General features: G+C 42.9%; 1 protein-coding gene and 1 non-coding gene across 2 annotated transcripts; both read left to right on the plus strand.

Annotated features, from left to right (window-relative positions):
* The first annotated feature begins 45,292 nt into the window (after window positions 1–45,292).
* On the plus strand, window positions 45,293–196,245 carry LOC126298087 (inverted formin-2-like). The gene is made up of 4 exons (XM_049989404.1): window positions 45,293–45,444; window positions 48,949–49,181; window positions 92,362–92,623; window positions 195,990–196,245. The coding sequence occupies exons 1-4, from the start codon at window positions 45,293–45,295 to the stop codon at window positions 196,243–196,245; spliced, it is 903 nt and encodes a 300-aa protein (XP_049845361.1).
* Window positions 113,957–114,031, plus strand: Trnas-cga (transfer RNA serine (anticodon CGA)). Its single transcript has one exon. It is a non-coding gene; the product is annotated as a tRNA-Ser (tRNA).
* Window positions 196,246–288,358: the final 92,113 nt, after the last annotated feature.

Here is a 288,358-nt window from a genome sequence, read left to right on the forward strand (position 1 = left end):
GTTAAATAGTGGTAGCGCTGCAGATCGAATAACTGATTAGAAGATACTGACGCGATCCAAGAAAACAAGAAACTTGCGGCACAACTTCATTTCATAGAGCGTATTCAGAAGAATCATGGAATTTTCAATTTGGTAGTGGAGATAAGTGTGTATATGTGGGTGTTGGCGAGGGTGGAGGTGTTAAATCTGTAATTAGCAGGTTCAAACTAATGTACTTGTATTAGCCGTGCAGCGCTGAAGAGGCTTGCACAGAATAAACTAGCTTGGGCACCTACATCAGTCCAGTCTTCAGACTGAAGACCACAACAACAACATCGGGAAGGAGGCAGAAGAAAGAACTAGGCTTCAGGTTCACAATTTTGCAAGTTCTTTACTGGGACAACTCATGAGAAAGATAGATACCCTGTGATTCAGCACCCTCGGCTGTTGAAATGGCAAAAGAAGTTTCTATATTCCTCTAGAGAAGCCGTCGGAGGTGGCCGTGCGGTTCTAGGCGCTACAGTGTGGAACCGCGCAACCACTATGATCACAGTTTGGAATCCTGCCTCGAGCATGGATGTATGTGATGTCCTTAGGTAAGTTAGGTTTAAGTAGTTCTAAGTTCTTGGGGACTGATCACCTCAGATGTTAAGTCCAATAATGCTTAGAGACATTTGAACCATTTTTGAACCTCCTAAGTGACTACAACAAAATTACTGTCAGCAGTTGCACTCTGCAAGACACAAAAATCAACGACATATACACTTCCCTGCACATCTGGTCCGGGCTGCAGAAATTCGCATCCTCTTCGCCAGAGTATCCCCCACTAATTATACAACCAACCAACGAGGAGAACAAAACAGTATGACGACAATGATACGTATTGTAATTCTATCCTAACACTTACTGTAACTGAACTTCTTCGCTTGAGCGTCTACTCATGGCTACTACTTTACGTGCTTAAACGTAGTAAGCTACATTCATTGCTCGAAATGAAATAGATTGCCCATTGAAAAAGGCGTAAACTACCACAAAACTCCGACTTCTAAACAAAAAATGGTTCAAATGGCTCTGAGCACTATGGGACTCAACTGCTGTGGTCATTAGTCCCCTAGAATTTAGAACTACTTAAACCTAACTAACCTAAGGACATCACACACATCCATGCCCGAGGCAGGATTCGAACCTGCGACCGTAGCAGTCGCTCGGTTCCGGACTGCGCGCCTAGAACCGCGAGACCACAGCGGCCGGCGACTTCTAAACAAAACTCATCTTCCCCTCCTAAGAAGCTACACGTGGTTTACAACTTACACCCTTCCACACAATGAGCCACACTCATTGATGATAGGGAAAAATAACGTTCAGATTTCCTCATCCTCAGAACATAGTCTGAGTTTACTTGCCACATGTAGCACATGAAAACAGAACTGAAAAGCTGGAAAAAAGTGGACTGACTCTACGTGATACTCGCAGGAGAAAGAAAGAACAGCCATTGCAATCACCCATTCCGTACTGATGCCGTCTGTCGTCGAAACTGCAACTCTGAGGTAGTCGAGAGTCATCGTCTCCAGGGAGAGTGGCTGGTAAGGTTGCTCTGTAACTGAAATTTAGTGGTAACACACACATCTGACATAAAATGTGGAGGTTGCCAAAGGGCGAAGCAGGCGGCAAAAGACTTCCCAAGCAGCTGCAAGTAAGGCCTCCCCGGTTTGTCTCACAAACAGGCTCCAGTTGCTGTCTATGGCCGACACTATCCCTGAGCCGGATGCTGTCGCCTGTCCTGTTTCAGAGGAAACCATTCAGCCTGCAAGATCTGTCCAATCGCAGTGGGTGGGATTATTGGTACTTGGGGGCTCCAACGTTAGGCTTGTTATGGGGCCCCTTAGGGCGTTGCTGACAAGGAGGGTAAGAAATCCAATGTGCACTCCGTGTGCATACCGGGTGGAGTCATTCCAGATGTGGAAAAGGTCTTCCAGGATGCCACGAAGAGCACAGGGTGCCGCCAATTGCAGGTGGTTGCTCACGTCGGTACCAATGATGTGTGTCACTTTCGATAATGCTGCCAGTCTTGCTCCCAAGATGAAAGCAGAGCTGACCATTTGCAGCATAGTCTACAGGGCCGATTGTGGACCTGTGGTACAGAACCGAGTGGTGTGTCTGAATCAGAGGCCCAGATGGTTCTGAGAGCGTGTAGGCTGGAGATTCTTCGACTTGCGCCAGCGGGTGGCTGGGTTTCGGGTTCCACTGAATAGGTCAGGTGTCCACTATACGCAGGAGGCGGCTACACGGGTAGCAGGGGCTCTGTGGCGTGGTTGGGAGGTTGTTTAGGTTAGAGGGTCTCGGAAAAACACAAGAAAGTCTTCAGTCACAAAGGGTGCAATCTGAACACAGGAGGAACGTAGATACAGGAACCAATGGTACAATAGTTGTAAATTATCGTATCTGTGTTGGAAAAGTACCAGAGCTCCAAGCGCTAATAGAAAGCACTGATTCTCAAATCGTTATAGGCACTGAAAGCTGGCTAAAATCGGATATAAGCTGAGCCGAAATTTTTGAGAAGAACTTAACGGTGTGCCGGTCGCGGTGGCCGAGCGGTTCTAGGCGTTTCAGTCGGGAACTGCGAGGCTGCTACGGTCGCAGGTTCGAATCCTGTCTCGGGCAAGGGTGTGTGTGATGCCCTTAGGTTGGTTAGGTTTAAGTAGTTCTAAGTTCTAGGTGACTGATGATATCTGATGATAAGTCGCATAGTGCTCAGAGCCATTTTTGAACTTAACGGTGTTGCTGTCAGAAGTAGTTTAACTGGTCGCGAAATTGAAGTAGATACTTCTTGTGAGTTAGTATGGGCAGAGGTCATTGTTGGCAACCGGAATAAAATAATAATTGGATCCTTTTACTGACCTCCCAATTCATATGATACAGTCGATGAAAGGCTCAAAGAAAACTTGAGTTATTTTCAAACACGTACCCGACTCATACGATAAGAGTTGGTGTTGACTTTAATTTACCCTCGATACGTTGGCGAAAATACATGTTTAATTCCGGAAGTATGCATATAATATCATCCAAAATTTTGCTAAGCGCATTCTCTGAAAATTATTTCGAGCGGTTAGTTCATGAGCCCACGCGGACAATAAACGATTGTGAAAACACACCTGACCTCTTAGCAACAAATAATCCTGAGTTAGTAACGAGTATTAAAAGCGATATAGGAATTGTGAACACTGGGTTGTCGTAGCGAGATTGAATATTGTAATCCCCAAATCCTCGAAAAATGAGCGGTAAATATACCTATTCAATAAAGCAGATAAAAATTCTCTTGACGCCTTCCTGAGAAACAATTTCCACTCATTCCATATTAATAAGTGTAAACCAGATGTAGCTTAAACTCAAAGAAATAGTATCGATAGAAATTGAAAGATTTATAGCAAATAAACAAACAAACAATGGAGCTGATCCTCCTTGGTACACAAAACGGGTTAGAACACTGTTGCACGAACAACGAAACAAACATGGCAAATTTAAATAGACCCAAAATCCCCAATGTTGGCGATCCTTTACAAGAGCTCGAAATTTAGCACAGAGTTCATTGCGAGACGCCTATAACAGTTTCCACAACGAAACTTTGTCTCGAAACCTGGCTGAAAATCCAAAAAGATTCTAGTCGTACGTGAAGTACGTTAGCGACAAGAAATTATCAATGCCTTCTCTGCGCGATAACAATGGAGATACTATCGAAGACAGTGCTGCCAACGCAGAGTTACTAAACACAGCCTTCCGAAATGCCTTCACAAAAGAAGACTAAGTAAATATCCCAGAATTCGAATAGAGAACAGCTGCCAACATGAGTAACGTAGAAGTAAATATCCTCAAAGTAGTGGAGCAACTCAAATCACTTAATAAAAGCAAGCCTCCTGGTCCAAACCGAATACCAATTAGGTTCCTTTCCGAGTATGCTGATGCATTAGCTCCATACTTAACAATCATATACAAACGTTCGCTCGACGAAAGATCCGTACCCAAGGACTGGAAAGTTGCACAGGTCAGACGATGTGTGTGAAATCTTGCGGGACTTAACTGCTAAGGTCACCAGTCCCTAAGCTTACACACTACTTAACGTAAATTATCCTAAGGACAAACACACACACCCATGCCCGAGGGAGGAGTCGATCCTCCGCCGGGAGCAGCCGCAAAGTCCAGGACTGCAGCGCCTTAGACTGCTGCACAGGTCACACCAATATTCAAGCAAAGGTACTAGGAGTAATCCACTTAATTACAGGCCCATATCGTTAACGTCGATATGCAGAAGGATTTTAGAACATATATTGTGTTCGAACATTATGAATTACCTCGAAGGGAACGATATGTTGATACACAGTCAACATGGGTTTAGAAAACTTCGTTCCTGTGAAACACAACTAGCTCTTTATTCACACGGAGTGCTGAGTGCTATTGACAAGGGATTTCAGATCAATTTCGTATTTCTGGATTTCCGGAAGGTTTTGACACTGTACCACACAAGCTGCTCGTAGTGAAATTGCGTGCTTATGGAATATTGTCTAAGTTATGTGACTGGATTCGCTATTTCCTGTCAGAGACATCCCAGTTCGTAGTAATGAAAGGAAAGTCATCGAATAATACAAAAGTGATTTCAGGCGTTCCTCAATGTAGTGTTATAGGCCTTTGCTGTTTCTTATCTACATAAACGATTTTGGAGACAATCTGAGCAGTCGTCTTCTGTTGTTTGCAGATGACGCTGTCGTTTATTGACCAATAAAGTGAACAGAAAATCAAAACAAACTTCAAACCGATTTAGTAAAAATATCTGAATGGTGCAATAAGTGGAAGTTGACCCCAAATAACGAATAGTGTGAGGTCATCCACATGAGTGCTAAAATGAACCCTTTAAACTTCGGTTACTCGATAAATCAGTCTAATCTAAAAACCATAAATGCAACTAATACCTAGGTATTACAATTACGAACAACTTAAATTGGAAAGAGCACATAGAAACTTGTGGGGAAGACTACTTAAACCTAACTATTCTAAGGACATCAAACACATCCATGCCCGAGGCAGGATTCGAACCTGCGACCGTAGCGGCCGCTCGGTTCCAGACTGAACCACCTGGAACCGCTCGGCCACACCGCCGGCACGCTTTTCGTCCTCTTTTCGAATACTGCTGCGCAATGTGGGATAATTACCAGATAGGACTGACGGAGTACATCGATAAAGTTCAAATAAAGGCAGCACGTTTTGTATTATCACGAAATATGGGAGAGAGTGTCACAGAAATGGTACAGGAATTGGGCTTGAAGATCATTAAAAGAAAGGGGTTTCTCGTTGCGACGAAAACTTCTCACGAAATTCCAATCACCAACTTTCTCCTTCGAATGCGAAAATACTTTGTTGACACCGACCTACATATGGAGAAGAGATCACCACAGTAAAATAAGGGAAATCAGAGCTCGTACGGAAAGATATAGGTGTTCATTCTTTCCGCGCACTATACGAGATTGAAATAATAGAGAATTGTGAAAGTGGTTCGATGAACACTCTACCAGGCTCTTAAATGTGACTGGCAGAGTATCCATGTAGATTTAGATGTACAGTCGTACTAAATGTATCCGAACGACTTGAATTGCATTGCGCCTGATTCTCATACAACCCTCATAACGCAGCTGTCTAGCAGGTCCTCTAATCGCTCCTCGGCACAGTCGTTTGACTATTGAAAAGGGTATAACACTAATATCCGCTACTGCTATACCATAAACTTAAAGTTGGAAGCAGGTCGTGAATTAAAACTACCTTGTTAAAGCGATTATGGTATAAAGCAAGAGAGCAGTGTTACCCTCTGAGAGGAATTTTGTTATGTTGACCGCGTTGTACATAACGGAGGTGGCTTATCGGAAATGAAAGTCAGAATTACGTAAACATTTGAGCAGTAACAAACAAAATTTTTGCCTATCTGCACTGTTTAACGGATAAAGAAAACGGTCGCCAGCCTAACTAGCAAGAAAATGATTAACATTCTTGTTCAAGAATATAGTTATTAGTAACTTTAATGGATAAATACAACCTATACTTTGTCACACGCGAGTGCAGTGAACTCTGACACATGTGTTTACGGTAAGATTGAAACTAACAGTTAGAGCAACACAAAGTATATGCAAGATTATAACAGATACCGAAGCACTCTATTACTTTCAGGGCTTACACAAACTGAATGGTCTTTATGACGTTATTATTACTATTCACTGCAGAATCATTAATTGGATATAGGTTACGTCTCTTTCAGTTCAATACTTACCTATTTAAAATGAAAGTTAATTGGAATCCACTAACAGGTTGCTTCTCACTATCATTTGAATAAAGAAATAATGTTTTTCATAATTAGTGGTTTTCCCATTACTTGTTATGTAGCATTAACACAATAGACAAACTATGGATCCTGTTATATTATTAATATGCACTTCTAATACACAAGAGAGACAAACACTTAGCAAACATGAGTATGTAACGTTTCATACTGCAGTTTTCCACTCTTACTACGTTGAGAGACAAAATTAACATATATGTAAGATACTGACTCACCTTCTGTGATTTACAACAGGCAGTAATGAGATCATTTACGAAGCAAAACTTTATAAGCCTCAGTATTAAGAACTTTTAATTTGAAGTTGGCAACAATACATTAATAAGCACTTTTACTAGGAAAATTATTTTCGGAAAGCATCATCAACTTTCACTCACTCTCTTGCCACATTAACTTTAACTTTCATTTAACTATGTTCAAGAGGCATCAATTAGCAAAACACTGGGCTTTAATGTTCTTTCAGTAAGGACACTCGGAAATTACTTTAGTTCAAACGGAGAGGAACCTGAGAGGTGTTATGATAAGGAGCAAAATCAAGGTAGGTACATTAATTCAGTTATAAATTACCTTACATTGGAGCACACTAACACATCCATTTAGCTGATCCTTCACTGTACATTATTATAGTATTCCTTTACAGTGATTGCGCAATGTGGTCGCAACTGCAAGTCGGTAGGCGGATTTGAAGACAGAATTGCTGGACTCTGGCCTTTCTTGGTGGCGATGATGTATACCAATTCCAGAGCCGTTCCAGCTATTTATCCATCCATCCGAGGCATTGGAAAGTAGCAGGAAAAGCACAATATGCACTATTACATGGCAGTTCACAGTTTGGTAGCTCGTCCCCGACTTGTAGCTTGTCCCCGACTTGCAGCTCGTCCCTGACTGGTGGCTCGTCCCCGACTGACTCTTGTTCCACATTTTCTACTTAGGCCAACCACAATTTACGCGCGCTACACAGTTCCGTTCCCGAGGAGAATCACAACAACTTTTACATACAGAATAACTAAGGCCCCTTAGTGAGGATCAGCAGTTTACACAACAGTAACTAAATACATTAAATAAAACAGAATATTTGCACATATTGACATTGCTACAAAAAATTATTCACACAAAATTACCATTATATACAGTAAGTTTTATTCCCTCCAAATTTGACAAAGAATTTAAATGACAGATACACTACATTGCATAGAATCATATCATGACATCGAAGTTCTTACAACGAAAGGAGTATACAATTTTATGTTATCAATTCAAACAAACACATTTACAGAAGCTCAATGATGTAACATTAAATAAAACACAAGTAAACTAAATCAGTAAAGCACTAGAGTTCTGGTGTTACAAGGGTTCCAACAAATCATCCCTAGAAAACATTGCTCTATATCGCAGTATTCAAGATGTAAAGTAATACCATGATACTACTAATATCAGGGAATACCGTATCACAGATAAGACTGTACTTAACGCTTGTAAGCTCACATTTATTACAATAAATGGCATACCTGAAATGTTACTACCCTCATTATTACGACAGATAGGTAATGCACGTAGTATGTCCTTCGAATGCATGATTTTCGCTTCAAAGTAACATACCGTACTTATTATTTAACACAAAATGACATTAAAAATTAAAGTTTTCACGAGCTGCTACTTGAGAATATGTATTAACAACAAATGACTCGACGAAAAGTCTCGTTCTGCATATGGATTCAAACCCAGGTCATGCAGGCTAAGCAAAGATTTCGTGACCGACGGAAACCAACAGCCATTCCTGACTACTCGTACAGAGAGTGATATACCTCGATTTAGACAGTATGAGTTAGGAAGTATCAACTTTAAATTAAATAAAGTAAACATTTTTAACGGACGCTAATTCCTACCCAGCCTCTATTGCCCCTGTTAACGAACTACGAGAGATGTTAAATATTGCTTCTTCACAAGTGACTTACTTGAAATGCCGTGAGGCAAAGCTTTGTGTTGGACAGAGATTCGAACCCATAACCTAACCGTATTGTTATCGAAGTACAATCAACTGTGACATATCGGATTTTCTCGGCAGTATCAAGATGTTTTAACTGATATGACGAGACGAAACATTAACTTTTTCCTTCCCAGGACTCCAACCCGGCACCTATCGCTGTTATATTCTAGAAAAAAACGAACGTTAAATATAGGTTTGTTACACCAGCAGTGAAATGTGAGCATGTCTGAACTAGAAATAATATGACAAAGAGTTCTGTGCTAAGTGATAATCGAACCCCGCACATACCGTTATTGACTACACACAAATAGACGTCAGCTAGCGAATGTTTCTCCACCAGCAGCTCGGAGTAACATCTTTGAACTTACAGTGATGTCGCAAATAGTTGTGTGTCTCAGTGGGAGTCAAAAACGTCAGATATCGTTAGTGTTGACAACGAATAAAAATACATTAAAAACAAAAATTATTACCCACCAGCAGATGCTATAGATTGATAATACATAATGATAACTTTAGTGCCGGGCGAGTATTCGAACCCATTCACGCGCAATATGTGCATGAAGATTCGAATCCATTCACGTGCAATACGTGGAGATGTAGAGTAATCTGCAGTTTTGAACTAACAACAAATTGTAGTATTGTCACGAATGGAACAAATTCCCCGTTAAGGGAGGTCTAAGTTACATTCCCAGTTCAGAAACAATTTTATCGAAATACAGAAGCTCAAATAAAAGATGGAGTAAGTGTCCTATGACCATATATATCGTTTATTTCGTCACTAGAAATAAATAACTAGTATAAAAAAAGGTTACTGGTGATAGAGTTTCTACATTTCGCCACTCTTGTCTTTATTGTGGTTCAACCGAATGTCTACATGGTAGAGAAGGGATATCATGTGTAATGTGAATTTCAGGCCACAATGCCATTATACCTTCTTCACGTGGCTTGGCCAGAAGAGAATGGAATCTGTCTCTCCCTATCAAAAACTATCCGCAGAAATTGGAACTGAACGCAGACCATGAGTATACGAATCTATCGGCAATCCAACAGACCAGAAAATCCTAGTCTCTGATGCTAATTTTTCTATTGTAACGCCATTGCGCCACACTGGATGAGAATTCTGACACACAGCCTCACTGTAGTGGTTTGCAGCATGTTCAGTACAATCATGTACTTGGTTGACGGAATCGCCACGAACTAGCTGCCTCGACTACCCAGTGCATACATTCGACTTTATTTTGTAATCACCGAAATAAAATCACGTAACTGCCACCTACACAGAACTGCCAACAGTGTAGGACGCAGGAATTTAAATAGGAAGTGTTCCTTTCCACTTCAGCTACTCTATTGCGCGATCTGTATGTTGAAAACGTCGTGCAATGCAAACGAAAAGCTATAACTGTCTGTCTCTCAGAAACTACATTAGGCCATATGCATTATCTCACAACACTGTAGAATGCGGAAGTTCTGGAGGAATTCTTGTTGACTTCTGGAGTTACTGTAGCTACGGCTCAGTAAGTAGTGTAATGGTAAGTGTAGTGTACCGTAGACAAAACGTCGCGATTTCAAATATATTCACTGCTACATTTTTTAAAACGCAATTCTGCTCTCTGCTGAAGTTATCAATCTAATGGAACTTTGAACATAATTCCTTTCACTCCTCATGTCAAAATAGTTGCATGTGGATAGAGGGAAAACTACTGCGACATTTTGTTCTTTTCTGGTTTAATAGACGGCCAGGCAGCAGATGCATCTCGAAATTTTTGTATTATGGTTGGGGAGAGCGCACCGTGCCAAAATACGTCAGAAAAGTATTTTCTACATTAGCTGTCGTGTGGTAATAGCACTTTATTCTTCTTCAAACCTTGTTTAGCAGCTTTAACTCAGAACAAGTTTTAAACAAGCATATAATCAATAAACTGCATGTGCATTGTCAGACTGTTATAGATAACATCACAGAATTCGCATATATAGTTGATGATTATTTCTCTCTCATGTCTACTGTTGTTTAAACAACACTAAAAGAAACCTTACCAAAATTGTGCACTGTATTATAAGAAATGAAATATTACTACCCATGATAACCTTACAACGTAAGTCTGTTTCAATAAAGCTGAGTATCTGTGCACAATTGTGCCTCTATCGAACAGAATTAATAATATACTACTCACTCAGATTTCGGTTGGGTCTGTGTTAAATTGGTACGCTGTTTCATATTCAAGAGGTATGCAAATGTAGCATAAATAAAGTTATGTATTCCCAGAAACGCAAAATTTTCTCTTCAGCAACGGAAGGAGGTATTACGTGTTGTGCAACATTTTAAGTTTTTCACCATTGCACTGTGAGCCAAAAGTATTTTCTTGCGTTTACCTTATCGATGTTTGATCTGACTGCTTGTAGCTCTTTCACAGAATGGATAAAAACGCTGCAGTTTGAGAGACTGGAATCACAAACCCGAACAGACGCTTTTTTGACAGAACAGCATGTTACTACTTAGCTAGCACAGACGTATGTGTCAGGTATTAATATTACGACGCTAATAGTGACTAGAACTCGTAAGCCGCTATTTAAAGGACAAGATTAATTGCGATTTCCACGTGCAACGACTTTTCTGGGCTGAAAACCGTAAATTTGCAATATTTTGTTACACCTCAATGGAAATGACAGGAAAAATCAAGTGAACCTTAATTAAGTGCACACCAGGAAGTAACTTGTCGATCACAGAGTTGCCATTCATACCTTGCCTTGTTGCCAAATCTCAGTTACAGTACTAGCAGGAAGAAGACGAACCGATGTGTTCCTACAGAGGGCTGGGAAGTGACCAGAGCTGACATCTCAAAGACGCGGTTGACATGGCCTGGAATACGTAATGTGTCTGATTCGCATTTCTGTAACTAGGTTTAGGGACTAGAGCGTAGTTACTAATAATACTCAGAACTGACTGTAAACTAAGCATCATAAATCAGTAACTCTCATAATCGTTTTTATATTTCTTTCGTAAGTGTACTCATAACTAAGAAACTCAATCATGGACGTTGCCGTGCCTGGCGGAATTTCGAGCACAATGAACAAATAAAAAGAAAAAAATAATTTTTGTGTATGTGTGTGTGTGTGTATGTGTGTGTGTGTGTGTGTGTGTGTGTGTGTGTGCGCATTTGAGAAGATACACTCCTGGAAATGGAAAAAAGAACACAATGACACCGGTGTGTCAGACCCACCATAGTTGCTCCGGACACTGCGAGAGGGCTGTACAAGCAATGATCACACGCACGGCACAGCGGACACACCAGGAACCGCGGTGTTGGCCGTCGAATGGCGCTAGCTGCGCAGCATTTGTTCACCGCCGCCGTCAGTGTCAGCCAGTTTGCCGTGGCATACGGAGCTCCATCGCAGTCTTTAACACTGGTAGCATGCCGCGACAGCGTGGACGTGAACCGTATGTGCAGTTGACGGACTTTGAGCGAGGGCGTATAGTGGGCATGCGGGAGGCCGGGTGGACGTGCCGCCGAATTGCTCAACACGTGGGGCGTGAGGTCTCCACAGTACATCGATGTTGTCGCCAGTAGTCGGCGGAAGGTGCACGTGCCCGTCGACCTGGGACCGGACCGCAGCGACGCACGGATGCACGCCAAGACCGTAGGATCCTACGCAGTGCCATAGGGGACCGCACCGCCACTTCCCAGCAAATTAGGGACACTGTTGCTCCTGGGGTATCGGCGAGGACCATTCGCAACCGTCTCCATGAAGCTGGGTTACGGTCCCGCACACCGTTAGGCCGTCTTCCGCTCACGCCCCAACATCGTGCAGCCCGCCTCCAGTGGTGTCGCGACAGGCGTGAATGGAGGGACGAATGGAGACGTGTCGCCTTCAGCGATGAGAGTCGCTTCTGCCTTGGTGCCAATGATGGTCGTATGCGTGTTTGGCGCCGCGCAGGTGAGCGCCACAATCAGGACTGCATACGACCGAGGCACACAGGGCCAACACCCGGCATCATGGTGTGGGGAGCGATCTGTTACACTGGCCGTACACCTCTGGTGATCGTCGAGGGGACACTGAATAGTGCACGGTACATCCAAACCGTCATCGAACCCATCGTTCTACCATTCCTAGACCGGCAAGGGAACTTGCTGTTCCAACAGGACAATGCACGTCCGCATGTATCCCGTGCCACCCATCGTGCTCTAGAAGGTGAACGTCAACTAGCCTGGCCAGCAAGATCTCCGGATCTGTCCCCCATTGAGCATGTTTGGGACTGGACGAAGCGTCGTCTCACGCGATCTGCACGTCCAGCACGAACGCTGGTCCAACTGAGGCGCCAGGTGGAAATGGCATGGCAAGCCGTTCCACAGGACTACATCCAGTATCTCTACGATCGTCTCCATGGGAGAATAGCAGCCTGCATTGCTGCGAAAGGTGGATATACACTGTACTAGTGCCGACATTGTGCATGCTCTGTTGCCTGTGTCTATGTGCCTGTGGTTATGTCAGTGTGATCATGTGATGTATCTGACCCCAGGAATGTGTCAATGAAGTTTCCCCTTCCTGGGACAATGAATTCACGGTGTTCTTATTTCAATTTCCAGGAGTGTATATATAAAAGAATGAGACAGAGGGTAAATAATTATTGCAAAGAAATTGCATCATGTTATGTAAGGAAACCTTTCATTAATATGACACGTTCCACATCATTACGAAATGTTGTATCCATGATCTATGGAACAAATATTAGTCGAATCAAATCTAATCTAACCATATTGTTGACTAGCCATGAAGAGTCATGAATTACCGAAATTTTCGCCAATATCAGTAGCCAAATCTAAACTTGAAAATAAAAGACGATAGTTTTTGTAATAAACCAGGACTCCTGTTAAGACCCTTTCGTCCCTGTTAACTAACCACGAAAGATGTCTGATATACCTTCATTCAGAAGTAACGAAGTATGCATGATGTGAAGTTCTGTGGCGGAGATACAAACTCAACACGTAAACGGATTGTTAACTAAGTAAAATCAAACGTTATGTATCGGTTTTTCTTACCATCTGCTAGGTGTCTGAATCTAAATAAGGATACAAATTTTTGTGCCTGAGTGACAGTCGAAACGCACACCTACCGCCCTTCTTTATCATCCACGAATATAGCTTAACTAATTGGTTACTCACCAACAGTAAGATGAGTGCGTGTTTGGCCAGAAATAACGATACCTATTGCAAATGTTGGCAACACGTGAACAGACATTATAAACGCATTTTAAAATTCACTAAAAGGCCGCTGTGCATGTGATACAGTTTGAAATGAAATTATGAATATTTTTGTACTGGATCAGTATTCGGACCCACATACTTACCTTTGGAAGAGACCTAGAGAGGACTGCAGTCTTGGGAAAAGAAACGAAATGATTGAACTATACTGTTCCGAGAGACTGAGATCCTCGAGAGAGGAGATACGAATTCAAATCACAGTCCAGCACCAAATTTTTCAACGTCTGTAGACCAATCAAGTACAAGTAAAATGAGAGCCCTCTTCCTTTAAATGGCTATCGGTTCATCAAATAAAATAAAACTTTCTAAAGTAAATAAGTTTACGCTGGTGACAGTATTTCTGTTTACCATGACTTCCGCCTATGTCGTTTCCCAACGTAAACCGGCTCTGCCCATTTGGTAATGAAGGAACGCGATGTTCAATGCGGATTCTGAACTATAACGTCTTTCTCTTGAGGTTACCAGAGGTAAAGTAAATCTGTTTGAGCACCTTAAAAGAAAATGCCTGAACACACACATTGCACCTGTGGACGTTCGTTACACCAGAACATTGTGGCCACGTTTTCCAGCCCCAGGAGTGTGCTGTAATGGGCTGGTCACATCACAGACTGCTGCTACTTCGGCGCTTCCGACGCCACCGCCTGTACCAGCGCCGTGGCCGACGGCGCTGTCATTTCGTGCCTTCAATCCTCATGTTGAACGCAGGCCAGAATACATCATACAACTAGAGGCACATTGCGCAGCTTACAACAAACCAGGTACAGAGCATATTGCTTTTATCATTGTCATCGCGGGTGTGGTGTTGTACCATGTGCTCGTGAAATTGTTTCCAACCACTCACCCAGAAACTAAAACTTACGACGAAGTAATTGATGCTTTGATGTTCCACTTTCGTGATTGTGTAAATGTGGTAGCTGCACGCTACAAATTCTTTCGCCTCCGGCGTGGTTCTACTAAGTCGATTAAAGCTTGGTTAGCGGGCCTTCAGGAACTAACTTCTGATTGCACTTTACTCGTGTGGACGCTCATATGCGGATGAAATGATTAGAGACGCTATTGCGCAGAATGTGGCGGATCACCGTATCCGCGAAAAAATCCTCAGATTTGAAAACCCGTCTTTGCAAGAAGTTTACTTGCTAGACAGACAATATACATTGGACATGGCTACTTCCATGTTAGACGTGACCCCGGGTGTGTGTACTGTCAGCGCAGCACAACACGCGCCCTCCCACCCGCCAGCACGGCCAGCCATTCGCGCGCAAGTAAACAAATTACACACCAGGTACCCACTAAGAAACTGAATTCATGTCCGAACTGCTTTCGTGCCAACCCACGGGACAGTTGCCCATACCGCCAAGCACTGTGTTATTTTTGAAATAAGAAAGGACATGTGCAAGCTGCTATTTTCCGGCGTGCACGCCCGGCACTGCACACACTGCGCGACACCGTAGCTTCTGAACTGAAGCATTTGCAAGACATTGGTGTCATTGAACCTGTTTGTGCTTCGCCATGGGCTTCGCCTATAGTGGGTCTGAAGAAACCAAACGGTCGTCTCCGAATTTGTGCTGGCTTTAAGTCTACAATAAATTCCCAGACGCCGGCCGTGGTGGGGGAGCGGTTCTAGGCACTACAGTCTGGAGCCGCGCGACCGCAACGGTCGCAGGTTCGAATCCTGCCTCGGGCGTTGATGTGTGTGATGTCCGTAGGTTAGTTAGGTTTAAGTAGTTCTAAGTTCAAGGGGACTGATGACCTGAGAAGTTAAGTCCCATAGTGCTCAGAGCCATTTTAAATTCCCAGACGGTGGTAGCTACATTCCCATTACTGTGTCCTGAAGACATGTTTGAAAAGATTGATGCGGGAAAATTGGTTTCCACGTTTCACATGCAGGACGCATACTTTCAGATTCCACTCGACGAACAGTCGCAGCGCTATTTTGCGATCAACACCCACACTGGATTGTTCAAGTTCCACCCCCTTCCGTTCGCTTGTGCTTCGGCTCCTGCTATTTTTCAGTCTTATTTGCAGCAGTTGTATGCCACTGTCCCTGGTTGCTCAAATTATCTGGACGATATAGTGGTGTCAGGTCGCACCTCTGACGAACATTTGCAGAATTTGCGTGTCTTATTCATTGTACTTTTACATTCAGGACTAAAGTGTAACTGGGGAAAGTGCAATTATTTTCAAACTGAGATTCAGTATTTAGGACGTATTATTAACGAACAGGGTTTACACCAATCGCCGTCACATCTCAGTGCAATTAGAGACTTGCCAGCACCTAGGAACAGAAAATAACTTCAGTCTGTGTTGGGTAAAATTTCATATTATATTCGGTTTATGCCAAACGCAGCGGAGATAGCAGATCTTTTGCATCGCCTTCGGCGTAAGAACGTTGCTTTTGTTTGGTCTACGGAGTGTGACGCTGCTTTCCACAAGCTCAAATCTGCGTTGTTGAGTGATCGCTGATTGATTCCTTTCGATCCCTCCAAACCAGTTCTTTTGGCTGTCGATGCATCTTTTCACAGCATCGGAGCGGTTCTCTCACACCACATTAAATCTTTCGTTCGCCCGACAGCTTTTGCGTCTAAGTTATTCAGTTCTGCCGAGCAAAACTTTTCTCAAATCGAGAAAGAAGCTTTAGCTATTGTATAAGGTGTGACAAAGTTTCATGATTTTTTGTACGGTCCCAAGTTCTATTTGGTCACCGACCATAACCCTTTGAGGTCGTTATTCGACCTATCAAAGCCAGTTCCGGCCCGTACTGCACAAAAGTTGCTACATGGTCTTTATTTTTCTCTAACTACAATTACGAAATTTTGTTTCGGCCAACAGCCCAACATGGCAAAGCTAATGCTTTGTCTCTTCTGCCTATCGGTCCTGACAAAGTGTTTGATTCTTCCGAATTGTCATGCATGTTTATTGATTCACAAGATAAGGAATTAGCTAATGGTTGTCCAGTGGATTTTCGTCGCATTGCTTCATCGACAGCCGTCGATGCTTCTTTTCAGATTCTTTAGCAGTATATTCGTACTCAATGGCCTCCAGCAGCTACGCAGATTCGTGATCTACTTATTCGACGTTACTTAGCGCAACGTCACAACTTGTCTGTACACCACAGTGTTATCTTGTTATGAACTGACGATGATCAGTCTTGTGTGGTTGTACCTCGTTCGTTGCAGTCGGAAATTCCCCGCTTGCTGTACGCTGGTCATAGGGGTATAGTGCGGATGAAACAATTAGCGCATCATCACTGCACTTGGGTCGGCATTGATAAACATATTGAGAATTTGCTTGCTAATTGTCGCTCTTGCGTGGAGCTCCAATCTGTTCGTTGCCAGTGCTTCTTTGCGTGGCCGAAACCTACTGTGCCTAGGCAGTGCGTTCATATTGATTTTGCGGGTCGTTTCTGGGACACCCGCTGGTTGATAGTCATTGATGCGTACAGCAACTTTCTTTTTGTCGTACGTATGTCTTCTACTACATCTGCCAGTACTATTCAGGCTTTGACGTCTATTTTCTGCATTGAGGGCTTTCCTGAAGTTATTGTCTCCGACAATGGCCCCCAATTAGAGTCCTCAGAGTTTGAGGCGTCTGTGCTGCTAATGGCATTCGCCATCAGGCCTCTGCCCCGTTCCATCTCCAGTCAAATGGCAAGGCTGATCTCATAGTGCGTATGTTTACGTCACAGATGAGCAAGATGCAAGCCACACTCTCACGAGCACGCGCTCTGCACTTTCCTTGCTTCATACTGCTCGCACCCCTTGGCACCCGTTCCCCAGTGGAATTGCTATAAGGCCGCACCCGCTGGTCGTTCCTGCAGCTATTGCACCCGCCGCAATGGGCTCCCACTGCTTCGCCTCCTAGTGGCTTGGCGCCGCATGATTTAGTGTTCTATCGCGTTTTCTGTGGCAGGCAGCGCTGGGAGCAGGGATGCATTCTTCGACAGCTTGGCGGCGCCTTATTTGTCATTTCTGGTCCCTCTGGCAGTGACTAGCGACACCGGAGCCAGATCCGTTTGTGTCATCCTTGGTTTTCTGCCGCTGGTTCTGTTTTGGCAGAATTGGAGGTTTCACGGATTCCGCCACCTCAGCTCACGACTCCACCGACGGCCCCTACGCCGCTCGCGCCCGAGCCGCGGGCTCCTGCCGTCTCGAAGTCTCCGCTGCCGGTCCGGTCAACTGTAGGGGGCGGGCGCCTCTTGCCGCCAACATGGCCGCATCTCGAGCCGCCGCGCCGCCGCTTTCCTCCGCGGTGGTGGAACCGCTGGAGGGCTCCCTGGGTCACTCCACCAGTCGTCGGAAGCTCTACTAAACGAAGGTGTGTCGTTTCAAGAGGGAGGGATGTGGTATCGATAGCTCTGATGCTACGGCGTAGGTGCAAGTCCTAAAGTTGGTATTACAACAGACACACACGACAGCGCCCTCTAGTTGGTGCTGTGATATAGTGATATGGTAAAACGATTTCTAAGAGCAGTACCAAGAGATTTTCGCCTTTTCCTGCTCCTACTCACTTCATTCATTCAGCCAACATTTCAGTTGACAGGAGCAGACCCACGCGCTGCCTTCCAGGTGGGATACAAAAGTGATATTGCCATGTCTGTTGCAAAAGACTTCGTTAGTGGTCCAGCTCAGAGCCGACCAAACACTATTACGTCAGATGCACCAATGCCACTGGCAGATTCCCACATTGTGTTCCAGGGAAGTGGCTGGCGCCGCCATAACGACGACACAGCAGAAATGCGTTGGTAGGCCAGTTACTACACATCCAATCAACAGACTTCTTATGGTCTACATGGCTGCGAGCTGTGATTTGCAAAGCAAGAACGCTCTGTCCTGACATAAATTACAATTACTTTCAGTCAAAGGTGTCTCAGTCTGGTAGCTACTATTTACGAGGACAGGTGTATCCCGCTCCTCGAGGCGACATAATGTTACACTCAGCCACGTGTTGCGTCATTTCCTTAAGACTCGCGGTCTTCAGCACACGTTATGGTGGTCGTTGCACCGCAAAATGTTCTAGTTTGTTCTTCAGTAAAATGTATGACTAATAGTGATTTTTTATGAGCAGCCATCAATCATCATCGTGACAACAGTCCACCACCTCAACTCAGACCTCCACATGTACTGTCGTGCTCAAATGTATTCGAACGACCTGAACTGCATTTAGCCTGATTCGCATTCAACCCTCATAACACAGCTGTGTAGCAGGTCCTCTAATCGCTCCTCGGCACAGTCGATTGACTATTGAAAAGGGTTCCAACAAATCATCCCTAGAAAACATTGCTCTATATCGCAATACTCAAGATGTAAAGTAATACCATGATACTACTAATATCAGGGAATAACGTATCACAGATAAGACTGTACTTAACACTTGTAAGCTCACATTTATTACAGTAAATGGCGATTACCACTTTCATTATTACGACAGATAGGTAACGCACGTAGGAAGTTCGTCGTATTCATGATTTTCTCTTCTAAGTAACATATCGTATTTTTTATTTAACACAATGACATTAAAAATTCAACTTTTCACGAGCTGCTAGATGTGAATATGTATGAACTACAAATGACACGACGAACCGTCTCGTTCTGCATATGGATTCAAACCCAGGTCATGCAGGCTAAGTAAAGATTTCGTGACCGACGGAAACTAACAGTCATTCCTGACTAAGCATACAGGGTGATATACCTCGATTTTAGACAATATCAGTTAGGAAATATCAACTTTAAATTACATAATGTAAACATTTTTAACGGACGCGAATTCCTACCCTGCCTCTATTGTCCCTGTTAACGAACTACGAGAGATGTTAAATATTACCTCTTCACAAGTAACTTACTTGAAATGCCGTGAGGTAAAGCTTTGTGTGGGACAGGGTTTCGAACACAGAATCTAATCGGATTGTTATCGAAGCACAATTAACTGTGATATATCGGATTTTCTCGGCAGTAGCAAGACGTTTTAACTGATATGACGAGACGAAACATTAATTTTTTCCTTCTCAGGACTCCAACCCGGCACCTATCGCTGTTATATTCTAGAGGAAACGAACATTAAATATAGGTTTGTTACGCCAGCGAAATGTGAGCATGTCTGAATGTGAAATAATATGACAAAGAGTTCAGTGCTGAGTGATAATCGAACCCCGCACATATCGTTCTTGACTACACACAAATAGACGTCAGCTACCGAATGTTTCTCCAACAGCAGCACGGAGTAACATCCTTCTGTGTCTCACTGGGAGCCAAAGTGTCAGGTATCGTTAGTATTGACAACGAATAAAAATACATTAAAAACCTAAATTATTACCCACCAGCAGATAGGTGTTCGCATGCTACACCTTGACAATGCATAATGAGAACTTTAGTGCCGTGCGAGGATTCGAAACCATTCACGTGCAATATGTGGAGATGTTGAGGATTCTGCAGTGTTGAACAAACAACAAATTGTAGTCGAGCTGTATAGCCTCGAAGGGATCAAATTCCGCGTTAAGGGAGGCCTGAGTTGCTTTCCCACTTCAGAATCAATTTTATCGATATACAGAAGCTCAAATAAAAGGTGGAATAAGTGTCCTGTGACCCTACGAAGCGTTTGTTTCGTCAGTAGAAATAAGTAACTAGTATAAGAAAGGTTTGTGGTAATAGAGTTTCTACATGTTGCCACTACTGTCTTTATTGTGGTTGAACTTAATGTCTACTTGGCAGAGAAGGAATATCACGTTTAATGTGAATTTCAGACCACAATTCCATTACACCTTCTTCACTTGGCGTAGCCAGAAGAGAATAGAATCTGCCTCTCCTTATCAAATATCATTGGCACAAGTTGGAATCAAACCCAGACCACACGTAAATGAATCTATCAGCAATCCAACAGACCACCAAATCCTCACCTCTGTGACTCATTTTTCTATTGTAACGCCATTGCGCCGCACTGGATGAGAATTCTGACACAGCCTCCCTGTAGTGGTTTGCAGCTTGTTCAGTACACTCATTTACTTGGTGACCGAATCACCACGAACTAGCTGCCACGGCTACCCAGTGCATACATTCGACTCTGTTTTGTAATCATCGAAACAAAATCACGTAACTGCCACCTACACAGAGCTGCCAACAGTGTAGGACGCAGAAATTTAAGTAGGAAGTGTTCTTTTCCACTTCAGCTACTCTATTGCTGATCTAACTGTTGCAAACGTTGTGCAGTGCAAAGGAAAAGCTAAGACTGTCTACATCCGGCCTATGCATTATCTCGCAACACTGTGGAATGCGAAAGTTCTGGAGGAATCCTTGTTGACTTCTGGAGCTATTGCAGCTATGGCTCAGTAGTTATCAATCTAATGGAACTTTGAACATAATTCCCTTCACTTCTCACCTCGAAATAGTTGCATTTGGAAAAAGGGCCAACTACTGGGACGTTTTGTTCTTTTCGGGTTTAATATACAGCCAGGAAGCAGACGCATCTCGAAACATTTGTATTATGTATGTGGAGAGCGCATCGTGGCAAAATACGTCAGAAAAGTATTTTCTACATTAGCTGTCGTGTGGTAGTGTTTGACAACTTTAACTCAGAACAAGTTTTTCACATGCATGTTATCAACAAACTTCATGTGCATTGTCGGACTGTTATAGATAACATCAGTGAATTTGCATATATCGTTGATGATAATTGATCTCTCATGTCTACTTTTGTTTAAACAACACTAAAAGAAACCCTACGAAAATTGTGCACTGTATTATAAGAAATGAAATATAACCACTCATGACAACCTTACGATGTCAGTCCGTTTCAATAAAGCTGAGTATCAAACTCAATCATGGACGTTTCCATGAATGGCGGAATTTTGAGCACAGTGAACAAATAAAAAAAAGTCTATGTGTGTGTGTGTGTGTGTGTGTGTGTGTGTGTGTGTGTGTGTGTGTGTGTGCGCGAGCATATGAGAAGAGGGAGAGAGAGAGAGAGAGAGAGAGAGAGAGAGAGAAAGAGTAAATAATTATTGTAAAGAAATTGCATCATGTTATGTAAGGAAACCTTTCATTAAAATGACACGTTCCACATCATTATCAAATGTTGTATCCATGATCTATGGAACAAATATTAATCGAATCAAATCTAATCTAATCATATTGCTGACTAGCCATGAAGAGTCATGAATTACCGCAATTTTCGCCAATATCAGTAGCCAAATCTAAACTTGAAAATAAAAGACGGTAGTTTTTGTAATAAACCAGGTCTCCTATCAAGACCCTTTCGTCCCTGTTAACTTACCACGAAAGATGTCTGATATACCTTCATTCAGAAGTAACAAAGTATGCATGATGTGAAGTTCTGTGACGGAGATACCAACCCAACACGTAAACGGATTGTTAACTAAGTAAAATCAAACGTTATGTATCAGTTTTTCTTACCATCTGCTAGGTGTCTGAATCTAAACAAGGATACAAATTTTTTCTGCCTGAGCGACAATCGAAATGCACACCTACCGTCCTTCTTTATCATCCACGAGTATCAATAGGTTATTCACCAACAGTAAGATAAGTGTGTGTTTGGCCAGAAATAACGGTACTTATTGTGAATGTTGGCAACACGTGAACAGACATTAATAATGCATTTTAAAATTCACTAAAAGGCCGCTGTGCATGTGAGACAGTTTGAAATGAAATTATGAATATTTTTGTACTGGATCAGTATTCGGACCCACATACTTACCTTTGGAAGAGACCTAGAGAGGACTGCAGTCTTGGGAAAAGAAACGAAATGATTGAACTATACTGTTCCGAGAGATTCAGATCCCCGAGAGAGGAGAATCGAATTCAAATCACAGTCCAGCACCAAATTTCTCAGCGTCTGTAGATCAATCAAGTACAAGTAAAATAAGAGCCCGCTTCCTTTAAATGGCTATCGGTTCATCAAATAAAATAAAACTTTCTAAAGTAAATAAGTTTACGCTGGTGACAGTATTTCTGTTTACCATGACTTCCGCCTATGTCGTTTCCCAACGTAAACCTGCTCTGCCCATTTGGTAATGAAGGAACGCGATGTTCAATGCGGATTCTGAACTATAACGTCTTTCTCTTGAGGTTATCAGAGGTAAAGTAAATCTGTTTGAGCACCTTAAAAGAAAATGCCTGAACACACACATTGCAACTGTGGCAGTTTTTTACACCAGACCATTGTGGCCACATTTTCCAGCTCCAGGACTGTGCTGTAATGGATCATACGCTTAGCTTACAAAATTAGTCACTATGGAAAAAATGCGAGTCTGTTAAATGGTTAAGAAGAAGCAAGCTTCTGACGTGGAGATTATGCTATTCTCATGTCAGCAAGACACTTCTAGGCATCACAGCTTCGATGTGAAACCATTTTGAATTTTTCATTAATTCAGCAAATTTCTTATTGCGACAAAACACACTGTGAAGTGTGAAGTTGTCGGATAATTCGATTATTACCGTATTATTACTTTCATTTTCTTTATACCGCTGCTGGAGAACATGTGCTTGAACATCATTTAAGAACAGTTTCCTTCTCTGTCTACGGAATTCTTTTCATGTTAATATCAAACATCAGCAATTACTCGTAGATTACATTAAAACTAAAGTAATTGATGAAGACGTCACTTGATAACGAAAACGCGGTGTCTTTCTTCATTCACTTGCGCCTATACATTGTTGTCGAATACTGCCAAACCAGAAGCCAAGGGATCTTATTGCCTTCCAATATACGTCGCTGTCAGTTCTTCGATATGATTTGGTCTACGTGACCTGTTTCAAGTTGTTATGACAGAGAATATTTTAGAAAATCAATTCAGTAACGAAGTGGTAAGAACACCTATGCAGTGCGCCAATTAAACACTCAGCCTTTCTTGGTTATTTTGTTAATCGTTAACAATTGTCTGTAATGTAGTAAACATCCTTGATTACTGATTTGTTGCTACTAGCTTTGTTACTGTTATTCGTCATCTCACTACAACTTTCCTATCACTGATTGCTGCCGATGCACGTAACGAATGGATAAGGATGAATGGAATGTGGGATGTTTCGTCACGGAGAACATACACATTTATCTCGACGTCTTGTGTTCAGGGTAATATGAAAATCTCGGTAAGAAAAGACAACAATGAGATGCCGGTGATGCAGGCAATAGTACCCAACTATTTCTGTCGACTTAACACCACGACGACAGAAAAATCGGCGTCTCAATGTATTTTGATTATACTTCGTTAGCCTTCTTGCGACGTCGTTCTAATATCTCGTGGGAGCAGGCATAACATTTTGCTTTTTGAATACCGAGCAGTAACACACAAAGATAGTAGATGGAAGGATGCAAAGAAACAATCAGACTCATGGGTGTGGGTCCAGTTCATCATTAGAAGACTAAACAAGAGGGAAACATTACGAAAGCAATGAATACGCTGGTTGGTATACATTATTTATATAGACCTGAGCCGGCCGCGGTGGTCTAGCGGTTCTAGGCGCTCAGTCCGGAACCGCGCGGCTTCTACGGTCGCAGGTTCGAATCCTGCCTCGGGCATGGATATGTGTGATGTCCTTAGGTTAGTTAGGTTTAAGTAGTTCTACGCTCTAGGGGACTGATGACCTCAGATGTTAAGTCCCATAGTGCTCAGAGCCATTTGAACCATTTTATAGACCTGAAGCTGAAAAAGCGCAGATCTGCACAGTGTCCGCATCTGCACTTTACTTTCTGTCTTAATGGGCATAATTTTTAGTTTCTTCTCTTCTGGATTTTCAAGTGCATTGATTATTACGAGGCACAGAATAATTAGTTAACTGTATTTGTTGTAGCTCCCATTCTCTCCAACATTTTATACATTTTGGTGCACTTCATGAAATTCTACTTGTATGATCACAATACTGCACATAGATGCAATCGATTTCGAGGTGCAAAGTGATTGTCATCTTACTTTTCGTGACAGGTGGGAAAAGTTGATTTCCAAAGACCTTTTATTGTACTCAAATAATCTTTTCTCACAAAGTAATAGGGTAAGTGTTTTACTCGTATGTATTTTGTGGGAAACAGTACTCGTGATGGAAGTTTATACACCTGAATGTTTGACACAACTGGTAGGAGAAAACGGTGTATATTAACCAAACCCCCCGCCTCCTCTCCGTATCCTCCTATGACACAAGCACGTGATTCTCCTCGCATACCGCTACGGAGCTGTTCCTAGCACAACTGAGAATTGGCAACATCGTCACAAAAATTTGGTAACACTGTGACAGTGCAATCACTTCCACGTATGGTACTGAACTGACTCGCTAAATTCACTTGATATTCCCTTTCTATTTGAGTGACTCGTGCTATATAACCCCTAGACACTGAGAGAGAAAATTCAATTTTTTGGCTAAAGAAATGCTATTCTTCACGTAAGTGACAACTTCTATTATCGGTCACGATGCGTTATGAGGCTGAGCGACCAATACCATGATGAAAGTGGCGTGCTGGCAGCAGTTGTCTGTAGCCCCGTGCCCCCTCCCGTATTTCCTGTCGCAACAGCTCAATGAGTCATCAGTTCTAACCGTGAAAGGGATCAGCATGTGTGAGCTTTTGTTCTGATTTATTTATGGAGCTGCGAATTTCCAGAAAAAATTCTGTAACGAAATTGTAAGAAAACCTTTACACATCAAGTCCTCTTGGTAGCTCGACACAGCAAGTTTTGTTATTTGTCATAGATCTCGGCTTTCTGACTGCAAGCTGCTTCACAATACAAGTGTCTCTGAAGAAATTCGAATCGGCCGTCAACGATACGAATTTCAATGTTGTTCTTCACTTAAAACTCACATGCCAGGGTAATAAGTATGAAGGAAATGAACCTCTTGAGTACTATAGGGCCTCTATGATAAGTTTCCACAGTAGCAATTAGGAACTCTCTGCAGACATTTGGTAACAGCGGCTCTAGCAACTTACTTTTTCTCTGGGTAGCTTCAAATGTGGGCAATTTTGTCAACTTTTGTATTTGAAATATCACATTTTAACAGCGTTCACTTCTCCATTAATTAATGTATGGAACTCAAAACAAGCAATTTGCCTGAGTAGCTATAGAGCAGGTTCTGAAAGGTATTGACAAAATGTGTTGCATCCATTTACCATAGGTAATCAAAGAAAGAAATAAAACACATTAAATTGCATTTACTCTCTGTACCTTGACTAACACATATGAATCCATGAGCAAAAAAAAAAAAAAAATATTTGAAGAATCCCCTGAGAAGGGAAAAAGAACAGGATGTGACGCTTTAATTATAGCACACTGTATGAGGAACAATGACATTAATAATGTGCCACATTGATGTATTGGATACTAGTGTAATAAAATACTCATCAAATGAAAACGGTTTTTTGCCTCCCTTGCTATCGAGTGTGAAACACGAATCGTAGACAGATTTTATGGGTCACCAATCAACAATATTAAAGCTTGTTACACCGTCGAGAGTGAGGAGTGGAGCAGACGTTGTCAGCAGAAGGCGAGGCAGCGCCATGCCTCAGCCTCCGCCGGTAGGCGGCAAACGTGTCCCAGAGAACTCAGATGCATTCGGTGTTCAGAGGCAGATGGCAGGCCAAGAAATCTCTCGCTAAAATGGTGTTGAACCAAACCACTGTGACAGAAAGCGAAATAAATTGTAGATTCGCTTGAATTACACCCATAGCTTCAGCACTGAGAGGAAAGGGGCGATAAAAGTTTTGTCAACATGTGCTTTCTGTTGCCAGACGTCGTATTAGCTAGTCTCGTGTTTTACCTCAACCCTACAGTCGTAGTCAAGAGTGATGTACTCAGACTGCAGTCAAGACTTCCTCCAGGAAGTGCCGAAGTCTACAATGATGCCAGCTCGAGCATATTGGCGCACTTAGAACTGTGAGTGGGAGCATGACCGTATTGTCCATCTTATGTGAACAACTCGGCGGGGCGGTCAACTTTGTTGTCTAAGGCTGTATCTACAAAACATATTGCACACTGAATACCCTGAAGAATTAAAAAAAAAAACAAAATTAGTTTATGAGAGCAACGTTAACTATAGTGTTCGAAGTATTCATAGTATTGTATACATCGGTGTAAAACCCTTCCAATGCCCTCTCAAGGAAGAAAAGGATACACAGTCTAGCTTCAATATTATAAATACGCCTAGTTTGTGAATGAACTCAGTCTTAGACTGATAATCATTTTGATTATTTATCATTACTGTACCCATTGGTGTGAAACTCGTTTCCAACCAATGATTACAGCTACAGGAATACTACTTGTGATACCTCTTAGACAAAATACTTCCGCAGTGCTGTCAGGTGAAAAGATGAACCTGACACAAACTGTTGGAAGTTTGATAAATTCTTCTCGGGTTGACAGCCGAGTCAATGCGTTGTTCTCCAGCAACGTTTCAGCAAGTTTCTTACTTGCCATCTTCAGGCGAAGTGTCGGGTTCACGTCTCGTCCGGGTCTTTATAGCCGCTGGACCACGGGCATCTCTGCATCCTTGGCGCGGGTCGGGCCAATCAGGCGCGAGAGGAATCGGCGCGGCGGCGCGTGGATGGGGGGGAGCCACGGGGGCCGGTCCTTGCGTCTCGTCTCGGTGCGGCCTGTTTATTCCATACGCCGCCACTGACCTACCTCCATCGGAACGCTCTCGTCTCATTCTTGATAATGTTGTATTCCACGCGCTGCTGAGTTGGAAGCCACTGTCCCGATTGACCAGGTTGTCACTAACCCGTATCTCCACTGCCTCTTTAATAACTGAGTCCCAGAAACCTTTCGCTCTACACAGTCTCTTCGTTTCTTCAAACTGAAACGTGTGTTCTTCACTGAGGCTGTGCTCCGCTACCGCGGATTTTTCTTTTTGTCCGAGGTGGACGCTTCTCACATGTTCAGAGATGCGTTGCGTTATGCAACGCTGTGTCTGCCCAATATATTGTTTCCCACATTCACAGGAAATACTGTAGACACCCGGAGTTCTTAGACCCAAGTTGTCCTTCATTGAGCCCAGCATATTTCTGATTTTTGTTGGAGGATGGAAGATGGTTTTCATCTTGTTTTTCTCCAGTATCCTGGCAATCTTGGCCTGTGTACGGGAGGAACGCCAGACCACGCGCCGCCGCTCCGATTCCGCTCGCGCCTGATTGGCCGGACCCGCGCGAAGGATGCACAGATGCCCGTGGTCCAGCGGCTATAAAGACCCGACACTTCGCCTGAAGATGGCAAGTAAGAAACCTTGCTGAAACGTTGCTGGAGAACAACGCGGATGAAGAAGGCTTCATGGCGCCCTCCCGTCACCACACAGCGACACCCAGGTCGTTTGTACCGGTGACGCCAGAGCAGGTCGAGGCTGCAAACCGCTTTGCAGATCTACCTGAGGTAGCCGAGACCGACGGGGACGGGACAACACCGACTACGGCGACGAAACCGCCCCGCCGCCCTCCGCTGATCACCATTCATTGGAGTAAGGAGTAGAGCGAACTCCGATAGATGCTGTACTCCATCGCAAAACCGCTGAAGATGTTCGCGGGGACAGAGCGGAGTCCTTGGAGGATCATGCGAAACTCATGAGACTCTGCGAGACCAAGAAGTTGTTCTGCTACACGCAGAGTACGGAGCAGCTAAAGCAGCTGAAGGTTGTCATCCGTCACCTGCCGATGAAGATGGAACCGGCGTTCCTACAGCGGCAGCTGGAGGAAGTCGGCTTCCAGACCCGCCACGTCGGCCTGATGAGGTCGCCCAGGACCCACGAGGACATGCCCTTGTTCCTTGTGGTCTTAGTCGACAATGTGGACAACCGGAAAATTTTTCAGGTTGCAAACATTACCGACTTCGACGTGAAAGTCGAGCCACTCCGCGCGAAAGGCAGGCGAGCCCAGTGCTTCAACTGCCAACGCAAGGACCACGTGGCAAAGTTCTGCAGGATGCCTGTGCGTTGCTGCAAGTGCGCCGAGGAGCACCCTTCGCGTGACTGCCCGAAGAAGAAGGAGGAGCGACCGACGTGCTGCAACTGTAACGGGGACCATGTCGCCTGTTACCGGGGATGCGCCGCATTCAAGAGCGGGAAACGCGCCAGCCGCGTAAACCCGAGTCGCAGCTTCGCGGACGTTGCTAAGGGGAAGCCGACTGCCCTTCCGAGAGGCCACGGCCGCTCGCAGGGGAGGCCGCACCGGCACCGCAAGCCGTCGCAGCTGCCCTCGCCCGCGGCACCGCCTGCAGTCGGAGAGGCCGGCTTGCCGGCGCCCGCGACTGTAGGAGGGGTTGCCGCCCGCGCAGGGCGTTCCAGCGCGCCGCTCCGCTGCCGACTAAGGGAAACGTCGCGAAGGAGTGAAACCTTCCCGAAACGGCGAAGGAAGACACCACCGAGCTTGCCGCGCTTCTGCGGTCACTCAACCAGCTGATGACGCAGCTACCAGTCCTCGTGGGAGCAGTGACGGCGGCCCTCCAGGCCACCGCCGGGAGGAGCCAGCCCTAATATGGATATTATGGGTTATGGGTTAACCATATGCACGTTCAGCGCTCGGGGTCTCCACCCCCAGCAGGGCGAGTGTCGCCAATTCCTACGGGACGAGGCGGTCGACGTCTGCCTTGTGCAGGAGACCTTCCTCAAACTCGGGGTCGACGTGCGAGCAGCAAACTTTTGCTGCTACCGAGATGACAGAGCCACCCATGGGGGCGGCACTGCCATCTACGTGAAGAAGTCACTGCCCCACCACCGAGTTCAACTGCTGGCGCTCAACGCACTGGAAGCCACGGGAGGGTGGTAAAGTCCTTCCTACGCCGGCGACAGCGAATACCGCCTTTACAGGTCGGGAACGACTTCGCCAGCGACCCCGACGCGAAAGCGAGTGTCCTGGCTGACGCCTTTGCAGCCAACTTCACACCGGTGGCCGACGTCATCGACGACGACCACATACGGCGAGTCCACGAGCAACTACCAACCTTCCGCGCCGCAAGGGAGGAAGGCGACGTTATCGAGCCGATAACGGAGGAGAAAGTTGCTGTGCAACTTCGCTCGCTGAACCCCAAGAAGGCCGGAGGGAGCGATGGCCTCACTAACCTCCTGCTGAAGAACTTTCCACCGGGCCTACACCGGCAACTTGCCGATGTTTTCAACAAGATTCTCCGATCGGGTGACTACCCCTCTGCGTGGAAACACGCGGAGGTCGTGGCCATCCTGAAATCCGGCAAGGACCCACGTCAGGCATCAAGCTACCGACCCATCAGCCTACTCCCGTCCCTCTCGAAAGTTTTCGAGAGGCTGTACGCGAGAAGATTGATGCGACACGTCACCCAGGAGGGCATCATCCCGGACGAGCAGTTCGGATTCCGAGAAGAGCATGCCACTTCCCACCAGCTGTTGCGGGTGGTAGAACCTGCCATGAGGGCACTGGAAACAAGGGAATTCCTTGGCGCAGTGTTCCTCGACGTCTCCCGAGCGTTTGATTCGGTGTGGCACGACGGTCTCGAGTTCAAACTCTTTGAACAAGGGATACCGACGTCTCACATGACGTTGCTGCGGTCGTACCTGTCCGAACGAACCTTCCACGTGAGGGCTGACGACGGTACGTCCACAGACCGGCAGATACGTGCAGGGGTGCCGCAGGGGTCGGTTCTCGGCCCCTCGCTGTACTCCCTGTACACTGCAGACGCCTCGAAAGTGGCAGGAGTCGAACTGGCGCTGTACGCTGATGATACAGCCCTGTTCACACGCAGCATGAATGCCCAGGTGCTGAGAAACCGCCTCCAACGCGGGTGCGACGCCTTGGGCTCATGGGCAACAAAGTGGCGGTTGAAATTCAACGCCACAAAGAGCCAGGCAGTCGTCTTCACTCGAAGACTTCTGAAGCCAGGGCTTACGCCGCTCGAAATCCTGGGAGAACCTATCCCATGGAGTGGGACGGCGAAATACCTAGGGGTTACCCTAGACCGCAGGCTCACCTGGAAGCATCACATCCGTGATGTGAAAGGGAGAGCAATTGGACGCCTCCGCGCCCTGTATCCACTGCTAAACCCGCAGTCGTCATTGCCACCGCAACACGGCATCACGCTTTACCTAACATTGGTTCGCCCACTGTTAGAGTATGCGGCCGTGGTCTGGGGGAAAGCCGCAGATGCTCACATTGTGACTCTGCAACGGATACAGAACCGCGCCCTGAAGACTGCTATGCATCTTCCGAGGCGGTTTTCGACGCGCCAACTCCACGAGGACACCGGGATCCTGCCTCTCCAAGAAAGGTTCCACGCTATCGCCAGGAAGTTCTACGAGAGGACGGAACACTCCCTCAACCGGCTCATCCGTGGACTGGGCCAACAACCACATCACAGGCCAACCACACGTTGGCCTGACCTGCTGAAGGATTAAGTTTTACTAATCCCTCAACAGAGTGTGTCTTTCTCTTTTTCAGGTAAAACCAGCCAGGACCATTCGACTAGACTGTTAATTAATATTTCTCTCCCCTACAGGAACTGCAGGAACGACATATGTATGTCTATACTGCACCACCTCGAGCCAAGGACAGGCTCGTCATTCCAGCGTCAGCGTCAGCGTCAGCAAACCCGACACTTCGCCTGAAGATGGCAAGTAAGAAACTTGCTGAAACGTTGCTGGAGAACAACGCATTGACTCGGCTGTCAACCCGAGAAGAATTTATTATCAAGATTCGCCGATAAAGCCTGCATTCTCATGTTGGAAGTTTGTTTTACAACCTTAGTACCTGGATAAAGAGCTTTTACTACTTGATATATATCTGTGAAAGTTGCTGCATAAGACGATTTAAGAAGAAACTGAATTCCTTCAGCTATGACAATGTTTAAAGAAATCGTGTTAACGGCAATAAATCGTGGTTTGTGAATCGTTTACCAGCCGTACTCTGCCGCATTTCGCTGGTTGGAAGCCAAAAAACTTACTGACAAATTTCACGGAGGAACAGAGGGACGAAATGTCTCCCACTGGAAGGTCATGTTGTTTTATTTAAGTTACTACAAAATCGGGTAAAATAAACAGTGAGGTTGTCAGTAAAAACACATTACTGTTGTCAGTATGATGTTGCACTGCCCAGGGCCTGTAATGATAAAGAGCCCGTTTAGATCAGGAATATTGTATGCAGAAGAGGAAGAGAGAGCACCACTAAATTCTACAATCCGTATGCACTGCATACACAGAAATTACTATTACAGTGTACTTTTGGGGCCCAATGGGTTAATTGCATATTTTCCAGTGAGAAAGAGCACTGGCAAACAGTCTTCACTACATTAGGTTACTTAAACTGGTGTCACTCTGAGCTAGAATTTATGGTCAGCGACTAAATGTAAGGTCCATGGGTCGGATGCGGGTTTTAATAATGTGAAATACTTTCCCACATTAGGCAAGCGAATATTAAATTTGAACTAATATTGTGAAATTTTTTAACTTGGATAGCTTAAAATGAATACCTTTATGTTTATTTCAAAGTAAAAAAGTTGATTTTCTGAAACATTCTCAGTCATACACAATTGAAACAGGTCACATAGACCAAATCTTATCGAAGAACCTACAGCGACGTATATTGGAAGGCAGTAAGATCCCTTGGCTTTTGGTTTGGCAGTATTCGTCAGCCATTTCTAGAGGCAAGTGAATGAGGAAAGACACCGCTTTTTCGTTATCAAGTGATGTCTTCGTCAGTTGCTTTAGTTTTAATGTAATCTACGAGTAATTGCTGATGTTTTATATTAACATGAAAAGAATTCCGTAGACGGGGAAAGAACCTGTTCTTGGGCAACTACTTCTATAATGACCAAAAGTTATTAATTGATGTTCAGGCACATGTGTTCCAGCAGCGGTATAAAGAAAATGAAAGTAACAATACGGTAATAATCGAATTATCTGACAACTTCACCCTTCACAGTGTATTTTCTCGACCTAAGAAATTTGCTGAATTAGTGAAAATTTCAAAATGGCTTCATATCGAGGCTATGATGCCTCCACGTCAGAATCTTCCTCCTACTTAAACATTTAATAGACTCCCTTTTTTTTTCACTGTGACTGATTTTGTAAGCTAAGCATATGATCCATTACAGCACACTCCTGGGGCTGGAAAACGTGGCCACAATGTTCTGGTGTAACGAACTGCCACAGGTGCTATGAGTGGGTTCAGGCATTTACTTTTAAGAGGCACAAACAGATTTACTTTATCTCTGGTAGCCTCAAGAGAAAGACGTTATTATTCAGAATCCGCATTGAACATCACGTTCCTTCATTACCAAATGGGCAGGGCCGGTTTACGTTGGGAAACGACATAGGCGGAAGTCATGGTAAACAGAAATACTGTCACCAGCATAAACTTATTTACTTTAGAAAGTTTTATTTTATTTGATGAACCGATAGCCATTTAAAGGAAGAGGGCTCTCATTTTACTTGTTCTTGATTGGTCTACAGACGTTGAAAAATTTGGTGCTGGACTGTGATTTGAATTCGTATCTCCTCTCTCGAGGATCTCAGTCTCTCGGAACAGTATAGTTCAATCATTTCGTTTCTTTTCCCAAGACTGCAGTCCTCTCTAGGTCTCTTCCAAAGGTAAGTATGTGGGTCCGAATACTGATCCAGTACAAAAATATTCATAATTTCATTTCAAACTGTATCACATGCACAGCGGCCTTTTAGTGAATTTTAAAATGCATTTATAATGTCTGTTCACGTGTTGCCAACATTTGCAATAGGTATCGTTATTTCTGGCCAAACACACACTCATCTTACTGTTGGTGAGTAACCAATTGATAATTAAGCTATATTCGTGGATGATAAAGAAGGACGGTAGGTGTGCGTTCGACTGTCACTCAGGCACAAAAATTTGTATCCTTATTTCGATTCAGACACCTAGCAGATGGTAAGAAAAACCGATACATAACGTTTGATTTTACTCAGTTAACAATCCGTTTACGTGTTGGGTTTGTATCTCCGCCACAGAACTTCACATCATGCATACTTCGTTACTTCTGAATGAAGGTATGTCAGACATCTTTCGTGGTTAGTTAACAGGGACGAAAGGGTCTTAACAGGAGTCCTGGTTTATTACAAAAACTATCGTCTTTTATTTTCAAGTTTAGATTTGGCTACTGATATTGGCGAAAATTGCGGTAATTCATGACTCTTCACGGCTAGTCAGCAATATGATTAGATTAGATTCGATTCGATTAATATTTGTTCCATAGACCATGGATACAACATTTCGTAATGATGTGGACCGTGTCATATTAATTAAAGGTTTCCTTACATAACATGATGCAATTTCTTTGCAATAATTATTTACTCTCTCTCTCATTCTTTTATATATATATCTTCTCAAATGCGCGCGCGCACACACACGCACACAAACACAAACACACACACACACACACACACACACACACACACACACACACACACACTCACTCACACTCACATACACCAACATTATTTTTTCTTTTTATTTGTTCATTGTGCTCGACATTCCGCCAGGCACGGAAACGTCCATGATTGAGTTTCTTAGTTCTGAGTACACTTACGAAAGAAATGTAAAAACGATTATGAGAGTTACTGATTTATGATGCTTAGTTTACAGTCAGTTCAGAGTATTATTAGTAACTACGCTCTAGTCCCTAAACCTAGTTACAGAAATGCGAATCAGACACATTACGTATTCCAGGCAATGTCAACCACGTCTTTGAGATGCCAGCTATGGTCACTTCCCAGCCCTCTGTAGGAACACATCTGTTCGTCTTCTTCCTGCTAGTACTGTAACTGAGATTTGGCAACAAGGCTAGGTATGTTTGGCAACTCTGTGATCGACAAGTTACTTCCCGGTGTGCACGGAATTAACCCTCAAGGTTCACTTGATTTTTCTTGTCATTTCCATTGAGGTGTAACAAAATATTGTAAATTTACGGTTTTCAGCCCAGAAAAGTCGTTGCACGTGGAAATCGCAATTAATCTTGTCCTTTAAATAGCGGCTTACGAGTTCTAGTCACTATTAGCGTCGTAATATTAATACCTGACACATACGTCTGTGCTAGCTAAGTAGTAAGGTGCTGTACTGCCAAAAAAGCGTCTGTTCGCGTCCGTCATTCTAGTCTCTCAAACTGCAGCGTTTTTATACATTCTGTGAAAGAGTTACAAGCAGTCAGATCAAACATCGATAAGGTAAACGCAAGAAAATACTTTCGGCTCATAGTGCAATGGTGAAAAACTTAAAATGTTGCACAACACGTAATACCTCCTTCCGTTGCTGAAGAGAAAATTTTGCGTTTCTGGGAATACATAACTTTATTTATGAAATGCTACATTTGCATACCTCTTGAATATGAAACAGCGTACCAATTTAACACAGACCCAACCGAAATCTGAGTGAGTAGTATATTATTAATTCTGTTCGATAGAGGCACAATTGTGCACAGATACTCAGCTTTATTGAAACAGACTTACGTTGTAAGGTTATCATGGGTAGTAATATTTCATTTCTTATAATACAGTGCACAATTTTCGTAAGGTTTCTTTTAGTGTTGTTTAAACAATAGTAGACATGAAAGATAAATAATCATCAACAATATATGCGAATTCTCTGATGTTATCTATAACAGTCTGACAATGCACATGCAGTTTATTGATTATATGCTTGTTTAAAACTTGTTCTGAGTTAAAGCTGCTAAACAAGGTTTGAAGAAGAATAAAGTGCCATTACCACACGACAGCTAATGTAGAAAATACTTTTCTGACGTATTTTGGCACGGTGCGCTCTCCCCAAACATAATATAAAGTTTCGAGATGCAACTGCTGCCTGGCCGTCTATTAAACCAGAAAAGAACAAAATGTCGCAGTAGTTTTCCCTCTATCCACATGCAACTATTTTGAGATGAGGAGTGAAAGGAATTATGTTCAAAGTTCCATTAGATTGATAACTTCAGCAGAGAGCACAATTGCGTTTTAAAAAATGTAGCAGTGAATGTATTTGAACTCGCGACGTTTTGTCTACGGTACACTACACTTACCATTACACTACTTACTGAGCCGTAGCTACAGTAACTCCAGAAGTCAACAAGAATTCCTCCAGAACTTCCACATTCTACAGTGTTGTGAGATAATGCATATGGCCTAATGTAGTTTCTGAGAGACAGACAGTTATAGCTTTTCGTTTGCATTGCACGACGTTTTCAACATACAGATCGCGCAATAGAGTAGCTGAAGTGGAAAGGAACACTTCCTATTTAAATTCCTGCGTCCTACACTGTTGGCAGTTCTGTGTAGGTGGCAGTTACGTGATTTTATTTCGGTGATTACAAAATAAAGTCGAATGTATGCACTGGGTAGTCGAGGCAGCTAGTTCGTGGCGATTCGGTCAACCAAGTACATGATTGTACTGAACATGCTGCAAATCACTACAGTGAGGCTGTGTGTCAGAATTCTCATCCAGTGTGGCGCAATGGCGTTACAATAGAAAAATTAGCATCAGAGACTAGGATTTGCTGGTCTGTTGGATTGCCGATAGATTCGTATACTCATGGTCTGCGTTCAGTTCCAATTTCTGCCGATAGTTTTTGATAGGGAGAGATAGATTCCATTCTCTTCTGGCCAAGCCACGTGAAGAAGGTATAATGGCATTGTGGCCTGAAATTCACATTACACATGATATCCCTTCTCTACCATGTAGACATTCGGTTGAACCACAATAAAGACAAGAGTGGCGAAATGTAGAAACTCTATCACCAGTAACCTTTTTCTATACTAGTTATTTATTTCAAGCGACGAAATAAACGATATATATGGTCATAGGACACTTACTCCATCTTTTATTTGAGCTTCTGTATTTCGATAAAATTGGTTCTGAACTGGAAATGTAACTCAGACCTCCCTTAACGGGGAATTTGTTCCATTCGTGACAATACTACAATTTGTTGTTAGTTCAAAGCTGGAGATTACTCTACATCTCCACATATTGCGCGTGAATGGGTTCCAATCTTCATGCACATATTGCGCGTGAATGGGTTCGAATACTCGCCAGGCACTAAACTTATCATTATGTATTATCAATCTATAGCATGCGAACACCTATCTGCTGGTGGGTAATAATTTTGGTTTTTAATGTATTTTTATTCGTTGTCAACACTAACGATATCTGACGTTTTAGACTCCCACTGAGACACACAACTATTTGCGACATCACTGTAAGTTCAAAGATGTTACTCCGAGCTGCTGGTGGAGAAACATTCGCTAGCTGACGTCTATTTGTGTGTAGTCAAGAACGATATGTGCGGGGTTCGATTATCACTCAGCACTGAACTCTTTGTCATATTATTTCACGTTCAGATATGCTCACATTTCGCTGCTGGTGTAACAAACCTATATTTAACGTTCGTTTTTTTCTAGAATATAACAGCGATAGTTGCCGGATTGGAGTCCTGGGAAGGAAAAAGTTAATGTTTCGTCTCGTCATATCAGTTAAAACATCTTGATACTGCCGAGAAAATCCGATATGTCACAGTTGATTGTACTTCGATAACAATACGATTAGGTTCTGGGTTCGAATCTCTGTCCAACACAAAGCTTTGCCTCACGGCATTTCAAGTAAGTCACTTGTGAAGAAGCAATATTTAACATCTCTCGTAGTTCGTTAACAGGGGCAATAGAGGCTGGGTAGGAATTAGCGTCCGTTAAAAATGTTTACTTTATTTAATTTAAAGTTGATACTTCCTAACTCATACTGTCTAAATCGAGGTATATCACTCTCTGTACGAGTAGTCAGGAATGGCTGTTGGTTTCCGTCGGTCACGAAATCTTTGCTTAGCCTGCATGACCTGGGTTTGAATCCATATGCAGAACGAGACTTTTCGTCGAGTCATTTGTTGTTAATACATATTCTCAAGTAGCAGCTCGTGAAAACTTTAATTTTTAATGTCATTTTGTGTTAAATAATAAGTACGGTATGTTGCTTTGAAGCGAAATTCATGCATACGAAGGACATACTACGTGCATTACCTATCTGTCGTAATAATGAGGGTAGTAACATTTCAGGTATGCTATTTATTGTAATAAATGTGAGCTTACTAGCGTTAAGTACAGTCTTATCTGTGATACGGTATTCCCTGATATTAGTAGTATCATGGAATTACTGTACATCTTGAATATTGCGATAGAGAGCAATGTTTTCTAGGGATGATTTGTTGGAACCCTTGTAACACCAGAACTCTAGTGCTTTACTGATTTAGTTTACTTGTGTTTTATTTAATGTTACATCATTGAGCTTCTGTAAATGTGTTTGTTTGAATTGATAACATAAAATTGTATACTCCTTTCTTTGTAAGAACTTCGATGTCATGATATGATTCTATGCAATGTAAGTGTATCTGTCATTTAAATTCTTTGTCACATTTGGAGGGAATAAAACTTACTGTATATAATGCTAATTTTGTGTGAATAATTTTTGGTAGCAATGTCAATACGTGCAAATATTCTGTTTTATTTAATGTATTTAGTTACTGTTGTGTAAACTGCTGATCCTCACTAAGGGGCCTTAGTTATTCTGTATGTAAAAGTTGTTGTGATTCTCCTCGGGAACGGAACTGTGTAGCGCGCGTAAATTGTGGTTGGCCTAAGTAGAAAATGTGGAACAAGAGTCAGTCGGGGACGAGCCACCAGTCAGGGACGAGCTACAAGTCGGGGACAAGCTACAAGTCGGGGACGAGCTACCAAACTGTGAACTGCCATGTAATAGTGCATATTGTGCTGGTCCAGAGAGAGGCTTTTCATGCTACTTTCCTATGCCTCGGATGGATGGATAAATAGCTGGAACGATTCTGGAATTGGTATACATCATCGCCACCAAGAAAGGCCAGAGTCCAGCAATTCTGTCTTCAAATCCGCCTACCGACTTGCAGTTGCGACCACATTGCGCAATCACTGTAAAGGAATACTATAATAATGTACAGTGAAGGATCAGCTAAATGGATGTGTTAGTGTGCTCAAATGTAAGGTAATTTATAACTGAATTAATGTACCTACCTTGATTTTGCTCCTTATCATAACACCTCTCAGGTTCCTCTCCGTTTGAACTAAAGTGATTTCCGAGTGTCCTTACTGAAAGAACATTAAAGCCCAGTGTTTTGCTAATTGATGCCTCTTGAACATAGTTAAATGAAAGTTAAACTTAATGTGGCAAGAGAGTGAGTGAAAGTTGATGATGCTTTCCGAAAATAATTTTCCTAGTAAAACTGCTTATTAATGTATTGTTGCCAACTTCAAATTAAAAGTTCTTAATACTGAGGCTTATAAAGTTTTGCTTCGTAAATGATCTCATTACTGCCTGTTGTAAATCACAGAAGGTGAGTCAGTATCTTACATATATGTTAAGTTTGTCTCTCAATGTAGTAAGAGTGGAAAACTGCAGTATGAAACGTTACATACTCATGTTTGCTAAGTGTTTGTCTCTCTTGTGTATTAGAAGTGCATATTAATAATATAACAGGATCCATAGTTTGTCTGTTGTGTTAATGCTACATAACAAGTAATGGGAAAACCACTAATTATGAAAAACATTATTTCTTTATTCTAATGATAGTGAGAAGCAACCTGTTAGTGGATTCCAATTAACTTTCATTTTAAATAGGTAAGTATTTAACTGAAAGAGACGTAACCTATATCCAATTAATGATTCTGCAGCGAATAGTAATAATAACGTCATAAAGACCATTCAGTTTGTGTAAGCCCTGAAAGTAATAGAGTGTTTCGGTATCTGTTATAATCTTGCATATACTTTGTGCTGCTCTAACTGTTAGTTTCAATCTTACCGTAAACACATGTGTCAGAGTTCACTGCACTCGCGTGTGACAAAGTATAGGTTGTGTTTATCCATTAAAGTTACTAATAACTATATTCTTGAACAAGAATGTTAATCATTTTCTTGCTAGTTAGGCTGGCGACCGTTTTCTTTATCCGTTAAACAGTGCAGATAGGCAAAAATTTTGTTTGTTACTGCTCAAATGTTTACGTAATTCTGACTTTCATTTCCGATAAGCCACCTCCGTTAGGTACAACGCGGTCAACATAACAAAATTCCTCTCAGAGGGTAACACTGCTCTCTTGCTTTATACCATAATCGCTTTAACAAGGTAGTTTTAATTCACGACCTGCTTCCAACTTTAAGTTTATGGTATAGCAGTAGCGGATAGTAGTGTTATACCCTTTTCAATAGTCAAACGACTGTGCCGAGGAGCGATTAGAGGACCTGCTAGACAGCTGCGTTTTGAGGGTTGTATGAGAATCAGGCGCAATGCAATTCAAGTCGTTCGGATACATTTAGTACGACTGTACATCTAAATCTACATGGATACTCTGCCAATCACATTTAAGAGCCTGGTAGAGTGTTCATCGAACCACCTTCACAATTCTCTACTATTTCAATCTCGTATAGTGCGCGGAAAGAATGAACACCTATATCTTTCCGTACGAGCTCTGATTTCCCTTATTTTACTGTGGTGATCTCTTCTCCATATGTAGGTCGGTGTCAACAAAGTATTTTCGCATTCGAAGGAGAAAGTTGGTGATTGGAATTTCGTGAGAAGTTTTCGTCGCAACGAGAAACGCCTTTCTTTTAATGATCTTCAAGCCCCATTCCTGTACCATTTCTGTGACACTCTCTCCCATATTTCGTGATAATACAAAACGTGCTGCCTTTATTTGAACTTTATCGATGTACTCCGTCAGTCCTATCTGGTAATTATCTCACATTGCGCAGCAGTATTCTAAAAGAGGACGAAAAGCGCGCCGGCGGTGTGGCCGAGCGGTTCCAGGCGGTTGAGTCTGGAATCGAGCGGCCGCTACTGTCGCAGGTTCGAATCCTGCCTCGGGCATGGATGTGTTTGATGTCCTTAGAATAGTTAGGTTTAAGTAGTCTTCCCCACAGGTTTCTATGTGCTCTTTCCAATTTAAGTGGTTCGTAATTGTAATACCTAGGTATTAGTTGAATTTATGGTTTTTAGATTAGACTGATTTATCGAGTAACCGTAGTTTAAAGGGTTCATTTTAGCACTCATGTGGATGACCTCACACTATTCGTTATTTAGGGTCAACTTCCACTTTTTGCACCATTCAGATATTTTTACTAAATCGTTTTTCAGTTTGTTTTGATTTTCTGTTGACTTTATTAGTCGATAAACGACAGCGTCATCTGCAAACAACAGAAGACGACTGCTCAGATTGTCTCCAAAATCGTTTATGTAGATAAGAAACAGCAAAGGACCTATAACACTACTTTGAGGAACGTGTGAAATCTCTTTTGTATTATTCGATGACTTTCCTTTCATTACTACGAACTGGGATGTCTCTGACAGGAAATAGCGAATCCAGTCACATAACTGAGACAACATTCCATAAGCACGCAATTTCACTACGAGCAGCTTGTGTGGTACAGTGTCAAAACCTTCCGGAAATCCAGGAATACGAAATTGATCTGAAATCCCTTGTCAATAGCATTCAGCACTTCGTGTGAATAAAGAGCTAGTTGTGTTTCACAGGAACGAAGTTTTCTAAACCCATGTTGACTGTGTATCAATATACCGTTCCCTTCGAGGTAATTCATAATGTTCGAACACAATATATGTTCTAAAATCCTTCTGCATATCGACGTTAACGATATGGGCCTGTAATTAAGTGGATTATTCCTACTACCTTTGCTTGAATATTGGTGTGACCTGTGCAGCAGTCTAAGGCGCTGCAGTCCTGGACTTTGCGGCTGCTCCCGGCGGAGGATCGACTCCTCCCCCGGGCATGGGTGTGTGTGTGTTTGTCCTTAGGATAATTTAGGTTAAGTAGTGTGTAAGCTTAGGGACTGGTGACCTTAGCAGCTAAGTCCCGCAAGATTTCACACACATCATCTGACCTGTGCAACTTTCCAGTCCTTGGGTACGGATCTTTCGTCGAGCGAACGGTTGTATATGATTGTTAAGTATGGAGCTAATGCATCAGCATACTCGGAAAGGAACCTAATTGGTATTCAGTCTGGACCAGGAGGCTTGCTTTTATTAAGTGATTTGAGTTGCTCCACTACTTTGAGGATATTTACTTCTACGTCACTCATGTTGGCAGCTGTTCTCGATTCGAATTCTGGGATATTTACTTAGTCTTCTTTTGTGAAGGCATTTCGGAACGCTGTGTTTAGTAACTCTGCGGTGGCAGCACTGTCTTCGATAGTATCTCCATTGTTATTGCGCAGAGAAGGCATTGATAATTTCTTGTCGCTAACGTTCTTCACGTACGACCAGAATCTTTTTGGATTTTCAGCCAGGTTTCGAGACAAAGTTTCGTTGTGGAAACTGTTATAGGCGTCTCGCAATGAACTCTGTGCTAAATTTCGAGCTCCTGTAAAGGATCGCCAACATTGGGGATTTTGGGTCTATTTAAATTTGCCATGTTTGTTTCGTTGTTCGAGCAACAGTGTTCTCACCCGTTTTGTGTACCAAGGAAGTTTGTTTGTTTATTTGCTATAAATCTTTCAATTTCTACCGATACTATTTCTTTGAGTTTAAGCTACATCTGGTTTACACTTATTAATTTGGAATGAGTGGAGATTGTTTCTCAGGAAGGCGTCAAGAGAATTTTTATCTGCTTTTTTGAATAGGTATATTTATCGCTCATTTTTCGAGGATTTGGGGATTACAATATTCAATCTCGCTACGACAACCCAGTGTTCACAATTCTTATATCGCTTTTAATACTCGTTATTAACTCAGGATTATTTGTTGCTAAGAGGTCAGGTGTGTTTTCACAATCGTTTATTGTTCGCGTGGGCTCATGAACTAACCGCTCGAAATAATTTTCAGAGAATGCGCTTAGCAAAATTTTGGATGATATTATATGCATACTTCCGGAATTAAACATGTATCGAGAGTAAATTAAAGTCAACACCAACTCTTATCGTATGAGTCGGGTACGTGTTTGAAATCAAACTCAAGTTTTCTTTGAGCCTTTCATCGACTGTATCATATGAATTGGGAGGTCAGTAAAAGGATCCAATTATTATTTTATTCCGGTTGCCAACAATGACCTCTGCCCATACGAACTCAAAGGAAGTATCTACTTCAATATCGCGAGAAGTTAAACTACTTCTGACAGCAACAAACACGCCACCCCAACGGTGTTTAGCCTCTCTTTTCGGAACACCGTTACGTTAAAAAAAGGCTATGAGCAATATGGGACTTAACGTCAGAGGTTATCAGTCCCCTAGAACTTAGAACTACTTAAACCTAACCAACTGAGGGACATCACACATATCAATGCGTGAGGCAGGTTTCGAACCTGCAACAGTAGCAGTCTCGCAGTTCCAGGCTGAAATGACTGGAACCGGTCGGCCACACCGTTAGGTTCTTCGCAAAAATTTCGGCTGAGCTTATATCCGACTTTAGCCAGCTTTCAGTGCCTATAACGATTTGAGAATCATGGCTTTCTATTAGCGCTTGGAGCTCTGGTACTTTTCCAACACAGATACGATAATTTACAACTATTGTACCATTGGTTCCTGTATCTACGTTCCTCCTGTGTTCAGATTGCACCCTTTGTGACTGAAGACTTTCTTGTGTTTTTCCGAGACCCTCTAACCTAAACAACCTCCCAACCACGCCACAGAGCCCCTGCTACCCGTGTAGCCGCCTCCTGCGTATAGTGGACACCTGACCTATTCAGTGGAACCCGAAACCCAGCCACCCGCTGGCGCAAGTCGAAGAATCTCCAGCCTACACGCTCTCAGAACCGTCTGGGCCTCTGATTCAGACACACCACTCGGCTCTGTAGCACAGGTCCACAATCTGTCCTGTAGACTATGCTGCAAATGGTCAGCTCTGCTTTCATCTTGGGAGCAAGACTGGCAGCATTATCGAAAGTGACACACATCATTGGTACCGACGTGAGCAACCACCTGCAATTGGCGGCACCCTGTGCTCTTCGTGGCATCCTGGAAGACCTTTTCCACATCTGGAATGACTCCACCCGGTATGCACACGGAGTGCACATTGGATTTCTTACCCTCCTTGTCAGCAACGCCCTAAGGGTCCCCATAACAAGCCTAACGTTGGAGCCCCCAAGTACCAATAATCCCACCCACTGCGATTGGACGGATCTTGCAGGCTGAATGGTTTCCTCTGAAACAGGACAGGCGACAGCATCCGGCTCAGCGACAATGTCGGCCACAGACAGCAACTGAAACCTGTTTGTGAGACAAACCGGGGAGGCCTTACTTGCAGCTGCTTGGGATGTCTTTTGCCGCCTGCTTCGCCCTGTGGCGACCTCTCCATTTTGATGTCAGATGTGTGTGTTACCACTAAATTTCAGTTACAGAGCAACCTTACCAGCCACTCTCCCTGGAGACGATGACTCTCGACTACCTCAGAGTTGCAGTTTCGACGACAGACGGCATCAGTACCGAATGGGTGATTGCAATGGCTGTTCTTTCTTTCCCCTGCGAGTATCACGTAGAGTCAGTCCACTTTTTTCCAGCTTTTCAGTTCTGTTTTCATGAGTTACATGTGGCAAGTAAACTCAGACTATGTTCTGAGGATGAGGAAATATGAACGTTATTTTTCCCTATGATCAATGAGTGTGGCTCATTGTGTGGAAGGGTGTAAGTTGTAAACCACGTGTAGCTTCTTAGGAGGGGAAGATGAGTTTTGTTTAGAAGTCGGAGTTTTGTGGTAGTTTACGCCTTTTTCAATGGGGAATCTATTTCATTTCGAGCAATGAATGTAGCTTACTACGTTTAAGCACGTAAAGTAGTAGCCATGAGTAGACGCTCAAGCGAAGAAGTTCAGTTACAGTAAGTGTTAGGATAGAATTACAATACGTATCATTGTCGTCATACTGTTTTGTTCTCCTCGTTGGTTGGTTGTATAATTAGTGGAGGATACTCTGGCGAAGAGGATGCGAATTTCTGCAGCCTGGACCAGATGTGCAGGGAAGTGTATATGTCGATGATTTTTGTGTCTTGCAGAGTGCAACTGCTGACAGTAATTTTGTTGTAGTCACTTAGGAGGTTCAAAAATGGTTCAACTGGCTCTAAGCATTATTGGACTTAACATCTGAGGTGATCAGTCCCCAAGAACTTAGAACTACTTAAACCTAACTTACCTAAGGACATCACACACATCCATGCTCGAGGCAGGATTCCAAACTGTGATCATAGTGGTTGCGCGGTTCCACACTGTAGCGCCTAGAACCGCTCGGCAACCTTCGACGGCTTCTCTAGAGGAATATAGAAACTTCTTTTGCCATGTCAACAGCCGAGGGTGCTGAATCACAGGGTATCTATCTTTCTCATGAGTTCTCCCAGTAAAGAACTGGCAAAATTGTGAACCTGAAGCCTAGTTCTTTCTTCTGCCCCCTTTCCGATGTTGTTGTTGTGGTCTTCAGTCTGAAGACTGGACTGATGTAGGTGCCCAAGCTAGTTTATTCTGTGCAAGCCTCTTCAGCGCTGCACGGCTAATACAAGTACATTAGTTTGAACCTGCTAATTACAGATTTAACACCTCCACCCTCGCCAACACCCACATATACACACTTATCTCCACTACCAAATTGAAAATTCCATGATTCTTCTGAATACGCTCTATGAAATGAAGTTGTGCCGCAAGTTTCTTGTTTTCCCGGATCGAGTCAGTATCTTCTAATCAGTTTTTCGATCTGCAGCGCTACCACTATTTAACGGCGCTACTGTGTAAATTTTGATGTTGCCATGACTGTTTCAAAAGACCTTGGGAGTGGGCAAGCTCAGAGCCGAGCAAACACCATTGCAGCAGATGCAGCAATGCCACTGGCAGATTCCCACCTGGTGCTCCAGGAAAGGGGCTGCCACCGCCATAACGACGGCACAGCAGAAAGGCGTTGGTGAACCAGTTACTACATATCCAGTCAATACTCTTCTAATGGCCTACATGGTTGCAAGCTGTGATTTGCAAAGCAAGAACGCTCTGTTCCAACATTGTCATTGTCCATGTCTACAGAAGGTGCAGTGTAGGTGATTCGAGAGTTCTAATTCCTTGGACGCCGCTTTGAAGAGCTACAAAAACCATTATTTTTTAAAATCTATAAAATAAACGATTGCGTATAAGAATTACAGTAATCGAATAGCATACATAACGTAAAAAGTACTTTCATCAACGTATTATCAGTTCCTTCGTTTTGAGCTATTTCTCCCTTCTCAGATAGCTTCTTGCACAAAGATATTCTAACATTGTCAGCTGCTTATTCCAGAGAGTATAGTTTGAATGGCTCAGTGATGTAACAAAAGCATTAAGAAGACCACTTTTCTTTACGTAAGTGACACCTTCTTTGGCCACAGTCAAATGACCATGAGCTTCTGGACAATTGAAGAATATATACCCCCCATTAAATTTATTTCGTAGCCCTGTATTTAGCATATGGCTGGAACAATTCAATCGTGAATAATCATACAGTGCAACAATGTTGAACCCTGATCAGTCGTATGCTGCATGTCTTTGAAAGAAGAGTGGTGGATGCCAAGAGACATAAATCGTCTAAGCAATTCTCTTATAATGTTACCGCCGATTTTTGGTTCATCTGGAAACTGAGTTTTAAATAAGATGCAATGTCTGAGAGTCCAGTCAATGAAGCAGGAGACAGTACATGGCACATAATTGTTTCTTCTCGCGCTGGATGTCCACATGTCGGTAGTTGCTGAGTATTCACCTTCTGTTATATGAGCAATTACCTCAGGCATAAATATATGGCCCGTATCTCGTGGTCGTGCGATAGCGTTCTCGCTTCCCACGCCCGGGTTCCTGGGTTCGATTCCCGGAGGGGTCAGGGATTTTCTCTGCCTCTTGATGGCTGGGTGTTGTGTGATGTCCTTAGGTTAGTTAGGTTTAAGTAGTTCTAAGTCCTAGGGGACTAATGACCTAAGATGGTAAGTCCCATAGTGCTCAGAGCCATTTGAACCATAAATATATGTCATAGGCTTTTAGCACTTTCTGCCATGTACCGTGACACAGTTGTGGGGTGAGATATAATGATCTTTGCAGTGTCAACTAAAGTCTGAACAAGATTCATAAGACCTTCATCTCTTATAGTTCCGTACGACCTTAGGTCTCGTTCACACATAGCCACGCATTTATCGACAGTTATCTCCTCAGTTGGTTTAATAAGTAGTTTCTCGTCCACATAAGAACTTTTTTTTACATTCTCTGTCTTCCTTCCACCTTCGCAAGCAGGCAAGGTAACAGTTACAGCTCACAACTTCCACTTGCTCATCCACCTGCCAGAAAGGAAGTTGCTATTGCTGGCTGGGGAGCACTTATACTGTGGTCACTCCGTGTGTGGTTGCCGTTTAACGTCATACCAGAGACATTTCTGTTTACAACAACAAAATAATACAAGAACCAATTCCTTAGTTCGTTGCATGGGCCCATAGTGTGAGATAAATAGCTTTTCTCATACGAGAATGAGCAGCGCCGTTAATTTAGAGCAATAGAGAAACGTCTTTTGCCATGTCAACAGCCGAGGTTGCTGCATTACACGAGATCTACCTTATTTATGAGTTCTCCCAGTAAAGAACTTGCAAAATTGTGAACCGGAAGCCTACCTCTCCCTCCCACCCCGTTCCCCAATTTTGTTCTTGTGGCCTACAGTCTGAAGACGGGTTTGATGCAGCTCCCCAAGTTAGTGTATTTTGTGCAAGCCTCTTCAGCGCTGAACAGCTACTGCAATGTGCATCAGTTTGAACCTGCTAACTGTATTCATGACTTTGTCTCCCTCTACAATTTTAATACCCCCCCTCTCCCCAACACCCACATATTCACACTTCTCTCCATTACCAAACTGACAATTCCTTGGTGCCTCAGGATATGCTCTATGAAACGAAGTCGTGCCATAGGTTTCTTGTTTTCTCCAGTTCGACTCAGTATCTTCATATCAGTTATTCGTTCTGCAGCGCCACCACTATTTTTCGGCGCTGCTGAGTAAAATTGTGATTGTGGTATGGATAGCTGCGATGCCAAAGCGTAGGTGAAAGTTCTTAAGTTTGCAATACGACAGACACCGACGACAGCGCCCTATAGCCGGTGCTGTGGAGTTCTACGAGTTCCGCGACAGATTCTGCCCATATTGATCAAGAGCAGAGGGCCAGGACACTTGGCTTGCTATTGAGACTATGTACTACTTACGACGGGTCTAAGGTTATGCACGTCAGTGCAAAGTTGTGTATTCAGTTAATACTGTGACAGAGTAAAACCACTTCTAAGAACAGTACCGAGAGATTTTCACCTTTTCCTGCTCCTACTCACAGGAGCAGGCGGGATACAAAACTTGGCGACGAACAGGAATTAAATTTTTTTTCCTCTTCTCTCATTTCCTTTTTTGCTCGGTACTACGTTAGCTTTTTTGTGAAATGCCCGTGTGGCTAGGTGACTGTCTTTAAGTGTTCCCACCATTCGCTATTAAGACTTTCATTTGCGTAAACCTTGGCTTCGCCACAGGAACAGGCTTTGCTATCCGATCTTGCACGTTTTCAGGCTCAGCAAATGACGCAGCTGCTTGCTGCCATAAATGGAGTGGTCACACTACAAACTGCAGCTACTGCGGCGCCTTCGACGCCATCGTCTGTACCGCCATTTTGTTCCTTCAGTCCAGACGTTTAAGGCTTGCCAGAAAACATCACACAGCACAAGGCACACTTGGCAGCTTGCAACATACCAGGTACAGAGCACGTTGCTTTTTTCATTGCCAATGCAGGTGTTGTGTTGTACCGTCTGCTCGTGAAATTGTTTCCCACCAACTGCCCAGAAACTAAAACTTACGATTAAGTGATTGACGCTTTGAACTCCCACTTTCGTGATGGTGTAAATGTGGTAGCTGAACACTACAAATTCTTTCGCCTCAGGCGTGGTTATAGTGAGTCGAATAAAGCTTGGATAGCAGGCCGTCAGGGACTAATTTCTGATTTTGACTTTAATTACTCGTGTGGACTCTCATATTCGACTGTATCGATTGAAGACGCTATTACGCAGAATGTGGTGGATCACCGCATCCGCGAAAAAATCCTCAGATTTAAAATCCCGTCGTTGCAGTAAGTAGTGGACTTGCTAGACAGATAAGATTTATTAGACACGGCTACTTCCACGTTCGACTTGACGTCTAATGTGAGTACTGTTAGCGCGGCACAACACGTGCCCTCCCACCCGCCAGCACGGCCAGCCACGCCCCGCCGCTCGCGCAAGTAGACAAATTTTACACCAGGGACCCACTAAGAAACTGAAATCATGTCTGAACTGGTATCGTGGACACCCATCGTGGACTGTGTTATTTCTGTAATAAGAAAGGACATGTGCAAACTGTGTGTATTAAGAGAAACTCTAATTCACCAATTGTCTCCAGTTCGCGTCACTCGCGCGGGCGTCACCGCAACGGCAACTGCCATAATCATGATTCACAGCAGCCTATGGATGTTAATGCCATTTATTCAAAGCCTTCTGCTTCACTTTCTTTGACAGCTGGTCGTGTGAATCAAGTTTTTCCAGACACTTCCTCTTGCATTCAGCGCGATGCGAGTAAACTTTTTGTGACTTTGCTCATTTGTGGACGTTCTGTTCACACGCAGCTGGACACTGGTGCGTAAGTTTCTTTACTGAACAAATCGACGTATGACTTGCTTGGTTCACTCCAGCATCATACTTCACAGTCCACGCTGACTGCACTTACTGGACAGGAAATCTCAGTGCTTGGCGAGTGTAGTTTCCTAGCAACGTATGGTACCACGACACGTACAGTGTCTTTCCATGTGCTCTGCTCTAGTGATGCTACTACGTGCATTACCTATCTGACGTAATAATGTGAGTGGTAACGTTTCAGGTATGTCATTTATTGCAATAAATGTGAGCTTACACGCTTAAGGACAGTCTTGTCTGTGATAAGGAGTTTCCTGATATTTCTAGTATCGTGGTATTACTTTACATCTTGAGTTATTGCGATACAGAGCAGTGTTTTCTAGTGGTGACTTGTTGGAAACATTCTCAATAGTCAAATGACTGTACCAAGCAGCGATTAGAGGACCTGCTAGACAGCTGCGTTATGTGGGTTGCATGCGAATCAGGCGAAATGCAATTCAGGTCGTTCGGATTATTTTAAGCACGACTGTACATTATATTTTAAAATTTTGAAAAAAAAATATTTGTGATTTTTAGAGATTTATTCTACCACATTCTGCAATTGTTTTAAATTTTTCAGTATAACGAAACGCTAAAATTTAGGTATTGTCAGTGGATGTGAATGTTCAGAACAGGTGTCATATTCAAATTTTAAGATTTAGGACCCTTCTTACACATAAATATATCTTTAAAAAGTATGTTGTGCGTAAAAGAGAACGAAAATTAACGAAATCAGTATATCTTTGTGTTGGTCATATATTACGCCCCCCTTTTGTAGTACACGTTATGGAAAATCCGTTGGTATTCCTAGGTTTCATTCGAATACGTTCCATTACCTTTTATTCAGTTCCATTGAGCTGTATCTTATAATCCCTTCCCAGTTCTTTGCTGTCTCTGACAGAACTGCAGTGTCACCGGTAAACTTCAAAATGTTTATTGCATCTCCAAATATTTAATTCTGTTCACAAATTTATCCTTGTATACATTTCTGCTATTCAGTGCAGATGTTGACTGGCATCGAGTGTAGGCAACCCAAACGTCTCACTCCCATCTTCAACTTGTACAACTAGAAATCCAGCGGATGAAGTAGCAGAATTTATGTGCTTCAACAAGATTTGTTTTTTGATGTGGTGGGGCTCTGAAATACATGCCCAGCCTCATTACACCTCTCTTCTTTTTGCCTGAGGACAGCAAAATTAATATTTCAGTGCATATACGGCGAAAATTCAAACTTTCATTTAGGGCAACATGGATTCCCAAGGATTCACGTGTTGCTAGTTGTGGAGGAACATGTAGGAATGAGTGTCTCTCCTATTTCAGAACATTAAATGTTATTTTTGTAACTTCCAGAAGAGCAGAATACATTGAGATAACTATTTCTAGATCGAAAGCTAAGTCAGTTCCGTTCAAACCCACTAGCGAGAACAAAGAGAAAAGACGATTGGAGATGCAGTAAAGAGAAATCATTTACATGACTTAACGCCTCTTATCTTCAGATATCATTTTTAAATGTCGAATAGTTTCCAGAGGAATGTTGCTACCTCACAGTGTCTCTGGACGAATAGCTTCTCATCTAAGTATAATTTGAGGCGTTTATGTAAAAGTCCGATTTCAGAAGTCTCTCTGTCCTGGGGCGCCTGGCTCAATTGCTTTAACATTGTCATCGTCCATGTCTGCAGAAGGTGCAGTGTAGGTTATTTTTTTAGTTCTAATTCCTTGGACGTCACTTTTAAGAGCTACAAAAACACTTATGTTTCAAAAGCTATAAAATAAACGATTGCTTATAAGAATTAGAATAACAGAATAGCATACATACCGTAAAAAGTTCTTTCATCAGCATGAAATCAGTTCCATCATTTCGTTCTATTTCTCCCTTCTCAGAGAGCTCTTCGCACAAATACATTCTAACATTGTCAGCTGCATATTCGGGAGAGTATCGTTAGATTGGCTCGGTGATCTATCAAGAGCATTAAGAAGACAACATTCCTTTACGTAAGTGACGCGTTCTTTCGCTGCAATCAAAACGTATTGACAATTGACGCATATATACTCCACATAAAAATATTTCCTTGCTCTCTATTTAACATATAGCGGGAAAAATTCAATCGTGAATAATCACGCAGTGTAGCGATAGTGTTAGTACCTTGATCAGTATATTGCTCCATGTCTTTTATAATGGAAACCAATAGACATAAATCGTCTAAACAATTCTCTTAGAATGTTACCGCCCGTTTTTTGTTCATCTGGAAACTAAGTTGTAAACAAAATGCGAGATCTCAGAGTCCGGTCAATGAAACAGGATACAGTACATGTCAGATAATTGTTTCCTTCTCGCACTGGATGTCCACATGTCAGTAGTTGCTGAGTATCCACCTTTTGTTGTATGAGGAATTACCTCAGGCATAATTATATGTCACAGCCTTTAAACACTTTCTGCCATGTACGGCGACACAGTGGTGATGTGAGACATAATGGTCTTTGCAGTGTCAATTAACGTCTGAACAAGATCCGTAAGACCATTATCTCTTATAGTTCCGTACGACCTTATGTCATGTGCTCATATAGCCACGCATTTATCGAAAATTATCTCCCGAGCAGGTTTAGGAAGTCGTTTTCTCGTCCACATAAGACGCTTGTTTATTAGAAACGCACGGATGACGAGAAATGTGTGAAGTGCCACTTGACCCTTCATTATGAGAGTAAATATCACTGCACAGCGAACAGGAAACCAAATGAAAGTTTTTACTACGCAATTCAAAGCAGACTTTAACACGGTCCAAACTGAACTTTTAAGATTCGCTTCATGCTGTACGGTTCTCTAGTCATCACTGATTAATTTTCTTCTACTTCCCTATTTCTTAGCATGCACTCCTTCTTCTGCAAACCGCGTTGAGTTTCCATGCTCATTTTGTGCGTTACGACAAAAATGAAGAACTCCCAAGACCGCACTAAACACTGCTTTACTCACCGCTCGTAGCCCGTGGCTCGCAACTGCTGTCAATAATATCAACAGCCCGTAGGCCGCAGCACGGCAATGCTTGTGCAAGGCCCTGGTGCAGTGACGTCACGAACTAGCAGGTAGGCCGCGGGCCCTGGGCTGGGTCTCCATACGAAACTCTGCTGAGTGCGTGGCATACAGGTTCTCTGGCGACAGCATTGCCCGGCCCTTCGGGTGACGTCAGGGACTTGCTAGGCCCGAGACTGCTGTACGCCAGTGCGGCCGCAGCTCGCGGGCCGCGCCGCGATGCCCATCTCTTCTGCACAATCAGAGCTCGCTTTAAGCAGGTAGTCACCAACAGATTGACATCATACAAGCCAACTGCGACGTCACTTCAGTTGTGGTTTCATCAACTGCCATGTGCAGACACGTCACTAAACTGACTTAACCCCTTAATCTCAGAACAATGATACCTCTCAAATTTTAAGTTAATGCATCTTGTACAAATATCTCCCATGTCAAAGAAAATGATTTGTCAAACCGTTTGCTAAAAACATGTCGAACTGTGTATTGTTATTTCGTGTATACAACAGTATTGTAAATTTGTTGTAAACGACTTAAATGCTACTCATGTAACAGCCAGTATCACAGTCAAATGCATCGTAGGCAAATGTAAGACACCAAGAAAATTTTTCTTTCTTTATGTTTATAAAATATGTCTGTACCAGACAGTCCACAAATGGTAATTAGTACATGTAAGACTTCCTGTGATAATAAAGAACACAGAGGCCTTTACATTTTTCTGAAATCAGCTATGAGATGCCTTCCTGTTTTGTATCGTCCGTTGTTCTTCAGCTTTCGCTATGTAAGCATCTATCTCGTTAGCTCTTAAGAACGATAAATATATTTAAGTATATTCAAATTAATACCTTTCACATACATTAATTTAACAAACTAAACATATATCTTTGTATTAATGTCTTCATCAGCTTTCTACATCTACATCTACATCCATACTCCGCAAGCCACTTGACGGTGTGTGGCGGAGGGTACCCTGAGTGCCTCTATCGGTTCTCCCTTCTATTCCAGCCTCGTATTGTTCGTGGAAAGAAGGATTGTCGGTATGGTTCTGTGTGGGCTCTAATCTCTCTGATTTTATCCTCATGGCCTCTTCGCGAGATATACGTAGGAGGGAGCAATATACTGCTTGACTCTTCGATGAAGGTATGTTCTCGAAACTTTAACAAAAGCCCGTACCGAGCTACTGAGCGTCTCTCCTGCAGAGTCTTCCACTGGAGTTTACTAAATGATCCTGTAACGAAGCGCGCTGCTCTCCGTTGGATCTTCTCTATCTCTTCTGTCAATCCTATCTGATGCGGATCCCACACTGCTGAGCAGTATTCAAGCAGTGGGCGAACAAGCGTACTGTAACCTACTTCCTTTGTTTTCGGATTGCATTTCCTTAGCATTTTTCCAATGAATCTGTCTGGCATCTGCTTTACCGACGATCAACTTTATATGATCATTCCATTTTAAATCACTCCTAATGCTTACTCCCAGATAATTTATGGAATTAACTGCTTCCATTTGCTGACCTGCTATTTTGTAGCTAAATGATAAGGGATCTATCTTTCTATGTATTCGCAGCACATTACACTTTTCTACATTGAGATTCAATTGCCATTCCCTGCACCATGCGTCAATTCGCTGCAGATCCTCCTGCATTTCAGTACAATTTTCCATTGTTGCAACCTCTCGATACACCACAGCATCATCTGCAAAAAGCCTCAGGGAACTTCCGATGTCATCCACCAGGTCATTTATTTATATTGTGAATAGCAACGGTCCTATGACACTCCCCTGCGGCACACCTGAAATCACTCTTTCTTCGGAATTCTCTCCATTGAGAATGACATACTGCGTTCTGTTATCTAGGAACTCCTCAATCCAATCACACAATTTGTCTCATAGTTCGTATGCTCTTACTTTGTTCATTAAACGACTGTTGGGAACTGTGTCAAACGCCTTGCGGAAGTCAAGAAACACAGCATGTACCTGTGTACCCGTGTCTATGGCCGTCTGAGTCTCGTGGACGAATAGCGCGAGCTGGGTTTCACACGACCGTCTTTTTCGAAACCCATGCTGATTCCTACAGAGTAGATTTCTAGTCTCCAGAAAAGACATTATACTCGAACATAATACATGTTGCAAAATTCTACAACTGATCGACGTTAGAGATATAGGTCTATAGTTCTGCACATCTGTTCGACGTCCCTTCTTGAAAACGGGGATGACCTGTGCCCTTTTCCAATCCTTTGGAACGCTTCATTCTTCTAGAGACCTACGGTACACCGCTGCAAGAAGGGGGGCAAGTTACATCGCGTACTCTGTGTAAAATCGAACTGGTATCCATCAGGACCAGCGGCCTTTCCTCTTTTGAGCGATTTTAATTGTTTCTCTATCCCTCTGTCGTCTATTTCGATATCTACCATTTTGTCAACTTTGTGACAATCTAGAGAAGGAAGTACAGTGCAGTCTTCCTCTGTGAAACAGCTTTGGAAGAAGACATTTAGAATTTCGGCCTTTAGTCTGTCATCCTCTGTTTCAGTACCATTTTGGTCACAGTGTCTGGACATTTTGTTTTGATCCACCTACCGTTTGACAAAGGACCAGAATTTCTTAGGATTTTCTGCCAAGTCAGTACATAGAACTTTACTTTCGAATTCATTGAACGCCTCTCGCATAGCCCTCCTCACACTATATTTCGCTTCGCGTAATTTTTGTTTGTCTGCAAGGCTTTGGCTATGTTTATGTTTGCTGTGAAGTTCCCTTTGCTTCCTCAGCAGTTTTCTAACGCGGTTGTTGTACCACGGTGGCTCTTCTCCATCTCTTACAATCTTGCTTGGCACATACTCATCTAATGCATATTGTACGATGGTTTTGAACATTGTCCACTGATCCTCAACACTATCTGTACTTGAGACAAAACTTTTATGTTGAGCCATCAGGTACTTTGTAATCTGCTTTTTGTCACTTTTGCTAAACAGAAAAATCTTCCTACCTTTTTTAATATTTCTATTTACGGCTGAAATCATCGATGCAGTGACCGCTTTATGATCGCTGATTCCCTGTTCTGTATTAAATGATTTAAATAGTTCGGGTCTGTTTGTCACCAGAAGGTCTAATATGTTATCGCCACGAGTCGGTTCTCTGTTTAACTGCTCAAGGTAGTTTTCAGATATAGCACTTAAAAATATTTCACTGGATTCTTTGTCCCTTCCACCCGTTATGAACATTTGAGTCTCCCAGTCTATATCCGGCAAGTTAAAATCTCCACCCAGAACTATAACATGGTGGGGAAATCTACTGGAAATATTTTCCAAATTATTCTTCAGGTGCTGAGCCACAACAGCTGCTGAGCCAGGAGGCCTATAGACACATCCAATTACCATGTCTGAGCCTGCTTTAACCGTGACCTTCATTCAAATCATTTGACAATTCGGATCTCCGTCAATTTCATTCGATACTATTGCACTTCGTATCGCTATATACACGCCTCCCCCTTCACTGTCCAGCCTATCTCTGCGGTATACATTCCAATCTGAGTTTAGGATTTCATTACCGTTTAAGTCTGGTTTCAGCCAACTTTCTGTCCCTAGTACTATATGGGCGTTGTGACCGTTTATTAATGAGAGCAGTTCTGGGACCTTTCTATAGACGCTCCTGCAGTTTACTATCAGCACATTAATATTATTATTCACGGTTGCATTTTGCCTACTCCTACCTTGCCGCGTCTCAGGAGGCGTCTTGTCGGGCCTAGGAAGCAAATACTCTAACCTAAAAAAACCCCATGTGCACTCCACACGTACTCCGCTACCCTTGTAGCCACTTCCGGCGTGTAGTGCACGCCTCACATATTCAGGGGGACCCTACATTTCTCCACCCGATAGCGGAGGTCGAGAAATTTGCACCCCAGCTCTCCGCAGAATCGTCTGAGCCTCTGGTTTAAGCCTTCCACTCGGCTCCAAACCAGAGGACCGCGATCGGTTCTGGGAACGATACTACAAATAGTTAGCTCTGATACCACCCCGAAGGCGAGGCTTTCCGCCTTCCCCAACTCCGCCAACCACCTGAACGAACTGAGGAAGACCTCTGAACCCAGACGGCAGGAGTCATTGGTGCCGACATGAGCAACAATTAGCAGTCGGGTGCACCCAGTGCTCTCTATCACCGCCGGTAGGGCCTCCTCCACATCTCGGATGAGACCCCCCGGCAAGCAGACAGAGTGAACACTGGCCCTCTTCCCCGACCTTTCGGCTATTTCCCTAAGGGGCTCCATCACCCGCCTAACGTTGGAGCTCCCAATAACTAATAAACCCATCCCCCCGTGTGCCTGCTCGGACCTTGCTGAAGGAGCAGCCACATGTCCACTCACAGGCAGAGCGGGCGATGCCACACGGCCAGCCTCCACATTTACTCTCCGCCTCGTGCGCCGCGAACGCCGCTGAACCCTCCACTCCCCTTGGGGAGAGGGTGCCCCAAACGCGCCCGGTACCCGCGAAGATGTCTCGACAGCAGGGACAGTGGGTGAAGCATGTAACACCTGGGGTGTACCTTGCGACGCACCAGACTCCCCACTGCCGCTACACTCCGAGGCAGCAGCCTGAAGACGGCTGACCGCGGCCATCAACACGTTCAGCTGTTCGCGAACAGCGGCCAGTTCCTCCTGAGTCCGTACACAGCAGTCAAACATCCTATCCACCCTAAGGAATCAATTTACTGAAGAGAGTTAATCAACTTTTAACTAGACTGCTAATTCTCTAAAGGCAGCTGATTTTTGACTAAACTGTGATTGCTAGCCACTTCTTGTAGAAAACAATGAAAATAGCACTACCTGTCTCTGACCTGTATTGAAAACAAACACTAGCACTACTGGCACTATGGCTGACTAAAGGGACTCTCTTTGACTGTATTCAAAACAAACACGAAATCTATGGAACACTATTAATAGCACTCGACAATTAAAGCTTCCTAAAAGCAAAAACACACGGAAGAAGAAGTGACAAGTAACAAAAACACAGTTAATACTTAAATTAACGTAGCTCGCTGCACAGCAGACGTGAAGCAGACGGCGGTTAGCTATGCATAAAAGAAATACAAAACTGCTGATGTCGAGCCCATCCGACATTGGTGTGATCCAAATACTGATTAGCAATTTATCAGATACTTATGGTGCAACAACGAACCTGTAGTGTTTCAGAAACGAAGTCCGATACTCAATTAACTATAGAGCACAATGCGATTGACCGATTGCGTTATTGACTTGCCTTATGAAAATTACATTGGAACCACATCTGTAACTTCGCGTTTCTCCCGAACACCAACCTGGAGTAATCGGATAACACAACAGGAATCAACAAGCACTGCTCGGTTAATTACAATTGACATTACTGAATTGACTAACAACTTCCTCTCGCTCATCCACCTACCAGAGAGGTTGTTGCTATTGTTGAATAAGGACCACTTATACTGTGGCCACTCCATGTGTGGTTGCAGTTTAACGTCATACCAGAGACATTTCTGTTTACAACAACAAAATAATACAAGTTCGCTTTATCGGCCAGTAGTTTGAGCTAAATAGCTTTTCTCATCCGAGATTGAGCAGCGCCGATAATTTAGAGCAATACAGAAACGTCTTTTGCCATGTCAACAGCCAATGGGGCTCAATCCCACGAGATCTACCTTACTCAGATGATCTCCCAGTAACGAACGTGCAAAATTGCGGACCACAATCCTACCTCTCTCTCCCGCCCCCTTCCCCAATGTTGTTGTTGTGGCCTACGGTATGAAGACTGGTTTGTTGCACCTGCCCAAGCTAGTCTATTCTGTGCAAGCCTCCTCAGCGTTGCACAGCTAATACAATGTGCATCGGTTTGAACCTGCTAACTGCAACCAAGCGTTGTCTCCCACTACAATTTTAACACCCCCCTCCCCAACACTGACATATACGCACTTCTCTGCATTACCAAACTGATAAGTCCTTGATGCATCAGAATATGGCCTATGAAACGAGGTTGTGCCATTCTCTTCTTTGTATTCTACAAACAAGAAACGCGAACTCACAGTCACAACGACGTAATTTAGATAACGTCTCAACGTGAGTATAGACAGAAAAAGTGCTCTCAATCACTGGACGCTGCGTACTCAACGACGACTGCCTACCCAGAGGCGAAGTACAGAATCGTATTAGTCAGCAACACCTTCGGTCACCAAAAAGAATTTCCCAGTGCCATTTGCCACTATATCATGAAATTAAGTCTTAGTGATACTGCCCGAATTTGTCCTTCATGACAAACGAACCTTGTGACAGTATTCGACTGGTGACAGCTTCCCCCAGCTTGAACACTATCCCCCTGAGTTCCACCGCGCTTCGTCGAAAGTTAAATGGTTCAAATGGATCTGACCACTATGAGACTTAACTTCTGAAGTCATTAATCCCCTAGAACTTCGAACTACTTAAACCTGACTAACCTTAGGACATCACACACATCTATGCCCGATGCAGGATTCGAACCTGCGACGATAGCGGTCGCGTGGTTCCAGACTGTAGCACCTAGAACCGGACGCCCACTCTTGCCGGCCGTCGAAAGTCAGTTTCGGCATGATGCTTGATGAGAAAGTATAGCTCTAGGACTACGCAGCAGCCTTCGCCTACATCATGCAATACACTGCAAGTGTTGTCAAGTTTGTCAATCTCCTGATCCACTGGCACAAGCCTTGTCGGCCCGATCTTAAACCTTACAAGCACATTTCCTCTATCTTCTCTCCCACGTTCTGAAGAAGCAGTGCCGTCACAGATAGTGCCGAATCTGCATCCTTATGAAATACTAAATGCGTCTGTACCATTTCAGTGCCCACATCATCTGCAATACAATAAATGGAAATGCTGTGTGGCTGGGGCTCCCGTCGGGGAGACCGTTCGCCTGGTGCAAGTGTTTCGAGTTGACGCCACTTCGTCGGCTTGCGTGTCGATGGGGATAAAATGATGATGATAAGTAGAACACATCACCCAGTTACTGAGCTGCAAAAATCTTCGTCCCAGCCGGGGATCGAACGCGGGCCGGTAAGCATGACACTCTGTCGCACTGACCATTCAGCTACCATGGGCGGAATGCAATACAATCAGCCTTATTGATAGCAATTTGTACAACGTCCTTACTGTTGGCAGTTTCACTCTGCATCACACAAAAATTATCGGCAAATGCACTTCCCTCCACATCTGGTCCAGGCTGCAGAAATTAGCAACCTCTACACCAGGGTATCCCCCACAAATTATGCAAACTAAAAACGAGGAGAACAAAACAGTACGATGACAAGGACACTTAATCTAATTCTATCCTAACACTTACCGTAATTTCACATCTGTCACTGAGCGGCTACTCATGACTACTACTTTACGTGATTAAACGTAGTGAGCCACATTTATTGCTCAAAATGACATACATTGCATATTAAAAACGGCGAAAACTACCACAAAACTTCGACTTCTCGACAAAACTCATCTTTTCCTCCTAAGAAGTTACGCATAGTTAACTCCTTATACACTTCCAGACAGTGAGCCAAACCCATTTACGATAGGAAAAAATATTTACACATCCTCAAAACACAGTCAGCATTTACTTGACACATGTCACACATGAAAACAGAACTGAAAAGCTGCTAAAAGGTGCAATGATTCGACGTGATACTCGCAGGGGAAAAAATAGAACAGTCGGTGCACTCAGAAACTGTGCACTGATGCGGTGCGTCCAAGAACCAGCAACCCTGAGGAAGTAGAGAGTCGTCGTCCCAGGGATGGTGGCTGGTAAGGTTCGCCGGCAGCGGTGGTCTCGCGGTTCTAGGCGCGCAGTCCGGAACCGCGGGGCTGCTACGGTCGCAGGTTCGAATCCTGCCTCGGGCTTGGATGTGTGTGATGTCCTTAGGTTAGTTAGGTTTAAGTAGTCCTAAGTTCTAGGGGACTGATGACCACGGCAGTTGAGTCCCATAGTGCTCAGAGCCATTTGGTAAGGTTCCCCAGTCACTGAAATTTAGACGTGACACACACTTCTGACATCAAAATGTGGAGGTCCAGAATGGATGACCTCTACGCGTGGATGTCTCAGTTGAGGTGGTGGATTGTTGCCGGGATAATGACACATGGTTGCTCATAAAAACTTCACTGTTAGTCGTACATTTTACTGAAAAACAGACTAGGACATTCTGCGGTGCAACATCCTCCATAGTGTGTGATGAAGACTGCGAGTGTTAAGGAACTGACGCAACTGGTAACCATGGTCTCAAACGACTGTCTTCTATGGCTGAAGACTTGTTGTACCTGGTAGTTGGCCCACAGACTCGAAGATGCTAAGTTCACAGCACTGATCTCAAAACCAGCAGCGGGGTCCCACAGTTAGTGAGGGCCAAATCCCATGGCGGCTGCTTGTAGCGTAATGTCGCTTCGTGGAGCTCCTATACCTCTCCTCTTAAATAGTAGCTACCAGACTGAGACACCTTTGACTAAAAATAATGGTAATTTATGTTGGGACAGAGCTTTGCAAATCACAGCTTCTACCCATGTAGAGCATAATAAGTCTGTTGAGTGGATGTTTAGTTACTGGGCTACCAACGCCTTCCTGCTACGTCGTCATTATGGCGGTGCCAGCCCCTTCTCTGGAGCACAATGTGGAAATCTGCCAGTGGCATTCGTCTTCTATGGCTGAAGACAGGTTGTACCTGGCAGGTGGCCCACAGACTCGAAGATGCTAAGTTCACAGCACTGATCTCAAAACCAGCAGCGGGGTCCCACAGTTAGTGGGGGCCAAATCCCTTGGCGGCTGCTTGTAGCGTAATGTCGCTTCGTGGAGCTCCTATACCTCTCCTCTTAAATAGTAGCTACCAGACTGAGACACCTTTGACTAAAAATAATGGTAATTTAGGTTGGGACAGAGCTTTGCAAATCACAGCTTCTACCCATGTAGAGCATAATAAGTCTGTTGATTGGGTGTTTAGTTACTGGGCTACCTACGCCTTCCTGCTACGTCGTCATTATGGCGGTGCCAGCCCCTTCTCTGGAGCACAATGTGGAAATCTGCCAGTGGCATTGCTGCAACTGACGTTATGGTGTTTTGTCGGCTAACACTTACTATAACTTAACTTCTCCGTTTCAGCAGATACTCATACTTAACGTGCTTAAACGTAGTGAGCCACATTTATTATTCGAAATGAAATACATTTCCAATTCAAAACGGCATAAACTACCACAAAACTCCGACTTCTCCACAAAACTCATCTTCCCCTCCTAAGAAGCTACGCATGGTTAACACCTTATATACTTCCAGACAATGAGCCACACCCATTGCTGATAGGTAAAAATAACGTTCATATTTACATATCCTCAGAACACAGTCAGCGTTTACTTGACACATGTCACACATGAAAACGGAACTGAAAAGTCACTAAAAGGTGCAATGTGTCGACGTGATACACGCGGGGGAAAATAAAGACAAGTCAGTGGACTCAAAATAGAACACTTACTGCACTCACCCACTGCATACTGATGCTGTGTCTCGACGAAACTGCAACCCTGAGGTAGTCGAGAGTCATTGTCTCCAGGGAGGGTGGCTGGCAAGGTTCCTCTGTCACTGAAATTTAGATGTGACACACACTTATGACATCAAAATGTGGAGGTCCAGGATGTATAACCTCTACAGGTGGAACTCTGAGTTGAGGTGGTGGACTGTTGTCGGGATGATGATTGATGGCTGCTCATAAAAATTTCACTATTAGTCATATATTTTACTGAAGAACAAACTAGAACGTTCTGTGGTGAAACGTCCTCCATAGTTGGTCGCCATGGTCTCAAAACGTTGCCCTCTAAGGCGGAAGGCTGGTTGCACCTGGTAGTTGACCCATTGGCTGGAAGATGCTAAGCCCACAGCACTGATCTTAAGACCAACAGCAGAGGCCCACAGTTAGTGGAGACCAAATCTCGTTGTGGCCGCTTGTAACATCATGTTGCCTCGTGGGGTGGTATATACCTCTCCTCGTAAGTAGTAGCCACCGACTGTGACACCTATTACTGAAAATAATGGTAATTTATGTGGGTACAGATTGCAACCATGTAGGCCATAAGAAGTCTGTTGATTCGATGTGTAGTAACTGCTCTACCAACGCCTTTCTGCTGTGTCGTCGTTATGGCGGTGTGAGCCCCTTTCGTGGGGAATAATGTGTGGGAATCTGCCAGTGGCTTTCCTGCATCTAACGATATCGTGTTTGGTCGGCTCTGAGCTGGCCCACTCTTTTGCAACAGTCATGGCAACATCACAATTTTACTCATTAGGGCAGAAAAATAGTAGTGGCGCTCCACATCGAATAACTGATAACAAGATACTGAGTTGAACTGGAGAAAACAAGACATTTATGACACAATTTCGTTTCATAGGGCATTTCCTGAGGCATCAGCTTGAGCAGCTGCATCAATCCAGTCTTCAGACTGTGGGCCACAACAACAGCATTGAGGAATGGGGCGGGACGGAGAGGTAGGCTACTGGTCGACAATTTTGCAAGTTCTTTAGTGGGAGAACTCCTGAGTAGGGTAGATATCGTGTGATTCATCCCCATCAGCTGTTTATATGGAAAGAGACGTTTCTATATTGCTCTAAATTAACAGCGTTGCTCATTCTCGTATGAGAAAAGCTATTTGTCTCACACTATTGGCCGATACAGCGAACTGAAGTAGCGGTTCTTGTATTATTTTGTTGTTGTAATCAGATATGTCTCTGGTAAGACGTTAAACTGAAACCACACATGAAGTGACCACAGTATAAGCGGTCCACATCCAACAATAGCAACAACCTCTCAGGGACGTGGATGAGCGATTGGAAGTTGTTAGTTAACTCAGCAATGTCAATTGAAATTAACCGAGCAATGCTTGTTGATTCCTGTTCTGATTTCCGATTACTCCTTGTTGGTGTTCGAGAGAAACGCAAAGTTACAGATGTGGCTCAAATGTAATTTCCATAAGGCAAGTGCATAACGTGATCGGTCAATCGCATTATGCTCTATAGTTAATTGAGTATCGGACTTCGTTTCTGAAAGACTGTAGGTTCTTTCGTGCACCATAAATGATCTGATAAATTGCTAATCAGTATTTGGATGACACCAACAGCGGATGGACTCCATGTCAGCAGTTTTGCATTTCTTTCACGAATAGCTGAACACAAAGCTGAAAGATATTAATTTAAATATACTTAAACATATTCATGGTCCTTAACAGCTAACAAGATGGATGCTTACATAGTGAAAGCTGAAGAACAAAAGACGATACGAAACAGGAAGTCATCTCCTAGTTGACGCTAGCACGGAATCTCAGCGTGCTCGGTCAGAGGGTTAGCTGCCCTCTATAATAATAAAAAAAACGGAGTTAATCGATAAACAACGAGCTTAAACAGATGTCTTATGACGTCCGCCACGAGCAGATGCAACGAACAAAAACGAACAAAATGAGATAAAAAAAAGCTGATAGCAGAAAAAAATGTGAGAGGTTCTCTGTTATTTATTATCATAGAAAATATTAACATGTACTTATTAACATTTGTGGACTCATGGTATACACGTCTTTCATAAATATATAGAAAGAAAAATGTTCTTGGTGTCTTACGTTTTTATACGATACATTTGACTAATATACTGACTGTTACAGGAGTACTCATTGAAGACGTGTACAATAAAATTACAAGATTGGTGTATACAAGAAAAATACACTATTTTACATGTTTTAAATAAACAGTTTGACAAATCATTTACATTGGCATGGGAGATATTTGTACAGGATACACTAACTTAAAATTTTAGAGGTATCAAAGTTCTGAGGATAAGAGGTTAAGTCAGTTCAGTGATGTGTCTGCCCGTGGGAATTGGTGCAACCACTGCTGGAGTGACATCGCAGTTGGCTTGTATGTTGTCAATCGGTATGCGAGCTCTGGTTGTGCACTTTGTTACAGGGTTGGGCATCGAGGCGATGCCCGTCCAGGACCGTAGCCATGACAGCTGTGCGAGCCTTGCTGGGCGCTACCGGTTCAGCCAGGGCAGTCGCATCGAGGTCCTACAGGCCACACTGTGCAGAGTCGTGCACAGAGGCTCGTCCCGCGAGCTGCGGCGGCACTGGACTACAGCAGTCTCGGGCGGAGCGAGTCCCTGACGTCAACCCAAGGACCGAAAAGTGCTGTTGCGAAATCACCTGTACGCCAGAGGCTCAGCAGAGTTGCGCATGGAGACGCAGCCTACGGGCAGCGGCCTCACTGCTCCTCAGTGAGCGAACCCGTGACGTCGTTGCACCAGTGCCGTGCGCAAACCGTAGTGTACTGCGGCCTACGGGGTGTTGGTGTATATGTTTATGACGAGGGGAAATTACTGCATCCTTTTCATAACTTTACGCCTCTTATCTTGAGATATAATTTTTAAATGACGAATGGTGGCCAGAGGATAGTTCCTACCTCACAATGTCTCTGGAGAAATAGCTTTTCATCTAAGTAAAATTTGAGGTGTTTATGTAAAAGTCCGATTTCAGAAGCTTCTCTGTATTGGGGCACCTCACTCAAATCTTCAGCATTGTCATCGTCCATGTCAACAGAATGTGCAGTGTAGGTGATTTCTCCAGTTCCAATTACTTGGACGCCGCTTTGAAGAGCTACAAAAAATTATGTTTTAAAAGCTTTAAAATAAACGATTGCGTATAAGAATTACAGTAATAGAATAGCATAGATACTGTAAAAAGTTCTTTCATCGGCGTGATATCAGTTCCTTCATTTAGGGTATTTCTCCCTTCTCAGAGAGCTTTTCGCACAAAGACATTCCAACATTGTCAGCTGCTTATTCCAGCGATACTCCGCAGCAAAATTATTTCATAAAGCTGTATTTAGCATATGGCAGGAACAATACAATCGTAAATAATCGTGCAGTTCAACGACAATGTTGGTACCTTGATCAGTCGTGGATACCAAGACATAAATCGACTAAACAGTTCTCTTAGAATGCTACCTCCCGTTTTTTGTTCATCTGGAAACTGAGTTTTAAACAAAATGAGAGATCTCAGAGTCTAGTCAATGAAACAGGTACAGTACATGTCAGATAATTATTTCCTTCTCGCACTGGATGTCCACATGTCTGTAGTTGCTAAGTATTCACCTTTTGTTATATGAGCAATTACCTTAGGCATAATTATATGTCATAGGTTTATAACACTTTCTGCCATGTACCATGACACAGTTGTGGGGTGAGACATAATGGCCTTTGCAGTGTCAATTAACGTCTGAACAAGATCCATAAGACCTTCACCTCTTATAGTTCCGTAAGACCTTACGTCAATTCCACGCATAGAAAGGCATTTATCGACAGTTATCTCTTGAGCGGGTTTAGGAATTCGTTTTCTCTTCCACATAAGACCATTGTTTATTAGAGACCCATGGATGGCGAGAAATGTACGAAGTGCCACTTGATCCTTCAGCATGAGAGAAAAATTCACCGCACAGTGAACAGCAAACAAAATGAACGCTTTTCCTAACACCATCCACAATAGGCCTTAACACGGTCCAAATTGAACCTTTAAAATTCTCTTCAGGCTGTGTGGTTCTCTACTCACCACTGATTAGTTTTTCTTTTACTCCCCTTTTCCTTGACATGTGCTCCTTCTTCTGTGAACCACGTTTAGTTTCTGCGTTCATTTCGTGTGTTACGAGAAAAATGAAGAAATCCCACCACTCCACCTAACTCTCACGGTCTAAGGCACTGCAGTCATGGACTCTGGGGATGGTTCTGGCGGAGGTTCACGTCCTCCCTCGTCTATGGGTGTGTGTGTTCGTCCTTAGGATAACTTTTGTTCAGTAGTGTGTAAGCTTAGGGACTAATGACCTTAGCACTTAAGTCCCACAAGAGTTCACACACTTTTGAACATACGAGCCAAACTCTGCTCCACTAGACGCTCGTAGCCCGTAGCTCACAACTACGGTCAGTGCTACCAACAGCCTGTAGGCCGCAGTACACCAGCGCTTGCGCAAGGCACTCGTGCAGTGACGTCACAGGCTCGCTCCGTTCGGGGCAGTGGGGCCGCGGCCAGTGGGCTCGGTCTGCATGCGCGACTCTGCGGAGCCTGTGGCATACAGGTAGTTTCGCAACAGCACTACTCGGCCCTTGGGGTGACGTCAGGGACTCGCTCGTACGGACCTCGATGCGGCTGCCCCAGGTGAACAGGCAGCGCGAGGCAAGCCTCGCACGCCTTTAATGGCTACAGTCTTGGACGGGCCGCGCCTCGATGACCACCTCTGATGCGACGTGCACAACCAGAGCTCGTACTAAGTCGGTCGCCACCGACCGATTGACATCATACAAGCCAACTGCGACGTCACTCCAGCAGTCGTTGCATCATTTCCCACAGGCAGACACATCACTGAACTGATTTACCCTCTTATCCACCGAACATTGATACCTGTCAAACTTTAAGTTAGTGTATCTTCTACAAATATCTCCCATGCCAATGTAAATGATTTGTCAAACTGTTTATTTAAACCATGTCAATTAGTGCATTGTTTTTCTTATATACACCAATCTTGTAATTTTCTGGCACACGACTTGAATAATTACTCATGTAACAGCCAGTATCGTAGTAAAATATATCGCACACAAATTAAGACACAAAGAAAATATTTCTTTTTTATGCTTATGAAATATGTGTGTACCATAGAGTTCACAAATGTTAGTAACTAAATGCAATATTTTGTATGATGATAAAGAACAGAGAGGCCTTCATATTTTTTCTGCGATCAGCGAGGAGATGCCTTCCTGTTTCGTATCGTCCTTTGTTCTTCAGCTTTCGCTATGTAATCATCTATCTTGTTAGCTCTTAAGAATTATGAATATATTTAAGTATATTTAAAATAATACCTTTCAGCTTTGTGTGCAGCAATTCGTGAAGGAATGCAAAACTGCTGACATGGAGCTCTTCTCCCATTGGTGTGATCCAAATACGGACTAGCAGTTTATCAGATCTTTTATGGTTCACAAACCAACCTGCAGTCTACCAGAAATGAAGTCCGATACTCAATTAACTATACAGCATAAAGCGATTGACCAATCGTGTTATTCACTTGCCTTATGAAACTTACGTTGGAATATCTGTAACTTGGGTTTCCTCTCGAACACCAACATGAAGTAATCGGAAATCACAATACTAATCAACAAGCACTGTTCCGTTAATTTTAATTGACATTACTGAGCTGACTGCCTGCTGGTAAGTGGTAGGTAAACACGACTATTTCCTTTACATTCTCTATTTTCAAATGGTTCAAATGACTCTGAGCACAATGGGACTTAACTTCTGAGGTCATCAGTCCCCTAGAACTTAGAACTACTTAAACCTAACTAACCTAAGGACATCACATACATCCATGCCAAATGCAGCAATGGAACCTGTGACCATAGTGGTCGCAAGGATCCAGACTGTAACGCCTAGACAATTCTTTGATTCCTCTGGATACGCACTATGAAACGAAGTTGCGCCATAAGTTTCTTGTTTTCCCCGGTTCGACTCAGTATCATCTATTCAGTTATTCTATCTGCAGCGCCACCACTATTTTTCGGCGCTACTGAGTAAAATGTTGATGTTTCCATGGCTGTTGCAAAAGATCTTGGCAGAGGGCCAGCTCAGAGCCAACCAAACACCATTACGTCAGATGCTGCAATGCCACTCGCGGATTCCCACATTGTGCCCCAGGGGCTGGCACCGCCATAACGACGACACAGCAGAAAGGCGTTGGTGGGCCAGTTACTACAATCCAATCAATACACTTCTTATGGTATACATGGTTGATAGCTGTGATTTGCAAAGCAAGAACGCTCTGTTCCAACATAAATTACCATTATTTCCAGTCAAAGGTGTCTTAGTCTGGTAGCTAATATTTACGAGGAGACGTGTACGCCACTCCTCGAGGCGACATGATGCTACAAGCAGCCACCACGAGATTTGGCCTCCAATAACTGTGGGCTCCAGCTGCTGGTTTTATGATCAGTGCTCTGAGCTTAGTATCCTCCAGCCTGTGGGCCAACTACCAGATGCAACCAGCCTTCATCCATAGAAGCCAGTCGTTTGAGACCATGGCCACCTGTTGCGTCAGTTCCTTAACACTCGCTACGTTCAGCACATGCTATGGAGGACGTTGCACCACAGAATGTTCTAGTTAGTTCTTCAGTAAAATGTATGAATAGTAGTGAAGTTTTTATGAGCAGCCGTGGATCATCATCCTGACAACAATCCACCACCTCAACTCAGACCTCCATATGTAGAGGTCACCCATCTTGTCTGACAGCTTCGTGGAGAATGTGGAATATAGGTTTGACCTGTTGCTTCAGTTAAAAGCTAGAGAGCCTCAAGTAATTGCAGGTGTACACAGGGCACAACATACTTTCAGCAGCAAAGTGAAAAGTAAGAATGTAGGAAAATCAGTAAAGAGAAAGAAAGTGTTATTTTTAGGTAGTTCCCGTGGAAGAGGTGTTGGCCAACTTTTGCAGGATGAACTAGAATCAGAATACCAGGTCACAAATTTTTTTAAACCTAGTTTTGGTCTGGAGCAGGTGATAGAGGATTTATGATTACTTTGCAAAGATTTCACTAAGGCAGACACCATGGTTATAGAGGGTGGGCCATGTAATTGTATTCACAGAGATCCTGGGTACAGCATGGAGTGTGACCTTGCAAAGATTTCATCAGCATCGAAGCATAATAGTATTGACTTTGTATCTGTTCTTGATCGCCATGACCGACCTCATTTGAACTCTTGAGTCAAGAGAGTTAATTTGGAGTAGGAACGGCTGCTTATGTCATGCGCAGGGTCACACATTGGTGTGGTTCCTGTTGATTCTCTCAATAGGTAGGATTATACTAGGCATGGCCTTCACCTCATCAGGAAAGGGAAGGGTAAACTGACTGGGAAAATAGCTGGAAAGTTAAAGGGGGGAGGCACTGTCATGAGTGATAAAATACCAGTGGTTATAGGGTTCAGAAAAGACCATTTTTTAGGGTAGGGAGGACAAAAAGAAACAAAATTTTAAGAGAGGTTAGGGCTGAGACAGACGTTCAGTATGAGAAAGGAACCAAAAAATTTAATTCTAGGTCATTACATCAGCATAGACAGCTATTCTTTAAAAATTTCAAAAATCAACAGATATTTCAACACTACCCAACTTTAACTCAGTCAATGTGAAATGTCAGCTATCTTTATTGCATCAAAATATTCGAGGACTGAGGAATAAAATTAATGAATTAATTATCTGCGTAGATGAATTAGGGTCATCAAAGCCAGCTGACATAATCTGCTTGTCTGAACATCATGTGACCACTAGTATAGAATTTTTTAGTCTTACAGGGTTTAGGTTAGCATCTCACTTTTGTAGAGCCGAAATGGAGGAAGGAGGAGTTGCCACATTCATCAAGAACTGTCATAAATTTAAGAACATAGGCATTCATAAATTTTGCTCAGAACAGCATATGGAAGCATGTGTAACAGAAGTAGAATTTTACAAAAAATCCTTCACAATATTAAGTGAATATAGAGCACCTGCAACTAACTTTAATCTGTTCATAAAGCACCTTGAAGTAGTACTGGCCCATTTAACAACCAAAAACAAAGAAATAGTGGTTGCTGGTGATTCCAATGTAGACTCTCCCAATAAGAAATTATTTGAATTAATAACTCTATCATTCAACTTAATTCCCACTGTAAAGTTCCCCCCTGGGGTAGCCAATTGCTCACAAACAGCTGTTGATAATACCTTTATAGAAAAGTCCTATGAACAAAATTATATTACAAGACAAATAGTCAATGGCCTCTCAGACCATGACATGCAGTTCCTTCTGTTAAATGTTAATACTGAACAGGATACAAAATTTGTTAAAGCTGAGCTCAAGAGGGTAATCAATAAGCCAAAAATTGATTATTTTATGACAATCCTCAGAGACATTCACTGGACTGATGTTTACACTGCTCATGGCATGAATGAAAAATATAACATTTTTGCTAATAAAATGCTCACTTTATTCGAACACTGTTTTCCCCCAAAACTAACCAAGGTTAGAGTAAAGTCTACAAATAAGCCATGGATTACTCCAGGAATAGAGGTATCCTGTAAAACAAAAAGAAAAATGTATCTTTAAATCCTAAACAGTTCTGATGTTGATGCTATAGCACATTACAAGAAGTATTGCAAAATATTAAAGACTATAATACGAACATCAAAGGAAATATATTACAAGGAAAAGATAGTCATATCAGATAACAAAATAAAGACAATGTGGGATATAGTGAAGAAGGAGACTGATAGAACGAGACATGAAGAGGGACAAATAGCATTAAGAGTAAATGATACATTGGTGACAGATGTGTATAGCATTGCAGAACTTTTCAACAAACATTTTATAACTGTTACTGAAAAGAAGGGCTTGTCTGGTTCTATAGAGAGGTGCTGCCTTGGAATACCTCAGACCGGACATTTCAAGTAACATCCATAATGTGAATTTGACCCTCACTACCCCAGCAGAAACAATGTTCATTATAAAATACTTAAAATCAAAGACATCTAGTGGGTATGATGAAATATCAACAAAGTAAATTAAAGTATGTGATTTTGAGTTAAGTAACATATTAAGCTATCTGTGTAACCAGTCGTTTATCAGTGGAATATTTCCTGAATCGTTAAAATATGCTGAAGTTAAGCAACTGTTTAAGAAGGGAGATAAAGAAACAGCATCAAATTTCCGTCCAATTTCACTTTTGCCAGCATTCCCAAAAAATTTAGAAAAGTAATCTACAATAGGCTTTATAACCACCATATCTCAAATAACATACTGTCAAAGTCGCAGTTCGGATTTCTAAAATATTCTGATGTTAAGAATGTTATCTACACTTACAGTGAACATGTGTTTCATTCATCAGACAAAAGTTGCAGGCAAATGGTATGTTTTGTGATCTGTCAAAGGATTTTGACTGTGTAAATTACAATATCCCCTTAAGTAAATTAGAATATTATTGTGTAATGGGAAATGCTGCAAAATGGTTCAAATCTTATATCTTTGGCAGGAAACAAAGGGTGTTATTAGGAAAGAGACATGAATTAAGGTATAAGCCCCATCACCCAACTGGGAACTAATTACATGTGGAGTCCCACAAGGTTCCATTTTAGGCTCCTTACATTTTCTTCTGTATATCAATGACATTTCATCAGTAACATTATCACTACATGCATTTGAGAACTTGTAAGGGGTGTCCCACAAGTATATGCCAAACATACAAGGACAAGCAGATAGAAGAAGTGGACGGTGTTAAATTCTTGGGATTACAGCTTGATAATAAAATAACTGGGAAGAGCACACCACATAACTGCTGAAGCGTCTTAACAAATCTTAATTTGCAGTGCTGATTGTGTCCCACACAGGGGATATAAACGTGAAAAAACTGGCATACTATGCTTACTTTTATTCCATAATGTCATATGGGATTAATTTTTGGGGTGATTCATCAAGCCAAGCTACAGTTTTCCTGGCATAAAAACATGCAGTAAACGTTATATGTTGTGTGAACTCAAGAACATCCGGCAGAAGCCAGTTTAGGGAACTAGAGATACTAACTACTGCTTCTCAACATATTTATTCCTTAATGAAATCTGTCATTAAAAACATATCACTTTTTCAAACCAACAGCTCAATTCATGGAATCAATACTAGAAGTAAGAATAATCTTCACAAGGATTTAAAGTCATTTACTCTTGTACAAAAAGGTGTGCATTATTCAGGAACACACATTTTCAATAACATGCCAGCACCCATAAAAAGCTTACCAAAAATGGCTCTGAGTACTATGCGACTTACCTATTGAGGTCATCAGTCGCCTAGAACTTAGAACCAATTAAACCTAACTAACCTAAGGACATCACACACATCCATGCCGAGACAGGATTCGAACCTGTTACCATAGCAGTTGCTCGGTTCCAGACTGTAGCGCCTAGAACCGCACGGCCACTCCGGCCGGATAAAAAGCTTAACCAATGAAATTCAGTTTAAGAGAAGCCTACAGGATTTATTTGTGGCCAACTCCTTCAACTCCATTGATCAATTTCTCAGTAGGACCAATTGAATTCTTCTGCACCATTTCGGTGCAGTAATGTGTTCATTGTAAATAAGAGTGTGTGTGTGTGTGTGTGTGTGTGTGTGTGTGTGTGTGTGTGTGTGTGTGTGTGTGTAAGTACAATCGAACTTCTGCGCCATTTCAGTGCAGTAATGTGTTCATTGTAAATAAGTATTGTAGTAGTTCTATTACATGTTTATTTCCTCATAAAAAATATTTTTTTAAATTTCAAATTCAGTGCATTAGTGTTTGTAAAATCATTCTTTCATATACAGTTCATTAAAAAATGAGAATAATTCCACTTGGGACCTGTGGAAGGTACTTTAACTTATTTGTTTCAGTTGTAAATATCTGTCGTGTATTATTGTTTTTGTGACATGTCCCACATCCTGGAGGACCACCTCACTATAGATCAGTTGGAATGAAAGTAAATCTAATCTAATCTAATCTTGGCCCTATACATTTTGATGAAAGAAGTGTGTGTCACTTCCAAATTTCACTGACAGAGGAATCATACCAGCCATCTCTCATGGATACGATGACTCTCGACTACCGCAGGGTTGCAGTTTCGTCAATACACAGCATCAATATGCAGTGGATGAGTGAACTGATTGTTCATTTTTCCCCCTGCGAGTGTCACATCAAGTCAGTACACCTTTAACAAGGTTTCAGTTCTGTTTTCATGTGTGGCATGTGGCAAGTTGACTCAGATTGTGTTCTGAGGATGTGTAAATGTGAACGTTATTTATGGGTGTGGCTCATTGTCTGGAAGTGTATAAGGTGTTAACCATGTGTTGCTTCTAAGGAGGGGAAGATGAGTTTTGTCGAAAGCAGTTAAGTCCCACAAGAGTTCACACACATTTGAACATACGAACCAAACTCTGCTCCACTAGCCGCTCGTAGCCCGTAGCTCACAACTACGGTCAGTGCTACCAACAGCTCGTAGGCCTCAGTACACCAGCGCTTGTGCAAGGCACTAGTGCAGTGACGTCACAGGCTCGCTCCGTTCGGGGCAGTGGAGCCGCGGCCCGTGGGCTCGGTCTGCATGTGCGACTCTGCGGAGCCTGTGGCATACATGTAGTTTCGCAACAGCACTACTCGGCCCTTGGGGTGACGTCAGGGACTCGCTCGGACGAGACTGCTGTAGTCCAGTGCGGCCGGTGACAAGGCAGCGCGAGGCAAGCCTCGCACGGCTTTAATGGCTACAGTCTTGGACGGGTCGCGCCTCGATGCCCACCTCTGCTGCGACGTGCACAACCAGAGCTCGTACTAAGTCGGTCGCCACCGACCGATTGACATCATACAAGCCAACTGCGACGTCACTCCAGCAGTCGTTGCATCATTTCCCACAGGCAGACACATCACTGAACTGATTTACCCTCTTATCCACCGAACATTGATACCTGTCAAACTTTAAGTTAGTGTATCTTCTACAAATATCTCCCATGCCAATGTAAATGATTTGTCAAACTGTTTATTTAAACCATGTCAAATAGTGCATTGTTTTTCTTATATACACCAATCTTGTAATTTTCTGGCACACGACTTGAATAATTACTCATGTAACAGCCAGTATCGTAGTAAAATATATCGCACACAAATTAAGACACAAAGAAAATATTTCTTTTTTATGCTTATGAAATATGTGTGTACCATAGAGTTCACAAATGTTAGTAACTAAATGCAATATTTTGTATGATGATAAAGAACAGAGAGGCCTTCATATTTTTTCTGCGATCAGCGAGGAGATGCCTTCCTGTTTCGTATCGTCCTTTGTTCTTCAGCTTTCGCTATGTAATCATCTATCTTGTTAGCTCTTAAGAATTATGAATATATTTAAGTATATTTAAAATAATACCTTTCAGCTTTGTGTGCAGCAATTCGTGAAGGAATGCAAAACTGCTGACATGGAGCTCTTCTCCCATTGGTGTGATCCAAATACGGACTAGCAGTTTATCAGATCTTTTATGGTTCACAAACCAACCTGCAGTCTACCAGAAATGAAGTCCGATACTCAATTAACTATACAGCATAAAGCGATTGACCAATCGTGTTATTCACTTGCCTTATGAAACTTACGTTGGAATATCTGTAACTTGGGTTTCCTCTCGAACACCAACATGAAGTAATCGGAAATCACAATACTAATCAACAAGCACTGTTCCATTAATTTTAATTGACATTACTGAGCTGACTGCCTGCTGGTAAGTGGTAGGTAAACACGACTATTTCCTTTAGATTCTCTATTTTCAAATGGTTCAAAAGGCTCTGAGCACAGTGGGACTTAACTTCTGAGGTCATCAGTCCCCTAGAACTTAGAACTACTTAAACCTAACTAACCTAAGGACATCACACACATCCATGCCAGATGCAGGATTCGAACCTATGACCATTGTGGTCGCGCGGTTCCAGACTGTAGCGCCTAGAACCGTTCAGGCAGCACGGACGGCTTCTCTAGAGGAATATAGAAACGTCTTTTGCCATGTCAACAGCCAAGGGTGCTGCATCACACGAGATCTACCTTACACATGAGTTTTCCCTCAAAAGAACTTGAGAAATTGTGAACCTGAAGCCTACCTTTCGATTTTGCCCCATTCCCCCATTTTGTTGTTGTATTCTACAGACTGAAGACTGGATTCATGCAACTGCCCAAGCTAGTGTGTTCTGTGCAAGCCTCTTGAGCGCTGCACAGCTAATACAAGTACATCAGTCTGAACCTACCAATTTTATTCAAGACTTTATCTCCCTCTACAGTTTTAACACCTCCCCCCTCCCCAAAACCCACATATACACACTTCTCTCCATTACCAAACTGACAATTCCTTGATTCCTCAGGATACGCCCTATGAAACGAAGTTGCGCCATAAGTTTCTTGTTTTCCCCGGTTCGACTCAGTATCATCTATTCAGTTATTCTATCTGCAGCGCCACCACTATTTTTCGGCGCTACTGAGTAAAATGTTGATGTTTCCATGGCTGTTGCAAAAGATCTTGGCAGAGGGCCAGCTCAGAGCCAACCAAACACCATTACGTCAGATGCCGCAATGCCACTCGCGGATTCCCACATTGTGCCCCAGGGGCTGGCACCGCCATAACGACGACACAGCAGAAAGGCGTTGGTGGGCCAGTTACTACAATCCAACAATACACTTCTTATGGTATACATGGTTGATAGCTGTGATTTGCAAAGCAAGAACGCTCTGTTCCAACATAAATTACCATTATTTCCAGTCAAAGGTGTCTTAGTCTGGTAGCTAATATTTACGAGGAGACGTGTATGCCACTCCTCGAGGCGACATGATGCTACAAGCAGCCACCACGAGATTTGGCCTCCAATAACTGTGGGCTCCAGCTGCTGGTTTTATGATCAGTGCTGTGAGCTTAGTATCCTCCAGCCTGTGGGCCAACTACCAGATTGAACCAGCCTTCATCCATTGAAAGCCAGTCGTTTGAGACCATGGCCACCTGTTGCGTCAGTTCCTTAACACTCGCTACGTTCAGCACACGCTATGGAGGACGTTGCACCACAGAATGTTCTAGTTTGTTCTTCATTAAAATGTATGAATAGTAGTGAAGTTTTTATGAGCAGCCGTGGATCATCATCCCGACAACAATCCACCACCTCAACTCAGACCTCCACATGTAGAGGTCCCCATCTTGTCTGACTTTTACTGTCTCATTTCGTAATCAGATTCCCTTAACACAACCTGATTTAACCCTCGCATTACCAAGGGGAGGGGTACTTTATGCCTACGTTTCCAGAACACTGTTATCTAGTCATGTACATTAGATTTTATAATTTTGAAAAAATATATTTGTGATTTTTAATGATATCTCCTACAAGATTCCGTAACTGTTTAAAATTTTTCAGTAAAACTTAATGCAAAAATTTAGGTCTTCTCAGTGGATAATATATCTTTAAAAAGTATGTTGTGCGTAAATGACAACGAAAATTAACGAAACACGTACATTTTTGTGTTGGTCATATATTACCCCCCCCCCCCTTGTGTACTACACGTTATGGAAAATCCGTTGGTACTGCTAGGCTTAATTCGAATACGTTCCATTACTTTTCATTTAGTTCCATTGAGGTTTATCTGAAAATCCCTTTCCAGGGCACTATCTATTCCACTCAAATGTTATTCCAAGTTCTTTGCTGTCTCTGACAGAATTACAGTGTCACAGGTAAACTTCAAAATGTTAATTTCTTCTCCCTGATATTTAATTCTGTTTAAAAGTTTATCCTTGTATGCATTAATGCTTTTGCGTTGTAGCTGCTACCCGACTGTCTTACTCCCATCTTCAAATTACACAAATAAGAATCCAGCGGATGGAGCAGTAGAAATTATGTGCTTCAACAAGATTAGCTTTTGATGGGGTGAGGCTCTGAAATACATGTCCAGCCTCATTATACATCTCTTCTTTTTACCTGAGGACAGCAAAATTCATATTGCTGTGCATATATGGCAAAAATTCAAACTTTCATTTATTATGACATGGAGTCCCAAGGATTCACATGTTACCAGATGTGGAGCAACATGTAGGAATGTGCGTCTCTCTTATTTCAGATCATTACAAGTTATTTTTGTAACTTCCAGAAGAGCAGAGTGCATTGAGATAACTATTTCTAGATCGAAAGGTAAGCCATTTCCGTTCGAACCCACTAGCGAGAACAAAGAGAAAAAGCGGTTGTATATGCAGTAAATGTCGAGGGACATGAAAGGGAAGCAGTTGTTGGGAAGGAAGTAAGACAGGGTTGTAGCCTCTCCCCGATGTTATTCAATCTGTATATTGAGCAAGCAGTAAAGGAAACAAAAGAAAAATTCTGAGTCGGTATTAATATCCAGGGAGAAGAAATAAAAACTTTGAGGTTCGCCGATGATATTGTAATTCTGTCAGAGACAGCAAAGGACTTGGAAGAGCAGTTGAACGGAATTGACAGTGTCTTGAAAGGAGGGTATAAGATGAACATCAACAAAAGCAAAACGAGGATAATGGTATGTGGTCGAATGAAGTCGGGTGATGCTGAAGGAATTAGATTAGGAAATGAGAGGCTTAAAGTAATAAATGAGTTTTGCTAGTTGGGGAGCAAAATAACTGATGATGGTCGAAGTAGAGAAGATATAAAATGTAGACTGGCAATGGCAAGGAACGCGTTTCTGAAGAAGAGAAATTTGTTAACATCGAGTATAGATTTAAGTGTCAGGAAGTCATTCCTGAAAGTATTTGTATGGAGTGTAGCCATGTATGGAAGTGAAACATGGACAATAAATAGTTTGGACACGAAGAGAATAGAAGTTTTCGAAATGTGGTGCTACAGAAGAATGCTGAAGATTAGATGGGTAGATCACATAACTAACGAGGAGGTATTGAATAGGACTGGGGAGAAGAGAAGCTTGTGGCACAACTTGACGAGAAGAAGGGATCGGTTGGTAGGACATGTTCTGAGGCATCAAGGGATCACCGATTTAGTATTGGAGGGCAGCGTGGAGGGTAAAAATGGTAGACGGAAACCAAGAGATAAATACACTAAGCAGATTCAGAAGGATGTAGGTTGCAGTAGGTACTGGGAGATGAAGAGGCTTGCACAGAATAGAGTGGCATGGAGAGCTGCATTAAACCACTCCCAGGACTGAAGACCACAACAACAACAACAACAACAAAATGCAGTAAAGCAGGCTCATTCAAATATTGCGCCCGCGCCCCCTAGGCGCAAGGCAGTGTAGATCATTGTGTCGCTTGTGTCGCCATAGGAGCGAGAGAGAGCTGCGGAGCGTGAGAGACCGCACAGCACTGCTCTGCACTGGACTGTCCCGAGGTCAGCTTTCTGTATCCCTTGTCAGAGTTTAAAAATTGGATGCTTAGTTTGCTGTTTTGTGCGTAATAATTTTAACTGATCAAGTTTGAAAACTTATTAAAAATAGAATTAACGTTATAAAGCTCTTTAAGTCCTACATTGTTAAAGAAGACAATTAACATTTCATATGTTTTTCTTTTTCGAAGAAACGATTTTTTCTAGGTTTGGTACAATATTCCGTGAGACTGCTAACCTTAAAGAGTTAGTCAAATTTTTATCACCAAGTAATGAAGGGTTCTTAGATTTAGCAAGCTTTAACAGAGAGAAAAACCGCTCATAAATATATGTGGAACCAAACATTGACAGAACTTTGGCCGCGTGCTTGTGCAAAAGAGGATCTTTCTCTAGTGGAAGACAACTGTAAAAGTCATCCAGAGATTTACGCATAAGAAAGCGGTCCTTCAGACGGATATCACACTGCAGGTCAATCAGCTCTAGTTGAAGCACTTGTAAGACGCCCTCTGCCCGAAGGGAAAACAGGCGAACAAATATATCTAAGGCCGGCTGAAACTCACTTATCTCCAAAAGTCTGTTTTCAAACTGTTCTTGTAATTCGAAAATGATCTGAACATGATCTGAAAAATTCACATATTCTTTAACGCTGTCTAGTGCAGAAATGTGACAACAATTCTTCTCGTGCAACTCTTTTTCTCACAAAATAAGATTTTTTGAAATGCTTGAATCGTCTGCACTAAATCAACAACAGAGTGATATTCGCCTTGGAGTGAAATGTCCAAAGTATTTAAATGACCACTGACATCACTCAAAAAAGTCAAATTCGCCACCCACATAGGTTCACAAAGTAATTCTTCTGGACGTCCTTTCATTCCAAAAAGGTATTTATTTCGCTTCTCAAGGAGAAAAACCGACGAGGCAGCTTTCCTCTGCTCATCCATTTAACTTCGACGTGGTGGGGGATGTCGGGTTACTCCGCCTCGATAGCAGCCAGAAATTCTTTAAATTGGCGATGTGTGAGTCCATGCGATCGAAGATAATTAACCGTTCAAAGAACTGTCTCCATAACATTTTTATGTTGACAATCTTCCCACAAATTGACTCCTGGTGTATCACACAATGGACTGCCGCGAATAAGGAACAGCCAACTTCAGCCATTTTTGACCTGACAAAACTCAGAAATCCAGTGCGTATCGCTCGTAGCGCAGGGGCTCCGTCCGTTGTTACACTGGTCAGGCGTTCCCATTTTAAACCCATTGACTCTAACACGTTTTCCGCGGGTAGAAAAATATCCAACACCGTGGTTGTGTCTTTTAGTGGTATAGGGTTGAGAAATTCTTATGTGACACGTAGAGTGTCGTCGACACCTCGAATGAATATGACGAGCTGAGATATGTCCGCAACGTCCGCGGACTCGTCAAGAGCGATAGAAAATGATATGAAGTTCGCCGCTCTCTCCATTAACTGCTATTCCATATCTGAGGCCATATCTTCGACTCGGTGAGCTACAGTTTGAGGCGAAAGAGCTAGTTTTTCAAATTTTTCCGAGAGGTCACCTGGACAAATACAATCCGAGTCGACCAGGCAATCCTTGATGAGATTCTCAGCCGCAAAGGGTTTCCCTGCTTTCGCAACTCTCGGCGAGCGTTTGTAACTTGTAACTTTTGCCACCTGTTTCCTGCTCCTACAACGACAAAAAACATACAACTAATTTTGTACAATCCTGTATTTTAAAACACTTTTATCATTTTAACAACTGTTTAATTCATCGAAACTCAAATAAAAAAACTAACAATGAAAGATTGGTTTTAGATGCGTGTTCCCCCAGTTCTTCCGAAAAGCGGCCTAAGACGCTAACCAGGACAGCGAAATGTGGTCGCAAAATAAATTTTTATCTATTGGAATATCTGAATTTTAATTAATTTAAAATATAGATCAAACTACAACATAATTTTCCCATCCATAAAACACAGATATACAAAAACAAAGCCGGCCGCGGTGGTCTCGCGGTTCTAGGCGCGGAGTCCGGAACCATGCGACTGTTACGGTCGCAGGTTCGAATCCTGCCTCGGGCATGGATGTGTGTGATGTCCTTAGGTTAGTTAAGTTTAAGTAGTTCTAAGTTCTAGGGGACTAATGACCACAACAGTTGAGTCCCATCGTGCTCAGAGCCATTTGAACCAAAAAAAACAAAGAATGACTCTTAATGACACTTTGCTTCCCGAGAGAGCATTTGTGACGGCTTTTCAGAAGGTGGCAAAAAAAGAACTCACCTGAAACTTATGTCTGTGGTACGCGATTTAATGCCACCCAAATATAAAAATTAACCGAAAAGAAATTTTCCTTGTTGCGGACAATGTGATATTCGATAAATAGCACATTGCTGAGTGATAGATTATAAAATATGGTTTTATTTATTATCTTTATAAACTATAAAGAGTCATGTGATAGGAAACACGTACCACACTCTTGAAATTTTCTTTCAGTTTTCAAACTTTGACTGGCGTTCCTCTTACGACAAATTTTCGAACTGATGTTTGTGACAGGTATTAAAGTGCCGTTGAATCGAGTACTATTTTAAATACGTAAGGTTCCCGATGTCATACTAAACATTTGGCATGATTTTCGACAGCAGTACAAAGGAAATTAATTTCACACTCGGGTTTACATAGCGCGGACTCGCCGCTCCTCTTCCTTTTTGTCTGCTTCCCGTTGACTACCCATCTCGATCCATTGTAGCCTTACGTCTGTTGCTTAACGGCTTTGTGTGCCTTTTGGCCGCTGCCGGCACGTAAAAGGGCATGGTGAGGCGCGGAGGGCGGTCCGCACGGCCAGCTAAGCGACACGGCTCGGCCACTGCGGCAACACCCGAATTCTCCCAGGGCGCTGGCCGCGGGCAGTCGCGGGCGCTGGCGCCCCGGGGGCACAGTTTGGACGAGACTGCAGTAAAGGAAAATGTCGTTACAGTGTATTGAGGGATTGGAGAAGTATGAGGTATAAAAACTATTCTATTCTTTACATGACTTTACGCTTCTTATCTTCAGATATCATTTTTAAATAACGAATGGTGGCCAGAGGAGAGTTTCTACCTCACAGTATATCTGGACAAATAGCCTTACATCTAAGTATAATTTAAGGCGTTTATGGAAAAGTCCGATTTCAGAAGCTTCTCTGTCCTGGGGCGCCTCACTCAAATGCTTCAACATTGTCATTTTCCATGCCAACAGAAGGAGCGGTGTAGGTGATTCTCCAGTTCAAATTCCTTGGGCGCCGCTTTGAAGAGCTACAAAAACCCTTAAGTTTTAGAAGCTATAAAAAAACTATTGCGTATAAGAATTACAGTAATAGTGTGGCATACATACCGTAAAAAGTTCATTCATCAGCGTGATATCAGTTCCTTCAATTTGTGCTATTTCTTCCTTCTCAGAGAGCTTTTCGCACAAAGACATTCTAACATTGTCAGCTGCTTATTCCTGCGAGTATCGTTAAACTGGCTCAGTGATCTATCAAGAGTATTAAGAAGACCACTTTTCTTTACGTAAGTCAAAAGTCCATGAACCTATGGACAATTGACGCATATATACTCCGCAACAAAATTATTTCGTAGCCCTGTATTTAGCATATGGAAGGAACAATTCAATCATGAATAATCGCGCAGTGCAACGACAATGTTGGTATCTTGATCAGCTGTGTGCTGCATGTTTTTCAAAGTAGAGTCTTTTTTACCAACAGACATAAATCGTCTAAACAATTCTCTTAGAATGTTACCGCCCGGTTTTGGTTCATCTGGAAACTGAGTTGTAAAGAAAAGGAGAGATCTGAGAGTCCACTCAATGAAACAGGAGACAGTACATGTAAGATACTTGTTTCTTCTCGCACTGGATGTCCACATGTCTATTGTTGTTGAGTATTAACCTTCTGTTATATGAGCAATCACTTCAGTCATAATTACATGCCGTAGGCTTTTAGCACTTTCTGCCATGTGCCACGACACACTTGTGGGTTGAGGCATAATGGGCTTCCCAGTGACATTTAAGGTCTGAATAAATTCATAATTCGTTCACACTTATAGTTCCATACGACCTTACGTCTCGTGCACACATAGCCACGCACTTATCGACAGTTAGCTCCTGAGCAGGTTTAGGAAGTCGTTTCTCTTCTACATAAAATCCCTTGTTTATTAGACACGCATGGATGGCGAGATATGCTCGAAGTGCCACTTGACCCTTCAGCACGAGAGTAAATTTCACAGCACAGCGAACAGCAAACCAAATGAAAGCTTTTCCTAACGCCATCCACAATAGGCTTTAACACGGTCCAAAATGAACTTCTAAGATTCGCTTCAAGATGTGTGGTTCTCTACTCATCACTGATTAGTTTTTCTTTTACTACCCTTTTTCTTGACATGCGCTCATTCCTCTGCAGACCACGTTTAGTCTCCGTGCTCATTTTGTGCGTTACGACAAAAAGGAAGAAACCCCACCCTCCCACTGAACACTGATCTACTCAACTCTCGTAGCCCGTAGCTCGCAACTGGAGTCAGTGATGCCAAACGTTCGTAGTTTCAGCACGCCTGTGCTTGCCCGCGGCGCTGGTGCAGTGACGTCACGGGCTGGCTCAGTGCGGAGCAGTGAGGCCACGGCCCATGCGCCACTCTGCTGACCCCGTGGCATACAGGTTCTTTCGCAACAGCACTGCTCGGCCCTTGGGGTGACGTCAGGGACTCGCTCGGCTCGAGGCTGCTGCAGTCCAGTGAGGCCGCAACTCGCGAGCCGGGCCTCCGTGCAGCACGACTCTGCTCCGTGGTGCCCGTCGGACCTCGATGCGGCTGTCCCGCCTGAACAGGCAGTGTGACGCAAGGCTCGCACGTCTGTCGTGGCTACCGTCCTGGACTGACGGCGCCTCGATGCCCACGTCTGCTACAAAGTGCACAATCAGAGCTCGCGCTCTGACCTTGGGCAGACTCGTCCCTGAACTGACTTAACATAACTTGTCAAATTGTTTATTTAAAACATATCAAATTGTGTATTGTTTTTTTCTTGTCTACACCAATCTTGTAATTTTGTTGTACTGACGACTTGAATGACTACTCATGTAACAGCCAGTATCGTAGTCAAATATATCACAGGAAAATGTAAGACACCAAGAAAAATTTTCTTTCTTTATGTTCATGAAATATGTGTGTTCCAGAAAGTCCACAAACGTTCATAATTACATGTAATACTTCCTACGACAATGAAGAACAGAGAAGCCATTACATTTTTCCTGCGATGAGCTAGGAGATGCCTTCCTGCTTCGTATCGTCCTTTGTTCTTCAGCATTTGGTACGTATGCATCTATCTTGTTAGCTCTTAAGAACTATGAATATACGACGGGCGTTTAAAAAGCCCGTACAAAAATAAAAACTGCTTACATGTTTGGAGTAAACCTTTCTTAATTTTCAACATAGTCTCCTTTTAGACCTAAACACTTCATCCAACGCTGTTCGAATTTTTGATCGTTTCCGAAAAATAGGAATTGTCCAAGATTGAAAAAAAGCTTATAGTTGCTGCAATCACCTTCTCATTTGAATAAAATCTTTGTCCCGCCAGCCATTTCTTCAAATTGGGGAACAAATAGTAGTCCCAGGGAGCCTAGTCTGGTGAATAGGGGGTGGGGGGGGGGGGGACGTGTAACGAGTTAAAATCCTATTTCCATTAATTTTGCGACCACAACTGCTGAGGTGTGTGCTGGTGCATTGTCAGGAAGGAAACTGACGGTCCAATAACGATGAATAATATTCACCTGTAATAATTTTACCCTTTTCCAGATAGTCGATGAGGATTATACCTTGCGAATCCCAAAAGAAAGTCGCTAAAAGCTTTCCGGCCGAAGGAATGTTTGTCCCTCCTTTTGGTGCAAATTCTCCCTTGGTAACCCATTGATTAGATTGTTGTTTGGTCTCAGGAGTATAGTAATGTATCCATGTTTCATTCACAGTGACGAAACCACGCTCAAAGTCCTGCGGATTCTTCTGAACAGCTGCAAATCATCCTTGCAACACTTGGTACAATTCCGTTTTTGGTCAAGCGTGAGCAATCGTGGAATGCATCTTGCGGAGTGCTTTCTCATGTCCAAATGCTCGTGCAAAATATAATGTACCCCTTCATTCGAGATGCCCACAGAACTAGCAATCTCACGCACCTTAACTCTTCTGTCATCCATCACCATATCATGGATTTTATCAATGATTTCTGGAGTGGTAACCTCCACAGGGCGTCCAGTACGTTCAGCATTACTTGTGCCCATATGGCCATTCCCAAAACTTTGAAATCACTTATAAACTGTTCTAATCGAAGGCGCAGTGTCACCGTAATGTTTATCAAGCTTCTCTTTAGTCTCCTGAGGCGTTTTGCCTTTCATAAAGTAATGTTTAATTACCACACGAAATTTTTTTCGCCCATTTTTGGACAATCACTCGACTGCCTTAACTCACACGAATGCCAAACACAAAGAAATAGACCAATATGACTGAAACTTGGTGTGCGTTCATTCCAAAGGTGCTACTAACTAAACATGACCTCGACAGGCGCCGGTGGTGGCATCTCTCAGACTTTGCGTGGGGTTATCAAACGCCCCTCCTATATAAGTATAGTCAATTTAATACCTTTCAGATGTATTAATTTAACAAAGTAAACATATATCTTTGTATCGAAGCCTTTATCAGCTATGTATACAGCTATTCGTAAAAGAAATGCAAAACTGCTGACGTGGAGCCAGTCTGCCATTTGAGTGATCGAAATACTGATTAGCAATATGAGATCTTTTATGGTGCACCAACGAACCTTCAGTGTTTCAGAAACGAAGTCCGATACTCAATTAACTATACAGCACAATGCGAGTAACCGATCGTGTTATGCACTTGCCTTATCAAAATTACATTGGAACCACATATGAAAGTTTGCGTTTCTCTCGAACAACAACCTGAAGTAATAGGAATTAAACCGAGGAATCAACAAGCACTGCTCAGTTAATTTCAGTTGACATTACTGATCTGATTACCTGTTGGTAAGTGGTAGGTGAACACGACTATTTTCTTTACATTCTCAATCTTCCTTCCACCTTCGTAAGCAAGCAATGTAACACTTACAGCTCACAACTTCCACTGGCTCACCCACCTTCGAGAGAGGTTGTTTCTATTGTTGGATACGGACCACTTACACTGTTATCACTCCATGTATGGTTGCAGTTTAACGTCAAACCAGACACACTTCTGTATACAACAGCAAAATAATACAAGAACCGCTACATCAGTTCGTTGCATCGGCCAACAGTGCGAGATAAATAGCTTTTCACATACGAGAAGCGCCGTTAATTTGCAGAAATATAGAAAAGACTTTTCCCATGTCTACAGCCGAGGGCGCTGAATCACACGAGATCTACCTTACTTGTGAGTTCTCCCAGTAAAGAACTTGCAAAATTGTGGACCAGAAGTCTACGTCTCCCTCCCACCCCCTTCCTCAATGATGTTGTTGTGGTCTTCAGTCTGAAGACTGATTTGTGGCAGCTGCCCAAGCTATTCTATTCTTAGCAGGCCTCTTCAGCACTGCACGGCTAATGCAATATGCATCAGTTTGAACCTGCTAACTGTATTCAAGACATCATCTCCCTCTACAATTTTAACACCCCCCCCCGCCCCTCCCCAATACCCACATATACACACTTCTTTTCATTACCAAACTGACAAGTCCTTGATGCCTCAGGATATGCACTGTAAAACGAGGTTGTGCCATAAATGTCTTGTTTCCCCAGTTCGACTCAGTATCTTCTTATCAGTTATTCAATCTCCAGCGCCATCATTTTATTTCGGCGGTACTGAGTAAAATTGTGATGTTGGTATTTCTGTTGAAAAAAGTCTAGGGAGTGGGCCAGCTCAGAGCCGAGCAAACACTATTTCTTTCAAAAATTGTTCAAATGGCTCTGAGCACTATGGGACTCAACATCTTAGGTCATAAGTCCCCAAGAACGTAGAACTACTTAAACCTAACTAACCTAAGAACATCACACACATCCATGCCCGAGGCAAGATTCGAACCTGCGACCGTAGCGGTCGCGCGACTCCAGAGTGTAGCGCCTAGAACCGCACGGCCACCCCAACCGGCAAAGACCATGACAGTTGACGCATGTGTACTCCGCATTAAAACTATTTCGTTGCCTCGTATTTAGCATACGGCAGGAACAATTCAATCGTGAATATATCGCGCAGTTCAACCACATGATTTGTACCTTGATCAGTCATGTGCTGTTTGTCTTTCATAGTAGAGTGGTGGATAAATTCTCTTAGAATGTTACCGCCCGGTTTTGGTTCATCTGGAAACTGAGTAGTAAACAAAATGCGAAATCTGAGTGTCCATTCAATGAAACAGAAGACAGTACATGTCAGATAATTGTCGCTTCTCGCACTGTATGTCCACATGTCTGTAGTTCCTGAGTATTCACCTTCTGTTTCAGGAGCAATTACCTCATGCATATTTATATGTCGTAGGCTTTCAGCACTTTCTGCCATGTACCGCGACACATCTGTAGGGTGAGGAACTTGAATGACGTCTCATGTAACAGCCAGTCTCGTAGTCAAATATATCATAGGAAAACGTAAGACACCAAGAAAAATTCTCTTTCGTTATGTTTATGAAATATGTGTGTACCAGAATGTCCAGAAATAATAATACTTTCTAAGACAGTAAAGAATAGAAAAGCCTTCCCATTTTTTCTTCGATCAGCTAGGAGATATCTTCCTGTTTTGTATATCCTTTGTCCTTCAGCTTTCGCTATGTAAGCATCTATCTTGTTAGCTCTTAAGAACCATGAATGTATTTAAGTCTATTTAAATTAATAACTTTCATGTATGTCAATTTAAGAAACTAAACATATCTCTTTGTATTAATGTCTTTATCAGCTTTGTGTAAAGCTATTCGTGAAAGAAATGCAAAACTGCTGACGTGGAGCCAGTCTGCCATTGGTGTGATCCGAATACTGATTAGCCATTTATCAGATCTTTTATGGTGGACCAACGAACCTGCAGTCTTTCAGAAACGAGGTCCAATACTCAATTAACTACACAGAATAATGTGACTGACCGATCGCTTTACGCATTTGTCTTATGAAAATTACATTGGAGCCACATCTGTAACGTTGCGTTTCTCTCGAACACCAACCTGGAGTAATAAGAAATCACAACAGGAATCAACAAGCACTGCTCGGTAAATTTCAATTGACATTACTGAGCTGACTACCTGATGGTAAGTAGTAAGTGATCACGACTATTTTCTTTACATTCTCTATCCACCTTCCACCTTCCCAAGCAGGCAAGGTAACAGTTACAGCTCACGACCTTCACTCTCTCATCCACCTTCCAGAGAAGTTGCTGCTATTGTTGCTTGTATAGTGGTCACTCCACATGTGGTTACAGTTTAACGTTATACCAGAGACATTCCTGTTTACAACAACAGAAGAATACAAGAACCGCTACCTCAGTTCGTTGCATCGGCCGACCGTGTGAGATAAATAGCTTTTCTCATACGAGAATGGGCAGCGCCGTTAATTTAGAACAATACAGAAACGTCTTTTGCCAATGTCAACAGCCGAGGGTGCTGAATCATGCGAGACCTACCTTTCTCATGAGTTTTCCCAGTAAAGAACATGCAAAATTATGTACCAGAAGCCTACTTCTCCCTCCCGCGCCCTACCCCAGTGTTGTTGTTGTGTTCAGTCTGAAGACTGGTTTGATGGAGCTGCCCAAGCTAGTCTATTCTGTGTAAGCCTCTTCAGCGCTGCCCAGCTAATGGAAGGTGCATTAGTTTGAACCTGCTACCTGTATTCACGACTTTATCTCCCTCTACAATTTTAATTCCCCCCCTCCCCCCCCCTCAACACCCAAATATACGCACTTCTCCCCATTACCAAACTGACAATTCCTTGGAGCCTCAGGATATGCCCTACGAAACGAAGTCGTGCCATAAGTTTCTTGTTTTCCTCAGTTCGACTCAGCATCTTATTATCAGTTATTCGATCTGCAGCGCCACCACTAATTTTCGGCGCCACTGAGTAAAATTGTGATTGTCGTATCGATAGCTACGATGCCACGGCGTAGGTGGAAGTTCTTAAGTTGGCAATACGACAGACACCGACGACAGCTGTGAGCTGTGGAGGACTACTAGCTCCGCGACAGATTCTGCATATTTTCATCAAGATCAGACGGCCATGACACTTCGCTTAATATTGAGACTATGTACTACTCACGACGGTTCTAAGGTTTCGCACCTCAGTGCAAAGTTGTATATTCAGTTAATATTGTGACATAGTAAAACCATTCCTAAGAGCATTACCGAGAGATTATCACCTTTTCCTGCTCCTACTCACTTCCTTCATTCGGCCAAGTTTTCAGTTTGCAGAAAAGACCCAAGCATCGCCTTCCAGGGGGGATACAAAACTTGGAGACTAGCAGGGATTACATTTATTTTACTCTTCTCTCATTTATTTTTTTTACTCGGTGCTACTTTAGCTTTTACTGTGATATGCCCGTTTGGCTGTGAGACTGTCTTTAAGTGTTCCCACCATTCGCTATTAAGACTTTAATTGGTGTAAACCTTGGCTTCTCCACAGGAACAGGCTTCCCTGTCCGATCTACTAACTGCAGCTACTTCGGTGCCTCCGACGCCAACGCCTGTACCGACGCCATCAACGACGGCGCCGCCATTTCGTTCCTTCAATCCTGACGTTGAACGCTGGCCAGAATACATCGCACAGCTCGAGGCACACTTCGTAGCTTACATCATACCAGGTACAGAGAAGCTTGCTTTTCTCATTGTCAACGTAGGTGTTGTGTTGTATCGTGTGCTTGTGAAATTGTTTCCCACCACCTGCCCAGAAACTAAAAGTTACGACGAAATATTGATGCTTTGAACTTCCACTTTTGTGATAGAGTAAGTGTTGTAGCTGCACGCTACAAATTCTTTCGCCTCCGGCGTGGCTCTACTCAATCGAATAAAGCTTGGTTAACGGGCCTTCAGGGTCTAACGTCTGATTGTGCCTTTAATGGATCGTGTGGAAGCTCATATGGTGATATAATGTTAATAGGCGATATTGCGCAGAATGTCTACCATTCTTGTGACTCGCGTGGACGTCACCGCAACGGCAACGGCCATGATCATGATTCACATACGCCTGTGGATGTTAATGCCATTTATTCAAAGCCTTCGGATTCACGTCCTTCGATAGCTCGTCGTGTGAATCAAGTTTTGCAAGACACTTCCTCTCGCATCAGTGCGATACGAGGAACCTTTTTGTGACTTGCTCATTTGTGTGTGTTCTGTTCGCATGCAGCTGGTCACTGGTGCGTCAGTTTCTTTACTGAACAAATCGACGTATGACTTGCTTGGTTCACTCCCGCTTCTTCGTTCACATTCCACACTGACTGCACTTACTGGACAGGCATTCTCAGTGCTCTGCGTGTATAGTTTGCTAGCCACATATGGTTGCCACGACCCGTACAGTGTCTTTCCATCTGCTCTGCTCTAATGATGCTACGAACAATTTTGTCATGGACGCATTTGAACTATTTGACCTCGCAAATCAGGACAATATACTTTACATTAACGCTATTGACCATGCACACAGTGTTGCCGCACTATGCCATGATTTTGCTGAACTCTTTTCTGATGGCCTTGGTTTTGCCACAGACTCTGCAGCACATGCTGCAGTTAAAGACAATGACATGCCTATTTTCTGGCTTTCACGCCCAGCACTGCACACACTGCGCGACGCCGTAGCTTCTGAACTTAAGCATTTGCAAGACATTGGTGTCATTGAACCTGTTTCTAGTTCGCGATGGGCTTCGCCTATAGTGTGTGTGAAGAAATCAAACGGTTGTTTCCATATTTGTGCTGACTTTAAGTCTACAGTAAATCCCCAGAGAGTGGTAGCTACATTTCCCTTACTGCGTCCTAAAGACATTTTTGATAAGCTTGGTGCGGGAAAATTCTTTCGATTGACTTGCGTGACGCATACTTTCAGATTCCTCTCGACGAATAGGTGCAGCGCTATTTTGTGATCAAGACCCATCTTGGATTGCTCAAGTTTCGCCGGCTTCCGTTCGGTTGTGCTTTAGGTAATGCTATTTTTCAGTCTTATTTGCAGCAGTTGGGAGCCACTGTCCCTGGTTGCTCAAATTATCTGGACGATATAGTGGTATAACGTCGCACCCCTGGCGAACATTTCCAGAATTTGCGTGCCTTATGTATTGTGCTTTTGCAGGCGGGACTAAAGTGTAACAGTGGCAAGTGCAAATTTTTTAAACTGAGGTTCAGTATGTAGGACATATGATCAACGAACAGGGTACTCGTACCCACTCCTCGCCCTCACATCTCAGTGCAATTAAAGACTTGCCAGCATCCAGGAACTTGAAAGAACTTCAGTCTGTGTTGGGCAAAATTTCATGTTATATCCGATTTATACCAAATGCAGCGCAGATTGCAGCGCCTTGCATCGCTTTCGGCGTAATAACGTTTCTTTTGTTTGGTCTTCGGAATGTGACGCTGATTTCCACAAGCTCAAATCTGCTTTGTTGAGTGATCGCTGTTTGATTCCTTTCGATTCCTCCAAACCAGTTGTTTTGCCTGTCGATGAATCTTCTCATGGCATCGGAGCAGTTGTCTCACACCAGATTAAGTCTGTCGATCGCCAGATAGTTGCTCAATTCTGCCCAGCAAAACTATTCTCAAATCGAGAAAGAAGCTTTATCTATTGTATATGGTGTGAGAAAGTTTGATAATTTTTTGTATGGACGCAAGTTCTATTTGGTCACCGACCATAAGCCTTTGAGTCGTTGTACCACCCGTCTAAGCCAGTTCCGGCCCGTATGGCACAAAAGTTGCAATGTTAGTCATTCTTTTTCTCTAACTATAATTACGAAATTTTGTTTTGGCCCACAGCCCAGCATGGCAATGATGATGCTTTGTCTCGTCTGCCTATCGGTCCTGACGATGTGCTTGATTCTTCCGAATTGTCATGCATGTTTATTGATCCACAAGATAATGAATTAGTTGATTTTTTGCCAGTGGACTTTCGTCAAATTGCTTCCGCGACAGCCGCCGACCATTCTTTGCAGATTCTTTTGCAGTATATTCGTACTCAATGGCCTCCATCTGCCACGAAGATTCGTGATCCACTTGTTCGACGTTACTTTGCGCAATGTCAAAACTTCTCTGTACACCATGGTGTGATCTCGTTACAAACTGACAATGATCAGACTTGCATTCGGAAATTTTCCGCTTGCTGCACGCTGTTCATTGGGGTATACTGCAGATGAAGCAATTAGCGCATCGTCACTGCACTTGGGTCTGCATTGATAAATATATTGAGAATTTGCTTGCTAACTGTCGCTCTTGCGTGGAGCATCAATCTGCAAGCCGCCAGCGCTTCTTTGCGTGGCTGAATCCTACTGTGCCTAGGCAGCGCGTTCATATTGATTTTGCGGGTCCCTTCTGGGACATCCGCTGGTTGATAGTCATTGATGCATACAGAAACTTTCCTTTTGTTGTAACTATGTCTTCTACTACATCTGCCAGTACTATTTGGGCTTCGACGTCTATTTTCTGCATTGAGGGCATTCCTGAAGTTACTGACTCCGACAATGGCCTCCAATTCGTGTCCTCAGAGTTTGAAGCGTCCTGTGCTGCTAATGGCATTCGCCATGTGACCTCAGCCCTGTTCCACCCCCAGTCAAACGGCGAGGCTCAACACTTTGTGCATACGTTTAAGTCGCAGATGAGCAAGTTGCGCACCACACACTCTCACAAGCACGCGCTCTTGACTTTCTATGTTTCATATTCCTTGCACCCGCTCGGCAACCGTTCCTTAGTGGAATTGCTACATGGCCGCGCCCATCGGTCGCTGCTGCAGCTATTGCACCCGATAGCGTGCGCTCCCGCTGCTTCGCCACTTTCTGGATTGGCGCCGCATGATTTAGTGTTCTATCGCGTATTCTCTGACAGCCAGCGCTGGGAACAGGGACGCGTTCTTCACCAGTTTTTCCGCGCCTTATTTGTCATTTCTGGTTACTCCAGCACTGACAAGCGACACCGAAACCGTTTGTGCCGTCGTCGTATTTCTGCCGTTCGTTGTATTTCTGCCGTTCGTTGTTTTCCGGCAGAATTGGAGGCTTCACAGATTCTGCCGCCTCAGCTCACGACTCCAGCGGGCGCGCCTGCTATCGTCGCCGTGCAGTCACCTGCACCGGACGGACGCCTCTCGCCGCCACCACGTGCCCACCTCCGGCGGCCGCCGCCGCGTTCCTCCACAGTGCTGGAACCGATGGACGCTGAGGCTGCCGTCTCGCCGTCGCCGCCGTGGCCCACAGAGGTCGTTGCTCCGCCTCCTCATCCGAGCATACCCAGTGGCGGTGCGCGGCCTGGGCGGGTTTCCAGAGACCGTTTTCCTCGCCCCTTCGCGAGCAATTCGGGGTCACGGGTGGAAAGTACGTCCTAGCAATTCCGCTGTCTGCTGCGCCCCCCTGGGTCCCTCCACCCGTCGTCGGAAGCCCTACTCAACGACGGTGTGTCGTTTCAAGGGGGGAGGGATGTGGCGCCACTGAGTAAAATTGTGATTGAGGTATCGATAGCTACGATGCCAAGCCGTAGGTGAAAGTTCTTAAGTTGGTACTACAACAGACACCGACGTCAGCGCCCCCTACGTGGTGCTGTGGAGGTCTACGAGCTCCGTGACAGATTCTACCCATTTTGATCAAGAGCAGATGGCCAGGAGACTTTACTTGCTATTGAGACTATGTACTACTTATGATGGGTCTAAGGCTTCGCACCTCAGTGCAAAGTTATGTATTAAGTTAAAATTGTGATGTAGTAAAACCATTTTTAAGAGCAGTACCTAGAGATTTTCACCTTTTCCTACTCCTACTCACTTCCTTCATTCGGCCAACCTTTCACTTTACAGAAGCAGACTCGTGTGCTTCATTCCAGGCGGAATACAAAAGTGATATTGCCATGGCTGTTGCAAAAGACTTTGTTAGTGGGTCAGCTCAGAGCCGACCAAACACCAATACGTCAGATGCAGCAATGCCACTGACAGATTCCCACATTGTGCTCCAGGAAAGGGGCTGGCGGTGCCATAACGATGACCCAGCAGAAAGGCGTTTGTAGGCCAGTTACTACACATCGAATCAACAGACTTCTTTTGGTATAATTTTCTGCGAGCTGTGATTTGCAAACCAAGAACGCTCTGACCCAACATAAATTAAAATTATTTTCAGTCAAAGGTGTCTCAGTCTGGTAGCTACAATTCACGAGAAGAGGTGTATGCCGCTCCTCGAGGCGACATGATGCGACAAGCAGCCACCACGAGATTTAGCATCCACTAACTGGTGGCCCCTGCTTCTGGTTTTAAGATCAGTGCTGTGGCTTAGCATCTTCCAGCCAGAGGGCCACCTTCATGCCAACTACTAGGTGCAAGCAGCCTTCCGACTTAGAAGGCAGTCGCCTGAGACCATGGCCACGTGTTGTGTCAGTTCCTTAACACTCGCTGACTTCAGCACACGTTATGGAGGACGTTGCACCACAGAATATTCTAGTTTGATCTTCAGTAAAATGCATGACTAATAGTGAAATTTTTATGAGCAGCCATCGATCATCATCCCGACATCAGTCCACCACCTCAACTCAGACCTGCACATGTACGTCTACATCTACATTGATAGTCTGCAAATGACATTTATGTGCCTGGCAGAAGGTTCATTGAACCACATTGAACCACCTTCACAATTCTCCATTATTCCAATGTCAATACCGCGCGGAAAAAATATCTTTCCGTAGGAGCCCTGATTTCCATTATTTTATCGTTGTGATCGTTCCTCCCTATTTAGGTCGGTGTCAACTAAATAATTTCGTATTCAGAGGAGAAAGTTGGTGATTGGAATTTCGCGAGAAGGTTCCGTCGCAACGATAATTATCTTTCTTTTCATGATTTCAAGCGCAAATCGTGTATCATTTCTGTGACACCCTCTCCCATATTTCATGATAACACAAAACGTGCTGCTCAGTCAGTCCTCTCTGGTAAGGATCCCACACTGCGCAGCAGTATTCTAAAAGAGGACGGGCAAGCGTAGTATCCACTTGTAGCGTAGAGTCCTCTTTAGTTGGTAGGTCTCATTTTCTAAGTGTTTTGAACTCCTGATGACTTTATTAGTCGATAAACGACAGTGTCATCTGCAAACAACCGAAGACGGCCGCTCAGATTGTCTTCCAAATCGTTTATATAGATAAGGAACAGCAAAGGGCCTGTAACGCTACCTTGGGGAACGCCTGAAATCACTTTTGTATTACTTGATGACTTTCCTTTTATTACTGCCAACTGTGACCTCTCTGACAGGAAATCTCAAATCCAGTCACACAATTGACACAACATTCCATAAGCACGCAATTTCACTACGAGCAGCTTGCGTGGTACAGTGTCAAAACCTTCCGGAAATCCAGGAATATGGAATCGATCTGAAATCCCTTGTCAATAGCCCTCAGCACTTCGTGTGAATAAAGAGCTAGTTGTGTTTCACAGGAACGATGTTTTCTAAACCAGTGTTGACTGTATGTCAATAGACGGTTTCCTTCGAGGTAATTCTTAATGTTCGAACACAATTTATGTTCTAAAATCCTGCTTTATATCGATGTTAACGATATGGGCCTGTAATTTAGTGGATTACTCCTACTACCTTTCTTGAATGTTGGTGAGACCTGTGCTACTTTCGAGTGTTTGAGTACGGATCTTTCGTCGAGCGAACGGTTGTATATGATTGTTAAGTATGGAGCTAATGCATCAGCATACTCGGAAAGGAACCTAATTGGTATACAGTCTGGACCACAAGTCTTGCTTTTATTGCGTGATTTGAGTTGCTTCACTACTTCGAGGATATTTACTTCTACATTACTCATGTTGGCAGCTGTTCTCGATTTTAATTCTGGGATATTTAGTCTTCTTTTGTGAAGGCATTTCAGAAGGCTGTGTTTAGTAACTCTGATTTGGCAGCACTGTCTTCGATAGTATCTCCATTGTTATCGCGTAGAGAAGACATTGATTGGTTCTTGCCGCTAACGTACTTCACAAACGACCAGAATCTTTTTGGATTTTCTGCCAGGTTTCGAGACAAAGTTTCGTTGTGGAAACTGTTATAGGCGTCTCGCATTGAACTCCGCGCTAAATTTCGAGCTCCTGTAAAGGATCGCCAATCTTGGGGATTTTGCTTGTGTTGAAATTTGGCATTTTTGTTTCGTTGTTCAAAAAAATGTTTAAATGTGTGTGAAATCTTATGGGACTTAATTGCTAAGGTGATCAGTCCCTAAGCTTACACACTAATTAACCGAAATTATCGTAAGGACAAATACACACACACACCCATGCCCGAGGGAGAACTCGAACCTCCGCCGGGACCAGCCGCACAGTCCATGACTGCAACGCCCGAGACCGCTCGGCTAATCCCGAGCGGCGGTTTCGTTGTACCTGCAACAGTGTTCTAACCCGCTTATTGTACCAAGGAGGATCAGCTCCGTTGTTTGTTTGTTTATTTGTTATAAGTTTCTCAGTTGCTGCCGATACTATTTCTTTGAATTTAAGCCACATCTGGCCTACACTTATATTATTAATTTGGAATGAGTGGAGATTGTCTCTCAGGAAGGCGTCAAGTGAATTTTTATCTGCTTTTTTGAAAAGGTATATTTTTCACTTATTTTTCGAGGACTTATGAATTGCAATATTCAGTCTCGCTACGACAACCCTATGTTCACTAATCCGTATATCGCTTTTGATGCTCGTTATTAACTCAGGATTATTTATTGCTAAGAGGTCAAATGTGTTTTTATAACTGTTTACCATTCGCGTGGGCTCATGAACTAACTGCTCCCAATAATTTACGGAGAATGCGTTTAGCAAAATATCGGATGATATTTTATGCACACTTCGGAATTAAACATGTATATTCGCCAACATATCGAGGGTAAATTAAAGTCACCATCAACTATTATCGTATGAGTCGGGTACGTGTTTGAAATCAAACTCAAGTTTTCTTTGAACCTTTAAGCAACTGTATCATATGAACTTCGAGGTAAGTAAAAGCATCCAATTATTATACTATTCCGGTTGCCAACAATGACCTCTGCACATACTAACGCACAGGAAGTATCTACTTCAGTTTCGCGACATGTTAAACTACTTCTGACAGCAGCAAACACACCACCGCCAACGGTGTTTAGCCTATCTTTTCGGAACACCGTTAGGTTTAAAACTGGCTCTGAACACTATGGGACGTAATATCATAGGTTATCAGTCACCTAGAACTTAGAACTACTTAAACCTAACCAACCTAAGGACATCACACACATCCATGCCCGATGCAAGATTCGAACCTGTGACTGTAGCAATCTCGCAGCTCCAGACTGAAAAGCCTACATCCGCCTGGACACTGCGGCTGGCACACCGTTAGGTCTTCGCAAACATTTTGGCTGAGCTTATATCCGATTTTAGCCAGCTTTCAGTGCCTATAACGATTTGAGAATCAGTGATTTCTATTAGCGCTTGGAGCTCTGGTACTTTCCCAACACAACTACGACAAATTGCAACTGTTATACCAATATATATCGGAGAAAGACGAAGGTAATGAGAAGTAGTAGAAATGAGAACAGCGAGAAACTTAACATCAGGATTGATGGTCACGAAGTCAATGAAGTTAAGGAATTCTGCTACCTAGGCAGTAAAATAACCAATGACGGACGGGGCAAGGAGGCCATCAAAAGCAGACTCGCTATGGCAAAAAAGGCATTTCTGGCCAAGAGAAGTCTACTAATATCAAATACCGGCCTTAATTTGAGGAAGAAATTTCTGAGGATGTATGTCTGGAGTACAGCATTCTATGGTAGTGAAACATGGACTATGGGAAAACCGGAACAGAAGAGAATCGAAGCTTTTAAGATATGGTGCTATAGACGAATGTTGAAAATTAGGTGGACTGATAAGGTAAGGAATGAGGAGGTTCTACGCAGAATCGGGGAGGAAAGGAATATGTGGAAACCACTGATAAGGAGAAGGGACAGGATGATAGGACATCTGCTAAGACATGAGGGAATGACTTCCGTGGTACTAGAGGGAGCTGTATAGGGCAAAAACTGTAGAGGAAGACATAGATTGGAATACGTCAAGCAAATAACTGAGGACGTAGGTTGCAAGTGCTACTCTGAGATGAAGAGGTTAGCACAGGGGAAGAATTCGTGGCGGGCCGCATCAAACCAGTCAGTAGACTGATGACCCAAAAAACAAAAAAAATAACAATGGTTCCTGTATCAACGTTCTTCCTGTGTTCAGCTTGCACCCTTTGTGACTGAAGACCTTCTTGTGTTTTCCCGAGACCCTCTAACCTAAAAAAACCGCCCAATCCACGCCACAAAGCCCCTGCTACCCGTGTAGCCGCCTCCTGCGTATAGTGGACACCTGACCTATTCAGCGGACCCCCAAACCCAGCCATCCGTTGGCGCAAGTCGAAGAATCTGCAGCCTACACTGTCACAGAACCGTTTGAACCTCAGATTGACCCACCACTCGGCTCTGAACCAGATGTCTGCAATCGGTCGTGTCGACTATGCTGCAAATGGTCAGCCCTGCTTTCATCTTGCAAGCTAACCTGGCAGCCTTTACCACTTCTGTTAGCCGCTAGAAGCCAGAGAGAATCTCTTCTGATCGAAAGTGACTCACATCACTGGTACTGACATGAGCAACCACCTGCAGGTGGCTGCACCCTGTGCTGCACATTGGTTTTCTTACCCGCCTTGTCAGCAAGGCCCTAAGGAGTCCCATAGCGCGCCTAACGAGCGAGCTCCCATGTACCAATAATGCCACCCACTGCTATTGCCCGGATTTTGCAGGCTTAGTGGTTTCCTCTGAAACAGGACAGGCGACAGCATCTGGCTCAGCGGCAGCTTCAGTCACAGACAGTGCTTGGAACCTGTTTGTCAGACAAACCGGGGAGGCCTTACGTGAGGCCGCTTGGGAAGTCTTTTGCCGCCTGCTTCGCCCTTGGGCGACATCTACATTTTGTTGTCAGAAGTGTGTGTCACCACTAAATTTCAGTGACAGAGGAACCTTACCAGTCACCCTACCTGGAGACGATGACTCTCGACTACCTCAGGGTTGCAGGTTCGTCGACAGACAACACCAGTATGGAGTGGGTCATTGCGCTGAACCTTCTTTTTTTCCGCTACGAGTATCACGTCAAGTCAGTCCACCGTTTCCCATCATTTCAGTTCTGTTTTCATGTGTGACATGTGGTAAGTAAACACAGACTGGGTTCTGAAGATGTGTAAATATGAACGTTACTTTTGCCTATCATCAATGAGTGTGGCTAATTGTCTGAAAGTGTATAAGGTGTTAACCATGCGTAGCTTCTTAGGTGGAGAAGATGAGTTTTGTCGAGAAGTCGGAGTTTTGTGGTAGTTTCCTCCGTTTTCAGTTGGCAATGAATTTCATTTTGAGCTATAAATGTGGCTCGCTGCATTTAAGCGCGTAAAGTAGTAGTCATGAGTAGCCGCTCACGTGGAGAAGTTAAGTTACAATAAGTGTTAGGGTAGAATTAGATTAAGTGTCCTTGTTGTTTTACTGATTTTTTGTCCTCGTTTGTTGTTTGCATAGTTAGTAAGGTATACCCTGGCAGAGATTGCGAATTTTTGCAGCCTGGACCAGATGTGGAGGAAAGTGCACCTGCCGATGATTTTAGCGTCTTGCAGACTGCTACTCCCGACCGTAATTTTGCTGTAGATACTTAGGAGGTTGCACGGAGAGCAATCAATAAGGCTGATTGTATTGCAGATGTTTTGGGTACTGAAATGGTTGGGGTTCCAGAATGAGATTTTCACTCTGCAGCGGAGTGTGCGCTGATATGAAACTTCCTGGCAGATTAAAACTGTGTGCCCGACCGAGACTCGAATTCGGGACCTTTGCAAAGGTCCCGAGTTCGAGTCTCGGTCGGGCACACAGTTTTAATCTGCCAGGAAGTTTCATGGTTGGGGTTGTTTGGGAGGGGGGGGGGAGGAGACCTAACTGCAAGGTCATCGGTCTCATTGGATTAGGGAAGGACGGGGAAGGAAGTCGGACGTGTTCTTTCAAAGAAACCATCCCGGCATTTGCCTGGAGAGATTTAGGGGAATCACGGAAGACTTAAATCACGATGACCGGACTCGGGATTGAACCGTCGTCCTCCCGAAAGCGAGTCAAGTGTGCTAACCGTCTGTGACAGCACTGCCTGCTCAGAAGGTGGGAGCAGAAGAAAGAGGAAATGTGTCTGCAAGGTTTAGGATAGGCCCGAAAAGGCTTTTGCCACTGGACCAGGGGATTGACGAAAGTGACAACACTTGCAGTGTAATGGGTGATGCAGGCGAAGGCTGCTGTGCAATCCCAGGGCTAGACTTTCTCATCAAGCATAATGCCGAAACTGACTTTCGGTCACTCGCGGTGGAACTCGGGGACATAATATTCAACCTGGGGAAACTGTCACCAGTAAAATACTGTCGTAAGGTTCGCTTATCATGATAGGACAAATGAGGGCAAAATCACTAAGGCTTAAATTGCATGATATAGTGACACAAGGCACTGGAAAGTTTCTTAAGGGGGCCGAAGGTGTTGATAACTTATACTACTCTTCGCCTCCGGTTAGAGAGTCATTGTTGAGTACGCAGCGTTCAGCGACTGAGAGCACTTCTTCTGTCAATAATGACGGTGAGGCAGCTAAATTCCATCCTTGTGATTTGAAATTCGCGTTATTTATCTGTAGGACACAGAGAGGAGAAGATAGTATTCCATTATACTAGTCAAAGGACCACCTTCTGCCGTCCTATTGTTTAATGAGTTTTTTATTTTGTAGCTGGAGTTCTTCCATCGTCGCAGACGTGCGCGAGAACCATCACTCCGACGCATGGGACGCAGTACATACGGTGATATTGCTAATTGCTTCGGCTTATTAGGGCTATAAAGCTAGAAAGGTGTGATCATGTAAGTTTTATTTCCACTGACGTTGCACACCACTATAGATCATATTTGAAAGTAGTGTCGTCTAGTGTTTGGGATGTAGATAATGTCAGTCATCTCGCGTTATTTATATTAGATCGCGTAGCCACAAAAAGGGGCAGATTTGTGCAGTTGATCAACAATATTAATCAGGAAATTCATTTGTATCTCTTATGTCTATTGCACATCGACATGTAAACATCTGTAATATATCAAGGGGTTTTAATTTACAGTAAATGTATAAGCAGAAATAACTTTTATTATTTAGTAGTTACTTGTTCCCTTAATCATTCACTTATTTTCATGTTGTAATTTATATGTTAAAGAGGAAGAAGGAGGAAATACTATCACTGTGGAGAGATCCTAAGATCTGCTTCAGGGGGTAGTCAGACAGGGCAAAATCTTCATTTTCGCGTTCAGTATTTTCCATTGCGCACATTCATTTTTACACCCGCCTGGAGTAGCATCTACGAAACCACACAAATACCTTCAGGAAATACTTCCTATCACTTAAATTTATGTTGGATGTAAGCAAATCCCCCTTCATCACTAATACTTTTCTTGCTATAGCCAGTCTTCATTTTATATTCTCTGTTCTTCGGCCATCATCAGTTATTTTTATGCCCTATTGTCCTATAGTGTCTCATTGCGTAATCTGATTCCCTTAACAATACCTGATGTAACCCTCGCATTACCAAGGGTGAGGGCTACGTTTCCAGAACACTGTAATCTGGTCATGTACATTATATTTTAACGTTTTGAAAAAAAAATATAATTGTGATTTTTAATGATGTCTTCTACCAGATTCCGTAATTGTTTTAAATTTTTCAGTAAAACTTAACGTACAAATTTTGGTCTGGTCTGTGGATGCGAATTTTCAGAACCGGTGTGATACTCATATTTTCAGGTTTAGGACACATCTTACACATTAGTGTATCTATAAAAAGTATCTTGTGCGTAAAAGACAACGAAAATTAACGAAACCCATATATCTTTTTGTTGGTTACATATTACGCCCCCCTTTCGTAGTACACGTTATGGAAAATCCGTTGGTACTGCTAGGTTTAATTAGAATACGTTCCATTACCTTTCATTTAGATCCATTGAGGGTTATCTCATATTCACTTTCCAGGGCACTGTCTGTTCCACTCAACTGTTATTCCAAGTTCTTTGCTGTCTCTGACAGAATTGCAGTGTCACTGGTAAATTTCAAAATGTTTATTGCTTCTCCCTGATATTAAATTCTGTTTACAAATTTATCCTTGTATGCTTTACTGCTTGTTCGGTGTAGATGGTGAATACCATCGAGTGTAGGCTACCATAATGTTTCACTTCCATCTTCCCATTGCACAACTAGTAACCCAGCGGCTGGAGTAACAGAATTTATGTTCTTCAATAAGATTTGTTTTTTGATGTGGTGGGGCTCTGAAATACATGTCCAGCCTCATTATACCTCTCTTCTCTTTACCTGAGGACAGCAAAATTCATATTTCAGTGCATATATGGAAAAAAATTCTAACTTTCATTTAGGACAACATGGATTCCCAAGGATTCACGTGTTACTAGTTGTGGAGGAACATGTAGGAATGAGCGTATCTCCTATTTCAGAACATTAAATGTTACTTTTGTAACTTCCATAAGAGTAGAGTACATTGAGATAACTATTTATAGATTGAAAGGTAAGCCAGTTCCGTTTGAACCCACTAGCGTGATCAAAGAGAAAGGAAGGTTGGAGATGCAGTAATGGGAAATATCGTTAGTGAATTGTGGGATTGGGGAAGTATGAGGAAGTAAAACTATTGTATCCTTTTAATGACTTTAAGCCTCTTATCTTCAGATACCATTTTTAAATGATGATTGGTCGCTAGAGGAAAGTTGCTTCCTCACAGCATCTCAGGACAAATAGCTTTTCATCTAAGTATAATTTGAGACGTTTATGTAAAAGTCCGATTTCAGAAGCTACTCTGTCTTGGGGCGCCTGACTCAAATGCTTTAACATTGTCATCGTCTATGTCAACAGAAGGTGCAGTGTAGGTGATTTCTCCAGTTCTAATTGCTTGGACGCTGCTTTGAAGTGCTACAAAAACCATTATGTTTTAAAAGCTATAAAATAAACGATTGCGTATAATAATTACATTAATAGAATAGCATACATACCGTAAAACGTTCTTTCATCAGCATGATATCAGTTCCTTTATTTCTGGTTATTTCTCCATTCTCATCGAGCTTTTCGTACAAAGACATTCTAACATTGTCAGCTGCTTATTCCAGCGAGTATCGTAGACTGCTCAGTGATCTATCAAGAGCATTAAGAAGACATTTTTTCTTTACGTAAGTGATATGTTGGTTAACGTGTAGGTGATTTCCCCAGTTTTAATTCCTTGGAAGCCGCTTTGAAGAGCTACAAATACCCTTATCTTTTAAAAGCTAAAAAAAAAATAAACGATTGCCCATACGAATTACAGTAATTGAATAGTATATATAACGTGAAAACGTTCTTTCATCAGCGAATTTTCAGTTCTTTCATTTTGGGCTAATTCTCTCTTCTCAGGGAGCTACTCGCACAAAGACATTCTAACATTGTCAGGTGCTTATTCCAGCGAGTATCGTTAGAATGGCTCAGTGATCAATCAAGAGCATTAAGAAGGCTCCTTTTCTTTACGTAAGTGACGCGTTCTATCGCAGGAGTCAAAAGACCATGAACGTATGGCCAATTGACGAATATATACTCCGCATCAAAATTATTTCGTAGCCCTGTATTTAGCATATGGCAGGAACAATACAGTCGTGAATAATCGCGCAGTGCAACGACAATGTTGGTATCTAGATCAGTTGTGTGCTGAAAGTTTCTCAAAGTAGAGTGTTGGATACCAAGAGACATAAATCGTCTAAACTATCCTCTTATATTGTTACCGAGCGTTTTTGATTCATCTCTAAACTGAGTTTTAAAGAAAATTTCGAGATCTGAGAGTCCAGTCAACGACACAGGAGACAGTATATGCCAGATAGTTGTTTCTACTCTCACTGGATGTCCAGATGTCTGTAGTTGCTGAGCATTCACCTTCTGTTATATGAGCAATTACCTCAGTCATAATTATATTTCGTAGGCTTTTAGCACTTTCTGCCATGTACCACGACACAGTTGTGGGTTGAGACGTAATGGCCTCTGCAGTGAGAATTAACGTCTGAACAAGATCCTTAAGACCCTCACATCTTATTGTTCTGTACGACCTTACGTCTCGTGCATACATAGCCACGCATTTATCGACAGTTACCTCCTGAGCAGGTTTAGGAAGCCGTTTCTGGTCCACATAAGACCCTTGTTTATTAGACGCTCATGGATGGCGAGAAATGTGTGATGTGTCACTTGACCCTTCAGCAATAGAGTAAATTTCACAGGACAGCGAACTGCAAAAAAAAGAAACGGTTTTCCTGACGCCATTCACACTAGGCTTTGACACGGTCCAAACTGAACTTTTAAGATTTGCTTCAAGCTGTGTGGTTCTCTACTCATCACTGGTTAATTTTTCCTTTTCTTCCCTTTTTCTTGACATGCGCTCCTTCCTCTTCAGACCACGTTTAGTTTCCCAGCTCATTTTGTGCGTTACGGCAAAAATGAAGAAATCCCACCACTCCACTGAACACTGCTCCACTCACCGCTAGTAGCCCGTAGCTCGCAACTGCGGGCAGCACTACCGACAGCCCGTAGGCCGCAGCACGCCAGTGCTTGCGCAAGGCACTGGTGCAGTGACGTCACGGGCTCGCTCAGTGCGGAGCAGTGAGTGCGCGGCCCGTGGGCTGAGGCCGTGGCATACAGTTTCTTTCGCAACAGCACTGCTCCGCCTTTCAGGTGACGTCAGGGACTCGCTCGGCCCGAGTCTGCTGTAGTCCAGTACGGACGCAGCTCGCGGGCCGGGCCTCTGTGCACGACTCTGCACCGTGCTGCCTGTCGGACTCGATGCTGCTGTTCCGGCTGAACCGGCAGCGCGAGGCAAGGCTCGCTCGTCAGTCATGGCTACGGTCCGGGAGGAACCGCGCTCGATGCCCACCTCTGCTACAAAGTGCACTAGAGAAACGTCCCTGAACTGACTTAACCTCTTATCCTCGGAACAATGATTCCTCTGAAATTTTAAGTTACTCTGTCTTGCACAAATATCTCCTGTGCCAATGAAAATGATTTGACAAACTGTTTATTTAAACATTTCAAATTGTCTATTGTTTTTTCTTGTATACACCAATCTTGTAATTTTGTTGTACTGACGACTTGAATGACTACTCATGTAATAGCCAGTGTCGTAGTCAAATACGTCATAGGAAAACGTAAGACATGAAGAAAAATTCTCTTTCGTTATGTTTAAGAAATATGTGTGTACCAGAGAGTCCACAAATGTTATTAAGTACATGTAATACTTTCTACGATCAGGAAGAGCAGAGAAGCCTTCACATTTGTTCTGCGATCAGCTAGCAGATGCCTTCCTGTTTCATATCGTTCTTTGTTCTTCAGCTTTCGCTGTGTATGCAGCTATCTTGTTAGCTCTTAAGAGCTATGAAAATGGGAATGACGTTTGAAAAGTATAAAAAGAAATTGCTTATATGTTTGGGTTGAACATCTTTTGTTTTTCAACACAGTCTCCATTTAAACTTATTCACTTCGTCCATCGCTGTTCTAATTTGTTGACCCCTTCCGAATAATAGGAACTGTTCAAGTCTGCAAAATAGCTAATAGTTTCTGCAATCACCTCCTCGTTTGAATAAAGTCTTTGCCGTGTCAGCCATTTCTTCAGTTTGGGGAACAAATACTAGTCCGAGGGAGCCAAGTCTGGGAAATATGTTGGGGTGCGGTGGGGGGGAGTTGGAATCCTATTTCCATAAATTTTCAACCACAGCTGCTGATGTGTTTGCTGGTGCATTCTCGTGATGGAAAAGAACGGTCCAAAAATGATGAATAATGTTCACTTGTAATAGTTATACCTTTTTGCAGATACTGGAAGAGGTTATCACTTGCGAATCCCAAAAGAAAGTCGCCAAAACCTTTACGGCCGAAGGAATGGTCTTCGCCTTTTTTGGTGCAGATTCTCCCTTGGTAGCCCATTTGTAAGTAGGCTGTTTAGTTTTTTTATTGGTAACGCCGCCGCCACGTAGCGCTCTGTATGAAAATCACTGGCTGTGCCGTGTGCAGTCTGTGGCTGGTTGGCATTGTTGTAATACTCGCCATTGTAGTGTTGGGCAGCGGCAGCTGGATGCTAACAGCGCGTAGCGTTGCGCAGTTGGAGGTGAGCCGGCAGCAGTGGTGGACGTGGGGAGAGAGATGGCGGGGTTTTGAAATTTGTAAGACTGGATGTCATGAACTGCTATATATATTATGAATATTAAGTTAAACACATTGTTTGTTCTCTATCAAAATCTTTCATTTGCTAACTATGCCTATCAGTAGTTAGTGCTTTCAGTAGTTTGAATCGTTTATTTAGCTGGCAGTAGTGGTGCTCGCTGTATTGCAGTAGCTTGAATAACGAAGATTTTTGTGAGGTAAGTGATTTGTGAAACGTATATGTTAATGTTAATCAGGGCCATTCTTTCGTAGGGATTTTTGGAAGTCAGATTGCGTTGCGCAAAAAAATATTGTGTGTCAGTTTAAGCACAGTCGTGTAAAATTTTTCTAAGGGGACGTTTCACATTGTTTAGATTGTTGTTTGGTCTGAGGAGTATAGTTATGTATCTATGTTGCATCCGCAGTTACGAAACGACGCTCAAAGTCCTACAGATTCTTCTGAACAGCTGCAAACCATCCTTGCAGCACTTCACACAATTCCGTTTTTGGTCAAGCATGCGGAATCGCTGAACGCATCTTGCGGATAGCTTTCTCATGTACAAATGATCTTGCAAAATATGTTCTGACATCTATCACCATATCATGGATTTTATCAATGATTTCTGTAGTCGTAACCTCCAGAGGGTGTCCACAAAGTTCAGCATCACTTGTGCCCATACGGCCACTCCTAAAATTTTGATATCACTTATAAACTGTTCTAATCGATGGCGCAGAGTCACCGTAATGTTTATCAAGCTTCTCTTTAGTCTCCTGAGGCGTTGTGCCTTTCATAAAGTAAAGTTTAATCACCACACGAAATTATTTTTCTTCCATTTTTTGACAATCACTCGACTTCCTTGATTTACAAGAATGCCAAACACAAAGAAATGGACCAATATGGCTCAAACTTGGTGTGCGTTCTTTCCAAAGATACTGCTAACTAAACATGACCGCGATAGGCGCCGGTGGTGGCATCTCTCGGACTTTGCACAGACCTTTCAAACGCCCGTCGTATTTGAATCTATTTAAATTAATACCTTTCAGATGTATTAATTTAACAAACTAAACATATCTCTTTGTATTAATGTCTTTATCAGCTTTGTATACAGATATTCGTAAAAGAAATGCAAAACTGCTGACTTGGAGCCCGTCCGCCATTAGTGTGATTCAAAAAATGATTAGCAATTTATCAGATCATTTATGGTGCGCCAAAGAACCTACAGTCTTTAAAAAACGAAATCCGATACTCAATAAACTATATAGCAAAATTCGATTGACCGATCGCGTTATGCACTTGCCTTATGAAAATTACATTGGAGCCGCATCTGTAACTTTGCGTTTCTCTCGAACACCATCCTGGGGTAATAGGAATTAACAACAGAAATCAACAAGCACTGCGCAGTTAATTTCAATTGCCATTACTGAGCCGACTACCTGCTGGTAAGTGGTAAGTGATCACGACTATTTTCTTTACATTCTCTATCTTCCTTCCACCTTCAGAAGCAACAAGGTAACAGTTACAGCTCACAACTTCCACTCGCTCATCCACCTACCAGAGAGGTTATTGCTATTGTTGGATAGGGACCACTTATACTGTGGGCACTACTTGTATGGTTGCAGTTTAACGTCATACCAGAGACGCATCTGTATACAACAACAAAATACTACAAGAACACCTACATCAGTTCGTTGCATCGGCCAACAGTGTAAGGTAAATACCGTTTTTCATACGAGAATGAGCAGCGCCATTAATTTAGACCAATATAGAAATGTCTTTTGCTATGTCAACAGCCGAGGGCGCTGAATCACACGAGATCTATGTCACTCGTGAGTCCTCCCAGTAAAGAAATTGCAAAATTGTGGACCAGAAGCCTACCTCTCCCTCACGCCCCCTTCCTCAATATTGTTGTTGTCGTCTTCAGTCTGAAGACTGGTTTGATGCAGCTGCCCAAGCTACTCTATTCTCTGCAAGCCTCTTCAGCGCTGCAAAGCTAATGCAATGTGCATCAGTTTGAACCTGCTAACGGTATTCAAGACTTTGTCTCCCTCTACAATTTTAACACCCCTTTCCCCATCCCCAATACCCACATATACACACTTCCCTCCACTACCAAACTGACAATTCCTTGATGCCTCAAGATATGCCCTATGAAACGAAGTTGTGCCACGAATTTCTTGTTTTCTCTATTTCGACTCAGTATGTTCTTATCAATTATTCGATCTGCAGTGCCACCACTATTTTTCGGCGCTAGTGAGTAAAATTGTGATGTTACCATGCCTGTTGCAAAAGATCTTGGGAATCGGCCAGCTCAGAGCAAACCAAACACCATTTCTACATCTACATCTACATCCATACTCCGCAAGCCACCTGACGGTGTGTGGCGGAGGGTACCTTGAGTACCTCTATCGGTTCTCCCTTCTATTCCAGTCTCGTATTGTTCGTGGAAAGAAGGATTGTCGGTATTCCTCTGTGTGGGCTCTAATCTCTCTGATTTTATCCTCATGGTCTCTTCGCGACATATACGTAGGAGGGAGCAATATACTGCTTGACTCCTCGGTGAAGGTATGGTCTCAAAACTTCAACAAAAGCCCGTACCGAGCTACTGGGCAGTCTCTTTCAGAGTCTTCCACTGGAGTTTATCTATCATCTCCGTAGCGCTTTCGCGATTACTAAATGATCCTGTAACGCAGCGCGCTGCTCTCCGTTGAATCTTCTCTATCTCTTCTATCAACCCTATCTTGTACTGATCCCACACTGCTGAGCAGTATTCAAGCAGTGACGAACAAGCGTACTGTAACCTACTTCCTTTGTTTTCGGATTGCATTTCCATAGGACTCTTCCAATGAATCTGTTGGCATCTGCTTTACCGACGGTCAACTTTATATGATCATTAAATTTTAAATCACTCCTAATGCGTACTCCCAGATAATTTATGGGATTAACTGCTTCCAGTTGCTGACCTGCTTCATTGTAGCTAAATGATAACCGTCAATTCGTTGCAGATCCTCCTGCATTTCAGTGCAATTTTCCATTGTTACAACCTCTCGATATACCACAGCATCATCCGCAAAAAGCCTCAGTGAACTTCGGATGTCATCCACGAGGTCATTTATGTATATTGTGAATAGCAACGGTCCTACGACACTCCATTGAGAAACACCTGAAATAACTCTTACTTCCGAAGACTTCTCTCCATTCAGAATGACATGCTGCGTTCTGTTATCTAGGAACTCTTCAATACAATCACACAACTGGTCTGATAGTCTATATGCTCTTACTTTGTTCATTAAACGTCTGTGGGGAACTGTATCGAACGCCTTGCGGAAGTCAAGAAACACGGCATCTACCCGGGAACCCGTGCCTATGGCCCTCTGACTCTCGTGGGCGAATAGCGCGAGCTGGGTTTCACACGATCGTCTTTTTCGAAACCCATGCTGATACCTACAGAGTAGATTTCTAGTCTCCAGAAACGTCATTATACAACTAATGATTACAACTGATAAACGTTAGAGATACAGGTCTATAGTTCTGCACATCTGTTCGACGTCCATTCTTGAAAAAGGGTATCATCTGTGCCCTTTTCCAATCCTTTGGAACGCTTCATTCTTCTAGAGACCTACGGTACACCGTTGCAAGAAGGGGGGCAAGTTCCTTTGCGTACTCTGTGCAAAATCGAACTGGTATCCCGTCAGGTCCAGCGGACTTTCCTCTTTTGAGCGATTTTAATTGTTTTCTATCTCTCTGTCATCTATTTCGATATCTACCATTTTGTCAACTTTGTGACAATCTAGAGAAGGAAGTACAGTGCAGTCTTCCTCTGTGAAACAGCTTTGGAAGAAGACATTTAGAATTTCGGCCTTTAGTCTGTCACCCTCTGTGTCAGTTCCATTTTGGTCAGAGTGTCTGGACATTTTGTTTTGATCCACCTACCGCTTTGACATAAGACCAAAATTTCTTAGGATTTTCTGCCAATTCAGTACATAGAACTTTACTTTCGAATTCATTGAACGGCTCTCGAGTAGCCCTCCTCACACTACTTTTCGCATTGAGTAATTTTTGTTTGTCTGCAAGGCTTTGGCTATGTTTATGTTTGCTGTGTAGTTCCCTTTGCTTCCGCAGCAGTTTTCTAACTCGGTTGTTGTACCACGGTGGCTCTTTTCCATCTCTTACGATCTTGCTTGGCACATACTCGTCTAACGCATATTGTACGATGGTTTTGAACTTTGTCCACTGATCCTCAACACTATCTGTACTTGAGACAAAACTTTTATGTTGAGCCATCAGGTACTTTGCAATCTGCTTTTTGTCACTTTCGCTAAACAGAAAAATGTTCACAATCTTTTTAATATTTCTATTTACGTCTGAAAGCATCGATGCAGTATTCGCTTTATGATCGCTGATTCCCTGTTCTGCGTTAACTGTTTCAAATAGTTCGGGTCTGTTTGTCACCAGAAGGTCTAATATGTTATCGCCTCGAGTCGGTTCTCTGCTTAACTGCTCAAGGTAGTTTTCAGATAAAGCACTTAAAAAAATTTCACTGGACCCTTTGCCCTGCCATCCGTTATGAACGTTTGAGTCTCCCAGTCTATATCCGGCAAGTTAAAATCTCCACCCAGAACTAAAACATGGTGAGTAAATCTACTCGAAATATTTTCCAAATTATCCTTCAAGTGCTCAGCCACAACAGCTGCTGAGCCAGGAGGCCTATAGAGACGTCCAATTACCATGTCTGACCCTGCTTTAACCGTGACCTTCACCAAATTATTTCATATTTCGGATCTCCGTCAATTCCCTTCGATACTATTCCACGTCTTATCACTATAAACACGCCTCCTCCTTCACTGTCCAGCCTGTCTCTGCGGTATACATTCCAATCTGAGTCCGATGCAGCAATGTCACTGGCAAATTCCAACATTGTGCTCCAGGAAAGGGGCTGGCACCACAATAACGACGACACAACAGTAAGGCGTTGGTAGGCCAGCAACAACACATCCAATCAACAGACTTCTTATGGACTATATGGGTACAAGCTGTGATTTACAAAGCAGTCCAGCAGATTTTGTAGCACAATTTATGTGCTTCAACAAGATTTGTTCTCTGATGGGGTGGGGCTCTGGAATACATTTCTAGCCTCATTACTCCTATCATCTTTTTAGCGGAGAACAGCAAAATTCATATTTCAGTGCATATACGGCAAAAATTCGAACTATCATTTAGGACAACATGGATTCCCAAGGATTCACATGTTACCAGTTGTGGAGGAACATGTAGGAATGAGCGTCTCTCCTATTGCGGAACATTATTATTGTTATTTTTTTTTTGTAACTTCCAGAAGAGCAGAGTACATTGAGATACCTATTTCTAGAAGGAAAGGTAAGCCACTTCCGTTTGAAGCCGCTAGCGAGAACAAAGAGAAAATTCGGTTGGAGATGCAGTAGAGGAAAATGTCGTTAGAGTGTATTGTGGGATTGGAGAAGTATGAGGAAGGAAAACTATTGTATCCTTTTTATGACTTTACGCCTCTTATCTTCATATATCATTTTTAAAAGAGGAATGGTGCCCAGAAAAAATTTGCTACCTCACAGTATCTCTGGACAAATAGCTTTTCATCTAAGTCTCATTTGAGGCGTTTATGAAAAAGTCCGATTTCAGAAGCTTCTCTGTCCTGGGGACTCAAATGCTTTAACATTGTCATCGTCCCTGTCAACAGAAGGTGCAGTGTAGGTGATTTCTCCGGTTCTAATTGCTTGGAGGCCGCTTTGAAGAGCTACAAAAACCCTTATGTTTTAAATGCTATAAAATAAACGTTTGCATATAAGAATTATAGTAATAGAATAGCATACTTCTATGGCGTAGCATGAATGGAGACTTCGAGACTTAGTCGTCCCTGTATTTTTGCTTAAAAAAGATGCAATAGTAATTCATAGCAAAAATATAAACAACTTTCTACTATGAGCACTAAATGAACGAAGGCGTCAGCTTTGTAGGCCGCGCCGCCGCACCCTGAGTATTGGTGTATCTGCCTGCTTGAGACTCGACTGCTCTGTCTCCGCCTCCCTTCTCTTACCTGGCTGTGTGCGTCTGAGCGTTAGTGGAGTTCTCGGCTCCCCTCCACTTCCCCTTCCACGAAGGCCGCTGTGCTTCACTTGGTAGCAGGTATCGAGGCTAGTCTCTGCCGCTTCTACGCTGACTTTTAACACGGAAGTGAACAGTCGCACGGTTTGTGTTCATAGTCATTCTTGTGTGATTTTAGTGCATATTTTCGTTGTGTCGCCAAGATGAGTGAGCCAGCAACTGAAACACTTTACAGAATTTTTATTGAAAACGGCTTTTTCTACATTAATGTACGAAAAATGTGCGAATTGAAGGACAAACGAGCTACTCCTATACTGAGTGTAGTTTTAAGTGAAGCCAAAGAAAATCGCCCTTTTCAGACAGCTTGGTACGAAAAATATGCTTGGCTGACTGCAAATGCAGTTAATAACAGATTATATTTCCAGTATGAGATTTTCACTCTGCAGCGGAGTGTGCGCTGATATGAAACTTCCTGGCAGATTAAAACTGTGTGCCCGACCGAGACTCGAACTCGGGACCTTTGCCTTTCGCGGGCAAGTGCTCTACCAACTGAGCTACCGAAGCACGACTCACGCCCGGTACTCACAGCTTTACTTCTGGCAGTATCCGTCTCCTACCTTCCAAACTTTACAGAAGCTCTTCTGCGAAACTTGCAGAACTAGCACTCCTGAAAGAAAGAATACTGCGGAGACATGGCTTAGCCACAGCCTGCGGGATGTTTCCAGTATGAGATTTTCACTCTGCAGCGGAGTGTGCGCTGATATGAAACTTCCTGGCAGATTAAAACTGTGTGCCCGACCGAGACTCGAACTCGGGACCTTTGCCTTTCGCGGGCAAGTGCTCTACCAACTGAGCTACCGAAGCACGACTCACGCCCGGTACTCACAGCTTTACTTCTGCCAGTATCCGTCTCCTACCTTCCAAACTTTACAGAAGCTCTTCTGCGAAACTTGCAGAACTAGCACTCCTGAAAGAAAGAATACTGCGGAGACATGGCTTAGCCACAGCCTGCGGGATGTTTCCAGTATGAGATTTTCACTCTGCAGCGGAGTGTGCGCTGATATGAAACTTCCTGGCAGATTAAAACTGTGTGCCCGACCGAGACTCGAACTCGGGACCTTTGCCTTTCGCGGGCAAGTGCTCTACCAACTGAGCTACCGAAGCACGACTCACGCCCGGTACTCACAGCTTTACTTCTGCCAGTATCCGTCTCCTACCTTCCAAACTTTACAGAAGCTCTTCTGCGAAACTTGCAGAACTAGCACTCCTGAAAGAAAGAATACTGCGGAGACATGGCTTAGCCACAGCCTGCGGGATGTTTCCAGTATGAGATTTTCACTCTGCAGCGGAGTGTGCGCTGATATGAAACTTCCTGGCAGATTAAAACTGTGTGCCCGACCGAGACTCGAACTCGGGACCTTTGCCTGTCTCAGTTGGTAGAGCACTTGCCCGCGAAAGGCAAAGGTCCCGAGTTCGAGTCTCGGTCGGGCGCACAGTTTTAATCTGCCAGGAAGTTTCATATCAGCGCACACTCCGCTGCAGAGTGAAAATCTCATACTGGAAACATCCCGCAGGCTGTGGCTAAGCCATGTCTCCGCAGTATTCTTTCTTTCAGGAGTGCTAGTTCTGCCAGTTTCGCATAAGAGCTTCTGTAAAGTTTGGAAGGTAGGAGACGGATACTGGCAGAAGTAATGCTGTGAGTATCGGGCGTGAGTCGTGCTTCGGTAGCTCAGTTGGTAGAGCACTTGCCCGCGAAAGGCAAAGGTCCCGTGTTCGAGTCTCGGTCGGGCACACAGTTTTAATCTGCCAGGAAGTTTCATATCAGCGCACACTCCGCTGCAGAGTGAAAATCTCATACTGGAAACATCCCGCAGGCTGTGGCTAAGCCATGTCTCCGCAGTATTCTTTCTTTCAGGAGTGCTAGTTCTGCAAGTTTCGCAGAAGAGCTTCTGTAAAGTTTGGAAGGTAGGAGACGGATACTGGCAGAAGTAAAGCTGTGAGTAGCGGGCGTGAGTCGTGCTTCGGTAGCTCAGTTGGTAGAGCACTTGCCCGCGAAAGGCAAAGGTCCCGAGTTCGAGTCTCGGTCGGGCACACAGTTTTAATCTGCCAGGAAGTTTCATATCAGCGAACACTCCGCTGCAGAGTGAAAATCTCATACTGGAAACATCCCGCAGGCTGTGGCTAAGCCATGTCTCCGCAGTATTCTTTCTTTCAGGAGTGCTAGTTCTGCAAGTTTCGCATAAGAGCTTCTGTAAAGTTTGGAAGGTAGGAGACGGATACTGGCAGAAGTAAAGCTGTGAGTACCGGGCATGAGTCGTGCTTCGGTAGCTCAGTTGGTAGAGCACTTGCCCGCGAAAGGCAAAGGTCCCGAGTTCGAGTCTCGGTCGGGCATACAGTTTTAATCTGCCAGGAAGTTTCATATCAGCGCACACTCCGCTGCAGAGTGAAAATCTCATACTGGAAACATCCCGCAGGCTGTGGCTAAGCCATGTCTCCGCAGTATTCTTTCTTTCAGGAGTGCTAGTTCTGCAAGTTTCGCAGAAGAGCTTCTGTAAAGTTTGGAAGGTAGGAGACGGATACTGGCAGAAGTAAAGCTGTGAGTACCGGGCGTGAGTCGTGCTTCGGTAGCTCAGTTGGTAGAGCACTTGCCCGCGAAAGGCAAAGGTCCCGAGTTCGAGTCTCGGTCGGGCACACAGTTTTAATCTGCCAGGAAGTTTCACAGATTATATTGTTATATATGTCTTCTGTTTGGTTGTGAAAAGAAATTATGCAGTAAGGGCATTTGTACAATAAAGCCGCTCATCTGCCAGCAATAAAATACAACAAACAAGTAGCATCCAGCAGGAGAGTATTGGCTCGTCTTATTCAGGCAATTGTATTTCTTTGTAAACAAGAACTAGCCTTTTGCGGCCACCGAGAAGACGAATCCTCCAGCAACAAAGGTAACTATCTGGAATTGTTGGATTTGCTGGCTCAAGGAGAGCAGTTAATCCGAGACCATCTGTCATCATCTTCAACCTTTAAGATATACAAAATGATGTAACAGAAATGATAACTTTGACAGTTAATGAGGAAATATAATCTGAAATTCAGAACTGCAATTTCATTTCCATTCAGGCTGATAAAACATTAGACGTGTCATGCAAGATTCAAATGAGTATAATATTCAGGTACTGTATTTGAGACAAAATTGAGGAAAGATTAACTGGATTTTACGATGTTTCTGGATATAAAACTGCTGAAGGTTTGTCAAACATTATTCATGCATTATTGAAAGAATGGAATGTGGAAGGAAGAGTTGTTAGTCAAACATATGATTGCGCTTCCGTAATGGCGGGCGGAGAAAGAGGACTACAACAATTGGTGAAGCAGTTCTGTCCCTATGCGCTGTTTATTCATTGTTACATATACCAACTGAATTTAGTACTGTTACATGCCTCCAAAATCATTCGACAAGTACGCATGTTTGTAAGTAATCTTATTGCATTCCATTTGTTTTTCAGCAAATCATCAAAACGAACTGTATTGCTAACTGAGAAAGGATTTAAACTGCCACGTGCAAGCAACACTCGCTGGAACTTCCGTTCCAGGGCAGTTTCAAGAACATCTAGTCATTTCTCAGGGCTATATAGTGTTTTTAATTATATATTTGATGACACAGACTCTCAGTGGGACCCAGAATCTTTGCTACGTTTGTCTTCTTGCTTTGATTCTACCCAGGGTTCTGGGTTTATGTTGAGCATCTCTTTAATGTACTTCAGTCAAAATCTGACAGTATAACAGCTTGCCACGACGAAATAAGAACTGTTTTAACAAATGTACGACAATTAGGAACAGAAACATTCGATGATGAATGCATTAAATGCAGCTTGCGTTTAAATGGCAACTTATCACTCTGTGACAGTCAAAAGACATCCCTCAGGGCACTAACGTACGAGATACGGGATTTTTAAATTGTTCTGATGGAAAGGTTTCCATAAACTCAGTTTGTTGAACTTTTGGAAGAAAAGTGTTTCCTGAACTATCAAAAAGAATTCCCAAAGTTCAAACTGCTTCAATTATTAGAAAAATGTTCTTTTTTCATACAAGAACAACTTGAAAATGAACTGTGTAACGTAAACGCTGATGAGAAAAAACACTTATCTCCAAGAATTCTCTTAAAGTACATTGTAGACAATGATTTAGACTCCGTTTATGAAAAAGTTCAAAGTTCCTGCGTTTGGTTTTGACCCAACTTGCAACTACAGCAAGTAGTGAACAAAGCATGAGTGCTCTTAAACGAGTGAAGAACTATTCATTACGCAACGAGAAGTCGAAAATACACATCGAGTGAAGAATTATTTGAGATATTCAATTTCCAACATCCGGCTGTCGTTTTTTAGCACGTTAGCCATAGAAAAGACACTACCTGGAGAGCTATCCAGTGACCAGATCTACGTAGACCGACTTCTAGACTTATTCGTGGAAAGAAAAGACAGGCGCATTGCACTTGTGTACAAGAAAATATAAGTGCTTCTTCTCTTGCTGCTCGGGTTCTACAAATTTGTCATCGTTTCGAGAGCATATTAGTTATTATTATTATTATTATTATTATTATTATTAGTGGTGGTAGTAGTAGTAGTAGTAGTAGTATTTGTTGTTGTTGTTGTTTTATTTGATGCATTTCGTTTCATTTGTTTAAATGATTGTTTATTGTACTATTTTGCCTCCCTATAATAACTGCACAGTCTCCCCAACCTTTACAACCACGCTACGCAACTTACACACATACAGTGAAAAGTTCTTTCATCAGTGTGATATCAGTTCCTTCATTTTGGGCTATTTCCCTCCTCTCAGAGAGGTTCTCGCACGAAGACATTCTAACATTGTCAGCTCTTTATTCCAGCAAGTATCGTTAGACTGACTCAGTGATCTATCAAGAGCATTAAGAAGACCACTTTTCTTTACGTAAGTGACTCGTTCTTTCGCCGCAGTCAAAAGACCATGAACGTATGGACAGTTGACACATATATACTCCGCATAAAAATTATTTCGTAGCCCTGTATTTAGCATATGGCAGGAAAATTTAATCGTGAATAATCACGCAGTGCAACTACTATGTTAGTACCTTGATCAGTCGTGTGCAGATGTTGTTCATAGTAGAGTGGTGGATACCAAGAGGCATAACTCGTCTAAACAAATCAATTCGTATGTTACCGCCCGTTTTTAATTAATCTGGAAACTGAGTTGTAAACAAAATGCGTGATCTGAGAGTCCAGTCAATGAAACAAGAGACAGTACATACCAGGTAATTGTTTCTTCTTCCACTGGATGTCCACATGTCCGTAGTTGCTGAGTATTGACCTTCTGTTATATGAGCAATTACCTCAGTTATAATTATATGTCGTAGGCTTTTAGCACTTTCTGCCATGTACCGCGACACAATTGTGTAGTGAGACATGATGGCCTTTTGCAGTCTCGATTAACGCCTGAACAAGATCCATAAGACTTTTATAGTTCCGTACGACCTTACGTCTTGTGGACACATAGCCACTCATTTTTCGTCAGTTATCTCCTGAGCAGGTTTAAAAAGCCATTTCTCGTCGACATAAGACACTTGTTTATTAGACACTCATGGATGATGAGAAATGTGCGAAGTGCCACTTGACCATTCAGCAGGAGAGTAAATTTCACTGCACAGCGAACAGCTAACAAAATGAACGATTTTCTTAACGCCATCCACAATAGGCTTTAACATGGTCCAAACTGTACATTAAGATTCACTTCAGGCTGTGTGGTTCTCTACTCACCACCGATTAGTTTTTCTTTTACTTCTCTTTTTCTGGCCATGCGCACCTTCTTCCGCAAACCACGTTTAGTTTCCTCGCTCATTTTGTGCGTTAAAAAAATGAAGAAATCCAATCACTCCACTAAAAACTCTGCTCTACTCACCGCTCGTAGCCTGTGACTCGCTACCAACAGGCCGTAGGCCGCAGCACAGCAGTGTTTGCGCCCGGCACTGGTGCAGTGACGTCACGGGCGCGCACACTGAGGAGCAGCGAGGCCGCGGGTCGTGGGCTGCGTCTCTACGCGCAACTCTGCTGTGTCCGTGGCATACAGGTGCTTTCGCAACAGCACTGCTCGGCCCTTGCGGTGACGTCAGGCACTTGATCGGTCCGAGACTGCTGTAGGCCAGTGCGGCAGCTACTCGCGGGCCTGGCCTCTGTGCACGACTCTGCACTGTGCGGCCCGCCGGACCACGATGCGGCTGCCCCGGCTGAACCGGCAGCGCGAGGCAAGGCTCGCACGGCTGTCATGGCCGCGGTCCTGGACGGCCCACACCTCGATGCCCACCTCTGCTGCGAAGTGTACTCAGCCGGTCATCACCGACCGATTGACAGCATACCAGTCAACTGCGACTTCACTCCAGCAGTGACTGCATCAATTCCCAAATGGAGACACATCACTGAACAGACTTAAACTCTTATCCTCAAAACAATGATAGCACTCAAATTTTAAGTTAGTGTATCTTGTACAAGTGTCTCCCATGGCAATTAAAGTGATTTGTCAAAATGTTTATTTGGAACATGTCAAATTGTGTATTGTTTTTTCTTGTTTACACCAAGGTTTTTATTTTGTTGTACTTAAATGACTTGAATAACTGCTCATGTAACAGCAGTATCGTAGTCACTCAAGGTGGCGAATGGAAGACACCGAAAAAATTTTTCTTTCTTTGTGTTTATGAAATATGTGTGTACCAGAGAGGACACAAATGATAATAAGTATGTGATCAAATTTTCTATGAGACTAAAGAACAGAGAAGCCTTCTCCATTTTTTCTGCAGTCAGATTGGAGATGTCTTCTTGTTTTTTATCGTCCTTTGTTCTTCAGCTTTCGCTATGTAAGCATCTCTGGTGTTATCTCTAAATTACCATGAATATATTTATGTATATTTAAATTAATAATTTTCAGATGTGTTAATTTAACAAACTAAACGTATCTCTTTGTATTTATGTGCGCCTCCGCAGTGTAGCGGTAGCTTTGTGTGTCCTACATCATTATTTTTATTATCATTTACTCGCAAGTTGCCGATGTAGCGACATCTAAAAAGGGCTTGCAATGCGGCGGCCGAACTCCCCTGCATGGAGCCTCCCAGCATACAATGCCATACAATAACCTGTTTTACATTTTTGTGTTAATGTCTTTATCAGCTTCGTGTACAACCATTCGTGAAAGAAATGCAAAAGTGCTGACATGGAACCCGTCCGCCATTGGTGTGTCCAAATACTGATTACCAATTTATCAGATCATTTACGGTGCACCAACGAAACTGCAATCTTTCAGAAACGAAGTCCAATACTTAATTAACTACACAGCATAATGCAACTGACCGATAGCGTTATTCACTTACCACATGAAAATTACATTGGAGCCACATCTGTAACTGCTGGTAAGTGGTAGGTGATCATGACCATTTTCTTTACATTTTCTATCTTCCTTCTACCGTCCACAGCTCGTGGTCGTGCGGAAGCGTTATCGCGCCCGGATTCCCGGGTTCGATTCCTGGTGGGGTCAGGGATTTTCTCTGCCTCTTGATGACTGGGTGTTGTGTGATGTCCTTAGGTTAGTTAGGTTTACGTTGTTCTAAGTTCTAGGGGACTGATGACCATAGATGTCAAGTCCCATAGTGCTCAGAGTCATGTCAACCATTTTCTTTTTCCTTCCACCTTCGCACATAGGCAAGGCACCAGTTACAGCTCACAACTTTCACTCTCTCGTCTAAATTCCAGAGAGGCTGCTGCTATTGTTGCTTATACAGTGGTTACTCCACGTGTGGTTAAAGTTTAACGTCATACCAGAGACATTTCTGTTTACAACAACAAAAGAATACAAGAACCACTGCCTCAGTTCGTTGCATCGGCTTATAGTGTGAGATAAATAGCTTTTCTCATAAGGGAATGAGCAGCGCCGTTAATTTAGAACAATACAGAAACGTCTTTTGCCATGTCAACAGCCGAGGGTACTGAATCACACGATACCTACCTTTCTCATGAGTTTTCCCAGTAAAGAACTTGCAAAATTGTGGACCAGAAGCCTACCTCTCCCTCCCACCCCCAGTGTTGTTGTTGTGGTCTTGAGTCTGAAGACTGGTTTGATGCAGCTGCACATGCTAGTCTATGTTGAACAAGCCTCTTCAGCGCTGTACAGCTAATGCAGTGTACATCAGTTTGAACCTGCTAACAGTATTCAAGACTTTGTTTGCCTCAAAAAATTATAATCCCCCCCCCCCCCCACCCCAACACCCACATATACACACTTCTATCCATTACCAAACTGACACTTCCTTGGTGCCTCAAGATATGCCCTACGAAACGAAGTCGTGCCATAAGTTTCTTGTTTTCCTCAGTTCGACTCAGTATCTTGTTATCAGTTATTCGATCTGCAGCACCAGCACTAATTTTCGGCGCTACTGAGTAAAATTGCGATTGTGGTATCGATAGTTACGATGCCACGGCGTAGGTGGAATTTCTTAAGTTGGCACTACGACATACACCGACGACAGCGACCTCTAACCGGTGCTGCGGAGGTCTACGAGCTCCGTGACAGATTCTGCCCATTTTGATCAAGAGCAGACGGCCAGGACACTTCGCTTGCTATTGAGACTATGTACTACATATGACGGGTCTAAGGCTTCTCACCTCAGTGCAAAGTTATGTATTCAGTTAATATTGTGGTATAGTAAAACCATTTCCAAGAGCAGTACTGGGACATTTTCACTTTTTCCTGCTTCTACTCACTTCCTTCATTCAGCCAACCTTTCAGTTTATAGGAACAGACCCACGCACTGCCTTCAGGTGGGATACAAAAGTGCATGTGCCGATGTTTTTTGTGTCTTGCAGAGTGCAACGGCGGACGTAATTTTGTTGCAGATAATTAGGAGGTTGCACTGAAAGCTATCAATAAGGCTGATTGTATTGCAGATGTTTTGGGTACTGAAATGGTACAGACGCATTTAGTATTTCCGAAGGCCGCAGATTCTGCACCATCTATGACAGCACTGCCTCCTCAGAAGGTGGGAGAAGAAGAAAGAGGAAATGTGTTTATAAAGTTTCTGATATGGGCAACAAGGCTTCTGAGAGTGGATCAGGAGATTGACAAAAGTGACACGACTAGACTTTCTCATTAAGCATCATGCCGAAACTGTCTTTTGATGACGAGCGGTGGAACCCTGGTTGATAATGTTCCAGCTGGGGGAATCTGTCACCAGTGAAATACACTCGCAAGCGTTGTTTGTCTTGAACGACAAATGCGGGCAAAATGACTAACGCTTAATTTGCATGATATAATGCCACAAGGCACTGGTAAGTGGCTTTAGGTGACAGAAGGTGTTAACTTATACGATACTTGACTTCGCCTCCGGGTAGGTACTTAGCGTTCTGTGTTTGAGAGCTCTTCTTCTGTCAATACTCACGTTGAGCAATCTAAATTCCGTCCTTGTGACTGGGAGTTCGCGTTTCTTCTCTGTAGAACACAGAGAAAAGAAGATAGTATTAGATTATACTAGTCAGAGGACTGCCTTCCACCGTCCTAGTTTTTGAACGAGTTTTTTATTTTCTCACTCATACGCACCGGACGCAGTACATTCGGTGATATTGCTAATTGCTTCTGCTTATTAGGGCTATAAAGCAGAACAGCTGTGATCACGTAAGTTTCATATCCACTGAGGTTGCACATCACTGTAGATCATCTTTGAAAGCAGTGTCTTCTAGTGTTTGGGACGTAGATGATGTCAGTCTCTCACGTTATTTATATTAGATCGTGTGGACATAAAAAGGGGCAGATTTGGGCAGTGTATCAGTAGTATTAGTAAGGAAATTTGTTTCGATTTCTTTATGTCCACTGCACATCGACATATAAACATCTGTAATATATAAAGGAGTTTTAATGTACAATAAATTTATAAGCAGAAACTGCACTTATTATTTAGTAGTTACTAGTTCCCTTAACCATTCATTTATTTTTATGTTGTAATTTATATGTTAAAGAGCAGGAAGGAGGAATTAATATCAGCGTAAAGAGATCCTAAGATCTGCTTCAGGGGGTAGTCAGTCAGGGCCAAATCTTTATTTCCGCGCTCGGTATTTTCCATTGTGCATATTCATTTTTACACAACCGCCAGGAGCAGCATCTTGGAAACCATACAGATATCTTCGAGAAATACTTCCTAAGACTTAAATTTATATTAGATGTTAGGAAATCCCTCCTTTTCATTAATACATTTCTTGCTATAGTGAGCCTTCATTATATATCCTCTATACTTCGGCCACCATCAGTTATTTTGCTGCCCATAGTCCTTTTAGTGTCTCATTTCGTAATCATGTTCCTTTAACAGAACCTGATTTAACCCTTGCAATACCAAGGGGGAGGGAAGGGGTACTTTATGCCTACCTTTTCAGAATTTAAAATTCTGAAAAATATATGTATGATTTTTAATGATTTTTTCTACCAGATTCTGTAATTGCTTTAAATTTTTCAGGAGAACATAATGCAAAAATTTTGGCCTTGTCATTGCATGTGAATTTTCAGAACAAGTGACATATTCATATTTTCAGGTTTAGGACTCTTCTTACACATAAATATATCTTTAAAAAGAGTCGTGGAAGTTTGAATTTTGGCGGGAAAACAGACCAGTTGTGCTATGTCCACTAACCGAAGCCTCCAGAAGGAGAAAATGGCGGGAAGTTCGAATTCTAACAGTATAATGAATGCAGAACTGTACTTGTCTTTATTATTATTCATTATTATTGATTATCATTTATTGACATTCATTATCATTTATTATTATTTAAATAAACAAATTGGGCTATGTCCACTAACCTAAGCCCACAGAAAAGATAGGCCCCAAATTCAAATTCGAACAGGATAAAGCATGCAAAACCGTACTTGTCTTTATTATTATTCATTTTTATTGATTATCATTCATTTATTATTATTATTATTATTGACCTGCCTCCACAGGGAAATTCCTTCCAAATACCAATTCCAACATGATAATGGCTGCAAAACATTACTTTTGTTCATTATTATTCATTATCATTTATTAACATCCATTATCATTCATTTTCATTTATTATCATTCATTATCATTTATTATAATTTATTATTTTTATTATTTATTATTATAGGCCTACCTCCACTAGAAAATTGCGCCAAATTCAAATTCCAACATGATAATGTCTTGAAAACTGTACTTCTATTTATTATTATCATTTCTCATTTATTCAAGATACACGATTATATCGGTCAGAAAGCCATTTTCTTTACATCCATAACAAAAATCTATCACAAGTTCAAATCCCAACACCGTAATCTATCACACGTACGAACTTTCTCCGTCGCTTATCTATTTTCACTGGTAACCTTTCACAATCGCGTCAAATAATACACTGTACTTACAGTAACTTAAGTCAAGACCTTTGATTTTGCAGGGGGGGGGGGGAGGGAGGGGGAAGCGACTGAAGACTTTATTTCAAGCAGTATGGTCATCACTTGTTCTCCAACACAGTCAGCACACATCTTTGATATCGCAGTGCAGTCGCCACGACGTCCGCGCACCAACTGAATTAGTTCAAATCCTCGGCACCCCCTGGCCAGCGGGCGGAGACAATGCCGACGCGTGTCACGTGAGGCGGTCTCTAGCGCTGGACTGCCGGTACGCTGCGTGCGAGCCCAGCGATCGCTACCACGTCATCAGCTCCACACTTTTGGCGCCAAAGGTGTTTTCCTGGGCACGTTCAACCCTGTCGATGCCGACCGCTTACCATCCACCACGTGTTCTTGTGCGAGCGAGAAAGCAGTGCTACACTTTTGGCGGCAAAGTTTGCTCGACAGTGGAATCCACCATGACTGTATAACAGCACGTTTGGTCGGCACTAGAACGCTCGCTAATTGACTCTCTCGCGCGTGTATTATAACAGGAAAATCGCTGCCCCCGCCCCACTTACGTCATACACCCTCCATACACATAACGCACAAAGTCTTCTGTAAATATGCTAATTCCCACATCGCTCATCTAACCTATCAGTTATCTAAGTACTTAATTCCATTACAGTTTTAATAATTTTAAACAATTCAATTTACAATTTCATATACGTATGCAAAGGTGTTCAACTACTTTTCGAGGACCAGACAGCCATCTCTTCCTAGGAACCAGCGCCGAGTTTGAGTTCTGGCAGTAAAGAAAGGTCACTTCCACTTTCTCTACCTACCTAACAAAATTGTTCGAAAGAATGGGCACTTGTACTAACCTTAGCCACCCGACCGCCACTTCCTCCTAGGAACGAGAGCCAAGTTTGAAATCTGGCAGTGAACAAAGCTCACTTGCGCTTCCGCCACCAACCTAAGAAAATTGTTGCAAACCAAGCTCATCACCACTAAACTATGCGACCAGCACTTAACCTCTCCCTACACGTTTTGGATAACGGGACTCACCCTGCATTAGGCCCATGCATGGACGAACCAATTTACTTTATTTAGGAATGGAGTGTATGTATCACACCGACATGTTCCACACCATATACACCTTCAAAACACTCCTACATAACTCATTCATAACGCTCTAGACATACGCTTGCGAACTGTAAACAGTTAAAAATAATTTTAATTTGTAATAGCTTTGAGTAATTTCATATATGTCACAACATTGTATTTCCTAGATCTAAGTTTTCCGTCAAAAATGTGAACGAAAAAAATAATGTGTATCAAGAAACATCGCAGTCTATAATAGCTTTTTAAATTTCTATACATGCAACACCTTTGCACTTTCTGTGGCTAAGTTCTTTGACCAGAATCTACGAGTTTCTGTGCGAGCAACATCTTTGCATCTGCTACATGTAAGTTCTTTGATCACAGCCCACATGTTTGTATGTAAACATAGTATATTTGACGAGTGCACATCATAATAGTGTAATATGGAGCTATACCTGATATATGGACGTGAAATTGACAATAAGTGTGTAACTAAGTGGCAAAAGTCTAAACATTCATGGTGGTGTCTGTTTGTACTATATCGTGTCTCCCTACCACTTTCGCGCAACGACGCTCTGAGCGTGTTTTTTAGGGAATTAACTAGTTTGAACCTGGGACCTGTTGCTGGTAAGGAGACGCCAGACCACACATGACATGTAGAATTCAGAAGAGTTCAGTGAGACTACCGATGATATAACCAAATACTTAATTATCTCAGCGTCAGCTCCACTGCACTCCCTGTAAAAGAATCTTAATACTAACTAAATTTAGTGGAAAGGGTTCAAGGCTTTCCTATTTTTAGTTAGCTGGTAAAATAACATCAAAAAAGCAGTTAAGTTTACCATTGGAAATTTTATTCTACTCACAAAACATCGTTTATAAATTGCACTATTGATAAAAGGAAATGTTTTAATACAGGATGGTAAAAATCAACTGCGTTCAACAAAAATGTGAACGAATATTCCCTAAATGGGTTTCCAAGTTCTACAATCGATCGAAGGATGACCTATGCCATATCACATCTATAATCTAGGTTTAAATTAAGTTTCACAAAAGAGAAAACTATCAAAATGGTCTACAGTGACCCTCAATTATCTTTAATTACTTATCTAACTTGTCGTAAATTACAGTGGCTGATGTGGCTTCTCAATAACTATATAAAAGAAAAATCATCGCGTTTCAGATCTGTTCTCCAAGTGGCAAATGTGAACACCATGAGTTTTAATTAACGATCGACACTAGTATTACGCAAAAAGGGGTTAAAAGATGAGTCTTCTGCAGTTCTGAGTGAAGCCTTATGCGCTCAAAAATGCGGCATCGCGTGCGTTCATTACCTTGTCGGTGTTTAGGCAGCGTCAGGGTGACAGAGGCCGGCGCACCAGCCATCCAGCTCGCCATCTCGGAACTAACTCTTTTCTAACTTCTCCTCACTACAATTTACCGAAGTTAGTTTAAAAAAATTATCTGGCTATGTTTTCATCTGACCAGTCAGGGTCTCAATGTTAACCGTAAGCTCCGCCTACAAAAATTCTGTCTATCCAATGAGAAACGTTATATTTTTCGTGGTGGGGCAATGTTTTTAAAGTTTGCAACGTAACAGAGACGCTAAAAAGTCTCACGCTAAAACCGGCAGCTGGTGTGGTCCTTTTAGCGTTATCGTAAGATCTATACTGTTCTTCTGGAGGGCTCTATCTTTTAACATGGGCTGGAGGATTGTCCTAATGTAACAGACACGCGAAAAAGTCTCACGCTAAAACTTGCGGGTGGTAGTGGCCCTTTTTGTGTTATCGTAAGATCTATACTGCTTTTCTGGAGGGCTCTAGCTTTTAACATGGGCTGGTTGTGGTCCTTGACGTACCTGAGACGCGAAAAAGTCTCACGCTAAAACGTGCGGGTGGTGAGCCCTAGTGGTTAGCTGGAGACGTGGGTGTCCGTCCCTTATTGTAGGGCCTTCTAGCTTAACACGGTTCTGCTCTCGCCTTCTGTCCTCGTTTCTCCCCTCGGAACTGCGTCTGCCTCACGGTGGGTAGGTACGAAATGCATTTAGGTATCCTTGTGTTAGTCTGTGGTATTCCATTTGCTCACTCGTTACTCGTATTACTTTGGGTAACTTAATGTCACGATTTATTCCAAGCTATGTGACATACTACTGGATTTGCTTATCATGTCAGGGTTTTCATGGAAGGTGTTGGATTTGCCTGACACCTTGCAAAAGTATCATCACAGCATAACTGTAAAAATGGTCCTTCATCTTTTTGTAAGTATAGATATATTTTCGTCAAATGCTGCCTTACCAATTACAATTGTCCCACTTGTATTTGTGTAGTCACCAGCAAATAATTTTTTTGTATTTATACAGTGATCTCCAACTTACAAACATGTAAATGAATGTATAAACACCTGAAGATGGGCGCAAGCCAGAAACCGGTCGTGTGACGAATGAACAACGTTTTATTTCGACTGGTAGCGCATATTTTTCTACAACCCCGTAAAGAAGCTGTCACGGAGTTCGACAGCATCAACTATGGATAAAATTCATTCAGTTCAAAATAACTCATAGCACAGCCTACAGACATGCGAACCGCTCGTAAATAATGCAAAACATTTACGTCCAAATAGCCAAACAACTCCTAATTTTCAGAAATAATTTCAGTCCATAGGCTGGTGGAAGGAGTGTACTTTATTTATTTGGGCCACATCTTTTTGAAACTTTGGCATCACATAGGTTTAGATATGTAAGGCTGACGTAAAGCAGGTTCTAAACTCCAATAATGCACTACACGTGGCAACACAACCACACCCACCAAGATATTCATTCCAATCCAGACCTGTAACTCCTCTTTAGATAATTTTTTACATTTATTTGTTGACTCACTCACAGTTTGGCCAGATTGCTGTTTTTGAGCAAAAACCACTCAGACTGCGCTGTGCTGCTCGAGGAAGTAAGGAAGGACTGCACTCTATTTATTAGGAACCCTTTTATTTAGTCGTGGAGTATATTTGTCACAAAACACCCGCGCTGATCCGCCTGTGGTCATCTGACACAGGCCACAAACGTGTAAACAACTCCTAATTTCACCGCACAATAGCAAACAGCTCTTAAATAATGCAGTACAAAATATCAGCAGACGAGTTCTGTACTCTTAAACTCTCCAAATAAAGCACAGCACAGTGCACAGACATGTTCGAAAAACAGTGCAACAGACGTGCCCAAACACCCAAAGCTGCCAAACCGACCGAAAGTCTCTGCTCGGCCTTCCCCAGACATGAACTCAACACAATTGCATTCGCACCTAACACCGGAGAAATTGATATCGCCTTTGCACCTTAGATTACGCTCCAAGGCAGACCGCGCACACGAGCAGTCGGCGGGGAGGGGGTTCCTGAGCCTCCTGCCAAGTTCAGCATCCGAGCGCTCGTGACAGCCGACCAGAAAAGGCTCTCACCTCTGACACATGTGAAAGCTGCATTGTTCTTCTCATGTATACAGCCGGCGTCTATTGTCAGAATAGCCCACAGATTGTTGACACACGATTAACACGGCCGGGAAAACATTTACTACTCGCATGCAACCAAGATGGTGACGGAAAACCAATCACTCTGATCTGCACTGCAGGCGCGTGTAATCATTGAGAACACTCTATTTGTTATTTCGAACAACTTATTTAAACATACAGTATATCTATCACGCTATTACAAAACACCCACCCAGATGTGCCCTGGGGCATGTTGCATTGTCCACAGACACGCACCCAATCATAATTTCAGTACACACTATAGCAAACTGCTACTAAATAATTCCTCACACAGATGTGTAGATACGCTCAGTACTCGTAAACTACACTAATAACACATAGCAGAGCCTGCAGATCCGCTCTCAAAATAACTCAGCAGACGTGCGCTGGTAACACTCCCCCCCCCCCCCCCCCCCCAACATCACTCCACACCCTGCCCACAGGATCGTGAAGTCACCCATCCGTCTGATTTCAGACCTCGGACAGGCCCTGCACGGATGGGCAATTGTTAGTTGACGCGGTCAACGCGCTCGTCAGTGGTCAAAGCACACACATACGTCCGCCCAGGACCGCAATCCGTCACAATCAGGGCCGCGACCACCAAACGCTGCTGAAAGTCAACTTTATATCAACGTAGCACATTTCCAAAGCGCAGCCTCCATACGCTAGACACATCATAGCACCACATGTCTTTACTTCCTATGACACTGTAGCACACTGCCCATTGTTCCTGACATGACATTACATGGCCCTTTAACTAAACATAACTACACATCCCTGCTCTTGCCTCGTCATGTGACCAGCCATCTAAAACCTTCTCAATATTATTCTTAGTTTAGAACATTTTCTTTAAAAATAAGATGTAATTTACTCCTCCCACCGCACCTAACCTCACACCCATCCCACCATCAACATACACAAACGTCCTCAACCCTATCTTGATGCACATATATCACCCCACAAACCGTGTCCATCAATCGATTCACCATTCTCATCCTCTCTTTTCGAATTACAAATGTAGCCTCTATCTAAACACCAATCAACTCATCTTTCTCACACTTTCAGCACTAAAATTAATTTTACACACACCTAGAAATACCAAACCCAATTAAAGAGTGAACCTTTTATACAGAGCATCAAGCACATACGTCACTCACACCAATATTCAAAGCCTGGTCCATATTTACCACCTCCATCTTTAATTAAATATTATTACCATTGCCTCAACACTCTGCCACCACTCGATTTGGACCTATTTTTCCACTCTTAACTCTTATCACTAGAAGCAGAATATCACTATCTATAGATTGAATAAATTTCCACAAAAAAAAATCTCTCCCAGCCGTTTAGAGACGACTATATCTGAACACATAGCATCATTCAACAACTATCACTTTCTCTTATCTAATAACTCATCCATCATGTCTGGGGGGCAGGTTCACCCCTTTATTTCGTTCTTTCAGCAGCAGACAGCTGTTTTTTTCAGTAGTAGCTAAATTGCACCATGAACTTAACATCACCAATCGCTAAACATATCTTCGAATACATCAACACTCTTACTCAATTACACAGTGGTCCCGCTGAGGACATGACCTTCAATATTACAGTTCTTAATGCAATAACCACCGAAACAAGTACTAAATGCTCAAACTAATCCCATAGCATGTTACAAAGCGAACGTCTGAGCGCTGCCGCCGGCATGCCAAAGCGACATATCTGTCCATCTAAACCGCCATCCACTCAGCCCCAGGACCAGCATGCTGAAGTGGGCTCTCTCTATACCTGAATTCCAGCTATTGTCTAACGACACACAGTGCACAAATGGATTCCTGAATAGCGCAGATCTCTATCCGCCCTGCATCACCAACTGGACACGTAAACAGTGTCCCTTCCAGCCAGCAAACCCAACTTCATTCACCCTTCGTTGACAATTTCCACTCACATACCTTAAACACTCGCATATATAAAACTATATTCACGCCTGCCAAAACTCACTTAATAATAAAAAAGCATTCTCCCTTTCTAAGCATAGATGAGTATGCATTTATCTTCACCCATCTCATATCTGCAATTTAAGGTGGAGATACACATATACATTACCTTCTGCAGCCTAACTAGAAACAGAATGACCTCAGTTACTGCAACAGGACCTTGTTTTGACAATTCGCTGGAAATGTGCGCAGTGTTGTATGTCCCAAACTAGATACAAGTACAACAGATCCATAACACCCTATCGTCTTTATTCGTTACCATCAAACAGTGAAAAAAAATTACCAGCTAAAAAAGCTCATCATATTTACAAGTCACCAAGGCACCAATGCGATCCACCTCCAGCAATTTTGTAGCCTTTGTCCCATTTGTTGCATTAACTGTAATAACAGTGCACTGGTGTCTGAAACATGTTCCTCAGTGCTTTTCGGCAGTGCATTTGAACCGGCAATATTCGCATTTTGAAAAGCAGAAAATGTGTCTTGATTTATTTGAGAAAACGGTGAGGACGCAAAATCTGAATTTACAGTATTTGCAAGATTGTGTCCTGTCATTTCGGAATCCTGAGGCGAGCTGTTGCCGACCGATCGATCGATAACGCTTGCCTGTTCACTAATTGTTTCACTGCCTACACCATTATTTGCAACCCGCTCCATTTCCCTATACACAATTACCAAATTACTACTTTGAACATTAGTTAATTCATTACATGGTGGCGCTAACACACTGCTTTCGTCTTCACTGTCATTTCTCAGTTTACTTTGGAGCCTAGTATTACGTTTTTCACACGCCATTATTGTCACAATATTTCACACAATAACACATAAAAGAGCAATTTGAAGAGCAAAAATAAGAGAACACGTTAACATACCACGGAAAATAATATCTAGTTTACTGCAAGCGAAGCTACGAAATACTTGGTGCAAATCTACATGCATGCCACAACTGTTTTACTGTACAACAATCAAAAACTACAACTACAAAGGAGATTCTCTCTATGATTACGTGCTAGCAATAAACAAAGACTACACTAACTACACAAACTACAAGAAAAAATCAGAAGATTCCAGTGAGGTATCCTTGGCTAAGGGTCGACATATGAAACGTCCCCTTAGAAAAATTATACACGACTGTGCTTAAACTGACACACAATATTTTTAGCGCAACGCAATCTGACTTCCTAAAATCCCTACGAAAGAATGGCCCTGACTAAAATTAACCTATACGTTTCACAAATCACTTACCTCACAAAAATCTTCGTTACTCAAGCTACTGCAATACAGCGAGCGCCACTACTGCCAGCTAAATAAAAGATTCAAACTTCTGAAGGCACTAACTACTGATAGGTATAGTTAGCAAATGAAAGATTTTAATACAGAACAGACAATGTATTTACCTTAATAGTCATAATATATATGATAGTTCATGACATCCAGTCTTACAAATTACAAAACTCCGCCATCTCTCTCCCCACGTCCACCACTGCTGGCGGCTCACCTCCAACTGCGCAACGCTACGCGCTGTTAGCATCCACCTGCCGCTGCCGAACACTACAATGGCGAGTATTACAACAATGCCAACCAGCCACAGACTGCACACGGCACAGCCAGTGATTTTCATACAGAGCGCTACGTGGCGGCGGCGTTACCAATAAAAAACCTAAACAGCCTACTTACAACCTCTTTGTTAAAGGATAACAGAGAGTTTATCGGATGATCGATTGAGATAGAGCTGTAACTAGGTACGATGTAAATGTTGACTCATATATTCTAGAGAAGGAGAAGTTGCTGAAGGACAGTTTTTTTCTTGTGTTCTATTTGGGTGCTTTAGTCACTTGATATAGCCTGCATTCTAGTCGTATACAGCTACATGTTCCATATGTGATTTAAAGCACTGTTTACTTGCGATCGTTAATGGTGAACCCATCGGTCATCAGAGGACTTCCATCCCATGTGTGATGAAAGTTGACACATTCCTCTAAACGCACTTTGATTTACGTGACCCCTACCCTGTCGCATGCTTGGTGTACAATCGAGATTTCGAGATAATTAAGTTAGCTGTGGGTATTTGTGAGGGGCTGTAATCATTGTGTACACACTTTCCGACAGACGGGTGTTTACAGAGTTGGTGACGGGATGACGTTTAATTTTCACACGTTGGACGCTGCTGTTATGCGTATCTGTTTGCTTGTAGGAAGTACCACCGGCTACTACCATTTTTATGTATACGTGATGGAGTAATAGTATAATTTCTGATCGGATGTGATCAGTGGGAAGTAGATGTGTCCACTCGTATCATAGAAAGAAAAAGTCTTACGATTGGGGGAGACATAGCTCAGCGTAGGGGAACTGGGGATAAGGCTGTATGTCTGACAGGATGAAAAATTAGGCGAGCTAAGGTTGTCGGCCGTTTTAAGTGCTCAACGTTGTTGTCTTAGGTGTGTGTGTGTGTGTGTGTGTGTTTATGTTCTCTCTCTCTCTCTCTCTCTCTTTTACCAGAACCTTCGATGCACCAATCCTAGACTCTAGAACAATACTTTACACATGATAGATTGGATGATTTACGTAAAAATCTGTCGAACTATGTTGTGTATAAATATCGCTCCGTTCTTGTTCTTCTTAACTGTATGCTATTAAATTAAGGCACTTTGAGGTCTGTTACTATAGATCGATATGGTGTGCTAAGCTCCAAGACTTGGTTACATTTCGAGAAATGTAGTGCACTTGGAGGGGTTAGGACTAGGAAAGCTCTATTCAGTGAAGAGAGGTGGAGTGTAGCTGTATTCGTGTGCTCGGTTGAGGAATAATGGGGTAGTGATGTTGTGGGATAGGTTGGTCAATGCCGAGGTGAGGATGGTCTTTTAATTTAAGAGGGCGAGATTGCTCTGTGACCGCCATACGCAGAGAGATTGATCGAGTACTATGCGCGAGGTCTTAGAAATATGTATAGCGTTGTCTGGTATACTTTGATCGTTTTTATGTGTTTGAGAATTAAGTGTGAATGGACGTGCTGAGCAGTCATCTATGAATGTTCACAATGATACTTGCAAAGCAGAGGAGGTATGGCTTAGCTATGATAGTGAAATTAGGAAAACAAGCTGCCACATGATTGGTCAGTGTTTGACATAATGTAAAATTTTTCGCGATATCAGCTGTGATGGATAATATTACAGTAGATCGGTGGTGTCTTACCCATTGCATCTGTGCATAATGATTGAGTGACAATGCTTGTTTGAGTTGGGGGACAAATTTTGGTTGATGGACCGCAACTTCCAGGGTTGCTAACACTGAAAACGGTGATCCCGTATTTGTGTACAAAAATGACCAATCACTAGAAATGGAACGCAGAGTTATAAACTATTCGGTCACTGCGACATATGAGTTGAAATATATAGGTGGTCAATCACTTTCGACGGAAGTCGCCACAACGCCACCAGGCTCTTCTAGTTTCCTTGTGTTGTGGCTGTCCTTTATTTAAAATCATTCAATGTTATGCTATCGACTGTAAGAATACGTTTTACAAGGTGGAAGGTATAGTTTCCTGTGAAAGGCCGTGCATCAGTCCGTGTTAATGTCTGTTTAGAATCAGACACTGACTTCGAAGTCGTGGCAGTAAGACGAAATGTGTGATACATATACTCCATTCCTAAATAAAGTAAATTGGTTCGTCCATCCATGGGCCTAGTGCAGGGTGGGTCCTTTACCCAAAACGTGTAGGAAGAGGTTAAGTGCTGGTGGCTTAGTTTAGTGGCGATGAGCTAGGTTTGCAACAATTTTCTTTGGTTGGTGGTGAGAGCGCGTGAGAGCTTCATTTACTGGCAGATTTCAAACTTTCCGCTGGTTCCTAGGAGGATGTGGCGGTCGGGTGGCTGAGATTAGTACAAGTGCCCATTCTTTCAAACAACTTTGTTAGGTAGGTAGAGAAAGTAGAAGTGATGTTTGTTTAATGCCAGAATTCAAACTCGGCACTGGTTCCTAGGAAGAGGTGGCTGTCTTGTCCTCGAAAAGTAGTTGAAATTAGGTAGCTGAAAACCTTTGCATACATATATGAAATTGTAAATTGAATTATTTAATATGATTAAAACTGAAATGGAATTAAGTACTTAGGCAATTGATAGGTTAGATGAGCGATGTGGAACATACCGTATTTACAGAAGATTTTTGTCCATTGCCTGTATGGTGGGTGTGTGACGTAAGCGGGGCGGCGGAGCAGCGATTGTACTGTTATAACGTGTGCGCGAGAGAGAGTCAATTAGCGAGCGTTCTAGTGCCGACCAAACGTGCTGTTATACAGTCATGACGGATTCCACTGTCGAGCAAACTTTGTCCGCTAAAAGTGGAGCACTGCATCTCGCTCGCACAAGAACACATCGTGGATGGTGAGTGGTCGGCATCGACAGGTTTGAATGTGCCCTGGAAAAAAAGCTTTGGCGCCAAATGTGAGGCAGGGAACATCCGACCGTTGCGTGATTCAGCTCCAAGGTCAACAATTTCAGCGGGAAACGTGCAGAGGGAACGAATACACGTGGTGAGCGGACAAGGGACAATTGTGACGTCAAACTCGGCAAGTTCCAGCCTGTCCAGAAAAACATGTTTACGACGTGGGAGCGTTTGCTGGGCTCGCACGCAGCGTACCGGCAGTCCAGCGCTAGAGACCGCCTCACGTGACAGGCGTCGGCAGTGTCTCCACACGCTGGACAGGGGGTGGCGAGGATTTGAACTAATTCAGTTGGGTCGCGGACGCCGTGGCGACTGCACTCAGATATCAAAGATGAAATAAAGTCTTCAGTCCCTTCCCCCTTGCAAAATCAAAGGACGTGACATAGGTTACTATAAATGCAGTTTATTATTTGACGTGATTGTTATAGGTTACCAGTGAAAAAAGATAAGTGACGGAGAAAGTTCGTACGTGTGATCAATTACGGTGTTGGGATTTGAACTTGTGATAGATTTTTGATATGGATGTAATAAAAATGGATTTCAAACCGAGAAAAGTGGACATCTCGAATAAATAATAAATGATAATAATAAATAGAAGTACAATTTTCGTGACATTATCGTGTTGGAAATTGAATTTGGAGTGAATTCTCTAGTGTAGGCAGGTCAATAATAATACATAATAATAAATGATAATAAATGATAATGGTTAATAATAAATGATAATCAATGATAGTCAATAAAAATAAATAATAATAAAGACAAGTACGGTTTTGCAAGCATTTTCCTCTTGGAATTTGAATTTGGGACCTATTCTATCTGTGGGCTTAGATTAGTGGACATAGCCCAATTTGTCTATTTAAATAATAATAAATGATAATGAATGTTAATAAATGATAATCAATAATAACGAATAATAAGAAAGACAAGTACAGTTCTTCATGCATTATCCTGTTGGAATTGAAACTTCCTGCCATTTTTTTCCTCTGGAGGCTTAAGTTTGTGAAAACAGAACAATTCGTCTGTTTTCCTACCAAAATTCAAACTTCCCGCCATGTTTTCTGTGAGGTTAGGTTAGTGGACGTAGCACAATTGGCCTATTTTCCGCCAAAAGCTGCCATCTTGGATAACGTCAAGCATTGTTACCAAGTCTAAATGCCGATATCTTGGATGACGTTATTGCCGCCATCTTGAATAAATTTGGCAACAATGCACTTTGTCATCGTACATAGGCTGCCCCACTACACACACAATGTTTATTGCTTCTCCTTCATTCTGTTTAAAAATTTATCCTTGTATACTTTACTGCTGCATCTTCCCATTGCACAACTAGAAATTCAGCAGCTGGAGTAGCAGAATTTATGTGCTTCAACAAGATTTGTTTTTTGATGTGGTGCGGCTCTGAAATACATGTCCATTCTCATTACTCCTCTCTTCTCTTTACTGGAGAACAGCAAAATTCATATATCAATGCATGTACAGAAAAAAAAACAATCTTTAATTCAGGACAACAAGGATTCCCAAGGATTCACATGTTAACAGTTGTGGAGGAACATGTAGGAATGAGCATCTCTTCTACTTCAGAACATTCAATGTTATTTTTGTAACTTTCAGAAGAGCAGAGTACGTTGAGATAACTGTTTCTATATCGAAACGAAAGCCAGTTCCATTAGAATCGACTGTCGGAAACAAAGAGAAAAAACGGTTCGCGATGTACTAAAGGGAAATGTCGTTAGAGTGTATTCTGGGATTACTGAAGTATGAGGAAGGATAACTGTTGTATCCTTTTCATGACTCTACGCCTCTTATCTTCAGATATCATTTTTAAATGACGAATGGTCGCCAGAGGAAAGTTGCTACCTCACAGCATCTCTGGACAAATAGTTTTACATCTAAATATAATTTTCTGTGTTTATTTAAAAGTTCGAGTTCTGAAGCTTCTCTTTCCTGGGGCGACTGAATCAGATGCTTTATCATTGTCATTGATCATGTAAACAGAAGGTGCAGTGGAGGTGATTTCCCCAGCTCTAATTCACTGGACGCCGCTTTAGAGCTACAAAAACCCTTATGCTTTGACAGCCATAAAATAAACGTTTGCATAAAAGAATTACAGTAATAGAGTAACATGTTGTTGTTGTGGTCTTCAGTCCTGAGACTGGTTTGATGCAGCTCTCCATGCTACTCTATCCTGTGCAAGCCTCTTCATCTCCCAGTACCCACTGCAACCTAAATCCATTTGAATCTGTTTAGTGTATTCATCTCTTGGTCTCCCTCTACAATTTTTACCCCACACGCTGCCTTCCAATCCCAAATTGGTGATCCCTAGATGTCTCAGAACATGTCCTACCAACCGATCCCTTCTTCTAGTCAAGTTGTGCCACAAGCTCCTCTTCTCCCCAATTCTATTCAATACCTCCTCATTAGTTATGTGATCAACCCATCTAATCTTCAGCATTCTTCTGTAGCACCACATTTCTAAAGCTTCTATTCTCTTCTTGTCTAAGCTATTTATCGTTCACGTTTCACTTCCATACATGGCTACACTCCATAAAAATACTTTCAGAAACGACTTCCTGACACTTAAATCAATCTCTCTGTTTTTTATCCCTGCCACCTTCAGAATCTGAAAGAGAGTATTCCAATCAACATGGTCAAAAGATTTCTCTAAGTCTACAAATGCTAGAAACGTATGTTTACCTTTCCTTAATCTTTCTTCTAAGATAAGTCATAGTGTCAGTATTGTCTCACGTGTTCCAAAATTTCTACGAAATCCAAAATGATCTTCCCCGAGGTCGGCTTCTATTAGTTTTTCCATTCCTCTGTAAATAATTCGCATTATTATTTTGCAGTGTGTCTTATTAAACTGATAGTTTGGTAACTTTCACATCTTTCAACACCTGCTTTCTTTGGGATTGGGATTATTATATTCTACTTGAAGTCTGAGGGTATTTCGCCTGTCTCATACATCTTGCTCAACAGATGGTAGAGTTTTGTCAGGACTGGCTCTCCCAAGGTTGTCAATAGTTCTAATGGAATGTTGTTTACTCCGGGGCATTGTTTCGACTCAGGTCTTTTAGTGCTCTGTCAAACTCTTCACGCAATAATATATCTCCCATTTCATCTTCATCTGCATCCTCTTCCATTTCCATAATATTGTCCTCAAGTACATCCTTCTTGTATAGGCCCTCTGTATACTCCTTCCACGTTTCTGCTTTCCCTTCTTTGCTTAGAAATGGGTTTCCAAAAAAGCTCTTGATATTTTTGTAAGTGCTTCTCCTATCTTCAAAGGTCTCTTTAATTTTCCTGTAGGCAGTATTTATCTTACCCCTAGTGAGGTAAGCCTCTACATCCTTACATTTGTCCTCAAGCCATCCCTGCTTACCCATTTTGCATCCCCCGTCGATCTCACTTTTGAGACGTTTGTATTCCTTTTTTCCTGCTTCATTTACTGCATTTTTACATTTTCTCCTTTCATTAACTGAAGTCAATATTTATTCTGTTACCCAAGGGTTTCTACTAGCCCTCGTCTTTTTACCTATTTGATCCTCTGCTGCCTTCACTATTTCATCCCTCAAAGCTACACATTTTTCTTCTACTGCATTTCTTTCCCCCATTTCTGTCAATTGTTCCCTTATGCTCTGCCTCAAACTCTGTACAATCTCTGATTCTTTCAGTTTATCCAGGTCCCATCTCCTTAAATTCCCACCTTTTTGCAGTTTCTTCAGTTTACATCTACAGTTCATAACCAATAGATTGTGGTCAGAGTCCACATCTGCCCCTGGAAATGTCTTACAACTTAAAACCTGGTTCCTAAATCTCTGTCTTACCATTATATAATCTATCTGATACCTTTTAGTATCTTCAGGGTTCTTCCATGTATACAACCTTTTTTATGATTCTTAAACCAAGTATTAGCTATGATTAAGTTATGCTCTACCCAAAATTCTACCAGGCAGCTTCCTATTTCATTTCTTAGCCCCAATCCATATTCACCTACTGTATTTCCTTCTATCCCTTTTCCTGCTGATGAATTCCAGTCACCCATGACTATTAAATTTTCGTCTTCCTTGACTACCTGAATAATTTCTTTTATCTCATCATACATTTCATCAATTTCTTCGTCATCTCCAGAGCAAGTTGGCATATAAACTTGTACTAATGTAGTAGGTGTGGGCTTCGTATCTATCTTGGCCACAATAAAGTGTTCACTATGCTGTTTGTAGTATCTTACCCGTACACCTATTTTTTTATTCATTATTAAACCCACTCCTGCATTACCCCTATTTGATTTTGTATTTATAACCCTGTATTCACCCGACCCGAAGTCTTGTTCCTCCTGCCACCGAACTTTCACTAATTCCCACTATATCTAACTTTAATCTATCCATTTCCCTTTTTAAATTTTCTAACCTGCCTGAACGATTAAGGGAACTGACATTCCACGCTCCGATCAGTAGAACGCCAGTTTTCTATCTCCTGATAACGACGTCCTCCTGAGTAGTCCCTGCCCGGAGATCCAAATGGGGGACTATTATAGCTTCCAAATATTTTACTCAAGAGGACACCATCATCATTTAACCATACAGCAAAGCTGCATGTCCTCGGTAAAAATTACGGCTGTAGTTTCCCCTTCCTTTCAGCCGTTCACAGTACCAGAACAGCAAGGCCATTTTGGTTAATGTTACAAGGCCAGATCACTCAGTCATCGAGACTGTTGCCCCTGCAACTACTGAAAAGGCTGCTGCCCCTCTTCAGGAACCACACGATTGTTGGGCCTCTCAACAGATACCCCTCCGTTCTGGTGGCACCTACGGTAGGGCCAACTGTATCGTTGAGGCACACTAGCCTCCCCATCAACAGCAAGGTCCATGGTTCGTGGGGGAAGATAGAATAGCACACAGAAGGTAAAAATATCTTTCATCAGCATATTGCCAGTTCCTCCATTTTGGTCTATTTCTCTCTTCTTTGAAAATGTTGACAAGCTTTTGATCATGTTGACTGGAATATTCACTTTCAAATTCTAAAGGTGGCAAGGGTAAAATACGGGGAGCGAAAGGCTATTTACAATTTGTACAGAAACCAGATGGCAGTTATAAGAGTCGAGGGACATGAAAGGGAAGCAGTGGTTGAGAAGGGAGTGAGACAGGGTTGTAGCCTATCCCGGATGTTATTCAATCTGCATATTGAGCAAGCAGTAAAGGAAACAAAAGAAACATTCGGAGTAGGTATTAAAATCCATGGAGAAGAAATAAAAACATTGAGGTTAGCCGATGACATTGTAATTCTGTCAGAGACAGCAAAGGACTTGGAAGAGCAGTTGAACGGAATGGAGGGTGTTTTGAAAGGAGGATATGATGAACATCAACAAAAGCAAAACGAGGATAATGGAATGTAGTCAAATTAAGTAGGGAGATGCTGAGGGAATTAGATTAGGAAATGAGACACTTAAAGTAGTAAAGAATTTTGGCAAAATAACAGATCATGGTCGAAGTAGAGAGGATATAAAACGTAGACTGGCAATGGCAAGAAAAGCGTTTCTGAAGAAGAGAAATTTGTTAACATCGAGTATAGATTTAAGTGTCAGGAAGTCGTTTCTGAAAGTATATGTATGGAGTGTAGCCATGTATAGAAGTGAAACATGGACGATAAATAGTTTGGACAAGAAGAGAATAGAAGTTTTCGAAATGTGGTGCTACAGGATATTGCTGAAGATTAGATGGTTTGATCACATAACTAATGAGGAGATATTGAATAGAATTGGGTAGAAGAGCAGCTTGTGGATCAACTTGACTAGAAGGAGGGACCGGTTGGTAGGACATGTTCTGAGGCATCAGAGTATCACAAATTTAGGATTGGAGGGCAGCGTGGAGGGTAAAAATCGTAGATTGAGACCAAGAGATGAATACACTAAGCAGATTCAAAAGGATGTAGGTTGCAGTAGGTTCTGGGAGATGAAGAACCTTGCACAGGATAGAGTAGCATGGTGAGCTGCATCAAACCAGTCTCAGGACTGAAGTCCACAACAACAACAACTCTCTTCTCAGAGTGCTTCTCGCACAAAGAGATTCTATCATTGCCAGCTGCTTATTCCAGCGAGTATCAATAGACTGGCTCAGTGGTCTATCAAGAGCATTAAGAAGACCACTTTTTTTTTACTGAGAGTCCAGTCAATGAAACAGGAGACAGTACATGTCAGATAATTATTTCTTCTCACACAGGATGTCCACATGTCTGTATTCACCTTTTGTTATACGAGCAATTACCTCAGGCGTAATTATATGTCGTATGCTTTTAGCACTTTCTGCCATGTACCGCAACACAGTTGAGGGGTGAGACATAATGGCCTTTGTAGTGTCGATTAACGTCCAAACAAGATCCATAAGTTCTTCACACTTATAGTTCAATACGACCTTACGTCTCGTGCACACATAGCCACTCATTTGTAGACGGTTATCTCCTCAGCTGGTTTACAAAGTCGTTTCTCGTCCACATAAGACCCTTCTTTATTAGACACGGGTTGATGACTGGAAATGTGCGAAATGTCACTTGATCCTTCAGCATGAGAGTCAATTTCACCGCACAGCGAACAGCAAACAAAATTAACGGTTTTCCTATCGTCATCCGCGATAGACTTTAACATGGTCCTAGCTGAACCTGTAAAATTCGATTCAGGTGGTGTAGTTCTTTACCTTCCACTTCCATTTTTATTGACATGTGGACCTACTGCAAACCACGTTAGGTTCCGCTCTCATTTTGCGCGTTACGCAAAAATGAAGAAATCCCACCACTCCACTAAACTCTTGCGGTTTAAGGCGCTGCAGTCATGGTCTGTGCAGCTGGTCCCGGTGGAGGTTCGAGTCCTCCCTCGGGCATCTACATCTATATCTACATCTACATGATTACTCTGCAAATCACATTTAAGTGCTTGGCGGAGGGTTCATCGGACCACAATCATACTATCTCTCTACCATTCTACTTCAGAACAGCAGGCAGAAAAACGAACACCTAAACCTTTCTCTTCGAGCTCTGATTTCTCTCATTTTGTTGATCATTCCTACCAATGTAGGTTGTGCTCAACAAAATATTTTTGCATTCGGAAGAGAAAGTTGGTGACTGAAATTTCGTAAATAGATCTCGCCGCGACGAAAAACGTCTTTGCTTTGATGACTTCCATCCAAACTCGCGTATCATATCTGCCACACTCTCTCCCCTATTACGTGATAATACAAAACGAGTTGGCGTTTCTTGCACCCTTTCGATGTCTTCTGTCAATCCCACCTGGCAAGGTTCCCACACCGTGCAGCAATATTCTAACAGAGGGCGAACGACTGTAGGGTACACTGCCTCTTTACTGGACTTGTTGCATCTTCTTAGTATCCTGCCAATGAAACGCCTTCCCCACAATATTATCTCTGTTGTCTTTCCAACTGAAGTTGTTTGTAATTTTAACACCCAGGTACTTAGTTGAATTGACAGCCTTGAGAATTGTACTACTTATCGAGTAATCGAATTCCAACGAATTTCTTTTGGAACTCATGTTGATCACCTCACACTTTTCGTTATTTAGCTTCAACTGCCACCTGACACACCATACAGCAATCTTTTCTAAATCGCTATGCAACTGATACTGGTCTTCGGATGACAATACTAGACGGTAAATTACAGCATCAGCTGTGAACAACCTAAATTAGGCTTATAATACTACAATTCTTCCAACACAATAACAGCTGCAGAATAATAGAATAATTAATCTTGTTGCCGTAAAATGTTATAGCAAGTTCATCAATCCTCTGTTGGTTCTTAGGAACAAGGAAGGCCAGGCGTAGATCGTCTCGGTAATTTCCGATATGGTCCCAGTTGGCATAGAAAAATTCCAACACAGACATTAGCTCTAAACAAATACCTTTATTCAGAATGTAACATTACCTTTCCTCTTACAAAACGCCATATAGACTCTATTCCTTACAACAAATGTAACGTATTTTACTCGGGATATGCGTTGTGAAACGAAGTCGTGCCATAAGTTTCTTATTTTTCCCAGTTCGACTCAGTATCTTGTTATTAGTTATACGATCTGCAGCACCAGCACTAATTTTCGGCGCTACTGAGTAAAATTGTGATTAAGTTGGCACTACGACAGACACCGACGACAGCGCCCTCTAACCGGTGCTGTGGTGGTCTACCAGCTCCGCGACAGGTTCTGCCCATTTTGATCAAGAGCAGACGGCCTGGACACTTCGCTTGTTATTGAGACTATGTACTACGTATCACGGGTCTAAGGCGTCCCACCTCAGTGCAAAGTTATGTATTCAGTTAAAATTTTGGTATAGTAAAACCATTTCTAAGAGCAGTACTGGGACATTTTCACCTTTTCCTGCTTTTGCTCGCTTCCTTCATTCAGCCAACCTTTCAGTTTATAGGAACAGACCCACGTACTGCCTTCCAGGTGGGATACAAAAGCGCATGTGCCGATGTTTTTTTGTGTCTTACAGAGTGCACGGCCGACAGTAATTTTGTTGTAGATAATTAGGAGGTTGCACTGAAAGCTATCAATAAGGCTGATTGTATTGCAGATGTCGCGGGTACTGAAATGGTACAGACGCATTTAGTATTTCCGAAGGCCGCAGATTCTGCACCATCTGTGACGGCACTGCCTCCTCAGAACGTGGGAGGAGAAGATAGAGGAAATGTGTTAGTAAGGTTTATGATCCGCCCGACACTTGCAGTGTACTGCGTGATGACGACGAAGGGTGCTGTGGAATCCGAGGGCTAGACTTTCTCATCAAGCATCAGGCCGAAACTGACTTTCGATGACGCGCGGTGGAACTCAGGGGTATAATGTTCAAGCTGGGGGAAGCTGACACCAGTGAAACACTGTCGCATGGTTCGTTTGTCGTGATAGGACAAATGCGGGCAAAATCAAAATGCTTAATTTGCATGATATAGTTCCACAAGGTACTGGGAAGTAGCATTAGGTGATCGCAGGTGTTGCTAACTTACACGATTCTAGACTTCGCCTCCGGGTAGGGAATCGTCGTTGAGTACGCAGCGTTCGGTGATTGAGAGCACTTCTCCTGTCAATACTCAAGTTGAGACGTTATCTGAATTCCGTCCTTGTTGCTGGGATTTCGCGTTTCTTGTCTCTGGAATACAAAGAGAAGTATTTAGTATTAGATGATAGTAGACAGAGGACCGCCTTCTGCCGTTCTAGTGTTTAATGAGTTTTTTATTTTGTGGCTGGAGATCTTCCACCGTCGCAGACGTGTACCAGCAACATCACACTTACTTACCGGCCGCAGTACATTCGGTGATATTGGTAATTGTTTCGGCTTATTAGGGTTATAACGCTAAACAGCTGTGATCACGTAAGTTTCATATCCACTAAGGTAGCACACCACTGTAGATCATCATTGAAAGTAGTTTCTAGTAGTGTTTGGGACGTAGATGATATCGATGATCTCGCGTTGTTTATATTAGATCGCGTAACCGTAAATAGGGTAGATATGAGCAGTTTATCAGTAATATTAGTCAGGAAATTCGTCTGTAACTCTATATCCATTGCACGTCGTTATATAACATTTGTAATATAGAAAGGGGTTTTAATGGACAATGAACGTATAAGCAGAAACAACATAAATATTTAGTAGTTACTATTTTCCTTAATCATACATTTATTTTTATGTTGTAATTTATATTTTAAAGAGCAAGAACGAGGAAAAAATATCACCGTCAAGAGATCGTAAGATCCGATTCCGGGGTTAGTCAGACAGAGCGAAATCTTCATTTTCCCGTTCAGTATTTTCCATTGAGCACATCCACTTTTACACCCGCCCTAAGCCGCGTCTGGGAAACTATACAAATACCTTCAAGAAATATTTCCTAACACTTAAATTTATATTCGTTTTTAGCAAATACCTCTTTTTCATTAAAACTATTCTTGCTATAGCCAGTCTTCAATTCATAGCCTCTATACTTCGGCCATCATCAGTTATTTTGCTGTCCAATAGTCCTTTTAGTGTCTCATTTCGTAATCAGATTCCTTAACACTAACTGATTAAACCCTCGGAATATCAAGGGAGAGGGAAGAGGTACTTTATGCCTACCTATTCAGAGTATTGCAATTTGGTCATGTACATTATATATTAAAATTTTCAAAGAAATATACTTCTGATTTTCAATGATTTCTTCTACCAGATTACGTAATTGTTTCAAATTTTTCAGTAAAAATGTACGCAAAAATTTAGGTCTTGTCAGTGGATGTGAATTTTCAGAACATGTGTTATATACATATTTTCAGGTTTGGGACACTTCTTACACATAAGTATATCTTTAAAACATATGCTGTGCGTAAAAGACAACGAAAATTAACGAAATTCGTATATATTTGGGTTGATCATATATTTCATCCCCCTTTTGTAGTATACGTTATGCAAACTCCGTTGGTACTGCTAGGTTTAATTACCTTCCATTTAGTAGCACTGAGGGTTATCTTATAATCCTTTTCCAAGGCACTATATATTCCACTCAACTGTTATTACAAGTTATTTGCTACCTCTGACACATTTGCGTGTCACCAGTGAACTTCAATATGTCTATTGCTTCTCCCTGATATTTAATTCTGTTTACAAATTTATGGCTCAAATGGCTCTGAGCACTATGGGACTTACCATCTCAGGTCATCAGTCCCCTTGATTTTAGAACTACTTAAATCTAACTAACGTAAGGACATCACACACTTCTATGCCCGAGGCAGGATTCGAAACTGCGACCGTAGCGGTCGCGCGATTCCAGACTACAAATGTATCCTTGTATGCTTTACTGCTTGTTCGGTGTAGATGTTGAATTAGAGCCATTGTTGTTCTTGTTATTGTGGTCTTCAGTCCTGAGACTGGTTTGATGCAGCTCTCCATGCCACCCTATTCTGTGCAAGCTTCTTCCTACACCCTTCTGAATCTGCTTCGTGTATTCATCTCTTAGTATCCCTCTACGATTTTTACCCTTCACGCTGCCCTCCAATACTAAATTTGTGATTCCTTGATGAGTCATAAAATGTCCTACCAACTGGTCCCTTCTTCTAGTCAAGTTGTGCCACAGACTCCTCTTCTCCCCAATCCTATTCAATACCTCCTCATTAGTTATGTGATTTAGCCATCTAATCTTCAGCATTCTTATGTAGCACCACATTTCGAAAACTTCTATTCTCTTCTTGTCCAAACTATTTATCGTCCATGTTTCACTTCTATACATGGCTACACTCCATACATATACTTTCAGAAACGACTTCCTGACACTTAAATCTATACTCGATATTAACAAATTTCTCTTCTTCAGAAACGCGTTCCTTGCCATTGCCTGTCTACATTTTATATCTTCTCTACTTCGACCACCATCAGTTATTTGCTGCCATAATAGCACAACACCTTTACTACTTTAAGTGTCTCATTTCCTAATCTAATTCCCTCAGCATCCCCTGACATAATTCAACTACATTCCATTATCCTCGTTTTGCTTTTGTTGATGTTCATCTTATATCCTCCTTTCAAGACACTGTCCATTCCGTTGAACTGCTCTTCCAAGTCCTTTATTTCTTCTCCATGGATTTTAATACCTACTCCGAATTTTTCTTTTCTTTCCTTTACTGCATGCTGAATATATAGATTGAATAACATCGGGGAGAGGCCACAACCCTGTCTCATTCGCTTCCCAAGCACTGCTTCCCTCTCATGCCCCTCGACTCTTATAACTGGCATCTGGTTTCTGTGCGAATTTTAAATACCCTTTCGCTCCCTGTATTTTACCCCTGCCACCATTACAATTTGAAAGAGAGTACTCCAGTTAACATTGTCAAAAGGTTTCTCTAAGTCTACAAATGCTAGAAACGAAGGTTTGCCTTTCCATAATCTTTCTTCTAAGAAACAATTCGTGTTAGTAATTGGCAGCCGTGGCTTATTAAACTAATAGTTTGGTAATTTTCACATCTGTCGACACTTGGTTTCTTTAGGATTGGAATGATTATATTCTTCTTGACGTCTGAGGGTGTTTCGCTTGTCTCATACATCCTGCTATCTAGATGGTAGAGTTTTGTTAGGCCTGGCTCTCCCAAGGCCGTCATTAGTTCTAATGGGATGTTGCCTACTCCCAGGGCCTTGTGTCGACTTAGGTCTTTCAGTGCTGTGACCAACTCTTCACGTAGTATCATATACGTATTTCATCTTCATCTACATTCTCTTCCACTTCCATAATATTGTCCTCAAGTACATAGCCCTTGTACAGACCCTCTATATACCCCTTCCACCTTTCTGATTTCCCTTCTTTGCATAGAACTGGGTTGCCATCTGAGCTCTTGATATTCATACAAGTGGCTCTCTTTTCTCCAAAGGTCTCTTTAATTTTCCTATAGGCAGTATCTACACTTCTGGAAATGGAAAAAAGAACACATTGACACCGGTGTGTCAGACCCACCATACTTGCTCCGGACACTGCGAGAGGGCTGTACAAGCAATGATCACACGCACGGCACAGCGGACACACCAGGAACCGCGGTGTTGGCCGTCGAATGGCGCTAGCTGCGCAGCATTTGTGCATCGCCGTCGTCAGTGTCAGCCAGTTTGCCGTCGCATACGGAGCTCCATCGCAGTCTTTAACACTGGTAGCATGCCGCGACAGCGTGGACGTGAACCGTATGTGCAGTTGACGGACTTTGAGCGAGGGCGTATAGTGGGCATGCGGGAGGCCGGGTGGACGTACCGCCGAATTGCTCAACACGTGGGGCGGATGCACGCCAAGACCGTAGGATCCTACGCAGTGCCGTAGGGGACCGCACCGACACTTCCCAGCAAATTAGGGACACTGTTGCTCCTGGGGTATCGGCGAGTACCATTCGCAACCGTCTCCATGAAGCTGGGCTACGGTCCCGCACACCGTTAGGCCGTCTTCCGCTCACGCCCCAACATCGTTCAGCCCGCCTCCAGTGGTGTCGTGACAGGCGTGAATGGAGGGACGAATGGAGACGTGTCGTCTTCAGCGATGAGAGTCGCTTCTGCCTTGGTGCCAATGATGGTCGTATGCGTGTTTGGCGCCCTGCAGGTGAGCGCCACAATCAGGACTGCAAACGACCGAGGCACACAGGGCCAACACCCGGCATCATGGTGTGGGGAGTGATCTCCTCCACTGGCCGTACACCTCTGGTGATCGTCGAGGGGACACTGAATAGTGCACGGTACATCCAAACCGTCATCGAACCCATCGTTCTACCATTCCTAGACCGGCAAGGAAACTTGCTGTTCCAACAGGACAATGCACGTCCGCATGTATCCCGAGCCACGCAACGTGCTCTAGAAGGTGTAAGTCAACTACCCTGGCCAGCAAGATCTCCGGATCTGTTCCCCATTGAGCATGTTTGGGACTTTATGAAACGTCGTCTCACGCGGTCTGCACGTCCAGCACGAACGCTGGTCCAACTGAGGCGCCAGGTGGAAATGGCATGGCAAGCCGTTCCACAGGACTACATCCAGCATCTCTACGATCGTCTCCATGGGAGAATAGCAGCCTGCATTGCTGCGAAAGGTGGATATACACTGTACTAGTGCCAACATTGTGCATGCTCTGTTGCCTGTGTCTATGTGCCTGTGGTTCTGTCAGTGTGATCATGTGATGTATCTGACCCCAGGAATGTGTCAATAAAGTTTCCCCTTCCTGGCACAATAAATTCACGGTGTTCTTATTTCAATTTCCAGGAGTGTATCTTACCCCTAGTGAGATAAGTCTCTACATCCTTACATTTCGCCTCTAGCCCTCCCTGCTTAGCCATTTTACACTTCCTGTCGATCTCATTTTTGCGACGTTTGTATTTCTTTTTGCCTGCTTCATTTATTGAGTTTTTACATTTTCTTCTTTCATCAGTTAAATTCAATACTTCTTCTGTTACCCAAGAATTTATGCTCGCTCTCGTCTTTTTACCTACTTGATCCTCTACTGCTTTCACTACTTCATCCCTCCGAGCTACCCATTCTTCCTCTACTGTATTTCTTTCTCCCATTCCTGTGAATTGCTCCCCTATGCTCTCCCTGAAAGTCTGTACAACCTCTGGTTTAGAGAGTTTAATTCAGGTCCCATATCCTTAAATTCCCACCTTTTTGCAGTTGCTTCTGTTTTAATCTACAGTTCATAAGCAATAGATTGTGGTCAGCGTCCACATCTGCCTCTGGAAATGTCTTACAATTTAAAACCTATTTCATAAATCTCTGCCTTACCATTATATAATCTATCTGATACCGTCTAGTATCTCCAGGATTCTTCCATTTATACAACCTTCTTTTATGATTCTTGCACCAAGTGTTAGCTATGATTACGTTATGGTCTGTGCAAAATTCCACCAGACGACTTCCTCTTTCATTTCTTACCCCCAATCCATATTCACCCACTATGTTTCCTTCTCTTTCTTTTCCTACTCTCGAATTCCAGTCACCCATGACTATTAAATTTTCGTCTCCCTTCACTACCAGAATAATTTCTTTTATCTCATCACACATTTCAACAATTTCTTCATCATCTGTTGAGCTAGTTGGCATATAAACTTGTACTACGGTAGTATGCGTGGGCGCTGTGTCTGTCTTGGCCACAAAATGCGTTCACTTGGCTGTTTGTAGTAGCTTACCCGCACTCCTTTTTTTTATGCATTATTAAACCTATTCCTGTGTTAGCTCTATTTGTTTTGTATTTATAACCCTGTATTCACCTGACCAAAAGTCTTGTGACTCCTGCCACCGAACTTCACTAGTTCCCACTTTATCTAACTTTAACCTATCGACTTCCCTTTTTAAATTTTCTACCCGACCTGCCCGATTAAGGAATCTGACATTCCACGCTCAGATCTGTAGAACGCCAGTTATCTTTCTCTTTATAACGTCGTCCTCTTGAGTAGTCCCCGCCTGGAGATCCGAATGGGGGACTATTTTACCTCCGGAATATTTTACCCAAGAGGACGCCATCATCATTTAACCATACACCAAAGCTGCATGCCTTCGGGAAAATTACGGCTGTAGTTTCCCCTTGCTTTCAGCCGTTCGCAGCAATGCCGTTTTGATTAGTGTTACAAGGCCATATCAGTCAGTCATCCAGACTGTTGCACCTGCAACTACTGAAAAGGCTGCTGCCCCTCTTCAGGAACCACACGTTGGTCTGGGCTCTCAACAGATACCCCTCCGTTGTGGTTGCACCTACGGTACGGCTATCTGTATCGTTGAGGCATGCAAGCCTCCCCACCAACGGGAAGGTCGATAGTTCATGGGAGGAGGACATCGAGTGTAGGCTACCCGAATGTCTCACTCCTATCTTCAAATTGCACAACTAGAAATACAGCAGATGGAGTAGCAGAATTTATGTGCTTCAACAAGATTTGTTGTTTGGTGGGGTGGGGCTGTGAAATACATGTCCAGCTTTATTACTCCTCTCCTCTTTTTACCTGAGGACTGCAGAATTCATATTTCAGTGCATTGCGGCAAAAATTCAAACTTTCATTGAGGACAACATGGATTCCCAAGGATTCACGTGTTACCAGTTGTTGAGGAACATGTAGAAATGAGCGTCTCTCCTATTTCCGAACATTAAATGTTGTTTTTGTAACTTCCAGAAGAGCAGACTAAATTGAGATAACTACTTCTAGATAGAAAGGTAAGCCAGTTCCGTTCGAACCCACTAGCGAGAACAAAGAGAAAACACGGTTGGAGATGCAGTAAAGGTAAATGTCGTTACGGTGTATTGTGGGATTGGAGAAGTATGAAGAAGGAAAACTATTGTGTCCATTTCATGACTTTACGTCTCTTATCTTCATATATCATTATTAAATCACAAATGGTTGCCAGAGGAAAGTTGTTACCTCACAGTATCTCTGGACAAATAGCTTTTCATCTAATTAAAATTTGATGCGTTTATGTAAAAGTCCGAATTCAGAAACTTCTATGATATAGGGCTTCTGACTCAAGTGCTCTAACATTGTCAGTGTCCACGTTAACAGAAGGTACGGTGCAGGTGATTTCTCCTGTTCTAATTGCTTGGACGCCGCTTTGAAGAGCGACAAAAACGCTTATGTTTTAAAAGCTATAAAATAAACGATTGCGTAAGAGAATTACAGTAATACAACAGCAAACATATCGTGAAAAAGTCTTTGTTCAGCGTTATATCAATTCCTTCATCTCGGCCTGTTTGTGCCTCTCAGAGAGCTTCTCGCACAAAGAAGATTTTCATCTTTTCCTGCTGCTACTCACTTTCTTCATTTGGCGAAACTTTCACTTTACAGGAGCATACCCACGTGCTGCCTTCCAGGCGGGATACAAAAGTGATATTGCCATGGCTGTTGAAAAATACTTTGTTAGTGGGCCAGCTCAGAGCCGACCACACACCATTACGTGAGATGCTGCAATGCCACTGGCAGATTCCCACATTATGCTCCAGGAAATGGGCTGGCACTGCCATAACGAAGACAAATATGGTTCAAATGGCTCTGAGCACTATAAGACGTAACTTCTAAGGACATCACTCCCCTATACCTTAGAACTACTTAAACCTAACTAACCTAAGGACATCACACACATCCATTCCTAAGGCAGGAATCGAACCTGCGACCGTATCGGTCGTGCGGTTCCAGACTGAAGCGCTTAGAACCGCTCGGCCACTCTGGTCGGCCATAACGAAGACATAGCCAAACGCCGTTTGTAGGCCAGTTACTACACATCCAGTCAACAGACTTCTTATGGTCTAGATGTTTGCGAGCTGTGATTTGCAAAGCAAGAAGGCTCTGTCCCACCATAAACTACAATTATTTTCAGTCAAAGGTGTCTCAGCCTGATAGCTACTATTTACGAGGAGAGGCGTATGCCACTCCTCGAGGCGACATGATGCTACAAGCACCCACCACGAGATTTGGCCTGCACTAACTGTGGGCCCCTGCTTCTGGTTGTAAGATCAGTGCTGTGGCTTAGCGTCTTCCAGCCAGTGGACTACCTGGGGCCCAACTACCAGGTGCAAAGAGCCCTGCGCCATAGAGAGCAGTCGCTTAAGACCATGGCCACCAGTTGCGTCAGTTCCTTAACACTCGCTGTCTTCAGCACACGTTATGGAGGACGTTGCACCACAGCATGTTGTAGTTTGTTCTTCAGTAATATGTATGACTAATAGTGAAGTTTTTATGAGCAGCCATCTATCATCATCCTGACAACACCTCAACTTAGACCTCCACACATACATCTACTTTTACATGGATACTTTGCAAATCACATTTAAGTGCCTGGCAGAGGGTTCATCGAACCACCTTAACAATTCTCTATTATTCCAATCTCGTATAGCGCGCAGAAAGAATGAACACCTATATCTTTCCGTACGAGCTCTGATTTCCCTTATTTTATCGTGGTGATCTTTCCTCCCTGTGTTGGTTGGTGTCAACAAAGTATTTTCGCATTCGGAGGAGGACGTTGGTGATTGGAATTTTGTGAGAAGATTCCATCGCAACGAAAAACGCCTTTCTTTTAATGATTTCCAGCCCATATCATGGACCATTTCTATGACACTCTCTCCCATATTTCGTGATAACACAAAACGTGCTGCCTTTCTTTTAACTTTTTCGATGTACTCCGTCAGTCCTATCTGGTAAGGATCCCACACAGTGCAGCAGTATTCTAAAAGAGGACGGACAAGCGTAGTATCCTCTTGTAGCGTAGTGTCCTCCTTAGTAGGTCTGCTACATTTTCTGAGTTGTCCTGCCAATATAACGCAGCCTTCCTTTAGCCTTCCCCAAAACATTTTCTATGTGTTATTTCCAATTTAGGTTGTTTGTAATTGTTATACCTAGGTATTTATTTCAATATACGGCTTATAGATTAGACTGATTTATCGTGTAACCGAAGTTTAAAGAGTTCATTTTAGCACTCATGTTGATTACCTCACACTTTTCGTTATTTAGGGTCAACTGCCACTTTTCGCACCATTCAGATACTTTTTCTAAATCGATTTGGATTTTGTTTTGATCTCCTGATGACTTTATTAGTCGATAAACGACAGCGTCATCTGCAAACAACCGAAGGCGGCTGCTCAGATTGTCTCCCAAATCGTTGATATAGATAAGGAACAGCAAAGGTCCTGTAATACTACCTTGGGGAAGGCCTGAATTCACTTCTGTGTTACTTGATGACTTGCCTTATATTACTACCAACTGTGACCTCTCTGACAGGAAATCGCAAATCCAGTGACACAACTGACACAACATTCCTCTCTGACAGGAAATCGCAAATCCAGTGACACAACTGACACAACATTCCATAAGCACGCAATTTCACTACGAGGAGCTTGCGTGGTACCGGGTCAAAAGCCTTCCGGAAATCCAGGAATACGGAATCGATCAGAAATCCCTTGTCATTAGCAATCAGCACTTCGTGTGAATAAAGAGCTAGTTGTGTTTCACAGGAACGATGTTTTCCAAACCCATGTTGACTGTGTATCAATAGACGGTTTCCTTCGAGGTAATTCATAATGTTCGAACACAATATTCACTCCTGCAAATGGAAAAAAGAACACATTGACACCGGTGTGTCAGACCCACCATACTTGCTCCGGACACTGCGAGAGGGCTGTACAAGCAATGATCACACGCACGGCATAGTGAACACACCAGGAACCACGGTATTGGCTGTCGAATGGCGCTAGATGCGCAGCATTTGTGCACCGCCGCCGTCAGTGTCAGCCAGTTTGCCGTGGCATACGGAGCTCCATCGCAGTCTTTAACACTGGTAGCATGCCGCGACAGCGTGGACGTGAACCGTATGTGCAGTTGACGGACTTTGAGCGAGGGCGTATAGTGGGCATGCGGGAGGCCGGGTGGACGTACCGCCAAATTGCTCAACACGTGGGGCGTGAGGTCTCCACAGTACATCGATGTTGTCGCCAGTGGTCGGCGGAAGGTGCGCGTGCCCGTGGACCTGGGACCGGACCGCAGCGACGCACGGATGCACGCCAAGACCGTAGGATCCTACGCAGTGCCGTAGGGGACCGCACCGCCACTTCCCAGCAAATTAGGGACACTGTTGCTCCTGGGGTATCGGCGAGGACCATTCGCAACCGTCTCCATGAAGCTGGGCTACGGTCCCGCACACCGTTAGGCCGTCTTCCGCTCACGCCCCAACATCGTTCAGCCCGCCTCCAGTGGTGTCGCGACAGGCGTGAATGGAGGGACGAATGGAGACGTGTCGTCTTCAGCGGTTAGAGTCGCTTCTGCCTTGGTGCCAATGATGGTCGTATGCATGTTTGGCGCCGTGCAGGCGAGCGCCACAATCAGGACTGCATACGACCGAGGCACACAGGGCCAAAACCCGGCATCATGGTGTTGCATTGTGCATGCTTTGTTGCCTGTGTCTATGTGCCTGTGGTTCTGTCAGTGTGATCATGTGATGTATCTGACCCCAGGAATGTGTCAATAAAGTTTCCCCTTCCTGGGACAATGAATTCACGGTGTTCTTATTTCAATTTCCAGGTGTGTATGTTCTAAGATCCTGCTGCATATCGACGTTACCGATATAGGCCTCTAATTTAGTGGATTACTCCTACCACTTTTCTTGAATATTGGTGTGACCTGTGCTACTTTTGAGTCTTTGGGTACGGATCTTTCGTGGAGCGAACGGTTGTATAGGATTGTTAAATATGGAGCTAATGCAACAGGATACTCTGAAAGGAACCTAATTGGTATACAATCTGGTCTAGATGACTTGATTTTATTAAGTGATTTGAGTTGCTTCACTACTTCAAGGATATTTACTTCACGTTACTCATGTTGGCAGCTGTTCTCGATTCGAAATCTGGGATATTTACTTAGTATCCTTTTGTGAAGGCATTTCAGAAGGCTGTGTTTAGTAATTCTGCTTTGGCAGCACTGTCTTCGATAGTATCTTCATTTTTATCACGCAGAGAAGGCATTGATTGTTTGTTGCCGCTAAAGTACTTCACATAAGACCAGAAACTTTCTGGATTTTCTGCCAGGTTTCGAGACAAAATTTCGTTGTGGAAACTGTTATAGGTGTGAACTCCGCGCTAAATTTCGAGCTCTTGTAAAGGATCGCGAATCTTTGGGATTTTGCGTCTGTTTAAATTTGTCATGTCTGTTTCGTTATTCGTGCAACAGTGTTCTAACCCGTTTTGTGTACCAAGGAGGATCAGCTCCATTGTTTGTTTGTTTATGTGGTATAAATCTCTCATACGCTGCCGATACTATTTATTTGAATTTAAGCCACATCTGCGCTACAATTGTATTATTAATTTGGAATGTGTGAAGATTCTCTCTCAGGAAGGCATCAACTGAATTTTTATCTGCTTTTGTGAACAGGTATATTTTTCGCTCAGTTTTCGAGGATTTGGGGATTACAATATTCAATCTCGCTACGACACCCGTGTAATCACTAGTCCCTATATCAGTTCTGATGCTCGTTATTTACTCAGGATTATTTGTTGCTAAGAGATCAAGTATGTTTTCACAACCGTTTAATATTCGCGTGGGCTCATGAACTAACCGCTCCAAATAATTTTCAGAGGATGCGTTTAGCAATATTTGGGATGATATTTTATGCGTACTTCCGGAATTAAACATATATTTTCACCAACATATCGAGGATAAATTAAAGTCACCACCAACTATTATCGTATGAGTCGGGTCCGTGTTTGAAATCAAACGCAAGTTTTCTTTGAACATTTCAGCAACTGCATCATCTGAACTGGGAGGTAAGTAAAAGAATTCGATTATTATTTTATTTCTCTGCCCATACTAACTCACAGGAAGTATCTACTTCAATTTCGCGACAAGTTAAACTACTTCTGAAAGCAACAAACACGCCACCGCCAACCGTGTTTAGACTATCTTTTCGGAACACCGTTAGGTTCAAAAATTCCTCTGAACACAATGGTACGTAATATCAGAGGTTATCAGTCACCTACAACTTAGAACTACTTAAACCTAACCAACTTAAGGACATCACAAACATCCATGCTCGAGGCAGAATTCGAACCTGCGACCGTAGCAGTCTCGCAATTCCAGACTGGAATACGTAGAACGACTCAGCACAGCGGCTGGTACACCGTTAAGTTCTTCGCAAAAATTTCTGCTGAGCTTATATCGGATTTTAGCCAGCTTTCAGTGCCTCTAACGATTTGAGAATCAGTGCTTTCCATTAGCGCTTGGAGCTCTGGTACTTTCCCAACACAGATACGATAATTTACAACTATTATACCAATGGTTCCTGTATCTACGTTCCTCCTGTGTTCAGATTGCACCCTTTGTGACTGAAGGCCTTCTTGTGTTTTCCCGAGACCCTCTAACCTAAAAAACCGCCCAATCCACGCCAAAAAGCCCCTGCTACCCGGGTAGCCGCCTCCTGCGTATAGTGGACACCTGACCTATTTAGCGGACCCCCAAACCCAACCACCCGTTGGCGCAAGTCGAGCAATCTGCAGCCTCCACGCTCGCGGTACCGTCTGAGCCTCTGATTCAGACCCACCACTCGGCTGTGTACCAGAGGTCCGCAATCGATCCCGTCGACTATGCTGCAAATGGTCAGCTCTGTCTTCATCTTGGAAGCAAGACTGGCAGCCTTATCGAAAGTGACACACATCGTTGGTACCGACGTGAGCAACCTCCTACAGTTGGCTGCACCCTGAGCTCTTCAATGCATCTGGGGGGACACTTTCCACATCTGGAATGACTCCACCCGCTATGCCCACGGAATGCACACTGGTTTTCTTACCCTCCTTGTCAGCAAGGCCCGAAGGGACCCCGTAACGCGCCTAACGTTGGAGCTCCCAAATACCAATAAGCGCACCCTCTGCGATTGCCCGGATCTTGCAGGCTGAGTGGTTTCCTCTGAAACAGGACAGGTGACAGCATCCGGCTCAGCGACAGTGTCAGCCACAGATAGCGCTTGGAACCTGTTTGCCAGACAAACCGGGGAGGCCTTACGTGCGGCCGCTTGGGAAGTCTTTTGCCGCCTGCTTCGCCCTGGGGCGAAGTGTGATGTCAGAAGTGTGTGTCACCACTAAGTTTCAGTGACAGAGGAACCTTACCAGCCACCCTACCTGGAGACTATGACTCTCGACTTCCTCAGGGTTGCAGTTTTGTCGACAGACAGCATCAGTATGGAGTGGGTGATTGCATTAACTGTTCTTTTTTTTCCCCTGAAAGTATCACGTAGAGTCAGTCCTTCTTTTACCAGCTTTTCAGTTCTGTTTTCATGTGTGACATATTACAAGTAAACTCAGACTGTGATTTGAGGATGTGTAAATATGAACCTTATTTTTCCCTATCATCAATGGGTGTGGTTCAAGGTCCGGAAGGATGTAAGATGTAACACGGTCGCAGAACCGTCTGAGCCTCTGATTCAGACCCATCATTCGGCTCTGTACCAGAGGTCAGCAATCGATCCTGTCCACTATACTGTAAATGGAGGGGAAGATGAGTTTTGCTTAGAAGTCAGAATGTTGTGGTTATTTCACACCACTTTGAATGGGGAATGTATTCCATTTCGAGTAATATAGGTGGCTCACTACGTTTAAGCGCAAACGTAGTAGTCATGTGTAGATGCTCAAGCGGAGAAGTTCAAATGGTTCAAATGGCTCTGAGCACTATGGGACTAAACTTCTGTGGTCATCAGTCCCCTAGAACTTAGAACTACTTAAACCTAACTAACCTAAGGACATCACACACATCCATGCCCGAGGCAGGATTCGAACCTGCGACCGTAGCAGTCGCGCGGTTCCAGACTGAGCGCCTTAACCGCGAGACCACCGCGGCCGGCCAAGCGGAGAAGTGTATTTACAGTAAGTGCTAGAATGGAATTAGATTAAGTGTCCTTGTCGTCATACTGTTTTGTTCTCCTCGTCTGTTGATTGCATAATTAGTGAGGTATACTCTGTCGGAGAGGTTGCGAATTTCAGCAGCCAGGAAAAGATGTGCAGGGAAGCGCATGTGCCGATGATCTTTGTGTCTTGCAGAGTGCAACTGCCGACAGTAATGTTGTTGTAGATACTTTGGAGGTTGCACAGAAAGATATCAGTAAGGCTCATTGTGTTGCAGATGTTTTGGGTACTGAAATGGTACAGACGCATTTAGTATTTCCGAAGGCCGCAGATTCGGCACCATCTGTGACGGCACTGCCTCAGCAGAAGGTGGGAGAAGAAGAAAGAGGAAATGTGTTTTTAAGGTTAATGAACGGGGCGACAAGGCTTGTGCCAGTGGATCAGGAGATTGACAAAAGTGACAACACTTGCGGTGTAATGCGTGATTCAGGCGAAGGCTGCTGTGCAATCCCAGGGCTAGACTTTCTCATCAAGCATCATGCCGAAACTGACTTTCGATGACGCGTGGCGGAACTCAGCGGGATAATTATTTTGCGGCTGGAGTTCTCTCATCGTCGCAGACGTGACGAGAGCCATCACACCGACGCACGGGACGTAGTACAATCGGCGACATTGGTAATTGCTTCTGCTTATTAGGTCTATAAAGCTGAACATCTTTGATCACGTAAGATTCATTTCCACTGAGGTTGCACATAACTGTAGATCATCTTAGGAAGCAGTGTCTTCCCTATCATGTCGGATTGAGGGAGGACATAGAAGCTATTCAGAAGCGGGATGCTAGATTTGTTACTGGTAGGTTTGATCATCACGCGAGTGTTACGAAATGCTTCAGGAACTCGTGTGAGATTCTCTAGAGGAAAAGAGGCGTTCTTTTCGTGAATCGATACTGAGGAAATTTAGAGAACCAGCATTTGAGGCTGACTGCAGTACAATTTTACTGCTGCCAACTTACATTTCGTGGAAAGACCACAAAGATAAGATAAGAGAGATTAGGGATAGTACAGAGGCATATAGTCAATCATTTTTCCCTCGTCCGCTTTTGGGAGTGGAACACGGAGAGAAGATGCTAGTCGTGGTACGAGGTACGGTCCGCCACGCACCATATGGTGGATTTCGGAGTATGTATGTAGATGTAGATGTAGATATTTGGGTCGTAGATGATGTCAGTCATCTCACGTTGTTTATTTTAGGTCGCGTAGCCGTAAAAAGGGGCAGATTTGGGCAATTGATCAATACTATTAGTCAAGAAATTTATTTCTATCTCCTTATGTCCATTGCACATTGACATATAAACATCTGTAATATATAAAGTGGTTTAAATATATAATAAATGTATAAGCAGAAACAGCATTCATTATTTAGTAGTTAAAGATCTCTTAATCATTCACTTATTTTTATGTTGTAATTTATATATTAAAGACCAAGAAGGAGGAAGTAATATGATCGTTATGAGATCCTAAGATCTACTTCCGGGGGTAGTCAGACAGGGCCAAATCAATATTTCTGCTTTCAGTATTTTCCATTGCGCACATTCATTTTTACACCCACGTGGAGCAGCATCTTGGAAACCATACAAATACCTTCAGTAGATACTTCCTAACACTTAAATTTATATTCGATGTCAGCAAACCACTCTTTTCCATTAATACTTTTCTTCCTATAGTCAGTTTCCATTCTATATCCTCATCAGGTATTTTGGTGCCCAATAGTCCTTTTAGTGTCTCATTTCGTAATCAGATTCCCTTAACACTACCTGATTTAAACCTCGCAATACCAAGGGGAAAGAAGGGGTACTTTATACGTACCTTTTCGAAACACAGTAATAAATTTAAGTATATTGTATACTAAAATTACGGTCCGCAGCTCTGATCGTGCGGTAGCGTTCTTGCTACCCACGCTCGGGTTCCCGGGTTCGATTCCCACAGGGTTAGGGATATTCTCTGCCTCGTGATGACTGGGTGATGTGTGAAGTCCTTAGGTTAGTTAGGTTTAAGTAGTTTTAAGTTCTAGGGGACTGATGACCATAGATGTTAAGTCCCATGGAGCTCATTGCCATTTGAAATTCTGAAAAAATGTATTTATAATTTTGAATGATTTCTTCTACGAGATTACGTAATTGTTTTAATTTTTTCAGGAAAAGTTTAGGTCTTTGCAGTGGATGTGAATATACAGAACATGTGTCATAATCATATTTTCAGGTTTAGGACCCTTATTACACATAAATATATCTTTAAAAAGTGTATTGTGCGTAAAAGACAACTAAAATTAACAAAATACGTATATCTCTGTGTTGGTCATATATTACAGCCTCCTTTTGTAGTACACGTTATTGAAAATCCGTTGGTACTGCTAGATTTAATTCGAATACGTTCCATTACTTTTTATTTAGTTCCATTGAGGGTTATCTTATAATCCCTTTCCAGGGCTCTATCTGTTCCATTCAACTGTTATTCCAAGTTCTTTACTGTCTCTGACAGAACTGCAGTGTCACCGGTAACTTCAAAATGTTTATTGGTTCTCCCTGATATTTAGTTCTGTTTACAAATTTATCAAAAATTCAAATGGTTCAATTGGCTCTGAGCACTATGGGACTTAACATCTGTGGTCATCAGTCCCCTATAACGTAGAACTACTTAAACCTAACTAACCTAAGGACATCACACACATCCATGCCCGAGGCAGGATTCGAACCTGCGACAGTAGCAGTCGCGCGGTTCCGGACTGAGCGCCTAGAACCACTAGACCACCGCAGCCGGCACAAATTTCTCTTTGTATGCTTTACTGCTTGTTCGGTGTAGATGTTAAATGACATCGAGTGTATGCTACCTGAATATCTCACTCCCATCTTCAAATTGCACAACTAGCAATCCAGCAAATGGTGTAGCATAATTTACGTGCTTCAACAAGATTTGTCCTTTTATGGGGTGGGGCTCTGAAATACATGTCCAGTATCAGTACTCCTCTCCTCTTTTTATCGGAGAACAGCAAAATTCATATTTCCGTGCAAATATGGCAAAAATTCAAACTTTCATTTAGCACAACATAGTTTCCCAAGTATTCACATGTTACCAGTAGTAGAGGAACATGTAGGAATGAGCGGGAAATGTCGTTAGAGTGTATTCTGGGATTGGAGAAGTATGAGGAAGGAAAAATATTGCAAACTTTTCATGACTCTACGCCTTCTCTCTTGAGATAACACTTTTAAATGATGAATGGTGCCCAGAGGAAAGTTGGTACCTCACAGCTTCTCTGGACAATAACATTCCATTTAGGCATAATTTGAGGCGTTTATGTAAAAGTCCAATTTCAGAAGCTTATCTCTGTTGGGGCGCCTGATTCAAATGCTTTAATATTGTCATTGTCCATCTCAACAGAAGGTGCAGTGTAGGTGATTTCCCTAGTTTTAATTCCTTGGACGCAGCTTTGAAGACCTACAAAAACTCTTATGTTTAAAAAACAATAAAATAAACGATTGCGTATGAGAATTACAGTACTAGAATAGCGACCATATAGTGAAAAGTTCTTTCACCAACGTGATATCAGTTCCTCCATTTCGGGCTATTTCTCCCTTCTCAGAGACCTGCTCGCACATAGACATTCTATCATTTTCAGCTACTTATTCCAACGACTATCGTTAGACTTGCTCACTTATCTGTCAAGAGCATTAACAAGTTCACTTTTCGTTACGTAAGTGACTCATTCTTTCGCCGTAATCAAAAGACCATGCACCTTAGGTCAATTGACTCATATATACTCCGCATTAAAATTATTTCGTAGCCCTGTATTTAGCATACGGCAGAAACAGCTCAATTGTGAATATACCGCAACGACAGTGTTGGTACCTTGATCAGTCGTGTACTGCATGTCTTTCGAAGCAGTGTGGTGGATACAAAGAGACATAAATCGTCCAAACAATTCTCTTAGAATGGTACCGCCAGTTTTTGGTTCACCTGGAAATTCAGTTGTAAATAAAACGCGAAATCTGAGAGTCCAGTCAATGAAACAGGAGACAGTACACGTCAGATTGTTGTTTCTTCTTGCTCTGGATGTCCACATGTGTGTAGTTGCTGAGTATCTACCTTCTGTTATATGAGTAGTTACCTCAGGCATAATTATACACTCCTGGAAATTGAAATAAGAACACCGTGAATTCATTGTCCCAGGAAGGGGAAACTTTATTGACACATTCCTGGGGTCAGATAATCACAAGATCACACTGACAGAACCACAGGCACATAGACACAGGCAACAGAGCTTGCACAATGTCGGCACTAGTACAGTGTATATCCACCTTTCGCAGCAATGCAGGCTGCTATTCTCCCATGGAGACGATTGCAGAGATGCTGGATGTAGTCCTGTGGAACGGCTTGCCATGCCATTTCCACCTGGCGCCTCAGTTGGACCAGCGTTCGTGCTGGACGTGCAGACCGCGTGAGACGACGCTTCATCCAGTCCCAAACATGCTCAATGGGGGACAGATCCGGAGATCTTGCTGGCCAGGGTAGTTGACTTACACCTTCTAGAGCACGTTGGGCGGCACGGGATACATGCGGACGTGCATTGTCCTGTTGGAACAGCAAGTTCCCTTGCCGGTCTAGGAATGGTAGAACGATGGGTTCGATGACGGTTTGGATGAACCGTGCACTATTCAGTGTCCCCTCGACGATCACCAGAGGCGTACGGCCTGTGTAGGAGATCGCTCCCCACACCATGATGCCGGGTGTTGGCCCTGTGTGCCTCGGTCGTATGCAGTCCTGATTGTGGCGCTCACCTGCACGGCGCCAAACACGCATACGACCATCATTGGCACCAAGGCAGAAGCGACTCTCATCGCTGAAGACGACACGTCTCCATTCGTCCCTCCATTCACGCCTGTCGCGACACCACTGGAGGCGGGCTGCACGATGTTGGGGCGTGAGCGGAAAACGGCCTAACGGTGTGCGGGACCGTAGCCCAGCTTCATGGAGACGGTTGCGAATGGTCCTCGCCGATACCCAAGGAGCAACAGTGTCCCTAATTTCCTGGGAAGTGGCGGTGCGGTCCCCTACAGCACTGCGTAGGATCCTACGGTCTTGGCGTGCATCCGTGCGTCGCTGCGGTCCGGTCCCAGGTCGACGGGCACGTGCACCTTCCGCCGACCACTGGCGACAACATCGATATACTGTGGAGACCTCACGCCCCACGTGTTGAGCAATTCGGCGGTACGTCCACCCGGCCTCCCGCATGCCCACTATACGCCCTCGCTCAAAGTCCGTCAACTGCACATACGGTTCCCGTCCACGCTGTCGCGGCATGCTACCAGTGTTAAAGACTGCGATGGAGCTCCGTATGCTACGGCAAACTGGCTGACACTGACGGCGGCGGTGCACAAATGCTGCGCATCTAGCGCCATTCGACAGCCAATACCGTGGTTCCTGGTGTGTCCGCTGTGCCGTGCGTGTGATCATTGCTTGTACAGCCCTCTCACAGTGTCAGGAGCAAGTATGGTGGGTCTGACACACCCGTGTCAATGTGTTCTTTTTTCCATTTCCAGGAGTGTATGTCGTAGGCTTATAGCTCATTCTGCCATGTACCGTGACACAGTTGTGGTGTGAGATATAATGGCCTTTGCAGAGTCAACTAACGCCTGAATAAGATCCATAAGTCCTTCATCTCCTATAGTTGCGTACGACGTTACGTCTCGTACACACATAGCCACACATTTATCGACAGTTATCTCCTGAGCAGGTTTAGGAAGTCGTTTCACGTCCAGACAACACCCTTGTTTATTAGACACACATGGATGGCGAGAAATGTGCGAAGTGCCACTTCACCTTTCAGCATGAGAGTAAATTTCACTGCACAGCGAACAGCAAAGAAAACGAACGTTCTTCCTAACGCCATTCACAATCGATTTTAACAAGGTCCAAACTGAACTTTAAGATTCGTTTCTGGCTGTGTGGTTCTCTAATCACCACTGATTAGTTTTTACTTTGATTTCCGTTTCTATTGACATGCGCTCCTTCTTCAGCAAACCACATTAGTTTCCTCGCTCGTTTTGTGCGTTACTACAAAACTGAAATACCACCACCCCACTAAACAATGCTCTACTCACCGCTCGTAGCACATAGTTTTCAACTGCGTTCAATAATACTAACAGCATGTGGGCCGCAGCACTGGTACAGTGACGTCACGGCCTCGCTCAATGCGGAGCAGTGAGGCCGTGGCCAATGGGGGGTGTCTCAATCGCAACTCTGCTGAGCCACTGGCATGCAGGCGCTTTCGCAACAACACTGTTCGGCCCTTGGTGTGACGTCAGGGACTCGGTCGGCACAGCTATTCGTGAAAGAAATGTACAACTGCTGACATAGAGCCAGTCTGCCATTGGTGTGATCCAAATACTGATTAGCAATTTTTCAGATCTTTTATGGTGCACCAACGAACCTGCAGTCTTTCAGAAACAAAGTCTGATACTCAATTAACTATACAGCATAATGCGACTGCCGATTATGTTATGCACTTGCCTGATGAAAATTACATTGGAGCCATTTTTGTAAATTTGCGTTTCTCACGAACACCAACCTGGGGTAATAGAAATTAACAACAGGAAGCAACAAGCAATACTTGTTTTATTCAATTGACGTTACTGAGCTGACTACCTGCTGGAAAGTAGTTGGTGATCACGACTATTTTCTGTACATTCTCTACCTTCCTGCCACCGTCCGCAGCTCGTGGTCGTGCGGTACCGTTCTCACTCTTCCTTACACTTTCGCAAGCAGGCAAGGTAAAAGTTACAGGTCGCAACTTCCATTCGCTCATTCACCTTCCCGAGACGTTGTTGCTATTATTGGATGGGGACCACTTATACTCTGGTCACTCCAAGTGTGGTTGCAGTTTTACGTCATACCAGAGACATTTATGTTTACAACAACAAAATATACAAGAAACGCTACCTCAGTTCGTTGCATCGGCCAACAGTGTAAGATAAATAGCTTTCCTCATACAAGAATGAGCAGCACCGTTAATTCAGAGCAAAATGGAAGCGAAGTTGTCATGTCAATAGCAGAGCGTGCTGAATCACACGAGATCGACCTTACTCATGAGTTCTCCCAGTAAAGATATTGCAAAATTGTGAACCAGAAGCGTACATCTCTCTTCCCTCCCTTCCACAATGTTGTCGTTGTGGTCTTTAGTCTGAAGACTGGTTTGATGCTGCTGCCCAAGATAGTCTATTATGTGCAAGCCTCTTCAGCACTGCACAGCTAATGCAATGTACATCATTTTGGACGTGCTAACTGTATTCATAACTTGTCTCCCTCTACAATTTGAACACCCCCACCCCAACACGCACATATACACACTTCTCTCCATTACCAAACTGACAAGTCTTGATGCCTCAGGAAATGCGTTATGAAACGAAGTTGTGCCATAAATTTCATGTTTTCCCCAGTGCGATACAGTATCTTCTTATCAGTTATTCGATCTGTAGAGCCACACTATTTTTCGGCGCTGCTGAGTAAAATTGTGATGTTGCCATGTCTGTTGCAAAACATACTGAGAGAGGGCCAGCTAAGTGCCGACCAAACACCATTACGTCAGATGCAGCAATGCCACTGGCAGATTTCCACATTTTGCTCCAGGAAAGGGGTTGGCACCGCCATAACGACGACGCAGCAGAAAGGCGTTGGTAGGCCAGTTACTACACATCCAATCAACAGACGTCTTATGGCAGGGCCGGCCAAACGCTGCACAGTGTGCAGACGTGCGGAAGTGCTGCACATGTGTGCTACCGCGAGCGACAGCGACATCTGTTATTAGACATGTGTACTAAATGGACGGCGGTACCTCCCCTTCCCTGTGGTACAAGCAAGAGCGCAACATATCCAGTCTCGTTTACCCTTGGTGACCGTAACCTTAACAGAGAAGTACTGAGAAATGGCAAGTGCTGTGAAAAAGCAAAGGACGGGAGATCTATGTTCTCAGTCGTTTAAAAATGACTGGAAACTGCAATTCTTTTTTGTAGCCGTTGCTGAAAACTCAGTGTTTGCTTTGCCGTCGAATAATAGGCGTCCGGTGTAAGTTTTCAATTGAAAGACATTACAATACATATCACAAAGACGAGTGTAGTGTACTCAACAATGAAGAACGGCAAGCAAAATTAAATGTCTTTCAGAAAATGGATGAGACACATCAACTCGATTTTACTGTACGTCAAAGTAACTGATGCTTCTTGAACTCTTAGTTTATTGTGTTAAATGTATGACTGTTTTACTGTACGCTGTACAATGTACTGTTTTCAATTTTCCAGAATGACAACCACACTAAATCTTCACTGCGATCAAGTTTTAAAATCGCATTAAGAATTGCACAATCTGGGAAACCCTTTTCCAAATGGGAGTTTGTGAAAGGGTGTCTGATTGATGCTGCAGAACTTGTGTGCCAGACGAACGTTAGCGGGCTTCAAGAAATCAGTCTAGCCAAACAAACAGTGACAAGCCGTATCAGTGCTATGGGCGGCGATCTGCACAGGCACCTAATAAATAAGGCTACTTACTTTTTTGCTTTCTCTGTTGCGCTCGATGAAGCAACAGATCTTACAGATACAGCTCAGGTTGTGTTATACATACGAGGTATCGATAACGCACTTTGTGTAACAGAGGAGCGACATCTGTGCGTAGAAACATGCACTACATGAACGCTGACGGCTGCGGCGTGCACGCGGTGACCTAGAAGCTGCACATCTGCAGGAGCACCGCACGCGTGCAAAATTTCTGGCCGGCCCTGTCTTATGGTGTACATGGTTACAAGCAGTGATTTGCAAAGCAAGAACGCTCTGTCCCAACATAAATTACGATTACTTTCAGTCGAAGGTGTATCAGTCTGGTAGCTACTATTTAAGATTGGAGGTGTATGCCGCTCCACGAGGCAACATGAGGCTACAAGCAGCCACCACGGGATTTGTCCTCCACTAACTGTGGGCCCCTGCTGCTGGTTTTAAGATCACTGCTGTGAGCTTTGCATCTTCCAGCTTTTGTCCAACTACCAGATACAACCAGCATTCAGCCGTAGGAAGTAGTCGTTTAAGACAATGGCCACCTGTTGCGTCAGTTCCTTAACACTCGCTGTCTTCAGCACACACTATGGAGGACGTTGCACCACAGAATTTTCTAGTTTGTTCTTCAGTAAAATGCATGACTAATAGTGAAATTCTTATAAGCAGCCATCGATCATCATCCCGACCACAATCCACCACCTCAACTCAAACCTGCACATGTAGAGGTCATCCATCCTGGACCTCCACATTTTGATGTCAGAAGTGTGTGTCTCGTCTAAATTTCAGGGACAAGGGAACCTTACCAGCCACCCTACCTCGAGACGATGACTTTCGACTAACTCAGGGTTGCAGTTTCGTCGATACACAGCATCAGTGTGCAGTGGGTGAGTGCACTGACTGATCTATTTTATTCCGGTGCGAGTATCACGTTTTGTCAGTGCACCTATAAGCAGCCTTTCAGTTCTGTTTTCATTTTTGACATGCGTCAAGGAAACTCAGACTGTATTCTGAGAATTTGTAAATATAAGAGTTTTTTGGCCTGTCAGCAATGAGTGTGGCTCATTATCTGGAAGTGTATAAGATGTTAATCATGAATATCTTCTTAGGAGGGGAAGATGAGTTTTGTCGAGAGGTCGGAGTTTTGTGGTAGTTTTCTTCGTTTTTAATGGGCATTGTATTTCATAATGTGCAATAAATGTGGCTCACTGCGCTTAAGCACGTAAAGTAATAGCCGCTCAAGTGGAGAACTTAAGTTACAGTAAGTGTTAGGATAGAATTAGGTTAAGTGTCCTTGTCGTCGTACTGTTTTGTTCTCCTCGTTTGTTGTTTGCATAATTAATGAGGAATACCGTGGCGGAGAGGTTGTGAATTTCCGCAGTGTGGACCAGGTGTGGAGCGAGGTCCCTGTGCCGATGATTTTTGTGTCTTGCAGAGTGCAACTGAAGACAGTAATTTTGTTGTAGATACCTAGGAGATGACGCAGAAAGCTATCAACAAAGTTGATTGTACTGCACACGTTTTGGGTACTGAAATGGTACAGACGCATTTAGTATTTCCGAAGGTCGCAGATTTGGTACCATCTGTGACGGCACGGCCTCCATAGAAGGTGGGAGGAGCGGAAAGAGGAAAAGTGTTTGTAAGGTTTATGATCGTCCCAACAAGGCTTGTGCCAGTGGATCAGAAGATTGACAAAGTGACAACTTGAGGTCTTGTCACTGGTATAGAATTTTCAGAACAGGGTTTATATTCATATTTTAAGTTTTAGGACCCTTCTTACATGTAAATATAAAGTATGTTGTGCGTAAAAGGCAACGAAAACAACGAAACCCGTATATCTTTGAGTTGTTGATGTAATACGCTCCCCTTTTGTAGTACACGTTATAAAAAATCCTTTGGTACTGCTTGGTATTTCTCGAATACGTTCCAAAAATTCAAACTTTCATTTAGGGCAACATGTGTTTTCAAGGATTCATTTGTTACCAGTTGTGGAGGAACATGTAGGAATGAGCGACTCTTCTATTTCAAAACATTAAATGTTATTTTTGTAGCTTCCATAAGAGCAGAGTAAATTGAGATAAGAAAAATCCTTATGTTTTAAAAGCTACAAAATAAACGATTGCTGTAAAATGTTATTTCATCAGCATGTTATCAGCTCCTTCATTTTGGGCTATTTCTCCCTTCTCAGAGAGATTCTCGTACCAATACTTTCTAACATTGTCAGCTGCTTATTCCAGCGACTATCGTTAGGCTAACTCACTTATCTATCAAGGGCATTAAGAAGATTACTTTTCTTTACGTAAGAGATGTGTTCTTTCGCCGCAGTCGAAAGGCCATGAATTGACGCATATATACTCCACATTAAATTTATTTCGTAGCCCTGTATGTAGTATACGGCAGGAACAGTTCAATCGTGAATATATCGCGCAGTGCAACGACAATGTTGGTAACAAGATCAGTCGTGTGCTGTATGGTTCAAATGGCGCTGAGCATTCTGGGACTTAACTTCTGAGGTCATCAGTCCCCTAGAATTTATAACTACTTAAACCTAACTAATTTAAGGACAACACAAACATCCATGACTGAGGCAGGACTCGAACCTGCCACCGTAGTGGTCGAAGGGTTCCAGACTGAAGCACACAGAACAGCTCGTCCACTCCGGCCGGCGTGTGCTGTACGACTTTCAAAGTTGAGTGGTCGATACCAAGAGACATAAATCGTCTAAACAATTTTCTTAGGATATTACCGACGGTTTTTGGTTCATCTGGAAACTAGGTTGTACACAAAATGCGAGATCTGTGAGTCCAGTCACTAAAACAAGAGACAGTACATGTCAGTTAATGGTTTCTTCTCGCGCTGGACGTCCACATGTCCGTAGTTGCTGAATATTCACCTTCTGTTATATGAGCAATTACCTCAGGCTTAATTACATGTCATAGGCTTTTAACACGCTATGCCATGTACCACGACACAGCTGTGGGGTTTGATATAATGGGCTTTGTAGTGTCAACTAACGTCTTGAAAAACTTCATATCTTATAGCTCCATATGACCTTGCGTCTTGTACACATATAGCCACGCATTTATCGACAGTTACCTCCTGAGCAGGTTTAGGAAGTCGTTTCTTGTCCACCCAAGACCCCTGTTTATTAGACATACATGGATGGAGATAAATGTGCGAAGTGCCACTAGACCCTTCAGCATGAGAGTAAATTTCACCGCACAGCGAACAGCTAACAAAATGAACATTTTTCGGAACGCCATCCACAATAGGCTTTAACACGGTCCAAAGTGAACTTTTAAGATTCGTTTCAAGCAGTGTGGTTATCTACTCATCACTGATTTGATTTTCTTTCACTTCCCTTTTTCTTAACATGTGCTCCTTCATCTGCAGACAACGTTTACTTTCCGTGCTCATTTTCTGCGTTACGAAAAAAATGAAGAAATCCCATCACTCCACTAAACAGTGCTCTACTGACCTCTCGTAGCCCGTAGCTCGCAACTGCGGTGAGTGCTACCAGCAGCCTGTAGACCGCAGCACAAGAGTGCTTCCACACGGCACTGGTGGAGTGACGTCACGGGCTCGCTCAGTGCGGAGTAGTGAGTCCACGGCCTGTGGGCTGCGTCTCCTTGCGCAACTTTGCGGTGCCTGAGGCATACAGGTTCTTTCGCAACCGCACTGCGGGCCGTTTGGGTGACGTCAGGGACTCTCTCGGCCCGAGACTGCTGCAGTGCAGTGCGGTGGCAGCTCGCCGGCCGGGCCTTTGAGCACGACACTGCACTGTGCGGCCCGTCGGACCTCGATGTGGCTGCCCCGGCTGAACCTGCAGCGCAAGGCAAAGCTCGCGCGTCTGTCATGGCTACTGTCCTGGACGGGCTGCACCTCGATCCTCACGTCTGCTACAAAGCGCACAACCAGAGCTCACAATAAGATGTTCGTCACCGACCGATTGACATCATACAAGCCAACTGCGACGTCACTCTAGCAGTGGCTGAATCAATTCCCACGGGCAGCCACGTCACTGAACTAACATAACCTCTTATCCTCAGACCAATGTTACCTGTCAAATTTTAAGTTAGTCTATCAGGAACAAATACCTCCCATGTCAATGAAAATGATTTGTCAAACTGTATACTAAAACATGTCAAATTGAGTATTGTTTTTTCTTGTATACACCAATTTTGTAATTTTGTTGTACTGACGACTTGAATGGCTACTCATGTAACAGACAGTATCGTAGTCAAATGTGTCGTAGGAAAATGTAAGACACAAAGAAAATTTTTCTTTCTTTATGTTTATGAAATATGTGTCTACCAGAAAGAACACAAATGTTAATAAGTACTTGTAATAGTTTCTACGATAATGAAGAACAGAGAAGCCTTCACATTTTTTCTGTGATCTCCTAGGAGACGACTTCCTGTTTCGTATCATCCTTCGTTCTTCAGCTTTCGCATCTATCTTGTTAGTTCTTGTTGTTGTTGTTGTGGTCTTCAGTCCAGAGTCTGGTTTGATGCAGCTCTCCATGCTACTCTATCCTGTGCAAGCTTCTTCATCTCTCAGTACCTACTGCAACCTAAATCCATTTGAATCTGTTTAGTGTATTCATCTCTTGGTCTCCCTCTAAAATTTTTACCCTCCACTCTGCCCTCCAACACTAAATTGGTGATCCTTCGATGTCTCAGAACATGTCCTACCAAACGATCCCTTCTTTTAGTCAATTTGTGCCACAAGCTTCCCTTCTCCCCAGTTCTATTCAATACCTCCTCATTAGTTATGTGATCAACCCATCTAATCTTCAGCATTCTTCTGTAGCACCACATTTCGAAAGCTTCTATTCTCTTCTTGTCTAAGCTATTTATCGTCCATGTTTCACTTCCATACATGGCTACACTCCATACAATAAGTTTGAGAAACGACTTCCTGACACTTAAATCAATACTTGATGTTAACAAATTGCTCTTCTTCAGAAACGCTTTCCTCCCATTGCCAGTCTACATTTTATATCCTCTCTACTTCGACATTCATCGGTTATTTTGCTCTCCAAATAGCAAAACTACTTTACTACTTTAAGTGTGTCATTTGCTAATCTAATTCTTTCAGCATCATCCGACTTCATTCGACTACATTCCATTATCCTCGTTTTGCTTTTGTTGATGTTCATCTTATACCCTCCTTTCAAGACAGTGTCCATTCCGTTCAACTGCTCTTCCAAGTCCTTCGCTGTCTCTGACAGAATTACAATGTCATCGGCGAAACTCAAAGTTTTTGTTTCTTCTCCATTGATTTTAATACCTACTCCGAACTTTTCTTTTGTTTCCCTTATTGCTTGTTCAATATACAGATTGAATAACGTCGGGGAGAGGCTACAACCCTGTCTCACTCCCTTCCCAACCACTGCTTCCCTTTCATACCCCTCGACTCTTATAACTGCCATCTGCCTTCTGTACAAATTGTAAATAGCCTTTCGCACTCTGTATTTTATCCCTGCCAGCTTCAGAATTTGAAAGAGAGTATTCCTTTCTCTAAGGCTACAAATGCTAGAAACGTATTTTTACGTTTCCTTAATTTTCTTCTAAGATAAGTCGTAGGGTCAGTATTGCCTCACGTGTTACATCATTTCTACGGAATCCAAACTGATCTTACCCGAGGTCGGCTTATATCATTTTTTCCATTCGCCTGTAAGGAATTCGGATTAGTATTTTGCAGCTGTGAATTATTAAACTTATAGTTCGGTAATTTTCACATCTGTCAACACCTGCTTCCTTTGGGATTGGGATTATTATATTCTTCTTGAAGTCTGAGGGTATTTCGCTTGTCTCATACATCTTGCTCACCATATGGTAGAGTTTTGTCAGGACTGGCTCTCCCAAGATTGTCAGTAGTTCTAATGGAATGTTATCTACTCCGGGGGCCTTGTTTCGACTCATGTCCTTCAGTGTTCTGTCAAACTGTTCACGCAATATCATATCTCCCATTTCAACTTCATCTACATCCTCTTCCATTTCATCAAGTACATCGCCAATGTATAGGCCCTCTATATACTCCTTCCACCTTTCTGCTTTCCCTTCTTTGCTTAGAGCTGGTTCCCATCAAAGCTCTTGATATTCATGCAAGTGCTTCTCCTTTCTCCAAAGGTCTCTTTAATTTTCCTGTAGGCAGTATCTATCTTACTCTTAGCGAGATAAGCCTCTACATCCTTACATTTGTCCTCTAGCCATTCCTGCTTAGCCATTTTGCACTTCCTGTCGATCTGATTTTTGAGACATTTGTATTCCTTTTTGCCTGTTTCATTTACTGCATTTTTATATTTTCTCCTTTCATCAATTGAAGTCAATATTTATTCTGTTACCCAAGGGTTTCTACTAGCCCTCATATTTTTACCTATTTGATCCTCTGCTGCCTTCACTATTTCATCCCTCAAAGATCCACTTTCTTCTCCTACTGTATTTCTTTCCCCAATTCCTGTCAGTTTTTCCCTTATGCTCTTCCTGAAACTCTGTACAAATTCTGTTTCTTTCAGTTTATCCAGGTCCCATATCCTTAAATTCCCACTCTTTTGCAGTTTCTTCAGTTTTAATCTACAGTTCATAACCAATAAATTGTGGTCAGAGTCCACATCTGCCCCTGGAAATGTCTTACAACTTAAAACCTGGTTCCTAAATCTCTGTCTTACCATTATATAATCTATCTGAAACCTGTCAGTATCTCCAGGCTTCTTCCATGTATACAGCCTTCATTTATGATTCTTAAACCAACTATTAGCTATGATTAAGTTATGCTCTATGCAAAATTCTACGAGACGGCTTCCTTTTTCATTTCTTAGCCCCAATACATATTCACATACTATGTTTCCTTCTCTCCCTTTTCCTACTGATGAATTCCAGTCACCCATGACTATTAAATTTTCATCTCTCTTCACTAACCGAATAATTTCTTTTATCTCATGATACACTTCATCAATTTCTTCGTCATCTGCAGAGCTAGTTGGCACATAAACTTGTACTACTGTAGTAGATGTGGGCTTCGTATCTATCTTGGCCACAATAATGCATTAACTTTGCTGTTTGCAGTAGCTTACTCGTACACCTACCTTTTTATTCATTATTAAACCCACTCGTGCATTACCCTTATTTGATTCTGTATTTATAACCCTGTATTCACCTGACCAAAAGTCATGTTCCTCCTGCCACCGATTTTCACTAATTCCTACTATATCTAACTTTAACCTATCCATTTCCCTTTTTAAATTTTCTAACCTACCTGCCCGATTAAGAGACCTGACATTCCACGCTCCGATCCGTAGAACGCCAGCTATTTTACTCCTGATAACGAAATCCTCCTGAGTAGTCCCCGGCCGGAGATCCGAATGGGGGACTATTTTACATCCGGAATATTTTACCCAAGAGGACGCCATCATCATTTGACCATACAGCAAAGCTGTATGTCTTTGGGAAAAATTACGGCTGTAGTTTCCCTTGCTTTCAGCCGTTCGCAGTACCAGAACAGCAAGGCCATTTTGGTTAATGTTACGAGGCCAGATCAGTCAATCATCCAGACTGTTGCCCCTGCAACTACTGGAAAGGCTGCTGCCCCTCTTCAGGAACCACACGTTTGTCTGGCCTCTCAAAAGATACCCCTCCGTCCTGGTTGCACCTACGGTACAGCTATCTGTATCGTTGAGGCAAGCTAGCCTCCCCACCAATTTCCATGGTTCATTGGGGAAGATAAAATAGCATACATATTGTAAAAATTTCTTTCATCAGCTTATTGTCAGTTCCTTCATTTTGGTCTATTTCTCTCTTCTTTGACAATGTTGACAAGCTTTTGTTAATGTTGACTGGATTATTCTCTTTCAAATTCTAAAGGTGGCAAGGGTAAAATACAGGTAGCGAAAGGCTATTTACAATTTGTACAGAAATCAGATGGCAGTTATTAGAGTCGAGGGGCATGAAAGGGAAGCAGTGCTTGGGAAGGGAGTGAGACAGTCTTGTAGCCTATCCCCAATGTTATTCAATCTGCATATTGAGCAAGCAGTAAAGGAAACAAAAGAAAAATTCGGAGTAGGTATTAAAATACATTGAGAAGAAATAAAAACTTTGAGGTTCGCCGATGACATTGTAATTGTGTCAGAGAAAGCAAAGTACTTGGAAGAGCAGTTGAACGGAATGGACAGTGTCTTGAAAGGAGGATATAAGATGAACATAAACAAAAGCGAAACGAGGATAATGGAATGTAGTCGAATTAAGTCGGGCGAAGCTGAGGAAATTAGATTAGGAAATGACACACGTACAGTAGTAAAGGATTTTTGCTATTATGGCAGCAAAGTAACTGATGATGGTCGAATTAGAGAAGATATAAAATGTAGACTGGCAATGGCAAGGAAAACGTTTCTGAAGAAGAGCAATTTGTTAATATCGAGCATTGATTTAAGTGTCAGGAAGTCGTTTCTGACAGTATTTGTATGGAGTGTAGCCATGTATGGAAGTGAAACGTGGACGATAAATAGTTTGGACAGGGAGAGAATAAAAGCTTTCGAAATGTGGTGCTACAGAAGAATGTTGAAAATTACATGGGTTGATGAACATTACTAATGAAGAGGTATTGAATAGAATTGGGGAGAAGAGGAGTTTGTGGCACAACTTGACAAGAAGGAGGGACCAGTTGGTAGGACATGTTCTGAGGCATCAGGGGATCAGAAATTTAGCATTGGAGGGCAGCATGGAGGGTAAAAATCGTAGAGGGAGACCAAATGTATACACTAAGCAGATTCGGAAGGATGTAGGTTGCAGTAGGTACTGGGAGATGAAGAAACTTGCACAGGATAGAGTAGCATGGTGAGCTGCATCAAATCAGTCTCATGACTGAACACCACAACAACAGCAACTCTCTTCTCAGAGAGCTTCTCGCACAAAGAGATTCAATCATTGCTAGCTGCTTATCCCAGCCAGCATCAATAGACTGGCTCAGTGGTCTATCAACAGCATTAAGAAGACCACAGTCGTGGGCATATGTCGTTCAAAGTAGAGTGGTGGATACCAAGAGATAAATCACCTAAACAATTCTCATCGTATGTTACCGCTCGTTTTTTGTTCGTCTGGAAACTGAGTTGTAATCAAAATGCCGGACCTGAGAGTGCAGTCAAAGAAGCAGGAGACAGTATGTTGTGGTTGGCAGGAGAGCCAACCCGTATACCTAAAGGAGGCCGAAATTGCATGCGTTTTAACTCACGCAGGCTGGCGTGAGGTCTGGAACATGACAAGGGAATTAGAAGTGAGAAAAACGGACGTAGCAGGTGGAATACTTAACTTTAATCCATTAATGGAGAACGTCGCTCTTTATGGTACATAATTCACAATAACAATAGTGCGGATACTGGCGCCTTGCTAGGTCGTAGCAAATAACGTAGCTGAAGGTTATGCTAACTATCGTCTCGGCAATTGAGAGTGTAGAAGTCAGTGAACCATCGCTAGCAAAGTCGGCTGTACAACTGGGGCGAGTGCTAGGAAGTCTCTCTAGACCTGCCGTGTGGCGGCGCTCTGTCTGCAATCACTGATAGTGGCGACTCGCGGGTCCGACGTATACTAACGGACCGCGGCCGATTTAAAGGCTACCACCTAGCAAGTGTGGTGTCTGGCGGTGACACCACACAGTAAATGTCAGATAATTATTTCTTCTCGCACAGGATGTCCAAATGTCTGTATTCACCTTTTGTTAGATGATCAATTACCTCAGGCATAATTATATGTCGTAGGCTTTTAGCACTTTCTGCCATGTACCGAGACACAGTTGTGGCGTGAGACATAATGGCCATTGCAGTGTATATTAACGTCCAAACAAGATCCATAAGATCTTCACACTTGAAGTTCCATACGACCTCACGTCTCGTGCCAACATAGCCACTAATTTAACGAAGGTTATCTCCTCAGCTGGTTTATAAAGTCGTTTCTCTTATCCACTTGACCCTATAGCATGAGAGTCAATTTCACCGCATAGCGAACAGTAAACAAAATTAACGGTTTTCCTAACGTCATCCGCGATAGGCTTTAACATGGTCCGCACTGAATCTGTAAAATTCGCTTCAGGCAGTGTGGTTCTTTACCTTTCACTTCCCTTTTTATTGAGATGTGCACCTTCTTCTGCAAACCACGTTACGTTCCGCTCTCATTTTGTGCCTTACGAAAAAAATGAAGAAATCCTACCACTCCACTAAACTCTTGCGGTTTAAGGCGCTGTAGTCATGGACTGTGCAGCTGGTCCCGGTGGAGATTCGAGTCCTCCCTCGGGCATCTACATCTACATCTACACGATTACTCTGAAAATCACATTTAAGTGCTTGGCAGTAGGTTCATCGAACCACAATCATACTATCTCTCTACCATTCCACTCGAGAACAGCACGCGGGAAAAACGAACACCTAAGCCTTTCTGTTCGAGCTCTGATTTCTCTCATATTGGTGATCATTCCTACCTATGGACGTTGGGCTCAACAAAATATTTTTGCATTCGGAAGAGAAAGTTGGTGACTGAAATTTCGTAAATAGATCTCGCCGCGACGAAAAACGTCTTTGCTTTGATGACTTCCATCCCAACTCGCGTATCATATCTGCCACACTCTCTCCCCTATTACGTGATAATACAAAACGAGCTGACGTTTCTTGCACCCTTCCGATGTCTTCTGTCAATCCCACCTGGCAAGGATCCCACACCGTGCAGCAATATTCTAACAGAGGGCGAACGACTGTAGTGTACACTGCCTCTTTACTGGACTTGTTGCATCTTCTTAGTATCCTGCCAATGAAACGCCTTCCCCACAATATTATCTCTGTTGTCTTTCCAACTGAAGTTGTTTGTAATTTTAACACCCAGGTACTTAGGTGAATTAACAGCCTTGAGAATTGTACTATTTATCGAGTAATCGAATTCCAACGAATTTCTTTTGGAACTCATGTTGGTCACCTCACACTTTTCGTTATTTAGCGTCAACTGCCACCTGACACACCATACATCTATCTTTTCTAAATCGCTTTGCAACTGATACTGCTCTTCGGATGACAATACTAGACGGTAAATTACAGCAACTGCTGTGAACAACCTAAATTAGGCTTATAATACCACAATTCTTCCAACACAATAACAGCTGCAGAATAATTAATCTTGTTGCTGTAAAATGTTATAGCAAGTTCATCAATCCTCTGTTGGTTGTTAGGAGCAAGGAAGGCGAGGCGTAGATCGTCCGGGTAATTTCGGATATGGGCCCAGTTGGCATAAAAGAATTCCAACGCAGACATTTGCTGTAAACAAATACCTTAATTGAGAATGTAACATTACCTTTCCTCTTACAAAACGTCATATACACTCTATTCCTTATAACAAATTTAACGTATTTTACATCACTCTGAACATTATCGTTTTTCTCAGGTTCATCACCAGAAATTTGCAGTCCAATGTAAAATGGATTGGTACCTTGAAAAAGGCGATTCTTTACTTTACATTCCTTCTCTAGATGTGTCCAGGATTTAACTTTAGATGTATCAGCACTTTGTTCAGGCTTAGAGTACGTAACAAACTTAAATCTATTCCTCCTACTACATTTACGCCATGGTACACCGGTTGACCTCTGAGGGTTCAAATCAGACGCACCCATTTTATTACTACAAGCTATACGCAATTTTTCAAGTGCGCCCTGATCCTCAAATATTTTTTTGTTACCATTATCGTCCAACGTTAGTCGTTCAATCCTAACATTAACCCTGTAAACATATGTTACAATTTTATTAATGATTACAGAACCATATTTATTACCAAAAAACATAAATGCTTCATTAATATCATAATGCTGAAGAGTAGAAAAGTTCTATGCTTTTTCGTCATGTTCCTCCAAAATCATTTTGACGACGGATGGGAAGTGCCACTTTCGTGCATGCCAGCGTACCAATTCGGAGCTGCAGGGGCATCCTGTGCGAGTGAAAACCCTGTGGGTATGTGTGTTTGTCCTTGGGATAATTTAAGCTAAGTAGTGTGTAAGCTTAGAGTCGAATGACCTTAGCAGTTAAGTCCCATAAGATTTCACACAAATTTGACCATTTGAACTAAACTCTGCTCTGCACACCGCTCGCAGCCCGTAGCTCACAACTGCGCAAGGCAATAGTGCAATGCGTCACAGACTCGGTCAGTGCAGAGCAGTGAGGCCGTGGCCAGTGGGCTGCGTCTAAATGCGAGATAGAGTCTGTTGAGCCCGTTGCATACAAGTTGTTTCGCAACAGCACTACTCGGCCCTTGGTGTGACGTCAGGGACTCGCTTGCCCGAGACTGCTGTAGCCCAGTGCGGCCACAGGACTCTGCACCGTGCGGCCCGTCGGACGTCCATGGGGCTGTCCCGGCTAAACCGGCAGCGCTAGGCAAGGCTCGCACCGCTGTCATGGCTACGCTCCTGGACGGGCCCCGCACCTCGATGCCCACCTCTGCAGCAAAGTGCACAACCAGATCTCGCTCTCAGCCCGTTGTCACTGTCGGATTGGCATCATACAAGCCAACAGCGACGTCACTCCAGCATAGGCTGCATCAATTCCCACCGGCAGACACGTCCCTGAACTGTCTTAACCTTGTTGTACACAACTTGAATGACTACTCATGTAACAGCCAGTATCATAGTCAAATATATCGTAGGAAAATGTAAGACACCAAGAAAATTTTCCTTTCTTTATGTTTATGAAATATGTTTGTACCAGAAAGCTCACAAATTTTAATAAGTACACGTAATACGGGCCGATAATGAAGAATGCAGAAGCCTTCACATTTTTTCTACGATCGGCTGGGAGATGCCTTCCTGTTTCGTATCGTCCTTTGTTCTTCAGCTTTCGCTATGTATACATCTATCCTGTTGCCTATTAAGAACCATGAGTATACGAGAGGCGTTTGAAAAGTCCGTGCAAAATAAAAACTGCTTACATGTTTGAGGTAACCCTTTTTTATGTTTCAACATAGTCTCCTTTTAGACTTATACACCTCGTCCAACGTTGTTGTAATTTGTTGATCCCTTCAGACTAATAGGAATTGTCCAAGTCTGCAACATAGCTAATAGTTGCTGCAGTCACCTCCTCGTTTGAATAAAATCTGTGTCCCACCAGCCATTTCTTCAAATTCGGGAACATATAGTAGCCCGAGAGAGCCTGGTCTGGAGAATATAAGGGTAGGAGATGTGACACGAGATGGAATCCTATTTTCATTAATTTCGCGACCACAGCTGCGGAATTTACTGCTGGTGCCTTGTCGTGATCTAAATGGACGTTTCAATTAGGATGAATAATATTCACAGAATTTTACCCTTTTCCAGATAGTCGATGAGTATTGTCCCTTGCGAATCCCAAAGCGAATCGCCATAACCTTTCCGGCCGAAGGAATGGTCTTCGCCTTTTTTGGTACATATTCTCCCTTGGTAACCCATGGTTTAGATCGTTGTTTGGTCTCAGGAGTATAGCAATGTATCCATGTTTCATCCACAGTGACGAAACGACGCTCAAAGTGTTGCGGATCCTTCTGCAAATCATCCTTGCAACACTTCGCACAATTCCTTTTTTCGTCAAGCGTGAGCAATCGCGGACCCATCTTGCGGATAGCTTTCTCATGTCAAAATGTTCATGCAAAATATTATGTACCCGCTCATTCGCGATGCCCACAGCATAGCAATCTCACACACCGTAACTCCTTTGACATCCATCACCATATCATGGATTTTATCAGTGATTTCTGGAGTGGTTTCCTCTACAGGGCGTCCAGAATGTTCAGCATCACTTGTGCCCACATGGCCACTCCAAAAATTTTGAAATCACTTGTAAACTGTTCTAAGCGTAGGCGCAAAGTCAAGCTTCTCTTTAGTCTCCTGAGGCGTTTGGTCTTTCATAAAGTAATATTAAATCACCACACGAAATACTTTTTCGGCCATTTTTTGACAGTCACTCGACTTCCTTGATTCACACGAATGCCAAATACAGAGAAATAGACCAATATGAGTGAAACTTGGTGTGCGTTCTTTCCAAAGATGCTAATAAATAAACATGACCTCGATAGGCGCCGGTGGTGGCATACCTCGGACTTTGCACATACTTTTCGAACGCCCTTCGTATTTAAGTATATTTAAATTAATACCTTTCTGACGTTTTAATTTAACAAATTAAACTTATCTTTTTGTATTAATGTCTTTATCAGCTTTGTAAACAGCTATTCGTGAAAGAAATGCAGAACTGCTGACATGGAGCCCTTCCGCGATTGGTGTGATCCAAATACTGATTAGCAGTTTATCAGACCCCTTATTGTGCACCAAAGAACCTACAGTCTTTCAGAAACGAGGTACGATACTCAATTAAGTGTACACCATAATTCGATTGAACGATCGCGTTATGCACTTGCCTCATGAAAATTACGTTGGAGCCACACCTGTAACTTCGCGTTTCTCTTGAACACCAACCTAGGGTAATAGGAATTAACAACAGAAATCAACAAGCACTGTTTGGTTAATTTCAATTGACAATACTGAGCTGACTACCTGCTGGTAAGTGGCAGGTGATCACGACTATTTTCTTTACATTCTCTATTTTCCTTCCACCTTCGCAAGCAGGCAAGGTAACAGTTACAGCTCACAACTTCCACTCGCTCACCCACCTTCTAGAGAGGATGTTCCTATTGTCGGATAGGGACCACTGTTTTCAGTTTAACGTCATACCAGAGACACATCTGTATACAATAACAAAATATACAAGAATCGCTACATCAGTTGGTTGCATCGGCCAACAGTGAGAGATAAATAGTTTTACTCGTACGAGAATGGGCAACGCCATTAATTTAGAGCGATATAGAAAAGTCTTTTGGGATGTCAACAGCCGAGGGCGCTGATCACACGAGATCAACCTTATTCATAAGGTCTCCCAGTAAACAACTTGCAAAGTTGTGGATCACAAGCCTACCTCTCCGTCCCACCCCCTTCCTCAATGCTGTTGTTGTGGTCTTCAGCCTGAAGACTGGTTTGGTGCAGCTGCCCAAGCTAGTCTATTCTGTACAAGCCTCTTCAGCGCTGCACAGTTACTGCATGTGCATCAGTTTGAACCTGCTAACTGTATTCAAGATTTTGTCTCCCTCTATAATTTTAACACCAACCCTCCACAACGCCCATATATACACACTTCTCTCCATTACCAAACTGAGAAGGCCTTATTGCCTTAAGGAATGCCCTATGAAACAAAGTTGTGCCATCAATTTCTTGTTTTTTCCTATTCTACTCGTTATGTTCTTATCACTTATTCCATTTGCACCTATTTCTAGGTGCTACTTAGTAAAATTTTGAAGTTCCCATGGCTGTTGCAAAATATCTAAGGATTCGGCCAGCTCAGAGCCGAGCAAACACCATTACGTCAGATGGAGCAATACAACTGGCAGATTCCCACATTGTGCTAAAGGAAAAGGGCTGGCACCGCCATAATAACGACTCAGCAGAAAGGCGTTGGTATACGAGTAACTAGTAACTACACATCCAATCAACAGACTTCTTATGGTCTACATGGGTACAAGCAGTGATTTGCAAACCAAGAACGCTCTGTGCCAACATAAATTACCATTATCAGTCAAAGGTGTCTTAGTCTGGTAGCTAATATTTAAGAGGAGAGGTGTTGCCGCTCCACGACGCGACATGACGCTAGAAGCAGCCGACGTTGGATTTGGCCTCCAGTAACTGTGGGCCCAGCTGCAGGTTTTAAGATCAGTGTTGTTAGCTTAGCATCTTCCAGCCTGTGGGCCAACTACCAGGTGCAACCAGCCTTCAGCGATAGGAGGCAGTCGTTTGATAACAGGGCACTTGTTGCATCAGTTCCATATCACTCGCTGTCTTAAGCACTGTGGAGGACGTTGGACCACAGAATGTTCTAGTTTGTTTTTCAGTAAAATGTATGACCAACACTGAAGTTTTTATGAGCAGCCATGGATAATCATCCCGACAACAATCCACCACATGAACTCAGACCTCCACATGTACAGGTCATCCATCCTGGAACCCCACATTTTGATGTGAGAAGTTTCACCTCTAAATGTCAGTGACAGGGGAAACTTACCGGCCACCCTCCCTGGAGACGATGACACTCGACTACCTCAGGGTTGTTGTTTCGTCGATACACAGCATCATCGTGCAGTGGCTGTGTGCAGTTACAGTTCAATTTTATTCCAGTGGGACTTTTCAGTTCTGTTTTCATGTGTGACATGTGCCAAGTAGACTCAGAATGTGTTCTGACGAGGTGTAAATATGAACGTTATTTTTGCCTGTCATCAATGAGTGTGGCTGTTTTTCTGGAAGTGTATACGGTGTTAACCATGCGTAGTTTCTTAGGAGGGTAAGATGAGTTTTGTCGAGAAGTCGGAGTCTTGTGGTAGTTTTCGACGTTTTGAATGAGCAATGTGTTTCATTTTGAGCAATAAATGTGGCTCACTGTGTTTAAGAGTGTAAAGTAGTAGTCATAAGTAGCATCTCAAGCGGAGAAGTTAAGTTGCAGTAAGTGTTATGATATAATTCGATTAAGTGTCCTTGTGGTCGCACTGTTTTGTTCTCCTCGTTTCTTGTTTTCATAATTAGTGAGGTATACCCGGCGGAGAGGTTGCGAATTTCTGCAGCCTCGACCAGATGGCGAGGGAAGGGCATGTTCCGATGATTTTTTTGTCTTGCAGAGTCCAACTGCCGTCAGTAATTTTGCTGTAGATACTTCGGAGGTGGCACAGTAAGCTGATAGTATTGGAGGTGTTGTGGGCACTGAAATTGGACAGACGGATTTAGTATTTCCGATGGACGCAGATACGCACCGTCTGTGACGGCACTGGTTCCTCATAATGTGGGAGGAGAAGGAAGAGGAAATGTGTTTGCAACGTTTATGATCGGGCCGACAAGGCATATGCCAGTGGGTCAGGAGATTGACAAAAATGACAACACTTTCAGTGTAATGCGTGGTGCAGACGAAAATTGCTGTGCAATCCCAGGGCTAGACTTTCTCATCAAGCATCATGCCGAAACTGCCTTTCGATGACTCGCTGTGTAACCCGGGGGGATAATGTTCAAGCTCGTGGAAGCTGTCACCAGTGAAATGCTGTCGCATTGTTCGTTTATAACGATAGGACAAATGTAGACAAAAAAAACTAAATCTTAATTTGCTTGATAGAGGTGCACAAGGCACAAGGAAGTTCCTTTAGGTGACCGAAGGTCTTGCTAACTTATTCGATTCTGGACTTCACCTCTGGGTAGGGAATCGTCGTTGTGTACGCAGCGTTCAGTGATTGAGAGCACTTCTCCTGTCTATACTGGCGTTGAAACGTTATCTGAATTCCGTCCGTGCGGCTGGGAGTTCACGTTTCTCTGTAGAATACAGAGAGGAGAAGATAGTAATAGATTATACTAGTCAGAGGACAGCCTTCTGCCGTCCTAGTGTTTAATGAGTTTTTTATTTTGTGGCTAGAGTTCTTCTATCGTTCCAGACGTGCACGAGTACCATCATTCCGACGAACGGGACGCAGGACATTCGGTGATATTAGTAATTGCTTTGGCTTATTAGGGGTATAAAGCTGAACAGCTGTTATCACGTAAGTTTCGTTTCCACTGAGGTTGCACACCACTGTAGATCATCTTTGAAAGTAGTGTCTTCTATAGATTGGGACGTAGATCATATGTCATCTCGCGTTATTTATTTTAGATTGCGTAGCCATAAAAAGTGGCAGATTTAGGCAGTTTATAAATAATATTAGTAAGGAAATTCCTTTGTATTTCTTTATGTTCATCGTATATCGACATACAACATTTAAATATATAAAAGTGTTTTAATTTTCAATAAATGTATAAGCAGGAACAACATTTCTAATTTAGTAGTTGCTAGTTCTCTATATCATTCATTTATATTTAAGTTGTAATTTATATGTTAAGGGCAAGGAGGAGGAAATAATATCACCGTTAAGAGATTCTAAGACCTGCTTCAGGGGGTAGTCAGACTGGGCCAAAACTTTATTTTCGCGTTCAGTATTACCCATCGCGCACATTAATTTTTACTTCCGCCTGGAGCAGCATCTTGGAAACCATTCAATTACCTTAAAGAAATACTTAAATTTATATTCGGTGTTAGCAAATCCATTTTTTAATTAATACTGTTCTTTCTATAGTCAGTATTCATATTATATTCACTCTACTTTGGCCATCATCAGTTATTTTGTTGCCCAATAGTGGTTTTAGTGTTCATTTCGTAATCAGTTGCCCTGAACACTTTCTGATTTAACCCTCACAATACGAAGGGAGAGGGAAGCGGTACTTTATGCCTATCATTTCAGAATACTTTAATCTAGTAATGTAACTATATTTAAATTTTTTGAAAAAGAATATATTTTTGATTTTTAATGATTTCTTCTACCAGACACCATAATGGTTTTAAATTTTTCAGTAAAACTTAATGGAAAAATTTACGTCTAGTCAGTGGATGTGAATTTGCAGATCAGGTGTCAAATTCATATTTTCAGGTTTAGGACCCTTCTTACACATAAATATATCTTTAAAAAGTATGTTGTGCGTAAAAGACAAGGAACATTGACTGTCTATTCCACTCAAATGTTCTTTTCTGTCTCTGACAGAATTGTAGTGTCACCGCGAAAATTCAAAATGTTTATTGATCCTCCGTAATATTTAATACTGTTTACAAATTTATCCTTGTATGCTTTACTGCTTGTTCGGTATAGATGTTGAATGAAATCGAGTGTAGGCTACCCGAATGTCTCATTCCCATCCTCAAATTGCACAACGAGAAATCCAGTGGCTGGAGTAGCAGAATGCATGTGAGTTAACAAGATATGTTCTTTGATGTGATGGGGCTGTGAAATACATGTCCAGCGTCATTATTCCTCTCTTCTTTTTACCTGAGGAGTGCAAAATTCGTATTTCACTGCATATATGGAAAAAAACAAACTTTTCTTTACGTAGGGGATGCGTTCTTTCGCCTCAACCAAAAGACCATGAACTTATGGACAACTGATGCATATATACTCCGCATTAAAATTATTTGATACCAAGGGACATAAATCGTGTAAACAATGCTCTCAGAATGTTACAGCCCGTTTTTGGTTCATCTGGAAACAGGGTTGTAAAGAAAACGCGATCTCTGAGAGTCGAGACAATAAAACAGGAGACAGTACATGTCAGATAATTGTTTCCTCTCGCACTTGTTGTCCACATGTTCGTAGTTGCAGAGTATGCGTCTTCTGTTAAATGAGCAATTACCTGAGGCATAATTATATGTCGTAGGCTTTTAACACTGTCTGCTACGTACCGCGACACAGTTGTGGGGTGAGATACAATGCCCTTTGCAGTGTCGATTAACGTCTGAACAATATCAATAACACCTTCATCTCTTATATTTCCGTACGACCTTACGTTTCGTACACACATAGCAACTCAATTATCGACAGTTATCTGCTCAGCGGGTTTAGGAAGTCGTTTCTCGTCCACATAACACCTTTGTTTATTAGACACGCATGGATGGCGAGATATGTGCGAAATGCCACTTGACCCTTCAGCATGAGAGTCAGTTTCACCGCACAGCGAACAGCAAACAAAATTAACGGTTTTCCTAACGTCATCCGCGATAGACTTTAGTAGGGTCCAAATTGTACTTTTAAAATTCGTTCCAGGCTGTGTAGTTCTCTGCTCACCACTGATTAGTTTTTCTTTTACTTCCCTTTATCTTGACATGTGCTCCTTCTTCTGCAAACCACGTTTAGTTTTCCTCTCTCATTTTGTGTGTTACGAAAAAAATGAAGGAATTCCACCACTGCACCAAACACTGCTCCACTCACCCCTCGTAGCCCGGAGCTTACAACTGCGGTCAGTCCTATCAACAGCCCGTAAGCCGCAGCACACCGATGCTTGCGCAAGGCACTGGCGCAGTGACGTCACGGTCTCGTTCGGTGTGGAGCAGTGAGGTCGCGGCCCGTGGGCTGCGACTCTACGCGCAGCTCAGCTCAGTCCGTGGCATACGTGTTCTTTCGCAACAGCACTGCTCGGCCATTGGGTGACGTCAGGGACTCGCTCGGCCCGAGGCTGCTGCAGGCCAGTGCTGCCGCAGCTCGTGGGCCGAGCCTCTTCGCACGACTCTCTCGGCGGACCTCGATGCGGCTGCCCCGCCCGAACCGGCAGCGCGAGGCAAGACTCGCAGGTGTGCCCTGGCTACGGTCTTGGACGGGCCGCGCTTCGATGCCCACCTCTGCTGCAAAGTGCACAACCAGAGCTCACAGTCAGCCGGTTGTCACCGACCGATTAACGTCATACAAGCCAACTGCGAAGTCTCTCCAGCAGTGGCTGCATCAATTACCACGGGAAGACACGTCCCTCAACTGATCCCTCTTATCCTCAGAACATTGATACCTTTCAAATTTTAAGTTAGTGTATCTTGTACAAATATCTCACGTGCGAATGTAAATGATTTATCAAACGGTTTATTTAAAACATGTCAAATAATGTATTGTTTTTCTTGTATACACCAGTCTTGTAATTTTGTTGTACACGACTTGAATGAGTAATCATGTAACGGCCAGTATAGTAGTCAAATGTATCGGAGACAAACGTAAGACATCAAGAAAATTTTTCTTTCTTTATGTTTATGAAATATGTGTTTACCAGAGAGTCCACAAGTGTTATAAAGTACATGTAATACTTTCTATGATGATAAAGAACACAGATACCTTCACATTTTTTCTGCAATCAGCTAAGGGATGCCTTCCTGTTTCGTATTGTCCTTTGTTCTTCCGCTTTCGCTGTGCGAGTATCTACACTACAGTCCATTAAAATTGCTACACCACGAAGATGACGTGCTACAGACACGACATTTAAATGACAGGAAGAGGATGCTGATATATGTTAATTATTACGTTTTCAGAGCATTCACGAAAGGTTGCTGCCGGTAGCGACACCTACAACGTGCTGACATGAGGAAAGTTTCTAACCGATTTCTCATACACAAACAGCAGTTGATCAGCCTGGTGAAGCGTTGTTGTGATGCCTCGAGTAAGAAGGAGAAATGCGTACCGTCACGTTTCCGAATTTTTTTAAAGGTACGAGTGTAGCCTATTGCGTTTGCGGTTTATCGTATCGTGGCATTGCTGCGTTGGTCGAGATCCAATGGCTATTAGCAGAATAAGGAATCGGTGGGTTCAGGAGGGTAATACGGAACGCCGTGCTGGATCACAACGCCCTCGTATCATTAGCAGTCGAGATGAGAGGCATCTTATCCGCTTGGCTGTAACGGAGTGTGCAGCCACGTATCGATCCCTGAGTCAACAGATGGGGACGTTTGCAAGACAACAAAAATCTGCACGAACAGTTCGAAGACGTTTGCAGTAGCATGGACTATCAGCTCGGAGACCATATCTGCAGTTATCTTTGACGCTAATCACAGACAGGAGCGCCTGAGATGGTATACTCAACGACGAACCTGGCTGCACGAATGACTATATGTCATTTTTTCGGATGTTTACAGCATCATGATGGTCGCATCTGTGTTTGGCGACATCGCGGTGAACGCACATTGGAAGCGTGTATTTCTCATCGCCATACTGGCGTATCTACCAGCGTGATAGTATGGGGTGCCATTGGTTACACGTCTCGGTCACCCCTTGTTCGCACTTTGAACAGAGGACGTTATATTTCAGATGCGTTACGACCCGTGGCTCTACCCTTCATTCATTCCCTGAAAAACCTTACATTTTAGCAGGATAATGCACGACCGCATGTTTCAGGACCTGTACGGGCCTTTCTGAATACAGAAAATGTCCGACAGATGCCCTGGCCAGCACATTCTCCAGATCCCTCACCAATTGAAAACGCCGGGCCCATTGTGGCCGAGCAACTCGCTCGTCACAATACGCTAGTCACTACTTTCGATTAATTGTCGTATTGTGTTGAAGCTGCATGGGCAGCTGTACCTTTACACGCAGTCCAAGCTCCGTTTGACTCAATGCCCAGGTGGTTGTTCGGGTATTGATTTCTCACGATCTATATACCCAAATTGCCTAAAATGTAATCACATGTCAGTTCTAGTATAATAGATTTGTCTAATGAAACACTTTATCATCTGCATTTCTTCTTGGTGCAGCAATTTTAATGGCCAGTAGTGTATCTGGTTATCTCTTAAGAACCATGGATATATTTAAGTGTATTTAAATTAATAACATTCAGATGTATTAACTTAACAAACTAAATATATCTCTTTGTGTTAAGCTATTCGTGAAAGAAATGCAAAACTGCTGACGTGGAGCCCGTCCGCCTTTGGTGTGATCCAAATACTAAGTAGCAATTTATCAGATCTTTTATGATGCCCCAACGAAACTGCAGTATGTCAGAAACGAAATCCGATACTCAATTTACTATACAGAATAAAGCTATTGACCGATCGCATTATGTATTTCCCCTTTGGAATTTACATCGGAGACAAATCTGTAACTTTGTGTTTCTCTCGAACACCAACCTGAAGTAATAGGAAATCATAACAGGAATCAACAAGCACTGCTCGGTTAATTTCAGTTGACATTACTGAGCTGACTACCTGCCGGTAAGTGGTAGATGATCACGACTATTTTCTTTACGTTCTCTGTCTTCCTTCCACCTTCACAAGCAGGCAAGGTAACAGTTATGGCTCACTTTCGTTTGTGTAAACCATGGCTTCGCCACAGGAACAGGCTTCGCTGTCCGATCTTGTACGTTTTCAGGCTCAGCAAATGACGCAGCTGCTTGCTGCCATAAATGGGCTCGTCACACTACAAACTGAAGCTATTTCGGCACCTCCTACACCACCGCCTGTACCGACGCTGTCGCCGATGGCGCCGCCATTTCGTGCCTTCAGTCCTGACGTTGAACGCTGGCCGGAATTCATCGTACAGCTCGAGGCACTCTTCGCAGGCACATACCAGGTACAGAGCGGCTTGCTTTTTTCATTGTCAACGCGTGTGTTGTGTTGTACCGTGTGCTCGTGAAATTGTTTCCCACTACCCTCCCAGAAACTAAAACTTACGACGAAGCGGTTGATGCTCTGAATTCCCTCTTTCGTGATAGTGTAAATGTGGTAGCTGCACGCTACAAATTCTTTCGCCACCGGCGTGGCTCTACTCACTCGAATAAAGCTTGGTTAGCGGGCCTTCAGGGACTAACTTCTGATTGTGACTTTAATTGCTCATGTGGACGCTCATATGCGGATGTAATGATTAGAGGCGCTATTGCACACAATGTGCGGATCACCGCATCTGCGAACAAATCATCAGATTTAAAAACCCGTCTTTGCAGAAACTAGTAGACTTGCTAGACACACAAGATACATTATACATGGCTACTTCTGCGTTCGACGTGACACCGGGTGTGTGTACTGTTAGCACGGCACAACACGTGCCCTCCAACCAGCCAGCACGGCCAGCCACACCGCGCAGCTCGATCGCAAATAAACGAATTTCACACCAGGCACCCACTAAGAAACTGAAATTACGTCCGATCTGCTTTCGTGCAAACCCACGGGACATTTGCCCATCCCGTCAAGCACTGTTATTTCTGTAATAAGGAAGGACATGTGCAAGCTGTGTGTAGTAAGAGAAACTGTAATTCGCAACTTGTCTCCCGTCCTCGTAACTCATGTAGGCGTTACAGCAACGGCAACCATGATTCACATCAGCCTATGGATGTTAATGAAAAATATTCAATGCCTTCTGCTTTAAGTGTTTCGACAGCTCGTCGTGTGAATCAAGTTTTGCCAGATATTTCCTCTCGCATTCAGCGCGATGCGAGGAAACTTTTTGTGACTTTGCTCATTTGTGGATGTGCTGATCACATGCAGCTGGACACTGGTGTGCCAAAAATATATTCAAATGTGTGTGAAATATTATGGGACTTACCTGCTAAGGTCATCAGTCCCTAAGCTTACACACTACTTAACCTAAATTAACGTAAGGACACAACACACACACACACACACACACACACACACACACACACACACACACACACCCATGCCCGAGGGAGGACTCGAACCTCAGCCTTAAAAAGCTGCACAGTCCATGAATAGAGCGCTTAATACCGCTCGGCTAATCCCGCGTGGCTTGGTATGTCAGTTTCTTTACTGAACAAATCGACGTATGACTTGCTTTATTCACTCCCGCTTCATCGTTCACATTCCACCCTGAATACATTTGCTGGACAGGGAATCTCAGTGCTTGGCGTATGTTGTTTGCTAGCCACATATGGTGCCACGACGCGTACAGTTTCTTTCCATGCCCTCTGCTCTACTCATGCTAAGAATATTATTGGCGTGGACGCATTTGAACTTTTGGCCTCGCTATTCAGGACAATGCACTTTGCATCAACGCCATTGACTATGAAGACAGTGTTGCCACACTAAGCGACGATTTTGTCTGATGGCCTTGGTTGTGCCACAGACTTTTCAGCGCGTGTTGTAGTTAAAGACAAGCCTATTTTTCGGGGTGTACGCACGGTACTGCATGCACTGCGCGACACCGTAGCCTCTGAACTTAAGCATTTGCAAGACATTGGTGTCATTGAACCCCGTATCTGCTTCGCCATAGCCTTCGCATATAGTGTATGTGTGAAGAAACCAAACGGTCGTCTCCGTATCTGTGCTGACTTTAAGTCTACAGTAAAACTCCGACAGTGGTAGCTACATTCCCCTTACTGCGCCCTGAAGATACTTTTGACAAGCTTGGTGCGGGAAAATTCTTTTCAACGATTGACTTGTGCGTCGCATTCTTTCAGATTCCACTCGAAGAACAGTCCCAGTGCTATTTTGTGATCAACACCCACCTTGGATTGTTCAAGTTTCGCCGCCTTCCGTTCGGTTGTGCTTCGGCTCGTGCTATTTTTAAGTCTTATTTGCAGCAGTTGTGTGCCTCTGTCCTTGGTTGCTCAAATTATCTGGATGATATAGTGGTATAAGGTCGCACCCCGGACGAACATTTGCAGAATTTGCGTGTCTTATTGTAATTTTGCAGGCAGGACCAAAGTGTAACAGAAGCAAGTGCAATTTTCTTCATGCTGCTCCACACTGCAATTTTCTTCATGCTGCTCCACACTGCCCACCAATACTAAATTTGTGATCCCTTGATGCCTCAACACATGTCCTACCAACCGATCCCTTCTTCTAGTCAAGTTGTGCCACAAACTTCTCTTCTCCCCAATCCTATTCAATACTTCCTCATTACTTCTGTGATCTACCCATCTAATCTTCAGCATTCTTCTGTAGCACCACAATACAGAACTGGAGTTATGCAGTCAAATCATCTATCAATATTCTCAGCTTTGGATGCAGATGGATGAAAGGAAGCCAATATCTGTGCATTATACTGAATTGCCATAAATTATATTTCTAACTTTTTGCAACCTTTGCTTCACTATTACACTTACTTTTCTAAGTTATTCTGTAAATATGAAAATTTTTCTGGGACTCCAGAAACTGTATATTCTAACTCTACTGTAACTTATGTTTTATTATTATTATTTTAAAAGTAATTGTGTATGAAGCTGTTAATACCTTCATGCTTATATACAGCCGTATGTAACAGTAACAACAACTGCTGCCTTTTTCCACACAATAGATAAGCATTAGCGAAATGGAACAATCATGTACAACATCAAAGGGATGCCAACAGGTCCAGATGATTTCTTTTTTCTTTCTCTTTTTTTCGTCTTCTTCTTTTTTTTTTTAGCGCTATTGTGGTTCCAACATATTCTTCTTCACTTTTGTTCCACAGTTCTGTGTTCATCATACTTGCCCTCTGCAGTATCATGTGGAAAGATAGTGCCCATCACTAGTCAAGCTGAGGGGCAACAGTTTTTATCATGCTGCTGATTACTCATTTTAAAATTGATAACATTGATGGAGGTGATATTGTTTGACAGATGACTTTATATGGTGTATCCCACAGGTCGAGATGTAAATTCTGTTCCACTAATTTATTTGAGATTTCCATTTTTTCCTGCTGCAAATGGACTTTTAAGTTTCTGCTGAAGTTCCCCATCTCTTAGCTCTTTCTTCTTCACTATGGCCTTTTTGGTAAAACCTTCTTGCTCTTCTGACTTCTGTTCTCAGTCTTTGGAGGCCAGCATTTCATGGTACTTTTAATTTCAATGGCATCTTATGACTGGTGTTGTATCTTGGAGTGTAACAGCAAAGTTCTGTAGCTGGACTTAGCCAAAATGAAGTGTTACCTACCAAATGATATGTAATCCTTATGCTATTTGTGATAAATTTTACCTTAATTGTATCCTTTTTATGGTCACCTTTCTCAAGGTTTCTTGACATAGTGAAACTGCTATGCAGTGCCATAAAATCTTGCTATTTGACTTCTTCACCTTCTGCAGAGGGTCAAGGGCTCTAAGAGAGCTCCAAACAGTGCAAGCTATGGGCACAGATAGTATTGGGAACAGGAAGCTGGTTGAAATCAGACATCAATGACAACGAAATCTTGAGTTTAGATTGGAATATTTATTGTAAAGATACGTTACTCACCAATGGTGGCGGCATGTTTATTGCAGTAAAAAATTCAACAAAATCCAGTGAGGTTATCATGGATTCTGAATGTGAATTAATCTGGGTGAAATTGAGTATCAAAGAAGGGTCAAAAATAGTGATCAGATGCTTTTACAGACCACTTGGGTCAGAATCTGTAGTTGGAGAGTGCTTCAGACAGAACATGCAGAATATCAATAATAATTTTCCTTATCATGCCATTGTAATAGGGGGTGACTGCCACTTACCAGGTATAGATTGGGAGTGTTATGCCATCAAAACTGGTGCCAGAGACAGGGATTCATATGGCATTGTTCTGGATGTCTTGTCCAAAAATTACCTTGAGCAGATAGTTAGAGAACCAACTCGTGAGGATAACATCTTAGACCTCCTGGCAACAAACAGACCTGATCTTATCGAATCAGTCAGTGTAGAAGAAGGTATCAGTGACCATAAGGCAGTGGCAGCATCTATGATGATGGGCACTACAAGGAATGTTAAGAAAGATAGGACGATATACCTTCTTAGCAAGGGTGACAGGATACAAATTTCAGAATACCTCAGCAGTCCGCATCAAATATTCGGTGATGAGGACAAAGATGTGGAGAACAAATGGAAAAAAATCAAAGGCATCGTTCAATATCCCCTAGACAAGTATGTTCTTAGTAAGGTTTTAAGGGATGGGAAAGATTCACCATGGTTTAATAGCCATTGTTAGAAAAGTGCTACATAAACAAAGAGCACTTCATCTCAGATTCAAGAGAAGTAAAAACCTAACTGACAAACAAAAGCTGAATGAAGTGAAAATGAGGTTAACGAGAGTAATGAGAGAAGTGTTCAGTGATTTTGAAAGTAAGATGTTATCACCCGACCTGAGTATAAACCATAAGAGATTTTGGTTGTATGTAAAATCAGTAAGTGGGTCAAAATCATGTATTCATTCTCTCAGTGACCATACTGGCACCAAAACAGAAAATAACAGGGAGAAGACCAAAATACTGAATTTGGTCTCCTAGAGTTGTTTCACAACAGAAGATTGTAACACTGTTCCTCCTTGCAGTTGTCATGCACACATCGAAATAACAGATACTGAGATAACTGGTCGCGGAACTGAAAAGCAGCTACAGTTGCTTAGTAGCAGAAAGGTGTCAGGACCAGATGAAATACCTATAAGATACTATAAAGATTATGTGAAAGAACTTGCTCCCCTTCTAGCAGTAATTTATTGTAGATTACTTGAGCAACGATAGGTACCTACACAAAATTTCTTGGTATGCATGTTGACAGTCAGTTAAAGTGAGAAGAACATATTAAAATACTTACTAACAGAATCGCTACAGCATGCGATGCTCTTAGAATTCTGACTGCAGCGTGTGATACTACATGTGTCAGATCTGTATATTTTTCTTATATCCACTCTGTTATTACATATGGAATTGTATTTTGGGGAGTCAATAGTAAAAATATTGTAATAGTTTTCAGATTACAGAAAAGAGCATTTCGTATAATAACCAGGAGTGGCAATAGGGCTCACTGCCTTGAACAGTTCCAAAAGCTGGAAATCCAAACTGTCCCCTGTGAATACATTTTTCAAAGTATTATGTATGTAAAAAAAATATTGACTGCTATGTTAAAAATTCTTTAGTACACAGCTATGAAACTAGAAACCAATACAATCTGCATCTAGATAGGAAAAATAAAGTTAAAACTCAGCAGAGCTTGTTGTACAATGCCGTTAAATTGTATAATAAATAACCTCAAAATATAAAAGATATTGACACAATTGGACAGTTCAAAACAAAATTTTTATTACATAAAAGTTATTACGTAGTAAGAGACTATCTGAATTAAAACATGTAGCGTAATTAAAATAGCCTGCATTGTAATACATGAGGAAATAATTATAATATGAAATCCAGAATTGTACAGTACAGTACTTTAAAATGTGTGTAAATATTAATTTTATGTGTATAAATTGTAGGTATATTGTATTGTATATGATTTTGCTGACAAAATCCACACAATGTAAATTGTTACATGGATTAATAAAGAAATCAATCAAAATCAATCAATCAATCAATTCAGTATTTGGGACATACGATTAACAATCAGTGTATCCAACCCTCGCCCTCACATCTTAGTGCAATTAGAGACTTGGAGGCACCGTGGAACCTGAATGAACGTCAGTCTGTGTTGGGCAAAATTTCATATTGTATTCGGTTTATACCAAATGCAGCGCAAATTGCAGCGCTTTTGCATCGCCTTCGGCGTAAGAACGTTCCTTTTGTTTGGTGTTCAGAATATGAGGCTGCTTTCGACAAGCTCAAATCTGCTTTGTTGAGTGATCGCTGTTTGATTCCTCTCGATCCCTACAAACCGGTTTTTTTGGCTATCGATGCACCTTCTCACGGCATCGGAGCGGTTCTCTCACACTGCGTTAAGTCTGTCGATCTGCCTACAGGTTTTGTGTCTAAGTTGCTCAATTCTGCCCAGAAAAACTATTCTCAAATCGAAAAAGAAACTTTAGCTATTGTACGGCATATGATGTGACAAAGTTCACAATTTCTTGTACGGTCGCAATTTCTATTTGCTCACCGACCATATGCTTAGGATGTCGTTGTTCCACACGTCAAAGCCAGTTCCGGCCCGTACTGCACGAAAGTTGCGAAGTTGGTCTCTGTTTTTGTCTAACTACAAATACGAAATCTTGTTTCGGCCCACGGCCCAGCATGGGCTTAGTCTCTTCTGCCTATCGGTTCTGACGAAGTGTCTCATTCTTCCGAATTGTCCTGCATGTTTATTGATTCACAAGATGAGGAATGAGCTGATGGTTTTCCGGTGGATTTTCGTCGCATTGCTTCCGCGACAGCCGCCGATGCTTCTTCGCAGATTCTTTCTCAGTATATTAGTACTCAATGGCCTCCATCTGCTACGCAGATTCGTGATCCGCTTGTCCGACGTTACTTTGCGCAACGTCACAACTTCTTGTACACCACGGTGTTATCTTGTTACGAACTGACAATGATCAGGCTTGTGTGGTTGCACCCCATTCGTTGCAGTCGGAAATTCTCCGCTTGCTGGTCATTGTGGTATAGTGCGGATGAAGCAATTAGCGCATCGTCACTGCACTTGGGTCGGCATTGATAAACATATTGACAATTTGCTTGCTAATTGTCGCTCTTGCATGGAGCATCAATCTGCTCGCCACCAGCGCTTCTTTGTGTGGCCGACTCCTACTGCGTCTAGGCAGCGCGTTCATATTGATTTTTCCAGTCCTTTCTGGGACACCCTCTGGTTAATAGTCATTGATGCGTACAGATACTTTCCTTTTGTTGTACCTATGTCTTCTACTATATCTGCCAGTAATATTCAGTCTTGGACGTCTATTTTCTTCATTGAGGGCTTTCCTGAAGTTATTGTCTCCGACAAAGGCCCCAATTCATGTCCTCGGAGATTGAATAGTTCTGTGCTGCTTATGGCTTTCACCATCCGACCTCAGCCCTATTCCACTGCCAGGTGAACGGCGGGGCTGAAGGCTTTGTACGTATGTTTAAGTCGCAGATGAGCAAGTTGCGCGCCACGCACCCTCGCGAGCACATGCTTTGGACTTCCCTTGCTACATACTGCTCACAGCCGTCCGGCATCCGTTCCCCAGCGGAATTGCTACATGGCTCGCCCAACGGTGGATCCTGCAACTATTGCACCTGTAGCCCTGTGTTCCCGCTGCTTCGCGTCGTTCTGCCTTGGCGCCGCATGATTTAGTTTTCTGTTGCGTTTTCTCCGGCAAGCAGTGCTGGGAGCAGGGACACATACTTCGCCAGCTTGGCCGCGCCTTATTTGTTATTTCTTGTCCCGCTGGCTCTGAAAGTGACTTCGGAACCAGATCCATTTGTGCCGTCCTCTGTTTTCTGCCGCTGGTTGTTTTGCAGCAGAATTGGAGGCTTGATGGGTTCCACCGCCTCAGCCCATTTCTCCACCGCCAGCCCCTCCGCCGGTCACGCCCCGCCGTGGGCGCGCCTGCCGTCGTCGAATTCTCTGCTACCGGTCCGGTCACCTGCATGGGGTGGGCGCCTTCTGCCACCACCACAGCATCATCTCCAGTCGCCGTCGCCGCCGCCGACATGTTCCTCCACACAACCGGTACTTATGGACGCTGAGGCTGCTGTCACGCCGCTGTGGCCATAGCCCATGGTGATGGCTGCTCCGCCTCCTCATCCGAGCATATGCAGTGGCGGTGCGCGGCCTGAGAATGTTTTCCACGGGGCGTTTTCCTAGCCCCCTCGCGAGCTATTCGGGGTCGTGTGTGGGCAGCATGACTTCTCAATTCTGCTGTCTACTCCCGCAGCTGCGCCTCCCTGGGTGCTCCACCTGTCGCCGGAACCCCTACTCAATGACAGTGCATCATTTCAGAGGGGAGGGATGTGGTATCGATAGCTACGATGCCACGGCGTTGGTAAAAGTTCCTAAGTTGGTGCTACAACAGACACCGATGACAGCGCCCTGTGAAGCTCTACGATCTCCGTGAAAGCTTCTGCTCGTCTTGATCAAGAGCAGATGACGGGGAGACTTCGCTTGCTATAGAGATTATGTACTACTTACGATGGGTATAAGGCCTCACAGTGCAAAATTATGCATTAAGTTAATATTGTGATATAGTAAAACCATTACTAAGAGCAGTACGGAGTGATTTTTACCTTTTCCTGTTCCTATTCTCTTCCTTCATTCCGGGAATCTTTCAGTTTACAAGAACAGGCCCACGCACTGCCTTCCAGGTGGGATACAAAAGCTATTTTGCCATGGCTGTTGCAAAAGACTTTGTTAGTGGGCCAGCTCAGAGCCACCAAACAACATTACGTCAGATGCAGCAATGCCACTGGCAGATTTCCACGTTGTACTCCAGGAAAGGGGCTGGCACTGTCAAAACGACGACGCTGCAGGAAGGCGTTTGTAGGCCAGTTATTACACATCCAATCAACAGACCTGTTATGGTCAACATGGTAACAAGCAGTGATTTGCAAAGCATAATAAATGATAATGAATAATGATAAATGCTAGTCAATGATAATCAATAAAAATGAATAATAATGAAGAAAAGTACAGTATTGCATGCATTATCCTCTTGGAATTTGAATTTGGGGCCTATTCTTTCTGTGGGCTTAGGTTAGTGGACATAGCCCAATTTGTCTATTATAATAATAATAAATGATAATGAATGTTAATAAATGATAATCAATAATAATGAATAATAATAAAGACAAGTACAGTTCTGCACGCATTAACCTGTTGGAATTGAAACTTCCTGCCATTTTTTTCCTCTAGAGGCTTAGGTTAGTGAACACAGCACAATTCGTCTGTTTTCACGCCAAAATTCACACTTCCCGCCGTTTTTTTTTGGAGATTGGGTTAGTGGACGTAAAACAATTGGCCTATTTTCCCTCCAAAAGCCTCCATCTTTGATGACGTCATACATTGTTACCAAGTCTACATGCCGATATCTTGGATGACGTTATTGCCGACATTTTGAATAAATTTGGCACCAATGCACTGTGTCGTCGTACATAGGATGCCCCACTACACACGTTATGGAATATCCATTGGTACTGCTAGGTTTAATTCGAATACATTCCATTGCCTTTCATTTAGTTCCATTGAGGGTTATCTTATAATCACTTTCCAGGCTATTCCATTCAACTGTTATTCCAAGTTCTTTGCTGTCTCTGACAGAAGTGCAGTGTCACTGGTAAACTTAAAAATGTTTATTGCTTCTCCTTGATATTTAATTCTGTTTAAAAATTTATCCTTGTATACTTTACTCCTTGTTCAGTGTAGATGTTGAGTAACATCGAGTGTAGGCTAATCGAATGTCTCACTCCCATCTTCCCATTGCACAACAAGAAATTCAGCAGCTGGAGTAGCAGAATTTATGTACTTCAACAAGATTTGTTTTTTGATGTGGTGGGGCTCTGGAATACATATCCAGTCTCATTACTCCTCTCTTCTTTATACTGGAGAACAGCAAAATTCATATTTCAATGCATGTACAGCAAAAATTCAATCTTTAATTCAGGACAACAAGGAGTCCCAAGGATTCATATGTTAACAGTTGTGGAGGAACATGTAGGAATGAGAATCTCTTCTATTTCAGAACATTCAGTGTTATTTTTGTAACTTTCAGTACAGCAGAGTGCGTTGAGATAACTATTTCTACATCGAAAGGTAGGCCAGTTCCGTTAGAACCGACTGGCGAAAACGAAGAGAAAAGATGGTTGGAGATGTAGTAAAGGGGAATGTCGTTACAGTGTATTCTGGGATTGGTGATGAAGTATGAGGAAGGATAACTGTTGTATCCTTTTCATGACTCTACGCCTCTTATCTTCAGATATCATTTTTAAATGACGAATGGTCGCCAGAGGATGGTTGCTACCTCACAGCATCTCTGGACAAATAGCTTTACATCTAAGTATAATTTTACGCGTTTATGTAAAAGTCCGAGTTCTGAAGCTTCTCTTTCTTGGGGCGACTGAATCAGATGCTTTATCATTGTCATCATCCATGTCAACAGAAGGTGCAGTGGAGGTACATTCTACAGCTCTAATACATTGGACGCCGCTTTGAACAGCTACAAAAACCCTTACGTTTTTAAGCTTTAAAATAAACGTTTGCGTAAAAGAATTACAGTAATAGAATAGCATGTTGTTGTTGTGGTCTTCAGTCCTGAGACTGGTTTGATGCAGCTCTCCATGCTACTCTATCGTGTGCAAGCTTCTTCATCTCCCAGTACCTACTGCAACCTAAATCCATCTGAATCTGTTTAGTGTATTCATCTCTTTGTCTCCGTCTACGATTTTTACCCTCCACGCTGCCCTCCAGTACTAAATTGGTGATCCCTCAATGTCGCAGAACATGTCCTACCAACAGATCCCTTCTTCTAGTAAAGTTGTGCCACAAGCTCCTTTTCTCCCCAATTCTATTTAATACCTCCTCATTAGCTATGAGATCAACACATCTAATCTTCAGCATTCTTCTGTAGCAGCACATTTCGAAAGCTTCTATTCTCTTCTTGTCTAAGCTATTTATCGTCCAGGTTTCACTTCCATACGTGGCTACACTCCATACCAATACTTTGAGAAACTACTTCCTGACACATAAATCAATACTCGATGTTAACAAATTTCTATTCTTCAGAAACGCTTTCCTCGCCATTGCCAGTCTACATTTTATATCCTCTCTACTTCGACAATCATCAGTTATTTTGCTCCCCAAATAGCAAAACTCCTTTACTAGTTTAAGTGTGTCATTTGCTAATCTAATTCCTTCAGCATCACCCGACTTAATTCGACTACATTCCATTAACCTCGTTTTGCTTTAGTTGATTTTCATCTGATATCCTCTTTTCAAGACACTGTCCATTCCGTTCAAGTGCTCTTCCAAGTCCTTTGCTCTCTCTGACAGAATTACAATGTCATCGGCGAACCTCAGTTTTTTTTCTTCTCTATGGATTTTATTACCTACTAACAAGTTTTCTTTTGTTTCCTTTATTGCTTGCTCAATTAACAGACTGAATATCATCGGGGAGAAGCTAAAAACCTGTCTCACTCCCTTCCCAAACACTGCTTGCCTTTCATATCCCTCGACTCTTATGACTGCCATCTGGTTTCTGTACAAATTGTAAATAGCCCTTTGCTCTCCGTATTTTATCCCTGCCACCATTAGAATTTGAAAGAGAGTATTCCAATCAACAATGTCAAAAGCTTTCTCTAAGTCAACAAATGCTAGAAACATAGGTTTACCTTTCCTTAATCTTGCTTCTAAAATACGTCGTAGGGTCAGTATTGCCTCACGTGTTCCAACATCTCTACTGAATACAAACTGATCTTCCCCGAGGTCGGCGTCTATCAGTTTTTCCATTCGTCTGTAAAAAATTCCTGTTAGTATTTTGCAGCTGTGACTTATTAAACTGATAGTTCGGTAATTTTCACATCTTTCAACACCTGCTTTCTTTGCGATTGGGATTATTATTTTCTTCTTGAAGTCTTAGGATATTTCGCCTGTCTCATACATCTTGCTCACCAGATGGTAGACTTTTGTCAGGACTGGCTCTCCCAAGGTTGTCAATAGTTCTAATGGAATGTTGTCTACTCCGGGAGCCTTGTTTCGATCAGGTATTTCAGTGCTCTGTCAAACTCTTCACGCAATATCATATCTCCATTTCATCTTTATCTAGATCCTCTTCCATATTGTCCTCAAGTACATCGCCCTTGTATAGACCTTCTATATACTCCTTCCACCATTCTGATTTCCCTTCTTTGCTTAGAACTGGGTTTCCATCAAAGCTCTTGATATTCATGCAAGTGCTTCTCCTTTCTCCAAAGGTCTCTTTCATTTTCGTGTAGGCAGTATCTATCTTACCCCTGGTGAGATAAGCCTCTACATCCTTACATTTGTCCTCTAGCCATCCCTGCTTAGCCATTTTGCATTTCTTATCGATCTCTTTTTTGAGACGTTTGTATTCCTTTTTGCCTGCTTCATATACCGCATTTTTATATTTTCTCCTTTCATTAATTGAAGTCAATATTTCTTCTGTTACCCAAGGGTTTCTACTAGCCCTCATCTTTTTACCTATTTGATCCTCTGCTGCCTTCACTATTTCATCCCTTAAGGCTACACATTTTTCTTCTACTGCATTTCTTTCCCCCATTCCTGTCAATTGTTCTCTTATGCTCTGTACAATCTCTGGTTCTTTCAGTTTATCCAGGTCCCATCTCCTTAAATTCCCACCTTTTTGCAGGTTTCTTCAGTTTAAATCTAAAGTTCATAACCAATAGATTGTGGTCCACATCTGCTCCTGGAAATGTCTTACAATTTCAGACATGGTTGCTAAATCTCTGTCTTACCATTATATAATGTATCTGATACCGTTTAGTATCTCCATGGTTCTTCCATGTATACAACCTTTTTTTATGATTCTTAAATCAAGTATTAGCTATGATTAAGTTATGCTCTACGTAAAATTCTACCAGACGGCTTCCTCTTTCATTTCTTAGCCCCAATCCATATTCACCCACTATGTTTCCTTCTCTCTTTTCCTACTGATGAATTCCAGTCACTCATGGCTATTAAATTTTCGTCTCCCTTCACTACCTGAATAATTTATTATATCTCATCATACATTTCATCAATTTATTCGTCATCTGCAGAGCTAGTTGGCATATAAACTTGTACTAATGTAGTAGGTGTGGGTTTCGTATCTATCTTGGCCACAATAATGAGTTCACTATGATGTTTGTAGTAGCTTACCCGTACAACTATTTTTTTATTCATTATTAAACCCAATCCTGCATTACCTCTATTTGATTTTGTATTTATAACCCTGTCTTCACCTGACCAGAAGTCTTGTTCCTCCTGTCACCGAGCTTCACTGATTCCCATTATATCTAACTTTAACCTATCCATTTCCCTTTTTAAATTTTCTAACCTACCTGCCCAATTTCGGGATCTGACATTCCACCCTCCCATCGGTAGAACGCCAGTTTCCTTTCTCCTGATAACGACGTCCTCATCAATAGTCCTCGCCCGGAGATCCAAAAGGGGGACTATTTTACCTCTGGAATACTTTACCCAAGAGGAAGCCAACATCATTTAACCATACAGCAAAGCTTCATGTCCTAGGGAAAAATTACAGCTATAGTTTCCCCTTGCTTTCAGCCGTTCGCAGTACCAGAACAGCAAGGCCATTTTGGTTAATGTTACGAGGCCAGATCAGTCAGTCATCCAGACAGTTGCCCCTGCAACTACTAAGAAGGCTGCTGCCCCTCTTCAGGAACCACACGTTTGTCTGGCCTCTCAACAGATATCCCTCAGTTCTGGTAGCACCTATGGTACGGCTATATGTATCGCTGAGGCACGCTAGCCACCCCACCAACGGCAAGGTCCATGGTTCTCGGGGGAAGACAGAATAGCATACATAAGGTTAAAATTTCTTTCATCAACATATTGTCAGTTCCTTCATTTTGGTCTATTTCTCTCTTCTCTGACAATGTTGACAAGCTTTTGATAATGTTGACTGGAATACTCTCTTTCAAATTCTATAGATGGCAAGGGTAAAATACAGGGAGCGAAAGGCTATTTACAATTTGTACAGAGACTAGATGGCAGTCATAAGTGTCGAGGGGCATGAAAGGGAAGCAGTGGTTGGGAAGGGAGTGCGACAGGGTTGTAGCCTATCCCCGATGTTATGCAATCTGCATATTGAGCTAGCAGTAAAAGAAACAAAAGAAAAATTCTGAGTAGGTATTAAAATCCATGGAGAAGAAAACTTTGACCTTCGCCGGACATTGTAATTCTGGCAGAGACAACAAAGGACTTGGAAGATTAGTTTAACGAAATGAACAGTGTCTTTAAAGGAGGATATAAGATGAAAATCAACAAAACAAAACTAGGATAATGGAATGTAGACGAATTAAGTCGGGTAATGCTGAAGGAATTAGATTAGCAAATGACACACTTAAAGTAGTAAAAGAGTTTTGCTATTTGGGGAGCAAAATAACTGATGATTGTCGAAGTAGAGAGGATATAAAATGTAGACTGGCAATGGCGAGGAAAGCGTTTCTGAAGAAGAGAAATTTGTTAACATCGAATATTGATTTAAGTGTCAGGAAGTCGTTTCTCAAAGTATTGGTATGGAGTGTAGCCATGTATAGAAATGAAACGTGGACGATAAATAGTTTGGACAGGAAGAGAATAGAAGCTTTCGAAATGTGGCGCTACAGGATAATGCTGAAGATTAGATGGTTTGATCACATAACTTATGAGGAGATATTGAATAGAATTGGGGAGAAGAACAGCTTGTGGATCAACTTGACTAGAAGGAGGGACCGGTTGGTAGGACATGTTCTGAGGCATCAGAGGATCACACATTTAGGATTGGAGGGCAGCGTGGAGGGTAAAAATCGTAGATTGAGACCAAGAGATGAATACACTAAGCAGATTCAGAAGGATGTAGGTTGCAGTAGGTTCTGGGAGATGAAGAACCTTCCACAGGATAGAGTAGCATGGTGAGCTGCATCAAACCAGTCTCAGGACTGAAGACAACAACAACTCTCTTCTCAGAGAGCTTCTCGCACAAAGAGATTCTACCATTGCCAGTTGCTTATTGCAGCGAGTATCAATAGACTGGCTCAGTGGTCTATCAACAGCATTAAGAATACCACTTTTTTTACTTAAGTCACGCGTTCTTTCGCCGCAATCAAAACACCATGAACTTATGGACAATTGACGCATTTATACTCCACATAAAAATTATTTCGTAGCCATGTATTTAGCATAAGACAGGAACAATTCAGTCCTGACTAATCACGCTGTGTAACTGCTATGTTTGAACCTTGATCAGTCGTGGGCATATGTCGTTCAAAGTAGAGTGGTGGACACCAAGAGACAATTCTCTTCGTATGTTACTACCCGTTTTTTGTTCGTCTGGAAACTGAGTTGTAAACAAAACGCGAGATTTGAGAGTCCAGTCAATAAAACAGGAGACAGTACATGTCAGATAATTATTTCTTCTCGCACAGGATGTCCACATGTCTGTATTCACCTTTTGTTAGATGAGCAATTACCGCAGGCATAATTATATGTCGTAGGCTTTTAGCACTTTCTGCACTGTCGTGCACGCCAACGTACCTATTCGGAGCTGCAGGGCCATCGTCTGCGAGTGAAAACCCTGGAGGTGTGTGTGTTTGTCCTTGGGATAATTTAAGTTAAGTAGTGTGTAAGCTTAGAGTCGAATGACCTTAGCAGTTAAGTCCGATAAGATTTCACACAAATTTGACCATTAGAACTAAACTCTGCTCTGCATACCGCTCGCAGCCCGTAGCTCACAACTGCGGTCAGTCTTACCAACAGCTCGTAGGCCGCACCACGCCAGCGCTTGCGCAAGGCACTAGTGCAGTGACGTCACAGACTCGCTCAGTGCGGAGCAGTGAGGCCGTGGCCCGTGGGCTGAGTCTGTTGAGCCTGTGGCATACAAGTTGTTTCGCAACAACACTACTCGGCCCTTGGTGTGACGTCAGGGACTCGCTCTGCGCGAGACTGCTGTAGCCCAGTGCGGCCACACGGCTCAGCACCGTGCGGCCCGTCGGACGTCCATGGGGCTGTCCCGGCTAAACCGGCAGCGCTAGGCAAGGCTCGCACCGCTGTTATGGCTACGGTCCTGGATGGGCCCCGCACCTCGATGCCCACCTCTGCTGCAAAGTGCACAACCAGATCTCGCTCTCAGCCGGTTGTCTCCGTCGGATTGGCATCATACCAGCCAACTGCGACGTCACTCCAGCATAGGCTGCATCAATTCCCACCGGCAGACACGTCCCAGAACTGTCTTAACCTTGTTGTACACAACTTGAATGACTATTCATGCAACAGCCAGTATCATAGTCAAATATATCGTAGGAAAATGTAAGACACCAAGAAAATTTTCGTTTCTTTATGTTTATGAAATATGTTTGTACCAGAAAGCGCACAAATTTTAATAAGTACACATAATACGGGCCGATAATGAAGAACGCAGAAGCCTTCACATTTTTTCTACGATCGGCTGGGAGATGCCTTCCTGTTTCGTATCGTCCTTTGTTCTTCAGCTTTCGCTATGTATACATCTATCCTGTTGGCTGTTAAGAACCATGAATATACAAGGGGCGTTTGAAAAGTCCTTGTAAAATAAAAACTGCTTACATGTTTGGGGTAAACCTTTTTTATTTTTCAACATAGTCTCCTTTTAGACTTATACACTTCGTTCAACTTTGTTGTAATTTCTTGATGCCTACAGACTAATAGGAATTGTCCAAGTCTGCAACATAGCTAATAGTTGCTACAATCACCTCCTCGTTTGAATAAAAAATGTGTCCCACCAGCCATTTCTTCAAATTCGGGAACATATAGTAGCCCGAGGGAGCCAGGTGAGGAGAATATTGGGGGTAGAGGATGTGACACGAGATGGAATCCTATTTTCATTAATTTCGCGACCACAACTGCTGAGGTGTCTGCTGGTGCAGTGTCGTGATCGAAAAGGACGGTCCAATTACGATGAATAATATTCACAGAGTTTTACCCTTTTCCAGATAGTCGATGAGTATTGTTCCTTGAGAATCCCAAAACACTTCGCACAATTCCTTTTTTCGTCAAGCGTGAGCAATCGCGTTTGGCCTTTCATAAAGTAATGTTAAATCACCACACGAAATACTTTTTCGGCCATTTTTCGACAGTTACTCGACTTCCTTGATTCACAGGAATGCCAGACACAAAGAAATAGACCAATATGAGTGAAACTTGGTGTGCGTTCTTTCCAAAGATGCTAATAAATAAACATGACCTCGATAGGTGACATACCTCAGACTCTGCACAGACTTTTCAAACGCCCCTCGTATTTAAGTATATTTAATTTAATACCTTTCTGACGTTTTAATCTAACAACTTAAACTTATCTTTTTGTATTAATGTCTTTATCAGCTTTGTATGCAGCTATCCCTGAAAGAAATGCAAAACTGCTGACATGGAGCCCGTCCGCGATTGGTGTGATCCAAATACTAATTAGCAGATTATCAGATCTATTACTGTGCACCAAAGAAACTACAGTATTTCAGAAACGAAGTACGATACTCAATTAAGTTCACACCATAATTCGATTGAACGATCGCGTTATGCACTTGCCTTATGAAAATTACGTTGGAGCCAAATCTGTAACTTCGCGTTTCTCTCGAACACCAACCTCGGGTAATAGGAATTAACAACAGAAATCAACAAGCACTGCTCAGTTAATTTCAGTTGACATTACTGAGCTAACTACTTGCTGGTAAGTGGTAGGTGATCACGACTATTTTCTTTACATTCTCTATTTTCCTTCTACCTTCGCAAGCAGGCAAGGTAACAGATACAGCGCACAACTTCCACTCGCTCATCCACCTTGTAGAGAGGATGTTCCTATGGTCGGATAGGGACCACTTATACTCTATGTTTTCAGTTTAACGTCATACCACAGACACATCTGTATACAATAACAAAATATACAAGAATCGCTACATCAGTTGGTTGCATCGGCCAACAGTGAGAGATAAATAGTTTTACTCGTACGAGAATGGGCAACGCCATTAATTTAGAGCGATATAGAAAAGTCTTTTTGGGATGTCAACAGCCGAGTGCGTTGATCACACGAGATCAACCTTACTCATTAGGTCTTCCAGTTAAGAACTTGCAAAGTTTTCGACCACAAGCCTACCTCTCCGTCCCACCCCCTTCCTCAATGCTGTTGTTGTGGTCTTCAGTCTGAAGACTGGTCTGATGCTGCTGCCCAAGCTAGTCTATTCTGTGCAAGTCTCTTCAGCACTGCACAGTTACTGCAATGTGCATCAGTTTGAACCTGCTAACTGTATTCAAGACTTTGCCTCCCTCTACAATTCTAACACCAACCCTCCACAACACCCATATATACACACTTCTCTCCATTACGAAACTGAGAAGTCCTTATTGCCTCAAGATATGCTCTATGAAACGAAGTTGTGCCATAAATTACTTGTTTTCTTCAATTCGACTTCATATCTTCTTATCAGTTATTCCATTAGCAGTGTCACCACTATTTCTTGGTGCTACTTAGTAAAATTTTGATGTTCTCATGGCTGTTGCAAAATATCTATGGATTGGGCCAGCTCAGAGCCGAGCAAACACCATTACGTCAGATGCAGCAATACAACTGGCAGATTCTCACATTGTGCTAAAGGAAAAGGGCTGGCACCACCATTATAACGACTCAGCAGAAAGGCGTTGATATGCCAGTTACTACACATCCAATCAACAGACTTCTTATGGTCTGCATGGGTACAAGCAGTGATTTGCAAACCAAGAACGCTCTGTGCCAATATAAATTACCATTATAAGTCAAAGGTGTCTCAGTCTGGTAGCTACTATTTAAGATTAGAGGTGTTGCCGCTCAACGACGCGACATGACGCTAGAAGCAGCCACCGTGGGATTTGGCCTCCAGTAAATGTGGGCCCAGCTGCAGATTTTAAGATCAGTGTTGTTAGGTTAGCATCTTCCAGCCTGTGGGCCAACTACCAGGTGCAACTAGCCTTCAGCGATAAGAGGCAGTCGTTTGAGACCATGGCCACCTGTTGCATAAGTACCTTAACACTCTCTGTCTTCAGCACTATGGAGGACGTTGGACCACAGAATGTTCTAGTATGTTCTTCAGTAAAATATAAGACCAACACTGAAGTTTTTATGAGCAACCATGGATAATCATTCCGACAACAATACACCACCTCAACTCAGACGTCCACATATAGAGGTCATCCATCTTGGAACCCCACATTTTGATGTGAGAAGTGGCACCTCTAAATGTCAGTGACAAGGGAACCTTACCAGCCACCCTCCCTGGAGACGATGACACTCGACTACCTCAGGGTAGCTGTTTCGTCGATACACAGCATCATCGTGCAGTGGGTGTGTGCAGTTACAGTTCTATTTTTTCCAGCGGGAGTATCACGTCGATCATTGCACCTTTTAGCAGCTTTTCAGTTCTGTTTTTACGTGTGACATGTGTCAAGTAGACTCAGAATGTATTCTGAGGATGTGTAAATATGAGGGTGGTTGTTTGTCTGGAAGTGTATAAGGTATTAACCATGCGTAGCGTCTTAGGAGGGGAAGATACGTTTTGTCGAAAAGTCGGAGTTTTGTGGTAGTTTTCGACGTTTTGAATGGGCAATGTATTTCATTTTGAGAGAATAATGTGGCTCACTGCGTTTAAGAGTGTAAAGTAGTTGTCATGAGTAGCCGCTCAAGCGGGGAAGTTTAGTTACAGTAAGTGTTATGATAGAATTCGATTAAGTGTCCTTGTGGTCGTCCTTTTTTGTTCTCCCCCTTTGTTGTTTTCATAATTAGTGAGTTATACCCTGGCGGAGAGATTGCAGATTCCTGCAGCCTGGACCAGATGTGGAGGGAAGTGCATGTTCCGATGATTTTTTTTGTCTTGCAGAGTGTAAGACAGTGTAACTGCCGACAGTAATTTTGCTGTAGATACTTCGGAGGTGACACAGTAAGCTATCAATTAGGCTGATTGTATTGCAGGTGTTGTGGGTACAGAAATTGTACGGACGGTTTTAGTATTTCCGATTGACGCAGATTCGCATAATCTTTGGCGGCCCTGCCTCCTCATAATGTGGGAGGAGAAGGAAGAGGAAATGTGTTTGCAACGTTTATGATCGGGCCCACAAGGCATATGCCAGTGGGTCAGGAGATGGATTAAAGTGACAACACTTCCAGGTTAATGCGTGGTGCAGACGAAAATTGCTGAGCACTCCCAGAGCAAGACTTCCTCATCAAGCATCATGACGAAACTGACTTTCGATGACTCGCTGCGGAAGCCGGGGAGATAATGTTCAAGCTCGTGGAAGCTGTCACCAGTGAAATGCTGTCACAGCCTTCGTTTATCACGATAGGACAAATGTAGGCAAAAAAACTAAAGCTTAATGTGCATTATAAAGGCGCACAAGGCACTAGGAAGTTCCTTTAGGTGACCGAAGGTCTTGTTAACTTATTCGATTCTGGACTTCGCCTCTGGGTAGGGAATCGTCGTTGAGTACCCAGCGTTCAGTGATTGAGAGCACTTCTCCTGTCTATACTGGCGTTGAAACGTTATCTGAATTCCGTCCGTGCGGCTGGGAGTTCACGTTTCTCTGTAGAATACAGAGAGGAGAAGATAGTAATAGATTATACTGGTCAGAGGACAGCCTTCTGCCGTCCGAGTGTTTAATGACATTTTTTATTTTGTGACTGGAGTTCTTCCATCGTTCCAGACGTGCACGAGTACCATTACTCCGACGAACGGGACGCAGGACATTCGGTGATATAAGTAATTGCTTTGGCTTATTAGGGCTATAAAGCTGAACAGCTGTGATCACGTATGTTTCGTTTCCTCTGAGGTTGCACACCACTGTAGATCATCTTTGAAAGTAGTGTCTTCTAGTGATTGGGACGTACATCACATCAGTCATCTCGCGTTATTAATTTTAGATTGCGTAGTCATAAAAAGTGGCAGATTTAGGCAGTTTATAAATAATATTAGTAAGGAAATTCCTTTGTATTTCTTTATGTTCATTGCATATTGACATACAACATTTATAATATACAAAGGGGTTTTAATTTTCAATTAATGTATAAGCAGAAACAACATTTCTAGTTTAGTAGGTGCTAGTTCTCTATATCATTCATTTATATTTATGTTGTAATTTATATGTCAAGGGCAAGGAGGAGGAAATAATAGATTCTAAGGCCTGCTTCAGGGGGTAGTCAGACTGGGCCAAAACTTTATTTTCGCGTTCAGTATTAACCATTGCGCACATTCATTGTTACATCCGACTGGAGCAGCATCTTGGAAACTATTCAAATACCTTCAAGAAATACTTCCTAAGACTTAAATTTATATTCGATGTTAGCAAATCCCTTTTTTTCATTAATACTTTTCTTGCTATAGTCTGTCTTCATTTTATGTTCTCTCTACTTCGGCTATCATCAGTTACTTTGCTTTCCAATAGCAGTTTTAGTGCCTCATTTCGTAATCAGTTGCCCTGAACACTTTCTGATTTAACCCTCACAATACCAAGGGAGAGGGAAGCGGTACTTTATGCCTACCTTTTCAGAATACTTTAATCTAGTAATGTACACTATATTTTAATTTTTGAAATTAAAATTTTCGTTCTTTAATGATTTCTTCTACCAGACACCATAAATGCTTTAAATTTTTCAGTAAAACTTAATGGAATAATTTACGTTTTGTCAGTGGATGTGAATTTGCAGAACAGGTGTCAAATTCATATTTTCAGGTTTAGGACCCTTCTTACACATAAATATATCTTTAAAAAGTATGTTGTGCGTTGAAACGTCCCCTTACAACAATTATATACACGACTGTGCTTAAACTGACACACAATAGTTTTTAGCGCAACGCAATCTGACTTCCAAAAATCCCTACGAAAGAGTGGTCCTGATTAACATTAACCTATACGTTTCACAAATCACTTACCTCACAAAAATCTTCGGTACTCAAGCTACTGCAATACAGCGAGCGCCACTACTGCCAGCTAAATAAAAGATTCAAACTACTGAAGGCACTAATTACTGATAGGCATAGTTAGCAAATGAAAGATTTTAATACAGAACAAATAATGTATTTACCTTAATAGTCATCATATATATATCAGTTCGTTACACCAATTCTTACAAATTTCAAAACTCCGCCATCTCTCTCCCCAAGTCTACCACTGCTGGCGGCTCACCTCCAACTGCGCAACGCTACGCGCTGTTAGCATCCAGCTGCCGCTGTCCGACACTACAATGGCAGACAACAATGCAAACTAAACACAGACTGCGCACAGCACAGCCAGTGATTTTTCATACCGAGCGCTAAGCGGCGTTACCAATAATAAAACCTAAATAGCCTACTTACATAGACCCCATGCTCCCCACAAAAAATTTTTACAAATTGTTTTGGGCAGTGGCCAATAATGATTTGATAAAATTTTTCATAATTACTATGACAAAGGAATGAAACGCACACACACTTATCGATACAATGTTGGTCAAAATTTAAAATTTTCTCACAGTCCATAAAGACAGTCCTCATCCTTCATCAAAGTAAAATTGCAGTGTTTTTCTCAAAGTCTGAGTAGTAAAAGAAAATGCACACGGAATTAGAGGATTTCCATGCAGTCTTGAAGAAGTAGTGTTGTCCTTCCAACAGAAAGACAGTGCTGACTCTTACATGCAGACAGGTAATGGGGCACAACAGTGCAAACCCACAGCAGAGTCAGTCCAAGTTTTGAAGAATATTGGTAGGTAGGTCGTCACAGAATGGGCCCAGTGTAGTCCTGGTAGAGATTACGGTATTGGTGGGCCACCAGAGGTGCAGACCCATTGCAGTCCTTGTAGAAATAATTGTATTGGTGGGTCATCAAAGGTGTAGACCCACTGTAGTCCTTGTAGAGATGGCCAGCAGCCATCTGTTTGACTGTGCAGGTGCACAATCACCATTGAAGAGTCTTGCGGATAATATAGCAAGTCCATAACCACCACATGTGCACTCACAAAAATTGTTTTTGAAATGTCCTTACAACCAGCAATGCTGTTATCCAGTCCCTTACTGAATTATTAACACACGTGCAAACACTATCAGTCCCTACTTCTCACATATTGTCCATATACTATGACCAACAGAAACGTGTGCAGTGAAATGTAATTTACAAGTTACTTAATTTGATGAACTGGTGTCAATTACAATTTTATAACATAAGAATACAATAACAAAGGTACAAAATACATCATTAAAGAACATAACAATACAGATAACATTAGGAGTAGAACAGGCTTTACAAAAGAATCGAAATAGCAAATACATCAGTGTTACAAAAATTACGACATAAGTACATACATCAAGTTCAGAATAACTTTTGAAACATCAACTTCACACATGAGCATTAAAACAAAACACAATAAATAATGTCTGAACATATTTACAAAGAAAATAACATAGTATTTGAAAAATTCTACAACATAAATCTTATTAGCTAAACACATAAAGACAGGAAAAAGACAAATTCACAAGGGTACATAAACAAATAGAGGGATAATACGAAAGGAAAGGACAGGGTTTGTTTTACTGCAGTATTTTGCCTAGAGATCTCCCTTAGTTTATCATTATTCCCAAAAAGTCCTATCTAAACCTGCTTTCTGTATTCTGTTCACATCCTCTTTCAAAAATAGTTTTTCTCCACTGTACACTACTTTTTTGGCCAAACCATTTTCTTAAAGCTTCTCAATGCTTTTCTTCCAATTCATCATAGTTAGTTTCTTATATAGTCTACCCCCTCTTAAGCTAACCTAAATCTACTGAGCTCAGATGCTTAACTAAGGGAGAAGGCAGCAGCAGCAGCAGCACAAAACAATTAATACAAACAGCAATGACAAAAAAATGCAAGTAAGCATAGCGAGCAGCAATAAATGTAATAATTTATATATAAACATGACAAAGCTGAAGCAGAAAAAATATTACAGTAAAAATGTTTAATACCTATGTCACATCTTAACACTAGAGTGATGCATCATGAGAACATACGCTAGCAGATAAGTTACCGAATCGTAAAAAAATTATTTTTGCAATTCCCATGAAGGGAAATGTCTATTTGTGCTCTCTTTTCCAAGAAAGTAAATCATAAAATGATTCTTTACTGGGTCTGTAGACAGAAAATAGTGATATTAGTACATCTATTAAATTTTATTTTAACCAATGCTGCAATGCAGATAGAAACTGAATATTAAACAAAATGAACAATCTCTCAGCTAGAAAGACAATAGATATAAAATGTTTCTCATCATTTCATTTCAGTAAATATCATAAATTAAGAACTCTACAGTGTAATCATGTTTTCAAGTTTGAGGGTGCGGTATTTAGGATGCTTTCTACAAAGGAATGTCAATACCGAGGATAATGGCTTTTTTTTTCACCTGTGTCTCTGACAGGCACACACTGGCTTTCTTTTGTCAGGTGGTTGTCGCGCAGCTGGGTGCCTACGACTTATTACGTGCAGGTGGTCACTTAACTGTCTTATCGAAATATTTACGACACCAGTTTCCGCTACGGTGGCAGTCTCATATAAAAATAATTCACAGGTCAAGAATTTGCGTTACAAATCTGTAGAAATAAAATCATTTAAATATAATAGTGTCCAAAAAATTTTCAACAGCATTGTAATACATTACGCATTTACACACATTTCAAGTACGATTCTTGGTTTCCAACATCCTTTTTCACAAACCAGAGTCCCTAACCACTACTCATTATTCCTTACCCTATTGCACATATACATATTCGTCGACACTTTTTCAATATTTCATCGTAACAGATATGTAGCATAACCAAATAACTCACATAGCATCAGCTTAAACATACCTCAGCAGCATAATTCACATCGTCGTCGTAATAATATCATAACACCTCAGTCAAATTCTCAAAATCTCCGTAGCTTCCTTCAATAATTTCAAAACCTAAAATAAAATTCTCTGCTCATGTGAAAAGTGTCATCTGCCTCAAACGTACTTTAAAAATCGTGATCCCATACCAAATACATCATTCATAGCTCTCATAGTATCACAATGGTTCTGAAAAAATATTAACAGTTCACAAAGTACAGACAAAATACAATTTCGTAAGTGTGAAGTTATCCAACTGTGTAATTACGTAAACATCTGTCACTGATGTAGTATAATAAATGTTTGTTTCTCTCAGTTAAATGATCAGATAGCTGTGTAATTTATGTGTTAGAGAAATGTGGTACCGATGTGTAAAGTTGTATAAGCAAATACCATATTAGCTAGGGCTCCTTGTGCTTGCCAAACACATGGTACACAAAGTAGGCGTGTAGCCCCCTGAGGATAGTAGTTATACCCTCAGGTGTTACAGATTACAGCAATGGAATGAAATGAATCACAAAAAACTTTCTTTTTAGTTCAACAATATTAATAAATAAATGGTTTAAGTACGAAATTAATCACTCAAATGCGTGCCCTGTGTTGCTAAATGTGCGATTTGCTGTAAGATAATTCTGTGGAACTGTCGTAGTTATCGTCCTCTGTAAGCAAAGTTCTACTGAAGTCAATGTACTTACCTCATCATAAACGAAGGTGAAATGCTTTCCGTATAGATATCGTAGTTATTACGTACCTTACCATGATCAAGAAAGTACTATAATCTAACGTATTGTTGTGCTACGATAAAGGCTGTCTCATTGTAGCTATACCACAAAAGTTGCTACTAAAACATGTTTTACTTTCCAGAATAATACAGAAAAACTGTGCAGATATAAAACAGATACACCGCAAAAGCAACAATGTAAATAGTGTCACATATTAGTAGCGTCGTGATATAATCGTGTAGCTATTAGAGAAACCAAATGCTGAGTCATCTTTAATCTCACCGAATGAACTTCAAATAAAGAATATGTTTTCAAGTAAACCAAAATGTTGCATTAAAATCTCATTAGCAGTACTGGTAAATGTTCTAAGTATGTAAGCCTTATAGTCGTTACGTAATCGTGCAACTAACAAGGAAGAATGTACACACACAATAACACTGTGACGTCTGTTCACTATAACAATGCACTCGTAAATACTGTCTAAATAAGTTTTCTAAGTTCTAGACTGGATAGTTAACTTCAAAACATTGTTGCATGTTAACAAATTCTTAGTGTGACAAAGTATACTAGTGACGTGATGTGAACAGCTTTATGGCAAACACAAAGTTAAAAAGCAGATTATCTTTCAATAAATGGTTTTACAAATGAAATGTGGTGTAAACCTTTCTACCACTGCTGGCGGCTCACCTCCAACTGCGCAACGCTACGCGCTGTTAGCATCCAGCTGCCGCTGCCCGACACTACAATGGCAGACAACAATGCAAACTAAACACAGACTGCGCACAGCACAGCCAGTGATTTTTCATACCGAGCGCTAAGCGGCGTTACCAATAAGAAAACCTAAACAGCCTACTTACAGCGTAAAAGACAAGGAAAAGTGACGAAATGCGTGTACCTTTGTGTTGGTCATATATTACGCCCCCTTTTGTAGTACACGTTATTGGTAGTGCTAGGTTTAATTCGAATACGTTCCATTACCTTTCATTTAGTTCCATTGAGGGTTATTTTATAATCCCTTTCCAGGGCACTGTCTATTCCACTCAAATGTTCTTTTCTGTCTCTGACAGAATTGTAGTGTCACCGGGAAAATTCAAAATGTTGATTGCTCATCCCTAATATTCAATACTGTTTACAAATTTATCCTTGTATGCTTTACTGCTTGTTCGGTGTAAATGTTGAATAAAATAGAGTGTAGGCTACCCGAATGTCTCACGCCCATCTTCAAATTGCACAACGAGAAATCCAGTGGCTGGAGTAGCAGAATGCATGTGCTTTAACAAGATATGTTCTTTGATGTGATAGAGCTGTGAAATACATGTCCAGCTTCATTATTCCTCTCTTCTTTTTACCTGAGGAGTGCAAAATTCATATTGCACTGCATATATGGAAAAATAAAATCTTTCAATTAGGACAACATGGAATCCCAAGGATTCATGTGTTACCAGTTGTGGAGGAAAATGCAGGAGCGTGAACAAAGAGAAAAGACGGGTAGAGATGCACTAAAGGAAATGTCGTTAGAGTGTATTGTGGGATTGGAGAAGTGTGAGGAAGGAAAACTATTGTATCCTTTTCATGACTTTACGATCTCTTATCTTCAAATATCATTTTAAATGACAAATGGTGGTCAGAGAAAAGTTGCTACCTCGCAGTATTTCTGGACCAATATTTTTCATCTAAGTATAATTTGAGGTGTTTATGTAAATGTCCGATTTCAGAAGCTTCTCTGTGCTGGGGCGCCTGACTCAAATGCGTCTAAATTGTCATTGTCCATGTCAACAGAAGGTGCAGTGAAGGCGATTTCTCCAGTTCTAATTACTTGGACGCCGCTTTGAAGCGCTACAAAAACCCTTATGTTTTAAAAGCTGTAATATAAACTACTGCGTATAAGATTTACAGTAGGAATAGCATATATATCGTGAAGAGTTCTTTCATCAGCATGATATCAGTTCCTTCATTTCGGGCTATTTCTCCCTCCTCAGAGAGCTTTTCGCACAAAGACATTGTAAAATTGTCAGCTACTTATTCCAACGGCCATCGTTAGAATGGCTCAGCTATCTATCAAGATCTTTAGGAAGACCACTTTTCTTTACGTAAGGGAAGCGTTCTTTCACCGCAACCAAAAGACCATGAACTTATGGACAACTGACGTATATATACTCCGCATTAAAATTATTGGATACAAAGGGACATAAATCGTGTAAACTATTCTCTCATAATGTTACAGCCAGTTTTTGGTTCATCTGGAAACAGGGTTGTAAAGAAAAAGCGAGATCTGAGAGTCGAGACAATAAATTAGGAGACAGTACATGTCAGATAATCGTTTCTTGTCGCACTCGCACTGTTTGTCCACATGCCCGTCGTTGCAAAGTATGCGTCTTCTGTTATATGAGCAATTACCTCAGGCATAATTATATGTCGTAGGCTCTTAACACTGTCTGCCACTTACCGCGACACAGTTGTGGGGGGAGATACAATGCCCTTTACAGTATCGATTAACGTCTGAACAATATCCATAACACCTTTACCTCTTAGAGTTCCGTACGACCTCACATTTCGTGCACACATAGCCACGCAATTATCGACAGTTATCTCCTGAGCTGGTTTAGGAAGTCGTTTCTCGTCCACATAAGACCTTTGTTTGTTAGACACGCATGGATGGCGAGAAATGTACGAAGTGCCACTTGACACTTCGGCATAAGAGTAAATTTCACAGAACAGCGAACAGCAAAGAAAATGAACGCTTTTCCTAACGCCATCCGCAACAGACTTTAATAAGGTCCACATTGTACTTTTCAAATTCGTTCCAGGCTGTGTAGTTCTCTACTCACCACTGATTAGTTTTTCTTTTATTTCCCTTTCTCTTGACACGCACTCCTTCTTCTGCGAACCACGTTTAGTTTCCCGCTCTCATTTTGTGTGTTATGAAATAAATGAAGGAATCCCACCACTCCACTAAACACTGCTCTACTCACCGCTCGCCTCCCGTAGCTTACAACTGCGGTCAGTGCTACCAACAGTTCGGAGGTGCACCACACCAGTGCTTGCGCAAGGCATTGGTGCAGTGACGTCACGGTCTCGCTCAGTGTGGAGCAGTGAGGTTGCGGCCCGTGGGCTGCGACTCTACGCGCAACTCGGCTCAGTCCGTGGCATACGTGTTCTTTCGCAACAGCACTGCTCGGCCCTTGGGGTGACGTCAGGAACTCGCTCTGCCCGAGACTGCTGCAGCCCAGTGCGCTGCAGCTCGTGGGCCGAGCCACTTTGCACGACTCTCCCGGCGGACCTCGATGCGGCTGCCCCTCCCCAACCGGCAGCGCAAAGGAAGGCTCGCACGTCTGCCCTGGCTACGGTCTTGGACGGGCCGCACTTCGATCCCCACCTCTGCTGCAACGTGCACAACCAGAGCTCACATTCAGCCGGTTGTCACCGACCGATTAACGTCATACAAGCCAACTGCGAAGCCCCTCCGGCAGTGGCTGCATCAATTACCACGGGAAGACACGTCCCTCAACTGACTTAACCTCTTATCCTCAGAACATTGATACCTTTCAAATTTTAAGTTAGTGTATCTTGTACAAATATCTCACGTGCGAATGTAAATGATTTGTCAAACAGTTCCTTTAAAACATATCAAATAATGTATTGTTTTTCTTGTATACACCAGTCTTGTAATTTTTTTGTACACGACTTGAATGAGTAGTCATGTAATGGCCAGTGTAGTAGTCAAATGTATCGGAGACAAACGTAAGACATCAAGAAAATATTTCTTTCTTCATATTTATGAAATATGTGTCTACCAGAGAGTCCACAAGTGTTAAAAAGTACATGTAATACTTTCTATGAAGATAAAGAACACATATACCTTCACATTTTTTCTGCAATCAGCTAGGGGACGCCTTCCTGCTTCGTATCGTCCTTTGTTCTTCCGCTTTCGCTGTGTAAGTATCTACACTACAGTCCATTAAAATTGCTACACCACGAAGATGACGTGCTACAGACGCGAAATTTAAATTACAGGAAGAGGATGCTGAGATATGCAAATGATTACCTTTTCTGAGCATTCACGCAAGGTTGCTGCCGGTAGCAACACCTACAACGTGCTGACATGAGGAAACTTTACATCCGATTTCTCATACACAAACAGCAGTTGATCGGCGTTGCCTGGTGAAACGTTGTTGTGATGCCTCGTGTAAGGAGGAGAAATGCGTACCGCCACGTTTCCGACTTTTTTTAAAGGTACGACTGTAGCCTATTGCGATTGCGGTGTGTCGTATCGCCACATTGCTGCTCGCGTTGGTGGAGATCCAATGACTATTAGCAGAATAAGGAATCGGTGGGTTCAGGAGGGTAATACGGAGCGCCGTGCTCGATCACAACGCCCTCGTATCATTAGCAGTCGAGATGAGAGGCATTTTATCCACTTGGCTGTAACGGAGAGTGCAGCCACGTATCGATCCCTGAGTCAACAGATGGGGACGTTTGCAAGACAACAAAAATCTGCACGAAGAGTTCGGAGACGTTTGCAGTAGCATGGACTATCAGCTCGGAGACCATGGCTGCAGTTATCTTTGACGCTGCATCACAGACAGGAGCGCCTGCGATGGTGTACTCAACGACGAACCTGGGTGCACGAATGGGAAAATGTCATTTTTTCGAATGTTTACAGCATCATGATGTTCATTTAAAACATGTCAAATTGTGTACTGTTTTTTCTTGTATACACCAATCTTGTAATTTTGTTGTATTGACGACTTGAATGACTAGTCATGTAAAAATGGTTCAGATATTTCGGAGCACTATGGAACTTAACATCTAAGGTCATCAGTCCCATAGAACTTAGAACTACTTAAACCTAACTAACCTAAGGACAACACACACAACCATGCCCGAGGCAGGACTCCAACCTGCGAAAGTAGCGGCTGCTCGGTGCCAGACTGACGCGCCTAAAACCGCTCGGCCACACCGACCGTCGCACTACTCATGTAACAGCCAGTATCGTACTCAAATACGTCGTAGAAAAATGTAAGAAACCAAGAAAATTTTTCTTTCTTTATGTTTTTGAAATATTTGTGTATCAGAAAGTCCAGCTACTCCAATGTGCATCAGTTTTAACCTGCTAACTGTATTCAAGACTTTGTCTCCCACTACAGTTTTAATAGGCCCCCTGCGCCCAACACTCACATATACACATTTCTCTCCATTACCAAACTGACAAGTCCTTGGTGCCTCAGGATATGCCCTATGGAACGAAGTCGTGCCATAAGTTTCTTGTTTTCCCCAGTTCGACTCAGTATCTTCATTTCAGTTATACGATATACAGCGCCACCACTAATTTTCGGCGCTACTGAGTACAACTGTGATTGCAGTTTCGATAGCTACGATACCACGGTGTAGGTGAAAGCTCTTAAGTTGTCACTACGACAGACACCGACGACAGCGCCCTCTAGCCGGTGCTGTGGAATTCTACGATCTCCACGACAGATTCTGCACATTTTCATCAAGAGCAGACGGCCAGAACACTTCGCTTGCTATTGAGACTATGTACTACTTACGCCGGTTCTAAGGTTTCGCACATCAGTGCTAAGTTATATATTCAGTTAATATTGTGACATAGTAAAACCACTTCTAAGAGCAGTACCGAGAGATTTTCACCTTTTCCTGCTCCTAGTCACTTCCTTCATTCGGCCGACCTTTCAGTTTGCAGGAGCAAACCCACGCGCCGCCTTCCAAGCGGGATACAAAGCTTGGCGACGAACAAGGATTTAAATTTGTTTCCTCTCTTCTCATTTCCTTTTTTGATCGGTACTACTTTACCGCCGGCCGTGGTGGTCTCGCGGTTCTATGCGCGCATTCCGGAACCGTACGACTGCTACGGTCTCAGGTTGGAATCCTGATTCGGGCATGGATGTGTGTGATGTCCTTAGGTTAGGTTTAAGTAGTTCTAAGTTCTAGGGGACTGATGACCACAGCAGTTGAGTCCCATAGTGCTCAGAGCCATTTGAACCATTTTAAATACTTTAGCTTTTTTGTGATATGCCTGTGAGGCTGGGTGACTGTCTTTAGGTGTTCCCACCATTTGCTATTAAGACTTTAAATTGTGTATATCATGGCTTCGCCACAGGAACAGGCTCTCCGATCTTGTACGTTTTCAGGCTCAGCAACTGACGCAGCTGCTTGCTGCGATAGATGGACTGGTCACACTACAAACTGCAGCTTCTTCGGTGCCTCCGACGCCACCGCCTGTACCGACGCCATCACCGACGGCACCGCCATTTCGTGCCATCAAGCAAGACGTTGAACGCTGGCCAGAATACATCGCACAGCTCGAGTCACACTTTGCACCTTACAACATACCAGGTACAGAGCGGCATGCTTTTTTCATTGTCAACGCGGGTGTTGTGTTGTACCGTGTGCTCGTCAAATTGTTACCCACCACCCGCCCAGAAACTACAACTTAGGATGAAGTAATTGATGGTTTGAACTCCCACTTTCGTGATAGTATAACGCCCAGAAACTACAACTTAGGATGAAGTAATTGATGCTTTGAACTCCCACTTTCGTGATAGTATAAATTCTTTCGCCTCCGGCGTGGCTCGGTCTATTCAGTCGAATAAATGTTGGTTACCGGGCCTTCAGGGACTATCTTTTGATTGTGACTTTAATTACTCGTGTGGACGCTCATATGCGGATGTAATTATTAGAGGCACTTTTGAGCAGAATGTGGCGTATCACTGCATCCGCGAGCAAATCCTCAGATTTAAAAATCCGTCTTCGCAGGAAGTGGACTTGATAGACAGAGAAGATACATTATACATGGCTACTTCCACGTTCAACCTGGCCCCGGGTGTGTGTACTGTTAGTGCTGCACAACACGTGCCCTCCCACCCGCCAGCACGCCCAGCATCGTCACGCCACTCACGCGCAAGTAAACAAATTTCTCACCAGGTACCCACTAAGAAACTGAAATCATGTCCGAACTGCTTTCGTACACACCCACGAAACAGTTTCCCATCCCGCCGAGCACTGTGTTATTTTTGTAATAAGAAAGGACATGTGCAAGCTGTGTATAGTAAGAGAACCTCTCATTCACGAATTGTCTCCTGTTGGCGTGACTCGTGTGCGCGCCTCCGCAACGGCAACCGCTATGATCATGATTCACATCAGCCTATGGATGTTAGTGCCATTTATTCTTTACTGAAGAAATCGACGTATGACTAGCTCCATTCACTCCCCTTCATCGTTCACATTCCACGCTGACTACACTCACTGGACAGCAAATCTCAGTGCTTGGCGTGTGTAGTTTGCTAGCAACGTATGGTGCCACGACACGTACAGTGTCTTTCTATGTGCTCTGCTCTAGTGATGGTACGAATATTTTTGGCATGGACGCATTTGAACTTTTTGGCCTCGCAATTCAGGACAATGTACTTTGCATCAACGCTATTGACCATGCAGACAGTGTTGCCGCCCTATGCGGTTGTTTTGCTGAACTCTTTTGTGATGGCCTTGGTTGTGCCACAGACATTGCAGCGCAAATTGTAATTAAAGACAATGCCATGTCTATTTTCCAGCGTGCGCGCCCAGTACTGCACCCACTGCCCGATGCCGTAGCTTCTATACTTAAGCATTTGCAAGACATAGGTCTCATTAAACCTGTTTCTGCTCCACCATTGGCTTCTCCTATAATGTGTGTGAAGAAACCAAACGGTCGTCTTCGTATATGTTCTGACTTTAAGTCTACAGTAAATCTCCAGACACTGGTAGCTACATTACCCTTACTGCGTCCTGAAGATGTTTTTGATAAGGTTGATGAGGGAAAATTCTTTTCCACAATTGACTTGCGGGAAGCATACCTTGATTCCGCTCGACGAACAGTCGCAGCGCTATTTTGTGATCAACACACACCTTGGATTGTTCAAGTTTCACCGCCTTCCGTTCGGTTGTGCTTCGGCTCTTGCTGTTTCTCAGTCTTATTCGCGGCAGTTGTGTGCCAATGTCCCTGGTTGCTCAAATTATCTGGACGATATAGTGGTATAAGGTCGCACCTCTGACGAACATTTCCAGAATTTGCATGCCTTATTTATTGTACTTTAGCAGGCAGGACTAAAGTGTAACCGGGGCAAGTGCAATTATTTTCAAACTGAGATTCAGTATTTAGGACATATGACTAACGAACAGGGTATCCACCCCTCGCCCTCACGTCTCAATGCAATTAGAGACTTGCCAGTACCCAGTAACTTGAAAGAACTACAGTCTGTGTTGGGCAAAATTTCCGATTATATTCGGTATAAACTAAATGTAGCGGAGATTGCAGCGCCTTTGCATCGCCTTCGGCGTAGGAACGTTCCTTTTGTTTGGTCTTCGGAATGTGACGCTGCTTTCCACAACCTCTAATCTGCTTTGAGTGATCACTGTTTGATTCCCTTCGATCCCTCCAAACCAGATGTTTTGGCTGTCGATGCATCTTCTCACGGCATCGGAGCGGTTCTCTCTCTCCGCATTTAGTCTGTCGATTGCCCGATAGCTTTTGCCTCTAAGTTTTCAATTCTCCCCAGCAAAACTATTCTCAAATCGAGAAAGAAGGTTTAGCTATCGTCTATGGTGTGAGAAAGTTTCATGATTTTTTCTACGGTCGCAAGTTCTATTTGGTCACCGACCATAAACCTTTGACGTCGTTGATCCACTCATCAAAGCCAGTTCCGGACCATACTGCACAAAAGTTGCAACGTTTGTCTATGTTTTTCTCTAACTGCACTTACGAAATTTTGTTTCGGTCCACATCGTAGCATGGCAATGCTGATGCTTTGTCTCGTCTGCCTATCGGTCCTGACGAAGTGTTTGATTCTTCCGAATTATCATGCATGTTTATTGATTCACAAGATAGGGAATAAGCTGACGGTCTTCCAGTGGATTTTCGTCTCATTGGTTCCGCGACAGCCGCCGATGCTTCTTTGCAGATTCTTTTGAAGTATATTCGTACTCAATGGCCTCCATATGCTACGCAGATTCGTGATCCACATGTTCGACATTACTTTGCGCAACGTCACAACTTGTCTGTACACCACGGTGTTATCTTGTTAGGAATTGACAATAATCAGGCTTGTGTGGCTTTACCTCGTTTGTTGCAGTCGGAAATTCTCCGCTTGCTACACGCTGGTCATTGGTTTACAGTGCGGATGAAGCAGTTAGAGCGTCGTCACTGCACTTGGGTCGGCATTGATAAATGTATTGAGAATTTGCTTGCTCACTGTCGCTCTTTCGTTGAGCACCAATCTGCTCGCCGGCAGCGCTTCTTTGCGTGTCCGACTCATACTGCGCCTTGGCAGCGCGTTCATATTGATTTTGCGGGTCGTTTCTGCGACAGCCGCTTGATAGACATTGGGGCGTATAGCAACTTTCCGTTTGTCCTACCTATGTCTTCTACTACATCTGCCAGTACTATTCGGGGTTTGACGACTATTTTCTGCATTGAGGGTTTCCCTGAAGTAATTGTCTGCGACAATGACCTCCAATTCGTGTCCTCAGAGTCTGAGGCGTTCTGTGCTGCTAATGGCATTCGCCGTCTGACCTCAGCCCCGTTTCACCGCCAGTCAAATGGCAAGGCTGATCGCTTAGTGCGTATATTTAAGTCGCAGATAAGCAAGTTGCGCGCCACACACTTACAAACACCCGCCCTGGACTTTAGTTGCTTCATATTGTTCGCAGCCACTCGACATCCAATCCCCAGTGGAACTGCTACATGGCGGCACCAATCTGTCGCTCCTGCAGAAATTCCGCCCGCCGCCTTGCGCTTCCGCTGCTTCGCCTCGTTTTGGCTTCGCCCCACATGATTTAGTGTTATATCGCGTTTTCTCTGGCAGGCAGCGCTGGGAACAGGGACGCATTCTTTGCCTGCTTGGCAGCTCCTTATTTGTCGTTTCTGGTCCCTCAAGCACTGACAAGTGACACCGGTACCAGATCCGTTCGTGCCATCCTCGGTTTTTTGCCGTTGGTTGTTTTCCGGCAGAATTGGAGGCTTCACGGATTCCGCCGCCTCAGCCCACGACTCCACTGACGGCGCCTCCGCTGGACGCGACCCGCCGCTGTCGCGCCTACCGTCGTCGCCCATAGAGGTCGTTGCTCTGCCTCCACATTCGAGCATACCTTGTGTTGGTGCGCGGCCTGGGCTGGTTTCCCACGAGGCGTTTTCCTCGCCCCTTCGCGAACAATTCGGGGTCGCGGGTGGACAGCACACCCCGGCAGTTCCGCCGTCCACTGCGTTCCCCTGGGTCCCTCAAAGTGTCGTCGGAAGCCCTACTCAGCGACGGTGTGTCGTTTCAGGTGGGAGGGATGTGGTATCGATAACTACGATACCACAGCGTAGGTAAAAGTTCTTAAGTTGGTACTACAACAGACAGCGATGACAGCGTCCTCTAGCTGGTGCTGTGGAGGTCTACGATCTCCGTGACAGATTCTGCCCATTTGGATGAAGAGAAGACGGCAGGGAGACTTTGCTTCCTATTGAGACTATGTACTACCTACAATGAGTCTAAGGCTTCGCACCTCTGTGCAAAGTTATGTATTCAGTTAATATTGCGATATAGTAAAGCCATTTCTAAGAGCAGTACCGAGAGATTTCACCTTTCCCTGCTTCTACTCACTTCCTTCATTCGGCCAACCTTTCAGTTTTCAGGAGCAGACCCACTTGCTGCTTTCCAGGCGGGATAAAAAGTGATATTGCCATGGCTGTTTCAAAAGTCTTAGTTAGTGGGCCACCTCAGAGCCGCCAAAGCACCATGACGTCAGATGCAGCAATGCCACTGGCAGAATCCCACATTCTATTCCAGGAAAGTCGCTGGCACTGCCATTACGAAGACACAACAGAAAGGCGCTTGTAGGCCAATTACTACACGTCCAGTCAACAGACTTCTTATGGTTTACATGGCTGCGAGCTGTGATTTGCTAAGCAAGAGCGCTCTGCCCCAACATAAATTACAATTATTTTCACTCAAAGGTGTCTTAGTCTGGTAGCTACTATTTACGAGGAGAAGTGTATGCCGCTTATTGAGGCGACATGATGCTCCAAGCAGCAACCATGAGATTTGGCTCCCACTAAGTGTGGGCCCCTGGTTCTGGTTTTAAGATCAGTGCTGTGGCTTAGCGTCTTCCAGCCAGTGGGCCACATTCGGGCCAACTAACAGGTGCAAACAGCCTTCCGCTATTGAAGGCAGTCGCCTGAGACCATGGACACTTGTTGCATCAGTTCCTTAACACTCGCTGTCTTCAGCACACGTTATGGACGAAGTTGCAACACAGAATGTTCTCGTTTGGTTTTCAGTTAAATGTATGACTAATGTGACATTTTTATGAGCAGCCACCTATCATTATCCCGACAACAGTCCACCACCTCAAATTAGACCTCCACATCTACAACTACATCTTCATGGATACTCTGCAAATCACATGTAAGTGCCTGGCAGAGGCTGCATCGAACCATCTTCACAATAATAAATTATTCCAATATCGCATTGTGCGCGGAAACAATCAACACCTACATCTTTCCGTACGAGCTCTGATTCCCCTTATTTGATCGTGGTGATAATTCCTCCCTATGTAGGTCGGTGTCAACAAAATATTTTCGCATTCAGAGGAGACAGTTGGTGATTGGAATTTCGTGAGAAGATTCCATCGCAACGAAAACGCCTTTCTTTTAATGATTTCCAGCCCAAATCCTGTATCATTTCTGTGACATTCTCTCCCATATTTCGTGATAATACAAAACGTGCTGCCTTTATTTGAACTTTTTCTATGTACTCTCTGAGTACTATCTGGTAAGGATCCCCACTATGCAGCAGTATTCTGAAAAAGGACAGACAAGCGTAGTATCCTCTTGTAGCGCAGTGTCCAGCTTAGTAGGTTTGTTACATTTCCTATGTGTCCTGCCAATAAAACGCAGCCTTTCTTTAGCCTTCACCACAACATTTTCTATGTGCTCTTTTGATTTTAAGTTGTTCGTAATTGTAATACCTAGGTATTTATTTCAATATACTGCTTTTAGATTAGACTGATTTATCGTGTAACCGAACTTTGAAGAGTTCCTTTTATCACTCATGGGGATGACCTCACATTTTTCGTTATTTATGGTCAACTGCCACTTTTCGCACCATTCAGATATTTTTTCTAAATCGTTTTGCAGTTTGTTTTTATCTTCTGATGACTTTCTTAGTCGATAAACGACTGCGTCATCTGCAAACAACGGCTCACAAATCGTTTATATCGATAAGGAACAGCAAAGGGCCTATAACACTACCTGGAGGAACGCCTGAAATCATTTTTGTATTAGTTGATAACTTTACTTTAATTATCACGAATTGTGACCTCTCTGACAGGAAACAGCAAATCCAGTCACGTAACTGAGACAACGTTCCATAAGCATGCAATTTCACTACAAGCAGCTTGTGTGGTACAGTGTCAAAAGCCTTCCAGAAATTCAGGAAAACGGAATCGATCTGAAATCCCTTGTCTGTAGCACTAAGCACTTCGTGTGAATAAAGAGCTAGTTGTGTTTCACGAGAACGATGTTTTCTAAATCCATGTTGACTGTGTGTTAATAGACGGTTTCCTTCGAGGTAATTCATAACGGTAGTGGTGGTTAGTGTTTAACGTCCCGTCGACAACAAGGTCATTAGAGACGGAGCTCAAGCTCGGGTTAGGGAAAGGTTGGGAAGGAAATCGGCCGTGCCCTTTCAAAGGAACCATCCCGGCATTTGCCTGAAACGATTTAGGGAAATCACGGAAAACCTAAATCAGGATGGCAGGAGACGAGATTGAACCGTCGTCCTCCCGAATGCGAGTCCAGTGTGCTAACCACTGCGCCACCTCGCTCGGTCGTAATTCATAACGTTCGAACACAATATACGTTCTTAAATCCTGCTGCATATCGACGTTAGCGATATGGGCCTGTAATTTGGTGGATTACTCCTACTGCCTTTCCTGAACATTGGTGTGACCTGAGCAACTTTCCAGTCTTTGGGTACGGATCTTTCGTCGAGCCAACGGCTGTATGTGATTAAGCATGGAGCTAATGCATCAGCATACTCGGAAAGGAACCTAAATGGTATACAGTCTGGACCAGTAGATTTGCTTTTATTAAGTGATTTGAGTTGCTTCACTACTTCGAGTATATTTACTTCTATGTTACTCATGTTGGCAGCTGTTCTCGATTCGAATTTTGGGATATTTACTTAGTCTTTCCTTGTGAAGGCATTTCAGAAATCTGTGTTTAGTAACTCTGCTTTGGCAGCACTGTCTTCGATACTATCTCTATTGTTATCGCGGAGAGAAAGCGTTCATCGTTTCTTGTCGCTAACGTACTTCGCATACGACCAGAATCTTTTTTGATTTTCTGCCAGGTTTCGAGACAAAGTTTCGTTGTGGAAACTGTTATAGGTTTCTCGCATTGAACTCCGTGCTAAATTTCAAGCTCGTGTTAAGGATCGCCAATCTTGGGGATTTTGCGTCTGTTTCAATTTGATATGTTTGTTTCTTTGTTCCTGCAACAGTGTTCTAACCCGTTTTGTGTACCAAGGAGGATCAGCTCCATCGTTTATTTGGTATACATCTCTGAAATGCTGCCGATACTATTTCTTTGAATTTAAGCCACATCTGCTGTACACTGACATTATTAATTTTGAATGAGTGGAGATTGTCTCAGGAAAGCGTGAAGTGAATTTTTTCTGCTTTTTTGAATAGGTATATTTTTCGAGGATCAGGGGATTGCAATATTCAATCTCGCTACGACAACCCTGTGTTCACTAATCAATATATCGGTTTTGATGCTCATTATTAACTCAGGATTATTTGTTGCTAAGAGGTCAAGTGTGTTTTCACAACCGGTTACTATTCGTGTGGGTCCTTGAACTAACTGCTCGAAATAATTCTCAGAGAATGCGTTTAGCGAAATTTCGGATGATATTTTATGTTGAAAGGACTCTATTGGATTCCTTTCATGTTAATTTCTTATATTTGTTGTCATTTACAGCAAACATTCCACTTCTAAATTTAGTGTGGTGTTTCTGACGCCATCTGGGAGGAAACTGAGCAGTGGAACATGTTACTTTTACACATAATCAAGAACAATGTGTCACACTATTACATTTTAAAACACAGTTTATATGTTATTCATGTCACACAGTCTCATACGGAACCTACATCCACTTTCTTTTATATATTGTATATGATAAGATAATGTCATCCCCCTTCCCTTCTATGTGAAAGTATGAATAAGCAAATTTATTTCTAGTTGCATGCTTGATGGTAGCAGACAAGCCTGTGTGCTAGACAACAGTAGGACTAACGTCGGAACTGGTAGCTACGCTTTCTAAAAGCAAAGAGGTTTCTATTCTTAGTATGGTCCTGTCCGTCCCTTGTCATGTTGGTATAGGAAGCTGCCTCTCTGGTCACTTCCGTTTGTATCTGTGAAGCACCCTCGGCAGGGGCCCACGGCATTCTGTCTGCTCAAATCCGTAGGACAATGGATTTCTTAAGTTCAGCCTAACTGAAAATTTAATCACATTTATTTCAGGTTTAAATCTAAAATATCTTATGTTATTTTAAATTGCAACACAGTGTAATACGAGTGTGAAGTTCAGAATATCTTCCAGTAGTTGCTTTGTCACTACATTGTGAGTAAAGTGGAACCAAATGTTGATGAGCCATAACTCTAACTAAGATCATCAATCTTAAAAGCGAATGTGCATGAGATTATAACGACTCGTCTTGACAATATTTTTCAATATAGCAACGTTTCTTTATGTTCAACCTACGCGGGGTGTACTTTGTGAGACCTGTACCACGTGCTTATACAATTGCTTGACCCATCAGGTTAACAGTAAGACGATAGTAACAAGTTTGAAGTTATTGTTTTGTAAATTGCGTTTCGATATAATTTATTTTAATTATCAAAATTATTATGGAGTTACACTCTTTGTGTAAACAAAGTTTACCACGTGAAGCATGTGGTGTAATCATCAAAGTAGCCCTCAGCTATTCTTTTTGGGAAGAATTCACAGAGAGTTAGTATGAATTTGGTATACCAGTGTATGGATTGCGCTACGAACCTAACTTCTTTGGGTGAAAATTGAATAGGTTGGTTGTGGTAAATTTCCTCTTGCATATGTTTCAACATTCTTCACGTGCTATTTTATGAATGCAGTGTTGTATGCAGTCTCCAGATCTTGGCTCCATATTTAATGTGTTCCATAAGATTACAAACCCACATTTTCACAATCCTAAATATGGCACCAGTTAAGTTATGAATCAAGTTTAATATGCTGAAATTTTAACTGAACAATGATTAATGTTAAAATAAATGTCCAAATATAAACTTATTTGTTTCACCGGTTGTCGTAAGATGACTATTAAAAGATTATAATTTATGTTGGTCTGCTTGGGAATTAGGTAAGCTAGACGGGATACCTGGTGGAACACTTGCTCAGTAATGCAAGGTTAACTTCGCCAGATAGCTCACAGCTTTTAACCGGCTTTTATTGTCTTGAATATCAGCACCGCTTTCAGAAGAACTTATTACATCAACATTACAATGTGTACTTCCTGAACGAAACATGTATTTTCGCCAACATATCGAGGGTAAATTAGTCACCACCACCTGTTACCGTATGAGTTTGGTACGTGTTTGAAATCAAACTCAAGTTTTCTTTGAACCTTTCAGCAACTGTATCATCTGAACTGGAAGGTCAGTAAAAGGATACAATTATTATTTTATACCGGTTACCAACAATGACCTCTGCCCATACTAACTTACAGGAAGTATCTACTTCAATTTCCCGGCAAGTTAAACTAATTTTGAGAGCAACAAACACGCCACAGCCAACCGTGTTTATCCTATCTTTTCGGAACACCGTTAGGTTCAAAAATGGCTCTGAGCACTAGGGGGCTTTAAATCAGAGGTTATCAGTCCCCTATAACTTAGAACAACTTAAACCTAACTAATCTAAGGACATCATACAAAACCATGCTCGAGGCAGGATTCGAACCTATGAGCGTAGCAGTCTCCCTGTTCCAGACTGCATTACATGGAAACGCTCGGCCACCGCGGCCTTCACACCGTTAGGTTCTTCACAAATATTTCGACTGAGCTTATATCCAACTTTAGCCAGGTTTCAGTGTCTATAACGATCTGAGCATCAGTGCTTTGTATTAGCGCTTGAAGCTCTGGTACTTTCTGAACACAACTACGACAGTTCACAATTGTTATACCAGTGGTTCCTGTATGTACGTTCTTCCTGCATTCAGCTTGCACGCTTTGTGACTGAAGACCACCTTGTGTTTTCCCGAGGCCCTCTAACCTAAAACACCGCCCAATCCACGTCACACAGCCCCTGCTAGCCGTGTAGCCACCTCCTGCGTCTAGTGGACACCTGACCTATTCAGCGGAACCCGAAACCCAACCAAACGTTGGCGCTAGTCTAGGAATCAGCAGTCTACACGTCACAGAACCGTCTGAGCCTCTGATTCAGACCCAACACTCGGCTCTGTACCAGAGGTCCGCAATCGGTCCTGTCGACTACGCTGCTAATGGTCAGCTCTGCTTTCATCTTGGCAGCTTTTACCAATTCTGTTAAGCGCTAGTAACCAGAGAGTATCCCTTCTGATCGAAAGTGACACACATCATTGGTACCGACGTGAGCATCCACCTGCAGTTGGCTGCATCCCGTGCTCTTCGTGGCATCTATGACTCCACCAGGTATGCACACGGCATGCACATTGAATTTCTTACCCTCCTTGTTAGCAATGCCCTAAGGGACCCCATAACGCTCCTAAAGTTCGAGCTGCCAACTGCCAATAATACCACCCACTGCGATTGCGCGGATCTTGCAGTCAGAGTGGTTTCCTCTGAAACAGGACAGGCGATAGCATCCGCCTCAGCGACAGTGTCAGCCACAGACAGCACCTGGAACCTGTTTGTCAGACAAACCGGGAAACCGGGGAGGCCTAATGTGCGCCCGCTTGGGAAGTCTTATGCTGCCAGCTTCACCATGGGGTGACCTGTGCATTTTGATGTCAGAAGTGTGTGTCACCACGAAATTTCAGTGAAAGGAGGAACCTTATCAGCCATCCTCCCTGGAGACGATGACTCTCGACTACCTCAGGGCTGCAGTTTTCTCGACAGACAGCATCACTATGGAGTGGGTGATTACATTGACTGTTCTTTTTTTCCCCCTGCGAGTACCACGTAGTCAGTCCACCTATTACCAACTTTTCTGTTTTGTTTTCATGTGTGACATGTGTCAAGCAAACTCAGACTGTGTTCTGAGGATGTGTAAATATGAACGTTGTTTTTCTCTATCATCATTGTCTGGAATGATATAAAGTGTTAACCATGTGTAGCTTCTTAGGAGGGGAAGATAAGATTTGTTTAGAAGTCGGAGTTTTGTGGTACTTAACGCAGTTTTGAATGTTGGATGTAATTCATTTCGAGTTATAAATGTGGCTCACTACGTTTGAGCACGTAAAGTGGTAGTCATGAGTAGATGCTCAAGCGGAAAAGTTAAGTTACAATAAGTATTACAATGGAATTAGATTAAGTGTCCTTGTCGTTGTACTGTTTTGTTCTCCTCGTTTGTTGTTTGCATAATTAGTAGGGATACCCTAGCGCAGAGTTTGCGAATTTCAGCAGTCTGGCCTAGATGTGCAGGAAGCGCATGTGCCGATGATTTTTGTGTCTTGCAGAGTGCAACTGCCGACAGTAATTTTGTTGTAGATACTTTGGAGGTTGCACAGAAAGTTATGAATAAGGCCGATTGTATTGCAGATGTTGCGGGTACTGAAATGGTAAAGACGAATTTAGTATTTCCGAAGGACGCAGATTCTGCACCATCTGTGACGGCACTGCCTCCACTGAACGTGGGAGGAGAAGAAAGAGCAAATGTGTTTGCAAGGTTAATGATATGGCCGGCAAGGCTTACTCCAGTGGATATGGAGATCGTCAAAAGCGACAACACTTGCAGTGTAATACGTTATGCAGGTGAATGCTGCTGTGCAGTCCTAGGGCTAAACTTCCTCATCAATCGTCATGCCGAAACTGACTTTCGATGACGGGCGGTGGAACTCAGGGGGATAATGTCAAAGCTGGGGGAGCTGTCACCAGTGAATTACTGTCGCAAGGTTCAACATGATAAGGCTTAATTTGCATGATATAGTGCCACGAGGCACTGGGAAGTTGCTTTAGGTGACCGAAGGTGTTGCTAGCGTATACGATTCTAAACTTCGCCTTCGGGTAGGGAATCGTCGTTAAGTACGCAGCGTTCAGTGATTGAGAGCATTTCTCCTGTCTATACTCACGTTCAGACGTTTAGTGAATTCCGTCCTTGTGGCTGGGAGTTCGCGTTCCTTGTCTGTAGAATACAGAGAGGAGAGGATAGTAATAGATTATACTAGTCTGAGGACTACGTTCTGCCATCCTAGTGGTTAATGTGTATTTTATTTTGTGGCTAGAGTTCTTCCATCGTCGCAGCCGTGTACGAGAACCATCACTCCGACGCACGGGGCGCAGTACATTTGGTGATATTGATTGCTTCGGGTTATTAGGGCTATAGAGCTGAACAGCTGAGACCACGTAAGTTTCATTTCCGCCGATGATGCACTCTACTGTAGATCATCTTTTAAAGTTGTATATTCTAGTGTTTGGGACGTAGATGATATCACTCACCTCGCGTTATTTATATTAGATCGCGTAGCCATAAAAAGGGGCAGATTTGGGAAGCTGATCAATAACATTAGTCAGGAAATTCATTTGTATCTCTTTATGGCCATTGCACATCGACATATAAACATTTGTAATAAGTAAAGGGGTTTAAATCAACAATAAATGTATAAACAGATACATTAACATTTAGTAGTTACTAGTTCCCTTAATCATTCATTTATTTTTATGTTGTGATTTATATGTTGAAGAGGAGTATGTTAAAGAGCAATAATATAACCGTTAAGAGATTCTAAGATCTGCTTCAGGGGGTAGTCAGATAGGGCAAAATGTTTGCTTTCTCGTTCAGTATTTTCCATTGCGCACATTAATTTTTACACCCGCCTGGAGTAGTATATAGGAAACCACACAAATACCTCCAGGACATACTTCCTAACACTTAGTTTTTTGGTATAGGCAATCCTCATTTCATATCCTCTCTATTTCGTCCATCAGTTATTTTCTTGCCCAATATTCCTTTTACTGTCTCATTTCGTAATCATATTCCCTTAACACATTACCAAGGGGAGGGGTACTTTATGCCTACGTTTCCAGAACATTGTAATGTAGTCATGTACATTATATTTTAAAATTTTGAAAAAATATAAATTTCTGATTTTTAGTGATTTCTTCTGAAAGATTCCATAATAGTCAGTGGATTTAAAATTTCAGAACATGTTTCATATTTATATTTTCAAGTTTAGGACCCATCTTACACATAAATATATCTTCAGAAAGTATGTTTTGATTAAATGACAATGAAAATTAACGAAACCCGTATATCTTTGTGTTGGTCATATGTTACGACCCCCTTTTGTTCTGCACGTTATGGATAATCCGTTGGTACCGCTAGGATTAATTCGAATACGTTCTATTACCTTTCATTTAGTTCCATTGAGGGTTAACGTATCATCCCTTTCAAGGCCACTATCTATTCCACTCAATTGTTATTCCAAGTTCTTTGCTGTGTCTGACAGAATTGAAATGTCACTGGTAAACTTCAAAATGTTTATTTCTTCTCCCTGATATTTCATTCTGTTCACAAATTTATCCTTGTATGCATTACAGCTTTTTCGGTCTAGCTGCTTCCCGAATGTCTTACTCTCATCTTCAAACTGCACAACTAGAAATCCAGCGGTTGGAGTAGCAGAATTTATGTGGTTCAACAAGATTTGTTTTTTGATTGGGTGGGGCTCTGAAATACATGTCCAGCCTCATTATACCTCTTTCCTTTTTACCCGAGCACAGCAAAATTCCTATTTCAAACATTCATTTAGGACGTCATGGATTCCCAAGGATTCTTGTGTTACCAGTTGTGGAGCAACATGTAGGAATCTTCGTCTTTCATGTTTCAGAACATTAAATGTTATTTTTGTAATTTCCAGAAGAGCAGAGTACATTGAGATAAGTATTTCTAGATCGAATGGTAAGCCAGTTCCCTTCGAACCCACTAGCGAGAACAAAGAGAAAAGACGGTTGTAGATGCAGTAAAGGGAGATGTCGTTAGTGTATTGTGGGATTGGAGAAGTATGAGGAAGGAAAACTATTGTTTCCTTATCTTCAGATATCATTTTTAAATGACGAATGGTGGAAGAGGACAGTTGCTGCCTCACAGTATATCTGGACTAATAGCTTTTCATCTAAATATCTTCAGATATCATTTTTAAATGACGAATGGTGGCAGAGGACAGTTGCTGCCTCACAGTATATCTGGACTAATAGCTTTTCATCTAAATATAATTTGAGGCGTTTATGCAAAAGTCCGATTTCAGAAGCTTCTCTGCCCTGGGGCGCCTCCCTCAAATACTTTTAAATTGTCATTTTCCATGCCAACAGAAGGAGCAGTGTAGGTGATTCTGCAGTTCTAATTCCTTGGACGCCGTTTTGAAGAGCTACTAAGCTATAAAATAAACTATTATTATTATTATTATTGCTTTGCCCTTAAAGAGTGCATTGGGACTAAACTACATGGCCAGTTCCTTTTGCTGCCTTCCTTGCTACGCAAACTTCCCTCATCCGCTCGCTATGTTTCTATTTCCGGTCCTCTGTCCATGCTTCTTGTCGGCTTTGTGTCTTCGGCTTCATCTTGATTGCCTTTATGGTTTCCCATATTTCTTTCATCTTCTGGCTGTGATCTTGCTTGCGTTCTTCAGTCCATTTTATGCTTGTTTGTTTGTCACATTGTATCTCTTGTAGTTTACTTTTCTTAATGTTTCTCAATTTCATTCTGTCGTTTGTGTCTGCTGTTATGTTGAGTTGGTTCAGGTCGTTTTCTACGTCTGCCACCCATTTGTTGTTTCTAGTGGTTACCCTGTCAAAGATCTGTTTGGCCAGCCTGTGTGAGGGCATTCTGTATAGGTGTCCATAGAATTGTAGTCTGCGTTTTCTAATCTTTTCTGTGATTGTCTCCGTATGTTTGTACAGTTCCTCTGTAGGTTTCTTGATCCATATTCCATTGTTGTTAGTTGCGCCAAATATTTTCCTAAGTATTTTCCGTTCTACTTTTTCTAATTGTCTGATACGTATATACCCTAGGATTAGTGTGGTCTCTGCTGCATATAGTGGCTCGGGGAGCACCACCGTATCGTAATGGCGTAATTTGGCTTTTTGTGAGATAGACTTCTTGTTGTAATGATTCCACACTACTTTGTATGCCTTGTCCAGTTGAGTACTTCTTTCTTCGTTTGAGTCTCTGTTATGTCCACTCATTTGTAGTGTTTCACCGAGGTATTTGAAGTTTGCAGTTTTGTAAATCGTGCCATACTTTGTGTTCAGAGATGAGAGTTTCTGTGTGCTCATAAACTGTGTCTTTTCGTAAGAGATCTGTAGTCCAGTTTTGGAAGCGATTTCGTGCAGTTTTTCAATAGCGTCTTCTGTTTCTTTTATACCTTTCGTTACGATCGCCAAGTCGTCTGCAAAAGCCAGGCATTTAATCTGTAGGTTTCCTAAGGTTATCCCCTGTTGTGATGTTTCCCATTCATTTATGACCTTATCTAACACCAGACTGAAAAGGAGAGGTGAGAGGCCATCGCCTTGTCGGACACCTGTGCGAATTTCAAAGGGCTCTGATAGTTCCCCAGAGAACTTTACATTGGAGGTCGTGTTGGTTAAAGTTTGCTCTATGATACCCCGTGTTTTGTTGTCTACTTTGTATTCTGCTAGGATTTTGAAGAGAGTTTTCCGGTCGATAGAGTCGTACACCTTTTTGAAGTCGACAAAGGTAATGATCAGGTTCTGTTTGTGTTGTAAAATCATTTTCAGGATCCAAATTTGTTGCGTACAAGACCGCCCTTTACGGAAGCCTGCTTGGTATTCCCCAATCAAGTGGTCGGTCTGGCATTCTAGTCTGTTCCGTAAAGCTTTAGAGATGATCTTGTATGTGACCGGTAGTAGGGATATTCCTCTGTAGTTGTTCGGGTCAGTCTAGTCAACTTTTTGTGTAGTGGGTGTATCAGGGCAGTTCTACAGTCGTCAGGAATTTTCATGGTCTTCCAGATGTCTTCCAAGATCCTGTGAATGTCTTCCAAGATCCTGTGAATGTCTTTGGTGAGTTCTGGGTCTTGTAACTTCCAGATTTTCGCGATGATGCCATCTTCTCAAGGTGCTCTACGATTCTTCAGTGACTTGATTATTTCTTTAACTTCTTCTAGAGTTGGAGGTTCACTATCTAGATTGTACGAGCTCGTTTCTGTCATCATTTCTTCCATAGGGGGGTCAGTGTTGAGCAGTTTTTCAAAGTACTTTGCCAGAATGTCACAATTGTTTTTGGTATTGGTTTTTAGGGTTCCATCCGGTCTTCTGAAGCACAAGTTGGGTGGCTGATATAGAGTCATATTTTCTATGAACGTTCTGTAGAAGTTTCTTGTATTGCTCTTCATGAAGTCCGATTCGATCTCCGTCAGTCGCCGTTTATCATAGTGTCGTTTTTCACTGCCAATGATTTTGCTGGATTGCTTCTGCGTTTTCAAGAAGTTCATCCTATTCTCTTCGGATTGATGGCTACTAAATTTTTTCCATGCACTGATTCGTTGGTCAATAGCTTGGTCACATGAGTGGTTTCACCAACGGTGTTTCCGTGTGGGTTGTGCTTGTGCTAGTTTCGTGGCCTCTCGGATTCTTCGTGAAAGTTGTGTCCAGTCTGTCGTTTTCTGCCTTTTAATTTTGTGTAATATTTGTGTCTGGTTTAAAGTAACGTATTCTGGATCTGGTCTAACAATTTTGTTCTTCTGGAGCTTTTTCTTGGGCAAAATACGAATCCTGATCTGTAGTAGGTGATGGTCTGAATCGAAGTACCCTTTACGGGTGTCTATGTTCAAAGTTTCTTATTGTGAGTCTTTCTGGACTATTACGTGGTCGATTTGTAGCTCTTGCTTTCCGCTGGGGAATTTCCATGTGGTAAGTTTCCGTGTTGGTTTCTTTAATTTTGTTGACATAATGGGGAGGTCGTGGCTTTTTTAAAAGTCTATCAGATGTTTTCCGTTTTTGTTGGTGTTCTTGTGTGGAGTATGTTTTCCTGTGATATGTCTGTACATCTTTTCTTTTCCGAGTTTAGCGTTGAAGTCTCCCATTATTATTTTGACTGTATGTGCAGGAATTTTTGTGATACTTTCTTCCATTGTCGTCCAGAAGTCATGAATTTCGTCCGGGTTTTTCCTGTTGTAGTCATTAGTCGGTGCATGTGCGTTGATTATTGTGTAGGATTTATTGGCTGATTTCACTGTGATGGTGCTGATTCTTTCGTTTGGTGACGAAAAGTCGAATATGCTGTCCGTGATGGACCTGTGTACTGGAAATCCTGTACCAAAGAGCCTTAGGTTTTTCAGTTGTCTCGATGGTTTTCCTTTGTATGTTCTGAAATTCTCCGTGTTGAAATGGTCTTCGTCTGTGTATCGTGTTTCTTGCAGTGCACATATTTGGATTTGATATTTTTCGAGAGTGTCTGTCACTTGTTTCATCTTTCCTGTCTTCATCAGTGTGTTCACGTTCAGTGTGCCAATGTAGTGTTTGCGTTTGGTCTTGATGGAGTTTGAGCAGCTTCGATACTTCTCATGATGTCCGTTAGCCCCCGGAATCCGATGCTCACGACGATCCCAGTCTATTGACTGGGGCCCGGGGGTAATGAGACTTTCTCGTTGTACCATCATGATGTTTAGTAGTTGGATGTATGGCATGCTGCCGACTACAACCTGACTTTCCAGATCAGGAGGTTGGTTGAGGCCGCCACTGACATGTGGAGCAGACGCCTTTTGTAGCCGCCCACTGTGGGAACAGACGCTACTAGTAGATTTGGTCCGCCCCGAGTATTTCATTTCCTCGGTACCTAGTAGGCATTCCCCTATCCGCCACCTGGGGAGGCGCTCGGTTGCGGGTCTACTAACCGCCCCGAGTAAATAAACTATTACATATAAGGATTTCAGTAATTGTATAGTATGCATACCGTAAAAATTTCTTTCATCAGCGTGATATCAGTTCCTTCAATTTGTGCTATTTCTCCATTCTCAGAGAGCTTTTCGCACAAAGACATTCTAACATTGTCAGCTGCTTATTCCAGCGAGTATCGTTAGACTGGCTCAGTGATCTATCAAGAGCATTAAGAAGACCATTTCTCTTTACATAAGTGACGCGTTCTTTCGCAACAGTCAAAAGACCATGAAGTTATGGACAATTGACGCATATATACTTAGCATCAAAAATTTTTCGTTGCCCTGTATTTAGCATTTGGCAGGAACAATTCAATCATGAATAATTGCGCAGTGCAATGACAATATGGGTATCTTGATCAATTGTGTGCTGCATGTTTTTCAAAGTAAAGTCGTTTATACCAACAGACATGAATCGTCTAAACAATTCTCTTAAAACGTTACCGCCAGTTTTTGATTCATCTTGAAACTGAGTTGTAAATGAGAGATCTGAGAGTCCAGTGAATGAAACAGGAGACAGTACATGTTAGATAATTGTTTCTGCTCACACTGGATGTCCACATGTCTGTTACTGTTGTGTATCACGTTTTGTTATATGAGCAATTACTGCAATCATAATTATATGCCGTAAGCTCTTAGCACTTTCTACTATGTACCGCGACACAGTTTGAGTTAAGACATAATGGCCTTTGCTGTGTCAACTAAGGTCTGAATAAAATCCATAAGACCTTCACCTCTTATAGTTCCGTACGGCCTTACGTCTCGTGCACACATAGCCACGCATTTAGCGACAGTTACCTCCAGAGCAGGTTTAAGAAGTCGTTCCTCGTCCATATAAGATCCCTTGTTTATTAGACGCGCATGGATGGCGAGAAATGTGCGAAGTGCACTTGACTCTTCAGTATGAGAGTAAATTCCACCGCGCAGTGAACAGCAAACAAAATGAAACCTTTTCCTAACGCCATCCACAATAGGCTTTCACACGGTCCAGATGATATTCTAAGATTCACTTCAAGCTGCGTGGTTCTCTACTCTTGTACTACCATTTTCCTTAACATGCGCTCCTTCCTCTGCAGACCACGTTTAGTTTCCGTGCTCATTTTGTGCGTTGGAACAAAAATGAAGAAATCCCACCATCACACTAAACACTGCTCTACTCAACGCTCGTAGCCCGTAGCTCTCAACTGCAGTCAGTGCTACCAACAGTTCGTAGTTGCAGCACACCAGTGCTTGCTCAAGGCACTGGTACAGTGACGTCACGGGCTGGATCAGTGTAGAGTAGAGGCCGCGGCCCGTGGGCTGCGTCTCTATGCGCAGCTCTCCTGAGAACGTGGCATACAGGTGCTTTCGCAACAGAACTGGTTGGCCCATGGGGTGACGACAGGGACTGGCTCGGTCCGCGACTGCTCTAGTCCAGTGAGGCCGCAGCTCACGGGCCGAGCCTCTAAGACTCTGCACCGTGCGGCCCATCGGACCTCAATGCGGCTGTCTCTGCTGAACTGGCAGCGCGAGGAAAGGCTCACGCGGCTGTCATGGCCACGGTCCTGGATGCTGCGAAGTGCACAACCAGACCTCGCACTCAGCCGGTCGTCACCGACCGATTGACATCATACTAGCCAACTGCGACATCACTCCAGCAATGGCTGCAGCAATTCCCATGGGCAGACACAGCACATTTAAGTTAGTGTATCTTGTACAAATATAGTCAGTGCCAATTAAAATGTTTTGTCAATGAGTTTAATTGAAACATGTCAAATTGTATATTGTTTTTTCTTGTATTCACCAATCCTGTAACAGCCAGTATCGTAGTCACTCAAGGGGCCAAATGTATGACACCAAGAAAATTTTTCTTTTTTTGTTATTATGAAACGTGTGTACCAGACAGTCCACAGATTTTAATACGTTCGTGTTAATATATTCTATGATGATAAAGAACGGAGAAGCCTTCTGCTCATTTTTGCAATCTACTAGGAGATGTCTTCCTGTTTCATTTCGTCCTTTGTTCTTTAGGTTTCGCTGTGTAAGCATCTATCTTGTTAGCTCTAAAGTACCATGAATATATTTAAGTATATTTAAATTACTACCTTTCAGATGTACTAATTTAACGAACCAAACATATCGCTCTGTATTAATGTCCGCCTCCGCAGCGTAGCGGTAGCGTTACCGACCACTAGGGAGCCCAGGCTCAGTTCCGGCCTGGGGAGTGGGTGTTGTGTGTCCTTCATCATCATTTTCATTATGATTGACTCGCAAGTCGCCGATGTAGCGTCATCTAGAAATGACTTGCAATACGGCGGCCGAACTCCCCCGCATATGGCCTCCCTGCCTCAATAACATATAATAATAATTTTTTTTTACTTTTATGTGTTAATGTCTTTATCAGCTTTGTATACATCTATTCGTGAAAGAAATGAAAAACTGCTGACAAGGAGCCCGTCCACCATTGGTGTGATCCAAATACTGATTAGCTATTTATCAGATCATTTATGGTGCACCAACTTAGCTGCAGTCTTTCAGAAACGAAGTCCGATACTCAAATAACTACACAGCATAATGCGACTTACCGATCGCGTTATGCACTTGCCTTATAAAAATTAAATTGGAGCCACATCTGTAAGTTTGCGTTTCTCTCGAACACCATAACAACAGGAATCAACAAGAACTGCTCGGTTCATATCAAGTGACATTAGTGAGCTGACTACCTGCTGGTAAGTTGTAGGCTATCACGACTAGTTTCTTCACATTCTCTATCTTTCTTCCACCTTCCGAAGTAAGAGTGATTGCAGGTGTGCCGCAGGGCAGTGTCATAGGACCTTTGCTATTCACAATATACATAAATGACCTTGTAGATGACATCGGAAGTTCACTGAGGCTTTTTGAAGATGATGCTGTGGTGTATCGAGAGGTTGTAACAATGGAAAATTGTACTGAAATGCACGAGGATCTGCAGCGAATTGATGAATGGTGCAGGGAATGGGAATTGAATCTCAATCTAGACAAGTGTAATGTTCTGCGAATACATAGAAAGATAGATCCCTTTTCATTTAGCTATAAAATAGGTCAGCAACTGGAAGCAGTTAATTCCATAAATTATTAGGGAGTAGGCATTAGGAGTGATTTAAAATGGAATGATCATATGAAGTTGATCGTCGGTAAAGCAGATTCCAGACTTAGATTCATTGGAAGAATCCTAAGGAAAATGCAAACCGAAAACAAATTAAGTCTGCTTCAATACTGCTCAGCAGTGTGGGACCCGTACCAGATAGGGTTGATAGAAGAGAGAGAGAAGATCCAACGGAGAGCAGCGCGCTTCGTTACCGGATCATTTAGTAATCGCGAAAGCGTTACGGATGTGATAGATTCGTAAACTCCAGTGGAAGAATCTGCAGGAGAGACGCTCAGTAGCTCTGTACGGGCTTTTGCTAAAGTTTCGAGAACATACCTTCACCGAAGAGTCAAGCAGTATATTGCTCCCTCCTACGTATATCTCGCGAAGAGACCATGAGGATAAAATCAGAGAGATTAAAGCCCACACAGAAGCATACCGACAATCCTTCTTTCCACGAACAACACGAGACTGGAATAGAATGGAGAACAGATAGAGGTACTCAAGGTACCCTCCGCCACACACCGTCAAGTGGCTTGCGGAGTATGGATGTAGATGTAGACGATGATGCAAGGTAACAGTTAGAGCTCACGACTTCCACTCGCTCATCCACCTTACAGAGAGGTTTCTGCTATTGCTGGCTAGGGAGCTCTTATAATGTGGTCACTCCATGTGTGGTTGCAGTTAAACCTCATACTAGAGACTTTTCTATTTACAACAACAAAATAATACAAGAACCGCTACTCCACTTCGATGCAATGATAAGCGCCGTTAATTTAGAGTAATACAGAAGCGTCCTTTGCCATGTCAACAGACGAGGGTGCCGTATCACACGAGACCTACCTTACTCATGAGTGCTGCCAGTAAAGAACTTGCAAAACTGTGAACCTGAAGCCTACCTCTCCCTCCTGCACCTTTCCCCAATACTGTTGTTGTGGTCTTCAGTCTGAAGAGTGGTTTGATGCAGCTGCCCAAGCTGGTCTAATCTGTGCAAGCCTCTTCAGCGCTGCACAGCTAATGCAATGTACATCAGTTTGAACCTGCTAACTGTATTCAAGACTTTGTCTCCCTCTACAATTTTAATAAACCCTCCCCCTCCCCAACACCCACTTATACACACACTTCTCTCCATTACGAAACTGACAAGTCCTTGGTGCCTCAGGATATGCCCTATGTAAGGAAGTGGTGCCATAAGTTTCTTGTTTTCCCCAGTTGGACTCAGTATCTTCATATCATTATTCGATCTGCAGCGCTACCACTATTTTTCGGCACTACTGAGTAAAATGGTGATTGTGGTATCGATAGCTATGATGCCACGGTGTAGGTAAAATTTCTTTAGTTGGCACTACGACAGACACCGACGACAGCGCCCTCTATCCGGTGCTGTGCAGGGCTACAAGCTCCACTACAGATTCTGCGCAGTTTGATTAAGAGCAGACGGCCAGGACACTTCGCTTGCTATTGAGATTATGTACTACTTAAGACGGGTCTGAGGCTTCGTACCTCAGTGCAAAGTTAAGTATTCAGTTAATATTGTGATATAGTAAAGCAATTTCTAAGAGCAGTAACGAGAGATTTTCACCTTTTCCTGCTCCTACTCACTTCCTTCAATTGGGCAACCTTCCAGCTTGCAGGAGCAGACCCTTCCAGGCGGGATACAAAACTTGGTGACGAACAGGCATTAAATTTTTTCCCTCTCTACTCATTTCCTTTTTTGCTCGGTACTACTTTGGCTTTTCTGTGATATGCCCGTATGGCTCAGTGACTGTCGTTAACTGTTCCAACAATTCGCTATTAAGACTTTGGGTACTGCTCGAGCGTTTGGGATCCCTATCAGGTCGGATTGATTGGGGACATGGAAGCAATTCAGAGGCGCGCTGCTAGATTTGTTACTGGTAGGTTTGATCATCAGGCGAGTGTTATGGAAATGCCTCAGGAACTCGGGCGGGAGTCACTGGAGGAAATGAGGCGTTCTTTTCGTGAATCGCTACTGAGGAAATTTAGAGAACCAGCATTTGAGGCTGACTGCAGGACAATTTTACTGCCGCCAACATATGTTTTGAAAAAAAAAAAACCACAAAGATAAGATAAGATAAGAGAGATTAGGGCACATTTCTATCCACCCTAACCAAAAGATCATTTACGTGCATAGAAAACAACAGCGAACCTACCACACTTCCCTGGGGCACTCCAGATGATACCCTCACCTCCGTCTGGAACCGCGCGACCACTACGGTCGCAGGTTCGAATCCTGCCTCAGGCATGGATGTGTGTGATGTCCTTAGGTTCGTTAGGTTTAAGTAGTTTTAAGTTCAAGGCGACTGATGATCTGAGATGTTAAGTCCCATAGTGCTCGGAGCCACTTGAACCAACCCTTACCTCCGATGAACATTCACCATTGAGGACAACGTACTGGGTTGTATTACCTAAGAAGTCTTCGAGCCACTCACATACTTGGGAACCATATGCTCTTAGTTAGGAGGCTGCAGTGGAGCACCGAGTCAAACGCTTTCCGGAAGTCAAGGAATATGGCATCCGTCTGATACCCTTCATCAATGGTTCACAAGATATCATGTGAAAAAAGGTAGAGTTACGTTTCGCAGGAGCGATGCTATCTAAAGGCTTGCTGATGCATGGACAGCAACTTCTCTGTCTCAAGAAAATTCATTATATTCGAACTCAGAATATGTTCGAGAATCCTGCAACAAACCGATGTTAAGGATATTGGTCTGTAATTTCGAGGATCCGTCCTTCCACCCTTCTCATATACAGGCGTAACCTGCGATTTTCCCCAGTTGCTCGGGACTTTACGTTGGGCAAGAGATTCGCGATAAATGGAGCAAGCTAAGTAAGAAGCCAATTCAGTAGAGTACTCTCTGTAAAACCGAATTGGAATCCGATCAGGAACTGGTGATTTATTTATTTTCAACCCATTCAGCTGCTTCACAACCCCAGGGATGTCAGTCACTATGTCCTCCATACGGGAGTCTGTACGAGACTCAAACGGCGGTATGTTTGTACGCTCGTCCTGCGTGAAAGGTTTCTCAAACGCTACATTAAAAATTTCAGCTTTCGTTTTGCTGTCTTCCGTTGCCAGGCAAGACTGATCAGTGTGTGACTGGATGGAAGCCTTCGCCCTGCTTATCGATTTTATGTAAGATCAGAATTTCCTTGGGTTTTCATCAAGATCTTGTGCTAAGGTATGATGTTGGTAGTGGTTGAATGCTTAGTGCATCGCTCTTTTTACAGCAGCACGAATCTCTACTAACTTTTACCTGTCCTCACTCTCCCAATCTTTCTTCTACCGCGAATCCAACTGCCTTTGCTTCCTGAGCATTCTCCGAAATTCGCTGTCAAACCACGGTGGGTCTTTCCCGTCCGTCTTTGCAGGTAGTAGTGAACTTGCTAGACAGAGAAGATATATTACACATTGCTACCTCCGCGTTCGACGTGACCCCGGGTTTGTGTACTGGTAGCGCGGAGCAACACGTGCTCTCTCACCCGCCTGCACGACCATCTACTCCGCCCCGTTCGCGGGCAAGTGAACATATTTCACACCAGGCACCCACTAAGAAACTGAAAACATGTCCGAACTGCATCCGTGCACACCCACGGGACAGTTGCCCATCCCGTCAAAAACTGTGTTATTTTTGTAATAAGAAAGGACATGTGCAAGCTGTGTGTAGTAAGAGAAACTCTAACTCACCAATTGACTACCGTTCGCGTGGCTCGCGTGGGCGTCACCGCAACGGCAACGGCCATGATCATGATTCACATCAGCCTATGGATGTTAATGCCATTTATTCAAAGCCTTCTGCTGTAAGTGCTTCGAGAGCTCGTCATGGGAATCAAGTTTTGCCAGACACTTCCTCTCGCATTCATCGCGATGCGAGGAAACTTTTTGTGACTTTGCTCATTTGTGGACGTTATCTTCGCATGCAGCTGGGCACTGGTGCGTCAGTTTCTTTACTGAACAAATCGACGTATGACTTGCTTTATTCACTCCCGCTTAATCGTTCACATTCCACGCTGGCTGCACTTACTGGACAGGAAATCTCAGTGCTTAGCGTATGTAGTTTGCTATCTACGTATGGTGCCACGACCCGTACCGTGTCTTTCCATGTGCTCTGCTCTAGTGATGCTACGAAATTTTTTGGCATGGACTCATTTGAACTCTTTGGAATCGCCGTTCACGACAATGTACTTTGCATCAACGCTATTGACCATGCAGACTGTGTTCCTACATTAAGCGACGATTTTAGTGAACTCTTTTCTGATGGCCTTGGTTTTGCCACAGACTTTGCAGCGCATGTTGTAGTTAAAGACATTTTTCGGGGTGAACGCCCTGTACTGCACGCACTGTGCAACGCCGTAGCTTTTGAACTTAATCATTTGGAAGACATTGGTGTCATTGAACCTGTTTCTGCTTCGCCATGGGCTTCGCCTATCGTATGTGTGTGAAGGAACCAAACGGTCGTCTCCGTATTTGTGCTGACTTTAAGTCTACAGTAAATCCTCAGACAGTGGCAGCTACATTTTCCTTACTGCGTCCTGAAAACATTTTTGAAAAGCTTGGTGCGGGAAAATTCTTTCGACTGACTTGCGGGACGCATACTTTCAGAATCCGCTCGACGAACAGTCGCAGAGCTATTTTGTGATCAACACCCACAGTAGATTGTTCAAGTTTCGCCGCCTTCCGTTCGGTTGTGCTTCGGCTCCGGCTGTTTTTCAGTCTTATTTGCAGCAGTTGTGTGCCATTTTCCTTGGTGGCCCAAATTATCTGGACGATATTGTGGTATAAGGTCGCACCGCTGACGAACATTTGCAGAATTTGCATGCCTTATTTATTGGACTTTTGCAGGCAGGACTAAAGTGTAACAGAGGCAACTGCAATTTTATTCAAACTGAGACTCAGTATTTAGGACATATGATTAACGAACAGAGTATCCACTCCTCGTCCTCACCTCTCAGTGCAATTAGAGACTTGCCAGTACCCAGGAACTTGAAAGAACTTCAGTCTGTGTTGGCCAAAATATCATATTATATTCGGTTTATACCAAATGTTGCGCAGATTGCAGCGCTTTTGCATCGCCTTTTACGAGAGAACGTTCCTTTTGTTTGATCTTCGGGATGTGAGGCTGCCTTCCACAAGCTCAAATCTGTTTTTTGTGTGATCGCTGTTTGATTCCTTTCGATCCCTCCAAACCAATTGTTTTGGATGTCGATGCATCTTCTAACGGCATTGGAGCGGTTCTCTCACACCGCATGAAGTCTGTCGATCGCCCGACAGCTTTTGCGTCTAAGTTGCTCAACTCTGCCCAGCAAAACTATTCTCAAATCGAGAAAGAAGCCTTATGTATATGGTGTGACAAAGTTTCATAATTTTTTGTACGGTAGCAAGTTCTATTTGGTCACCGATCATAAAGCCTTTGATGTAGTTGTTCCACCCGTCAAAGCCAGTTATGGCCCATACTGCACAAAAGTTGCAACGGTGGTCTGTCCTCTTTTAGAATACTGCTGCGCAGTGTGGGATCCTTACCAGATAGGATTGACAGTACATAGAAAAAGTTCAAATATAGGCAGCACGTTTTGTATTATCACGAAATATGGGAGAGATTGTCACAGAAATGATACAGGATTTGGGCAGGAAATCATTAAAAGAAAGGCGTTTTTCGTTGGGACGGAATCTTCTCACAAAATTTTAATCACCAACTTTCGCCTCTGAATGCGAAAATATTTTGTTGATACCGACCTACATAGGGAGGAACGATTACCACGATAAAATAAGGGAAATCAGAGCTCGTACGGAAAGATATAGGTGTTCATTCTTTCCGCGCGCTATACGACGTTGGAATAAAAGAGAATTGTGAAGGTGGTTCTATGAACCTTCTGCCAAGCTGTGATATGCAGAGTATCTATGTAGATGTAGATGTACGTGAGGAGGTCTGAGTTGAGGTGGTGTACTGTTGTCGGGATGATGATAGGTGGATGCTCATAAAAACTTCGCTATTAGTCATACATTTCACTGAAGAACAAACTAGAACATTTTGTGGTGCAACGTCCTCCATAACAGCCAGTGTTAAGGAAGTGACACAACAGTCGGCCATGGTCTCCGACGTCTGCCTTCTATGGCAGAGGGCTGATTTTACCTGGTAATTGGCCTGAAGGTGGCCCACTGAGATGCTAAGCCACAGAACTGATCTTGAAACCATAAGCAGAGGCCCACAGTTAGTGGACGCCAAATCTCGTGGTGGCTGCTTGTAGCATCATGTCGCCTCGAGGAGCGGCATACACCTCTCCTCGTAAATAGTAGCTACCAGACGGAGACACCTTTGACTGAAAATAATTGTAATTTATGTTGGGACAGAGCGTTCTTGCTTTGCAAGTCACAGCTAGCAACCATGTAGACCATAAGATGTCTGTTGATTGGATGTTTAGTAACTGGCCTACAAACGCCTTTCTGCTGTGTCGTCATTAGGGCAATGCCAGCTTCTTTCACGGAGCACAATATGGGAATCTGCCAGTGGCATTGCTGCATCTGACGTAATTGTGTTTGGTTGGATGTGAGCTGGCCCACTAACTAAGTCTTTTGCAACAGTCATTGCAATATCAGTTTTGTATCTCACCTGGAAGTTAGCGCATGGGTCTGTTTCTGTAAACTGAAAGGTTGGCTGAATGAAGGAAGTGAGTAGGAGCAGGGAAAGGTGAAAATCTCTCGGTACTGCTCTTGGAAATGGTTGTACTATATCACAATATTAACTGAATACATAACTTTGCACTGAGGTGCGAAGCCTTAGACTCATTGTAGGTAGTACATACTCTCAACAGGAAGCAAAGCTTCCTGCCGTCTGTTCTTGATCAAGATGGGCAGAATCTGTCATGGAGCTCATAGACCATCACAGCACCGGCTAGAGGACGCTGTAGTCGGTGCCTGTTTTAGTACCAACTTAAGAACTTTCACCTCCACCGTCGCATCGTAGCTATCGATACCACATCTCTCCCACATGAAACGATGCACCGCCATTGAGTAGGGCTTCCGACGGCAGGTGGAGAAACCTAGGGGTGCGCAGCTGATGGGCGGACAGCGGACCTACTGAGCTGTGCTATCCACTTGCGACCCCTAATTGCTCGTGGAAAACTTGTGAAGGCTGCGCACCGCCACTGGGTATGGTCGGATGAGCAGGTGGAGCAACGTCCTCCATGGGCGGCGGCGGCGACAGGGGCGGCGGGGACGGCGGGGGCGGCGGCGGCGTGACAGCAGCATCAGCGGCCATCGGTACCGGCAAAACGGAGGAACGTGGTGGCGGCGGCAGCAGTGGCCGGAGGTGGGCCGTGGTGGCGGTGAGAGGCGCCCGTCCCATGCAGATAACCGGACTGGCAGCGGCGACTTCGACGACAGCAGGCGGGGCGACCGTGGCGGGGTTGCGAGCAGCGAAGGGGCCATCGGTGGAGTCGTAGGCTGAGGTGGCGGAATCCGTGAAGCCTCCAATTCTGCCAGAAAACAACCAGCGGCAGAAAACCGAGGACGGCACAAACGGATTTGGTTCCGATGTCGCTTGTCAGTGCCAGAGGGACCAGAAATAATAAATAAGGCGAGGCCAAGCTGGAGAAGAATGAGTCGCTGCTCCCATCGCTGCCTGCCAGAGAAAAAAAAAATAGAACACTAAGTCATGTGGCGCCAAGCCAGTACGAGGCGAAGCAGCGGGAGCGGGTGCAACAGCTGCAGGAGCGACCGATGGGCGCGTCCATGTAGCAATTCCACTGGGGAACGGGTACCGAGCGGCTGCGAGCAGTATGAAGCAAGGAAGGTCCAGAGCGCATGCTCGCGAGAATGCGTGGCGCAAAAATTGCTCATCTGCGACATAAACATACGCACAAAATGTTCAGCTTCGCCGTTCGCCTGGGGGTGGAATGGGGCTGAGGTCAGATGGCGAATGTCATTAGCAGCACAGAATGGTACAAACTCTGAGGACACGAATTGGAGGCCATTGTCGGAAATAATAACTCCAGGAAGGCCCTCAATGCAGAACATAGACGTCAAAGACTGAATAGTACTGGCAGATTTAGTAGAAGACATAGGTACAACAAAAGGAAAGTTGCTGTACGGATCAATGACTATTAACCATCGGGTGTCCCAGTTAGGACCGCAAAATCAATATGAACGTGCTACCAAGGCGCAGTAGGTGTCGGCCCGACGGAAAGAAGCGCTGGCGGGGAACAGATTGATGCTCCACGCGACAGCGACAGTTAGCAAGCAAATTCTCAATATGTTTATCGTTGCTGACTTAACTGCAGTGACGCCGCGCTAATTGCTTCTTCCTCACTATACCCCAATGAACAGCGTACAGCATGCAGAGAATTTCGGACTGCAACAAACGAAGTACAACCACACGAGACTGATCATTGTCAGGTCCTAACAAGATAACACCGTGCTGTACAGACAAGTTGAGACGTTGCGCAAAGTAACGTCCAACAAGTGGATCACGTACCGGCATAGCAGATGGAGGCCATTGAGTACGAATAAACTGCAAAAGAATCTTCAAAGAAGCATCCGCGGCTGTCGCGGGAGCAATGCGACGAAAATGCACCGGAAAACCCACAGCAAATTCCTTATCTTGTGAATCAATAAACATGCAGGACAATTCGGAAGAGTCAGACACTTCGTCAGGACCGATAGGCAGACGAGACAAAGCATCAGCATTGCCATGCTGGGCCGTGGGCTGAAACAAGTTTTCGTAATTGTAGCTTAGTGTCCTCCTTAGTAGGTTTGTTACATGTTCTAAGTGTCCTGCCAATAAAACTCAGCCTTTCTTTAGCCTTCCCCACAACAGATCCTATGTGCTCTTTCCAACTTAAGTTGTTCGTACTTGTCATAGATAGGTATTTAGTTGAATTTATGGCTTTTAGATTAGACAGATTTAGCGTGTAACCAAAGTTTAAAGAGTTCGTTTTAGCACTCACGTGGATGGCCTCACACGTTTCGTTACTTACGGTCAACTGCCGATTTTCGCACCATTCAGATATTTCTTTATTTTTTCTAAAACGTTTTGGGTTTTGATTTGATCTTCTGGTGACTTTATTACTCGACAAACGACAGTGTCATCTGCAAACAACCGCAGACGGCTGCCAGATTGTCTACCAAATCGTTTATACAGATAAGGAACAGCAAAGGGCCTGTAACACTACCTCGGGGAACGTCTGAAATCACTTCTGTACTACTCAATGACTTTCCGTCAATTACTAGGAACTGTGACGTCTGTGACAGGAAATCGTAAATCTAATCACATAAATGACACAACATTCCATAAGCACGCAATTTTCCTACGAGCAGCTTGTGTGGTAAAGTGTCTAAAGCCTTCCGGAAGTCCAGGAATACGGAATCGATCTGAAATCCCTTGTCAATTGCGCTCAGCAATTCGTGTGAATAAAGAGCTAGTTGTGTTTCACAGGAACGATGTTTTCAAAACACGTGTTGACTGTGTTTCAATAGATCGTTTGCTTCGAGGTAATTCACAATTTTCGAACACAATTTATGTTCTACAATCCTGCTGCATATCGACGTTAGCGATATGGGCCTATAATTTAGTGGATTACCCCTATTAACTTTCTTGAATATCGGTGTGACCTGTGCAACTTTCCAGTCTTTGGGTACGGATCTTTCGTGGAGCGAACGGTTGTATATCATTGTTAAGTATGGCGCTGATGCATCAGCATACTCGGAAAGGAATCTAATTGGTATACAGTCTTGACCAGAAGACTTGCTTTTATTAAGTGATTTGAGTTGATTCACTACTTTGATGATATTTACTTCTACGTTACTCATGTAGGCAGCTGTTCTTGATTCGAATTCTGTGATATTTTTTCGTCTTCTTTTGTGAAGAGATTTCGGTAGGATGTGTGTAGTAACTCCGTTCTTATCGCTTTGATTGTTTTTTGCCGCTAATGTACTTCACATACGACCAGACTCTTTTTGGATTTTCTGCCAGGTTTCGAGACCACGTTTCGGTGTGGAAACTGGGATTGGCGTCTCATATTGAACTCCCCGCTAAATTTCGAGCTTTTGTAGATTATCGCCAAAATGGGGATTTTGCGTGTGTTTAAATTTGGCATATTTGTTTCGTTGTTTTTGTGACAGTGTTCTAACTAGTTTTGTGTACCAAAGAGGATCAGCTCCGTCGTTTGTTTGTTTATTTGGTATAAATCTCAATTGCTGTCGATACTATTTCTCTGAATTTAAGCCACATCTGGTCTACTCCTATATTATTAACTTGGAATGAGTGGAGATTGTCTCTCAGGTAGGCGTCAAGTGAATTTTTATCTGCTTTCTTGAATAGGTGTAAATTTCGCTCATTTTTCTAGGATTTGGGGATTACATTCAATGTCACTACGACAACCCTGTGTTCACTAATCCCTATATCGGTTTTGATGCTTGTTATTAACTCAGGATTATTTGTTGCTAAGCGGTCAAGTTTGTTTTCACAACCGTTTACTATTCGCGTGGGCTCATGAACTAACAGCTAGAAATAACTTTGAGAGAATGCGTTTAGCAGCATTTCGGACGATATTTTATGCATACTTCCGGTATTAAACATGCATTTTCGCCAACATATCGAGGGTAAATTAAAGCCACCACCAACTATTATTGTATGAGTCGGGTACGTGTTTGAAATAAAACTCAAGTTTTCTTTGAACCTTTCAGCAAATGTATCATCTGAGCTGGGAGGTCAGTAAAAGGATCCCATTATTATTTTATTCCGGTTGCCAACAATGACCTCTGGCGGGAGCGCTAGAGACGCCAAAAGGAAGGCGGTTATAGCGGAAAAGCCCAAAAGGAGTGGAGATGACCAAAACAGCTTTGGATGGCTCATCCAAAAGTAACTGTAGGTACGCATTCCTCAGGTCAATTTTGGCAAACACCTTGCCGCCAGCCAATTTCGACAAAATGTCCTCAACCTTCGGGATGGGGTAAGAATCGATAACAGACTGAGCATTGACAGTGGCCTTAAAATCCCCACAAACGCGCAAGGACCTGTTGGGTTTCTCAAGAACGACGATGGGCGTAGCCCAACGGCTATTGGGAATGAGGCTGTGGATGCCCTCATCCTCCAGGCGTTGAAGATCCTGCCGTAACTCGTAACGGAAGGCGAAAGGAACCAAGCGAGCCTTATGGAATTTTGGGACAGCCGAGGGAAGGATTTCGATGTGGGCCTCAAACCCTGAAACTCCCGGAGACAGGGTGGAGAAAACAGCGAAGAATTCCTGCAATAGCTGCTGGCTCTGAATCATGGATCTCCAAGCCCAATAAAGGGAATGATCCGTGCCCAAGAGGTTCATGGCCGTGGGCGCGGAGAGGACCAATACCTGTGCCTAAAAATCATGCAAGCGGTACTGGACCCGAGCAGAGAACCACCCTTAGAGGTTAATGACATCATTACTGTAGCTCCGCAACGCCATGTGAAAAGGATGGAGAGGTGGGGAACCCAAATGATGGTGGGAGCCAGCATCGATGATGGTGGCGAAAGACCCTGTATCCACCTGAAACAGGAGGGAGACGCTATCAACCTATACCATCAGAGTGATTGCCGCCATTGAAGGCGGAAAGACGGACTGCACAAAGGAAATCTGCAGTGGAGGGACGGAGCCGTCTTCCAGAGAGTCAGAAGCATCGATGGACGTGTGGTCCACGAGCATCGAAGAGGATGACCAGCACACCGCCTTGTGGCCCTGTTTTCCGCAGGCTGAACATTTCACATGTCGAAACCGACAATCAACTCGCGCGTGCGAAATGATACGTTGCTGGCAGGACAGTAACCCTTGCTGCTGTTGTGGCTGGGGCAGCTGACGCAGCACGCTCGGCGGCTGGTCCGGTGGTGGAGCGGCCACACACCCTGTATCCAGGAATGGGGGAGGGCCCTCCGTACGGGGGGACCTGCGAGACCCCTGTGAGGCATACTGGCGCCTCGACGGAAGGGCGACAAAGACCTGCGCAAGGGGAAACAACTCGGTCAACGAGCAAGTAGACTGTTCATGAGTGCAGACAACATTGATGCCAGTAGCCAACGATGGATCCTTCAATTTAAGAAAGTTGGTCCACAATTAGTCATTCGGAGCATGTACGAGAAGCATGTCCCGAATGAGCGCTGAACCATACAACTGTTTACACGAGGGGTTACCACAAAAAAACCGACAGTCCCGGGAGAGGCATTGAAGTGTGGCAACCCACTCCCTATTAGATTGGGAGGGGGGCTTCTGACAACTAAAAAACTTGTGACGGGCAGCCGCCACGTGGACCTGAGAATCAAAATACTCCAACAAACTCGAAGTCATATCATACGACAGAGTGTGTGGCTCCATGTCACTGTGCTGCTGCTGCAACAGATGATATATTTCTGGACCGACGTAGGCAAGAAGAATCGCAAGCCCCTGTACGTCGCCAACGACGTTGTTCCAACCATGCTACATAATTGTCCCAACTTCGAAAGACTTGTCAAACTTAGGAAAAGGGGGAGGCGTGACCCGCAGTACCATGAGAGGGGAATCGGACGGAGCACTCAGTGCCTGAGACCCACGGGAGACAACAGGCAGAGCGTGCAATTGCTGAATAATAAGTTCATTCGTCTGCTGCATACTCGCTAAAAGCGCGAAGCCGATCGATGCCCTGAATATCCTCTGCCATGGAGGAGAATAAGCAACAAACGGGAGGAAACTACAAACCAACTCGTCGCCTCTGCTATGTCTGCGTAAGCTGAAGAAACTAACGATCAAAGCACAACAAAAAAATTTATTGGATTGTTCAATTAACCAAAACAAATTCTCCAAGTATAATACCAACATAAAACAATGACCTGAATTCGAATCAAAACTACATACAAGAATAATATAGAAAACAACTGAGACTTCTCCGATATACCAAGCCTAATCCAGAGATCAGCGAGAAGATCCAAGCCGGGATGCTGGGGCGGCAGCTATCCATGTCTGCTGGAGGTCGATGAAATTCCGATGTGCTGCCGAGCACCTGCCTTTATATTGCTTTGGTGGATGAGTACCTTGGAACTATTTTCTATCACGTGGTTGGACGTGTGAAAATAGTTCCGAGATCTGCAGCGACCTATTCCTTAAGTTTATGTGGGGCAGAAGTGGCCCCTGGTGGCAGCTGGTGTCTTTGCTGTGGTGTTCGTGTTGTGGTTGTTGCTGTGGCCTTTCATCAATATTGCCAGTCGGTTGTCTAGTGCTTCGGTGTGCCTGAGAGGCGGGCAACCCGCGTGGGCAGGCTTTCAGTTTGGTTGCTGATACTCTAGGTGGCGTGATGTCTGGTGGAGAAGGCCCCAACATTAAGTACATATCACATATCCATGCCCGCGGCAGGATTCAAACCTGCGACCGTAGCAGTCTCGCAGTTCCGGACTGAAATGCCTAGAACCGCTCGGCCACCACGGCCGGCACATCGTTAGGTCCTCCACAAAAATTTCAGCTGAGCTTATATCCGACTTTAGCCAGCTTTCAGTGCCTACAACGATTTGAGTATCAGTGCTTTCTATTAGCACTTGGAGCTCTGGTACTTTCCCAACACATCTACGACAACTTACAACTATTATACCAATGATTTCTATATCGACATTCTTCCTGTGTTCAGCTTGCACCCTTTGTGACTGAACTCCTTCTTGTGTTTTCCCAAGGCCCTCTAACCTAAACAACCATCCAATCCATGCCACACAGTCCCTGCTACCTGTGTAGCCGCCTCCTGCGTATAGTGGACACCTGACCTATTCAGCGGAACTCGAAACCTAACCACCTGTTGGCGCAAGTCGACGAATCTGCAGCCTACACGCTCGCAGAATCGTCTGAACCTCTGATTCCGACACACCACTCGGCTCTGCACCAGAGGTCCGCAATCGGTCCTGTCGACTATACTGCAAATGGTCAGCTCTGCTTTCATCCTGCGAGTGTCACATCGAGTCAGTCCACCTTTTAACAGCTTTTCAGTTCTGTTTTCATGTGTGACATGTGGCAAGTAAACTCACACTGGGTTCTGAGGATGTGGAAATATGAACCTTATTTTTCTCTGTCATCAATGGGTGTGGCTCATTATCTGGAATGGTATAAGGTGTTAATCATGTGAAGCTTCTTAGGAGGGGAAGATGTGTTTTGTTTAGAAGTCGGAGTTTTGTTATAGTTTACGCCGTTTCGAATGGGGAATGTACTTCATTTCGAGCAATAGATGTGGCTCGCCACGTTTAAGCACATAAAGTAGTAGTCATGAGTAGCCGCTCAAGAGCAGAAGTTAAGTTACAGTAAGTGTTAACATAGAATTAGATTAAGTGTAGTAAGGTGGCATGATTTTGAGCCACATTACAACTACTACTCCGCAAAGAAGATCCTTTAATAGTATAAACATCGAGACAGGAAACCATTAACGATACTGACATCGACTAGGGATCTTAATTTGTAGCAGAATATCTGCCCGGCGATAGTGAAGCGGACGGAGACGGGAGGCTGGCAGGAGAACGGGAAAGACACAAGCGAGGCAGGCAGGCCTGAGAGCTGTAGACAACATCGAACGTAAACTCCTGGAAACCCCAGGCGGGTGGACCGCGGCCTCGCGGGAGCCATGTGTCCGAGGACAAGGCGAAGACACAGGGGCTCGCTCACAAAAAGCGTGGCGGCGTGTAGGTGGTTTCCCGAACGGTCGGAGCAGAAGCTTCTGGAACAGTCTGGAAACTTCTAGAAGCTTTGGTCGATTGCAAAACTGAGATTGGTCGGCGATCTGAAACGAACGCCTTGCAGCAACATGATTGGCCACACACATTAAAGGGGGGAAGGAAAAAGAACAGGAGCTACGAAAAAGCGTTGCGACTGTGAAAGACTTGTTCCTGGGGTGTCGAGGAGAGAGGTTGGTCCTGGTGAGGTGTGCGACTTCGTTACTGGGACAGAGTACTTGTAGCGAGAGCCTGAGGATCGTTTGGTGTTCCACGGCAGCCGTGGAGGTGCCTACGGAAGCTTTTGGTGAGATAGAATTTATGTTATCTCGCTAAGGCGAGAACCTTTGCAGCGATAAGCGATAGATAACGGAAGTGGTCGTGCATTCGCAACGGCGGTTAGGGAAGTAAAGTAAATTGCTGATCACGTGTTTTTTACGTTCTATGCTGAGGCTCCACGTTGCTAGTCGTGAGTGTAGTTCTAAATGTAATTGCAATTGCCATAGCTAATGTTATTATTCCGCGCTTGGATTAACAACCGCGAATATATCACACGACAGCCGATTACCAAATCTGAATAGGCAGAACTAAAATGTTGCTCGTGTAATCTTGTATAGCGTAAATTGCAGAAGAGTAAAGAATTTAACACTACTGAGAGTATCATTTCATAGTTAGTACTTTCCTTTGCCATTTTACTATCTCCTTATTTGTGTATTTCATATTTGCAACCACCTGGTGGAGGCAGTGTTTTTAGGTCAGCACATCTCAACATCCTAGCATATACTGAGGATATTGTTAGAAACCAACCAGATTTGCATACGACTAGTTGATGTCACATATCGTGCAGAGGATAAGCTTACCCTTCTGGGGAGCGTATAAGTGTCAGGATGACTAATTAGCGTTATTAAATCTGTTGGGCAAAATTTTTCACTAATACGTTCGGTTCGCAGGCTTGCCCATCAGCAGAAAAGAGCAGAACAGAAGCGGTAGCAATACGGTTCAAATGGCTCTCAGCACTATGGGACTTAACATCGGAGGTCATCAGTCACCTAGAACTTAGAACTACTTAAACCTAACTAAGCTAAGGACAGCACACACATACAGGCCCGAGGCAGGATTCGAAACTGTGACCGTAGCGGTCTTACGGTTCCAGACTGAAGCGCCTAGAACCGCTTGGCCACTACGGGCGGCAGAAGCGGTAGCATACAGTGTCCTTGTCGTCGTACTGTTTTGTTCTCCTCGTTTGTTGCTTGTGTAATTAGTGAGGTATACCCTGGCGGAGAGGTTGCGAATTTCTGCAGCCTGGACCAGATGTGGAGGAAAGTGCACCTGCCGATGATTTTAGCGTCTTGCAGAGTGCAACTGCCGACAGTAATTTTGCCGTACATACTTAGGTGGTTGGACAGAAAGCTATCAATAAGGCTGATTGTATTGCAGATGTTTTGGGTACTGAAATGATAAAGACGCATTTAGTATTTCCGAAGGACGCAAATTCTGCACCATCTGTGACGGCATTGCCTCAAAGAACGTCGGAGGGGAAGAAAGAGGAAATGGATTCTAATATTAATGATAGGGAAGACAAGAATTGTGCCAGTGGATAAGGAGATTGCAAAACTGACAACACTTGCAGTGTAATGCGTGTTGCAGGCCAAGGCTGCTGTGCTATCCCACAGCTAGACTTTCTCATCAAGCATCATGCCGAAACTCACTTTCGAAGACGTGCGGTGGAACTCAGGAGGATAATGTTAAAGCTGGGGAAAGCTGTCACCAGTGAAATACCGTCGCAATGTTCGTTTGTCATGATAGGACAAATGAGGGCAAAATCACTAAAGCTTAAATTGCATGATATAGTGCCGCAAGGCACTGGGAAGTTGCTTTAGGTGACCGAAGGTGTTGCTAACTTATACGATTCTGGACTTCGCCTCTGGGTAGGGAATCGTCGTTGAGTACGCAGCGCTCAGTGATTGAGAGCACTTCTCCTGTCAATACTTACATTGAGACGTTATGTGAATTACGGACTTGTGGCTGGGAGTTCGCTTTTCTTGTCTGTAGAATACAGAGAGAAAAAGGCTAGACAGAGGACCGCCTTCTGCCGTCCTAGTGTTTAATCAGTTTTTTTTTATTTTGTGGCTGGAGATCCAACATCGTCGCAGACGTGTACGGGAACCATCACTCCGAGGCACCGGACGCAGTACATTCGGTGATATTGCTAACTACTTCAGCTTATTAGGGCTATTAAGCTGAACACCTGCTATCACGTGAGTTTCATTTCCACTCAGGTTACACATCAATGTAGATCATCTTCGAAAGCAATGTCTTCTAGTGTTTGGGACGCAGATGATATCAGTCATCTCACGTTATTTATATTAGATCGCGCAGCCATAAATAGGTGCAGATTTGGGGCAGTTGATCAATAATATTAGTCAGGAAATTCATTTGTATCTTTATATGTCCATTGCACATTGACATATAAACGTTTGTAATAAATAAAGAGGTTTTAATCTACAAACATGTATAAGCAGAAACATTAATATTTAGTAGTTACTAGTTCCCTTAATCATTATTTTACATCTATGTTGAGATTTATACGTTAAAGAGCAAGAAGGAGGAAATAATATCACCGTTAAGAGATCCTAAGATCTGATTCAGGGGGTAGTCAGACAGGGCCAAAATCTTAATTTTTGCGATCAGTATTTTCCATTGTGCACATTCATTTTTACACCTGCCTGGAGTAGCATCTAGGAAACCACACAAATTCCTTCAGGAAATTCTTCCTAACACTTAAATTTATATTCGATGTTAGCAAATCCTTCTTTTTCATTAATAGTTTTTTGGTATAGACAGTCCTTATTTTATATCCTCTCTACTTCCGCCATCATCAGTTATTTTGAAGATGGGACTTAGACATTCGGGTAGCCTACACTCGATGTTACTCAACATCTACGCTGAACAAGCAGTAAAGAATACAATTATAAATTTGTGAACAGAATTAAATATGAAGTAGAAACAATAAAAATTTTTGCATCAGCGTTTATGTAAAAGTCCGATTTCAGAATGTCTCATTTCGTAATCTGGTTCTCTGAACACTACCTGGTTTAAGCCTCGCATTACCAAGGGGTAAGGAAGGGGTACTTTATTCCTACGTTTCCAGAACACTGTAATCTACTCATGTGAATTATATTTTAAAATTTTGAAAAAAATATATATTTATGATTTTTAATGATTTCTTCTTGCCGGCCGGTGTGGCCATGCGGTTCTAGGCGCTTCAGTTTGGAACCGCGTGACCGCTAAGGTCGCAGGTTGGGATCCTGCCTCGGGAATGGATGTGTGTGATGTCCGTAGGTTAGTTAGGTTTAAGTAGTTCTAATTTTTAGGGGACTGATGACCACAGATGGTAAGTCCAATAGTGCTCAGTGCCGTTTGAGCACACTGTTTCATTTCTTCTACCAGATTCCGTAATTGTTTTTAATTTTTTAGTAAAACTTAACGCAAAAATTTTGGTCTTACACATAAATATATCTTTAAGAAGTATATTGTGCGTAATAGACAACGAAAATTAACGAAATCCGTATATCTATGTATTGGTCATTCACTACGCCCCCATTTTGTAGTACACGTAATGGGAAACACGTTGGTCCTGTTAGGTTTAATTCAAATACGTTTCATTACCTTTCATTTAGTTCCATTGGGGGTTATCCCTTTTCAGGACACTATCTATTCCATTAAACTGTTATTCCAATTTCTTTGCTGTCTCTGACAGAACTTGAGTGTCACCAGTAAACTTCAAAACGTTTATTGTTTCTACTTCATATTTAATTCTGTTCATAAATTTATAATTGTATTCTTTACTGCTTGTTCAGCGTAGATGTTGAGTAACATCGAGTGTAGGCTACCAGAATGTCTAAGTCCCATCTTCAAATTGCACAACTAGAAATCCAGAGGATTGAGTAGCAGAATTTATGTGCTTCAACATGATTTTTGTTTTTTTGGGCGGTAAGGGGGGGGGGGGGAGGTAATCTGAAATACATGTCCAGCCTCATTACACATTTCTTTTTACCTGAGGACAGCAAAATTCATATATCAGTGCAAATATGGCAAAAATTTAAACTTTCATTTAGGACAGCATGGACTCCCAAGAATTCCAGTTGTGGAAGAACATGTAGGAATGAGCGTCTCTCCTATTTCAGTGCATTAAATGTTATTTTTGTAACTTCCAGAGGAGAAGAATACATTGAGATAACTATTTCTAGATCGAAAGGTAAGCCTGATCCTTTCGAACCCACAAGCGAGAACAAAGAAAAAAGGCGGTTGGAGATGCAGTAAAGGGAAATGTCGTTAGAGTGTGTTGTGGGATTGGAGAAGTATGAGGAAGGAAAAAGATTGTATCCTTTTCATGACTTTACGCCTATTATTTTCAGATGTCATTTTTAAATGACGAATGGTGGCCAGAGGAAACTTGCTAACTCACAGTATATCTGGGCTAATAGCTTTTCATCTAAGTATAATTTGAGGCGTTTATGTAAAAGTCCGATTTCAGAAGCTACTCTGTCCTGTCATTGTCCATGTCAACAGAATGTGCAGGATGGGTGATTCCTCCAGTTGTAATTCCTTGGACGCTGCTTTGAAGAGCTACAAAAACCCTCATGTTTTAAAAGCTTTGAAATAAACGATTGCGTATAAGAATAACAGCAATAAAATAGCATCAATACAGTGAAAAGTTCTTTCATCAGCGTGATATCAGGTCCTTTATTTAGGGCTATTCTTCCCTTCTCAGAGAGTTTTTAGCACAAAGGCATTCTAACATTGTCAGCTGCTTATTCCAGCGAGTATCGTTAGACTGGCTCAGTGATCTATCAAGAGCATTAAGAAGACCACTTTTGTTTATGTTATTGATGCGTTCTTTCGACACAGTCAAAAGACCATCACCTTATGGACAATTGAAGCATATACACTCCGCATCATAATTATTTCGTAGCCTCGTATTGATCATAAGGCAGGAACATTTCAATCGTGAATAATCGCGCAGTGCAACGACGATTTTGGTATCTTGATCAGTAGTGTGCTGTATGTTTTTCAAAGTAGAGTCGTGGATACCAAGAGACATAGGTCGTCTAAACAATTCTCTTAGAATGTGGCCGCCCGTTTTTGATTCATCTGGAAACTGGGGTGCAAACTAAATGCGAGATCTGAGAGTCCAGTCAACGGAACAAGAGACAGTACATATCAGCTATTGGTTTCTTCTCGCATTGGACGTCCACATATCCGTAGTTGCTGGGTATCCATCTTCTGTTATATGAGCAGTTACCTCAGGCATAATTATATGTCGTAAGCTTTTAACACTTCCTTCCATGTACCGCGACACATTTGTGGGGTGAGACATAATGGCCTTTGCAGTGTCAATTAACGTCTGAACAAGATCCGTAAGACCTTCACCTCTTATAGTTCCACACGACCTAACATCTTGTGCACACATAGCCACAAATTTACCGACAGTTACCTCCAGAGCAGATTTAGGAAGTCGTCCCTCGTCCACATAAGACCTTTGTTTATTAGACGCGCATGGATGGCGAGAAATGTGCGAAGTGCCACTTCATCCTTTACCATAAGAGCAAATTTAACAGCACAGTGAACTGCAAACAAAATGAACGCTTTTCCTAACGCCATCAAAAATAGGCTTTAACACGGTAAAAACTGAACTTTTAAGATACGCTTCAAGCTGTGTGGTTCTCCACTATCACTGATTAATTTTTTTTTTACTACCTTTTTTCTTGACATGCGCTCCTTCGTCTTCAGATCACTGTTAGTTTCCAACCTCATTTTGTGCTTTACGACAAAAAGGAAGAAATCCCACCATCCCACTAAACACTGCTCTGCACAAGGCTCGCCGCCCGTAGCTCAAATCTGCGGTCAGTGCTACCAACAGCACGTAGGCCGCAGCACACCAGCGCTTGCGCAAGGCACTGATGCAGTGACGTCACAGCCTCGCTCAGTGCGGAGCATTGGGGCCGCGGCCTGTGGGCTGTGTCTCCATACGTGACTCTGCTTAGCCCGTGGCATACAAGTTGTTTCGCAACATCACTGCTCGGCCCTTGGGGTGACGTCAGGAACTCGCTCGGGCCGAGACTGCTGTAGCCCAGTGTCGCGGCAGGACTCTGCACTGTGCGGCCCGTCGGACCTGGATGCGGCTGCCGCGACAGAACCGGCAGCGCGAGGCAAGGCTCGCACGTGTGTCATGGCTACGGTCCTGGACGGTCCGAACCTCGATGCCAACCTCTGCTACAAAGTGCACAACCAGAGTTCGAGCTGAGTAGGTCGTCACCGACAGATTGACGTCATACAAGCCAACTGCGATGGCTGCATCAATTCCCATAGGCAGAAAAGTTCCGGAACTGACTTAAGTTCTTATCCTCAGAACAATGATTCCTCTGAAATTTTAAGTAACTCTATCTTGTAAAAATATCTCGTGTGCCAATTAAAATCATTTGTTTATTTACAACATGTAAAATTGTGCATTGTTTTTTCTTGCATACACCAATCTTGTGATTTTGTTGTACTGACGACTTAAATGACTACTCATGTAACAGCCATTATCGTAGTAAAATATATCGTAGGAAAATGTAAGACACCAAAAAAGTTTCTTTCTTTATGTTTATGAAATATCTGTGTACCAGAAAGACCACTAACGTTAATAAGTACATGTAATACTTTTTACGATAATGAAGAACTGAGATGCTTTCACATTTTTTTCTGATATCAGCTAGGAGACGCCTTCCAGTTTCGTATCGTCCTTTGTTCTTCAGCTATCGCTATGTACGCATCTATCTTGTTAGCTCTTAAGAACAATGAATATATGAGGGGCGTTTGAAAAGTCCCTGCAAAAATTAAAAACTGCTTACGTATTTGGGATAAAACATTTTTTTTTCAACATAGTCTACTTTGAGACTTACACGTTTCGTCCAACGCTTTCCTAATTTGTTGATCCCTTACAAATAATAGGAATTGTCCAAGGCTGCAAAATAGTTAATAGTTTCTGCAATCACCTCCTCGTTCAAATAAAATATTTTTTCCGCCAGCCATTTCTTCAAATTGGGGAACAAATAGTAGCCCGAGGGAGGCAAGTCTGGAGAATAGTGATGTATGGGAAACGAGCTGGAATCATATTCCCATTAATTTTTCCACCAGAAGTGCTTAGGTTTGTCCGGGTGCATTGTCATGATGGGAAAGGATGGTCCTATAACAATGAATGATATTCACCTGTAACAGTTTTACCCTTTTCCAAATAGTCGATGAGGATTATCCCTTGCGAATCCCAAAAGAAAGTCGCCATAACCTTTCCAGCCGAAAGAATGGTCTTCGCCTTTTTTGGTGCAGATTATCCCTTGGTATCCAATTGTTTAGAATGTTGTTTGGTCTCAGGAGCATAGTATGGTATCCATGTTTCATCCGCAGTCACGAAACGACACTCAAAGTCCTGCGGATTCTTCTGAACAGCTGCAACCATCCTTGCAACACTTCACACGATTCCATTTTTGGTCAAGCGTGAGCAATCGCGGAACACATCTTGCGGATAGCTTTCTCACGTCCAAATGTTCATGCAAAATATTATGTAACCGTTCCTTCGACATGCCCGCAACACTAGCAATCTAACTCACCTTAACTCTTCTGTCATCCATCACCTTATCATGGATTTTATCAATGATTTCTGGAGTCGTATCACCCACGGGGTATCCAGAACTTTCAGCAACAAATGGCTCTGAGCACTATGCGACTTCACATCTGAGGTCATGAGTCCCCTAGAACTTAGAACTACTTAAACATAACTAACCTAAGGACATAACTCACATCCATGCCCGAAGCAGGATTCGAACCTGCGACTGTAGTGGTTGCGCGGTTCCAGACTGTAGCGCCTAGAACCAATCGGCCACTCGGCCCGCTCGTTCAGTATCGCTTGTGTCCATATGGCCACTCCTAAGATTTTAAAATCACTTATAAACTGTTCTAATCGAATGCGTAGTGTCACCGTTATGTTCATCAACCTTGTGTTTAGTCTGCTGAGGCGTTTTGCTTTTCATAAAGTAAGGTTTGATCACCACACGAGGTTCTTTTTCGTCCATTTTTGACAATCACTCTACTTCCTTGACTCACACGAATGCATAACACAAAGAAATAGACCAACATGACTGGAATTTGGTGTGCGTTCTTTCCAAAGATGCTACTAACTAAACATAGCCTCGTTAATCGCCATCTGTTGGACGTTGCACAGACGTTTCAAATGACTCTCGTATTTACATATAATTAAATTAATACCTTTCAGATGTATTAATTTAACTAAAAACATATCTCTTTGTATTAATGTCTTTATCAGGTTCGTATACAGCTATTCGTGAAAGAAATGCAAAACTGCTGACGTGGAGCCCGTCCGCCGTAGGTGTGATCCAAATACTGCTTAGCACTTTATCAGATCTTTTATGGTGCACCACCTGAACCTACAGTCTTTCGGAAACGAAGCTAGATACTCAATTAACTATACGGCACAATGCGATTGGCCGATAACGTTATGCACTCCCCATATGAAAATTACATTGGAGCCACATCTGAAATTTTGCGTTTCTCTCGAACACCAACCTGGAGTAATAGGAAATCACAACAGGAATTAACAACCACAGCTCGGTTAATCTCAATTGACATTACTGAGCTGACTACCTTCTGGTAAGTGGTAGGTGATGAGGACTATTTTCTTTACATTCTCTATCTTCCTTCCACCTTCGCAAGCAGACAGGGTAACAGTTACAGCACACAACTTCCACTCCCCTATCCACCTTGATGCTATTGTTGGATAGGGACCACTTATACCGTGGTCACTCCATGTGTGGTTGCAGTTTAACGTCATACCAAAGATACTTCTGTTTACAACAACAAAATGATACAAGAACCGCTACATCAGTTAGTTGCATCGGTCAACAGTGTGAGATAAGTATCTATTCTCATACGAGAATGGGCTTCGCCGTTAATTTAGAACTCTATATATACGTCTTTTGCCATTTCAACAGCCGAGGGCGCTGAATCACATTAGTTCTAACTTACTCGCAACTTGTCCCAGTAAAGATCTCGCAAAATTGAGGACCAGAAACCCACCTTTCCCTCCTGCCCCCTTCTGCAATGTTTTTATTGTGGTCTTCAGTCTGAAGACTGGTTTGATGCAGCTACCCAGGCTAGTCTATTCTGTGCAAGTCTCTTCAGCGCTGCACAGCTAATGCGACATGCATCAGTTTGAACCTGCTAACTATATTCAAGACTTTGTCTCCCTCTACAATTTTAACACCCCACGCTCCCCAACGTCCATGTATACACCCTTCTCTCCATTACCTACCAACGTGAAAAGTCCTTGATGCCTCAGGATATGCCCCTTGAAAGGAAGTTGTGCCATAAATTTCTTGTTTTCCCCAGTTCGACTCAGTATCTTCTTATCAGTTATCCGATCTGCGGTGCCCACACTATATTTCGGCGCTAGTGAGTAAAATTGTGATGTTGCCATGGCTGTTGCAAAAGATCTTGGGAATGGGCCAGCTGAGAGCCGACCACACATCATTACGTCAGATGCAGCAATGCCACTGGCAGATGCCCACACTGTGCTCCAGGAAAATAGCTGGCACCGCCATAACGACGACACAGCAGAAATTCGTTGGTAAGCCAGTAACTACACATCAAATCAGCAAACTTCTTATTGTCAACATGTTTCCCATCTGTGATTTGCAAAGCATGTGCGTTCTATCCCAAAATAAATTACCATTATTTTCAGTAAAAGGTGCTCAGTCCGGCAGCTACTATTTAAGAAAAGAGGTGTTGCCACTCCACGAGGCGAGATCAGGCTACCAGCTGCCGTCACGAGATTTAGCCTCCACTAACTGTGGTCCCCTGCTGCTGGTTTTAAGATCAGTGCTGTGAACTTGGCATCTTCCAGCCTGTCGGCCAACTACTAGGTTCAATTAGCCTTCGGCCATACAAGGTAATCGTTTGAGACCATGGCTACCTGTTGCGTCAGTACCTTAACACTCGCTGTCTTCAGCACACACTATGCAGGACGTTACACCACGGAATGTTCTTCAGTAAAATGCATGACTAACACTGAAGTTTTTATGAGCAGCAATTGATCATAATCCCAACAACAATTAACTTGCTCAACTCAAACCACCACATGTAGGGGTAATCCATCGTGGACCTCCACATTATGATGTCATAAATGTGTGTCACGTCTAAATTTAAGTGACAGGATAACCTTCCCAGCCACCATCCCTGGAGACAGTGACTCTCGACTACCTCAGGGTTGCAGTTTCGTCGACACACAGTATCAGTATGCAGTGGGTGAGTGCACTGCCTGTTGTATTTTTCCCCCTTTGCGAGTATCACGTCGAGTCAGTGCACCTCTTAGCAGCTTTTTAGTTCTGTTTTCATGTGTGACATGTGGAAAGTAATCTCTGATTGTGTTCTGAGTATGTGTAAATATGAACATTATTTTTGCCTATCATCAGTGAGTGTAGCTCATTGTCTGCAGGTGTATAAGGTGTTAACCAAGCGTAGCTATGGAATCCAGGGGGATAATGTTCGAGCTCGGGGAAGCTGTCACCAGTGAAATACTGTCGCAGATTTCGTTTATCATGATAGGACAAATTTGGGCAATATCACTAAACCTTAATTTTCGTGGTATATGGACACAGGGCCCTGGGAAGTGGCTTTAGGTGACCGAAGGTGTTGCTAACTTACACGATTCTGGACTGCACCTCCGGGTAGCGAATCATAGTTGAGTACGTAGCGCTCAGTGATTGAGATCACTTCTCCTATCTATAGTCACGTTGGAAAGTTATCTGATTTCCGTCCTTGCGGCTGGGAGTTCGCGTTTCTTGTCTGTAGAATACAGAGAGGAGAAGATAGTAATAGATTATTCTAGTAAGAGGACCGCCTTCTCCTATCCTAGTGTTAAAGAGTATTTTATTTTGTGGCTGGGGTTCTTCCATCATCGCACACGTGCACGAGATCCATCACTGCAGTACATTCAGTGATATTGCTAATTGCTTCGGCTTATTAGGCTATAAAGCTGTACAGCTGTGATCACCTAAGTTTCATTGCCATTGAGGTTGCACACCACTGCAGATCATCTTTGAAAGTAGCGTTTTCTAGTGTTTGGGACGTAGATAATATCAGTTACCTTGCGTTATTTATATTAGATAACGTAGCCATAAAAAGCAGAAGATTTGGACAGTTTATCAATAATATTAGTCAGGAAATTCATTTGTATCTCTTTATATCCATTGCACATCCACACATAAACATTTGTAATATATAAAGGTGTTTTAATCAACAATAAATGTATAAGCAGAAACAACATTTACAATTTAGTAGTTGCTAGTTCCCTTAATCATTCATTTATTTTTATGTTGTAATTTATATGTTAAGGGCAAGGAGGAGGAAATAATATCACCGTTAAGAGATCCTAAGACCTGCTTCAGGGGGTAGTCAGACAGGGCCAAATTTTTATTTTCGTGTTCAGTAGTTTCCATTGCGCACATTCATTTTTACATCCGCCTGGAGCAGCATCTTGGAAGCCATACGAATACCTTCAGTAAATATTTCCTAACATTAAAATTTATATTCGATGTTAGCAAATCCCTCTTTGTCATTAATACTTTTCTTGCTGTAGTCAGTCTTCATTTTATATCTCCTCTACTTCGGTCATCATCAGTTATTTTGCTGCCCTATAGTCCGTGTAGTGTCTCATTTCGTAACAGATTCCATAACACTTCCTGATTTAACCCACGTGATACCAAGGGAGAGGTCCTATTTGCCTACCTTCTCAGAATACTGTAATCTAGTCATGTACATCATATTTTAAAATAAAAAAATATTTGTTATCTTTAATGATTTCTTCCAGCAGATATCGTAATTGTTTTAAATATTTCAGTAAAAATTAAAGGAAAATTTAGATCTTGTCAGTGGATCTGAATTTTCAGAACATAACCCCTTGCCAGGTTTAAGAGGTCCATAATTAAAGAATTTGTTGCTAGTGCACTCGAGCTGATGTAATTTCGATGTATTGCTCACGCGCTTTCTGCGATATGTAAGCTAGAAGAGAATCTGAGACCAAAGAGCAGTATTGACTGCAGTAGCAGTAAGTTGTTGCTAGCGAGCAGTCGTGTCTGGTGTATCGTGTTGGCTGGGCCGGTCGTTTGCAGCGATGGCAGAGCCTCAGCGTTGTAGGATAAGGTAAAAGCAGCCTCGCGCATATGTAGTATTGTCACATCAAGTCCCATGTAAATGTTTTTAAAAAAATCTGTTAATAAAAATCTTTCTCATAAAAAGTAACCTTTGACATTAATCTCAATTAAAAGAATTCACTAATTTCTCCAATCTTCGGCCATCCCGATTATTAAACAAAAATCAGTTCTTTCCTTTTATATGAGACAAATCTATCGGCCAGCATTGCACTTAGCTGCGCCAGGAAAATTTCTAATAGGAGCAGATATATATGCGTTATCCGGCGATCTAATTAAGGTAAGATTTTTCTATTTATTCAGAATGATGTATCAGGGCCATGACGCAGCATTGCTGACGTCCAAAATTTACCAGGTTAAATTGACTGTCAATTATTGAAAGGTTATAGGTTTGTCACATTATATTATATTTTCACTGTTGGATAGTTTCGCTAAATGAGAATATTATACATATTATTTTATTTTGTTGGGAAGTTACACTATTTTATTTTGTGAGGAGGTAACACTTAGTGACAACCGGCCAGGATCGAATTTTTGTGAATTTCTGAGAAGTAGTCAGCTATATATCTGCTCTTATTTACTTAATATTAAAAGTAGTTTGCATCTGGCGCAACGCATTTACTAATTTGTCACTTTTTCTTTCACAGATCATCGGCAATTTATTGCTCTTTGTTGTAACTGTATTTGTTCCATTTTTGCTTTGTCTTTGTCTGATTTTGTGCTTAACTTTGAGTTGCGAAAATGCCGCGAAAAACTGCTAACAGTACATCGCGAGTCGTAATGGGTGAAAATGCCGACTTTAATAATTTGACTGATAATACTAGCGACACTCAGTGTCTTGATGATAATCCTCCAGTTACAAACAATCAGTGCGTACCGACCACCAGTAATGATTCTAATCTAAATGATGAGCAAACAAATTCAATTGTGACCAATGTAAATTTAGCGACAATTGATGACGCGGCACGTTCCGTTACAATGAACGCTGCCCAGTTTAACATACCTGATTTGCAAAATTTACACAATGAACAGATAAATTTTTCTCACGAAGATGAACAATGTAGTCAAAATGCGTCAGATTTATATGATTCCGAGGTAGTGAGCCACATTGCACGTCCAATTAGCAAACCTTTTCGTGAATCAGACAATGACCAAATAGTTTCACAAAACGTGACAAATGCAGATACACCATGACACAGTACAGAGAATAGAGCCGGTAATTTTGACTTGGATCAAGTTGTAGCACTATTGCTACAATTCAATGAAAAACAAGACAACAATTACAAACAGCTTAACGAAAATCTCAAACAGTCAAAGAAAGGACAAGACGACAATTTCAAACGACTTAATGAATCGAACAAACAACTTAATGAAAGTTTCAAACAGCCGAATGAAAAACACGACAGGTCGATCAAACAAATTAATGATAACTTTAAACAGATTAATGAACAGATTCCAGCCGTTGCCGTGCAATGTCATGATACTAAAGAACAATTACGTGAGGAAATTAAGGCTTGTGCTAGGAATAGTAGTGAAGAAATTAGATCCGTTGCACAAGAATTAAGTAATACACATGTAGCCACAATTAAATTACTTAGAGATGATATTAGTGTAGTCGCTAAACAATGTTCTGCAAACGCAACACAGTTACGCGACGATTTTAAATTAATGTCAGCAGAACTTTCACGCACACTGGATGCGAAAGTAGACACGAAATTCGAACAACAGAACAGCCTAATTGACGAACGTTTTAATCACCAGCTACAAAACAGTGGAACGCGGTTACCGTAAATTCATACGGGAACAGAACAAAGTAAAGAAACAAGTCATGGAAACAATTACTGCACAGAGACAGGAAGATATGCGTAAATTATTTACGAAAGCAAAAACATACGTAGACAATAACATTGCTACAGTATCAGACGAAATCAATACTATTAAACAGTTGAACACCAAATTGCATGATGAAATCTCCGATCTTAAAACAAAAACAGAAACACTCACAGTAGACTTTCAGACAGTGACCAACAGACTTGAACAATTAGAATTAATACAGGATCCCGATGCCATTAAAGCAGACGTTAAGAAATTGAACAAAACTACCCGTAAAATCCAAAATCAAATTAATGCTTGTGACACTAAAAATGATGATCAGGTAAAAGCACTGACTGAAAATTTTGATGAATTGGTCAGTCGTATTGACGTTATCGAAAATAACAATGACACCAAATCAGACGATACGTCATCAATTTCTTTCAATCAGACACCCGAATTCCAGCATTTACAGCAGACAATCAGTGAGATAGGTTCGTCCAATAATACATTGCGTAGAAAAGTGTCGTCTTTACAGCAAGAAGTGACGGAGATGAAAAATGTCTCAGCCTGTAACACGATACAGCATACGCCACTTTCCGAACATTTCTCACACTCACACAGCAAGTACAATTTAGGTAATTTACAGAGAGTACGTGACTTTGATTCCGGGCAGACACAGACAAACGGATTATCATACAATCCTGAACCAGTTCACACATTCAGAGACGATAACGTTGATTATAAGCAATTTTTATCCGTGCAAAAATCTAAGGTATTTAAAAATGACAGAAGACAAATACATCCTTTGGACTGGATACGACGATTTGCTTTTGTATTTTCATCAGCGTGGCCTTTAATGCAGAAACTAGAATTGGACTGGATACAACAGTTTGCTTTTGAATTTTCACCGCATTGCCTGTAACGCAGAAACTAAAATTTATTTGCAGGGCGGAAGTGACCTCAGGGGATTCATTACACTTCGATGAATATGTGCCGTAGCGTGCACAGGGCCCCGAGCCGTAGTAGTGCTGTTTCATATTTAGTTTTCTGCACTGCTGCCTTCTCTTCTACTATCCTTTATATCTATCAAAACAGCTCTTCGACTATCGATCTATCTAGAATTAGGAATGAGTAAAACAATCCAGATATGACAAGTTTTACGGAAAGTGACAATTTTCATTAGACAATCCTGAAATGACAAGAACTACCAGCGTAATTTTAATAAGTGGTAAAATTTTAATCATCAGTATGTACAAAATTTTCAGCAATCGCAAACATATTTTGGCATCAATAGAGGGTTTTCTCCGCAACCAGTCGGTTAGCATACTTAACCAACAATGCAGTCTGCAAGGTCAACCAAGCTTTAATGTTTCGCCGCCTACACGTATAGCGTCGGCTCCACCAAATAGTAACGCACAGCAACAAGGAAATCACTACGTACAGAAAACACACCATTTCAACTCATATCGCAATGCGCCGTATAGCAACGATTATTATGACAGACGTAAAAGTAATGAGCACAGTTTTCAGTGTAACAGTCGGTCTTACCAGCAGCAGAATCATCGACAACAACAGATTATCATGAATGAACCAGACAGTAGATATCATCCCGAACGTAATACGTCAGGGAGAAATAACAGAACAGTACAAATAGTGGAAATGCCACAGCATCCTCCCGCAAATAACAGCACGTCAGATAGAATTTGACTAGATACAGCACAGATTGAACCTTCCAGCGATGTAAGAAATACTTTTGGTACACAGACTCTTGTTCACGAGAATGTTATTACTTTTGACGACATCCGAGACACTCTTTTGCAGGAAAAACCAGTTATTCAAAAAACCATTTGCCACCCTGTCATTGAAGTAAAGATTGGATCATACACATTTTCAGCAGTAATCGTCTCTGGATCACCTATGTCAGTTATAAATGAGGAAACTTTCAACGAATGTAACGAAAAGAATACTTATCCTACGTTACCATTAGGTAAAACTAAAGTAAAAGGAGCAGTATCTGGTAAAGGAGTGGATGTAAAATTACAGACACACTTATCATTTTGTATTGCAGGTCATTCGTTCCACTAAAATTTTTAAATTGTTCCCTTATTGACCACAGACGTTATTTTAGGTACGAATTTTCTGGTACAACATGACGCAATTATTGACTTTAAAAATTCCTATTTATGTTAAAGGATGAAAATGTACAACTGGCATTAGAATTTCAGCACGCTGTATATGCAGATGAACAGGCAATTAATCGAGCAGAGGTTATTTCTGCATCACGTAACATAAACTGTCATTGCACATTTTTCACAGATACGTATGTTCACAACTACAATACACCAGACGAAACCGACTATGACGTTATAAAAATGATTTCGGATAAGGTTAAACAAAGCAGTGCAAATACAGACGTCGAACGTACGCAACTGCGCAAAATTCTTTTACAGCAAGCTCCAGTTTTTGACAACATCCCTGGTACTATGTCCGGTTTCATGTATGAATTTCAAGTTAAACAGCACGACACATTTAAAGCTAAACATTATCCCATTCCGTATATTCACAGAGAACAAGTTAAGAAAGAATTGCAAGCTATGCTTGACCAAGGTATTATTGAACCAGCAGTTAGTCCGTACATAAACCCGCTCCATATTGTTAAGAAAAAGGATGGATCACTTCTACTCGTACTTGATTCGCGTCACATGAACGACATTATTATTAATGAAACAGATCGCCCACAGACACTAGAAGAACTTCTACAGAAATTTCATGGTACTGTTGTTTATTCCAAATTAGATTCGAAATCGGGATTTTGGCAAAATTCAGCTCCATCCGAACTGCAGAAAGTACACAGCATTTCTCCGTTTTGGTGACTTATCAATTTTGTATATTACCGTTCGGTTTAACAATTTCTTCAGCATCATTTATTCGCGGTTTGAATACTATACTTCCGACAGAATTAAAAGACAGAATCACAACGTATGTAGACGACATTCTTATTGCAGAAGCTAACTGGTCTGAACACAGTCTGATTCTAGAACAACTGTTGCAAACTTTTCGTGAACAAGAACTCACAGTTAATCTTAACAAATCGCACTTTGGCAGAACTTGCATAACATTTCTTGGACATATAATTTCAGCAGAAAGCATTGCGCCTGACCCGGAAAAACTTCAAGCTCTACGTGACATTACTGTTCCAACGACGAAGAAACAATTACGCAGCTTTTTGGGTTTAATTAACGGTTTCCGTAAATTTATTCATTACTCTGCTTTAGACACCCCTAGATTATGCCAACTGACGGGTAAAAACACTATTTGGTCCTGGGATAGCCAAGCGCAGTCTGAATTTGTCAATCTGAAACATGCCTTGTTGAATGCACCTCTTTTATCACACCCAGATCTCACTACAAATTTTTCCATTTCCACCGACAGTTCTAACACAGCTTTAGGCGTACACATCTTTGAGGAAATTGAAGAAGACGGTAATACAGTAATTAAAAACATCGCCTTTGGAAGTCGCATTCTCTCACCTGCTGAACGCAAATACACTCCTGGAAATTGAAATAAGAACACCGTGAATTCGTTGTCCCAGGAAGGGGAAACTTTATTGACACATTCCTGGGGTCAGATACATCACATGATCACACTGACAGAACCACAGGCACATAGACACAGGCAACAGAGCATGAACAATGTCAGCACTAGTACAGTGTATATCCACCTTTCGCAGCAATGCAGGCTGCTATTCTCCCATGGAGACGATCGTAGAGATGCTGGATGTAGTCCTGTGGAACGGCTTGCAATGCCATTTCCACCTGGCGCCTCAGTTGGACCAGCGTTCGTGCTGGACGTGCAGACCACGTGAGACGACGCTTCATCCAGTCCCAAACATGCTCAATGGGGGACAGCTCCGGAGATCTTGCTGGCCAGGGTAGTTGACTTACACCTTGTAGAGCACGTTGGGTGGCACGGGATACATGCGGACGTGCATTGTCCTGTTGGAACAGCAAGTTCCCTTGCCGGTCTAGGAATGGTAGAACGATGGGTTCGATGACGGTTTGGATGTACCGTGCACTATTCAGTGTCCCCTCGACGATCACCAGAGGTGTACGGCCAGTGTAGGAGATCGCTCCCCACACCATGATGCCGGGTGTTGGCCCTGTGTGCCTCGGTCGTATGCAGTCCTGATTGTGGCGCTCACCTGCACGGCGCCAAACACGCATACGACCATCATTGGCACCAAGGCAGAAGCGACTCTCATCGCTGAAGACGACACGTCTCCATTCGTCCCTCCATTCACGCCTGTCGCGACACCACTGGAGGCGGGCTGCACGATTTTGGGGCGTGAGCGGAAGACGGCCTAACGGTGTGCGGGACCGTAGCCCAGCTTCATGGAGACGGTTGCGAATGGTCCTCGTCGATACCCCAGGAGCAACAGCGTCCCTAATTTGCTGGGAAGTGGCGGTGCGGTCCCCTACGGCACTGCGTAGGATCCTACGGTCTTGGCGTGCATCCGTGCGTCGCTGCGGTCCGGTCCCAGGTCGACGGGCACGTGCACCTTCCGCCGACCACTGGCGACAACATCGATGTACTGTGGAGACCTCACGCCCCACGTGTTGAGCAATTCGGCGGTACGTCCACCCGGCCTCCCGCATGCCCACTATACGGCCTCGCTCAAAGTCCGTCAACTGCACATACGGTTCACGTCCACGCTGTCGCGGCATGCTACCAGTGTTAAAGACTGCGACGGAGCTCCGTATGCCACGGCAAACTGCCTGACACTGACGGCGGGGGTGCACAAATGCTGCGCAGCTAGCGCCATTCGACGGCCAACACCGCGGTTCGTGGTGTGTCCGCTGTGCTGTGCGTGTGATCATTGCTTGTACAGCCCTCTCGCAGTGTCCGGAGCAAGTATGGAGGGTCTGACACACCGGTGTCAATGTGTTCTTTTTTCCATTTCCAGGAGTGTATTATGTTACAGAACTTGAAGCATTATGCGCTGTATGGGCATTTACCCGATTTAGGCATTTTCTTTATGGAAGACATACTACCGTTCACACGGACCACAGAGTTATCCAGTTTTTACTTTCCGCTAAATTTACACATGACAGATTAAGCAGATGGAAACTTTATTTACAGTAATTTAATTTTACAATTGTTCACATTCCCGGTACACAAAATATTGTAGCAGACGCACTATCCTGTTCTCTCTGCAACAATCAGCAAGACATCGCAAACAAATTCTGCCAAGCAAATTCCAGCATCATGTATATTCAACAGAACGCATTTGAAAATTTCATTTCATCGTCATTACGAGACATAGCACAAGAACAGAGTAAAGACAACGTATGGAAAGAAATTAAACACCTTTGGCAAGATAAGAATAACGTTACCATTAGAAACCATTACACGGTACGCAATAACATTCTGTTCCGCCGCTCTCACCCTGTCGGCAACAACTGGTTATTATGCATTCCTGACTAACTTGTTAACAAATTAATTTGGTATACTCATTTAAGTTACGCACACTATAGAGCCAGAAAATGTTTTCTTATACTGAGACAGAACTGTTATTTCACCAACATCGAGAAACGTATTCGACGAGTTTTAGCGTCATGTAAAATCTGCCAGAAAGCTAAATCAGACACGACTTCACATATTCCTCCATTACATCCCGTTGTACCTGTTAAATTGAGACACATGGCCGCTGTAGACATTTTTGGACCGATTCCCAGAACTAATAGAGGTTTTTGCTACATCTTTGTCGCTGTTGAACTCACTTAGAAATTTGTTACCTTCACTCCGTTGCGCAAAGCTACTGCTAAATCTATTTCTAATGCATTTGTAAAACATTTTTTATTTCATGTAGGGCATGTATTGAAAGTAATTTCCGACAATGGACCACAATTTCGATCTGCGATATGGACACGTACGTTACGAGCTAGAAACATTTCTCCGATCTATATATCCAAGTATCACGCTTCTTCGAACTCTTGTGAACGACTGATGAAAGAAATTGGTAAATTATGCAGAATATACTGCCAGAAAAGACATATTGATTGGGATACACACAGACTCTCATTCCAGGATGTAATTAACTCCATACCAAATGAATCCAATATGCTATCTCCGACTGTTATATTGAAAATGTTGAACCACCTAACAAAATTAAAGAATTAGTATCCTTTCCTACATCTCGTCGACTACGCCACCATGAAATAATTGAAATTGCACTCAACAACATCAAACGTGCCGCAGAGCGCCGGAGAAGACCGCAAAAACAGGTTTGTACACGCCGTGACTTTCACATTGGACAGAATATATTAGTACGCACACACTATTTATCCAACAGAGGAAAGAGTAGATGCAGTAAATTTGAACTTTTATACGCAAGTCCATACAGAATTCGCAGCATTCTTTATCCCAATGTGGTACATGCTGAAACTTTGAGAACCAGAAAAAGCAAAGGCAATCACCATGTCTCCAACATTAAACTCTTTATTGAATGAACATACTTTATGATTTATCACATTGTAATGCCTTTTCCGCTTATTGATATGAACACTTACTGATGATTATCATATTTTTTCTTGGCAAGTGCCCGGCAAGGTAAGGTTAGCAGGTCGCTTTTCTTGTCGTTATATATCAGACCGTGCACATTTTCGATTTTGTGTATGTATGATTGTTTTCCTATCGAAAGTAGAATTTTGGTCTGTATGCACTATGAAATGTTTAAGATGTAACAAACACCAGTTGACATTGACATTTTACCTTATATCTCAACATCTTCACTATTTTACATTTTTTGCTACTACATTATGATACTGTGTGTACATTTTTTGCACTTGAAAATTGTCTATGTTTTTGACCTAATACGTTTTCTGTCCTGCTATGCTGTATGCTTGATTATATTACTAGAACCAAGTTTTTATTTAATGGGTATATGAATTAAATGCAAGATATTAATCCATATTCATCATTTTTCAGAAAGCAATACCGTGTAAAAGAAATGAATTAAACAACCACAGTGGTTTACTATGAAATGGAAATTTTACCATCAGAATGAAGGAAAGAAAATGCAATATCTTGTCATGAAGAGTAAACGGATCAGAATTAACAAGCATTAACCAGAATATACTGTATACATCGCATGATAGCAGTCTTGACTAATTATTTTTCTTTCATAATACATGGCGATTGATGCAGACTGTCAGACAGAACTACAGATGTTAATTTTAGTGATGAAATATGCTAGAAGTAAGAAACTCTATACTATATGAAGTAATGAATGATAATGAATAGTTGTATGAAGTAAATGGTAATATGAATATGCTTAATGAAGTGTCTATTTTTTGCAGATGATAATAAATGATGATGAATAGTTATATGAAGAATATGCTAATATGAATAATGTTTTTCTTTGCAGATGATGATAATGATGTTTATATAATTACTGTTAGTTAAGAAATGCTATGTAGTTATTTAAGTATTTGTTGCAGTTCCTTTTGACAGTATGTCTTATGTCGCATAGTATAATGACTGAATGTTTTGGAAAAGACAGCTAGAGTACATACATATTAAGTACACGTTTCATTACCTGTTAATTCGAAGGTCACTATTTTTCAGCGCAATATGCATTTCTTCTTTCAGCTCAATAATTCATTTTGTATTTTTTCCAGGGGAAGCTTTTCGTGACATAACATGCTATAAGCAGTTAGTTATTAAACCTGTTCTAGTACTTGCATTTTTTACCCAGTTGTGTCTATCATTTATGAATGTGATCACATATACTGTATTTATTTCATAACCTTGCTACAGCTGACTCATGACGAATGACGTTAATAATCCTTATTTCCAGTAATAAGTCAAAAGCAAATATTTTCAGGCCCCAGCAATTAATTACCGATCCCAGTGCAATGCATTGCTTAAAAATAATTATTAAGAGTCCTAACTATTACCAGTATACAACTGAATAATGCTACCAGTTTAAGATATATTTTTAGTCTTAAATAAAAATTGAATTTTTCTGTGTATTGATTCCATTATGTCTATGTATTATTGGAGTACCGATATTGAGTAATAGGTCCAATGTGTTACATTTTAAATATGTCTTATGTCACTTACATGATATCGTATATAAACACCAGTAACTTGATGCTACACCCAATAGCTCCTGTTTTAAATGATAACTTGTAAATAACACTGAATAATGTTTTGTAACACTATATGAATACTTTGTAACTGGCCAATGAATGCGATTCAAACAGATGAGTTATGAATAATGTTTTGTAATACTCAATACTTGCTACATGTTTAGTAACTGGCCAATGAATGCCACTGATTCAATCAGATGAGTTATGAATAGTGTTTTGTAATACTCAATACTTACTACATCTTTAGTAACTAGCCAATGAATGCCAATAATTGTTCATATCGGTTGATACACTAGTGTAATTATATGACGACTAGCATAAGACTTAATGTGTCCTTCACCTTCTGACCTAATTACTGCAATATCCGTTTATCCTGTCCGTACTCATGATCATGGAGCACTATATTGGTTTTTGCACTAATTCTACGTTCCTGTAAGAGTATGGATTCTACAAGAATATGGTGTTGACATATCAAGCTGTCCACCACCTTTAACGATGGAGATGTTATTATGGTCCTACTGTTTGGTGTACCTAATGTACTACCAAAATGATAACATTGAATATTAAAACAACATTTCAGTGTCTTCGCTACACTGATAAATACTTCAGGGAAGAGAACTTCACATTGTCTCACTTGGTGTTGTGTTTCAGTAGAAAGATATAGACCTTCAGTGCAGCTACTGTGCTACAACCATGATGCAATCATTCCCATTCCTTTCCTAGTTCCTGTAAAATAGTAAAGGCTTATACAGTGCATTTAAATTCTTGTAAAATGATAAAAACTTTTATAGTGCGTGTGCACTTTACTTCTTTTCTTAATGAATTCAGTAGTTACAAAATGGTAAAAACTTTTATCGTGCTTGTGCACTCTATTTTGTTAATATATTTTGTACTCATTGCGTATATACTTTGTCATTTCAGAATATGTTTTGTACTCAGTGCATGTGCACTCTATTTAATTTCTTAATACACTCCTGGAAATGGAAAAAAGAACACATTGACACCGGTGTGTCAGACCCACCATACCTGCTCCGGACACTGCGAGAGGGCTGTACAAGCAATGATCACACGCACGGCACAGTGGACACACCAGGAACCGCGGTGTTGGTCGTCGAATGGCGCTAGCTGCGCAGCATTTGTGCACCGCCGTCGTCAGTGTCAGCCAGTTTGCCGTGGCATACGGAGGTCCGTCGCAGTCTTTAACACTGGTAGCATGCCGCGACAGCGTGGACGTGAACCGTATGTGCAGTTGACGGACTTTGAGCGAGGGGGTATAGTGAGCATGCGGGAGGCCGGGTGGACGTACCGCCGAATTGCTCAACACGTGGGACGTGACGTCTCCACAGTACATCGATGTTGTCGCCAGTGGTCGGCGGAAGGTGCACGTGCCCGTCGACCTGGGACCGGACCGCAGCGACGCACGGATGCACGCCAAGACCGTAGGATCCTACGCAGTGCCGTAGGGGACCGCACCGCCACTTCCCAGCAAATTAGGGACGCTGTTGCTCCTGGGGTATCGACGAGGACCATTCGCAACCGTCTCCATGAAGCTGGCCTACGGTCCCGCACACCGTTAGGCCGTCTTCCGCTCACGCCCCAACATCGTGCAGCCCGCCTCCAGTGGCGTCGCGACAGGCGTGAATGGAGGGACGAATGGAGACGTGTCGTCTTCAGCGATGAGAGTCGCTTCTGCCTTGGTGCCAATGATGGTCGTATGCGTGTTTGGCGCCGTGCAGGTGAGCGCCACAATCAGGACTGCATACGACCGAGGCACACAGGGCCAACACCCGGCAACATGGTGTGGGGAGCGATCTCCTACACTGGCCGTACACCTCTGGTGATCGTCGAGGGGACACTGAATAGTGCACGGTACATCCAAACCGTCATCGAACCCATCGTTCTACCATTCCTAGACCGGCAAGGGAACTTGCTGTTCCAACAGGACAATGCACGTCCGCATGTATCCCGTGCCACCCAGCGTGCTCTAGAAGGTGTAAGTCAACTACCCTGGCCAATAAGATCTCCGGAGCTGTCCCCCATTGAGCATATTTGGGACTGGATGAAGCGTCGTCTCACGTGGTCTGCACGTCCAGCACGAACGCTGGTCCAACTGAGGCGCCAGGTGGAAATGGCATTGCAAGCCGTTCCACAGGACTACATCCAGCATCTCTACGATCGTCTCCATGGGAGAATAGCAGCCTGCATTGCTGCGAAAGGTGGATATACACTGTACTAGTGCCGACATTGTGCATGCTCTGTTGCCTGTGTCTATGTGCCTGTGGTTCTGTCAGTGTGACCATGTGATATATCTGACCCCAGGAATGTGTCAATAAAGTTTCCCCTTCCTGGGACAATGAATTCACGGTGTTCTTATTTCAATTTCCAGGAGTGTTTGTTCTCCACTTATCAATGATGTATATACTCTGTGATTGTAGCCTTAGTAACCTAAATAGATTACAGAAAAATTTCTTGCTCATGGCAAGTCCAATTGACTCACCATCGCTGCCAAATTTTTGCCCCCCAGTGGAGGGTTATGTAAGAGGTCCATAATTAAAGAATTTGTTGCTAGCGCACTCGAGCTGATGTAATTTCGATGTATTGCTCACGCGCTTTCTGCGATATGTAAGCTAGAAGAGAATCTGAGACCAAAGAGCAGTATTGACTGCAGTAGCAGTAAGTTGTTGCTAGCGAGCAGTCGTGTCTGGTGTATCGTGTTGGCTGGGCTGGTCGTGTTTAGCGATGGCAGAGCCTGAGCGTTGTAGGATAAGGTAAAAGCAGCCTCGCGCATATGTAGTATTGTCACATCAAGTCCCATGTAAACGTTTTTTATAAAAAATCTGTTAATAATAATCTTTCTAATAAAAAGTAACTTTTGACATTAATCTCAATTTAAAGAATTCACTAATTTCTTCAATCTTTGGCCATCCCGATTATTGGAAAAAAATCAGTTCTTTCCTTTTATATGAGACAAATCTATCGGCCAGCATTGCACTTAGCTGCGCCAGGAAAATTTCTAATAGGAACAGATATATATGCGTTATCCGGCGATCTAATTAAGGTAAGATTTTTCTAATTATTCAGAATGATGTATCAGGGCCATGACGCAGCATTGCTGACGTCCCAAATTTACCAGGTTAAATTGACTGTCAATTATTGAAAGGTTATAGGTTTGTCATATTATATTATATTTTCACTGTTGGATAGTTTCGCTAAATGAGAATATTATTCATATTATTTTATTTTGTTGGGAAGTTACATTATTTTATTTTGTGGGGAGGTTACACAGGGCAATGTGTACTCCATTCAAGTGTTATTCCAAGTTTTTTGCTGTCTCAGATAGAATTCTAGTGTCACCGGTAAACTGCAAAATGTTTATTGCTTTGAGAGGCACCCACATGCCTTGCTCATACTGTGGCACCAAGCTGTCAGGACAGCAAGATGAGTGGTCTGCCAAGCGAGTGGATTTATTCTTATTCATCGCAAAACATCAGTGACCGATTGTGAGCTCTAGTAACCACAATTAAGCTACAAATTAAACTCCTGTTTGAATATTACGCAACGGAAATAGATAACGGACATCTGACTATTAAAAATTTATACAACTGTGATTGTTCACTACGCACTGCCCAGTGGGCATGGCTTTGGATCAGTGATTCTCTATCTAATGGTCTCGTAATTATCTAACGCTTCAGTGCACTTTCTGGATAGGATGGTGGATCTTTTGCTATATCTCACACTTCGACTCTCACACCCATCATCACGAAAATATCCTCGAGTACCAGCGGTACAAAAAGGAACATGAATTACCCACTGCCTCTTAACCTATTTTGCTACTCTCCCATGCAAACCACACTTACTTACATTACATGAAATACATCCCACTGACGACACAGAATACACCACAAAGAATAGTCACAACGTTAGAATCACTTCACTTTCACCTTTCCCACTTCAGTTAGCATTCATCCTAGTCTCACACGACCCTGCCCCACTTCCTAACTTCTCTTTCCTACTATCAACTCGGGAGGATATATGCACGTCTTTCTGTGCAATGCAAGCCAAGTGGCGTTGCTGGATACACGGCTGACTCACCTTACTTCTCTCTTAGAGTATTAGAGTTTGAATCTAGCGTCACACGGAAACATAACACGCCAACGTAATATTAAGATGATATTCCTCACACACGCGAGTCCTCAACTGATACCTTGGAAAAGCACTTCTCTTTATCCTTAGTGTCATCCACAGATTAAGACTCACACAGTACTCAACACGTGGAAGTGCTCGTCTCTAATTTCAAGTACCGCACACGCCATTTCTTAAATATTTCCAACTTATAGTACACACGCCAGTAATTCAGCTTAACTTTAGCACTCGGAAATATTTCAACTTAATACTAGCACTCGCAAGTACTTGAACTTATTGTTACACGTGGTTTCATTGTGACCGTTGGTCACTTCCAAACAGTACTACGATCCCCTTAATATTAACCGCCTGACATTTAATTCTCCCCACAGAAGTTCCTGAAATAGAGAAATAATTTTTCCAAACTACTCTTAAGTATTCCACATGCATACCATTCTATCCACTCTTTGTCTTTTACGGAGCACACCTAAGACAGGTCTTACCAACACATGATCCAGCGCCAGAGAGTTTAAACGTAGCCGTTCTTCAGGTCAGCTCGCACCTCCGTCGAGGTGGGGGAGCACCATGTTACTGTACTGGTCAGCCACATTTCAGGCGCTCAAAGCGCAGGTAAATTTCCTCTTTGGTTCAACCGAAGGTGACCAAAGGACCGTCTCAAAGATGATCATATATTGCACATTCACTATCTGCGGTTAGCAAACAACTGTACATTAATTCATTTCACAGATCTCACCAAATTGGATGTAGGGATTTATTTTGTGGTAGTGCGCATGTGATCAATTAAATAATTAATTTGTCATTGTTCCCTACAGTGGTATCCGGCTTCGGTGTATTAAGTGAAATTGAGTTATTACCCATGGTTTCCCAAGGATTCACGTGCTACCACTTGTGGAGGAACATTTAGGAAAGAGCATCTCTCCTACTTCAGAACATTAAATTTTATTTTTGTAACTTCCAGAAGAGCAGAGCGCATTGAGATAACTATTTCTAGATCGAAAGGTAAGCCAGTTCCCTTCGCACCCACTAGCGAGAACAAAGAAAAAATACAGTTGGAGATGCAGTAAAGGGAAATGTCGTTAATCTATTGAGGGATTGGAGAAGTGTGAGGGTATCGCATTCATGACTTTACGCCTCTTCTCTTCAGATATCATTTTCAAGTGACGAATGGAAGCCAGAGGAAAGTTGCTACCCCACAGTATGTCTGGATAAAAAGCTTTTCATCTAAATATAATTTGAGGCGTGAATGTAAAAGTCAAATTTCAGAAGCTTCTCTGTCGTGGGGCGCCTGACTCAAATGCTTTAACATTGTCATTGATTATGTCAAGAGCAGGTGCAGTGCAGCCGATTTCTGCAGTTCCAATTCCTTGAACGCCGCTTTGAAGCATTACAAAAACCCATATGGTTTAAATCTATAAAATAAACGATTGCCTATAAGAATTACAGTAATAGAATAAATATCGTGAAAAGTTCTTTCATGAGCGTGATATCAGTTCCTTCATTTCGTGCTATTTCTCCCTTCTCTGAACACTTTTCTCACAAAGGTATCATAACATTGTCAGCTGCTTATTCCAACGACTATTCTTAGAATGGCTCAGTTATCTATCAAGAGCATTAGGAAGACCACTTTTCTTAACGTAGGGGAAGCGTTCTTTCGCCCAATCGAAAGACCATGAACTTAAGGACAACTGACGCATATATACTGCGAATTAAAATTATCGGATACCAAAGACTTAAATCGTGTAAACAATTCTCTTAGAATATTACCGCCCATTTTTGGTTCATCTGGAATCTGGGTTGTAAAGAAAACGCGAGATGTGATAGTTCAGTTAATAAAACAGGAGACAGTACATGTCAGATAATTGTTTCTTCTCGCACTGGATGCCCACATGTCTGTAGTTGCTGAGTATTCACCTTCTGTTATATGAGCAATTATCTCAGGCATAATTATAAGTCGTCGGCTTTTAACACTTTCTGCCACGTGCCGCGACACAGTTGTGGGGTGAGATATAATGGCCTTTGCAGTGTCGATTAACTTCTGAACTAGATGCAAAAGACCCTCACCTCATACTTCCGTACGACCTTACGTCTCGTGCACACATAGGAACGCAATTATCGACAGTTAGCTTCTGAGCTGGTTTAGGAAGTCGTTTCTCGTCAACATAAGTCCTTTGTATATTAGACACCCATAGATGCCGAGAAATGTACGAAGTGCCACTTGACCCTTCAGCAAGAGAGTAAATTTCACACTACAGCGAACAGCAAAGAATATGAAAGATCCATCCACAATAGACTTTAAAAAGGTCCAAAGTGTACTTTTAAACTGCACCAGGCTGTGTGGTTCTCTACTCACCACTGATTAGTTTTTCTGATACTTTCATTTTTCTTGACATGTGCTCCTTCTTCTCCAAACCACGTTTAGTTTCCCGCTCTCATTTTGTGTGTTACGAAATAAATGAAGAAATCCCATCACTCCACTAAACACTGCTCTACTCACCGCTCGTAGCCCGTAGCTCGCAAGTGGGGTCAGTGCTACCAACACTTCATAGGTGCAGCACAAGGCACTGTTGCAGTGACGTCACAGGCTCGCTCAGTGTGGAGCAGTTAGGCCGCGGCCCGTAGGCTGCGTCTCCATGCGCAGCTCTTCTGAGCCCGTGGCATACAGGTGATTTCCACCAGCACTGCTCGGCACTTAGGATGACGTCAGGGTCTCGCTCAGCCCGATACGGCTGTAGCCCTGTGCGGCCGCAGCTCATGGGCCAAGCCTCTTCGCACGACTCTCCCAGCGGACCTCGACGCGGCTGCCCCGCCTGAACCGGCAGCGCGACGCAAGGAACGCACGGCTGTCATGACCACTGTCCTGGACGGGCCACACCTCGATGCCCACCTCTGCTGCGAAGTGCACAACCAAAGCTCGCACTCAGCCGGTTGTCACCGACCGATTGACGTCATACAAGCCAACTGGTAAGTCACTCCAGCAGTGGCTGCATCAGTTCCCACGGGCAGACTCGTCACTGAACTGACTTAACCTCTTATACTCAGAACATGATATCCCTCAAATTTTATGTTACTGTTTCTTGTACAAATATCTCACTGCCTATGTAAACCATTTCTCAAACGGTTTATTTAAAACATACCAAATAGTGTACTGTTTTTTTTGTATACACCAACTTCGTAATTTTGTTGTACACTACTTGAATGAGTACTCATGTATCAGCCAGTATAGTAGTCAAATGTATCGGAGACAAACGTAAGAAACCAAGAAAATTTTTCTTTCCTTATGTTTATGAAATAACAGCCTACCAGAGAGTCCACAAGTGTTAAAAAGTACATGTAACACTTTCTATGCCGATAAAGAACAGAGAAGCCTTCACATTTTTTCTGCAGTCAGTTAGAGGATGCCTTACTTTTTCGTACCGTCCTATGTTCTTCCGCTTTCTCAGTGTACACATCTACTCTACAGGCCATTAAAATTAGTACACCACGAAGATGACGTGCTACAGACGCGAAATTTAAGCGACAGGAAGAAGATGCTGTGATATGCAAATGATTAGCTTTTCAGAGCATTCACGCAAGGTTGCCGCCGGTGGCGACAGCTACAACGTTCTGACTTGAGGAAAGTTTCCAACGGTTTGCTCATACACAAACAACAGTTGACCAGCGTTGCCTGGTGAAACGTTGTTGTGATGCCTCGTGTAAGGAGGAGAAATGCGTATCTTCACATTTCCGACTTTGATAAATGCAGGAGTGTAGCCTATAGCGATTGCGGTTTATCATATCGCGACATTCCTGCTCGCGTTGTTGAGATCTAATGACTGTTAGCAGAATATGGAATCGGTGGGTTCAGGAGGGTAATACGGAACGCCGTGCTACATCCCAACGGCCTCGAATCACTAGCAGTCGAGATAAGAGGTATCTTATCCGCTCGGCTGTAACGGATAGTGCAAGACACGTCTCGATCCCTGAGTCAACAGATGGGGACGTTTGCAAGACAACAACCATCTGCACGAACAGTTCGACGAAGTTTGCAGCAGCATGGACCATCAGCTCGGAGACCATGGCTGCAGTTACCCTTGTCGCTGCATCACAGACAGGAGTGCCGGCGATGGTAAATTCAACGACGAATTTGGGTGCAGGAATTTTTTCCGATGAATCCAGATTCTGTTTACAGCATTGTGATGGTCGCATCTGTGTTTGCGACATCGCGGTGAACGCACATTGGACGCATGTATTCGTCATCGCCATACTGGCGTATCGTCTGGCGTGATGGTATGGGGTGCCATTGGTTACACGTCTCAGTCACCTGTTGTTCGCACTTTGAACAGTGGACGTTACATGTCAGATGTGTTACGACCCGTGGCTCTACACTTCATTCGATCCCATGCAATTCAGCAGGATGTTGCACGACCCCATGGATACAGAAAATGTTCGACTGCTGCCCTGGCCACCACATCATGCAGATCACTCACCAACTGAAAACGTCTGGTCAATGGTGGCCGAGCAACTGGCTCGTCACAATACGCTAGTCACTACTCTTGATTTACTGTGGTATCGTGTTGAAGCTGCATGACCAGCTCTACCTGTACACGCCGTACAAGCTCTGTTTCAATCAATGCCCAGGCGTATCAAGGCCGTAATTACAGACAGAGGTGGTTGTTCTGGGTACTGATTTCTCACGATCTATATACCCAAATTACCTGAAAATGTAATCACATGTCAGTTCTACGATAATATATTTGTCTAATGAAACACGTTTCTCATCTGCATTTATTCTTGGGGCAGCAATTTTAATGGCCAGATGTGTATCTTATTAGCTTTTAAGAACCATGTATATATTTAAGTGTATTTAAATTAATAATTTTCAGATGTATTAAGTTAACAAACTAAACATATCTCTTGGTATAATGTCTTTATCAGATCTCTGATCAGCTATTAGTGAAAGAAATGCAAAACTGCTGACGTGGAGCCCGTCCGACTTTGGTGTGATCCAAATACTGATTACCAATTTATCAGATATTTATGGTGCAGCAACGAAACTGCAGTCTTTCAGAAACGAAGTCCGATACTCGTTTAATTATAAGCATAATGCGACTGACCGATCGCGTTGTGCACTTGCCTTATGAAATTTACATTGGAGGCACATCTGTAACTTTGCGTTTCTCTCGAACACCAACCTGGAGTAATAGGGAATCACAACAGGAATCAAGAAGCAATGCTCGATTAATTTCAATTGACATTACTGAGCTGACTACCTGGTGGTAAGTGTAGGAGACCATGACTATTTTCTTTACTTTCTCTATCATCCTTTCACCTTCTCAAGCAGGCAAAATAAAAGTTACAGCACATAACTTCCACTCGCTCATCCACCTACAAGAGCGGTTCTTGCTGTTGTTGGATGGGGACCACTTATACTGTGGTCACTCCATGTGTGGTTGCAGATTAACGTCATACCAGAGACATTTCTGTTTACAACAACAAAATATACAAAAACCGCTACATCAGTTCGCTGCATCGGCGAATAATGTGAGCAAAATAGCTTTCCACATACAGGAATGAGCGGCACCGTCATTTTAGAGTAACATAGAAAAGTCTTTCGCCATGTCAACAGCCGAAGGTGCTGAATCACACGAGATCTACCTTACTCATTAGTTCTCCCAGGAAAGAACTTGCAAAATTATGGACCAGAAACCTACCATTCCCTCCTATCTCCTTCCCCAATGTTGTTGTTGTGGTCTTCAGTCTGAAGACTGGTTTGATGCAGCTGCCCAAGCTAGTCTTTTCTGTGAAAGCTTCTTCAGCGCTGCACAGCTAACGCAATGTACATCAGTTTGAACCTGCTAACTGTATTCAAGTCTTCGTCTCCCTCTACAATCTTAACACTCCCCCCACCTCCCCAACACTCACATATACACACATCTCTCCATTACCAAACTGACAAGTCCTTGATGCCTTAGGATATACCCTATGAAACGAAGTGGTACCATAAATCTCTTGTTTCCCCCATCAGTTATTCGATCTGCAGTGCCACCACTATTTTTCGGCGCTGCTGAGTAAAATTGTGGCATTGCCATGGCCGTTGCAAAAGATTAGCGCCGACCAAACACCATTACGTCAGATGCAGCAATACCATTGGCAGATTTCCACATTGTGCGCCAGGAAAATGTCTGGCACCGCCATAACGACTACACAGCAGAAAGGCGTTGGTAGCCCAGTAACTACACATCCAATCAGCAGACT

The sequence above is a fragment of the Schistocerca gregaria genome, chromosome X (assembly GCF_023897955.1).
Source record: "Schistocerca gregaria isolate iqSchGreg1 chromosome X, iqSchGreg1.2, whole genome shotgun sequence".
Lineage (NCBI taxonomy): Eukaryota > Metazoa > Arthropoda > Insecta > Orthoptera > Acrididae > Schistocerca > Schistocerca gregaria.

Excerpts from the sequence above, each read along its gene's own strand:
- LOC126298087 (XM_049989404.1), top strand. The coding sequence starts at position 45,293 with ATGACTGTTTCAAAAGACCTTGGGAGTGGGCAAGCTCAGAGCCGAGCA. Across the intron at positions 45,445-48,948 it reads GGCACAGCAGAAAGGCGTTG|TTCGCGTCACTCGCGCGGGC; the intron begins GTGAACCAGTTA and ends AATTGTCTCCAG. Across the intron at positions 92,624-195,989 it reads AGTGGCGGTGCGCGGCCTGG|CAGAATTGGAGGCTTGATGG; the intron begins GCGGGTTTCCAG and ends GTTGTTTTGCAG.